Source organism: Sarcophilus harrisii, chromosome 2 (genome assembly GCF_902635505.1).
Source record: "Sarcophilus harrisii chromosome 2, mSarHar1.11, whole genome shotgun sequence".
Taxonomy (NCBI): Eukaryota; Metazoa; Chordata; class Mammalia; order Dasyuromorphia; family Dasyuridae; genus Sarcophilus; species Sarcophilus harrisii.
In genome coordinates, this window is record NC_045427.1 from 197,501,476 (window position 1) to 197,745,086 (window position 243,611).

Below are 243,611 nucleotides of genomic sequence, written 5' to 3' on the forward strand. Positions count from 1 at the left end.
AATGAAAGCAGAATTTAAAAGGAAATTTTTGCCAAATGGAAGGATGACTCATAGTGATGTGGTCCTGAATGATGGGTGTGGTGGGCAGAAAGAAACTGAAGTTTGATAAAATTATTCCCTGGGGTAAGCAGAAAGAAAGCTCTGAAAATAGAAGTCACTTTAGTTCCACGATCCCATCCTCTGTGGAGGTAATCCAGTCAGAAATCCAAGTTATATCAAGTCCTTGAGGATAAATTTTCCTTATAAATCAGTTTATGGTCCATGGCTTCAATGCTGTCTTCCTTTAGGTTAGTCTGCCATGAAACTCTGTCTTCTGGTGTCTTTTCCCTTACCCTTCTCCTAACCCCATTAAGCTTTTCAACCCCACTTCTCCATCTTATAACTAATTCTTTTAGAGTTAAAACCCTTTCAGGATTTAGTCTGCCAGTTAAGAGCATGCCCCAATCTCATGTGGTGTTCCCTTCTACTGGGTAATTTTAAGTTCCACTAAAGAACTTGTCTATTACATGTTCTCCCACTCTATTTCATATTCACCATTCCTGATGTCTATTGTATACCTTCATTTTGGCTATAACTTCTTCTCCTAAATAAAAGTACCTTTTGCCAAAGAGAATGGCCATTGTGAATTCTTCATATGATCGAACCCCAATATTTGGTGCTTCTCCTAGAGCAGAGCATCTGGTATCACCCCATTTGCTACATCGGCCACATCAACAACTCATTTCAAATTTCAGGACTTGTGATGGAGATAGGCAAAAAAATTCCCACAAAGGTAATTGCGGCTTATAAATCATCAAAGGTAGAAAAATTCAGTAAATTCCTTCAAAGTGAATCAACATAAGCTCAGTAACTTCAGAATACCTGAATAAGTATAATGCAAGTTATAAGTATAATGCCTCATGCAAGTATAATAACACTTACTTGCTGATGGGCACAAGAAGATTGGGGCACTTGCCCTTCCCTTCTCTATTACAGATTCCTATCAGGACCCATACAAGTGAACGACATTCAATCCTAAGAAATCTGGCCTTAACTGTCTGGTGTTTTTTATGTTCTCTTCTTAGAGCCCTATAAGAATTGCATAAAGTTTAGATTTGGCTTATGTCTAGCATCTCCCAAAAAAAGGAGAAATAGAAATATACCCAAGGTATAATGTAAATTATATATGGAACAATTATTAATTTCTTCCACACAAAAGAAATGTTCTTCAAGAAGAAAACTGAAAAAACCTGTGTATTAAATATAAATTAAAATCACACAAAATGAAATTGACTATCATAGTAGATTAGAAATTATCTGTTACCAAAGTGGAAATCATTTCTGAATCAGCTATTTGCATACAGCTAATCAATCTGTTGGATCAAAGATCAAAATCAACCACAAATTAGGAGAAAGGATAATACTAGCTGAATATAATGGCATGCAATCAAAACAGCTCCAATTTGACTTACTAAAACAAGTATTTGAAGGAGAAAAGGGAAGATGAACAAAGTAACATATGTTGACACAGATTTCAACTATTTCGTAAGAAATTTTAGCTAAATTAAAGCAACAAGGAGGCCAAAAGAACGTGGGAATTACTTCAGCCACACACATATACTAATAAAATAGATGTTCTCCCCAAATTAAAACATGACATTTAAGGACAAAAACAGTTTATAATATAAAGTCATTTGTAAGATTTTACGGAAGAGGAGAGATCATTATCAGTTTCACCTCATAAAATGAGAATAAATGCAGAGATAATGGAATTTATTAGAAAGCTTGTTGGATCTCCTAAGAGCATTTAAGAATAAAACTATGATCAACACCCACACACACACAACACAAAAGGAAAATTTTTATGTATTACAACACTTTCTCCATTAATAACAAAAAGACCCTGTAAAATTAATCTATTTAACATTACAATCACCTGCATGTTATATGAAAAAGTAGACATGACACCAAAAGACATCTGGATCAAACCAAGAAAAAATTCAACATAGAGCTTTAATGGACAGTAGTAACTACCAACATATTTGACCTTTTATTTCATGACAAATTTATGATAAAAATTTATATGGATATTAAGAACACCTTCAAAAAATTCAAATCAACATATATTTATTAATATCCATTATGTGCCAGGAAATGAAGATACAAATACAAAAGCAAAAATTAAACAATACCTATCCTCAAGGAATAGACATTTTACATGTATATAGATAAGTAAATGCAAAGGAATTACATGGAGGACAATAACAATTTAGATCATGAAAGGGCTCAATTTAGAAGTGGTACAAAATTGAACTTAAGATTCTACAAGCTTGGATGGTATTTGAACAAAGATAGTCATTTACTTTAAAAGGAACTTCCCAAGATATTCTTCCTTATAGTACATTCTTGAGTGCTAAAAAAACAAAATTTGCTATCAAACAATTCCTTTTAATTCAATTTAATAATCTAGTTTATTATTCTTAACCAAACAAAAGATAAAGTCAATCACAAAAAATAAATCAATAATTTAATTACCTGAAAATTGAAGAGCTTCTATATAGACAACATTAATGTATCTAGAATAATAAGGGAAGTGGTTGGATAGGGGAAAACAATCTTTGTATTAGATTTCTCTGATAAGAGTTTAGTATGCAAAGCATATAAACAGTTAATAAATATATGTGAATCTAACAGTCATTCCCAAAAAGATTTTTTAAAAATCAAAGTTTATGAACAAGTAGTTCTCAAGAATTGCAAAGAATTCAGAACCATATTTTTAATAAATCACTAATAAAAGAAATGCCCATCAAAAGATCCCTGAGGTTTTACCTCACAACTTGCAAATCAACAAAAAATGGCAACAGTCAATAGGCATATTAATACATAGTTGGTGAAACTACAACATGGTACAATGATTTTGGGGACACAATTGGAATTATTCAAATAAAGTGACTGAAATGTCCATACTTTTTGTTCAAGAAAAAAGCCCAATATACTCCAAAATATTTATAACAACACTTTTTGTGATAGCTAAGAATTGGAAACAAAGTAAATGACCATTAATTAAAAACTGGCTAAGAAAATTGTGCTACATGAGTATGGAATATTACTATGCTATAAGAAATTATGTACATGAAAAATGCAGAGAAGCATGGAAAGATATTTATGAAATGAAGCAGAATGAAGGGAGCAAAGCCACAATATAGGGTAACTACAATAATGTAAAAGGAAAGACTAATGACAACCCCAAAATTTTAAAAATGTAAAATTATAAAGATCAAACAGGTTTCATAATGAAGAAATATGTGAAGATACCCCCAACATACTCCTTCATGGAAGTGGAAGGTCTACAGGTGTTAATCACTATGCATATTTTTGGACTTTTTCAATGTATCCATCAGTTGTGATGGGTTTTTTTTTTTCTTTCTGGAAAATATACTATTTGTTTTATAGAATGGTTTTCTGCAAGGACAGAGGGAGGAATACATGCAATACCATGGTGGTATAGGAAACATAAAATATCAATTAAAATTTATTTTTTATTTTGTAGTAAGACCAAGGGAAAGCAGATGTACAATTTATCACACAATGTTAAGAGCATTAAAGGAAGTTCCATAGCATATTGGATTAACCATATTTCAGAAGGATTACAGAAATACATAGCCAAAAGATATACAGGATGCATTGTATTTCTTTTTTATTATTATTATAGCTTTTTATTTACAAGATATATGCATGGGTAATTATTCAGCATTGACAATTGAAAAATCTTTTGTTCCAACTTTTCCCCTCCTTCCCTCCATCCCTTCCCCCAGATGGCAAATTGACCATTGACCAATACATGTTAAATATGTTAAAGTATAAATTAAATACAATATATGTATACATGTCCAAACAGTTATTTTGCTGTGCAAAAAGAGTCAGACTTTGAAATAGTGTTCAATTAGCTTGTGAAGAAAATCAAAAATGCAGGTGGACAAAAATAGAGGGATTGGGAATTCTACGTAGTGGTTCATAGTCATCTCCCAGAGTTCTTTCACTGGGTGTAGCTGGTTCAGTTCATTACTGCTCTATTGGAATTGATTTGGTTCATCTCATTATTGAAGAGGGTCACGTCCATTAGAATTGATCATCATATAGTATTGTTGTTGAAGTATATAATGATTTTTTGGTCCTGCTAATTTCACTCAGCATCAGTTCATATAAGTCTCTCCAGGACTTTCTGAAATGTCTGAAGGTAAGAGATGAGGCACTCTCTTATGCAGGGAGCTATGAGGAGAAGGAGAAGGAACAAGAGGACTGGGCCGATAACTCCAGAGGAGGGTGGTCAGCCAGTCATAGAATGACAGATACCAGGATATTGAAGCCTTATGACTGGCCTCCCAATCATCTAACTGCTTGCACAGCAGTTCTGTAACATAAATTCTGCCAGGGAGTCCACTGACTTTTCTAAATGGGTAATGAGTAAGGAGACTCTCTAGGGTCCTAATGTCTGCATCGACCTAAGAGTTAAGAAGACAAATGTAAGGCCGGAGAAACTGAGGCAAGATAGAGATCATAGAGCTCCCAACATTCTATTAAAGGGAGAGTTTGATTGACTGGACAGGAATCTATTCTCAAAGTATCCAATGGTGAATGTGAGTTCTCAGTGAAATGTATACACACATATGGCACAACTACAGGGGTAGACCAAGGTAGGGGCAGGGTCAGAACATTGAGAGTGGGAACAGACTATCAATCTGGTTCTGATAGTGTGGTGGGAGACACTGGACATTCTGATAGGAGCCAGGAAGTCTGAACTCCCCCTTATCTTGAGTCTCACATTAACAATTTATAACTTTAGAGCAAGTGGCCCTCAGTCTTAATGAACCAAAGTGGGGGTTTGCAACTAAGAGGATTGAGGCAGAACAGTTAAAAACTTGAGACAGAACAATTTAGGGAAACCGAGGCAGAACCAATTAGGGAAACTGGGTCAGGAAAATTAAAGAGAACTGTGGCCCAACATTAAATAAAACTAGAAAAATGCAAGGACAAGTCTTTCCCTGATAACCCCAGAGTTAACAGCAGTACAAAGGCTTCCTGTTGCAAGCAAGCAGGTCCTCTATAGTTGAGGCACCATCTCAGCTAGAGAATCCAGTTTGAGATGCACAGTTCACTTTGAGTTAGGTAGTCTGCAGTCATTTGTGCACTTAACTCAGTCTCTGCTTACAGAGCAGCAGGGCTCAAAGCCCATTCAGAGGGGCAATCTTCTCCAGGGAGAAGGGTGAGGCTTGGAGTAGCTTCACCTGTCCCAGCCCAGAGGAACAGGCAGAGCTGAAGAAAGGATCAGATTGCAGAGCAGATTATGCACAGTTAGACCATCAAGGCAGGCAAACGAACTTTTAGATGCCTCATATAACTTCAGGTCCTTTGAGATTGCTGAAGTACTAATTAAGGAACTGAGGTTACAAGACTGGAGAAACAGATCAGAGAGACTGTCAGTCCCAAGACAGGTGTCTGATTTCTAATATTTTTCTGAGAAAATAATCCCCAAAACTGAGTCTGCCAGGGCAATTTTAAAGGAATAAGGGATTCCAAAGCTAATGCATAATCCAAATTCAATCTGAACTAGTGAGATGGGGGTGGGGCAGAAGTGCCTAAGGCAAAGTGAATAGACCCTAGGGGTTCCCATTCTTTCAGGTATTTTGAGAAAAATATACCAATTTCCCCAATGTTCTATCTCTTCCTCCCTTTTTTTTTCTCACGGAAAGGAATTATCAAATGACCATTCCACATATATCCCAAGAGTGAATCATAATCCCTATACATAACAAACTAGTACAGTAGCATTTCCTAAAAATCCCTCAAACATAACAGCAATTATTACACAGTTTTAACAAATCCCATCCCAAATCTTAAACACACAGTAATAGATGACCCAGGCAAGGTTTAACAGTCAATCATCGATTATTCCCAAAGTCCCTCATATCAGTCCAAAGTACACTAGAAGCAGGGTCCAGTCCATGGTCTCATTTAAAAACTGCTCCAGCCTGAGAAATGGCAGTAGGCTCTCATTCCATGCAGAGGGTGGGTATACCGCGCTGACAATCAAAGCTGATCAAAGCTGATCTAGGTCCCAGAAGCAAGTCAATATCTGTAATTTGAAAATCTAGAACAAAAAAAACACAAATCTAACAAATAAAGATTAGATCAGTTTCAGATAGAAAGACTCGGTTCACCAGACTGCTGCAAAATATAAGAAGGCCAAAACTGATTGGCTAGCAGCTTCCTATATGAAGAGATGAGTTTGCTTTACGGGACATGCTGTAGTCTCAGGTCTCAACAGCAGTTAGGTCTTACAGACCTCTGTTAATTGTCCTCTTATCATGTAGAAACCTTTAAAAAAAAAAAACAGACACAAATATCCAGTAACAGACAGATGACCACGCTAAATACTTAGTTGCCCAAGCATTTAGGATACAATGATTACCTATAATCAAACTGAAAATGGCAAGGTATGGCATAATTGAATTGCATTAACAATTTCCATTGACCATTGCTCTGATCATAGAGATCAGTTACAGGAGGAATAATTGCAAGAACATAACTATAACATAACATAAGCCATCAAAATTCAAACTTCAGGACATACAGAATAAAATAGCTTCAACCCAGTTTTATTCCAATCAATTGTCTCACTAACTGTCAGAGGGTGGAGCCTTGAAACTCCCAAATAGTATTAACTAACTAACTATAAGCCCAAGAAATTTTACCTCCAATAACAGATTCCATTAATCAAATTTTTGATAAATCCTAAACAGATATTTGCCATAACCTTATAGTAATAACAATAAGAAATTTGGCCCAATAAGTTCACAACTCAAACAATTATCATATCCAAGTAGACGTTTCATAAGTGAACATTATACATACAAATCAGTTTGCTTTTAAAATACCCAATACATAGAAAAATATCCCAAATTGCATATTGTCCATAACAGAAACATTTTCAAAAGGGCAAAGAAAAAAAACTATTATTTTCAGAGGCCTTTTAAATAAGCTCAGGATGACCCAATACAATTAGTTAAAACTTATACAGAATGTCCAAATACCACATAAAAGAATCTGAATGATTTTTAAAAATAACAATTAAACTTTTAGGAATAATACTACCAAAGTATGGATCATATTTATGACCATATTCCTTAACCAAGAAAACCTTTATGTATTAAGAAACAAATATTTAGCCAATTAACTCAAAAGTAAGCCTATACCTTTAAATCACAGTTTGCTGCACTGCAGTAACTTGTTAAGAAAAAAAAAATGGCTGGAACACACTCAGGGGGATGAGGGGAGGAGAGGATTCCATGTGGCCACCCTTCCCCCACTCCTACATCCCTGGACAAAAGATTTCCTCAGATTCCCCACTCAATTCCCTACATGGGGATCCTTCTCAAGATTTAGCCCATTAGTTTATTTACTTTCTCCCAATATCAAGTATCTTCCCAAATCCACCAGTTTCCCAACTTTTTTCAACAACTTTCCTAACTAAAAGAAAGCAGTGGAGGGTGGGTGAGTTGAATCTTTACCTCTGAAGACAAAGAATCCTCTTTCTGTTTCTCTTTCCCTGACTTCTTCTTTCTAAGGCCACAAACCTTTCTCTTACTTCCTAAAACCATGCAAACCTTTAATTGCTCCTACAAATCAATCCTTCCTAAATCACCTGCATCACCTCTTTCCTTTTTCCTTCAAAACCTGTAAGATTCATACTATAGCAAATAGCTCAAAACTCCACAAAGCCCACACATGTCCAGCAGAGCTGGATTTAAAGTATAACTTATGTTAACAAGTAAATCAAATCAAACCAAACGTTTTACAAAAGTTCTTTTTTTTTCTGCCTGAGTGTTGTCTGACAGAAATTAGCATCTCTCCTCTATCCAGGCAGCTTTTATGGGCCAGCACAGGCTAAATTTTAATTTTATTGTTCTTTTTTTTTTCTTCCCCTTTAGTAATAAAGTTATCAATATTCAAACAAATACCAAGATCTTATACTCAGAATAAACAAATCTAGCAAAGGCAACAGCAAAAATTATTTCCCATAATTTCAGAATCATCCCAATATTACTAATCAAAATTCTCCCTGCCTAAGTTTCGATCAGATAAGGTTTTATTGCCTTGTACTCCAGCAGGCTCTGAAAACTGCTCTAAGGGGAAAACTTTCCTGTCAGTTTAACATAGCCAAGTTCCATTTACTTACAAATTAGCACAACAGGTTAAAAAGTTTAAAACCACAAGCAAATTTTCAGATAACCAATTCCCAAATTTCTTAATCATTGTTCTTAAAACTTAACAAAGCTTTTAAACCAGCAAAACAGACTAGGGGCTTTTCCAGGATCTCTGCCCCCCAGAGAAGTTTGTTTCACCTTGAACATTCTTCCCTTCCAGAATCCAGAGTTTCTGTAAACTTCCAAGCCCATTTAGCGTATTGCTCCGCCTACATAGAGAATGCCTAGATATTCCATTCAAACTTCTTTTCTTTAAATGTTAGCACACTGCTCTTCTATGTACTTTTTTTTAACTTTCCAAACTTTCAAATCCCTTTCAAGCTATGTTTTTATTTCTTCCCTTCTCTCCCTTTTCTCCCTTTTCCCCACAAGACTGCTACAGTCAGCCAGAGACAGAGAGGGAAAGAGAAAGATTTTTCAAACTTCTTTCCTTGCCTGAGCCACTCTTGAAAGAATTACTACTCTGAATGAATTCTACTTCAAACAATTCAGCTTGATATTTTCTAAGCCTGCAACACAGAGTTGAATTCTTATCTCTTACAAGCTTGCTAACTTTTAATACAGAACAAAATGCAAAGCAAACAAACATACACACACAGACAAAGACACACACAGAGCTCTATTTTCATCTTTTACACATTTTTTTTAAAATCCTGTTGCTTTTGCTTACGAATTAGTGCAAAAGATTAAAAGTTAGAAATCACAATTTTATACTAAGCACAATTGCAACGTTGTTCTTAAATATTTTAACAGAGCTTTTCAACCAACAAAACAGACAGACAAATCAACAGAACACATACCATATGTGTCCAGATTTATTATCTAGGACACCCAGAGCTGTACCAACTGGCACCCAGAACCAGATGTGTCTTTAAGACACCCAGGACCATCACACAGCGTCCTGTGGAGGTCAGGAAGGGCATTCAGCAGTGTGTCCAGTTTAGCCACTTGCTACAGATACAGGAGTACTCACCAGATCAGACAGGCAGCTGCAGGATAGTTAGGCAGCTGCAGGGGCCCCTCAAAATTTTATTGACCAGAACTGGCTTTTAGAATGCTTTATGTCAATTTTGGACCCAATTCAAAATTTGGGTCTCACTCTCCTGGTCTGCAGAAAGAGATTACTGGATACTGGGGGCCAAGGAAAGTCTCTCGGTAGCCACCCCCTAGGATCTATAATTTCCTTTACCCTCCAGGGAGAGAGATTGGCCATCAGACTGAGCCAAAGGCTTATCTCGGGGGGGACCTCCAAGTGAAAGAGCTCAGGCAATAAAATTCAAGACAGCCAAGGTGGTTCATAATTTAGAGAAAGTTTATTTTATCAGCCCGAAAAGGCCAGGATGGACCTCTCCTTGGAGTTCTGTCTCAAACTGAAGTAGGGACAGTCTTATAAGCATTTTTGTTCACTCTTGTTATCATATTTTGACATTAAACAGTGACTCAACTTTACAGGACGAAAGATACGATGGCAGATGTTTGACATAGATTATAGGTCAGGGTTATTGAACACTGTTAGGCAACCATCTTTATAGAATAGATACTCCTTGGAGTATTGTTGAGCAGGAGCTTTGAAGTGCAAAATACCTCCTTTAATCTAACTTGAGCAGACATTTCTCTTCGAGCTATGGAACTATGGAACTATGGAAGGGCTGCATAGGACCAAGAGTCATTTTGTATTTTACTTCATTTTATGGGCTGCCATGACCAAAGGATTCTTTACTTCTTTGTAATGTTACTTTAAAAGGGCTAATTTTTAGAAAACATATCATATACTAATTTTAAAAAAATATGGAAATTAGATTCAACTGAAGCAGTTTTAAAATAAAATTTATTTCCTTGAAAGTTTATATTTCCATAAGCATTACAATAATATATTAACAAGAAGAGAAAGATCAATGAATTATAATTACATACTATCAAAACTAATAAAGAAAAAAATTTTTAAGTTTTAATATCTTCAAAAATATATGGTCAAACTAATGTGCTAGGACTAACAATCTGATAAGTACAGAGAGGATAGATTGGAGAGACAAAAGACAAGAAGTTTTGAGAGCAATTGGGAGACTACTAAAATGGCTTAGGTTAAAAAGTATTAAGAAGCTACACCAAGGACACCTTTAGGAATAAAGGAAAGGGGATGATTATGAAAAAGAAGGCGAAGTTCAGGCTAGATCATCATACAACTAAATGTATTCAAAATTGACTTCACACAAAAAAGTAATCATTACTGGCTTTAAATCAACTTGGAAGGAAAGTTGATATATGGTGCCCCAGGCACTTGTGTTTGTTGCTGTGTGCTACAATATTTTTAGCAATGATTTTTAGATAGACAATATTCTTATCAAATGTGAAAATAACACCAAATTAAGAGGAAAATCAAATAAATACATGGGATGATAGAGAAAGTGAATAAGCATTGTTAAGCAATGTTAAGTACCTCAAGTAAGAAAAGAAAGGTGGGAAGGAAGGAAGGAGGGAAAGAGGGATGGAAGGAGGAAAGGAAGGAAGGAAAGAAGGAGAGAAGGAAAGAAGGAAGGAGGGAGGGAAGGAGGAAAGGAAGGAAGGAGGGAAGGAAAGAGGGAAGAAAGGAGGGAAGAAAGGAAGGAGGGAAGGAGAGAGGGAAAGAGGAAAGGAAGGAAGGAAGGAAGGAAGGAGGGAAAGGAAGGAGGGAAGGGGGAGGGAAAGAAAGGAAGGAAGGAGGGAGGGAGGGAAGGAAGGAAGGAGGAAAGGAAGGAATGAAGGAAGGAAGGAAGGAAGGAAGGAAGGAAAGAAGGAAGGAAGGAGACAAGGAGAGAGGGAAGGAAGGAAAGAGGGAAGGAGGGAAGGAGAGAGGGAAGGAAGAAAGGAGGGAAAGAGGGAAAGGAAGGAGAGAAGGAAGGAAGGAAGAAAGGAGGGAGGAGGGAGGGAAGGGAGGATGGAAGGAAAGGAGGAGGGAAAAAAGGAGGGAGAAAGGAAGGAGGGAAGGAAGGAAGGAGGGAAGGAAGGAAGGAAGGAAGGAAGGAAAGGAAGGAAGGGAAGGAAGGAAGGAAGGAAGAAAGGAAAGGAAAGGAAGGAGGGAGGAGGGAGGGAAGGAGGAAGGAAGGAAGGAAGAGAGGGAGGGAGGAAGTTAAACTGAAATCTGTTAAAGACCTTAGCTTAAAAAGGCCAAGATGTCTCACTGTATCCAGGATCATCTCCAGTTGTCCTGATCTGTATCTTGCCATTGGACATAGATGCCTCTGGAGGAGAAAGTGAGGCTGGTACAGCCCACTCTCACTCAAATACAATTTATTTGCATGTCATGGCATTGCCTCCCTGATGTGTGTTTATCACTGTTCTTCCGAAAAGATGGCACCCTGAAATGAAAGCAGTATTCTGGATATATTTTTGACTAGGGCAGAATACAGAGGGACTTTGACCTTCCTAGTCCTTGACCATATAGTCCTCTTACTACAATGTAGAATTGTATTACATTTTAAAATTCCCATTTCATACTTTTGATTCACTGTCCCCTAAAGGTCTACTTCACACATGTCAAACTCAGGCCTTGCAAAGATAGCTAAAGGAATTGGAGATGTTTAATATTAATAATATATAATAATTAATAGTACAATGTAATAGCATAATATTATAGTAATAGTTAATAGCTTTATGTATCATTTTATAGTATACAAAGTAATATATATGGGAGAGACATAATAACTGTCTTAAAGTATCTGAAGGATTGTGAGCAAGAAGAGTTAGATTTGTTTCATTTGACCACACAGCAAAACAAGGAGCCATGGAAAGAATATGTAGATAAGAAAACTGAGGCTTCCTACTCCTTCTCTTCCTGATTCAATGTTGGAGGAAGAAATGATGGAAGAAGCTGAACCAAGCAATTAACAAAGTAGACAGAGATTCAGACTCTTCAAGGAAATGGAGTATGGAACCAAATTTCCATGAAAGGCAAAGGATAGAAAGCATAAGAGGAAGAGGACTAAAATGAAGGACAGTTTGTTAACAATAAAATGGGGTTTCAGATGGCATAAGGGAAAGGAAAGGCAAAGCAGCAAAGGGACTTAGAAAGAGTAAGGCTAAGCTAGATGGGCATAAGAAAGTATGGATTGATAAAAGGAAAGGAAGATTTTCAGTGGTAGAGTCTCTGAATCACAGAAATTAAAGAATAAAGCGGTAGGAGTTTGCTAGCTATATGATGAGAAAATAGTACTTTTTAGTTGAGCTCTCACCCTTGAGTGTTCTGTGAAGGATGTTAGTGTCTATCACATTGGAGTTACCAAACACCAAAGGAAAAAGATTTTTTGGTCCATGATTAGTTCCCAGTCCTAAAGGAATTCATATTTTGTGCCAGTTCTTTTAACGCTTCCCAAAATGAAATGGAACTAAGCTTAGCCAAAGAATAGTCTATACAAGGAATATGCATTTGGCCACAAATATCTGAGTCCTTACTCCTAGATAAGATTGAGACAGCCAGGGGATAATTAGATGGTGCAGTGGTTAGAGCACCATCCCTGAAGTCAGGAGGACTTGAGTTCAAATCCGTTCTCAGACACTTAACACTTCCTAGCTGTGTGACCCTGGGCAAATCACTTAATTCCAATTGCTTCAGCAAAATAAAAAATAAAAGATTGAGACAGCCAGAAGCCTAGTGAATGAGGCTATTCCTGGTCTGGTTCCAGCGAGCTAGGGTTTGAGTCTCAATATGAGAGAACACTGAAAATCATAATGAAGTAGTTAATTTCATGTAGAGGGCCACAGATAGTGGGGAAGATATGACCCTTTAGTCCAGTAAGGAACCCTGCTGACATGTCTGGTTGGGCTCCCTATCCCCTGTAAGGGCATCTTGGCCTTCCTGAGAAGTCGGAGTGTGAGAACCTGTATTGTAATTGAAGCAGAGTCGATACTATAGTAGCAAGGAAACATCTGCACACAATAGCAAGTTGTTTATGTGGTCCCACAAATACAGTATACTATAGTTATTTAAGTGTATCACATAAGCATAGGACATGTAAGGCTGAGGGTTTTTTGAATAAATGGACTCCTGTTTGACCATCCTCCTGAGTTCTGCCTCTTCACTCCCCACCAAGATCAGGACTCAGGCTGGTACTAAAGTCCTCCTGTGAGCAGATCTGGACAATTGACGTCCAACATGGAGCTCTCGAGAGCAGGGCACACAGCAGCTAGGCTGATGTGAACAGTGTGAGTTCTGGTGAGGAATCCCCAAGATACCCAGGAATAGGGTAAGTATAACCAAGCAGCGGGAAAGTTCCAAGGGCTAATCTAGTCACTTTTGTTTTCCAGCCAAAATGGGGCAAGCACTAATAAAGGAGCCTCCCTCTTGAGGGAAGTATGAAAATGCATAGTCAAGTTAATAAAGGAGCGAGGTTTGTTAGTAACTCAGAAGCAGATCACTGAGTTCTTAGATATTGTGGAGCGCCCATCTCCAAAGCTCCCTAAGGAGAAGATGTTGGAACCAGAGAAGTGTAAGATAGTGGGAGAACAATTGACTGAGTGCTATGATACTATGGGACCTGGCTCAGTTCCTAAGCACACATTTCTTATGTACAATGTAATAAAATTGGCTTTGAGAGATCCCATATATATATGGCTTTTAGTGTAGGGTGCCAAACAAAGGAGGATAAGGAAGACAAACAACTCTGAAGGTGCAGCACACTAAATAAAGACAAAGATGATGCTGGGAGGTTTGAGGGTATGGCACATCCCTCTTTTTCAGCCCACCTCCACTTCCTCTTGCTCCTGCACCCATGGGTTATCCCTCGACTCCTCACCCACTATTTTTTCATCCTCCTCCCTCAATTCCACTTTCCTGGGCAGGAGATGGAAGAATGGGAAGAGCAGTAGAGCCATCAGCACCACCAGCACAGATATTTTGTCCTCCTCCTCTGTCCTGATTACTAGGAGGCACTGGTTAAGGCAAAGGGAGAGGGATGAGATGTGTTTGGGTTAAGAATGGAATCATACCCTGTAATTGAAGAACTGAACCTTAATGGGTCTCCAGATCAAATTAGGAGAAGACACACTTCATTTAATCAGGAAGTTATCAAAGATCCAAAAAAGGCTTGTACTCTCTATGGGTCTACGCCATCTTATGTCAGAATGCTGGAAGAGAATTTGGCTTAAGAAATCCTAACTCCTAATGATTGGAAATCCATAGCAAAAACATGTTTAGAACCTGGACAAACCCTGTTGTGGTTTTCTGAGTATGCTGAACTCTGTCAAACATAAGCCCAGTGAAATAGACAGCGTGGAGCTAATATACCAGTCACCTTTGACCAGCTAGCAGGTTCAAGTCCTTATTCAGACAGTTTAGTGCAGATTAATTATTCATTAGCAGGATATGAGCAAATTGCTTCTCCACCATCAAAGCATGAGGGACCCTCCTGGGACAAGATAAAGGGGAAGCCTTCACGAAAATAGTGCAAGATCACAATGAACTTAATGCTACTCCTTTGAGATGGAAATTTGGAGATAAAATAGGAGTGTTTACTCCTTTTGTAGTGAAAAAAATAATCCCCGTGGGGAAGAGACATTTTACAGCAGTTAGGATTACAATTGAGCACTTTGACTTTTTAGGCAGGGCTGATATTGAAGGAAGGTCTGCCAACCCTTACACCTATCCCCATCCAATGGAAAGTTAATACATCATGTGAGTGGAACAGTGGCCCTTAACCTGAAAAAATTCAGGACTTACAAGATATAATACAGGAACAACTTGACCAAGGGCACCTATAACCTTTTCTAAATCCTTGGAATTTCCCTGTATTTACTATAAAAAAGAAATCTGGAAAATGGAGAATGTTACCTGATTTGAGGAAAATGAATGAACAAATGGAGACAATGGGAGCTCTTCAGTCTGGGCTTCCATTCCCTACTCAATTGCCTAAGGAATGGCTTCTTTGGGTTATAGACATTAATAATTGCTTCTACTTTGTCCCTCTGGATGGGAAGGATATGAAAAGATTAGCTTTTTCAGTGCCCAGTGTTAATTTAGCTGAGCCTTATAAAAGATTTGAATGGACAGTTTTGCCACAGGAAATGAAAAATAGCCCTACCATGTGTCAGATGTATGTCACTGCTGCTCTTGTTCTAGTTAGAAAAGCATTTCCAAAAGTTACATTATTACATTACATGGATAATATCCTGGGATGTGCCCCTGAGGAGCAAATGTTAGAAGCCTGTCTACAAAAGACCATAGAAATACTAAGGAACTACCAATCGTATATAGCCCCAGAAAAAAAATTCAAAAGCATGCCCCTTTTCAATATTTAGGATATGAAGTATCCCCAGGATACTTACAGTACAAAAATTTTCTTTAAGAACAGAGAAGTTGAACACTTTAAATGACTTTCAAAAATTGATAGTTAAATTCATGGGAAGTGATGAGATCACCAAGTGAAAAGATAAAAAGGCCCAGGAACGAACAGCTCTAAGAGACCAATATCCAGGCACAACCATGAGTAATCAGTTTTGAGAGGAAGAAGAATGGAGAAATGTTAAGCAAAAGGAAGTGAAGCAGGAGTTAATTATACCAGAGATAATTCCATAATTGGCTATTATATGGAAGATGCGGTGCAACCCATCCACCTATCCACTAATTAATTAATTACATAACCTTTGGGCCCATTGTGTGTGGGCCTCATTTTGCAAACCAGTAGATTAGGTCATCATTTCTAAAGTCCCTTACAAATGAAAAAACTCAGAAAGTTAGTTCAAATTTTGACAAATTAGATTTGACAACATAATGTGAAAAGCAAATGAAATGTTTCTAGCTGTATGATTAATAGTTATCCAATTTAAAACAGAATTATACTTGCTAGCCTAAGCCCCCTTCCTCCTCCTTATTTGTTTTCCATTTAAAAAGTGTTTTATTGATGCATTTTTCTATATCACCAAAATTTTCTTCAGTATTCTTCCTCCTACCTTTTTCTAAGGGGGTAATCTATATAACAAATAATGCTGAAGAACAATGAAGAAATAGAAGAGAAAAAAATCAGAAAAACTGATCAATACATCACAGAAATCTAAAAACATGTGCAAAGTACTATATCTGGATTATCATCTTCCTTCTTTCAAGCCACAATTATTTTTTATAATTTTGCAATATTCCCTTTTGATTTTTTGTATATGTATGGTTGTTCTTTCTGTTTGTAGTGTTGTATTCATTGTGCATATTATTTTCTTGGCTCTACTTACTTCACTCTGCATCAGTTTATATAGATCTTTCTATGTTCTCTGTATTTATCATATTCATATTTTCTTTTTACAGTAGTATTCCAGGAGCAGCTAGATGGCATTGTGAATAAAGCACCAGTCTTAGAGTTAGAAGGTCCTGAGTTCAAATTCAACCTCAGATACTTAGCACTTCCTGTGGGACTCTGAGCAAGTCACTTAAACCCAATTGCCTTACAAAGAAACAAACAAGAAACCTAACAACACAGTAATATTCCATTATATTCATGTATCACAATTACTTTATCCATACTTATCCTATTTGATGGGAATATTTTATTTCTATTTAATTGCTACTAGCAAAAACAAAAAAGTTGCTATAAATATTTTAGTGTATATGAAGATTTTCTTCTTATCAATAGTCTATTTGTAAGGTATAAACCTATTATTGGAATCTCTGGGTCAAAGACACTTTATTTACTAATTTACAACTCCACCAAAAATGTACTAGTCTGCCTATCATTCTATAATGTTTCCAATCTTGACCAATACAATCTTTTGTCATCTCTGCTAATTTGCAGAGGGTTGTTTTGATTTGCATTTCTCTTATTATTAGTGATTTGGAGTATTCTTTTTTACAATTGTCAACAATTTACAATTCTTATTTTGAAAATGATTTGTTAATATCCTTTGAACACATCTATTGGAGAATGGTTTTTGGCTTTATATAACTATATTATAAATAAGTTATTTATTTACAAATTTTTGATACCAAGCTTTTATCAGAGAAATGTGATTCAAAGATTTTTGCCTATTTTACCACCATTCTTCTTATCCCAAGTGCATGAATTTTGTGTAGAAAACTTTTCAGATTCGTGTAATATAAAGTTATCTATTTTATCTTTTGTTTCCTTATTCATTTTCAAATTCTGACTGCTCAACATCTACTAACTTCTTTTCTTCTAGTCTAGCCACTTTTCTTCTCTTGGGCTCAAAGATTGAGAAAGGCCAGGCAGGTCTTTGTAGATTATTTAAAGTACATGGCTGACACCTAGTGGACCTAATGATTTTTTTCCTTTTTTTTTTTTTTTTTTTTTTTTTTAAAGAAAAGTAATGAAAAGAGACGACCCAAACCTCTATTGCTGTCACACCATAGGATCCTAGATCTAAAACCTAAAAGAAACCTCAACAGCCAGCAAATCCTCATTTATAGAAAAAGAAACTGAGGTCCAATAAGGTTAAGTGACTTGCCTAATATCACAAAAGTAGAATTAAAGGTGGAATTTGAAGCTAGGTCTGATTCCAGGGCCAGAATTTTGCTCAATATCACACTGCCTCATTTTGATTATTTTTATGCATTTATATTATTTCTACTATATTGTAAGCTTTGTGTAATATCCCATAACAAAGTATTTTTCACACTTTGGTGAAGAATATTTCTATATAGAACTTCCTTTGGGAACTTGTAAATAGCTGAGCAGGAAATATAAACCTGAGGGCTCATAATGTAAATGAATCTTCTTGCTGAAATCTCTCTTCTCAGAACAAGAACCATGTGGCCCCCTAGAACTCCCAAGTTCCTGCCCTGAGTAAGGCTCACCAAATGACATATATATATTCAAAAAAACTAAAAGTACTCAGAATTCAAAGCCTATGATGTTAGTATGTTCATTACATCGTAGACTTGAAAGGCAGGATTTTATGAAAAAGTATTTGAGATGTGGGATGATAAGCAGATTTACTATTTCTTGTTCTTGCCTTTCTCTTACCTCCATTTCATAGATGCATGCATGTATATTCCCTGCTCCCCAAACAAACACACACACACACATACACAGAGTCCAGTAGGAATTGTTGCAAAGTCAGCTCCTGAAATTGTTTCAGGAAATGCAAATCAACAAGTCACAGCCCTTAAAGAGCTCTTAAGTTCTTTAATCCTATATTGGTATTGATACTATTTGAGTGGTCTAGATTCCTGGTGGTCTAGAGGTTAGTGGCAAAAAGAGAGTTGTTAAGAATCCCCTTTAAATCTGCCACAGGTTTTGGGAGTGAAAGAATTCACTCATTCCCAAATTATTAGTTGCAAAATGAAAGTTTATTGTTAGATAGAAATCAATTTACCAAAAGACTGACTTTTATAGTGGCAGATCAATGGAAAATGAAATTTTGCCCTGAGAATGCGGCTCTCAGTGGATAGAAAGTCCTGGCAGCAAAGGCAGCTGCCAAAGTCCATCTGCAAAATACCTTAGTTGATGGAAGCTATTATATTGAGTGTCTTAGTGGGGTTTGGGACAGCCCAAGCAGAGTAAGTCAGATGCAGTGGGCATTGGGGCAGTCCAAGCAAGTCAGACCTAGTGGGGTCTGGGACAGCCTGGATCTCTTATTGGAATTCAAAGGGATGCTTTTTGACCAGGATTTGTAATTGAATCAAAAGCCCTGGCATTCTGAAAAGATCTTATCTAGGGAAGATACACCTTCCCCAGGAATGGCCTGAGAATCTGAAAGGGATCACAGATCAATAGGAAATACATTTTCTTAAAGGAACCACAACCCAATTCAGTATGAGATAGTAATATTTAAATTGCTAGCAGGAGGAAGTGCTTCAAAAGACAGACAATTTTAACTTGGGGATTCTGGTTTTTGTTAGAATCTTTACTTGGATACATTATGTCATAGCCTCAAGCTTAAAGAGCTGTAAAAGGAGCTGTCAGGTTGTGATTATTTGACAGAAACTTGCTGATACACTTTTTCTTTTTCTTTTTTTTTTTAAACATTTTAAGCTTTGAGTTTCAAATTCTATCCCTTCTTTTCTCTTGTCTTCCCTCCCCAAGACGATAAGCAATCAGATGTGGATTACACGTGTACAATTACGTAAAATATTTCCACATTAGCCATTTCATACAAGAAGTCTCTGAATGGGACTGATTGGATGAAGTTGTCTCAGGTTATGAGACTAGGCCTAAATCACACGATCCCTATTCCCAGAGCCAGGTCAGATCCTAAGGAAATTAGTGAAGTTACAGGAAGTGATATGACCCACAGGAAGCAGACAACACTGGTCAAGGCTGGTTATGTCCTTCAGGCTATCCAATGAAAAGGCTTCGGTCTTTTGCTTTTTAAATCCCCAACAAACCGGAAGCTGGTCAGGTTCAGGAGCACATGGCAGGAGCTGGGATGACTCCCAGATGTGTGTCTGAGCCTCTCCCTGCAAGGACTAAATAAATGCTTTCTCTTTGTCCCTTAAGATGTCTCTGATTAGTTAATTTGGGAAAGAAGATCTTGCACCCATCCCACACAGTTTATGGGAACTCGTTGGGTATCTGTGACTTCCCAGAGAGATGGCTGGGATCCTGATTCAAGGCAGGTGCCAGGTTGGGGTTTCTTTGACCATCCTTGAGATCAGACTCTCATCCTCCCTCTCTGTGAAGAATGGGCTTAGGAGAGACACTCAGATACAAACAGAAGCACAAGCTTCCAAAGAGGAAGTCCGGGTAAGAGAGCCAGGTAATTTATGCATCTGTAATCCACAGGGGCACTGTCTGTGAATGTGTCCTTGGACTGTCCTTAGGTCACATGGGCCCTGGCATCATCAAGGCTGATTGATGATCCAGGTTGGTGAGCCAGGAAGGAAGTCCTGTGAAAGATGTAGGGCAAGGGCACTCTGCTTGTGCAAAAAGGTGACTCCTTCCAAGCTTGATCTGCCAAGTTACCATGGAAAGGTCGACTCTGTGTACTACAGGAGACCAAGTTGTGAGATTGGATGCTCTGAAAGGGGGCAGTCCAACTCAAATCTTCAGAGCAAAAAGAAAGGGGAAAAAAGCGCACTTGGGTATTTCTGTTGTACATGGGAAAGAGAGGGTTCTCTTCCATGTAATTTATGTCTGTGTTTGTGTCTTTGTGCAGAATGTCTTTGTCATGTTTGTTTCTAGAGCTAGAATTTGTTAGGGGGAGAGAAAGAGAGACAGACAGAGACAGGCCTGACTTTCCTATAGGCTCCAACTCTAGCCAAAGTTGGAGCTGCAGAAAAGTCCATTGAGAGTAATGATTGGGGCATTTGGCAATTGGTCATTTCCAAATTCCAAAGCAATTCAATTAAATGGGGGCTTCTTGGAGGAGGATAGTGCAGAGAGTGAAAAAAATCTTTCTTCCCTTTCCATGTTCCCTGATTTGCAGCAGGGACACATGGGGCCAGAGGCAAAGAAAGAAATTATGCCCAATCTGTTTAGTGAAATTTGTTATTTGAGATAGAATAGTAAAAGCAGTTTTGTATTACTGGAATTTAAAACTGTATTTGATTTGATTTTAAGTGAAAATATAGGTTATTAAAATAAAGTTCTGGTACCTTACCTTAGGGGAGGTCACATTTGTATCCCCCTAATTAGGTGGTATGTTGCTTTCTAAAAGTATATTGGGTAATTTGTAAAATTATGAGTTCTGTATGCCTTAAAATTTTGTTACCTCTGCTGGATGTATGTACAAGTTTTATGAAATTTGGTCCAAAGGTATTTAATTGTGAAAAAGTTTAAAGTTTAAAAAAAAAGTGATTTAAAAACAAAGAATGAAAAAGATTGATTTGCTAAAGCAATTAATATTTTGAATGGAGCATGTAGTTAGAAGGTTTATTGGTTTGGGAGCATGTTGGAGAAGGAGAGAATATGTTGGAATAGGGAGGAAAGAGAGAGAATGGGACAAAGGAAGAGATGGTGTGAGAGAGAAGGAGAAATAAAGAGAGAAGAAATGGCTTGTTGGAATTAGGGGACAGAAAAGTGCAAGTCCTATTGGAACTTGCCATTTGCTAAGGGAAAAGAGATACCCCATGAGGTTGGGGCATGCTTTTGGCTGACAGGCTGGATTCTAGGGAACTTGGCACCTTAAAAACGTTACTGTGAGAAATGGGGGTGGGGAAGCATGATGGAGTTGGGAGAAATGCCATTTAGAGTGGGGGAAGAGCTGCCATATAGAGTAAAAGAAGGGGTAAGAGGATTTTGTCAGGTTAGATTGTCTGGTGACAACCTTCCCCCTCGGTTACTAAGTGCAACTGCTTTTTAATAAACTGCAGCTCTTTGGACCTTCCCTACCCTTTGCTGGTTGAAACCTTAATTGCTTATATTGTTTAAATGATTTTTTACATTTACATGGTGTTAATAATTGTTTTGTTTTTATTTTTCAAGTCTATAACTGCTCTAAGAGGTTTGTTGAAACTGTAAGATTTCTGAAAGTGATTCATTTCTATTAAGGTGTCCCATATGTCTTCAGCAAATTATTTAATGGTTATCTAAGTGCATAATGGTCTCCTTGTTTAAAGAATATGATAACAAATGTGATCTATAACTTTCTTGAAGTACCTAGAGCAGAATTTTATCCTGACTTGATAAGTTGATAGAGCTATTTCCAAAAAAGTTTATAGGGACTCCTCAATTGGAGAAAGTTGACTTAACATTTTTTTAAGAATGAAGAAATTGTCAATTCCAATAAGGTTCTTTTATGTTAAATTAAGATATTCTATATTCTGTATGAGTTATAATTGATTGTATTGAGTCATCTTAAAGTTGTATCCATTATTTAAAGAGACTCAGCTTTTGCCTTTGTCCTTTGAACATGTTTCTGTTATGGATAATATGCAATTTAGAATTGTTTTATGTATTGGGTATTTTAAAAGCAAAATGATCTGTGTAATGTTGAACTTCATCATCTACTTAGATATGAAAAATAAGCTATGAATCTATTACTGTGATCCTTGAAAGCTAGATTCACCTGAAGCTTTGACTAATGAGAATTGCTATTGAAGATAAAATTTCTGAGACTACAGCTGATAATTATTTGGATTCAGGTATAACTGTCTGATCATCAAGCCAGTGATCCACCATCTGAAAGGAGTATGTCACAAGTTACTCAGAAGAAATTGTTACAGATGGAAGTTAGTAACTGGGAACAAATTAGGAGGATAATCTTGGCCTCTGCTGAAGGTAGGATGCTTCTGACTCAATTTCCCAGTGGTGTTCTTTTGAATGAAAATCCACCTGATTATTCCTGAGTCTGGCTTAAGGTAGAATTGTTAAAATTAGGACAGTTACTCAAGTAAAACTGTGTTAAGGATGCTTTATCCTGTATGTGCTCTCAGGTCAAGACGCAAAGGACCAGTTTTGATACTAATTAAGTTCCTGCTTTTTCCTCTTAAAGCAATTTTCTATAATCAAAGCAAGTGGCCACTTTCCCTTTTGTTCATTGAGAGGAAGCAATCTTAGCAGGCCCTGATCAGGCTAAGGGCTTTGTGGTGTTTTCTTTTTCTTTTTTTTTTTTTTTTTTTTTTTTTTAGGACTCTAAAAGCTAAACTAATCTGCCTAGAGCCTTTTTACTCTGTATGTTGTTGGAAGGGGGCTAAGTCCTAGGGTTCCAGAGATACCTGTTTACTTCTCAAAGATTTATACTGACTTCAAATGTGTTTTTCATATTTTGTATGATCATGGGGGCTATATGTAAAGAAAGGGGGTTTTTGACAGCCAAACAATTCTCCATTAAGTATTCAGGGAAAAATGAAGAATTCACTTCAGATGAAGGGAAACAGGCTTACAGATCAGCTGCCTGTTTGCCTCTGACCATTGCACCTTTAATTCCCCAACTCCTGACTCCTGCATTCCCTCATATAGTTCCCAGACAAGTAAATTCTGAAAGGACTGTTAAAAAGGCCTGCACATGTGCCCCTTGCAGGGGCTTCAAATTGTTTTCAATTTTGTTAACACCTGTATTAATTGGGTAAAAATCTTTTCTTGTAAGGCTCCAAGGATTTTGCTGGGAAAGATCATAATCACTGAAGGGTACAATGTTCCACCCATTGCACCTACTCCTTTGAGGAAATAAAAGCAAGAATTTTGGGAAAACATTCCCAAATGGTATTTATTTTAGGAACAGCTTTTCCTGTTCCAGGAAGAGAAGCATATATGATAGCCTCATCTCCCCCAAGCCTTCTTCTGGGTGGGGTTTTTGGTTACTGTTACTGTCCCTAGTAACCTCCATATTAACTACACTTTGGTTTCTTCTTTCTCTTTTGCTCATGCTTAGTCCTTGTATTTTTTATTTACTTGTGAGACTTGCTTCTTCCAGACTCTAAGTCATGAAATTCCAACCATGTTTTCCTGGTTCTGTTCATTTCATTTTGCCTCAGTTTTTTTAAGTCTTTCCAAGTTTTTCTGAAATCATCCTGCTTATCATTTCTTACAGCACAATAATATTCCATTACAATCATAGGCATACAATCTTGTTTAGCCATTCTCCAATTGATGTACATCCTTTTGATTTCCAATTCTGAGTCACCACAAAAAAAAAAACTGCTCTAAATATTTTTGTACTAATACATCCTTCCCTCCCTCCCCCCTTTTTTATGTCTATGACCTACAGAATTAGCAGAGGTATTGCTGAATCAAAGGGTATACACAGTTTTATAACCCTTTGGGCACAGTTCCAAAATGCTCTCTAAAATAACTAGTTCACTTCACAACTCTACCAACAGTACATTATTGTCCCAGTTTTTCCATATCTCCTCCAACATTATCATTTACCGTTTTTTGACATATTAACCATGCTGAAACACTTTTAGTTAACACTGCTAATAGACAAAGCTCTTAATAGAAAAGAACTGAAATGATTTTGAGAAAATGAAACCGAGTAGCTAGAGGCAGAAAGAAACTCAACAACTAAGAAATCAGGTGAACAACACAAATGTCATATCCTATAAGTAAGTATGATGCAGCATCTGACACAGAGCAAAACCAACAGAAAGTAAATGCCTATAAAGCAAGTGCCTAGAAAAAGCAGTATAAATAGCACCAGAAGACATTTGTGACCCTGAAGAGATCTGAGTTGACCCTCTCTCCAAGCTCTCTGACGTGTATTCCCTATGTGTGTACCCTTCCATATGAGTATACTGGCCATAATTGTTCCTTTTATGTGCAGCTACTCACATATGTTCTCTGTGTGTGCCCCTCATGTGTGATCCTTATTCTTGTCAATTCTTTCCACTGAGAGGACATGTATTAGTCAAAGAGTATCCTCCAGATTGGAGGAAGAAGAGGGAGAAAAAGAAGATGAGGGGACAGATGTTCTATTTCTTCTTAAAGTGTTTTTAATTAATTGCATTCTTTATCTGGATAGCAAAAGTAAACACACTAGCAAGGGCTTGTCAATTGTGGTTTTTCAGGGGATGAAAATCCAGAATTACTTGAACTTGGTATATCCTTTCTTGGAAGAGTAGCCATGTGTCCAAGTGAGGGTACCCTTAATTGACAGCCTCCCATACCAGTTAATTTAGTTGTGGTTGCTTCTGAGACTCTAATGTAAGGAAAATGATCTCCCTAATCAGGTATAGAGATACAAACTACAAATATTTGAATTGTAATAATTTCACTTTACAATTTAAAACATGCTTTTCTCACAACAGCCTTATAAATTGTGTGATATAAGTATTGTTATTCTCATTTTATAGATGAGAAGGGAAAAACTGAGCCTCTTCTGTTTGGCATTAAAGGCCCCTGATAAATTTAAGCAGCTCTGCCTCACTTATATACAATACACAAAAAAGTCAAAAAACCACTTCATGATGTCATTGGTGCTCTCTGAGAACAAAGGACAAACAACAACAATGCCTTATATAGCTCTAGCTATACTCATTTTCTAGGCTTATTATTCTATACTTCACATGCTCTGTAATCCAGCCATACTGACCTTCTTGCTACCCCTCACTCATTAATATAGAACTCATCTCTGAACTTTTCCACATTCTCTCACTCTTTATTGGAATGAACTGCCCTTCACCTCTACCTCTTAAAATCCCACATTTCCTTCAAATGTTTAATTTATGTACCATTTTCAACCCAAGGTTTTTCCTTACTCACCAGCTACTCAGTACTTCTTCCCTGAAATTATCTTGCATTGGTTTTATGAGTTTTTGATTTTTTCTTTTGTTTTATGATTTTTGTATGTGTATGTATTGTAAACACACTCCACCCCATCCCTCCATGGAGTATAAACTTCTTAAAGGCAAAGACTCATTTTTGATCTTATGTTCCCAGCAACCAGCACACTTAACCAAAATTTACTAGTTCCCTGGTTAATTATTGCCTGCATAGAAAGGAGATTATGATCTGGTTTTGTTTTGTTTTGTTTTTCCTGCAAGTTGAAAATTATCTAAGAGAGAGGAGAGAGAGAAAGAAATTGAATTCTATACAGAACAGGAATGGGAGAAGGGAGTGATCAGGCATTGTTACTATGAAAATGTTGGTGAGAGAGTTAAGGTTAATTCTCATTCCCATGCTTGGTGTTTGCGCCACACTTTTCCCTTAATCCAATTAGACTGCATGCATGATCAGAAGCCTAAGTGAATTAACAATGGCTGGATCCAAACAGGTGATGCTTTCAGGAAATCAGAGGCAGAGTCATGAGGGATGAGTAATCCTATAACCTGGGAATAACAAGAGACAAGTCAGAACTGGAGAAGACTATTGAAAGTCTGTCACATATAGGAGTCTATTACAATAGGTAGAGCACTGACTCTTGTTTTGTTAGAAAGGACTGTTAGTTAGAACCTGGAATTTTGTAAAGAGGCTGATGTAGTGGGCTCACTTCCCTGGTGGTCTGGTTAACTTTAATTTACCTCCTACTTAAGAAGAAAGCAAACATAGCCGTTGGAGCTATTCCTAACTAAAAGGTTTTGGCTGGATTTTTGCTGGCATTACCTAAGCAAATTTCTTCCAGGGTTGGGACTCTTAATGAGAATTTCTTTTCCAAAGACCCATATCTCAGGGATTCATGGTATTTTCTTTTTCTCTTCTGCTACAATGCCCCTTCCCCAGAGGAGGCAATGAAGGATTGCCATGTGTACATGATCTGTTTTCTAGAGTGTGAGGAAAAATCAGTGTCAACCAATCAATTTATTATTAAATACCTGCTAAGTGCCAAGCATCATTCTAAATACTGGAAATATAGTACAAAGACAAAAATGAAACAGTCCTGTCCTCAAGGTGCTTAAAATCTATCAGGAGAGACAACACATATGTAGATAAATACAAAATAAATAAAAAGTATTTTGGGAGGGAGGGTGCTGGTGTTTAAGAGATCAGCTTGAAGAAAGAGAGGAATGAAGCAGAGGTCATAAAGGAATTCATTCCAGGAATAAGGGGAGTGGAGGGTGAGAGATAGGAGGACACTGAACCGAAAGTTATATGCAAATTAAGTGAATTACACACACACACATACACACACACACAGGCTCAGGTTACTCAATTTACTCGACTCAGCTTAAAAATTTTAAGTGAGTTGGTCCTTTCCAGGCCTCCTGTGACTCATTTAGTCTCTATTCCTACTAACCAAGTCTTTTAGTCAATATCCTTTTTTGTGACTATATTTGTTGATCAATAGAAAATCAAGGGATTTTAACATTTAGAATCTTCGTCCATTCTCTTGACTTCAAATTGAACTTACTGTCCTTTTTGGCTGCATGAAAACTGATTCAACCAGTATTAACTGGATTAAGCTTACTGTTTGTTCAACTTTATTTAATAGATTATGTACATGTTTGTTCAAAGCAAGAGGCATGAAGTATAGGCAGGTAGACCTGATCTTGTAGTCAGGATGATCAAGATTCAAGTCCAGCCTCAGAGACATAACTGGCCAGGCAAGTCACTAAAATTTACAGTGCCCTGAGGCAACTAAGACTAGCAAGTGGGTAAAGATCTGAACTTCCTAGTCTTTGTCACAGAAATTTCCTCCATCAATGAAAAATAGATCTGATTTTTAAAGAAATAATTATTCTATTGCATATGTTTAACATATATTGAATTATGTCTAGGGGAAATGGAAAGGGGAAGGAAGGGAGAAAAAAACATTTAGAGCACAAGGTTTTGCAAGGGTAAATGTTAAAAATTATCTATGCATATTTTGAAAATAAAAAGCTTTAAAAATAATTATTCTAGACACTGGGGGTAAAAAGACAAAAGGCACATGCTACCCTCAAGATACTTACATTCTACTGCAGAATTTTTTGTTATTGTTGTTCAATCACATCCACTTCTTCATGACTTCACGGACCATATTGTCTGTAGGGTTTTCTTGGCAAAGATAAGTGGTTTGCCATTTCCTTACTCAATGGAGTAATGTGCCCAGGATCACACAGTTAATAAGTGTTTAAGGTCTGATTTGAATTCAGGGCTTCCTGCCTCCAGGTTCAGCGCTTTACCGCTGTGCCAGCTAGCTATGTCCTAGGGAGAGTTGAAATGGCTTGCTCAAGATCACACAGCTAGGAAATATCTGAGGCTGAATTTGAATTCAGGTTTTCCTGACTCCAAACCCAGCATTTTATCCACTGAGTCTTCTAGCTGACTCATCCACTGGGGAATTCAACATAATAGTAATTACTAGCATTTATAAAGACACTTTAAAGGTTACAAAGTATTTTACATTACATTAGCTCTCCAGCAGGGGTTAATTCCCCTAGAAGATGCATGGGATGGTCTCCTACATGAAGAGAGTTTGCGTTTCCCAGGCAACTTTCAGGATATAGGTGGCTCAGTGTAGAAGGAACTGGTATTTTGGTATGATATAAAAAGCATTATGTGTTTCCTGGGTCTGCACCTCCTATATAAGCATCACAGGAGTAGACAGAGTGTTGTATTCATTAAAAAGGAAAGGCAAATAGTGGCTCACTCTTTTTCTTCAACTCTCCCAAAAAAGCAAATTCATTTTTGTTATTTTTGAGTCATTTTAATCATGTTGGACTCTTCATGACTCCTTCAGGATTTTCTTGGCAGAGATACTGGAGTAGTTTATCCAGCTCATTTTACAGATGAGGAAACTGAGGTAGACAGGGTTAAGTGACTTGTCTGGGGTCACACAGGTAGAATTTAAGATTGGATTTTAACTAAAGTCCTCCTGACTCCAGGCTTAGTACTGTTATCTAAATGGCAAAAAGCTCTTCCTTGATATACTTCCTGTAAGTATGGGTATTCCCTAAATTAGCTCCCAGGACTCAAATGCACTTTTTTATCTCCTGTTCTTAGGGTCCTTGATCTTATGAAAACTCTTTTTGGGAGCTGCCTCCTATGATAAGCCTTTCCCAAGTCTCCTATTTATATCCTCACCTTCCTTATAAATTAATTATCATCAGGCACTACAGCATACCAAGACTGAACTTGTTCTGATCCTTAGTTTCTTCATTCTATTAAGTACTTCATCTGGTTATTGAGAAGCTTTAATACTAACCACCTGCTGCTGAATACGCCCCCCCTCCCCTCCAAAGATCAATATCAGCTGTTACACACAACCTACCAGTAGCATGGTCCAATGATGGTATGTGCAAGAAGTATTATCTTCCAAGAATATATGATTAGAGAAAGAGGTTGGCAAGAGCAAGGGATAACAGTGTTAGTGCTTGGTATCCAGAAAATGAAAAAAGAACTAAAGAAAGGCCTCTTGAACAATGATGTCAAGCTCAAATAGAAATAAGAGCCACCAGTGCATATATAAGGATGCCTATAGGCAGCAAACTGATACAGTCAATGTGTCATGGTGTTTTTGTTTGCTTTGTTAGACATTTTCCAATTACATTTTATTCTGTTTTAGGCCTCATTCAGTAATATTTCAAACTAAAAATTTGACATCTTTGCTCTAGGAAGGTTAGCACAGTGCCTGACATATGGTAGGCTCCTAATAAATGTTTATTGGTTTAGAAAGGCCACAAAGTGGCCATATAGTCCAATCAGTGTACAAAAGAAATACCCATTATAATATACAATTAGTCAGGCTTTAATAATAATAATAATTTTTATTGTTCAGTAGTTTTAGCCTGATCCAACTCTTTCTGATCTGATTTGGGGTTTTCTTGGCAGTGATACTAAAGTGATTTGCCTATTCCTTCTCCAGTTTATTTTAAAGATGAGGAAACTGAGACAAATAGGGTTAAATGACTTGCCCAATGTCTAAGGTCAGATTTTAACTTGAGTCTTCCTGACTCAAAATCCAGTTCTCTTTTTACCTATGCCATGGATTCAAGGCCCTTCACCATCCTAGTTACCTTACTCTGGGCACTCTCCAGTTTATCAATGTCCTTTTTAAAGTATTTAAAACTATTTAAACACAACATTTCATATAAAATCTGACCAGGGCAGAAACAGTGGAACTATTGCCTCTCTATTCTTGGAAGCTCTGCCTCTCTTAATGAAGGCCAAAATTTCATCAACTGCTCAGAAGCCACATCACACTTCTAACTTTTGCAAACCATCTCACAGTCCACTAAATCTCCCAGATCTTTTTCAGAATAACATCTATCTAATTATACCTGCCACATCTAGTGCTTGCAATATTGTTGTTTTGGTATCCAAATATTCCAAAAGTGAAGATGAGGAAGAAGGCATTACAAAAACAGGAGATAGAATGTCATGTACTGGCAGTTTAGCAAGCAGGCCAGATTAGCTGCACCATAAAGTTCATCAAAAAGTCATATGCAATTAATAAAGATTGGAAATGTGCAATAAATATGACTAGACCCAGATTATGATGGACTTTAAAAAGCTTGTATGTTATCCTAGAGCAAGAAAGAGCTTCCCGAGCAAAAGAGTGGCACAGTCATATCTGCTGCTTCAGGAGTAACACCTTATCAGCTATGTCAAGAATTCATTGAAGAGAGGATGGACTGAAAGCAAGGAGAACACATAGGAGCCCATTGCAATAGTGATAGAAGTGATTAGGCACTGTTTAAGGGAGGTCACTCTATGATTGGAAAGAGGAGACAGATGTGAGTTTAGAGGTTCGATCAATAAGACTTGGCAAATGGTTAGATGTGAGGGATGAGGAAGATATTTCTGAAATTGTGAACCTTCCTGAGTAGAATATTGATGGTTACCTCAAAAGAGAAAGAGAACATAAACAGTAGCAGAATTTATCAGGAAAGGTAATAAATTGTTTCCTATGTGTTAAGTGTAAGATGCTTATGGGACAGTCCATTGGAAATGTCCAGTTTCTCACCTCTAATATTCAATCTATTGCCAAAGTAAGTCAATTTCACCTTTGCCACATCTCTCATATACTCCCTTTTCTCTCCTCTGACACTTTAACCATTCTAATATAACCTCTCATCACCTGGATTATAACATGCTTAGTACAGTACTTGGCACACAGTAAGTGCTATATGAGTGTTAATTTTTATCATCATCATCATTATTATTACTATATTTAATCTATGGTATTGTATTACTTTGATTTATGTTTGCATAAACCTCTATCATAGAGAGAATGGAGCTGAAGAAGAGTAAGGGAGGTTAAAGATCATCAGGTTGATTTTTTTTTGAGTACATCAGGTACAGAAACTTTAATAATTCTGTAATCTCACTCAGTTAACGACCATAATTAAGTCCTCACTAAGTGTCAGTTACTGTCCTAAGCCCTGACGATACAAAGAAAGGTTATTCTGCTATATTGATTCCTTAGTTCTATCATTAATCCAAAGTTAATGAAATCCTTTAAGCAAAGCTTCTCTATATTAATTACTATGTACATTAAATTTGATTTCCCATAATTAAAAATAGGTACTTTACTTTGGGATTACCTATCCCTTTTTAAAATTTCCCCTTTGACTCTCCGGAGTTCTTTCCCTTCAGTTTCTCCGAAAATTTCCTTCAGTCAGCATCGATTGACTGAAATCTTTGGTGATTTAGGCAGTAAAATGCTTTATGAGACTCACATTTTGTCTTCTTTTTTTTTTTTTTCCTGTCTGGGAAGTTTGCTAACATCTCCATTTTACAGATAAGAAAATGGAGGCAGAGAATGTGATGGTAACTCCTGCTTTTCAAAAGCAGATATTAAATTCTTTGAAATAAAATTCTATTTGTTTAATTTCTATGTTAGAAGGCTTTCCAAGAAGGTAGTCAATTCATTGTTAGTTTACAAATTGTTTATACTTATTTATCAAAGATAAGTAGTTGGTTGGTATTTCAAGAAAGGATATCATATCATCACAAACCTAAGTACATTCATGTGTCCTAACATAAGCAATCAACTAAAAAAGTATAAGTAAAATATCATGAAAAATCTGATAATGATGTAGATGGTGAAAGAAGTCCTCCAGAAATATCATTGCTTTTTGGGAGATCTGGTTTTCACTTTGCTTGGCTTTCTTGAAAAGTTCATCTCTGATCTGGCCCATCTAAAGATCCAGTGGTTTATATGCTCCTAAGGTTTGGTAGGAAAAAATTACATAACATAAATAATGAAAATATAAAAGCAAAAGTCCCACAAAATAGGTCTGGAGAGACATTTAAAAAATAAAAAATGTCACTGGCTCCATGCATTATAAACGTGAGTCAAATGCTGAAATTTTTTAAAGGCAAGAGAAGGGATAATTGACAATCATCCCAAGGTTTAGAGAAAAGTGTTGGCCTGGCTATAAATCATAACACGAATCATTTTGGTTCAGTGGATAATTCTTAGACTGAGAAGTCCTGTAGTTTGTGCCAGCCTTGCCACTGATTTACAATCTAATATTTTCATGATAAATCATCCATCATTTCTTTCCCTTTTGCCCTCAGTTAACCCCAATTAATAACACTGCAATGATGTTGTAAAGGACATAGTTGGAAAAGCCCCATGTGAAATCTAGGCAGATCCATTACATAACTGGGGAAGCATTGGAAGCAGAGAATCTAGGGGACAGAAATAAGATTGGGATACCATCTCTTATATGAAGCCTTTTTGCAATGGTAACATTTTCTTATTTGGTAGTATCCCATATTCATAAAGTCAATGGTACAATCCCTAGGTGATTTTATATACTGAGGTTTGTGTGTGTGTGTGTGTGTGTGTGTGTGTGTGTGTATATATATATATATATATATATATATATATATATATATATAACTTATTTCTGATAGACTGCAACTCTTTAAAGGCAAAAACTTTCATTTTTGCCTTTGTGTTCCTGGTTTCTAAGCACAATGCCTAGCATGTAATAGAAACTTAATAAATAGGGAGAGAGAAGAAAACAGTCATTTATTGGACACTTGCTATGTGCCAAGAACTGTGCTAAATGTTTTGCAAATATTTCATTTGATTAATGTATTTTGGATAGGGAAAGGAAATTGGGAGGGAAAGGAGTCAAAAATATAAACAGAAATGAAAAGTTGGGTTTTGGAATGGAAATCTGAGGCAGGCTTAGTTTTATGTTGAGAAATTAAAAAAGAAGTAAAAATTACGGGCAGTTAGGTGGTGTAGTGGATAGAGCACCATCCCTGAAGTCAGGAGGACCTGAATTCAAATTTGACCTTAACACTTCCTAGATGTGTGATTCTGGGCAAGTCACTTAACCTCAATTGCCTCAGCAAAAAAAAAAAAAAAAAAAAAAAAAAAAAGTATTAGATAAGGAACCTCATCTGTTTTATATTCCAAATTTATCAAATAATAATTTGGACTTTTTATATTCTAAATTCATGTTATCCAAATTCAATCAGCTTCTCACTGCAGTAATGTGATCTTTTTATTTCTCCCTAATTGATTCCCTGTGTCACTACCCCTCCCATCAAAAGCTTTCCAAAAACTCTTTTTTTCTCAAACTTCTGAACCTCCCTTCACCCTCTATCAGCTAAGTACCTCCTCTGCTACTTTCCTGAGAAGCTATTCCAAGTGAGCTTCTTTTTCTCTCTCCTTTTCTCACCTCAAAATCTCTTAACATCATCCTGTACCCTCTCCTCCTTTCTCTAAGTGTCTGACATTAAGATAACTCTTCTTATCTCCTAGGCCAACCCCTTTACTTATACCCTTGATTCTACCCTCTTCCATCCTTTTTTTTTTTTTTTTTTAGCATGTTGCCACTTCAGTGATACCCTCTCTTTTCTAAATTTTTGAATATATCTCCCTTTCTACTGATTCTTTCCCCACTGCCCTTAAACATGTCCAAATATTCTCCATCCTTAAAAACCTTTACTAGAACCCATCACACACACACACTCTAATCTATCATCTTGTCTTTCTCAAATTCCTTGAAAAAGCTGTCTATATACTTGCAAAGTTCTCATGATGAAAAAAAAAATGTGACCCACTCCCAGAGAGTGAATTGCTGAACTCTGAGAGCAAATTAAAATGTTTTTTTTCCCCACTTTAATTATTTTTTGCAATATGGAAATATGTTTGGCATGGTTTCACATTTATAAGTGATATATTGCTTTCTTTCTCAATAAGTGGGGGAGGAATAAAAGGAGGAAGAGAATTTGGAACTCAAATTTTTAAAAAGAATGTTAGAAATAAATGAATAACATATCTTTTAAAAGAAAAAATTATACTGAATTAACATTGATCCTGCAATCTTAATTTAGTCTACTTCATTATTAGAACAAAACTGCTTTCTCTAAAGTTATCACTGATTTCTTAATTTCTAAAACCTCATGGTCTTTTTTCAATCCTCCTCCTTCTCAAACAATCTGTTGCACACTAACCCTCTCCTAATTCTTCACTTGTCTAACTACTCTTTCTCAATTTCCTTTACTGGTTCATAATCCTCTACCTGAAGTGATTCCCAAAGCTGTATTCTAGATACCCTTACTCTTCTTTCTATATATCCTCCTTTTTTTCCTTTTTAAAAATATATATTCTCTTAGAGACATTGTCAGTTCCCATGGATTTAATTATTATTTCTATAATCAATGATACCTCTGCCCAGATCTATGTGTTTGGCTCCATTCTCTCCCTAGCTCTTTGATACCAAAACATAGAAGCAAATTACCATAGTAACTTACTGTTTGATAAACTCAAAAACTCCAGCTTCTGGAACAAGACTCACTCACTATTTGACTACTGGGAAAGCTGGAAAATAGTACGGCAAAAACTAAGTATAAGCCTATAACACACTGTGTACCAAAATAAGGTCAAAATAGACACATGATTTAGACATAAAAGGTGATACCATAAGCAAATTAGAAGAAATAATTTACCTGTCAGATATATGGAGAAGGGAAGAATTTATGACCAAACAAAAGATAGAATTACTTAATGGATAATTTTGACTATATTAAATTTAAAAGATTTTGCAAACAAAATCAATCTAACATTAGAAGGAAAGCGGAAATTTTTTGAAACTTTTCCCTAACATATTTCAAGCTTCATTGTATATTATTCCCTTTCTTGCACTAAGAGCCAGACAAAATGGACTTCTGTTGCCCAGAAACAATACTCTATGGCTCCTATCTGCATATCTTTGCGTAGCTCCTGGCATTACTTTAGATTTAGTTTAATTACCACCTACTACTCTATAGTCCCCTAATCTTCTCAATGACTAGTAATGAGGTCCTGAATGGTGAGTGTGATTGGCATAGAGAAACTATAACATGGAATTGTTTTCTGGGGCAGGCAGGGAAAAAGCTCTGAAAGATCAGTTTAGCTCAGTGGAAATCATCCAGTCAGAAATCAAAGTTATGTCCAATCCTAAGACCCACTTCCTGTAGGGGACATGGGCAGCTTCACCTTGCTGTCATAAATTCCAGTCATGTCCCTGAGATTAAATTTTTCCTATAAATCTGTTTATGGCACACACCATCTCTATGGAACTTTGGGTCAGTTATCCATAACACTTTATCTTATGGTGTCTTTCCCCTCATCCCTCCTCCATGCCACATATTTTCTCTCCTAATCCCACTATACCTTATGATATCTCTCCTCTCAGACCCCACTTCTCCTTTTTATAGTTAATTTTTTTTAGGGTGCTAAATGCCTTTTGAGATTTAGCTTACCTGCTAAGGATATGCCCAACCTCCTAAGGTATTCCCTTTCTACTATAATTGTGAGCTTCACCAGGGAACATTCCCTTTCCATCATTAATTTTTTTTTATTATTATAGTTTTTTATTTACAAGATATATGCATGGGTAATTTTTCGGCACTGACCCTTGCAAAATTTTATATTTCAACTTTTCCCCTCCTTCCCTTCATCCCCTTCCCCAGATGACAGGCTAAAAATATGTCCAATACATGTTAAATATGTTAAAGTATATGTTAAATACAACATATGTATACATATCCACGCAGTTATTTTGCTGCACAAGAAGAATCGGACTTTGAAATAAAGTAAAATTAACCTGAGAAGGAAATCAAAAATGCAAGCAGACAAAAACAGAGGGATTGGAAATGCTATGTAGTGATTCACACTCAATTCCCAGAGTTCTTTCGCTGGGTGTAGCTGGTTCTATTCATTACTGAACAAATGGAATTGATTTGATTCATTTCATTGTTGAAGAGAGTCACGTCCATCAGAATTGATCATCATATAATATTGTTGTTGAACTATATAATGATCCTGCTCATTTCACTAAGTATTAGTTCATGTAAGTCTCTCCAGGTCTTTCTGAAATCATCCTGCTGGTCATTTCTTACAGAACAATAATATTCCATAACATTCTTATACTATAATTTATTCAGCCATTCTCCAATTGATGGGTATCCATTCAATTTCCAGTTTCTAGCCACTACAAAAAGGGCTGCCACAAACATTTTTGTACATACAGGTCCCTTTCCCTTCTTTAAGATCTCCTTGGGATATAAGCCCAGTAGTAACACTGCTGGATCAAAAGGTATGCACAGTTTGATAACCTTTTGAGCATAGTTTCAAATCACTCTCCAGAATGTCTGGAGGTATTCATAATTCCACCAACAATGTATCAGTGTCCCAGTTTTCCCACATCCCCTCCAACATTCAACATTATCTTTTCCTGTCATCCTAGCCAATCTAAAAGGTGTGTAGTGGTATCTCAGAGTTGTCTTAATTTGCATTTCTCTGATTAATAATGACTTCGAGCATTTTTTCATATGGCTAGAAATAGTTTCAATTTCTTCATCTGAAAATTGTCTGTTCATATCCTTTGACCATTTGTCAATTGGAGAATGGCTTGGTTTCTTATAAATAAGAGTCAATTCTCTATATATTTTGGAAATGAGGTCTTTATCAGAACCTTTGACTGTAAAAATGTTTTCCCAGTTGATTGTTTCCCTTCTAATCTTGTCTGCATATGTTTTGTTTGTACAAAAGCTTTTAAACTTGATATAATCAAAATTTTCTATTTTGTGATCAATAACAATCTCTAGTTCTTCTTTGGTCACAAATTCCTTCCTCCTCCACAGATCTGAGAGGTAAACCATCCTATGTTCTTCTAATTTATTTATAATCTCATTCTTTATGCCTACATCATGAACCCATTTTGACCTTATCTTGGTGTACGATGTTAAATGTGGATCAATGACTAGTTTCTGCTATATTAATTTCCAATTTTCCCAGCAGTTTTTGTTAAACAGTGATTTCTTATCCTAAAAGCTGGGGTCTTTGTCAAACACTAGTTTATTAAAGTTATTGACTATTTTGTCCTGTGAACTTAACCTATTCCACTGATCAACTAGTCTATTTCTTAGCCAATACCAAATGGTTTTGGTGACCTCTGCTTTATAATATAGTTTTAGATCTGGTAGAGTTAGGCCACTTTCATTTGATTTTTTTTTTTCATTAGTTACCTCAAAAGTTTTGACCTTTTTCTTCTTCCAGATGAATTTTGTTGCTATTTTTTCTAGGTCATTAAAATAGTTTTTTTGGGAGTCTGATTGACATAGCACTAAATAAATAGATTGGTTTAGATAGTATTGTCATCTTTATTATATTCACTCAACCTATCCAAGAGCACTTAATATTTTTCAATTGGTTAGATCTGACTTTATTTGTGTGGAAAGTGTTTTGTAGTTTTGCTCATATAGTTCCTGACTTTCCTTTGGCAGATTCCCAAATATTTTATACTATCAGCAGTTACTTTAAATGGAATTTCTCTTTTGTATCTCTAACTGTTGGATTTTGTTAGTGATGTATAAGAATGCTGATGACTTATGTGGGTTTATTTTGTATCCTGCAACTTTGCTAAATTTGTGGATTATTTCTAATAGCTTTTTAGTAGAATCTCTAGGGTTCTCTAAGTATGTCAACCTATCATCTGCAAAGAGTGATAATTTGGTTTCCTCATTACCTACTTTAATTGCTTTAATCTCTTTACCAACTCTTATTGCTGAAACTAGCATTTCTAACACAATATTGAATAGTAATGGTGATAGTGGGCAACCTTGTTTCACTCCTAATCTTATTGGGAATGGTTCCAGTTTATCCCCATTACATATGATGCTTACTGATGGTTTTAAATAGATGCTACTGACTATTTTAAGGAAGTCCATTTATTCCTATACTCTCAAGTGTTTTTAATAGGAATAGATGTTGGATTTTATCAAATGCTTTTTTCTGCATCTATTGAGTTCACCATTAATTATTAAAACCTCTTTCTATATGCTCTTCCAATTCTATTTTATATTTACTACTCCTAGTGTCTATTTTATCTCTTCATTTTGACTGTAACCTCTTCTACTAAATAAATCAACCTTTTGCCAAAGAGAATGGCTATTGTGAATTCTTCATGTGGCTGAACTCCAATATTTGGTGCCTACTATGAGTGTAGTGTTTGGCTCAAGTTAAGGATATAAATATTAATTGTATTGAACTGAAAAAAAATTCTTTTTATCTTCAAATCACTGGTCCTTTTTTTTTTTTTTTTTTTTTTTTTTTTTTTTTTTTTTTTTTTTGTCCCTCTCTGAAAATAGATTACTAATCTAGTTCCTCCTCCACTTGGAAACCCTTCAAGTAAGATGATTTTCATGCCTTCTTTGTAGTACTGTTTTCTCCAGGCTAAACATGCTTAGTCCACAACATGGTTTTTAAGACTTTTCACATTCTCATCATCCTCCTTTAATTTGTCAATGTTTCTCATAATAATACTGATCTCTAAAATGAACACAATTCTATATATTGTCTGACTAGTTTAGTTTACTTACATAATAGCAATTGTCTTAAACTATTGGCTTATTATGCTTGTGATTAATAAAAATTGACAGATCTTTGCTCACATTTTGGTCTTGGGCCACTGAACATTTTAGCCAGGAGAACTTTAAGCTTATCCCTGAAAAGCAGAGAAGTAAGCAGTCTGAATTTTTATGTTTACTTTGGCTGCTTTTAGAAGTCACTGTGGTCTAGGGGGAAATCCAAGAGACACCCAAGTTCAAATGACAAGCTTCCAACATTTACTTCTTTGAAAGTATATGCAAGTCTATTAAATTAATAATCTGCAAATTTAGAACAATAATACTTGTATTAACTACCTTACAAGGTTGTTTTAAAGATCAAAGAATGATATAAATATATAATTTACTTAATATATACAGAATGACACAAATATCTGTTCTAATACTATATAAAAACTATTAACTGACTGAAATTCCTGTCCTTTAAGAGTCAACTTGTTTCTTCTTATCCTCCTCTTTATGTAGACCTATAAGAGCTAATCAGGAAAGCAATCTCATTTAGTGAAAAGAGATAGATTTGGAGACAAAAGCTCAGAGACACTATTTCCTACCAGCATGTTAGCTTGGGCAAATCATTTCACTTTCCTAGATTTCAGCTTCCTCATTTGTAAAAAGAAGAGGTCAGGTTAGATAAGGGCTTCTTAAACTTTTTCCACTCACAACCTCTTTTTGCCTGAGAAATTTTTACATGACCCTGGATTATGTAGCTATATAAATCAAACAATTACAGATAATAAATCATAATTTCACATTCCCCACATTTAATTATGAAACCCCAGAATGGGGTTGTGAACTACAGTTTAAAAAACAACTAGAACTTGAGAACCTTACCCCTGTCTCTGTCCTGAGGTTCTTCTTAGAGACTGAAGATTGGAGAAGCAGTGAAAGTGACCAGAAGCAAAAGACTTAGGTTAATAAATGATTTAAACATTTAAGTCCAATGGAAAAAGGTGTTTCTTATTCAACCCCAAGGATGAATGTCTTTTAGGCCAAATTTGTGAGCAATTGGAATGCTGTGTTTTCAACTAAGAGGTTAAAAATATTATAAGGATGAAAGACAGATCCAGAAATGAATCCTATGAGAGGCTGAGGAAGGAATGAACAATTTTAGTTTGGGGCCACTGTGAGATTTGTGAATCCTCTGTATTTTCTATGAGATAAAATAAAAACTATTCCTATCTCATATTCATCTTTGTTACTTTCATTGTTTTTAAGAGGAGGGAGAGACTTTATTATAAACATATGGCGAGACCTGAGTTATAAGCTACGTTTGGAGATTTTTCATAGAATAGATTCCAGGTTGGGGCAATGAACCCCAAAAAAAAAAAATTAAAAAGACTCATTAATCTCAGAACTAAATTCAGTCCTTTTGAGTCCAAAATCTTAGGTGATGCTGAATCTTAGGTTAAATGAAAAGAATATTAAAATTGAGTAATGTGTAATTATAATGATCCATCTTAACCCTATAGAAGAAATGAGAAACTATACCTTAATCTGTCTCTTGGAGAGAATGTCATGTATAATCTCTTTAACAGCTGATTTTCTTTAACTATACAAGACTCAATTACATCAGGATCAATTACATCCACAAATGTGGAAATGACAGCGATGTAAGATCAAAAGATATTAACAGAGTTAAGTTTAGTTTTTTTAAACAGATTAAAATTATTTTGGAGAAAGTCACTGATCTATTCTGGTTCTCTTCCTTGTTCTCCAATAGTCCTTTTCAGTCATCTTTACCAGAACATCATTCTTAGATATTGGCTCCTCCTTAAAGCTGGGTTGGAAACTCCAATCCAGTGACCACTGCTATTTTCCAAATTTGCTGGCATATTAAGTGCAACACTTTGACAGCATTATCCTTTGGGATTTTAATAGCTCAGCTGGAATTCTATCACTTCCACTATCATTGCCAACAATGCTTCCTAAAGCCCATTTGATTTCATTCTCCAGGATATCTGGCTCTAGATGAGTAACCACATCATCATGGTTATCAGTGATGTTAAGATCTTTCTTGCATAGTTCTTCTACATATGGTTACTTCTTAATATCTGCTACTTCTGGTAAATATTGTTTTTGTCTCTTATCACACCTATTTTTGCATGAAAATTTCCCTTGACATATCTCATTTCTAGAAGAGATCTCTTATCTTTCCCATTTTTTTCCTATTTCTTTGCATTGCCCATTAAAGAAAACCTCGTCTCCTTGCTATTCTTTGGAATTCTGCCTTCAGTTTTAAATAACTTTCCCTGTCTCCTTGACCTTTTACTTTCCTTCTTACCTCAACTATTTCTTGCTCTTCTTTTTCTTTGGAATGCTTTCTGTTGCTGCTTCCTTTACAATATTGCTAATTTCTGTCCATAGTTCTTTAGATACCCTACCACATCTAATCCTTTAAATCTATTCATCATTTCCACTTCATATTCATGAAATGTTATTTAAGTCTAACTCTAACCCTAACCCTAATTCTAAATGGGTTTCCCCTTTTCTCAAAGAGCTCACACTTCTAACTGGGGCAGATGACCCAAAAATTTCCAATGCAGGACAAATGTGAAGTCACCAACTTCCTGGCAGTCTCAGGGCTGCATGGATACATTACTTTGGGTTCTATTCAGAAAATTGTGTGTCTGACACTCAATCTTTCTCTGCACTTTGTCTTACAATAAGAATTTCATTGTCTAAGCCACAGTCAGTTCCAGGTCTTGTTTTAACTCACTGTATAGAACTAGAGACATCTATAAAGGTCCGTATTTCTATAATATGAAATGTCAATAAGCAATGCAAGACAGCATTAAAAAAAATAAATGGGATATTATATAAATACTATGGAAATCTGAAAAGCAATCAGAAGAAAGTAGAGAAAGTGCTGAAGGGAGGAGCTATTCTGGACTTAATTCTGACCAAAGTATAACAGAAAGGGATATGATAAGGGAATCTTCAGAGAAAATGCCCATGTCATCTGAGGAGTAAGCAAAAGAATATTTAACTGTTTTAAGTAGGAGACAGCATGATGTAATTAGGTTCTAATTTTGGTACTTCATCTCATTAGTCACATCACTGGACAAGCAACCTTTTCTGAACTTCCATTTCCTCATCTGTAAAATGCTAATGATGATATTTATCAGAGCTGTTATGAAGAATTAAATGAAATTATTCCAGGAAAATACTTTGAAATCTGTGAAATTATTAAAATGAAATTTATTATTTTAACAATTCTCCAGAGCTTTATGGATGTTATTTCATATTGTCTGCATGCAATCTGTAAAAAAAAAGTATTAAGAAGTAGAATCACGAGTAAACTAGAGATAAATATATGGCCTCCTTTTTTCAAAGGCAGATTCTAGAAACTATCTACAGACGACTTTGAATTCTAGACAAACCCATCCTCTTTGTCTTCCCCATCCCAAGGTCTTACTCTGTCTTGGGGAGCCTTCAAGATTAGTTTATGCTGCAACCTAGATTGCCCTTGTTCATAAAGTTTAAACCATTACCCCTCAAATCTGCCTAGGTGACATTCAAGTCTTGAACATCAATTGACACAAGTAGCACATGTATTAGACTGACTATATTTCAGGACACTACAGCATTGGTTTAAGAAAACCATACAGCACTGCCACAGCAATCTAACTCAGGGATATCATGTTCAGAATCTTCCTAGTCAGTTTAGGTCAAAACTTCATACTAACTGTAGTTAGTGATACCAGTGCCCAGGCATACCACAGTTGGAGTTCAGTAGTTGTTCTTTTTTGTTTCCTGGACAAAGAAGATATTCCTTAGAAAAAAATATCCTTGTACTGACTCTTCACTGTACCACTAATGAGCCTTTGTTCTGACTCTGACTCGAGGTTACATACCTGGGCCATGCACTTTGGCATAATCTTTAAAAGGATCAGATTCACAGAGAGGTGGGACCAAAAAGTACAGAGAAAGATTGAGTGTCAGACACCCAATTTTCTGAATAGAACCCAAAGTAATGTATCCATGAAGCCCTGAGACTGCCAGGAAGTTGGTGACTTCACATTTGTCCTGCCTCAGAAATTTTTGTGGTGTCTGCTCCAATTAGAATGTTAGCTCTTTGAAAAAAGGAACACTCTCACTTTTCCAGTTTCAATCTCCCACTCTTAGCACTATTTTTAGTAAATATTTAGTGATTAGTAAATTCACTTTCATTCATTTATTCACCAGACATCAAGAAAGAAAGTGAGGTAAGAAACTATCACATGATTTACCTGGAAGAACTGGAATAGCAAGGAAGCACAACATGAAGAGCAACTCAACTACCCCTTCACTAGTATAAGGGAAGTGGGATCCACCAGAGGAAAGGTTTGATTGGCTCTCTCTAGCAACTCTAAGAACTTTCCTGTTTGGGAATTTAGGGCAACACTAGAATGACAATGTCCATAATCCATCTGGATTGTGTAAATCCATGGGAAATGTGAATTTCACTAAGGAAAAGGGGGTCTGGTTCCCTAGGAACTCAAATTCTTTCTTGTTGGGGCTGGGTAGAAGGGAATGAGAGCCCTCAACCTCAGGGTGGCACTATAACTTGTGTTAGCCATATAATGGGTCATGGAGAGGAAGGGCTATGGGAAAGAGTCAGGGAAAGGGAAAAAGATGTCTTTACTATGGAAGGGGTTAAGTACAAATCCTGGTTTTTACATGGGGGCACAAAGGGGAGAAAGAACGTCTTGTTAGCCTAAGTACTGGCTTGGAAGCTGAAAAACCCATTAGACAAATATATGAGTCAAATTCTAATTATCATTTTTGTCCTTTGTTCACAAAGAGGACCATGACATCAACAAAATGATGCTATGACATACAAGTAAATTGGATCTAAGTGGGGCTGGGAAAGGTCACCTGCCTCACTCTCCCCTCCAGAGCCATTTGTGTCCAGTGGCCAGATACAGATCAAGAAGACTGGAGATGGCCTTGGATGAAGTGGGAGATCTTGGCCTTTTTAAATTAAAGTCTTTAACAAGGTTCAGTTTGATTGAGGGTGCATCCAAATTCCGATCCTCTCAAAAGAAAGCCTGGATGAAAGCATAAGCCAAAGGAATGGATCAGAGAGCTTTCTAAAGTAAATAAAGTTCCATGCTATCAAAAGCCATATCAATAAAAGAGTACACTTTCAGTTTCAGTTCCCATACCCAAAGTTTGGTATACAGATGAATTCCTAGAGAACAATGAATATGATTAAAAAGAAATAGGCTCATTGAAAACTAAAGAAACTGGATTTTAATAAACTCAGCAAATTAATTCAGTCTAATGAAATTTCAAGAACATGAAGGGAATACTGAATTATAGTGAGCATTACATAGTCCATGTTAAAAAAAAAAAAATAGAACAAGAGTTCTGATTTATATCGCCAAAGAAAAGCTTTTGATAAGATATCAGGAAGAATTTCCTCTCCATGAGGTGATAACCTAGAATGCACAGATTTTTGGAGATAATTTGATTCTCTTTGAAAATTTTAAGGAAAACAAATTTTTTTTCTGGTATGGTATAAGCAATTTTTCACTTTCAAAAGTCAATCAACAAGTATCTATTGAGCATTTACTATGTGCAAGGCACTGTACTAAACTCTGGAAATAAAAAGAAAGCCAAAAACAGTCCCCCCTTTCTAATAGTCTAACGGAGAAAAAAATACAGCATGCAAATAATTATTTATAAATGCAATTTCTGTCCCAAAGTCTGTTGGTATGGGACAGAATCCAATCCAGGGACTCTCTAATTGAGTTACCTTTGAGTCTTTTTTAGGTCTCTCCAAATGAGAATTCCCTTCTGAGTTCAACTCAAATTAATAGGAACCTTTTAAAAAAGAATAAATAAAATAGTATAACAAGTATCTTTGCTATTTGCTATATATGTTCTTTGTGTAATTGTTATTAGTTGGGGAAGAGGTCAAACCTTGACCTAGGGCAATCCTTCCCTAGGTCTAAGATTATGTTTTATATTATGGAATGGAAATTCCATAATCCATCTGGAGTAATTGTATAAATCCTTAGGAAAAATGACTCTCACCAGGGATGAAGATTGTTTGGTTTCCTGTTCAGAGGTGGGTCAAAGAGGGAGTAGAAGCCCTCAACCTCAGGGTGGCACTATAACTTGCATTAGCCATTTAATGGCTTGGGGCTTCCCTTTCCCACAACATGACAAAGCAATCCAAAGTTAGATAGAAGCCAATCATATCCCCTAGACAAATAATATTTAAGGAAGCAGATAAATATAATTCTAATTTAGCACCACTCTCTCTAAGGAGACCAGAATGGTGGTCTCTGGCTCCAGTATCCTGCTTCCTTTCTTGGCAGGAATGAAAGTCTCCCTTGGTGAACAGTTGAGAAGAGGCTAGAAAAGTCTTCTCTGCTTCCCTCTTTGGCACAGGTCTCACTAGACAGATGGGGCTCCTACTCCTATCAACACACTTCTTACATATACATTTATATCATATATATATATATATGTATGTATACATACAAGACAAATTGTTCTCAGATGATTCTTCTTGCAGAAGGATTGTATTTGGGATTTGAAGAAATTCACTGAATCTAAATGGTGGAAATGAGAAGGGAAAGAGTTTCTAGGTAAGGGAAACAGCTAATAAAAATGGTCAGTCAGTATATAGACTTGTGTGAGGAACAGCAAGGAGGCCAATGTTTCTTTATCAGATTGGGGGAAAGAGCAAGTAGTGAGGTATAAAACTGGGAAAAATGAGGAAAGATCTAGGGTTAAGAAGGGGTTTAAAAGCCAAAGAGAGGATTATATATTTGATTCTAGTAGTGATAGGAACAGACAAGGTCAGGGGATAACAACTTACCACAACTTAAATCTAGACCTAGGAAGGCCCATAAAGGCCTCTTAGTCCAACTTCCTCACTCTATGGATAAAGAAACTGATGCCCAGGGAGTTAAGGGATTTGCCCAAGGTCACACTGGTATTAATCACAAGAGGCAGGATTTGAAACTACTCTAATTCTAGAACATGTATTCTTTCCACTGTACTATAAAGGTCATGTAATTCTTAACTGATATGAACATAGAATCCAATTAAGTCTTGGTAAAGGGAAACAAATATTTCAAGAAATGTGGTACAAATAGACTGCAAACATGTTTTATATTTGACACCAAGAGACTGATTAGCTCAAAATAACATTTAAAATGAGATGTAATAATTGTCATTAGAACAATGCTTTCCAGCATATGCAATCATTATATGGAAATTACTGCACACAGAAACACTTGAAAGTGTTTCAATTACCAGTCATATTACCTAGAGAAGAATTCCTCAAATAACAAGCAATGTTTTTTTTTTTGTTTCTTCAAATTATCTCAAGTATTACAAGGTCCCTTGCCTTATAAATGTCTGCCAAGATGTGGTGATATAACTTAAATGGATATTTTTTTTAATGGATTGTTATTCAATTATTTTAGTCACATCCAATTCTTTGTGATCCCAACTTTGGGGTTTTCTTGGCAAATATTAGTTGGCCATTTCCTTCTCCAACTCATTTTACAGATGAGCAAACTGAGGCAGAGTTAAGTGACTTGCCCAGAGTCACATAGCAAGTAAGTGTAAGGGGCCAGATTTAAATTTAGAAAGATGAGTCTTCCCGACTCCAAGTGTTCTATCCATTAGGCCACTTAGCTAGCCCAAAGATAGGGCTTAAAACTTCCTCTGAGTTGAATTGAAGAAATTCACTGAATCTAAATGGTGGAGATGAGGAGGGAAAGAGTTTCTAGGTATGGGAAACAGCTAATGAAAATGGTCTTTACACTTTACATTGAGTTGGACAGGCGATTCCTGCATATCAGCAGTTTCAGGCATTTCTTAGAACTAAAAATTAGATGTTAAATTAAACACTTCAAAGACAGTCTGACCAACATCTATGAAAGGAAAAATCAAAACTGTGGAAGCTGCTTCAATATTTCAAATGTTTTTCCTTATATGTCAGAATTTGGCTGGAGTATTCTTTGACTCATATCCTGTAATAAACTGTCAACTTCTGTACTTCCAGAAACTACACGTGGTTTCAAAACATGACACTATATTGTAGCTGTAAGGGTGACTTTTCCAGTTTGGAAGTACTACCACAAGAGAAGTAGTGTTAGGGAAAAAAATATTACCTCTGATTTCTACTTACTGACTTTGTAATTTGTATTTATGCTACACTGATTTTTAGAATTGTCAGTATCTGTCTTAAAAACGCTTTCTCGATTTTACATTTAACCTATGGGGAAATGCTTGCTGTCTTGGGAAGGGGAGAACAGATAGAAAGGGAGAAAAGTTTGGAACAAAAGGTTTTGCAAAGTTTGAAAACTATCTTTGCATATATTTGAAAAAATAAAATATTAAGAAAAAAAATTTTAAGTCTTCTCAGTTTAAATTGGCTTAGAGGCTTTCGATTAGCTCACAGGACATTTATTTGCTAGCCAGCAAAACCTATAATCCCTAGTTTATTTACCTGTCAACAAAGAGCTGGGCCTTTCCCCCAAGGGACAGTTCCCCTGTCCTTATCTCTCATCAAGAATAGGGGCGATTTGGTCTCCCCAAGGAGACAGTTAATTGGGATGATTCCGATCGGGATATTTCTATTTTTCTATCCAAGATCCTAAAGACAGCCAAGGTCCATAAAGTGATTCAGTACTTTTTTTTATTGTCAGACAAGGGTGTAATTAATCTAACCACTTTCCCTAACCCCAGCTAAAGCTTATCAAATACATGGACCCCTACTTCTTTTTTTGGATCTCAGTTAAAATGGTCTGTTAAGATGATTAGTGATTCACTTTATTAACAGCTGTTCTTGTCACTGTGTAATAAACTGGTATCTTGCCCAGACAACTTGCCTCAGTGTCATTTTACTCACCAAAGTAAAGCTAGAGAAACAATGGGAAGAGTACACCAATTCACTTCAACAAAAATCATGGGCTCTGTCTATGACATATTAGCGGGAAAGGCCAGAAGGATCCAAAGTAAACAGTAGAAACCCCTCCAAAAAGATCCTGCTAATAATACTTATGGATTACTGACAGATTAGTTTTGCCAAGAAAGAGATATATCAAAGGGATGTACAGTCAGGAACACCTGAGCCCAAGTCCTATCTGAAATACGTTGCCTGTGTGATCCTCAGCAAATTATACCCTCTACATTGCCACAAGAAACTAAGACTTTAAGCTGTAGCAATTATTATTGTTCATATCTAACAATGCTGGGAGTTTCCTTACTTAGTTCCTACATCTAGAATGGATAAAAGGAAAACCTTTTTCTAACTCAAGTTATTCTATCTTCCTTTAGCCTAAAGGTCCCAGTCTCATTCCTAATGACAGTTGAGAATTGAATTGAGAAGGTACCAAGCAAGTGATCCATTCTTTCCTTTATTCTGAAGATTACAAATGCCAAAACTGGGCATCAAGAATGTAACTGTGAGGTGCTATCCAAGAAAAAAAAAGTTTCTTCAGTTTCTGGGAAAATGTGTGGGTGGGTTGTTAGGTTTTATAAAGAAGTCTTGATGAATCTTTATTCTTCTGATTCTAAAAATTGTATTGATCTATCCACAGAAGAGAATAAGAGCAAATATTTATACAACTTTCCATTTCCATGACTTTGCACATGCCTGGAATGAACTGTTTCCTCATCCTTAGTTTCAAAGTTTTCTTCAAAGCTCACTTCACTTAAGCATATCACTTTCTATATGAGGTCTTCCCCAATCTACCTAGTTGCTGCTCTTCTAACAATCAAAACATCTTATATTTATTCTGTATATATTTAGTATATTCTAATATATATCCATGTTGTTTTCTCCAGAAAAGAATTGAGTGCTCCTTGAGAGTTTATCTCTTTCTTTTGGGAGAGGGAAGGCAAATAGTAACCATTCAATAAATGTTGATTAATCAGTGTTTGCAGAGCATCTTTCATACATTACCTCATTTGAAGCTCACAATACTGTAAGGGGGATCCTGCAAGAATGATTTCTATTTTATAGATGAGAAAAATTGAGGTTCAGGGAGGCTAAATTACTTGTGGTGATACAATTAGCAAATGTCAGAGGTTATATTTGAACCTAGAACTTCGTAAGCCTATAGCCAGCATTCTATATCACATCACTTCTCAGAAGGACCTTACTTAAGTGAAAGTCAGGAGGATTTGGATTCTAGCTCTAATTCTGCTACTAACTAGTTATTTGGGAAATCCTGCACATTCCCAGAATAAATGAATTGTTCCTTCCATTTATTCTATTTTTAGTTTTAAAAACTATTTTTCAATCAATGAAATGATAAATGAAAATGATATGTACTTGCATAGCATACTGCATGGAATAAACAGAATCCTTTTCCTTTTAGAGCAGAAAAACTATATCAAAGACTGTGGCCAATTGTACTAGGCAGGGTTCAGTTTAAATACTACAGAAATGCATTTTCATTCTAAAGTAATAGGTCACAGAATTTAGAGCTGAAAGGAACTTTAGCCAAGGTCTAGACCAAATTCTTTATTTTATAAAGAAGTAAAATAAGATCCACTCTAAGAGGTAAAGTGGCTTACCCAAAATTATATAAGAGTTAAGGAGCAAAGACAATCTGAAACCATGTCTTAACTACACATTTACATCAGGAATAAGAGAAGAGGTTGGCTTAGTGGGCAAAGAAGGAAACATAGGGGCAAATGATCTTTCACTTTATTTTAACTCATCACTTCATCTTAGGCAAAAGAGTTTATATAGTTCCTTAACTTTTCATGAAGCTGAGCAAAGTATATATGCAAGCTGTGAAAAAGGTTTTCCCCGAATTATTCCTCTGGATAAGAATATGCATCATATATTCCAGAAAGGATACGTTCAATGAAAATAGACAAGTTTTTAAAATAGATTTACATTACAACAACTTGACTGATTACAAGCATATCAGAACTCATACCATTGTATTTGTTTTTCACCTTAAAGTAAATAGCATGAGAGGCAGAATACTGTCTATACATAATGTAGAAAATGTTAGAAATTCCTTGGTTGGAATAATCTTTGGAGTTTATAGCTCATTCTTTTGAATATGTGCAATAGCAATAAAGTTTTACCCCTTGTGGATGGACATTGATTAAAGTAGCCAAAAACATCACTAAGAGACAAAACAGGTAAATAAGATAGATGAGGTGGGTTAATCTCATTTCGTAGTCTAGTTCCCAATTTAGCTTTGAAGGTATTTTCCAACAAAAACATTTCCCTGAGCAATGAGAGCATCTTTGCCATTGCCATTGTCATAAGAGTGCTATATCACCTCCACAGATGACTTTGACAGACAATATTCATTTGAACATAAACCTTCTGGTGTACCTGTTAAAGAAAAACTAGTTCTATGATGGTTTTATCCTACCATCCTATAACAACATATTACTCTGTGTGTGTATGTATGTATATGTGTGTGTGTGTGTGTGTGTGTATCTAACACTTGAAAGTACTTTTCATCATAACAGCCTTGGAAGAAAGGCAATGAAAGTATGATCATCCACTTTATAGAGAAGGAAACAAACTCAGAAAGACTAAGGAGCATGTGTAATCTAACACAACTAATGATAGAAGCAGAATTTAAATCTAGGTCTCATAACTTCAAGTGCAATACTCTTTCTTCTACATCATATTACCTTCCTCTTATGATGGGAGATTTTCATAGGTCACCTGAATGTTCAAAGATTTGTTTAAACTTTTGTATTAGAATTGGAGCACAAGGGCTATTACTTGAAATTAGTAGACATTTTAACTGGGATTTAAATGTTTGTTATCACCATGTAGCAGATTTGTTAAAATGTTGTAGGATTTGAAATACTATATTTTACAGATCAATAATAGATTGATAAAATGTTAGCTACTATAACTACAAGTTATAATATATATCTTATGTTTATCCACATGCTATTTTTAAAATGCAAAATGACATTTTAAAAAGAACTTCAAGGGCTTTGCCAAAAAAGAAAACTTGTAGGGTACATAGCTATTAAAAAATACAGTTGACACTTTTCAAAAAGAAATTCCCTAAGAATCACAGCCACAGATGTCTTCTTCTCTTTGCAAATAAGGCTCATCATAGCTATGACCATGAAAGAGTCTGGATGGAAACTGCTCTTTCAGGTTTTAATGAAGCCAACTATGCTCCTTTTTTCCTATTCCTATATCAAAATAACTAATTAAGGTTTCCCCAGAACCAACTTTGGCCAACAAGGATCACAGGGGAACTAAAAGATATCACTCTGCATTTTTAGACTGCATTCTCCCTAACGAAAAAAATAAAAATTTACATTTGGGCATTTAACACAGAATATTTTTTGTAGTTTTTAGCATTATAATATTCTAAAGGATAACCACCAATTTAGGATCACAATCTTTTTTTTTTTTTTAATTTTAGTTTATTTACAAAACATATGCATGGGTAATTTTTCAACATGCTAAAATTCTTTGGAAGTCATGTAATTTACCATCCCAGAACAAGTGTCTCCTCTTGTCTTGACAACTTTCCAGGGCAAACATATTCCTTAAGTCTCCCAAATCCCTACTCTTGAAGTTCTTCCTAATACATGTTTCAACCTAGGCATTGCATAACCTTCCCTAGAATGAGAAAACAACTATTCATTGCCACTAATTACTTTTGAACCTAGTTTATAAAGACCTTAAACTTATAGATAAGCAATCTTAGATGTACTCATTTTTAACTTTCTACATTCCACCATGCAACTATGTCTACCACATAAGTTGAGGCGAAAAGAACGTGTAATGATTGTAAGACTAAATCTTTTTCTATCACTAATACTGTTAAGTCTATATATGTAAAATCTGCTTTAAAGTGTGGTTACTTCAGGTTCCAAAGGAGATGAGCAATTTTCTCCTTGTAAAGGCATCAGACACTACCTAAGTAGGTATGATTTGGTTCTGGTAGCTATCAAGCTTCCCTTTCCTACTTTGAAATCTCTTAATTTCATAATTCAACTCTTACTTGATCTGAAAGAATTTATTTAGTCACTAATAATTTAGTTATCTCACTTCTGCTTAAACCCCTTAAACAAGAAAGAACTCATTATTTGGATGTGGATTAGGTATTACTAATTGTGATAATTTTTAGATGAGAATCACTGCAATTTCAGATAATTTAAATTATATGAGGACCAAAATCTGTCTCCCTATTATTCCCTTGGTCCAAATTCTCCCTAGAATTAATTAAATTTAATCCCTTAAATCCCACTTTTACTCTCGATTTCTCTTTGAAAATATTTCTCCTCTTGTATAGCAATAAAATGGCATGACTACAGATATACAAATTAATCACCTTACTATGTTTTTTTTTTTCCTGTATATTTTGCAGAGGACAAAAGTCTGTAATATTTCCACATTTTCTATATGGACAATAAAGCAAAAGTTAGTCTACAGTAAAATATTATAAGCAAAATGTAACATTCAAAATCCAAAGGCTACTATTCCACAGTTGCCTTCAATCAGACCAGAGCCTTTGGATTTTGAATGCTACAGGTATATATCTACTATTAAACAGGGCTAGTTAGAGGCAACTGTGGAATAGTAGATAAAGAGCCAGACTCCAAGTAGGAAAGACCTGGGCTGAAGTTCTGCCTCTTACATATATTGTGTCTTAGAGAAAACTATGTAGTACAGTTAATAGTAGAATGCTAGACCCAGAGTCAGGAAGATTCAAGTTTAAATTCAGGTTTGGACATTTAAATTCACATTCAGACACTAAGTGAGATAAAAGTCACTTACATTGTCACTATCTGTTTCCTCAACTGCAAAATAGGGATAATAATAGCACCTATCTCCAAGGACTGTATTGAGCATAAAATGAGATAATATTTATAAAGCACTTTGAATATCCTAAAGAGCTATATAAATGCTCTCACCATTATCATTGTTGTCGTTGTTCTGGTTATTAGACATTTGGCAAGCAGTTTAACCTCTTAGGGGCCAAAATGATGGCCCCTATACTAGATGATAATTTGTTATATTGTAAGTGTCAAGCTGCATTAGGAAAGAGTGTTTCCTGCCTAAAATAGCCTATACCAATGAAATCACAAATCTAGTCTAAATAATCAGACAAAAGAAAGAAAAACAATTTAAAAAAAGGTACTTACAGTGAAATGAAAAGTGATATCCTTGCATCAAAGAATAGGGAAAGTTATGTTTCATTAAAGTCAAATAACATAAAATACATAAATTAAAATGACAGTTATGGGTCTTCTGAATTTGTTCTTCTTGTACAAAGGAATCCCATTCAAGGATACACTAAGAAACCATACATTTTTATTGATATTTTTGGAAGGTAAAACAATATTTTTACATACAAGTTAATACTTACAAACATTTCCATAAAATGATTTTTTTTCCTTTCCTTTTAAAAAATGTATTTCCATTTGGCAAAAAAAAAAAAAAAAAAAACAGACCATAATTTTATCATAAGCATATGAAAACTGGCACCAATACTTTCCTTCACCTTATCTTTGGACATACCATATTTTGACATTTGATGGTGATGTTTAATAGAAAGAAACCAGTAAACATTAACCTGATTTCAAAAGGGTTCTTATTTATGAGATGAAGCTAGTTACTGAACTGTAATTTCAGAATGTGGAAAAAGCTGGTACTTAACTATAAACTAATATATATATATATATATATATATATATATAGAGAGAGAGAGAGAGAGAGAGAGAGAGAGAGAGAGAGAGAGACAGACATATACAAGAAAGAGAATCTGCAATCATTAAAGGACATGAGGTATTTGCTCTTATATCACCACTCCAAATATGGGGAAGAAAGACCTTAACATCACTCTACACGAGTGCTGCTCTGTGAAAGCATCTTTTATACACTGAGCCCCAGAGTCTGAAAAAAGGAGACAAGAGAGAAAGGTCTTATTATGGTAGAAATAGAATAATTCTCTGAACCAAAACTACCTAATTTGGTGAAATGAACTCCCTAAGCTCATTTTAAGGTAGTCTTTGAGCTTTTCTGACCACAGCAATCTTTAGAAGTCTTGCTTAGAGAAGTAAATACCAGGAGGAAGGGAAAAAGGGAATACTGAATCATATCTACCACTTCTAAGAAAACACTGTAAAAGGATGTGGTCTTATCAAAACTTTGGGCTATCAAGTACAACTCTATAAGTCATACAATAGCAAAAACTTTCCTAATTAAAAGAGGAAGAAAGAATCAAATTTGACATTAACATATTCAGCTCCAGACTGCAAAAATAAGTACAAGAAATTAAAAAGAAAAAATTTGTCTAATACTTTCTCCCAAAACTGCTATTCTAACATTTTAATAATTTTTAAAATACTTGTCATATGTTTCCATGTTTCAACTTTTCAAATTCTATTTTTTCACATTAAAAGAACAATGCTTTACTGAATAAGCTTCCTATATATATAAAAATGAGAAAGAGCATATCCTATTCTCAAAAGTCTCTCAAAATACAGTATATATTTTGCTGCACAGTACCTTTACCACGTTTTTGAAATCATTCCTACTTTCATAGGACTACAGCCTAAGTGTGTGAAATACTACATCTTCAGAGGAGAAAAATGGTTAGTGAAAAATAGGAAGCAATGCTTGTTACGCTGAGACCTTCAGTCTTTCTAACTTATGGAAAAATATAATGAAATTCTCTACAAAGGGTTTATCTGAGGAGTAATGTCATTTTTCTCCAAATGGAGAAAAGGTTGCCTCAATGCTGACTATTTGAAGGAAAAGTATAAACTAAAGATAGAATTGGTGATTCTTAATTTGAAAAAAAAAAAAAAAGGTTAAAATATTATTACACAATACAGTACTGGCATACTTTTAAAATTTGTTAAGATGTGTTGTTGTTGGGGGTTTTTTCTGAGATACTTTCAAAGTTATGTTAGCAGTGTACATATGAGCCCAAGTGACAGTTGTGTTTCCAGTTGAGGTCAATTTTCAAAAAAATACACAAGAACTCTTATCTGTACTATATTTAAGCTGATTGAAAATATGTAACAATAGTGCCCTCCCAATAATTAACTAAGGTTGACTTTTAAAAAGATCATCTACCTGATCTAAGTTTCTTTATCATTTAAAATAGCCACATAATTGAAAACCTTTTCAAAAGAATTATTCAAGATATGTGAAGTAAAAAAGAAAGTACTTGTTAAAATACAAATTTAAAATTGCATTATACAGTAAAATTGTAAATAACGGCTGAAATACGGACACAAGCTTGTACTTAGGCAAAAAATATCTCTTGAATAATGGTCCATAAACTAACTCAATATAAGAAAGTAGATCTAAGCCTGAGACCACTTTTGGAGTAACAATTTCAGTAAAATAATTATCATTCAATACCGAAAATACTTAACTATCTTAAGACAGCTATTTTTATTCAACAAGTTCTTAAGGAGCTACTGAAAATTACATACAAGTGACACTACTCAGAGACTACAATGTCAAGGCACATCATTTTCCTAACATATAGGCTATTGATAACTACTAATGATACCATTACTGTTAGTACTTGCTTACAGAAAAAGAACATTTTTAAATGTTTTAACTATATTTTAAAAGAGGACAATCCTTTTTTCCAAATCATTCGTTCTCTTTTCAATTGCACTGACATCATCTTTGAAATGAGGCAAATCCTAATGTACATACTAAACTATAAAATAATCCCAAAATACCACAATTATAAATTCACAACTACATTTGCAATTATAAATACACAACTACTTCTATAGTGACATAAGCTATGAATGCCAAACTTTTCATTTAAAAAAAAAAGTTATTTTTAAAGCCCTTTCCTAGACCTAGTAAAGGCCAAATTGTACTTTACTCTTTAGTACTGAGGTATTGGATAGCTCCAAAAAATCAAGAACAATTCCTTTTAAAAAATGTAAATGTTTGGTTATAAATGCTATTTCTCAGACTTCTCCATTCTTCAAGTTCTAAATTAGACTGTCTAAAGTTCAGGACAAAACTTCAATACTCAACTGCCTGTAGGAATTTAACCTTATTCCATTGTTCTACAAATACCACTTTATTTTTTAAAAATACAAGAAATTATCTATGTTCAAAATGCCTACAATAGCCAAGGATCACTTTTTTATTTCCTCCTTTTTGATTTGTTGTTGTTGTTGTTGTTCCATAGTTGGAATTCAACCATCGTCACAGGCAAGGAAACAGTCTGCTTTTAAAAGGATGTAAGCATAAAATGGGTCTGACAGATTTCTACTTGCCCTTGTATATTACATGATCATAAAGCAACGCATCTGAGTATTTTACAAAAATTATAGCTATCTATCCCAATGAGGGCTGTCTTTTGAAGTTGTTTGTTACTTGGGTAATGATACATATCTTTTTTTCAACAATGCTATTATTGATCAAAACTAGATAGTTCATGTACCACACAAGAAAATCAGCTTTGTTACTTGACAATTGTGTCTTATTTTGGAGTAAAAATGGTAATTCTTGGTTGGATTTTCCAACTTTGATTACTAGACTTGGCTCATAATGAATTCTATCCAAAATAACAAACTCCTTGAGGTCAAGGACCATTTTCTATATTTACATTCCATTGCCTCCCTTAACACTTAACAGATAGGTACTTTATAAATACTTTATTTATTTATTCATTTTGACTATTTTTAAAACTGAATTTGCCCCCAGAAGATATCTGAAAGACTGCTTGATCTGAAGGCATTACAAAGGTTATCATAAAAAAAGAATACTTTTTTCAGTGTAAAATTGTTGAAATGATAGTTTTAAAAATGAGTCACATTATTTTATAATCCCACTTTATGTTATGTGAATTCCTTTAGTTTCAATAAAGGTTTCAAGATATATTCCTAAATAAGCATTGTCATATGTACACAGGAAATTTTGGATACATACCAGTTTTAATGTAGCTCCATGAAGAAAACTATGAATAAAAGATTGAATCCTCCAGATTTTTAATTCATTTTACAAGTCCTATATGTCACATTAATAGAGTATAAACTTAAATTCAACAAACTTCAATACACCATACTATATAAGAAAAGAGCAGAGGATTGATCTAACATTTGTCTGAAACAAACATAAACCAAATCTTCCAATACTCATTTTTATGCAAACAATAATAAAAACCTTTAGCACATGGAGTTATAAAAATATTGTAGCTAATTCCAAAATGAATAAATTCAGAAAAAAATCAATACAAAATGGTTTTTATTTCATCTACCCCCAAATACAATCTAATTAAAATTCCAAACACTAATTTTTAACATCATATTTTGTTCAATTCCATTATTATTTAATCCTTATTCAACTTGAAAACTTGTAAGTTTTGCAACTTGAATGTTTTTAGTCCAAGTAAGGATCAGAGAATAAACTCCAAGGTGTAGGAATGACCTCAAAAATCTCTCTCCTTATAAACCTTATAATATATGTAATATATGTTCCTACCAATCAGATCTTTTCTGAATTCTGCTTATAATCAGAAGGTCCAGTAAGAAATAACCACCAGTAAGTCTAGACAGAAAAACAACCACCTCAAGCCTTACTTGGAATTCTTTCCTCTATGAAGTCTTTTATATACTTATACCTTACAGAAATTTAGATAACCAACCTAATAATGCAAGTTCTATGAACTGAGTTTTTCAAAGGATAAGCTACATTGACCATCTTAAAAAAAGATCATGAATTGTCACTTGTGATATTGGTTCTGATTTTGTACATAGTAAAATGTGACTATTCACACAATTCTTTTAATGTCTACAATAATGTATGTTGAAAAAAATAAAATGAAATAATCCATAACTATAACTGAACTTTATCTCCGAGAATTGAAAATCTGAAAAACAGATTTTCTCTCCCTCCTGTCATTGCAAAGATGGAGAATGTTGTATTTGAATACTAAAGATTGTCAGATGGCTTTGATTCTAAAATCACAGATTTAAAACTAGAAGTCTTACATGTTAGTTTTGATAAATTGTTCTCTTTATTTTTTAAAATCTGTTACAAAGTTTATAAGGGAAAGTGGGAAATAGGGAGGGAAACATATTTAGAAATGAATGACATAAAAACAAGTCAGCAATTTTGAAAAAAAAAAAAAAGCCCTCTAGAATTCAGAGCTGAAAGTGACTTTCCTAGAAGATATTCTAATTCAGCCATTTATTTTAAGATAAGGAAACTGAGGGCCATAGACGTAAACTAGCTTTGCACAAAGTTATTTAACTAAGAAATAGCAAAGGATTCAAAAGTAGCCCCTTGAATTCAAACTCCTTATAGTCCTTAATTATAAATTTCTATTTGTTTATTATTTTTATTGCACTGGAAGACAGAGTAGTTGGAAAGGATCACATAATGTTAAAACTTTGCCATTAGACCTCATGGTCAAAATAAAATAGCTGCTGAAGAATTTTAGTCTATGGAAAGATTTTTTTGTAAACTTGTATGATTACAACCAAGTAATTTGGTATGAATCCCAACATACTTGAAACTGTGATGCTCAATTACTATTTACTCCTACATGGCAGCCCTATGTAGGCAAGAAAGAGGGACAATTCAACTCTTTCCCCAGACCCAACTTCCCCAAAGAAAATATCACAAAAATACTGGTCACTATAATGTGCGAGAAAGAACTTGAGATGGAAAGCCTGGGAAGATTTAATTTCTACTCCTAGCCTTTATACTGACAAGCCATACAAATTTAAACAAGCTCTGTATTTTCTCAATTTCTACATATGATAAATGAGATTCAAACTACTAGAGATTGATGTGGTGATAATTTAATAGGGCAAAATATACAAAAATGTTGAAAAGTTAAACACACCATACAACTACAAGATATCACTTTAAATTATGCCTAAACTAATTTTTTTGAGACAACCAAAAATAATGAGGAACTGCAAAACCTACAAGGTTGATTGACTGAATTCACCACATTATTTATGTGAATGCCCATTTGCTTTGATTTTGTATACTGACCTAAGAATTTTAATTCTAACTTTCTTCCTAAATTAGTGCAGTGATACTGGCAAATATCTTGACCTATCTCCCCTATCAGTTCAACATGAACACCAAGTGATTCAAAATGAGGTAGTAGCATACATTCCATGTCTACAGTCTCACACACTCTTAAGACAACTGACAGGAATGAAGACAATCTGTGTGCACAAATAGACAATCTACAATGTATCTATTAAAGCATTTGCTTGTGCATAGAGGAACTATTTCCTATTTTTGGTAAGGACAAGGGTCAAATAGGAGAAAATAAAGACTGAAAAGAGCAAGGAATTGGGACTGGAAAGTAGGACAGAAAAGAATGGGGAAAAAATGAATCAGAGAATCAAGAGATTTAAGGCTAGAAGGGAACATCTAGTCCAACTTCCTGATTTAAAGTGAAAAATCTGAGGCAAAGAGAAATTAAAAGATTTATTATGGTTTATTTAAGTGTATGAGACGGAATTTTGAACTGGGCTCTTCTTAATACAAAATCCAATGTTCTATACTGGTACTCAATTTGGACAACCAATATTTCACAATATCACACCATATTTGTCAAAGTCTTAATGTTAAAAAAAAAAAAAGTTACTATCATAACTCTCTTAATAGAGAAAAGGGAAGACAGAAGATAATGGTTACTAAGTCTCAAAGGAAATAAAAATTGTTAGAAAGGGATCTGAGAAGTTACCTTTTCCAACCAGCTCATCTTGTAGGAAAGAAAATTGAAGTTCAAAAAGATTTGTCAGGTTTGTAAAATAAAAATTGCTTTGTTAAAAAGAAAAAGAATGTGATGCTGACAATAAGCAAATTACATGGGAAAAAAGCATTCTTTGCTTTCATTGCTCTCAAAATAAGTTTTAAGAGACATGTCTTAAGAATACTTCCATTTAACCCAAAAAAAGTTTTTTTTAGGTTCCCTTTAATTCAATAGCCCCAAATTACATTGACTGAAAGATTTTCTCAATATATTGACCATGTTTCCATTTCAAATTACTCTTCAGCCTGCTTAAACTCTTACTAATTAACATCTTTGTAACCAAGAACACTGTACTCACGATTCTTCAAAATATCTTGATTTTTAAAAATCGTCACATTGATCACTCATTATATAGCAAGTCTAAAATCAGAACTCAAGATCTAATTGTTTTTGAAATAACTTTTTTCAATTATCAAGCATTTACATCTTTTCCCTTTAGAATGCAATTATGAACAAATGCTCTAGGCATTTACTTGGTTGTGTGTTGTTTTTGGTTTATTAGCTTGTTTGAATATGAGGTGATTACTTCAAATATAAGAAAAAAACAACAACTAGGTATTCCCAAATGTCTGAAATGCATGTTAATTAAATTCAATTAAACTACTTTTCAAAAGACTATGTCATATAGTTTTATAAAGCATGTCCATTATTAAGAGAAAGAACTACTTAAAGCTTTAGTGTGGAATTACCACCACTCACATGCAAAATCCATAGCCTATTTTTCTCAGGTTTAGTAAAACCTCAATACTCTACAAGGCACTTTGGGCCACTGATGAACTATTAGCAAATGGGAGCTAGGTGTTAAATGTGCCTGTCGTTACTCTAGTAGTATTCAACTCAAATGTACAAAGTGTATCATGTTACCCTTGATAAAAATAGGCAAATGATTTAAACTATAAGTTGTCCCCGAATCACTTCTCTGGCCTTTCAGCATTTGCCACTCTCTTTCCTACTATATATCTGGCTCATTTTACGTTCAAGAGGCATTACAGGTTAGAAAGGGACAGTCATTCCATAACCAATCCCCATCCCACCCCATCAAGTTCCAATGGTTGGATCCTTTTATTTTTAAGAAATAGCATTATACAAGGAAATGTTTTACATGATTGCAAATATATAACCTATATTAAATTGCTTACCATCTTAGGGAGAGAAGAGAAAGAAGGAGAAATAGAGAAAATTTGAAATTGAAAATTTACTTAAATGAGTTAAAAATTGTTTTTAGATGTAATTGGGAAAAAATTATTTAAAATAGTTATATTTGAATGTTTAAAATTTAGCATTATTTAAATGCTCTAACTAATGTTTTAAAGTAAAAAGAATATTTAATCATTCTAGACACGTGTGCTACTAATGATAAATAAGCAAAATCAATCATGCTCAAAATTTATTTTACCTATCAATGAGCAAAGTAACATGTAACAAAAAAAAAAAAGAGGGCTGCCTTAATAGTGTTATAAAATCTGAACCTTTCTAATTCAACCTACAATCGTTTTACTATTTTTTATTTTATTTTGCTAGGTTATGATTTTAAGTCTAGATTAACTGAATAATTCACAAAAGAAGTCAATCTTATGAAAAACTCTGAAGGATCAATGATGAAAAATGCTATCCATCCTCAAAGAAGTAATTCTATCTGAATACAGACTGAAGCATATATATATATATATATATATATATATATATATATATATATATACACAGAGAGAGAGAGAGAGAAAGAGAGAAACAGAGACATACATATATATATATATACATACACATATATATTTATTTACTTTGTTTTTCTTGAGTTTTTGTGGGGAGATTTTTTGGTCTATGTTTTTTCTTTTACAACTTAACTATTATGGAAATATTTTATATGACTATACATATATAACATGCATTCTCAATGAAGGTGGTGAGGAGGGAAGAAATTGGAACTCAAAAAATTTAAAAAATAGGTGTTATTACTAGAAGCCCCAATTATGTTTAATACTGTTATAACACAAGCATGGAGAATACTTTTATAACCCAACAATGTTTGTAACATATTTTGTAGAATGCTTGTCATATGTAGTTGAACTGAAAGGAAATATAATGACATCCTTTTATCTCATATATTACTAGCATTCAACAATAATCCCAGTTTTAAGAGTCCAATCCATGTCTAAGCGGAAATCCACTTTACAATACTCCCAAAAATGGATTATCTAGCTTCTATAAGAATACCTCCAGTTAAAGAGAATTCAACACCTTGTGAAGTCCAGTCCACTTTTGGACAATTCTAATTGTTAGAAATTCTGTCTTTTTTTATGGAGTTGCAAATCTGCCTGAGAATTCTACATATCTTTCTCAATTCTGCTTTCTGGGGACAAGTAAAAAAATCAAATCTTCCACCCAATGAGTCATACTCTACATCTTTAATATGAGTCTTCAAAGAAAACCATATTAATATATCCCATAGGCATCAGAGATTCAATAAAAAGAATTCACCACTTCCCCCCACTCCCAACTCTCCCCTCTTCCTAATTTCTTTTTGTTGAAGACACTGTATTCCATCTGGTCACTCCAGATTTCAACCTGAAAATCACTTTTTTTTTTTTTCTAGATTAATAAAAGAGGTTTATTACTGAGTTTAGAAGTAGGAGATAGGTGAAGGTAGAGATAAGGAGGGCACTGGACAGAGGGTCCAGTGGACAGAGTGTCCTCACATGGCGACCATTGTTGGAATCTCTGCCTGAAAATCACTTTTAACCCTTTCTCCTTCCACCCACATCAATCTGTTACTAAGTCTTGACAAATACTACACTCACAATATATATTTGCGTTTGACCCCTTGTCTCCAATCACAAGTAAACTACCCTATATCGGGTCCATTATTACCACCTGCCTAGACTTTTGCCTTAGTCTTTCTGCCTCACTTCTCCTCTCTCTAATATATCACACCCACATAGTTGTCAAGTGATCTTATTAAAGTACAGATATGACCACAGTTCCCCTTCTCCAGTTGTCCCCCATTGCCTCTAGGATAAAAACTAAAATTCTTTTTAAAGTTTTAAATCCCTAAGAATTATGGCTCCAACCCAGAATTAATGAATATTATTCCTTCACACCATATATTTCATCCAAATAAGTCAATTCATTATTTCCCTTCAAAGACATTCCACCTCCCACCTTCACCTCTTAAAATACTAGCTTTCTTCAGAGTTAAGCTGACATACCATGATCTAGAGGAAATTTATCACAAAATCTCAACTTACTAGGATTCCTCCAGAAGTTTTTTTTTCTGTTTTGTTTATGTATTTATTTTTCCATGTTGTATGTCATTTCCTATTCTCTGAAAGCAGAAATTTCAATTTTGTCTTTCTACAACAACAAATATGGTCTCTAGGAATATAGTTGGTGCTTAATAAATGCTTACTGAGTGATGTCTAGCCAGGTTCTAAAGCTGTACAAAGAAAAATTATTCATGAGCCCTTTTTGTGATTGGGGCAAATACCTAATTCTTATTTGAGCATTCCAATGCATGCTGGTTATATGCTGAGGATCTACACTGGAATAAAGTGATCAATCCTAAGAATCTCAGCAAACCTAAGGAGAGCTGTTGTACTTTATCTTCCAGGAGGAATAAGCAAATATTTATTGAGAACTGTTTCATTTCAGAAGGATTCCCCCCTCCCCCGCGAGTACTTACTCCCTTTCATTTTCTCACTCTGAGTCAAGGTTTATACAGTTTAGTTTCCTTTTCCCTATTAGAACTAATGTAGCTGGGTCAGCCCAACTCTACTTTATCCAAGAGGAGAAGGAACCTTTGACTCTACTCTAGTAAAAGGTATTGCATCAGTCTTCCTGATCAAAAGGTCTTCTACTCCAAAGGTAATGAAACTTGTCATCCTTATTATCCAAGGAACTTCAGTGGAGTAATATAAAATAGAAGGTGTGTAAAGAACCCAGACATTGCCTCTAACTAGTAGCTAGACAATTTCTTTCTGTCCAGGTCATAATGGACTGGCACACGCAGTAAGTTGATTTAACACAATGTCATACCGCAAAGAACAAAGACATGATCAATGAGAGTGGAAGATATTAATGATTTGGTTGGATCTCAAGTTTTAGGAGATTCTATAATGCTGGAAAGCCTTCCAAATATAATCATATTAATAGTCTTTGTCTAATAACCAAGGACTAGTCTGGCTAAATATGAAGAAGCTCATCACAAGAGGTGATTCCCTTTTTTAGTTATGACAATCCAACTACTTTCCTTCAATAGTCTCATTATCTGACCACTGTCATTTTACACTATTATCTTAAACTATGACTTTGGTTTTTATAGGTGGAAGAGCCAAAAGATTTGCTAAAAGGTTACTGGGATTAGGACACTAAGGAGGAAAAATCATATTGACAAATTATTCCTAAATTCTCAGTTGTTTTGAAATCTCTCCATTAGTGAAATGTCTGTTATGTCTTATCTACAGAAAATATTCTAGTAAGGTCTTTTTTAGAAGATATAATTAAATGCTTTCGAATTTTCTAGATTTAAATATTTAGAGCAGGAGACACATTTATATAGCTTCTTGCTAGCTCTTTAGTCATTTTATTCCTGAAAGAGAAGTGGGAAACATAGGTAGAAATTATTACCATAGCATTCAGGTAGCAGAGTGGAGTGGATAGAGAAGTAGCACTGAAGTAAGATTTGGGTTCAAATTCTATCTCTTGATATATACTAGCAGTGCAATATAAGTTACAAATTACTCATCAGGGAAAGCAATTTTTACATAAGAGTTTCTCCACATCAATGAAAACACAAGTCTAAATCATGCCTACTTATTCATCATGCCCTCCTCACCACCCAAAACACTACCAGATTCTCAACTCTACCATTTGTAACAAAAACCCTCTCTACTTACTAAACAAGGTGCTTAGGACCTATATACTTCATCTCTGCAGGATTTAAAATTTGTTTCAAATTAAGGAGGATGAATGGAAGGTTGTATTTAGACCATATCAAAGATATTTTTAAGCATACTCTAATAGCATTGAGGCTCTATTACTCCACTTCAGTCTTTGAATATTTTATATGGACTATATATCATAAAGACTACACCTCAACAATAATCCAATTTATTCAACAAAATCCAAAATAAGCATTATCCTTTAAGGACTAGCCCACTTCCAGGAACATAACCAGTATGTCAAGTTCAAAGAGTACATTTAACACCTATAATATATAGAGTTCTATAATCTCTCTGTAGACTGGAAAAAAATCTAGCTCAACCTCCCATTTTAAAACAAGTGTTTTCTATAACATTCCCGATAGATAGTCATATAGTCTCTGTTTAAATACTTTCCATGATAAAATATTCATTCCATAATGAAGTTCTTAAAGCAGTCCATTTACTCATTAGACTTAAGGATCCTAACAAAATTTCCATCCATTGTTCCTAGTGTCTGAAGCAACACATATCAAAGTATTTCTTCCCACATAAAAGTTCTTTTAAATATCAAAGATTACCATCCCTCTTCTCCCTCAAGTATCTTCAATTGTTCTTTTCAAGATTTCCTGATCATCCTTGGTTAATATGACTTTTAAAAAATGACACAGTATTGAATATGATAGTAACAGATGCGAGCTATTAAGTGCTGAATACAATAGCATGATCACTTTCTTTAATTGGGACCATTTTTTTTTTTTTTAAATCAGCTTCATTAGATAGTTAATTCATCCCAACCTTAGAAAGCTAACCAAATTCCCTAGGTTTGGGAACATTATCTTATCCCCTTCTCTCATCCAACATGGACTTGGAAAATATTTCCTAGACTAACAGCCTAGAGGTAGCTAAGGACTTCAGATAGTTCCTGACATTCTTAATCAATTTACTGTGAAAAAAATCAGGATAATAGACCCTGGAATATCTTTGAGACACTAAGACACTGGTTAGCTCTCATTTTGGGGTAGTAAAGGCTCAGCCTCTATTTTATGGTCAAAATCTGAAACACCAAATGTTTTGTTAAATCTACTGGAATGGTACAAAAAGGTCCTGATCTTCTCTGTACATTATCATTTACTGAACTTAACTAGGAGAAAAACTGTGTGCTACCAAACATAATTAAATTCTGGTAACTCTTTGAAGGGCCTTAATATCCAAATCATATTATCTATCACAAATTGCAGATCACTGAAAGACTATACTAGCTCTTAAAAAAAAAAAAAAACAAACAAACAAACAAACAAAAAAAAAACCTTATTTAACTTTCCAATCCATCATATAGTTTCAGGTTAAATAAGCCGATAGTTTTAAGGAATCTGTAATGCAAAAGAAACAACCCTAACCGATCCAGCCCCAACAGAATCTTAAAAGACTAATGATCTACAAGTGATAGTCAATGTGATCATCAGCACAGAAGAACATCCTCAACAAGCCAGTTTCTGGAAAGTTGAAGAGATGGGAGAAAAACAAGAAAAAATTACTCTATGTTTAATCCTGTGTACAAATAAGAAAGATGCTACCATTTGGGCATTGTGGATAACCAAAAGCTTTCACCTTGTCACCTATAAAGTCTAGAGGCATGCTCATATTCACATGTGAATTCTGCTCCTACCAAAAGGTGGAAGCCATCAATATAGCTCATGATTATTTATTTAATCTTACACAAGATTTTCAACCTCTGTGGAATCCTGGAGTAGTTTACATTTGACAGGAAGCATCAATTCTGTTTCTGTCATATCCTCTTTTGTCTTCCAAGTTAAGATTCATATGATCTTAAAAACAACACTTTTAAGAAAAACAACTTCAAAGATTTAAGAACTGTGACTAATTAATGCAAGAAGAAACCTCACCTCCAGGAGACCAATGATAAAGCAAACTATCCATCTCCTCCTGAGAGATGAAGGATTCAAGCTGCCTAATAAGACAAGCATTTATGAACATGACCAATTTGTAAGTTTGTTCTGCTCGACTACAATTATTTGTTACAAGCATTGCATTTCCTTTTTCCCCCCCTCCCCCCCCCCACTGAGAGAGGGGGATTATTGGGAAAGGAAAGAAGGGAGCTTATAAGAGTATTTCTTAAAAGGGGAAGAAAGGGAACTGAAGCATTTTTTAAATGCACATTAGTTCAAAAGGAAACAGACAAGCAGGCCAGCTTTGAAAGTAACATGTTGAATTTATTATAATTTTTTTAAAAAAGCAAGCAGCACATAATAGAAGTGCGGTTTCACATATAATTTTTTTTCTGTTCTATTTGTATAAAGAAATATTAAGTTCAGAATAAAAAAAATTAAAAACAATTTCATTTGATGTTAGCTCATCATCCCAAGATGAACAGGCAGACCAAATTAAGTAATCTAAATGTGGAGCAGTACTGACCTCCTACTAAAATAAATGGATCATTCTGATTAATTTCTCTTATAAATGAGTTCCTTTTTTCTTCTCATTTGAAACACCTCTTTCCTACATTGTGGCTTCTTTCCAAATTCTTCATGCTACGTCTAATACCCTGTTGCTCTACAAAAACTTGGACAATCTCCAAGCTGACCTCTAAACATCCTTGCAACAAGATATGGCTTTGTACAAAGCCCACATCAAGTAGTAGATGTCTAGAAAGCCCAAATTGAATCTGGCTTTTTACTGAATTTTTCTGCACTGTCCAAACTGTCATTATAAAATCTTAAAAGGTTGGAAAAGATCTAAGAAGCCATCTCATCCAACTAACAAATGAATTAAGGATCCCTTCTATAATATCTCAACAAGTCATCACACAGGCCTCACCTGAGCACAAGGGAATTGAATTCAGATTAGCTACAAAAACAATCTCAGTTCCAAAGACTGAGAGATATCTAGTCCAGTCCGAAAGAACATTATATAATAAACTGCCTTCTTCTGAAATAAAACTTAAATAGAACTGGGGGCAAAATGTTGCAGCTATTTGTGGATAAAGTTTCTCTGTTGATCAATTTTGTTTAACTGTTTTTATTTGTTACAAGTTCAGATCAAATTTGGGGAGGGACTATTTTCTTCAGAACAAGCACTACCCCCACCCCAGTTCTTTCAACTAATCCTCAGATTATCATGTCATACTAGTTACCCTCTTGCAGTCCTCTCTAATTTATAATTATCCTTCTTAAAATGTGGCATCTAAAATGGAGCACAATACTTGAGGAATGGTCTGAAAAGGACAGAAATGCAGAACTGTCATCTTATTCTTGAATGCTATTCCTCTCTTAATTTATTTTCAGATCAAATTAATTTTTTGGTTAATTATACCACACCTTTCACACCCTTTGAGATTATAGTTAACTAGCCCTATTTCCAGCCTTTTAAAATGAGTTATCTAGTCAGTTACTCCATTTTGTACTTATGAAGTAGATTTTCAGACGTGAAGTATAGGTCATTTATCCCTATCAAATTCATCTTATTAGAATTGGTCCAACCAAAGCGACTGAAATCTTTCGGATCCCATTAAAAAACAGTAATAATTATATCTCTCTATTTTATGCCATCTGCAAAACTGACAAGCATGACTTCTATATCTTCACTCAAACTGATAAAAAGGTTAAATAGCAGAGTGTCAACACATGTCTTGAGCACTGCATTAGAGACATCTTTATAGATAAGTCTCCAGATTCCATCACAATCAGCTGAACCAGTACTTCAATCTATAATACCAAACTAGCTCATAGAACAAGTATCTTACTTTATTAACTCTCCTGGGTATCTGGAAAACTGTTATGTCTTAACACATCAGATCCAGATCTTTTCCTAAACAGTCTAGATAAAGCAATTATAGCATATCTACCCAATTCCACACCAATCCCTGCTTTCTTGACCAATCTTGTGTCACACACTGCTTATGATGAGCTAGACGGGTTTATGTTCTATTCTTGTAGCACGACTTTCTTATTTAACCATGACAAATCTTCTCAATGACATTTTTCTTAAGTTAATGTGAAAATCAAATTATATTCTCTAAGTAATACATCACAACATGGGTGACAGAGAGAAATGAATACTCATAGGTATATTGGGCAATGCAAAAAAAAAAATCAATATGTGATCCATCACAAATGAAGTATAAAGTAGATAATAAAAGGTTAATTTAACCATGTTATATACAATTTAAAAATGCTTAAATCTGTCCAAAAGCTATAGACTTTTTAAAGGCACATAAACTCTATAAGCCTAGATTCAACATTTCAGAACTAACTCCATTTAGCTAATACAAATTAACTGCTCTCTTTATATTTTTATAACAAAAAAAAAAAACAAAACCTTATTCTATGAAGAAAAAAGATAGCACCTTATACTTCAATCACTTAGCAGTTTTAACTTGTTTTATACAAGTGACACCAGAACTGCCATGGATTAAGTTCATAGAACCATAAAAGTTTAGAGCTAGAAAGAACCTCGGATTTTATCTAGTCCATATTATCTAGTTCATTTCTTCTGAAGGAATTGAGGCTCAAAGTGGTTAATTTGCTCAAGGATAGAGAGGTGAAAAGACAAGACTAGAAATAAGGCCTTCTATCTCACCCAATGCTCTTTCTCAATTACATGATGTTTATATAGCATAAAATAATGTTGATCAAGTTATCAATACATATATTCTCCATTTAAAGCAAATTTATTTTTAACAGAATATCGAATTTCCAGACTTGACAAAGTAGGGCACTAAGAAATTTCAGGTTGGGTTACAGTGGCACTCACTACTGAAGTGTGCTACAGAAGCCCAACTCTCTGAGTCACTGTAAATATACACCCCTCCCTCCCCCCCAAAAAAAGAGAGAAATAGTTGCGCTAAATTCTAGGAGGTATAAGTGTGGAGCCAGGGGATTCCCAGGCATGGCAGATGTTCCTGTGTTCTTGGAAAAGAATAGAGATGATTAGGGAGGAACCTACATTTAAAAAAGACATTATATAAAGGCAGTCTCTGTACTACAATGCCAGCATTTAATAGGCCTGGCCACCATCTTATCCTCATTCTTTAAAAATGAAATTACAACTCACCAAACTGGAAAACTTTCCACAGAAAATATATTGAAAATTTTATAACAACATTATTGGGAGAGGCAATGGCTGAATTAAAAAAATTTTTTTAAAAATTCATACATCACTATCAATTTTGATGTAATTCATTTAAATCTATAAACCAAAAGATATTGTAATATCTCACTCAGTCCCCCCCCCAATTCCTATGAATATGCCAGAATTTAAATCATTGATATCTTATCATTGATATCACTGATATCTTATCTAATGGCATACTTTCCCACAGAGATAGATGCATAGAACACTTGTACTCCATTTAGAAAGATATTACCATTTAAATAAATCCTTGGGTAAAAAAAAATTTAATTCTTCATAAAATAACAAAATCAAATATTTGAAAACATTTGGTGCAAGGCACCAAAAGGGTATTGTGCTCATTAGACATCGTACTGAAGGTTTTAAAATTGAATCCAAGAGTTGGGAAACCAAGTACAAGACTTCACTAATGCACACAAAGAATGGACAAATAATAACAATCACCATCATGACATTTTTCAGTCAAATTAAGCATAATTTCAGTCTAAATTAAGCAAGAAAGAAATAGAATTACCATTTAAATGGTGGAATTGTAGCAACAGTGACGGATTTTTGAAAAATGATTTCTTATTGAGAAAGATGAGTACAAGACAAGGTGAGATATTTAAAAGCACTGTGGAACCCAGTGGCCACTATTTGGTGATAACCATAAAAAACAAGATATGTTCCACAAGCTTTGCAAACTAGCATCCTGGAAACAATCTTTGCAGCTGAAGGGCTAAATCAACCTTATTTTGCCAAATTGAATGGAAAGTCTATTATAACATGGCATCTAGTGACAAAAAATTGACTTCATATACCTAAAAGCAATTTTGGCATACTGTATGTAGCTTTGAAAAGCCAATTTGTAAATTATAACTTTATACTAATCTCCGTAGCTGAAAGTCTTATATAAATATAAAACACATCCTAAACTATCTTACAAAAGACCTGTTTTCCAAATTGAACAGAAAAATTCTAAGATGAAGTCCATGAAAAGCAATCTACACATATACCACAGAGCAATAAGTTTAAATCAGACTAATTCGAGTTGTGTAGCCCTTTATTAGCAACTAAAATAGAAGGTATCTGTTGTACAACACGGGTAGTAGTTGACTATACTGGAGATTTATTATATTCTAATACAGATTGTTTATAAATGCAATTTCATTATTAAAAAGCTTTCACCCTTTTTTGTTTGTTTACAATTTGCAAAACTATTCTGAAAGCTGAATATATGTGCACAGGTCTGCAAAGAGTGCAAATTTAGAATATGGTAAATGCTTTACAGGTTTTATTTGAAGGACCATCTGCCACCATGACTTTACATCCATCATCACTTTTTTAAATCATAAAATATTTTGATACCAGTCTTCCTTCCTTCCATTGTCCTAAACAAGAAAGCATTTTAAAATGAGTTGAAATTAAGGAAGGACTACACCTACTAGAAAAGAAGAGAAGAAAGTTCTATTAATTTTGAGGTTTCAGTATCCCCAAAGACCAGGAACTGTATCTTTGTAAGGGCTAGGCTGGGACCTCATTTAGAGAATGAGTATGTGCAGGTGGTATCCCTGAGTATTCAGAGCTTCAGTGGACTGTAAGTGCTCCAGCTGCATAACTCACTGAACTGTCTTGCCAGTTTCTACACTGGCTTGACTGGGCATAATTCAAAAATGAAAAGCTCATATTCATTCCATTCTTCTGGAGCTCTGTGATAGCCTAAAGAGAAGGGAGGAAAAAAAAAAAACATAGTTAGGCTGTAAATCATACATGAAATGAGGATTGTTAAGTAATTAATGATTTGATCTCAACTTCATTGATAATTTCTAAGCCTCTTTACCTTTTCATCCTTCTTTTTTTGTTTCTTAAAAGGTTTGGAGCTGCTTTTATATTAAATACGTTTAGTATATAATATTCTGAGGGTTTTTTCCTCAAAGGTCTTTCCCCAAGTTCACAACTATTTTTACTGTGGAAAACATTTATCATCTTGTCATTTGTCCAAACAAGAAATCTCAGTAACCTTCAGTTTTAGCTCCCCTTTCTTCCTACATTTAATAAGGCTATCATAATATACCTACCTCTGGGCCCTTGTTAATTTTTGCCTCAAAGATAATTTCTGACTATGAAAGACCCTTGAACTATGAAAGACTTTTCTTTACCAAAATTGAACTCATTAAAATACTGGTTCAGTTCAGGTTCATCTATAATTTTTGCTGACCTGAGGTCCAAAATTGAAATGAGATAATATATGTAAAGTTTTTTGCAAACCTTAAAGATCCATAAAACTCAGTTGCTGTTAATTTTTAAAATATATACATAAAATTTAGTTCCAGTACTAATTGATTTACTCAGATGTAATTCATTCACTAAAAAAATATTAAGTGCTTGTGGGATGGTAAGTGCTGTGGATACAGGGCGAACAATCAAAACAAAGAAACCTGTTCCTCAAGGGACTAATGTTCTAATAAAGAAAATAACACATGTAAGTAAATATAATTAAAGATAAAATATATTAAGTGGAAAACAATTTTGAGGGAAACTGTAACAACTAGAGAAATCAAGAATTCACTTACAGATTTAGTTAAGAGAGAAGAAAATTAGAATTCGACAGTATCTTATAAACTGCCAATATACATTCCTATAGGCAATACAAAATACTAAACCAAAATGTTCCTTCTGTGCCAACTCACTGCGACCATATGACCTGCCACCACCTCCTTAAAAATGTTTAACTAATTTATTATTGCTCTTCAAATCACATTGGGTCTCAATGTTCTGGGTCAATTTCTCCTCCACTATATTCTCTTATTCATGTTAAATTTTAACATATTTAACATTTTAGCAGAATTTTAAGGGTTGGAAGAGATGTCCTCAATCATTCAGTGTAAGTTTCTCATTTTTGGAAAGAAAAATACTTGATAAAAGCTGCTAAAAGGTCATATAGTTAGTAAAACCTCCTGGCACTCAAAATGATTATGTGCCCTGTCTCTCATCCCTATTAGTTATCTACTTCTATTGTTCTACATCTTTTCTGCTTTCCTAAATAGTTTACCATTCTTCCTTTTAGGATATCTACCCAACTCTCTTACTCTCTTACTGCCTCTCTAAAATGGAACTCAACAAAATTCTTGATCCCTTCTCCTTCAGATTAAAATACAATATGGGAAAGTTCAATGTCATATATCTTGTTTAAGACAGTTCCTATACAACAGGAACTAATCTTTTGTTTACTCTATATGTAACCTATAAAAATGCAATTTCTAATCAAATAGATCTTTGAAAGTTCAGCTTAGTAAGAGTTTACATATAGAAGTAGGATTTGATGCAAATGTTTGAGCTGGAAAGAACCATAGCTATCCAGTCCAATTCTTTCCATTTTATAAGGGCAGGAATTCAGACCCACGCCAAAGAGTATGACTGGCTTGCTAAAAGTCACATAGCTTTTATGTGACACAGCCAGGAATACTGCAATGAGTGTTCCTTCCACAATGCTATTTACATTCTTTCAATGATATGACTAAAAAGTATAGGATAGCATTATACTACATTTGGATAGTTTTTTTAAAAAATGTGTTTAATAATAGGATTGTTTTTTTTTTTTAAATGTATTTAATAATAGTTATAGTACTATCGTTTTAAAGGCAAATTAGGAAAAAAAAAATTATTTTGAGTATGCCCAACCTGTGAGAATGAGTTTAAAGCCAATCATTTCATTTTAGATAGGAACAAACTCTAAAATCAAGGTTTCACAGTAGTACTTACATTTAGTAACACCCCAATAGGATGTCTTCCACATATTGTATTATGGTATTTCTTCAAGTAATTGCTAAAAGATACAGGATCTAGCTGTTCTATAATACTCATGCCCTGAAAAAAAAAATTATTAGTTTTAATTAGATGTAGGAAACGTTCCTTTAAATAGCTAAGCATCATTAATTAGTTAGGGTAAAGAAAATATACTGAATAAATTCAGCAAAATATCAAATTACAGTAATATTTCTCATAATCAACTATCAATTACCTATGCAGTAATCTAAAGAATATTTTAATCCTTTATTCTAAATCAATGGCTATTTCTGACTCTGTGCTGCTCATATTCCCTGAGTACATATCAGTTTTCTATTTTTCTTATTAAGCAAATGCTACAATATATTATAAAGTCAAATATAATTTTTTAATTATTTGCTATTTTTCAATATGTATGTCACCATTCTCCTTTTGCAGGAATAATTGAGTTGAATGTATTTAACTATACACTTTTATTATTTACATAACATTTTCCTGAATACCCAAAATGTGCAAGGCATTATAAACAGCAACAAAAATCCCTAAGGAATTAAATAAACTAGACCACTGGTCAAAGGATTTGTTATAAAATGAGGAGAAACCAGAAAAGGGAGTAATTACAAATTAAGTTAGTGGGTAAGAGTTATTTTTAATGAAGTTAAATTCCTGAGAGACTGATGACAGCAAATAAATAAATAAAAATAAAATTGACTTTTACAAACAAAAGGTAAAAGAAATTTTGAACATTTCCACTTCTCTTTGGAAGAGCAACTGTTATACATTTAATTCAGGAGTATCTTTCTAGGATAACAGCATTTTGCAGATAAGTAGTTAACAAATATTTGTTGGATTACTGATTCAAACTAGGTTGACTACTAGGAAGGAAAATCAAGATGCTTAATCACATTAATCTTTAATATAAATTATAGACAATAATAAAATTTTGGAGTTGGAAGGGACTATATTAGAGAAGTCACCTAGTCCAAGGGCTTCAAAGATGAAAAAACTGAGGCCCAATGGTCCCAATTCTCTCGACTTTAAACCTACTGCTATTTCTACTATAAATATGTGTCTTCATCAAATCATCTGCTCATATATAAACACTAACAACTTATGCTGCTACTAATCTCAATAAGGTAATTAAAATGAGATCCAGAGTAATCCACAGGATGGTTTATCATCCTCTGTTACTTTCTATGTCAAGTAATTGTTCAGCAAACTAGATCAGCATATGTCAAGAAAAACTTAAAAATTAGATTAAGAAATTATGCCAAGAAAGAACTAAAATTTCATTGGAATTTACTGTATACGCTTGCTTTTATTTCAGGGAATAATTTAACACGTATAACAAAATATAATTTATAATAATAATAATATAAATAAAGGAGGGAAAATTAGCCGATTATTTCAATAGATATGGCATGTAAACTGTGCATTTGTTTTTGCAAAACAGTTTTCTTTCAAGGTGGTTAAAGTTTTTCTAATATACGATATTCTTATATTACCTGAAAATAAGTAGGAGCGTATATAACTAACTCTCAATTATCAGTTTGTTAAATTGCTACTTTGTGGTTTATTTACAGAACATTTTTCATTCCAAACAGGTTTCCCCATAAATGCTTCTATGTCACCATTCTTTAAGAACTTTGGATGAGTTCAGAGAATGTCAACTAATTTAAATCCAACACAAACAAAACCATAATTTACACATAAAATTAAAATATCAACAAATCATATGATGCATTCTAAAAACAAATAGAAATGATCAGGAGATGACTTTATGTAAGAGAAACTTTATTTTAAAGATAAAGCAACTAAAGCAAAAAGGTATAAAATACCTTGTCTTGGAGCTAACCTAGATCTTTTGGATCTTCTAATGGACTATTCTACCTCATAACCATATTAAGAATTTTTTTGTGCACTGGAAACTTTTACTATAATGTTGGCCTTGGATTATATTCTATGAGGAACATTTGAAAGGGTTTTTTGCATTTCCATAATTAATCTCCTTTTTGAATGCAGTTGTAGTTCTCTGCCTTAAAGTGAATTATATTCTATAACAAAGAGGGTTATAATAAGGTTAGTGTAATTTTCAATCTTAATAGCTCAAAGCACTTTAACATTATTTTGTTTCTTCATTTTATAAAGAAAATCAAAATTTTTTTTCTATAAAAAGCAACCTAAGAAATAGAACAACCAATCACACTTTTAGAAAAAAAAAAAATGTAAAGGTAAAGAGTAAGAGAAGAAAATGATTAAACAGGAAGATATATAATGACTGAACACTGATTAAACAACAGCATTGAGAAAAAATATCCGGAATGATACAGTGATAGACTGAATCCGAGATAAAATTGTAGTGAATTGGATGTGCCATTTACCTGTTCATTTCCATCATACTCATAACTTCTTTGGCAAATATGTATTTAGTCTACTGCTATTTTTTTTTTGTTTCAATGTTTTTATAAAAATAAATATGGCCAGCATCTCAAAGCACCAGTTTGTCAGTTTTAGAGATCATATAAAAAACATTTTTAGAAATCTCATAAAATATAACAAAATGAGATCACAAAATATCAGCAAACAATACAGTACATTTGCCAAAAAAATAGCTATGGAATCATATGTTCCTCAACAAATAATTCAAAACAATTATCAATATTATTTCAAACTAAAGAAAATAAAATCCAAAAATTGTGACAAAGAAAATTTTCTTACTCTTAAAATATTTTTCCAAGAATAATATGAAAATGCTTTTATGTGATTGCACATGTGTATCATATATCAAGCTGCTTACCATCTTAAGGAAGGGGAAACAAAGAAGAGGAGAAAATTTGTAATTCAAAAAAAATTTTAAATGAGTATTAAATATTATCTTTACAATAATTGGGGAAAAAATATTATATATACAAAGGAAGATATAATCAATGAGTGGCAATTCCAGGCAAATATATAACTTTCCAGAGATCTGGAATATTTGGAATTTGATCCCTCTAAGTCCAAACCAATTGAAAAATATCTATATCCAAACATTTCTAAGAAATAAAGTATCCTTCATACACAACAAAAGCTTCACATAACAAAAATATTCTGAACTAAGGTAGCAGCAGCATCAAAACAGCCTAACTTTAGCTTGAAACAAAAACTAAGCACTTTATATCTCATATATCTTATAACTCACACTGTGGTGGAGAGAACCTTGAATTGCCAACATTCATGTGATATTCTTAGTCAAATATATTTGATGAATCAAGAGATTTTCATTAAAACCCAAAAATTCAGACTGTGATATGACAACAAAGATGAATCAATACTGTTCCTCTATACACGTAAAACAAGTCAGACTCTAGCCAATTGAATCAGAAATAACTACGCAGGGGAAATATTAATAATATAACAACCACAATTAGAAGCAGAACATCTTCAAGAGTGTTCAGATGTAAGACCCCAAATTATAAAAACTGCTGTCTAAATGAAAAAAAAAAAAATATTCATCTTAAAATCTTAGAACTGGCCAGGGGAGAGGAGAGAACAACTGGGCCAAGCTATTGGCCACAGTTTAATAATTCCAAGTTTAGAAGAAAAGGCCAAATTTTATAAGATGAAATTTCATGAGAGAAATGTATACTTGAGTTTTTTGGTGGTGATTGTTGTTATTGTTGTTTTTAATGGGCTGTATTTAGAAAGGGAAAAAAATTTCAGGTAGACTAAAAGCTCAATGAAGCAACAGTAAACTGTAGCCACAAAAGCTAACATGATCTAGGATATATTAATAAAGCAAGGGAAATGACTAGCCAGTTAAACTTTGTCTTAATGAGACAACACTGAGAACAATGTATTAAGTTTGGGGAGCCACATTATAGCAAAGAAATTACATATCTAGAAAGCAACCAAAGCAACCACGATATCAAGGAAACTGGAAACCAGGCCAATATGAAGATTAGTAAAAAGAAATAGTATGTTTAGTCCAAAGAAGAAAAGTCTTAGCAAAGCCATGAAAGCTATCTAAGAGCTGTCATATGGAAGAATAAGAGTTTGATTTGTTTAATAAGCCCCTGTGCTCAGAGAAAGAGTCAACAGGTAGAAATACAAAGAGGTAGATATGATTTGATAGAAAGAAAAATTTCCCAACAATGAGAGACAGTCAAAAATAGAACCAGCTACTCTGAGAAGTAATGGGTTGTCATTCGTTGAAAGTGTTAAAGTAGATGCTGAATAATCATCTTGAAATAGTCATTCATGTTCAGGTACAAGCTGAACTAAAAAACCTACCAAGTCTTCTAATTCTTGAGATTCTTAATATATGTCTACAAGTTCTAATTGAAATTCATAAAGGTAGTAGTGAGCTAAAGAAAAATCACCTAAAAAGAATGCTCTTTGAAATTTTTGTGCCATAAATGGTACAATAAAAATCTATTATCAAGAGAACATGCCTTGCAGTACCACCTGTATTGGGTGAAAAGAAGCACCAAATGTCACTGCTCATTTGTACCTTCTGCACAAAATGGACAGAAGAAAGGACAATAAATTGAAACTTAAATTTATGAAATATCTATTTTGTTAAAAGCTCTACAATAAATATAGCAGAGAAAAAATCAAAATATGCTACAATGAAAAAATGGCTATACGTCTAAAAGTAACTTTTAAAAAATCACATACAATTTGTCTATTTGTAAACTATTTTAAAACAATATTCATATTTACAAATGACTCACCTATCATTCTCAAAATCAATGTTAGACTATATCTTCTGATCTGGTTACAACGGGTATTCAAACAACAAATTCTCAATTACAATTTTTTTAAAGAAATTATGATCAGTTATATCACAAGAAACTTTTCTTTATCTACTGTGGAGGGGCCCCCTGAACTTGAACTTGCTCTAGTTAGTTTCCAGAGATAAAACCTTCCCCAACCCAAAAAAAAAAATCTAATCCTAACATAACAGTGACTTCTTGAAACTTAACTATATTAAACTTTTAGTACCCTTGAAATCAAATCAGTTACAAATCTGGTTCTGGTCAGTCTGCCCAGACTAATAACCTGTGTAGCAGGACTCTTGAAATAAGCAAAACCTCTGTCCATGGTTCTGCATTCCCAAACCTTCCTGCTTCCTTCTCACTTCCCCTATAGCTTTTTCTTCTCCATGACACTCCCATTTGGGAGGAAATTGTCTTTCCAAGAGACCTCCCCTTTTTGTTGTACCTCCTAAATAGCCACGGTCTTCCCATGAGACTTCCCCTTTTTGCTGTACCTCCTAAATATTCAATGCCTCTTTGATAGAAGTTCCCATTGCATGTGCTTTTCTCCTTTAATAAATCAAGTTACTACCCAAGTCTTGTGGAGTCATGACTTGGTTAACACTACATGCTTTTTAAAATTTGGCTAACTATATTATTTCCCCCAATTATAAAATTAGTAATCCTCTTGGGATAAGAATACTCAAGAGACATGTTAGTTTAAAAAAGATGAGAAAAAGTTGAACTTATATCATCATTTTGATTATTTACATACTGTGGTACCTTATAATATTAAATAAAACTTTCTAGTAGCACAGTTAAGACCATCAAAATTTGGAACATGGCATAAAAGACATAATATCCAAAATTTTATAATTTGAAAATATTCTTTTTTTGTGCTTCCATAGAATAAAAATGTTTACAATAGTTCTACTTTAGCTATGGAGAATGGTCTAACCCTCCACTTCACACAATCACCATCATCTACTGCTGATCAAGTAATAGTGATGAACAAAAAAGAGTTCTGGGAATTTTAACACTCTTGGTATTAGATGTATTTCACTGAAATACAAAGTCTTATTATAATTCACAAAATTAAACACAATGTCATCATAGAAAATAGGACCTTCCAAAAAAGGGTATCCTTGATCTAAACAATTTAACTGTAACTTAACTGCATCATAAGTAACATAAAAATATACATTACATGTTTTTCTGGTTACATATTGTAGGATTTGCACTTTATTATGATCTATCTAGTCAATTACTCATTTCACTTGTTCATTAAAATTAATAATTGGATAGTATATTTTAAGAGTATCATGGAAACCACTTTAGTAGTTCCAAAAAGCACTTTCTCCAGGCCCCTTGATCCAAAAGACAGGATATTTTTAGGTCTGCCCTACACCTAAAAAATGTTAATTCTAGGCAACCAAATATGGTTGAAAACAAAAATTTCTCTTCCAGAAAGAAATAAATATTCACTTATTAAGGAAAATTCTAAGTAAAAATACACAAAGGTTTTTTTGATTTGTTTCTTAAATATATACAGCCAATCAGTCTTCACAATCTTATATGAAAACATCTATTAACTAAAACCAAAACAAAACAAAGTTAAAAAAAAAAAAAAAAGAAAGAAAGAAAGAAAGAAAAAAAAAAATCATGTTCTCCAACCTAGAACTATCTAGCATTGGCCAGGCCTCTCTATCAGCAATAGGCTAAGAATGAGTCAAGCAGGGATTCATCCCCAGAGAGAACCACCCATTACAAGTTTTTAACAAATTCAATTTTAGAAAATAAATAGGAAGACCTAAATAAGGCTTTTCTGATCAGACGCGCATTAACTAAGTTTATTAGAATTAAGTTTTTATTAACCGACATACATATCTATCTTCCCATTAAAGAATGGATTTAAGAGAATTGTAATTTTTTTTTTAAAAGAGTAGTTCATAATGTTCTACTTTTGTGAAAACTGAGGAGATGGTGACTTGTTGGCTTCACATCAAGTAGGATCTTTTATATTGAAGAATCCACAATTCTGTTAACTTATTCCATTTTTCAAATGTCAGAGACTTCAACATCCTTTAATAATTGTCTTTATTCAGAATCCTTCAAATATGGGGAAAGCTACAATATATACTATACATTTTTATAAGTTTTTTAGTCTCTTGAGAACTGGAAGCAAACCAAACCTTTTTACATTTTTCCTTAAAAATAAACAGGAGGATATGTAGGCAAGTTTCAGACACTTCAATGAAAATACCTTAATTCTTTCTAAGTGTCATTACATGGAGTTGCACCTAATATCATTTGCAATCAATCTGTGTCTCTCTGCTCAGTTTCCCCTCTAAAAACTCACTAGAAATTTTATCTCCTCGGTGAAAGGTGAATTAAAGATAATAACAAACAATGTTTTTTCTGGGTTTAATTTTTCTTTCAAATTTCAATTCATGACTCCAACCTTAAAACTGAACTACCTTACACTTAAACTCTACTCTCTCCAGACTGGCTGATCCCTTATCAAATGTTTCCTTCTTTTTAAATGTTCTAACTATGAAACATAGAAATTTGTTAAAATTAGATGGAGAGACCTCATCCATCTATTATTTTGCATGGAAAGCAAGCAAGTTTAAATTAGAACTATTCTACAAATGGTCACTGCTATGCTATAGGATTTTCTAGTTGAATTCCCTACTTTTACAAAAAATAACTAAGTTCCAAGATCACCCAATTAAGTTTGAGGATCCTAACCTACATCCTCAGACGCTAAATCTTGTACTTTGTACTATACTAGATTTCCTCTCTGGTTTCTGTATCACATTACTTAAATATAAATTAAAAAGTAATCTCTCCCTCCTCTCCTATAGAGAGCATTTTGTATTTTCCTTATTGCTGTTTCACCTAATACACTATATAGTTACTTATCTCTGATTAGACTGCAAAAAAGATTATACTATAATTTTCTTTGTGTTCCCCAACATGATTTTATAATCAAGCAACAAGCATTTATTAAGTACTTACTACAAGCTGGAAATAACAAAAACAAAAATGAAAAATCTCTGCACCCAAGGAGTTCAAACTTTGTTGGAGGAGAATATTAACATAGCAGACACCAAATCAATATTTGTTAAATGAATGTGAAGGTATAATATATGATTTTTCACTCATCTCTAACTCCATAGTAAGAAATTGCCTGTGACTTCAATTACAAAATACTGGTCTAAATTTTAGGATTAATGTTTCTTTTCAAAGCCTATATCATACTAATAAAATTTTACAATGAAAAAATAATTTTATGCAAGTGAATTTGCATTTCCAAATGGCATAAAAGCAGGGCTGTGTCACAGACTTCTACATAAACATTTTAGTTTAATTACAGAATGAATTAGGTATGCCTTTCTTTCAGTTATATCAAACAAATAAACAACAACAAAAAAGAATTATCCTCCTCTATACAAATGACATGGTTTGATTACCTTTACTAGAAAGATAAAAAGCTAAGCCTTTTGACCAACTATTTTCAGACTTAGAGCACCTAAGCATAACTTACACTAAAACAAAAATTATTCTATTTGGCTAGACTTTTTCCAAAATTTCAGTCAATGAATTTCAACAATAAATATATGGATAAATGAATGGATGAACAAATAAAGAAATTAATAAATGTCTCTCTAACATCCAGTAATGAAAGCTCAGCACTGTGTGAATGCAACTCAGGATTCTTAGCCTAAACAAATAAAGAACATGTTCTGACAGTGCCTACCCAGGTTGAAGAGGCTTCAGGTACAGTTTAGCCCACTGTCTAATGTCCAAGATAAAAAACTTAGCTAAATTCAGAAAGGTATTTTTCACCAGGCTGATCTACAAGACAGAATAATGAACTTTTCCTGAAGACTATCTACTAATTAGTGAAAATGCTCATATGGACAAAATTACAGACTCTCTAAATATTGAAGCATATATACTAAATAATCCCTTGCAACAGGCTAATTCATTTTACTATTTGAGAATATATTTCTACTCAAAATCAAATATTCTACAGAGAGCAAACTATGGTTATTTTAAAGTGGATAAGGATGACTGGTAACAGCTGTCCTAAAAAATTTTTCAGGACAAATTAGTTTCTTCCAAATTTATCTGATATAGAAGTTCAGGCTCTTAATTAGCCAAAATGGTTAAGAAGATTAAATATTCCTTTATTAATGGCTCATACATTTATATCATCTTTTTAAAATTTACATATGTGATTAAAATACTGGCCACTCCTATAGCTTACTATAAAATCTTTGTTATGCTAAGAATTGGTGTTATTCCTTCTTTCTTCTTTCACAGAAGGTAAGTATTGGGAAGGAAATATTAAATAATGACACTGTTAATGTTAAACAATACACAATGTCGTTTATATGAAAATCTGGGCTATTAAATTCTTTTTTTTAACCCAAGACAAATGAGTTCATCTCTCCAAATAAACAATCATGCTTTTTTTTTAAAAAAAAAATAAAATGATTAGAAATATGAGATAAACAATAATAAAGTTAAATAGATTTAAAGTGACCTCAATGACTAGACCCAAAGAATTGTCATTAATACTTTGATATCAACTTGGAAGATTTCTAGTAGAATATCCTAAAGATCTTCCTCATTCTCTGTGTTGCTCAACATTGAATGATATATGTATTGCCAAAAGGATATAATCTCATACAATTCTCCCATTAGAGAATTAATAACTTGTTGAAGATGAGTTACATAAACATGAGGGAGAGATGGGATTCAAATTCAAAGTTTCTATTTCTAAACGCAGTACTTTTGCCACTACACCACACTATTTTTTTTTTTTAATTTTTACCAATACTCCTGACAAAGGTATAGATGGCAAACATTAAATTTTCTGATGAGACAAAATTACAATTCATGACTATTACATCAGATGAAAGTATTCAAGAAGCTGTCCACAAAGAATTAAATCTAACATATGGTATTATCTTTGTTATGCCTGGATTAACTTTAAAGAAAAACTAGCTAATAACTAGGACTCTATTTACAGATGGAAGGGGTTCCCTTGAAAGGCAGTGGTTTCTCCTTCATTACAGGTGTCACAAAAAGATGAGATGACCTGACTTTTTTTCACATCAATTATAAAGGAGCTTCTTATTCTGATATAGGCTGAATTAGGAGGCTTCTAGAGTTTCTCCCATGTCTCAGATTCCATATACATTTACTATAGTTTTTTTATCTTAACTTCTAAAAAGCTCAGAACTAAATTCAATGTTCAGCTGATGTAAGTGTTCATCCCAAGTTCTTATTCTATTTCTCTGCTCTCTTTTACTGATTTTTGTTCTCTTTTTTAACTGTCCTATTTTATATTAATTCAATGTTAAAGTTGCAATGTACTAAGAAATTAATGATAAACTAGAAATTAGATCTCTAAATCATCTACAATTAATTAATAATAACAATAATAATTAGCATTTATATAGCACTCCTCTAAGCTCACAATGTAGGAGTCACCTTGGACTCCTCAATCTCCTCTCTCTTCTGACACTGTCACCAGTCTGGTGCAGATTTTCATCATTTCATATCTGCGCTACTGCCATACATAATCCAATGGGCTGATTCAGTCATCCTGCCACTCCATTCTACTCCTGTCAGATACTAAAATAATTTTTTAAAAATGCAAAACCCAACCTACTCAATAAACTCCAGTAGATCTCTATTACCTTAAGATGAAATACAAAAGCCTCTGTTTGGGTTCAAAGCCTTTTATAATCTAGCTTCTTCCTATTTTCCATTCCTATATCTTACTCGTCCCCTCACAAATTCTCCAATCAGTGACACTGGTTTCCTTGCTGTTCCAGGAACAAAATAATTATTCCTTAAACACCATATACATTTTCACTGGCTAAACCCACGTTTGAATTGCTTGCCTTCATATCTACCTCATGGCTTCCCTGGTTTCCTTCAAGTTCCAACTAAAATATCACTTTCTATAGGAAGTCTTTTCTAATCCCTCTTAATTTTAGTGTCTTTGGTCTATGGATTATTTCCTCTTTATCCTATATATTGTAAACATAAATGTTTACATATTGTCTTTCCCATTCGATTGGGAGCTCCTTGAGGGTAAGGATTATCTTTCACATCCCCTTGTATTCCCAAAACATAGCACATTGCCTGGCATAGAATAGGCATTTAATAAATGCTTATTAATAAAAATATGTCATCTGATTTTTACAATACTCCTGAAAGGTAAATGCTACTATTATTGCTATCATATGTAAGGAAATGAGGTACACAGAGATTAACTTGCCCAGAGTCAAATACCTATTATCAAAGCCAGGATCTCAACTCAGGATCTTCCTGACCTAGGTCCAACTATCAATCTCATTCTGTCTAGGTTATTCTAATCAAGAGTTGCTAAAGTCATTGCTAAAGAAAGCAGCCCTCCTCCCCCCCAAAAAAGAAAGGAAATAAAGATTAAATGTACAAATAACAACAGCATGTTAAAATCAATAATATAATTCCAAAAGTTTTTAAGGCTGGATGGTAAATAAACCAGATATTTAGGGTGAAGATTCACATACTTCTGTGAACTAGAATCATGAGAATTATAGGGAATAAGATATATATTCTTATTAGGAATGATAGGAAGTATTCTAGGCCTTCTTCTGCCCTTTCCTCAACCATATATGTAGCGCACCTACTACATTTCAGGATATATGCTAATTCCTTTACAAATACTGTCTCAATTCTTTCTCATAACAACTCTGGCAGTTGCTATTCTTATGAATGAAGAAATAGAAGCAAATAAGGGCTAAGTGACCTGCCTAGGTTCACATTCTAGTACATCTCGAAGATCACATTTAAACTCTGATCTTCCTGAGAGCAGGCCTGGCATTCTACCATTGCAGGAATAGCCAAAAAGACTACCAAGATACTGAAATCTAGTAAAGAGGCTACAAAATATTTGAACTACAAGAAGATATAACTCCAAAAAACGCTCCCAGTGAATTAGTTTTATTTAACTCAACAATAAAAATAGTCACATTAAGTTCGTTTTTTCTTGAATCCAATCCCAGCTTTTTAACTACTATGCCGTGTTGCCTTTAATACAATAATTTGATATTAGGAAGAAACTGTATTTAAGTGATTACATTTCTTTAAATTTAAAAAGTAATGCTTATGTTTAATTGTTTAATGAAAAGTTTCAACTAAATAGAAGAACATGCTAAACCTGTTTCTTACTTTTAATCTTGCCTAAAGAATGCCAGGGGACATTATAATCCTAACTGGAGAAAAAATCCCTAAAAATGAAATAAACAAGTTTTCTAAGCATTGGTCTTGCAAACTCAGATAAATGTACACATAATAATTTGTTACAATGAAATGAGTATCAAACAGCTGCATCATGCATGGTCACAATGCAAATGTAATTCCCCCATTTCATTTAAAAAAAAAAAAAAAAAAAAAAAACTTTTTTTGGGGGTATTTAACCCATACTCCAACTTTATCATTAATCATACCTCTAAAATATTAGTTTTATTTGTTTTAATCACATCTTGGAACTGATTTTCTCAAAGGTATGGGTTCATTTTTTTTGTTTGTTTTTTATAATGCAGGGCCAAGAAGGATAATATGTAATAATTCTAAAAATGTATCTTAAAATTTTCTGTGGAAAAATTTTAACTTTCCCTAAATGTTAGTTCATTTCAACTCATTTCAAAGTGAAGTGAAATGTTATTTACAAATAAGTTAAAAGGAATTAAGAAACTAAATGTCTAAAATTTAAAATGAAACATAAATAATTATATTAAAACAACTTATTTATAAATTAAGGAAATAAATTAGATGATCTATCTCGATAGCTCCATTTTTCTATGCATATCACATCTTTTCCTTATTTAGCATCTTCCTCTTTACTGTAAAATCTACACTACTCTAAAATATACATATACAATTTCCCTACACTTTGTTTCTTTATTAGAAGACTATGAACTAAATTCATAAAGGAATAGCCCACATATAAAGATGACTAAAAAGCCCAATAGATTTTCAAAATGAATATTTTTGAAGCAAAAATTCATTAAACCTGTAGCTGTTACACCTACTTTCTGTGGCACCAAACATAATTTTTAATTTGCTATTATTTAACCTATCCATCAAAAACTAAATATATTACAACCAGCTATCAAAACAATAACTCATCTTACAAAAATGAATCAAAGCATATTTTTCAATCTCTAAATATTCACCAAAAATATAAATCAGAAACAAAGTGATGTTAGTATCCTCAATAGACAAAAAACTGAGTTGCCAAAAATATATTTCAAAGTCATAAGGTTTGTTGATTATCTCACTATGACTACAAAATATTGACAAATAAAAATTAAGATAAAATATATTTGTAGTAATTGTGCAGGGGGTTATTCTGTAATCAATGTTTACATGATTACAATATACATTTTTGTACGCTGTTAAATAGGAAGATATATTATTCTATTGTATTCATTAACATATCAAGTTCTTGAAGTTCTTGTTTGAGACTGCAGAAGAAAAATTATTATTAACACCCCAACACCTGGAAGACTTACCATTTTATCTAGATGTTCAATGGATCTATAAATCTCCCCCTGGGATTCATCATAGTAACTGTAACGGAACCTTTGACCTTGAAACAAATATTATGTACAAAATAAAATAGGGAAAATTAGAAGCTAAAAAAAGCAAATGTTTACCAAAATAAGTTCAGTCCTCATGGAAGGCAAAGCATAGCTTAAGCCTCTGAAAGTCATTCCCATGAGCCCTTAATAAGCCAAAAAAAGTGAATTTGGAATTGTAATAAAGAAATTATAATCATCACAGCATTTTTTATGTTAAAAGGTATTCCAAATTGTAAAATAGTAAAGTCATCAGCAAAATAAAAGATTAAAAAAGAAACATAAAACAGCTTAAAAAGTTAGAAGCAAGGTTAAGTATAGTTGGTCAGTGAAGAAGACATTTACAATTCTTGCAATAATGAAAATAGATACACAAAATATTCTTCAGAGTAATTTAAGGTAAACAAACAACCTGAATCTGACAAACCATAGAAAGCTTAAATTTTGGAGCAAAGATCACTCTCCATTACAAGAAATCTATGGAGGTCAGGGATATACAAGAGGATTATGCCTGTGGTTTTCCCCAACCTAAAAGCACAAGTATCTATTCTTTGGTCAAAATTTTTTCTTTTCTGAGAAAGGTCAATATAGGTTCCTTAATTGAAGAACAAATGAGTTGCATAGAAAAGTAATTGTACTAAATGTACACTCCTCTTGACTTATATTTCAATAACAGTACCCAAATAGAGGTAGTACTTCTATATACTCACCCTCCCCCCCCAAAAAAATGACAAAGTCAAAACAAAAAGAAACCTGCTTAAAAGAACAGGGCAACAAAGGACACGAGATATGATTTTGTCTCCACAATTCTTTACTACAGGGATAATCACAACTAACTGTGCATCATGTTCTTAAGACTAGTACACATTACAAAGGAACCTGCACCCATTCTTTCCAGACTGGAAATCTGAAGTGAATTAATGATTAAAGGGTGGTTTAATCTTCAAAGATGCATTATATTTGACATATTACTCAATTTCTAAAACTAGGTAATAGATTTATTAGAGTTGAAAAAAGACAAATCTTTTCATTTTACAATTGGGGAAAAAAAGACAAAGCAGTAAGGTTAAATGATTCTTGATAAAAATTAATCTACAGCAAAGTTATACACATCACCCTGAAGAATCTAAGCTGTATCCTATGGCAATGTTTTATATATGTGCCTCTCATGGAAATTGGCAGATCTTTATGACTATATTATCAAAATAAAACTGTCTTTCTTCCAAATCGTCTCACCTACTGGAATGATTCACTTTTAAACAAGGAGCAGCTAAATAAACAAATAAATAAATAAACCAAAACTTATTTTCATGTTTGTCTCTTAAGGGAAAAACTAAATATGGATAGGTACCAGCCCATTTGTCCCATGGCAGAGAGAAGTTGTACATGTGTAAAAATTTCCAAATTGCCAAAGTTTTTTCATTTTAATCATCTTTGACAAAAAATTTAAAGTATATGACTCACTTTTCTGCTTGCTTAGAATATATAAAACATCATCTAAGATATCCTTGATAACTAATCAACTGTTTATTGCCAGATAATACAACTGCCAACTCCAGAGGAACTGAGGTTTTGTAAAGCTACTTTTACTAAGAGTCCATATTGCTGTGCTGTCTCATATCTATTGTTAGCTATCCTTCCTATTTGTGGCTAGTGTGAACTTCTAAACTATTGCCTTAAAGACAAATTTCTGTCTTGAATTTAATTCCTGTTTGATTCTCTGCCACTAAGAAAATTCTGCTTATTTCCAGGACTCTAGTTATGTTCCAGATATTTGTAATCGTCAAAGTCTAATCCCAAGATCAGTGAACTGTTATTGTACTTCAAAATAGCTGTCTTCTGATGGGGAACATTTAAAATAATTTTAAGAACTCTGTTTGCAAGAAAAATACACACAAATATAATATTAAGAGAAAGCTTGACAAATTGGAATACAATGTCACAAGCTAACTAAATAATAATAAAATATATAGGACAAATTTAAGCAAATAGTTGATATGATACCCTCTGAGCTGTTATCAGTATTCTCATTTATAGAAGCTATTAAAGAACTAAGGAGAGTGTACCTAACTTAGTTCAATTAAACAAATATTTATTAGGTACTTTCTATGAAGGCATAATAAGAAACACCAGCGGTAGAAAGGGGAAAAAAAGAGAGATATCTTAAAAGAGTTTGCATTCCTATCATAGGTGATAAGCATCTAAGTATTTATTAAATACAGAAATTATGTTAAATTATTTTATATAATTCACAGCTCTTCATGGCTTTCATTCTCAAAGTAATATTAACTGATCTATCACTGTTGTCTTCACGTGTGTTAAAGGAATATAAAAATGGGTATTTTTAAAAATTATTTCTTTTTTAAAAAAAAGGAATTAGTAGTCGGATTAATGAGAACATTTGGAAGTCCTCGTATCTAGCACAGTATTATATATAAGTAGATCCTCAAATATTTTTGTTGTTGATTTTGAGGATGCAAACACCTGGGATGTCAAATATATCTTGACCAGCAATATATTTTGGATCACATTATCTAACATTTTCAACATTAAAATCAGTTTCTGCAGCTGCCCATATTCCTGGACAAGTGGACTTGTACACTTTTTTTAAGTATGAAAAAAAGCATACTAAACATCACATAGTAAGAGAAAATTACTTACCTGAAACTTATCCTTTCAGAAGGTACACTGGGAAAATGGATTCTTTTGAGCCCCTGTTTCAACTCCAAGTATGAGCTTTCTAGCTTTAAGAGCCACCACTGACACTGCCCCTAGAGGCAGTACAAGCATTGGAACTCCCCTAGTGAGTGTAAGTCAGTAGTTTCTTCAGGTGCCTTCCCTCAGTTCTTTTCAAATTCAAAAGATGAGAGGAAAAATAACCCAAGAAAAAATCCTGTAAAGCAGAAACCTTACTCTTTGAGGAAAGGAGGGTAGCTCATTTGTGAATCCATTCCAGAGCACGCTTTCTGAGAAAAAGAAATACAGGTAAGTAATTTTCCCATCTCCAAAGGTGACTGGTGATTAATGAGTGGATTCACAGAGTGTGGAGAATAAGCTCCAGGGATGTCTACTTAACACATAACAATCAACTAATGAGGACAAACAAAACAATGAATGGCACAAGTACCAACACTATTTTTAAGAATCTCAAAACAACTAAAAAGAATACCTCAACATAAACAGTATTCCAGACAAAAAAGGAAATGGACCGTCAAAAGCCCAGACAGTAAGAAAATTTTAGACAAATGTTCATTCATTGTTCTCTTATTAAACTCACCCTCAGAATTACACATTTGCATTTTTAAAAAATCACTATACTTTTGCATCTACAAAATGTTCTACAATTATTACCTTTTAAAATGAATAAAATCCCCACAACAACCCTGTGAGGTAGGTTGTTAGCACATTCTACCTAAAACATAAGTACCTAGATTGGTGTAAAGACAGGGACTCATTATTAAAAAAAATTAAAAGAATTTTACTTCAGGAAGGAAGAGACTAACAAACTAGCATTAACTGAAGAAATCATGTTTCTTAGCAACACATTATCATTCCTAGATTCTAGGAACTACATAATGAAATAAAAATACAAAGCTTCTTTCCAATATCTGATACGTTAATTCAATATATTAAAATTTCTGAGAAATCTACAACCCTGTAAATACTAGTGACAAATACTTAAGGTATTATCTAATATCTATGAAACTATTTAAATATATTTGTAAAGCAAAATGGAAAACACATAAGAAGACTAGCAAAAGTTACCAATCTTCTAAAAAAGGAAAATGAATGTAGATGGAAAGTGATTCTCCAGTTTCTCTGAAACTGATAAATCTTGATGCAAATTTCACAAATATACCAAAGTGCAATGATGCACAAGAAAGAAATGTATTTGTATAGAAAAAAAAAATTCACAAAAGTCTAAACTCAACAATTTAGTAGATAAAAATACAAAATCACTAGATGAAGAGAATGAGCAAGATTTTATTTACATTTGAACAAAAACATGATATGATGCATTGAATTTTGATCTGGAGTTTAAATTACTATTGACAGTAAATAGTGGTAACAATTAAGTGACAAATAATCATTCAAAAAGAAAATTTACAGGACTCGGGCAAACCAGATTTATTTACTAAAACCAGCTTTATTTAATAAAGTTTTCAAGGAACTACAAATAAGTTGCCAGAGAGTCCAAATTGGTAATGTTATAAATCCATAAAATAACTGAGTTTAGCTGCAAATGTCCTCCCTAAAAGATTCTTCAATCCAATCCCTTCATTCTACAGACAAAGAAACTGAAGCATAGTAAAAGGGAAATGACTGCTCAAATTCACACATCTAGTAAGTGGTAGAGGCCGGATCTGATCCCGAGTCCTCTGACTCCAAAACCAGGGATCCTTCAGCTATATCACACTAGAATGGAAGGAGAAAAGAAAAGTGGAAAGAACTATTAAGAGGCTATTGTCATAGCCTGGGAGAGGTAATAATGGACTGAACTTAGATGGAAGTTATGGGAATATAGTAGTGAGATACCTCTAAGAAAGAAAGAATAGAAGATTGGACTCGTGGAACAAGGGAGATGTCAAAAAAAAGTTCTAAACCTGAGTGACTGCATAAATAAATGGTAGCCTCGTTTATCCAGACACATTGTAGGGAAAAGATAGAGCTTTGAAGGTAATATATACATATACACTTTCATTAGTGGTAATCTTTATTTTTTCCTTATTGAATAATGTAAGTTGAAACAAAGCATTTCATATAGCCAAAATAACTATGTTTTCTCCTTTTAACTGTCTTTAAGGAAAATAAAAAGCTAATATAGGAAGACAAAGAAATACAAGTAGTAAATACATGAATGGAAGAACATGAGTCCTATGAACAAGTGATATTTTTTAAGGAAAGTTGATTTCAATAATATATTTCATGAAAAATGAGGGTGCCAACAGAATATGATGGAATAAAAGTAAACTTCTATTTTACCATTAAAATCAAAGCAAATAAAATTATATCCTATATTAAACTTTAAATCATGGAGAATAATTATAGAGGATATCTTTGATAAATGCTTAAAAACTAGAGCCTTTCCCACAGCAAAAGTCAAGTACTGGAATTCGTTTGTCTTAGTCTTGTTCCATTTCCTGCTGCTGGTAGAGAGTCAAGTGAGACACACAAGACAGTGTCCTGATTCCTACCAAAACAAGTATTCCTTCATTCTGGCTATTTCAGCAATCTGTGAGTACAATAAAGGAAAAGATAAAGAAGCCAAAATGTGGAGAACAAAGATTAGAGAACAGGAAGCAGAAGGCAAGATAGAAATATTTAAGCACATCTTCCTGTCTCCCTTGTATCATTATCCTAGAAGAAAATATAATGCTAACTTTTAAAAAATCTACTTCTTCTAGTAATAGAAAGGCTTAAAAAGAACATAATATGGAGGGAGAATTCTATAGTTAATTAAAATGAAACATACAAAAAAACCAAATGTGCCATCCTTATGCTATTCAGATTATAACAGAAATTTCATCCATGTTAAATGATGAATCTACAGTATGGAATTCTTCTGGCTAAAGTGCAAGAGCCTCATTCTATCAAGTATTTTTAACTTGTTTCATTCAGAAGCTAAAGATTCTATGAACAAAAATATATATGAAAATTATTATAACTGATATCTATATAAGATTTTAGACTCTTGCAAAGTTCTTTACACAGATTATTTCTTCTGGTTAATTCATCAACAATTCACTTTAAGAGTTACCAAATATAAATAGGTAGCTATGGCACAGTCACAAGATCTCTGAATTTTAAGTGAAAGGATTCAGGCTCAAATTTCAGATCCACTACTTACGATTGGTGTATCTTTGGTCAAGTAATTTAACCCATTATGCCTCAGTAGCCTCATTTGTAAAATGAGAGAAATGGATAAGATGTTCTCTAAGGTCTGCATCAGACCTAAAATCTATGATTCCATGTTCTATTACTTTTAGCAGAATAAGAAGACTTATTTGAAGTGTTTCAAGATGATATAAAATAATCTTTTAAAAGTAGATTTTCCTGACTAGGAGAATTCAGGGATCTGATTGACCAACTAAAACAGGATCATACCTGAAAAAGAGACAAAATTTTCAAAAGTATATAGCTTAACAATAGCAAAGCTTTTCTATAGAGATAGTTGCACTGTTGTTATGAACAATGAACTTGAGGAACTCAGATATCCAAGCACAAATGAAGATTATGATAAGGTTCCATGGCTAGTAATTACTATGACTTAAAAAAAAAATTAGACAGTAAGATTCACCCGATAATCTTACTCTTATGTAAAAGTATAATTGTGACAGAAATAAGGTTCAATTACTTAAGAATCCAAGAAGAAATCTGACCTAATAACTTACTGGGAAGAATAATATAATGAATATACAATATAAAATATATATTTAATAAATGTTTATAGATTTTTTTATGATGATGATGATACTAAATATGGGTAAGGTTAAGCTTCCTTTCAGTCATGAGATATTTAACTCCATCTCTAGAAAATGATTTTCACCCATCTCAATAAGAAATAAAGATTTATTTCTCCTTTGATGTTCCTTAATTTGTTACAGTCTAGTTCTTATTACAATTAATCATTTACAAGTCCTATTTCTCCTATTAGACAAGCAATCTATTGAAGGAATGAATTAAAGGGACTTCTGAATGCTTTTCTCATGACAAGCATTCAATAATTATTTACTGAATGAATAAATCCCTATAAATCTTATATGAAAATTTGGCTGTATTATGTAAATATTAAAGTTTCTAATAAAAACAGAAAATTCAGAACCACAGCTAACAAAATTCATTTTTTATGAACAATATTGAATTGGATTTAGAATATATGGATTTCCAAGAGCTTACCCCTTGTGCAGTCTAAACCCCTCTCCACCCCAAAATTTTGAAGGCAACCTGAAGGTTTTTCTCAGAGCAAAATCCTTAATGACCTTAATAAAAGAATCCTTGCTCTTAATATAACATAAATAACAAAAATTAAAGACCTGTGATTCTTTCAAAACTCGTCAAGTACTAGAATTTTTTTCTCCATTGAGGAAGCCAAGATTCCACAGAATTGGGAAATAAAAAGGTAGCCATTAGGATCCTGTATGTCACAATCACTTGCCTTAAGGATCCACAGGGATGGATCAAGAGAAGAGATAAAGTAGTTTATGGATATAGTTTAGATTCCTACAAATTTAAGAAGGATAAATCATCATGAGGAATTGAAAATCCAATGACTTCTAATCTCTAAAAAACAAAGGAACTCGGGAAGAAAAAAGCAAAAAGACAAAGATAAGCTTATTAAAGTACAAAAGTAGGCCTCGGCACCAATAAAATTTCAAAATATAGCATTTTTTTTCTTCAGCTCCGATGTTCTACAAATTTGAGGATGAACTGTAAGTGAATCTTGGATCTCATCAAAAACCAAAGAAGTTTCAACTTAAGATATAAGTTCCAAATAACATCTTCAAATACATAAAGAATGATTTCTTCTAATATTAGACCAAGAAGCAAATATAATTTGATTTCGAATGACAATGCATGTTGACTAAAAATAGCAACACATCTTGAAAATGGTAGAAAACTTCTAATTTGTTTTCCTAACATCAAAAGAAAAATGGACAACAAATAGAAGAACTAAATATTTAGGGATTTATTATGTCTTATAGAAATGTTCTAAAAGGTACCAAAAAATGTGGTAAGAAATTATAAGATTATCACCTAATACAGTAAAAACTATTCTTAAAAAGATATCAAATGGAAATTTCTGAGAGATGCTTCCTTTTCTCTGTGATCCACCTCCTTCAAGAATCTTCATCTTTCAGGGCACATTCATCAGAGTTAAGACTTTAAACATTTTAAATAGAAGAGTTTCAATATCCACAAAATTCTAATCTGTGCTGTAGATCTCTAAAGTAAAGGTAACTCTAGGCAAAAATCAAGCATTAGAAAAGGATAAAATGAAAAAAAAAAAAAAAAAAAAAAAAAAAAAAAGAAAAAAAAAAAAAAAAAAAAAAAAAAAAAAAAAAAAAAGAAAGCACTAGTGAAGCACAAAAGGATCGCCTATGGCTCTTGGTAGTAGAATCACCAAGAAATTCTCCCTTCAGAGATTCTACGAAGGACCTTCCTCCTGGAGAGGCCTAGCAGATCTAAATCCTGAGGAGTCTTGTTAATATATCCATATAGGCAGAGACCCTCACAGTGTGAATCCATTTAGACCAGTCGCCTTTGGAAATGTGCTCATCAATCCACTACTACTAATCATTCAAAGATATCCAAGTAACTTTAAAAAAATATCACCATTAGATAATGCTAAGACTTTCAAGGGACAATTATAAAGAACTGAAAATAGAAGCTTAACATGACAGAATAGCTTTTCTTACAAATGCATACTATCTAACATGATATGATAATATAAAGTCTACAACTTACCCCAATGGCAGAAATCAGAAGAAACCACAAAGAGATTACTAGGATCCGCTAGATATTTACTGAAGAGTTTTCCGAATTCCTGTTCTTTTGACTCACTCAGAGCTCCAACCAATACAGGAATAATGGTAAACTCATCCTTATGGCTTAAAGGAAACAGGGGAGGCAGATGGTCACATTTAATGTATTCAACAATAATAACTTTTCAAATATGTTCATGTTAAATAAAGAGACCATTTATTCAAAGTAATGAATTGGTATTAACAGTTAATATAATATTAGTACCCTGAATTTATAAAAGCTATAAATTGAATATTTTAAAAAACAAAGGAAAAAAAAGATGAGAAATCATGGATAGAGTATGTAACCACTGAACAAAACTTATAAAATGTGTGTATGTAAACATGTACATATATACTGATGCTTATAATGTTACATATTAAATACTACATCTTTAGTAATTCTAAAGACAGATGAATACAATGAAAGACAAAAATATAATACACATTTGTTTAGACCTTCAGGGACTTGAGTCCTTTACCATCATCCACTTAAGCTACAACCTCCCAACCAAAATTGCCACGATCTGCTATCTTATTGGATGTTTAGGGTCTCCCCGCCCCCACTAGCTATATCTATATACTAGACTTCACTATCAATATCACCCATGAACATATGATCTGACTTAGTCTTCTGAAACAAAAGTAATTAGCTTAAAAATAAACAAATAAATAACCATGGATGACCCTTAAAATCCACAATCTCCAATCCTGCATTTGCTCCAGTAGGCAGGGTAATATGAACAAATTACATGAGTTTCACTGACAGTCTTGGATAAATATGGAATTTAGGAAGGTGAATGTCAATTTATGGTGACAGGACAAAGGAAATGCAAAAAACTCAACTATATCTCATCTATTCCATCTAACATCAAATAAGTTCATAATCAAATATCCAGGAATTAAAGAATCTTATAGTTGGATGGGACTTTTTCAGTCATGTAACTCATCCTATCTTCCAAGCTGTGGAGAAATCACCTTTACAACATCCTTAATACTTTTACAATTTTCATGACAAGTTAAGGAATTAACTCCATTTCATTTCTGGAAATCAATAATTAAGAGAACATTCTTCTTTACTATAAGCCCAAGTCTGCATTCCTGGACTTTGTAACATCATGTCCTCTAGAGCTACACCGAGTAAATCTAATCTTTTCTTCTACATGAAATGTTATCAAATATTTGAAGATTTCTAATACATATCATCTATTTTTGTTATTTTCTCCAGGCTAAACAACCCCTGTTTCTTTTAATCACTCTTCATATGCTTGAGGTCTCCTTAACACTCAATTTTTCTTCTTCCAGAAACACTACAGTTTTTCCATGTCTCTCATAGGCAAGAAGAAATGTATAAAAACTCTTAAATTTTGTCTGACCGATGCATAGCACAAAGAAATTATTTATACTTTCCAGACAATATAGTTCTATTAGTGAAAGCCAAGAATGCATTAGTTACTTTACCAGGCAATCCAAAATTTTGATTCATATTATACTTAAACAAAAATTCCCATATTTTTCTTATATGAATTGTTGTTAAGCCACATTTTCCCATACCCACTCCCTACTTACCCCATCCTACACTTGTGCAGTTGATTTTGGGGAATCTAATTATAGGTTGTTCTATTTATCCCTATATGTAATTCACATGCTAGATTGAACCTAACATTGCAATCTGTCAAGATCATTTTGAATTTAATTCTATAATCTAACATTAACTATTCATCAAATTTTGTGACATTCATAAATTTGAAAAGTTTGTCTTCAAAAAAAATCCTACAGCAAATTGCTAGAGACTATTCTTCCGGGTTGACATGAACCTATTGAACAAAATCTGGGTATAATCAATCAACCAGATTTGCATTATAACTGTATGAGCCTATGTAACATCTTGGTCAAAAAGATAAGAGAAATCGCCAAATTTCTTTTCTTAAAAACCCATAAACATACTGGGTTCACAATACTTAAAATATATATCTTGCTCTTAATATGTACTTAATAAGGTTAATTTAACATTGCTTAATCTTAATGAACCTCTACTGACTGCTAGTAATCATCATTTTTCTTTCTAAATGTACACAAATCATGAATTTTCCTATTCTGGTCTAGAATTTTGTCAAGAATCATCATTAGGCTCCAATAGTGCCCTTCTCTAGTTTCCTAAGATATGTTGAAAATCTGAGTTTATCACCAACACTTCAGTAATCATATTTTCAAGTTCTTTCAGCACACTACTCTATAAATTTATCAGTCAGATGCTAAGGATATTTAAGGCACCTCTTTAAAGTCACAGAAAGGCTACCAATCACATTCTGTTGGCTCAAAAAAGCTTAATGTATGTAGAATGCCTTTTAAGAACATATTTTGTCCACTATGAATGTCACCTTCACCTCACCTACCTTCAGATTTCACATTAGGTTCTCACTTGGACCTCTGGGCTTTTCTATGTTTCTGGACATTATCACTTGGGCCAGGTTATCAGCCAATTTCTACAATACTGAAATAGTAATTCCTGCTTGTCCTCTATAGAAGTCAAGAAGACATTTACACTGCTCCCTTGCCACAGTACATGTGGGCACCTGTTTGATTTTCACCATACCCAGTGGGACCCAACTTCAGGGAATCCCTTCATTGGGACCAACTGCTGCTAGGGCTTGTCTAGAATACACTGGCCCCCGTAAATCCTCAAGGCACAAACAGTTCCAAAGCTCTCATTTTCTTAAGCCTTAGCATTTCTCTTTTTGGCACAATAGTTTGTCCCAAGATATTTCAACTCATTTAAAGCAGGCTAAGTTTTATCTCATCATCTCTCTAGGCTTTAATTACTCCTGAGCCATGTGAATGATGATCATTCTTCTAGAGAGAGAAAAGAGACCCAATATATAAATTGAGTAATTCTGCTTTCTATCATGTGAGTGGAAATGTGACATAGAAGGAAAGAAAAAAGGGCTTGATATCAGAAAAATTGGGTTTAAGTAATCTTTCCAGCTACTCAACTTGTAGAAGCCCTGGTCACTTCATATGTAAAATGGAGATCAATACCTAATTTAACTATCACACAGTTATAAAAACTAAATGAGATGACATATGAGAAAGAACTTTGTAATCAACAAAATTCCATATAGTTAGTCCAGTAAGTTATTCTTACTCTTAGAAAAAGCAATTTAGTATGAAAAAACAAACAAACAAACAAACAAAAAAACAGGGCAGGACATGGGAGTCAAAAGACCTGGATCCACGCCTAGACTCTAACACCACTCAGCTATGTAACTTACTCTAAGCCTCAACTAACTTATCTGTAAAATGGATAAAATGATACTTGCAATACCTATGTCATAAGTAAAGCATTATGTACTAAGGACAATATAAATATGAACTGTTATTATCACTTAACTTTATGTAATCTATCCCAAGTAAAGGATATTCCTTGGACAGGATATATATGTATATATATAAATGTGTATGTGCCCATGCACCCTTAAAATGTGTAACTTCAGCTTATTTTGCACTTTAGTCTTTCTAATACTCTTCTATATATTTGTTCCTAGTTAAGCAATTATCATGCTATATTTATTGTATACACAAGTCTTTTCAAACAATATTTTAGAGAGCTCTTTTGGCAAGCATATCAATCTTCCTCAGTATTTTCCCTTTTTTTTAATCTTCAAAGTCTTCCATAATTATATACTGAGAATGCTTTTAACTTTTTACTTATGTACCATAATTTGTAATCTAAAGCCACAAAAACTTGCTTTTTATGCTTCTACACTTTTTGAATATTACTTTCTCAAGGTTAACAAACACATCTGAGTAGACTGAGCCATTTCTTGTCTAGCACAGTCATTTGCTTCCAAATTTCCTGTAACTTCCACTTCACCAATTCCTGACTGAAATGAGAATTAAGACCAACACAATATTATCCTTCAGTGATTCTTCCATCGTGGCCTTTTATCATAGAGGATGAATGTTAAATTGTTAGAGACGAAAGCACTTAATGGGATCTTTCATTATTCTGGTGTGACCAGATAAAAAATAATTAAAATGGACCAAAATACATTAGCTAACCAGAACTTTTCTTTGTATGGCTCCAGTTGTAATGAATTTGCTTACCTATTAGCTAATCAATGTTTACTGTTTTAACAGTGTTCTACACTTAGCAAGACAGAAAAATATTGCTGGGGCCAAGTTGTAAAACTTTAGATGCCAAAAATACCTGACCAATTTTCTCTGTACAAGACCCAATGTGATATCAAGAACCTATAAAAAAAATTAATAAATGTTTTTTGATGTTAGGACTGATATCATTAAGGGTAAATATTCCCCATGGAGTCAGGACATTTGATATGCATCAGAGAAGCAATTAAAGAATATTTTTTGAATACTTAATATTAAATATTCCTTAAATTAGCATTTTGTACTGTGCCATGATATAAAATAGGGGTTCAGTGGGGGAAAAGTGAAAAAATAGTAAATATAAAATATGTATGAATTCAGAATATTTTGTGTGGTAAATTTTCTGTATAAAAATTAAAAAAAAGTTATCTATTTTTAACCAGAATATTTTTCTCTTAAAGCATAGTTTCCCACCCCTTAAAACTAGCATTTGTGTGTTCCTGCTATGTAGCTCAAGCCTTAGAATGGTCCACTGGCCAAACCAGGTTGAGAAATATAGCCTTAAAAAAACGTTAATTCATGTCTCTACTGGCTCTGTATCCCAAAGAGATCATTAAAAAGGGGAAAGGGATCCACATGTGATTGTAGCAGCCCTTTTTGTGGTGGCAAACAACTGGAAACTGGGTAGATACTCATTAGTTGTTGAATGGCTGAATAAATTATGGTATACAAATTTATAGAAAGAATATCATTGTTCAAAAAGAAATGATCAATAGGATGACTTCAGAAAGGCCTGGAGAAACTTACATCAACTGATGCTAAGTGAAGTGAGTATTACAAAGAGAAGATTGTACATAGATAGCAATGACAAAATTATGTGAAAATAAAACTCTGATGGAGTGGTTCTTTTCAATAATGAGGTGATTCAGACCAATAGATTTGTTATGGAAAGAGCCATATGCATTCAAAAAAAGGACTATGGGGACTGAATGTGGATCACAACATGGCATATTCATCTTTTTTTTTGTTAGTTTGCTTGCTTTTTTTTCCCTTTCTCAATTTTTTTTTTCTTTTTGATCTGCTTTTTCTTGCGTGGCATGATAAATGTAGAAACATGAATATAAGAATTGTGCATTTTTAACATATATTGAATTACTTGCCATAGAGGGGAAGGGATGAGGGGGAGGGAAAAATATTTGGAACACAAGGATGAATGTTGGTAACGTTATTTTTGCATGTATTCTGAAAATAAAAAGCTATTATTTTAAAAAATATAAAGGAATAAAGACACTTTGGCAGAATTTCAGTCAAAACAAATAAATAAATAAATGTTAATTCCACAGAATCAAGTTGCATTTTAGAGGAGAATATTACTACCATCCTAAAAAGCCCCCTGTAATGAATGTAGTTGAAAGGACATTGAATATAGTATGAGAAAATATGCGTTTAAATCTGAACTCTGTTACTATCTATATGACCCTAGGAAAGTCACTTAAACTCTCTCTGGGTCTTGGCTTTTTTCTTATGTCAAAGTGGTAAGCAGAACTAGAATAGATTTCTATGTTCCATACCAGGATCCAAATCTAAAGACTCCATTAATTATAGATAAACCGTTAACGCAGCCTTACATGTAATGCTCTTTCAATAATACCTCTTTCTATGGAGCATAAAAAACAGTGAATCAACTGACAGAATTATCTGGGGTGCTTTCTTAACACTTCACAACTTCCTTAGTAAAAAATTAGTCACAAAGAGTTCTGGACTTAAAAAAAAAAAAAAAAAAAAAAGGCAAGTGGGGAAGATTATTACTTCATTATCTCCATAAATACTCTTGATATACATGCAGTAACTTCATAGTCACCAAAGATCTCTAAGTTTCAAAAACAAAACTCACTCTTACTTTAGTCCTATTCTACAAAGTATTTGTAATGAATGAAATAATATTTCCTAACCAGCAATAATTAAGGAGGTCCTTGATGAAATTATAGTTTGATGATGCAGAAGGTAACTGAGCAAGAGCCCCATTTATTTTGTTGTTAGATTTTGTTTGGGGTTGTTTTGTTATTGTTATTTTTTGTGGAGGGAGGGAGGGACCTAGAATATAGTAGTTAGTAATACTCTACTATCTCATTCCTCTACAAAGGTAGTTGAAAGGTTAATAGTGTGAAAAGTTATTACTACATTGTAACCCACTCTGAACTATTCCAAAGAAAAAGTTCCTTGTCAACAGTGAGACCAGTCTCCAGGAAACCCAGCTACACTTCTCAATTAGCTCCAACTTGGAGTCATTAAATCCAGTTACACACACTATGTTTAAAAGCAAGATACAGATTTACTATTTTCTCCTTTTTTTCTTCCTCTTGTTTTTCTACAATTCCCTATCCCTCTTTCTATATTTTACTCTTTAGTTCCTTTTTACCTAACTGTATCTAGACATATCAAAGAATGAAAAGCATTAGGAAATATGTCATAAAAACTTGCTCATATTGATGGAAAAGTACCAAAAATTCAAAAATCACTTACAAAAATGAAACTTGATCTCTATTATTTAAATGCTAATTAATATTTAAATATATAGTATATTTATTGGCATGTTCTTTTCTTTCAAGACAATACTTTACTCTTTTACTTCAACTCTTGAAGGAGAAATAAAATAATTTTTACCTCTATATAATCACCTGTCCTAGAGTTACCGTCTAAATCAGCACACTGGCAAATCACAAATATCTGAAGCATATGAATAAATACCTTCCCCGAGCCCCAAAGTCCTTAGCACATCAGGTATAAATATTAAGCACCCTAAAATCATGAAGGTTAAAAAAGAATTTATGAAGAGTTTTAATACAGGAAAAGACTATAGGCACATTAGAAGGGAAATTACCTATGATAGCCTGCTACATGTAATTGTAATATGAACTATGTAAAATTTTTCATCCTCTTTTGAGCTAGAAAACAGCTGTGAAAAGTTAATGAACTCATGTATGAAAATATAAATTTACTGTACTTACAAGTCAAATATACTTTTTTCCACTGGCATCTTTCAAAGCTCTTGGCATCTATTATTCTTGTTTTCAGCACAAGTATTAAAATGAATAGGTTCTAGCTTTAACAATTAAAGAGATTTCCACCTTGAAGAACACCATTTTTCTGCAAATTTTGAAAAACTGTTCCCCATTGAGGATTGGGGAATATTTAAAAGGAATAAAGTGTGGACTAGAGAAAAACTAGAAATAAAAGTAAATAAATGAGAAAAATTTAGAAATAACTTGCTCTAAATATCTAAAATAGTTGTTATGCTTGATATATAATTTATTCAGATCTATTCAAACAAGTATAAAAGGAAAAGTAAAACAAAAAAGGACAGTCATATAAATAGCAGTAATTTTAAATCTAGAATTTAAACTGATCAGTTACCAAGTTGAAAAAAGTTTAAAATTTCTTTTACTCCCTTTTCTGTTCTAGAAATCCCAACCTATTTCTACTACCCATCAAAACCAGCATTTTATCTCATATTTGAAAAGAGCTCCCAGACTTAATTTCCAGATGTCATTTCTTCTAGTGTCCAGTGGTAAAAAAATATTACAGTATTATCAGAAAATTTATAAATTAACAAAATATTAGAATCTGGAACAACCATTCATATGGAACATTATCATTCAATTAATCATTTATTAGCTACCTTTTATGATGCCACTATGGGGATACAAAGACAAAAAATGAAGTCATTCTTCTCAAGGAACTAACTGGAGAAAGCAGTAACAAAAAGGAAAAATCACTGATTATAAATGTCTGTAATGGTAATATAATTGGTGGTAGATCTTTAGTGAAGCCTTGTAATGTATCTGTCTTATATTCTTTCTTGAGGACTTTCAAATTCTTGTCTTCAATAAAAAACCAATAGATATGGGGAGCAGCAAAATAGCAAAATAAATAGAGCACCAGCCTTGGAGTCAGAAGGAGGCAGACTAAGACACTTAATGCTTACTAGCTGTATGACTCTGGGCAAGCCACTTAACCCCTACTGCCTTGCCCAAAAATAAATAAATAAATAACCACAGTGGATATTTGAGAACAGGATTTTAAATACTTTTAGTTATTTTTTTTTTAAATAACCTAAATAATAGTTCTTATTTTTGTTGCACAAAAATTTTGTGTGTAAATATGAAAATAGATTATAACTACCAACTGGTTATATTCTTCATATCTATCCACCACAAATATCTCGGGACACCTTGCCATCGTCCCTTCTAATCTCTGCAAGCAGGCCAAACCTGGAAGAACACCTACTTTCCAAAAATCAGACCACAATTCTCTCTTTGGGTAAGTGAGCCCATTTTGCTTTAAAACTGGACCCACCATGTGAGTGTAAACTCTCATTATTCTTGACTAACTAGCAGGTCCTAGATTATGCTTCACAGAAATCATCTCAGACATCTTAGGATATCTTGTCATCAAGTGGGAAGGCAAGTTAGTTTCTTAGATGTAGCAGCAACATGAAAAGAAGGAGCAAATTCATAGTCATTAACTTCCCTCATACGGCAGTACGGCAGAGGACCCCAAGTCAACAGCCCTTTTTAGGACTTCTGCAGGTACTGCAGCTGCCTCACCAGCAGTTCAGCAGCCAGAATTGCTAAAGATTCAGAAAACAAAGTTCTCAAAACCAGAGTCCTTGGTTTCATGAATGATTCAACATCAGAAATGGATATGGTTTTATTAATGGAAGAGACACAAACGAAGATGCATTACCATCTGCCTTGGCACAGAACCTTGAGTACCACCATGAATTTCCATGTGCCTTGAGGTTGAACTGTACTGGTCTCTCCCTAAAGAAATCATCATCTCCTTTAAAAAGTAGGGACTGCCTTAGTCTTCTAATTGCATCTTTGTAATTATAATGTCCAGTATATAAATGCTTAATAAAAAGTCATTTATTCAGGGCAGCTAGCTGGTGCAGGGAATAGAGCACCACCCCTGAAGTCAGGAGGACCTGAGTTCAAATCTAATCTCAGACACTGCCTAACTGAGTGATCCTGGGCAAGTCATTTAACCCCAATTACTTCAGGGAAAAAAAAGTCATTTATTCATTTATAAAATGCAAGCTCTCTGGGGTGTGAGAAGAGAAAGAATAGAGAACAAGAAAGGCTTTGTGCAGAAAGTGGCCTTTGAAAAAAATAAAATTGTTCTAAATCCTAATTTTAAAAAAATTAACTATTTCTATCTACTGTGAATCTAATCTTTCAGTAAGGGTAATCCGTTACTGAAATTCTAACAGGACACCTAGGCTTAACAACAAAGTTAAAACTAAATTCCAGTGTTTCCTCACATTTTGAAAACATTTTCCACAGCTTTAATTATAATTATAAAAATAATTACCTTTAGAGAGATGCCATATAATGTAAAACAAGTTTTTAAAATACTATTCCACCTAACTGGCCCGAATTTCTCAATGATGATTTTAAAATTTATTTCTAAAGAGAAATCAACAGAACAAAAATCTTATTTTTACATTCAAAGAGGAAATCAAGTCAAAGGAAAGTATACTCAAATCTACCCAAATTAGAGTTCTCTGAATAATAACAAATTAAAGGTTATTAATTAAAATCAACAAACTATATATTCATTATTTGAAACAACTCAATTAATTCACAAGGAACCTTTAGTGTTATAGTTTAGTCATGTCTGACTTTTCATGACCCCATTCGGGGTTTTCTTGGAAAAGATACTGGAATGGCTTGCCATTTCTTTCCCCAAGTCTTTTCACATGAGAAGACTAAGACTAATACGGTTAAGTGACTTGCCAAAGCACACAACTAGTGCCTAAACGCAGATCTGAACTCAGATGACTCTTCCTGACTCCAGGCCAGGCACTGCAATTCTCTGCATTAGCTCGCTTCCAGAAAGGAACTTTTAGAGATCTAATCTAATTTCCTTAATCTGTCTAGGAAACCCTTTCTTGAACATTCTTGAAAAGAGGTTATCCGCATCCTATCTGAATAAAGCTAATAACTAGGATCTTTTTACCCAATGAGCTAACACCTCCCCCCTACCCCCCTCTGAAACTACCTAAATCTAATCACATGTGACTGGGTCCATCAACAATCTATCAGAATGTGTGTAGCTTGTTTCATCATTCATTAGTCCTTTACAATCATAATTGGTCACTATATTGTTCTAATATTACATTGTATAATTTATTCTATTTACTTTATTCTATATCAGTTTCTGCAAATCTTCTCAATCACCCCTTCCTTGATTATTTCTTACAGTACAATAGTATGTACCATATGGTACATACTATACATATGTACCATAATTTATTTAGCCATTCCTCAAATGATATAGACACTCATTTGATTTCCAATTCTATACAAGAATTGCTATAATTTTTTTTTTGCATATATTGGTCTTTCCCCCCTCCCCTTTTATTTTTTATCTCTTTGGTGTATAGATTTAGCAGTAATATTGTTGTTTAATAGTTTTCAAAGAATAGTTCCAAATAGCTTTCAAGAACGAGATCTGTTCAAGTTGACAAGTACATTAATGTATCTGTTTCCCCATGTTCCCTTTAGTAGTTGTTATTTTTACAACTCCTGTTTCTTCAGCAGAGCTTTATATAATATGAATTTTTAGACTTTTTCATGATGGTTGCCATCCACTACATACATTCCAGTCTTGTAAACTTTTAAAAAGTGATATTATAGTATAGTGCAAATATTCCAGATGTTCACTGACATGAAAGTAGAACATAGTGGGTGTATTTAAATAGTAATCAATATTGCTTTAAGAATATAATATTTTTTAACCAAATATTGGAGAGCTTCTTTCACAATTCAGATTTTCAATTTTCAAATAATTTCTGTTAAGTTGGGTCATTTCCAACAAAATCTCCCTGTAAGAGGATGCCATGGCTATTACCATCAGACAGAAGAATGCCTATAGCTCAAGCACACCTAATTGGTTAAAAGGAAGTTCAGAAAGTACAAGTATCTAACTGCGGGTCTTCCATACTTCAGAAGAACCAAAAGAGTATTTTTAAAGGGACAACTTTAGGGGAAAATGGATAAGAAACTGCAATATTTTGTATTATAACTGATATTCTTAAAATAAAATTGATAGTTTCTAAAATGTCTCCAAAAACATTTAATTTCACTGATTAATTGAAAGTTCAGCTAACAAACAGTCAATATTTTAACTTGTGATTTTTATCTCTGATTTTGTCCTTAACTTGCTTAAATTAAAATAAGGTAAAAAAAGAAGAAATAAAATATGAAGATAAAACTTCATAAACAGCAATCTAATAAAATACAGACAAGAATTTGAATAGGATACCAAAATAAATGTCCTGTTTCTTTCCTTCCCACTCACCCACAGGCTCTGCCATGGTCCAACAGACCTCAAGTATGGAGTTAATTACAATGTTTTAATAGTTTATCAGGGGAATTATATAATTCAGATTAAACCAAGGTAACTCTGACAAGAATACAGAATGCACTTCTGAGAGGTATAAATATCTCCAAAAGAATAATCATCTTCTAGTCCTGCTGAATTTATAAGACTGTCTAAGGAATAAGATAAAACAGACATAAATATACTGCAATGTGTTTTCAAGATGTCTGCATGCCAAATGTTTGGCAATACCAGAATGTGTTATATAGCTACAGTAATAATATTTTAACAGTTTACATAAAACAATTTTAATATACTCTTTCTGACTCGTACATTTTCAAAGTTATTAAAAAAAAAAAAACATTCCAATAGCTCTGAAACTCTGGAAGAAAAATAACAATTAAAAAAAAATTTAACAGAGCAAAATGCAAAGGAAAAGCTATGATTTGATGTGATTAACTTTCACAGTTTTTCTAGTAAGCTATTAAAGAGTAAATTTAGGAGGGGGAAAATTAATCTCCTGAAATGCAATTATTCTTTCAATAGGAAAATATTTTAAAAATTAAAAATTTTTATTAATAAATAAGAATTTTAAGGTATGGTTGTCATCTTATTTTTCAGTATTACTGAAGCTTTTGGAACTTTTATGGCTTTAAGATCTTTTCCGATGTATAGAAGAAAAATACTAATTTAGAGAAATCCTCATTTGATAAAAGATTAGCTAAGTCAACTTTATCACATTGTCTAATAAAATGATCAGTTGACTCAAAGTACTCATATTTTACAAATAAACTGATCTATTTCTATGAAGGAAGTGCAATCTCAAATGTTTATTTCACTTAATTTTAGATAAATCAAAGAAAGATTGTAATTCCTCATTCAATGAATTATTTCATTCAAATTAACAAGTCACACACAATTATATATGTATTTTCTTTTGGACTGACATTTTTTAAACAATATACCTTTCCATGGCTTTAGCAGTATAAGGCAAATGCATTTCAATACTGTGTTCATCTTCATCTGTTTGCAAAGACATGCGCTCAAACATTCCTGTCTTCCATAGTTCTCCATAAACTGAAAAAATTTCAAAATATATTAAAAACAAGCACATTAGCAAGTATCCACATTGGAAGTAAGGAACAAGCCACAAAAACAATTGCATGGGATGAGTGCAAATGTGTGGAATGACTTTAAATCTAACAGCACTCTCTTTAATCTTATGTAAATTAGGCAACATTTTACAAGGCAAAAATATACAGACTAGAGTGTAGTCGCTTATGTTCCTTATAATAGGGCTTGGATAAGCAATTAAAAAAAAAAACCACCAAAAACTTCAATTTTAAAACTACTATATTCACATTACATAAAAAGTCGACTTTAGGTCTGGGGTTTTTTAATTTACTTAGCATGGCCTGGCAAAACATAGCTGATAAAATGAGCTACTGTTGAAACATGGAAAAACATTGATCTACCTACTCACCAGGCTAATGACAGACAAGGAATTTGCAGGCCTTTCAATCTCACTCCCTCCAGCATGTAAGTAACAGACATGTTGGCAACCCACCAAAAGATGGAAACTCCCCAGTATATAAGCAGAATATTCTCTCAGAACTTCAAAATGAAGTTCATGGAAGATCAGAACATTAGTTTAGTGAGGTATCACACCAGCTTAAAAGGTCTCATAATCAAAGAAAGGCATGTCTTACCATATTAAATAACAATGCTGTGTAAATGAGTTAAAAGTGTCAGGGATTTTGTTTGTAGTTTGTTTTTAACCAAAAGAAGAAATGGCATTTAATTCTTAAAACCCTTGAATTTATTATGTTTATTCTACCACAAAAAACACAACCACAAAAACCATCCTTTATTGTTAAGAGATAGTCTACTAAAAAGAATTTTTGAATATTATAAAAGAAAATTAGTAGGGTGACAGTTCTCTCAAAATTGATAGCCTAATAATTTCTTCCTACAGGTAAACTATCTAAAACCAAGAACATTTTAATACTCTATTTTCAAAATAATGTATTTTCTAAAAAACAATTGATATAGAATATAGTAATAATAAAGCTCTATTCTAAAAACAAAATGTTACTACTGCAAAAATGTAAGTGTATCTTCCTTGTAAGCAATCGACTATTAAGCCTTGCCCTGACAAAAAGTTAGGAAACATTAGATTCTTTGTTTTACAAAATGATTCACCAAAAAAAAATACAAATCAGTAAATGTTAGAGTTTCTGATTTCATTTGAAATATTATTCGATTTCAAAATTATGTTTAATGTATCGAATGTATAATATCAGGTATATCTATACAGAAATTACTTTTATTTTTGTTTTAATTTTTAAAAATCTTAAACAGAGAAAAAATAATATACATGATAGAATTATATGATAGTTTTCTTTTAAGGAGTGCTAATCACAATGTTTAACCCCTTTGATATCATTTTGTAACTAAGAAACTGAAGCTTAAACCACACCGTACCCAAACTTAAGCTACCTAACATGGAAACCTAGGTTTTCCCAGACTGTCTTTATTAGTACCTTCAAGGAATTCTCAACAGTCCAATATACATCCTTATTCCCATCTTTTATTTACCTTTCTCCCCCTGAGAAATCCTCAGATTTCTCCTATAAGAGATGTGCTTTTGATGAGGATTTTTACGGAATCCTTTTTAGGACAAATTTCACTATAAGGTACTATCTATCTCATAGCATCTTTACCTTAACAGCTCCTTTTTTAGGGTTAATTTATGTCACTAAGAACTTCAAAAAAAGTTCCACTATTAATTCACATAATAAATAACATGTATGGGGAAAAAAAAAAAATGAAACTAATGCATGTTCATTATGTTGCCCTGAATCATACACAGTGATACAAGTGTCCTACTCTTGGCCACAGTGCTGTTTTTGCTTTAAAAAAAAAAAAAAATTACAACTCGGGGAGACAATTGACAGGCCTATTTTGCTGATAGATTTCTTTGACAAAAAAACTTTTGTTTGTTATTATGAATGAATTTCAATTTAAAAAATAATAATTTAAAAATATAATTTAATTAAAACTTAGATCCTTTCATTTAAGATGCTAAAATACCTACTTAAACTAAAAACAAAGCTATTTAATAAACTTATAATTTTATTAAATACTTACTCTTTTGATCAATACGAAGGTCATACAGAGGTGTTCTATATATATCCACACTGGAAAGTGCACATCGAGACAGGGGCACATGATGAGAAGGCCCAAGGATGAATATTCTTCGGCTAGAATAATTTAAACATAAACAAAAACAGGAAAATTGAATTTCTACAAAATCATGTTCCAATAAAAAAACAATCTGAAATGATTACAGATATGAAATATTGCTCTCCCTCCCTCCCCCCTGCCCCTTTAATCTGGTTTCATTATCTCAGAGAATTTCTCCTGCCATACAGGTACAATTACAAGTTTCTCCCTTATTTAGAATGGCATACAAAAAATGAAAACCACTGGCCCCCCCTCATCTTCCCCACCTCCCAAAATCAAGTACTCAACCCAGCTAAGCTTGGTAGGAAAGTGGGGAAAACTAAATTTCTACAGAAGTTTCTAGTCTAAAGTAATGATGACCACCATATAATAAAAGAAGTGAAACATTCTGAAATCAACACGGGAGGAAATTATTTTGCATTTCTCTTACAAAATTTAAAGGAAGTTGCCATTTTGAAATATGTAGTAAATGTATATTGCCAAAGGAAATCTAAACTCACTACCTAATTTTTATATCAATAAGAGCTTCTGTTCTAGGCACTATGAATACACAAAAAATAAATGAAATAATTCCTATTCCCAACAACTAAAACTGCTAAATATAGTGACATATATATATATATATATATAGAGAGAGAGAGAGAGACAGTGATTATATATATATATATATATATATATATATATATATATATATAAATAGATCACTTTAGCTAAAATTTTATAAGAAAATAACATATTTAAAGTAATAAACATCATCCCTTTTACATAAAAGAGGATTCTATAATAGAACACTATCGTTGTTGTATTTTCAGGGTGTACAAACATAGTACTTTTAGAATTATGTAAAAGCAATATGAAACACCATCCTTTTTCTGGTCCACTAAAAAGTACTCTCATAAACAAAAAACTAAACTATACATTTTTTTTTTAAATTTGGTACAATATAAGACACAACTGATTTTGCCTCTCAATGGCTGACAATTCCTTCAGCAGGAAAAACGCACAACACACCCCCAACTAGATTCCCAATGACATGTTAAAAATCAAGCACAGACACCCCACAACACAAATAGATGCAAGACTATGAAAAATAAAATAAAGAACAGTATAGAATATTATCTTTCTCTTTTCTTGAAATATAAATACTACTTTTTTAATGGATGAAAATTGGTCTAGTTTTATTTCATCACCAGAATTTGTTGACTAACATCATCTTCTCTCCACAGCAACACAGTCATTTCAAAATTTTAAAAAATGCAGTGCAACGAAACAATTTGAAGGATTAAAACAATTGCTATAATGTTAGGGGTTTTCTTCTAATTGTTCAGTCTTGTCTACCTCTTCATGATTCCATGGGCCACAGTATGCCAGGCCTTCCATCTTCCACTATCCTGAAGTCTGCCCAAATTCATATTCATCACTTCCATAATACTATCTATCCATCTCACACTCTACCTTCTTTTTTGTCTTGCTTTCCAATTAATCCCATCTTCTTATTAACTTAATTAAGTTTTAGCTGCAGCATTTGGCCTTTAAGTGAATAGCATAAATTAATTTCTTTAAGTATGGACTGATTTAATCTACTTGCTATCCAAGAAACTCTCAAAAATATTCTTTAACAGCACAATTCAAATATTGATTCTGCAGCACTAAATTTTTCTTCTAGTCCAAGTCTTACAGTATACATTTCTCTAGCTTTGACTATGTAGACCATTGTCAGGTTTGTGATAGCTCTACTTTTTAGTGTGCTGTCCAGATTTGCCATCACTTTGCATTCCAAGAAGGAAGCATCATCTAGTTTCAGGGCTGCAGTTCTGTCTGCAGTGATCTTTGGGATCAAAAATATAAAATCTGATGGTGCTTCCATTTCTTTTCCCTCTATCTGCCAGGAAGTGATGAAATCAGTTGCCAAGGTCTTAGGGTTTTTTTTTTTAAGCCATCAAGCAAGTTTTTACACTCTTCTTTTTCACCTTCATCAAGAAGTTTGTTAATTCTTAACTTTCTGCCTTTAGAGTGGCGTCATCTACACATCTGAGATTGCTGATTATTTCTCCTGGCATCCTTACTTCCAGCTTTTGATTCATCTAGCTTGGTATTTCACATGATATACTCTGCATATAAGTTAAATAAAGTGACAACATATAGCCTTGTTATACTCCTTTTCCAATCTTAAACCAATCAACTATTCTGTGTTTGTTTCTAACTGTTATGTCCTTTCCCAGATATGGTCATTAAGGTAATTAAAGCGTAAAACTAATGAGCTAAATAGGCATAATCAAGAGTCAGCTTAAATCTAAAACAAAGAATGACATGGACCAGGAAACTTGGTAACTCTTCTATTTTCTCCCCTTATCTTTTCCTTCCTAGAAAAAAGTGATTATTGAATTTCTAAAGATTCCTCAGTGCTTATCTGGGAAATGGGATTAGAGAAGAGAAGAGAAAAATGATGGGAAGAATCATTGCTCCTGCCAAGAAAATAAAAAGCAATCACACTTGGGTAATTTGGTTCCTAAAACTTACCAAAATTTATAACTTTATTTAATGGCTATGTCTTCAAGCTTTCCCATATATAATTTTGATCAAGCATTTAGTATACTTCCAGCAAATCCATTTTTTATTATCTCTTTAGTTAAGAATATTAGAGTATTAAGATATTCATTAAAAACCAAACATTTTTGAGTAGTATATTTGTTACTGTTTTTTGTTACTGTTATTAAATTGTTGCAGTTATGTCCCATTGTTCTGGGCCTTATTTGGGGTTTCTACTGAGGTAGTTTCCTTCTCCAGCTCATGATGAGGAAACTGAGGCAAACAGGGTTAAGTGTCTTGTCTGAAGTCACACAGCTAGTACTTATCTGAGGCCAGATTTCCATTCAGGAAGATGAGACTCCCTGATTTCAGACCCTCCACTTTATCTACTGTGCTCTCTACCTGCTACAGTAATACTTTTAGACTAATTCATAAAGGCCTCTCTCAGTTTTTAGAAATTATAATATTTGTGTTCCAAATTACTTTTCTACAATATGAATATAATTAGTATATATATAATCAACAGCTAATCTGATTTTTTATTTTTCTAATTTAATATATATTTACATTATATGTATAGTATAAATGTATATATTAAATTAATATTTAATTCATAATGAAAGACGCCATTAACCATTATGGGAAACACAATAGAATTTAATAATTAGATTCTTAATAGGAGAGGGTGTAGGAATGATCGCTAACTAGACTAGAAGCTATGCCCCATTATTTGTAAAACTGATTCTCTTTTAATTAGCTAATTTTAAAAAGTTTTTCTTGTACTAATACCATCATCAAAAGAAAATATTCTTTTTTTCCCTATAAGGAATTTTTATCATAATCAACACTTACAAAAACAAATAAACATACAAGATATAAAATCTTACATAAATTTTTAGCACTTAAGATAGAACCAAATAAATTCCATCAATCAATAAGCATTTACTAAACATCTAGTATGTGCTAGACATTTAGCGTACCAAATACAACACAAACAAGGAAATAATCTATATTTTTCAAGAAGCATCTAACAACAATAACAAAATGCATTTACTCAGCATCCCTTGAGAGAGGGCTGGTGGGGTGGGTAGATACAGCTGGGATTGGAGTAGGAAAAACCTGAGTAGAGCTATGTACTCAATAGCTGTATGACCCTGGGCAAGTAATTTTACCTATTTATCTCAGTTTCCCCAATTGTAAAATTGGGAAAATCACACCAACTTTCCAGAGTTGTTGTGAGGATCAAAGGAGATAATGTTTTGTTAAAAACACTTAGTGCCTTTCTAGCATGCCCTTTCTCTTTTAGATAGCTTAGTTTTTCTAACTCTAGATTTTTGTATGTATATATATACATATATATATATATATATACACACACACACACACACACACACACACACACACATATATATAATTGTAGTCAATGTATATAAAGTTTTGGCTTTGCTGAATTTATTGCATCATAGGATATTTCTATATTTCCTGATGTCCTTCATATTTGTAGTTTTTTAATATCACCTTCACAAAGCATTATAATGAATGTCATACTTTATTCAGCAATCTCCACTTGGATATTTTGCTCTAAATTTTTTGTGATTACACAACTGTGGATATTTTGTACATATAAGTTCTTGTTTCTACTTTTGCTGCTTTGAGGATAAAACTGAAATAAGTGGGTCCAAATGTCTGATTAGTTTTAGGACTCAATGAATTTTGGTTTCTAAAATGTATGTTTATGACAGGCTAATCATCAATGTGTTAGCAGTACTACTTCCCCAAATGCAGTCCCACCAACACTAAATTTGACCCTTTTTTTTGACCCTTTTTTGCTAATTTTTGTTAATTTTCCATTCAAATGAGTGGAAATTGGTACTTTAACTTTTCAATTTCTCTATTAAAGATATATTTTCGTGTTTATATTTCCTCATTCACAAATAGTCTACCCATCCTCCTTTTGGCCATTTTCCCAAAAGGTAGACTAAAATGTCATTTATGCAGAAGTATATCACTTCCCACAGATTCTAAATGTAATACCTGTGTCTAAAAGGAAACTTTAAATTTTAGGAAGCATTAACTTATATGGCTTACTAATCTAAGAATAATGTCTCTAAAGAATCTAAATCTATGTATTTACATATAAACAGGATTTATATAAAGAAATATCATTTTTCTGAGTTACCTCAATTTCCCCTTCTTATTTATATCTCCTTCCCTTATTCTTACTTGTGGAAAGCAGCCTTGTTTTTTTTGTTTGTTTGTTTGTTTTTTTAAGTCTTGTGGGAAAAGCTGAAGAAATAATAACTAAAAAATAAAATATCGTCCTTACCAAATGCTTTTTCCAAAAGGAATGAATGAAAATTATACTTACATCTTAATGTTCCATATTTCTACTTAAAATCTGGAACCTTTTATCTAATAAATCATTGGAAACAGCAACAGTACTCCCCAACCTACAGACATGAGAAGTCAGCTTTCCAGGCTAACACAAATAATCATGTGAGTCATTAAAAAACAAATTTTTAATCAAAAAACACACACACACACACACACACACAACATCCTTGAAAAAACTGCAAATCTGCCTTTAATGATGCAGATGTTGCTTGTGGATTGGGAATGAAATAAATTGGAGGGAAGAGGGAAGAGGGAAGAGTAGAGAGGTCAGAGAATGCAACTGCCTCTCAGTCTCCTTGTAGTGTTATCATCCTCTCACATAAAGAGATCTATTCTTACTGGTCAGAATTAGATCCCCAACAGCCATTAGTAGGTGCCTCCCGTAACATTTTCATTATGGTTACTTTATTTTAACATAGTCCTCTATTACTAAATACAATATTTCTAATATATTCATCATTTATCAAATCATCTCTTCCCTTCCTCCAGCTCTTTATATTTTAATCAACTAATGCTATTTAACATATTTGTTCATCCCTTTTCCTGTTTCATAACTTTCATTTCCAATTTTTCTTTTTTATCTTAAGGTTTCATCTTTATCTCTGTCAATTTTTCAGCCAGGATTGGATTATATTTAATTCAATAAATATTCACTGAACCTTTAATATTTACAAGCTAGGTAAACAAGAGGATACAAACATGATTTAGATAGTTTATTCTTCAAGAGGCTAATAATCTAAATGAACATGACATCAAAAAAGGAGAGCTGTGCTTTAAGCAAAAATAAAGCATCTTATGCTGAGTGAAATGAGCAGGACCAGGAGATCATTATATACTTCAACAACAATACTAGATGATGACCAGTTCTGATGGATCAGGCCATCCTCAGCAACGAGATCAACCAAATCATTTCTAATGGAGCAGTAATAAACTGAACTAGCTATGCCCAGAAAAAGAACTCTGGGAGATGACTAAAAACCATTACATTAAATTCCCAATCCCTATATTTATGCACACATGCATTTTTGATTTCCTTCACAAGCTAATTGTACAATAATTCAGAGCCTGATTCTTTTTGTACAGCAAAATAATGTTTTGGTCATGTATACTTATTGTGTATCTAAGTTATATTTTAATATATTTAACATCTACTGGTCATCCTGCCATCTAGGGGAGGGGGGGGGGGGAAAGAGGTGAAAAATTGGAACAAGAGGTTTGGCAATTGTTAATGCTGTAAAGTTACCCATGTATATATCCTGTAAATAAAAGGCTATTAAATAAAAAAATAAAATAAAATAAAGCATCTTAAATCTGCCTCATCTCTACAATAATTGCCCACCTCTTCAGTTTCTTCTTTACTTTTCTTTTTATACATCACTACTACTAATACTTCATTGCTAAATGACAATTAATAAGAAATTTTTTCTAAAACTGTATCAAACAAGTTTTTAAAAAAAAAAAATCTTCTGCCTTCTTTGCCTACTATTTAGATTCTGTTCAATTTCTTTTATCTTTTTCTTTGTGAGACTTCTTTACTTCTTTTGCTCTCTTTGTTATCTTAGTGAAGATCTTCCTCTTTTACTACTAATTAATGTTGTCCCTACCCCTTATCCAAATTTTGCTCTCTACATTTCCAAAAAGTCATGCTATGGAATACTAAAATTTAAACACTCACAGATATGTTAACATGATGTAAAAGTTTGGGAAATTATTATGCTGTAACCAATATCTTAACTACAATTTTGTAGAGTATATATGAAAAGGATTAATTTAAACCCCAGATCTTACTGATCCCTCTCCCACTACATCAATAATAATAACAGCAGCAATATGAACAATCACATTTATATATAGTACTTTAAAGCTTGCAAAGGACTTTACAAATATTACCATATTTGATCCTTATGACAAACTTGGGATGCTATTATTCAGTTCATTTTCACAAGTAAGGAAAATGAGACAAGCAGAGGGTAAGTGACTTGCCTAAAGTCACACAGTAAAAAGCTAGGATCATCTCTGAATTCAAGTCTTTCTGATTCCAGATCTAGGCCTCTTCCCACTATATGATCTAGCTGTTCTATAAGCTCTCATTTATACTGGATTTTTAAATTGTCACCCATCCATCACAAGCCATCTACCCGACCCCTAACTCCTCTTGGACTCCTTAGATTCCTTCAAAGTTTGGTTCAGATATTGCCTCCTCTGTGACGCTTTTGATGAGCCATCCACTTGTTAGAGCTTATCCCATCCTTAAATTATACTTAAGGAGTAGAACAATAAAATGTAATTGCATACATACTATGTTCTCTCTATAGCACAAAAGTTTCGTGAAGGAAGTCTCTGTTTAGTTTTTGCCTTTGTATCATCAGCACTCAGCATATTGCTTTTCTATTTTTAGGTTTATCAGAAAAACAAAGATAAAATATCTTATCCCCTGGAAACCCTATGACATAGATTTAAGAATGTACTTAAATTCTAAATCAAATAAAAGGGAGGTATGGGGAATTTTGGGAAAATATTTATAAAAATATAATTAAGGATGTTATCCATCAATGGGACAGCTAGATGGAACAATTGATAGAGCACCAGCTCTGGAGTCAGGAGGAACTGAGTTAAAATCTGGCCTCAGACACTTAACACTTGCTAGCTATGTGACCCTTGGCAAATCACTTAACTCGAATTACTTCCCCGGAGAAAAAAAAAAGTCAAAAATAATCAAAAATTTCAAAAGTCATTTACTTTCTGTGACAAAACAATTATTTTTCATTTCCCAAACTTCTCCCAATTAAAAAAAAAAACACTTTATCATATAACTTACGTAATGGTTGGATCCACTTGTTTGTAAGCATGAGCAGCACAAGACCCACAGTAAGTATATCCTGCATGGCTACAAAACAAAATAATTTCATAAGCTTAATCATCTGAATCAAAATCAAGGTTTAATAATAATATATTAAGTAAAAAGCAACAAATAAATGAATGCTAAACATAACAAGTATCAAGAAACAATGCAGCAACAGTAGAACCAAGCATGGTAGATGGCCAATACATAGACACTGGAACAGAAGATGAAGTATTACATGATAAACTCAGACACACACCATTTGATCCTTACAATAACCCTGCAAACAAGGTACTATTATTATCCCCTTTTATAGAGGAAACTGAGTCAGAGATTAAGTTGCTTTCCGAGGCACATACAGCTAACCTAGTAAGTGCCCGAAATAATATATAAACTCAAGTTTTCCTGACTCCAGGCCCCAGATCTCTAGCTACTATGCCACCAGCTACCGTGACATGGAAAAGACAAGTAGGGAATACAGAACAGAGAGTAATGTATAGTGAGTCTAGATAATAAATATGAGTCAAAGAATATTCACTATTAACTTTTTGTGTATAATTACAAACAACTTTCCAGAATGACTGCACCCATTCACAGGTTCACCAATACTTCCTCAGTTTGTTTAGTTTTCCCAGTCTCTCCAACATTTATCATTTTCCTCTTTTGTCATCTTTGCAATTCTGCTGGGCATGAGGATGAAATCTTAGAACTGTTTTAATTTGTATTTCTATAAGTAGTGATTTGGAAGACTTTTTCATATGGCTATAAATGTCTTGGTTTCATCCCTTGAAAACTGTTTGGCCATATCTATTTATCAATTAGAAAATGAACTGAATCAGGTCTTTATATATATTGAAAGTGAGATCTTTATCACAGAAATTTATTGTCAGGCTTTTCTCCCCCTTTTGCCACCCCAATTTTTTCCCTAGATTTGTTTGTGGAAAAACCTTTTAGTTTTATATAATCAAAATAATCCATTTTATCTTTGCAAAACCTTCCAATCCTCAATTTGGTCTCTTCTCTTATCCACATGTTTACTCTTTGACCAAATTATACAACTGATAGATCTATACCCAAAAGGAATCAAGAAAAATTAAAATGTCCTCTATGCACAAACATATTCATAACAACTCTTTCTGTGTGTGTGTGTGTTTTTTTTTTTTTTTTTTTTTTTTGCCACACAGAAAAGGTCCCACCCACACCTGGAAACTAAGGGGATGCCCATGAATTGAGAAATAGCTGAGTAAGTTGTACTGTACTAATCAAATGGAATTCTAGAGTACTGTAAAAAGGTGAAGAAACAGAGTTCAAACACATGAACTGATAAAGACTGAAGCAGGCAAAATCAAAAACAACATGGACTATACTATCTATTTTATTAAAATGAAACAGTTTGAAGATTTACAGACTGATGAATGAAATGAGAAGAGGAAAATAATTAATTCATAACAAGACATTAAAAACAAATAACTTTCAAAGTTGTAAGGATTATGCTGAATACAATGACCATTCATGATTCCAGAGAACTAATGATGAAACATATTATCCATAAGAGAAAGATAATGGAAAGTGAAGAATGATACATAGATACTTTTAAACAGTCACTGAGAGAATATTTTGTTTCATTATGCATATTTGTTACAACGAATTCTTTTCCTGTTTTTTCCCAGTGTGGTAAGGTAGTTGGAAAAGCAAATCTGTTAATTTGTTTTTTTAAATATAGAGGTAACAGACACTACAGATACAAAATGCTGCATACAATTTCAGATGAGATCTCTCTATTGTTAGTTTACTTGTTTTACTTTGTTACAGGAGACCTCTAATAAAGTAGAGATAATCTAAATGTTTGTAATGTAAAAATAAATATATCAATAAAACTTTTTTTAAAAACAGAAAACCAGGGCAGCTAGATGGTACACTGAATAGAGAGCCAGCCCTGAAGTCAGGAAAACCTTTGTTCAAATATGGCCTCAGACACTTAATACTTCCTAGCTGTGTGAGCCTGGACAAATAATTTAACCCCAGTTGCCTCAGCAAAAAAACAAAAAGCAATTAAAAAAAAAAAAATAACAGTTAAAATGAAAAAAAAAATTAAGAAAGCTTGATGACATTGTAAAGGATTTTAAAAGCGAACTGAAGAGTTTCCGTTTTATCCTACAGTTAACAGTCCCTGGAGTTGGGAGATGACATGGTGAGATTAGTATTTATCGAAAATACATACAAAATACAATACAAAATTTGGCAACTGTGTAGAGTTTAGAAGTAAGATTTGAGGCCACATCAATAAACCCAGTAAGAGATGATGAGCAATGTCTAAAGTATGAATATAAACCTTTTGGAAGTCTAGTGAAATCTATGGAGTCCTCCATCATTCTGGTGAGATCTACAAACTCTTCAAAATAATGTTTATAGACTGCACAAAATAAAATATATGCTAATAATACAAAGGTTACCTTATATTGAAATCCATATATATATATATATATATATATATATATATGTGTGTGTGTGTGTGTGTGTGTGTATATGTATATGTGTGTGTGTATGTATGTGTGTATGTATATATATATATATATATATATATATATATATATATATCCCTCACTCAATTTCACAAACTTCCTGAAATGAGCAATAAATCTTTCTGGGGTCTACATATCTCACATTAAGAATCCCTAATATAAATTAATATGGTGGCTATGTGAACAGAAGGACCAAAAAAAAACAAAAAAAAAGATGATTATGAGATGTTTGTAGAGTTTAAAAATGGCAAGATTTGGCAACAAGTAGAGAGATTTGTGAGAGTGAGAAACTTGGAATAACACTGAGGTTACTAAACTAGAAGACTAGAAATATAGTATCGTTAGACAAAAATAGTCTAAATGCAGGAAAGATAATGAACTCAGTTTAGAAAATGATGAATTTTGAGATGTCTGTGACATTTAGTTTTAAATGTTCATTAGACAAATGGTAACACAGAACTGGAACTCAAGAGAGAAACTGAATACGAATATATATTATATATGTATGTGGGTATCTGTGAGTCATCTTCAAAAAGACAATAAACCCAATAAGGTCACCAAAGGAGTGAGACTAGAAAAAATGGCTCAGGACAGAGCATTTGGATACACTCCCAATTAAGCAGTATGAAATGGATGATTATCCGGCAAAGAAGAAGTAGTCAGATAATTAGAAAAGAAATGAGAACAGTGTCACAATAATCCGTAGAAGAATAGATTTTCCTGGAAAAAAAGTGGTCAATAGTGATGCCAAATGCATCAAAGTGATTAAGAAAGTTGATGCCTGAAAAAAGACCACCAAGATTTACCCATTAAGAGATATATTACCTTTGAAGAGAGGAGTTTCAGTTGACTAAGAAAACTAGTAGTCAGACTACAAAGGACCGAGAGATGAATCTGAAGGGAGGGAATAAAAATACTATTTCCCCAAAAGAACATTTATAAATCCTTTTAAAAGCAGAGTCTGCTTTACTTTTGTCTTTGTACCTAGTACTCAATACCTAGCATATTTTCTAAAACATTTCATAACAGAAACAAAGGTTACAGCAGTCTGTATAATAGTAGACCTACTCTCCCTGGAAGCTCTGTGTCAAAATATTATGATTCCTAAAATTCCTAAATCTCTGAGACACTTCCACAAATACTTTTAGAATAGGTGACATACACACTGATAAAATAACATCTAAAATATATATTATCTAATAATAATGAAATACAATATTTAACAGGAAAATCCTTTCAACAAAGGAAGTTCTAAATTTCCATTATGAATTTTTCTGTTTTGTTCTTAACTGGAAAATCTAAATAACAAGAAAGGACAACGTTAAATGAGGAAAACCTACTAGAAAATAATTTGAAACTGTAGACAAGAAATGTAATTGTGTGTAACCTTTTAGCCAACAATACCACAAAGAGATTAAAGACCGAAGGAAAGAACTCATATATTAAAACATTCTTAGCAACACTTTGTGGCAGGAAAGAGTTGAAAACTAAGGTCCATCAAATGGAAAATGGCTAAACAAATTGTGATACATTACTGTAAAAGAACATTACTGGGTCATATTTTTATAAATTTTTATTTTAAAAAAATAACTTTTTTAGTTATAGTTAGAGATTTTTAGTTATAATTAGAGAGATCCTTATGAACTGACACAGGAAAAAAAATTATGTAGTACAATTAAAGCAAATGTATACAATAACCTAACTAACATAAATGAAAACAAAAGAATTCAGGATCCCCAGAACAGTGCAGTGACCAATACTAAAAGTATCTCTTCAATAACTACAAAGTTTATAATCAAATATTCACTTTTTTGGTCCTTCTTCCCTTTACTTCTGCAATAATGTCTGTATTAGTTTCTGTATGCTTTTTATCAACTATCTCAACATATTTTAACTGTCAAAATATTTAACTCAAGCAAATCAATCAAATTGTCAATCAAAAATCAAAATTAATTTGCTACTTAATTGTGGAGTCTTTGTTTCATCACTACCCTCCTATGATAGCCCCATGGGGGAAATCATAATGCTTTCATCTTTCTGTTTTTTTCCCTTTCCAAATCTCTGACTTCTGGACACTTCTTACCCATATGACCTTAGGAGAGTTGGTTATTCTTTAAAAAAAAAAAAAAAAAACCCACCTTTAAATCTATATTATGACTTCTTCAATTTAGTAAGCATTTTTCTTTTAATCAGATTATATAACCCAAGCTCACAGTTTCATATCCAATCTTTTTTTTGTACTTCTGTTTGAATTTTCATGTTTGAAGAGAAGAAAATCCAGTCAATCCTCAACATTTGAATGTTTAACTTTCATGATTTTATCAGTAATCTCATTTTCACTTCTGCATCAGCATCTGGGTACATTTACAACTCTATGCAAAAGAGAAAACACGAGAGGTGTGATGCTCACAAGTTTGTGAAGAGGCTGGTATCCTATCAGGTGTTTCACAGATCTGTTCAATCTATCACTGAAGAGTAAAGCGTTTCCTGTGCATTCACTGCATATTTTCATTGTTTACCTTATAAAGAACTATGTGCAGTAAAGTGTGTTTTCAGCAATTTCCAATGAAATATTATAGTTTTCAGTAGTCACAGGAACCTTACCTTTCTCATAAGTTCATCATATCAACATTCACATTTTTTACTTTTGCACCATTTTCTATCCTACAAAAGTTGAAAATTAACTGTATCTTTAAAAAAAATTGAAATGTCTGAAATTGACTTAAGTGGAATCAATAATTTCTAACTTCCTCTAATAAATGTTACCTTTGTTTAACAGGAAAAGCCTTGAACTGGAATTTACAACAATTAAATAGTGTTACTGATATAATTAAATTTGTTTTAAATAAATCTTAATCCTTTCCAATTTTAAAAATGCATTTATAATGCCACTGAGGTTTGGCCTATTACTTTTTCTATCCCCTTGTACTGAAATACCTCATTATCTTCCCATACTTAAAACTATGGCATTAACTTCCATTTTCCTGATTGCTTCCTCCTCTTGGAATCCCTGGATTCCTTCAAAGCACAATTTGGGTACCACTCTCCAGATAAGGCATTTCCCAATTCTACCCTCAAATGTTAGTGTCTCTCATTGTCAAATTTATTTTTATTTTCATATATATTTGGTACTGATTTATCTGTGTACATGTTTTATCTTCCAAATTAAATATAAACTCCTTAAGGTCCATACTTTCTTTTTTCTGTTTTTATATTCTCAATACCTAGACATGGCTTTGAAGTTTTTTAAAAAAAACTGAATAAACACTAGCCAAATTATATCCAATAGTCTTGGTCTTTAAGGAATCAAATATATAGGAAGACGAATATATTCTTTACATTATTTATCTGTAAAATGTTTTCATATAAGGTTCTAAGATCAGTTATTGAGAAGAAAATCACCTTCAGGTAAAATAATGAAGTAAGGCTTCAAGGAAGAAATAGTCTTTGAGATGACATTAAAAAATGGCTAGGTACTTCAAAATATGGAGAAGGGGAAAGAATATTTCAGGTATAAAGAAGAAAGAAGCATGAAGCAGAGGCATATAATACATCTGGCAAGAAATTCAATATGGTTAGAGTGTCAACTATGTGAAATAAGTAGGGTAATAAAGGTAATTAAAGTAAATTTACTGAATAATTCATTGAATATTGAGCAATGGAGAGAATTGATTATGCCTGTGTACTGAGAAAAGTTTTTTTTTTTTTTTTTTTAAACAACAACAGCACTGTTGGATAAATGTTGATCTGAAGGAAAGACTACCTGAAGGAAAGTTCTAGGTTAGAGGTGTAATTTCTGGGATGTTTATTTATATCAGTTTTATTATCTGACAATTATACCATGAAAGCACAGAATCAGAGTGTTGAGGAAAGGATGGTAAAACTCAAACCTCATATCTACATCCAACTTTTTTAAGTTAAAATTATCATAAAATGTGCAAAACACTTTTACTACCATTTAATTTAAAAAATCAAAGTAATAACATTATTATAAATGACAAAATTACAACTCCTTAAAAAAACACAAGGTAGAACTAAAATAAAAAACTCATAGGGCTTTCTAGATTCTAATCTATTACTGAATTACTAAAATAAGCTTTTACATCCTACTGAAGGATTTTCAGGGACAAATTTGAAAGAAGAAAAACTGATGAAATGTATATGTTAAAGAAAGTGGATCCACTATGCCTCTTGGCATGGAGAAATACTTCAGACCAACCACAAAAAATCTAATGAAAAAACATTAATATCACAAGAAATGATTTTAATGATTATATCATGAAATTCATTTCCAGTAGTTTTAGAACAAACAAAATGCCACAAGATCAAAACAAGAAATATAAGGACAATCTATGTAACAATTTAAAAGGATACATAAACTTCAACTTAAGATTTAGAAAAAGATTACTACAACAATTTCAAAAGAAAAAACAAATTAATAGCAGAAATAACGCTGGCCTGAATGGAGGCAAAAATTGTAGGATCTAGTCAAGTTCTGTTTCTACTTTACCATGTAACTTTTCTTAAGTTCTCTCTAAGCCTCAGTTTCACAATCACATTTAGATTGAAAGGCTCATCTAGTCCAACTCCCATATGTATATAAATTACTTAGCTTCTTCTGCCTGAAGAACAATAATGATATAAATGATTTATCTATCATTCTACTTTTAGGAAGTTATAATTGCTAAGAAGTTTTCCTTACATAAAATTTAACTCTACCTCTCTCCAACTTGTTAAGGGGGGGGGGGGGGGGGAGGGGAAGAGTATATTCCCTCTTCAAAGAGACAAAAATCAAGAAGATAGCTTAAGAATATCCTCTAAACCTATTCTTTTCTACAACAACCATGGCAGAGCATAAAGTCCACTTCTATCCTAATTTTCTGTATGCAACTGAGTTTGTCAATGTCCTTGAGTAATATTAGGAAGGTTGGATTATATGATCTACAATTTTCTGTGACCTATGAAAACCCTGCTTTAATTTTAAAAGAATAAAATTTGGCTAGAGGCTACAAAAGGGGAAAAAATGGCTCTGGTTTTCCTCCACAGGCAAAGAAAAATAAACCCAATAATGATAGCAAGCAGCGTACTTATCACTATCTGCATTTTTCTTTCCAGTAGGGAGAAACACACACACACATACACATACATTGTCACACTCCTCCCTCACATATACATGCATAAAATGGTCAAACAACATCTGCTTCAATAATAATAAACACATATTGTGAAGTGAGAAACCAAAAGACCCAGACTCGAAAAGTTCAATTAGCTTTAACACTTCTACCTCTCTTATATCAGGCCCCATCTACTTCACTGCCAAAATAAACTCTACCTCCAAAAACATTTGTCACTCCAAATACATATATGTCACTACCCTAGTTGAGGCCTTTTAGCCTAAACTATTTTAATTATCTAATTGTTCTCTCCTGGTTCTACCTTTTCCAATCCACCATCTAAACTGTTGCTAAAAGAATCCTAACACATAGGTCTAAGTTATGTCACTACCTTGTTCAAAAATCTTAAATTTTTTTATTAGATGCTTTATTGAAAACTTAAAGCCAAATCCTCTTGTATCTGAGGTCAGTTTTCTATCCATTCTGTTATAACATGCTGGCATGATCTGGATAATCTCCCAGTTAGAAAGATCTGGGTTCAAGTCACATCCCTAATACATATTGACTATCCCTTGGAAAGGCATTTAAGTCTCAAGATTCCAAGAAGCTATCTAAATCAAAGTTGCAGAAAAGGTGCTAATCTGCATTAATAAAGAGAAGCAGTGAAGAACAAATACCTACTACATGCCAGGTACTCTGCTAAACATTTTGCAAATATCTAGTTTGAAACTCATAAACCCTAGAAGAGATAGATTCTGTTGTTATCTTCATTTTATAGTTAGGTGAAATTGAGGCAAGAAGAGGGATATCATGCCAGGATCACACATCTAGTAAGTGTATAAGGATGGATTTGAATTCAAGTGTTTCTGATTCCAGGCCCATCTATCTACTGTATTAACCTGCAGTGGTAGAGGAAATTGCTTTATCTGGGAATTCCCTGTACTAACAAAATTCATTAGTCCATTTCCAATCCCTGTAAAAACTAGTACTGAATATCAGATACAACTACCTAAACTTACTTGGTAATCATTTACAATTAAATAATTAATTTCAATGACAAAGTCTCCTCTTCATTCAAAGATAAGCTCACCTGCCACACAATATATTTGATTCTCCCTATAATGGCAGAAAACTAGCACAGCATACAAGTCAAAGAGGCATTGCCTATAGGTGGTGAGGTCTTCAAGGTGATCCTGTTTATAGATTACAATGCACTGAAAGAATCAAGAAGTAGGACACTAAAACCTCCTGGAAAACAATTTGTTTTTATTCTAAGTAGTTTGATATACCCATACACACACACATACACACAACAACAACAACAAAAACAACACCCCACCCCCCAAGTAGATGAAGTATTCATTGCCAAAATTTCAATATGCATTTGGATGGACACCCTATGGAGCACATGCACATGGGTGACAAATATCTGGGTTAGATAATACCAATGGATAAAGAGTTTGGCTCTAGGTAAAATAGAAAAAGTAGACCGATTCCTTTTAGGAAACTGGCAACCTCTTCTGCTGCTGTTTTAAAACTAGTAGTTTAATAGCATACTTACAAAACAGCAACGTATGTAACATCACAGCCTTAATGGAGCAGATAACAATATATGTGAGGTGGGCTACAACATGTAACTAAGAAACTAAGAAAAGATATAAAGAATATCTTCAAGGAATGACAGAAAGAGAACCATGCAACAATGCAAGTAATAATAGGGAGAGTGCTTTGTTAGCACTTTGAAATATCAGGAAAAATTGAGAAAAGCCTCCATCAAGTTAATTGGCTCTTTGGTGATGAACTTTTAGGGGGACATGAACACAAGTCAAGCAAAACAGGCAGGCATGGCTGGGTTCTAATCTGGATCATTGGCAGTAATTCCCTAATCAATGGGATCATAGGGTCATTTAAATACCTACAGTCATATAATTCTTTTTGAAGTATAAAACAGCATCTTCTCTATAACACCAAAATTAATCTGTTTTAAGTTTACAAAACTGTGAAGAAATCTAAACCTCAAGAGGAGCAAGAACATGTAACTCAACAATCCATTTGTGGAAATCATTTTTCTGTGTTCTCTCTTTACCTTAAAAATATACTCACAAAAATGCAGATACTTAAAAACTTAAAGAATATAGCAGCTTTGTTACTTAAAAAAAAAATTCTTTCTGCCTAAAAATTAATTCTTTTGCTTCTACTCTCATACTGCTAACTGGAAATGAAGGAGGTGGGTAACATTGCTCAACTTTTATTGTGTCAAAAACATTTAGTGAGTACCACATTATACTTGCATTGTCAGGAATTACAAAGGGAAACAGAAGGAAGAGGCCCAAATTTACAGAAGCATGAAGTCTACTGTGGAAAGCAGTTAACTCCTCAAAGTGTTACGCCTCATTCTCATCCTAGAATGATCTCCTTTAAAAAGAGTTATTTAAAAAATAAAAGATTTACTGGGATAAATTATTATTAGTGGAGACTTGCAGATTTTAAATTTTCCATTTCACCAAGCTTATAGTGTTTGTCAAGAAGTAATACAAAGAGCTAACTTAATACAACAAATGTTTGGCTAAATCGCTTAATCACTGAGGAAAACAAGTTAAATTATTAAAAATTTCAATGAAAAATATAAAGGTCATGGGAAGATGAGGGAGGTACACAGGGAAATTTAGATAACAATAAAATCTATCATTAAAAAACTAAAACAAACAAACAAAAAAGTTAAGTCTTCACCAAATTTGAGAATGAATAGATAAAATGGGGGAGAGCAACTTTTCATAAATAAAATTCTAAATCTAAGTTATAGATTCCTGACAAGAAAAACAAAATTTATTTCATATATTAGAAATTCATCTGGGTTATATAAAATTCTTCTTTTAAATACAACCATCCCTAAGAAAGTACTCCATCATTTGTTAAATTGTTCAATTCTTTTGATGGAACTGACCTTATTATAATGGTTGTTCTATATTGGACATTGGGAAGCTGTTAAAGTAGGGGAGGAAGGGTGTCAGGCTAGTACTTTTAACCAAAGAGTATTTAAAGGAGGTAAGCCTAAGTAATAATCATAGTTCAATTAAACACTTGTTAGATACAGAAGTCAAAAAAAATTCACTGCCCTCACAGAGTTTACTGTCTTCTAGGAACATACAACAAAGACAAAGATAAGTACAAATTAATTCATAGACAGAAAACTAAAAAGAAATCAGCAAAGAATCTCTCTTAGGAAAGGAAATTAACACTGAGTTGTTTTATTATTAAATTATTAAATTAACACTGAGTTTTCTAAGAGAAAGAATGGAAAGACATTCCTGAAATGGGGGACAATCTACAGAAAGGCATCAAGATGTGTGGTGTTCTTCTTTTTCTATAATATAATCGTTCTCTCTGAGAGCAGGTTTCTTGGGGAGGTTTTCTGGAGGTAGCCTTAGTTTTAGTTCAGAGTAATAATCACTCCAAACACAGCCAGCTGATAAAATCCAAACGTTTATTTCTTATCTCTTTCTTTGGGCCTGGTTAGCTTTCTTAGAGGCCTATCTCTCTGCTTGGTTCCAAGAGCTCTTGAAGCTTGTCCTTTGCCTCTGCTTTGTTCTGAACCTGACTTTGCCTCCAAGAGTGGGCTTGTGGGCTTCTGTATCTCCCAGAGTGCTCCTTGGCCCTGAGAGTTTCTTGCTTATATGCTGTTCACTGAGTACACACCAATCATTATGTCACTGGGAAACCATTATTTGTTGTAGAATTAAATCGATTCTAAACTAGATTTAAATATTGTCTCCTCAATCCCACTTAGTACCTTGTTTCAAGTTCTGGCCCATAACATCTCCTTGTAGGATCAGATAAATCATACTGAACCATGCTAAATTAGATAATTATTGTCTCTATCAACTCTAATGAGTTAACACTTTGTAAGGATTCTAACAAAGATGGGAGATAGAATCCACAGATAGTGACATTAGGGACACTTTGGCTGGAATGTGGAATATATGAAGGAGAATAATGTGAAATAATATTAGAAAAGTAAATGGAAACTACATTACAGAAAGGTAGGCAATAAATTGCTGGGGTTTTTTTCTTTTTATTAAAACAAAAAGTGATAAAGTTAGATTCGTGTGAATATATAGCTGTGTGGGGAACAGAGTGGATTAAAAGCAGGAAAATCAGAGATTACTACAGTAGCTACAGGCAGAGGTAGTGGAGATCTGAGAGTTGCTGTGAAGTTAGAATCAACAAGACTTAGGAGTTCACTAGCCAAGATGAGGTAAGGGAAAAAGAAAAGTCAAGGATGGATCAAAACTTTCCAACCTGGATTAGTTAGAAAGATATTAACATCCTTAACAGAAAGAAGGCATAAAAGCAGTAAATTTCTAACAGGGGAAAGGGAAGTCAAGGAAAAATCATATAGTTTCACCAATATAGGTAATATCATTAGTGAGGAAACTCAACATCAATGTAGAGTGATAATTATTTTGAAACACAGTTTTGGAGCAGTGTCTGAAGCAAAGACTCACTGACTTGCACAAGGGCCCAGAGTCCCTGTGAACTGACAAGACATGCCGGCTATGGGCCCCTATGTCCTCTATTCAGTATTTTAAGATACCTCTCACAAAAAAGATATACGGGAAGCAAAAAACTCAAACTTCACTTAATTTGCGATTTAGTCTACCTAAGGCACTAATGTTTTTTGATGGAAAATCTTCTCCTATGCTGCCTTACACAAATGCAAAATATATACAAAATATATATACAGAGTTTTCAAAAAATAAATAAAAACTAATAACAACACCCGGGGGGGGAGGGGGGGGAAGGAGGGGAAGAATACTCCAAATCACCAATAATTAAAGAAAGGCAGAGTAAAGTAACTCTGAGGTTCCACTTCAAACACACCATCAGATTCGCATAGATGACCAAAGGGGAAAAAAAAGAATTTTTTTCTTTTTGAAAAATAACAACTGCTGGAGGGGATGTGGGAAAACGGGTACATTACTACAGAGTACCTACAACACAGTAAGCATTTAATAAAGAACTGTTAACTTGGTGGGACTATTAACTGGCCTAATCATTCTAGAAATCAATTGCAAAGTATAGCCCAAAAGTCACTAACTCTACTTATCTAGAGATGTTACTATTAGACTTATAACCCAAAGAAGTCAAAGGGAAGAAGCTACATGTACAAAATATTCATAGCAGCATGTTTTTGTTGCAGAAAAGAATTAGAATAAAGTGGTTGTCCAAAAACTAGGGAATGACTGAACAATTATGGTATATAAAAATAAACTGAATAATACTGTACCATAAGAAATGATCAAAGGGACTGACTCAGAGATTCCTGAGAAAATTTAAACGACTTGATGCATAGTGAAGTGAACAGAAAGGGGGATAGAGGGAGAATCATGACTACAATAATTTTGAAAACAATTTGAAAAGAATTAAGAACTCTGATCAATGTAATAACCAATCAGGACTGATAATGAAGCATATCTCCCCCTCTTGGCAGAAAAATGATATACTAATAGTGCCACATCAGACCCAGATTTTCAGACATGTCTAATACAGCAATCGGTTTTGCTTGCTGTACCTATTTGTTACAAAATTGGAAAAAGTAACAGTGATGCAAAAAATAAAAAAGGAAGAAAAGAACAATGTAACATTACAAAAAGCACAGAAGAAAATTCAGAAGAAACATGGTGTTGGTATTATTATATCAAATTTAATCTATGATTTTTAAAAAACCTGTGTATAATAGACTCAAAATTTTATATACAATCATCATCTATTTTTCATATATTCAAATGGCAATATTTACTAAGTTCATATTTTTAAAAAATTTTAAAGCAGCAGCAGACAACTTTCAATAATCTCTTAATCCTTTACTAAGTACTCACCAACCACCCAAGTGATAACTTACTCTAAATTTTTTTTCCAGGAATCAAGATGAAACCTACTGATCTATAACTTGTGGAATGTACTTTCTTTTCCAACCCTCTTTTTTTTTTTTTTTTAAAGAAAAGATTAATTTATCTCTAGTCTTCAGAAACTTTCCCCTTTTTCTGTAATTCAGTGATATCAATTTTTAAGTTCTTAAGTTAGAATTCATGATGCGAGGAACTTGAACTCAGAAAATCAAAATCTCCTCATCTACCTACTGTATCCCTCTTAACAATATTTATTCTGAATCTAATCAGTTCAGTGATTAACCATGAATTCCCAAATATCCATGAAGAAATGAAGAATGCTACTTACCTCCTGACAGATAATATAAAGAATGAGACAATTTGGAACATGGCCAACATGGACGTTTTTTATTTTTGCTTAACTACCAAATATGTTACATAAGTTTTGCTTTTCCTTCTCTTCCTTCCTCTTCCCCCACTTGAGTAGGAGAGGAAAAAATGCTTGACACTTGAATCTAATTTTAAAAAACATTCTACCCTTCCAATATTCTTCTCAATAGAGAAGAAGGAAGCAAATAGTTGTATAGTATCTGTGGTAGTATATATATATAGAACATATAAAATTATACCACTTGTCTGAAACTGAATTCCTCTAAGAACCAGAGTTAAGAGATAGTCTAAAGTCTAAAGGGCAAACAGGATGGAATTGCTATGTTCAAGAGAAAATGAGTAAGTTATACATGTATAAAATTACCTGACATTACTTGGGGCTCATAGAATTAATTATAATACGTTTTATATACACTGTTGTTATTCAATAGTGTCCAAAGCTTCATGACCACATCTGGGATTTTCTTAGCAAAGATACTAAAAGTAGGTTGCCATTTTCTTCTCTAGTTCATTTTATAAATGAGAAACTAAGGCAAAAAGAGTTAAGTGACTTATCCAGGGTTATAGAGCTATTAAGTATCTAGGGCCAGATAAGTTTTCTGACTCCAGGTCTAGAACTCTATTCACTATACCACTTGGCTTATTTTTCTTTCTATGTATCCATACACACACACACACACACACACACACACACACACACAAAACCTCCCTTATTCCCAAAATACAAAAAAGCAGCTTTACACTAAACAGTTGAGTAAAAAATATCTTGTACTGATGACATCCCCCTCGTCATCCCTACAGAAGTGATTCCTGGGCTGATAACTAAATAGAATTTCCCAGTTTCAAAGAAACTTGAAAAATGAAATAAGATCTCAGTGGTCATGTAGTTCTGCCATACACTCCAAAAAAGAATCTCCATTATAAAATGTCTGATTAAGTAGTCATCCAGCCTCAATGTGAAGACCTCTACTAAGAGAAAATTCACCACCTTCAGAGACAGTGCAGGACTCTTTTGAATAGATTTAATTGTTAAAACATTAATCCTGACTAAAAGCTTAAATTTTCTACTTTGCAATTTATATCTAATACACATAATTTGGTCCTTATTATTATAATTTTAGTCACATAGTAATTTATATAAAATTATATAAAAAGGAACCTCCCTCTAAAAAAAATTAACAACCTTAGTCAATGAAGCTTTGATCTCTTTACCAAACAGAAGACAATCAAAGGCAACAAGAGAGTGGACAAACTAGTCTATAAAATCTTACAGAGAAGAATTGTAGAAAATTATGAAAAGTTTCACCTCATAAAACACAGCAAAAAGGAATGGAGAACCAAGTTTATGGAAACTATAATGAGCCACAATTAAGATGAATCATCTCAAAGGCACTTCAAGATGAAACTGGAAAGTAGATGAAAAACAGAAGAAAAATAGATAGAATTTCTATAAATTTTTTTTCTATCAATGACAGCAGAGCCACAATGGAGTATCTACTATAAACTCACAGTCCTCAATGACATGTGAAGAAGCCGAAACAGCAGTTAAAAAAAGCAATGATGAGAAAGGCAAATAAATTAGACTGAATATACATGAAAGAAGTCATTGCTGGAGATGACACCATTTTAAAGGTAATGAAGAAGTGATTCTTAATGTATCTGAAAGAGAAAAGAAATCAGGGGAAAATATAAGAAAAAAGGAAAAGAAAAAAGGTAATAGAAAATATCTAGTGTCTATATGCCTATTATCCCATCTTTACAAAATCTTTATAAGAATAATTTACACAAATTATCAGGTTTTCTTGATAAAAGTATGAGTCAAGAATAGACAAATCCTTTAAAACAATATTCTGCAGTAAACCACATTCGTACAATCATGCAACAGAATGAAAGGAATTTAAAATATGACTCCACTGTGCTTTTTTTTCTTAAACTTGATTTGCTATAACAAAATGCTAAAGGCTCTTCAAAAATGTGTCATCCAATCATGTGTCAGAAATGTACAAAATTCCTTAATAGAACTTTTTAAAAATAATTATATCTGATTTTTAATATCGTGAGGCATAAAACATAAAGTATGTGTTCACTACAATTGTGGCAGATGTCCAACGAAGAATTCAAACAAAAAAAAAATCCCTATAATTGTTGAGAACCTCCAAAAGCTCATGTTAGCATGACATTGTGTTGATTGCATCACAGCCCCCATAACACTACAAAGTCTGAGCTCTACAATTATTCAACCTAACTATCCAACAGAGAAAAAACAAATAAAAAAACTTATCAACCTACTACCTTCACCTTTAAATGCCTTTAGGGTAACTATGATATATAGATGGGCACATAATATATTGAAATTGTACATTTTCAATAGTCTGCAAATGAAAAATAAGCTGAGTAACTCTTTAAGATAATAACTTACTTTCGAGTTATGGTATCTATATTGACACTTATCAATGGAAGATTCCAACATTAAAGAAACAACAGATTAAAACTCACTCAAACCCACCTTGGATTCTAACTTCTCCCCCACCCCCCAAAAAAAGGAAAGAATGAAGAGGGTGGTAGTGCCTAAGTCCAAAACTAAATAAGAGAAGACTGGACTACATTTCAGAAATTGTAGGCAGTATTTAATAAGCCCAAGTCTTTTCTTTAAAAAAAAAAAAAAAAAAAACTAATAAAAAAAAGGAGGGGGGGATTAAAAAAAAAAAGAACATAATGCATCAGTATTCCTTCTGACATATTGTCTAAGTGTAAGTCATCAATTCTTCAGTGATTATGATATATTCCAAGTTACAAGTATCCAAAATGCAATGGAAAACTATATGGGTTTCAAAAGCAGGCCAAATCTTGATACAAAGACCTGAACCGAAGAAAGCATTAACAAATATTATGTTCTGAGAATTAGATAAAACCCACAAACAAGTTATATGCTCTACTGTTAACCACACAAAAGTAAAGGATACAGAAGAAGGTCCCTTCTAAATGCTTTTCAGTGTACTGAAAGGACTCCCTGTGAGGAAAGTAAGTGAAAACGCACACAAAGACTATACAGGATGAGAACTTATGGATAGATTTTCATGTGCACAGAGATCATATCAATGAGATCACAGGTCCATTAAAGGATCTATATAACTAATGGAAAGTACTCACTAGATATACTTAGCCTGGAAAAGAAAAGACCCAAAAGAAATATATAATAATGCTCCTTCAAGTATTTGAAGAACTAGGTCATTGAGGAGATACATTTCCTCTATTTGGCCCTCAAGAAAGAACATTGGGAAGTAGCAAAGAGGCAAATTTAAGCTTGATATCAAGGGGAAATTCCTAACAATCAAAGCTCTCTAAAAGTGAATGAGCTGCCTTGCTGTTCTGAGAAATGGGTGCTCCCCCCTTTAGTAAGTCTGAACAAAAGTTCTACAACCTACTTGTCAGGCAGATTTTAGCAGGAATTCTTTTTGTGTGTACTCTAGCTGGGCACTCGGGCATCTTCCAATTTTCTCCCTATTATATAATATATTCCAAGAAGGTTTCCTGTACAGATATGTTCTTTTAGAACTGGAAAATCAATCAAAATAATATTTCATTTTTGTAATTATTAATATTAAAGTTTAGATAGCATTGTAAAAAACATACACAGAAAATAACTAATTTCAGAAAAATGAACAAAGACATCCAACTTTCATATAGTTTTCCTCTCCCTCCCAAAGACTTGGGGTGTGTGTGTGTTTGTGTGTGTGTACATACATACACAAACACACACACACATATATATATACACATATATGTGTACATATACATTATGTCTAATAAATATTTAATGATTATGCTACAGAGAGATACAGAAGTTAGAAGGGATATTGGGGGGAGGGGCGGTGTTTGTATCTAATCTAACAGTAAAGGAATAATAACCATTCCCATTAAAAATGAGTTGTTACAGAAAAGTATATAAATTAAATTAAATTTCAGTGAATAAAATCTTATTTTAAATGACCTAATAAAAAGATAACTGATTAACAGAAATTTAAAAAAATATATTTTTAAGGTGATTTAAGATTTACAAAGTCCTTTCCTATACAATATCCCAGAGTTATCGGCAGTATCCTTATAAGAAAACTGACAACAAGAGAAGTTATGTGACCTATCCATATCACACAATAAAGCTCATGAAATGATGTATTTAAATTTAACCTTCAAAATCAGCAATCTAAAAACCTCTGATTAGAAACATACCACACACAAAAAAATGTCACTTCCTTTGGCTTTTAGTTTTTTTCCCCATTCTCAAGAAGAACATCCTAATATTTATCATGTTTTAATATAAAGAATAAAAAGATACATTCTGAAGATTTGCCATAAGACAATTTAGATGCACAATAATAGTCATCTATAGATATATGGTCAATAATTTCAGTAAAAAGATGGCATAAAGGAGAAGTACCATTCTTAAAGCCAATAGAAAAATAAATGTATTTTTATGCAAACATGCACCAAGAACAGGTTTGTATTTCTAGAATTGTAAAAATGTACTTGTCTTAATTATTTAGGTAACTAGTTCAAAATAGAAAATTAGACAATATTAGATTTGAAAAATCCTTGAGACCATTAATGTCCATTCCTTATCCAATAAAATATATGCATATTTTTACCACATATTGATGTCTTCTTTACAATGCCAATACCTATTTCTTTAAGAACCATAATTCTTTACCAGTTTCTCTACTGTAACCAAGAGTATAATAATTACTTTTTTTTTTGCTCTCTATTTACAAGCTCTACCAGAGACAATGTGTTTAAATATCAGCTCCAAAACTAGAAGGTCCATGGTCAAATCACTTAAGCTTTCTAAGCCTCAAATTATTCAAATGTAAAATGTAGATTACTCATTTCACAGGGTTACCAGAGGCTCAAATGAGATAATTCACATCAATTATTGGATAAACCTTAAAGTACTATATACACATCAATTCTGTCATAATTACTTCCCGCAAGTCTTAACAACCACCCTCTGATCTCCATCTAAAGTAGCTCCATCATTAAAAGCTTGTGATCTCAAGGCTTCAAGAACCAAAGCTAGACATTTTGCCCAACAACCTTCAATTAAGGAGTTTTCTCTTCAAATGTACAGATAGTAACCTAGATCTCATCCTGTGAGATCCCATATGCTCTAAAGACTCCTCTACATAGAGTCCAATAAATATGCTTCTGGGTGTTTTTATTAATTCCTTCAACAATCATTATTAAGCACCTAGTGTTAACATAAGGCACTGATGATACAAAACCAAAAACGAAATAGTTTCTTTCCTCAAGGAACTTCACACTTCATGAAAACCAATGAGGCACAAAGGTTATTACTATTTTCATAATACAAGTGACTACGTCGCCTTCTTCTCCTGTCATACATTTTTCTGATAACATCCTTTTACACCATTTCCTGTTTTAACCTATGAAAGAATCTGTTTTATCCTTACAAAATATTTTAGTAGTTGGATTAATCTTTCTAAAGTATGTCTACTCAGTATCATACCTATTGCCCCTTTACTGAAAAATTTCAATGACACCTTGTTTTCCATTAATTTCTTTGCCTGATTTTCAAAGTTCTCCAAAATTTGACTGTATATGCTTTTTGCACATCCTATGCTCCAGTCATAATGTCCTAACTTTGATTTATTAAGTGGGAATCACCCATGATTACCTATTCCATTTCTTTGATAATGTCCTTTACTGTCTGTAACATTAAATTGTCTCTCAAATTGTCCAATCCCTAACATCCTTTAAGATTTAATTCAAATATGATCTCTTACACAATCATTCCTGTTCTTTCCAATCAGAAATCACCTCAGTAGTTCTCTTTTTGCTGAATTAATTTTGCACTTAGTTTATTGTACTTTTAACTATTATATACTTTTAAAAAATCCTTTTATTAAAAAAAAAATCTAAACCCTCAAATATTTAGTACCTACTTATAAAGAAACCTGCAAGATGCTACATAATTTCTAAGAATATGTGTGTGTGTGTAAAAAGTTTTTCATCCCCTAATCCCATAATTATCTGAAAGTTAAGTGGTGCCTCTTTCTCTTTCACAATAAGGCACATCTGCATAACCTTTCATTATACCTAGAAGAGTTCACAATAAAGCATATCTGCATAACCTTCCATTATGCCTAGGAGAGTTTAAATATCTTTACATGTTGCCACATATAAAAATAGTTGTTGTCCTTGAAGATTACTAAAATGACATTACTATGTTGAGGTTAATGAACAGTGTGTTCAACTGTGACTGATCAGATCAATACAAGCTTCAAAGTCTCTATCACATGTTGGGCATTTAGATGAACATTTAGAAGAGAAATGCTTTTAAATGTGCATTTTTTATTTCTTTTAAAGCATTGAAACTCTGCTTTACTCATAAACCATAATGCCCACCTTCATGAAGGCACACCATGCGAGGCAACTTTTGCCAGTGGCTCATGTCTTACAACTGATTCCAAAGTTCATCAGAAAGACCTTGAGAGTGTCCTTGTACTGCTTCTCCTGACCTGCATGTGAGTACTCATTTTGAACAAGTTCTCTGTAAAATAGTCTTTTAGGCAAATGTACATTTGACATTCAAATAATGTTGCCACTGTGCATACCCTTTGATCCAGCAGTGTTACTACTGGGCTTATATCCCAAAGAGATCATAAAGAAGGAAAAGGGACCTGTATGTGCACGAATGTTTGTGGCAGCCCTTTTTGTAGTGGCTAGAAACTGGAAACTGAGTGGATGCCCATCAGTTGGAGAATGGCTGAATAAATTGTGGTATATGAATATTATGGAATATTATTGTTCTGTAAGAAAAGACCAACAGGATGATTTCAGAAAAGCCTGGAGAGACTTACACGAACTGATGCTGAATGAAATGAGCAGGACCAGGAGATCATTATATACTTCAACAACAATACTATATTATGACCAGTTCTGATGGACATGGCCATCCTCAGCAATGAGATCAACCAAATCATTTCCAATGGAGCAGTAATGAACTGAACCAGCTACGCCCAGAGAAAGAACTCTGGGAGATGACTAAAAACCATTACACTGAATTCCCAATCCCTATATTTATGCACACCTGCATTTTTGATTTCCTTCACAAGCTAATTGTACAATATTTCAGAGTCTGATTCTTTTTGTACAGCAAAATAACGTTTTGGTCATGTATACTTATTGTGTATCTAATTTATATTTTAATATATTTAACATCTACTGGTCATCCTGCCATCTGGGGGAGGGGGTGGGGGGGTAAGAGGTGAAAAATTGGAACAAGAGGTTTGGCAATTGTTAATGCTGTAAAGTTACCCATACATATAACCTGTAAATAAAAGGCTATTAAATAAAAATAAAAAAAATAAAAATAATGTTGCCAGCCATCGGAGTTGAGCTCTCTGCAATAGAGATGAAATGTTTAAGTGACTGGTACCTTATCTTGCCAGGTGATCTTGAGAATCTTTCTAAGACAACTGAAAGGGAAACAATTTGGTTTCCTGGCATAGTGCTGGTAGACCATCCAGGTTTCACAGGCATACATCCATAAGGGCAGCATAACAATGTACACCTTCAGTTTGATAGGCAGTCTAATACCACTTCTTTCTCACATTTTCCTTTGGAGATTCCCAAATGTTGAGGAGGCTCACAACATCTAGATGTCATCTTTGATTCCTCAGGCTCCTTCATGCTCTATATCCAATCAATTGCCAACTTCTGCATTTTCTACTTCATTATATCTATGCTGTGATGCTTCTACCACTCTGATACAGGCCCCTCTTCATCTCTTATCTTTCTGATCTGTTGCACTTTATTGTTGGCCACTGTACCTTAAGTCTCTCCCCTCTTTCAATCCATCTTCTACTCAGTGGTAAAATAAACTATGAGCTCCCCAATTGATAAGTGTTGAAAGGATATATAAATAGGCAGTTTTCAGAAGAAATCAAAGCTATCTATAGTTAAGTGAAAAAAATGCTCTAAATCACTATTGATTAGAGAAATAAATGCAAATTAAAACAACACTGAAGTGCCACTTCACACTTATCAGAAATGACAAATACTGGAGGGATTGAGGGGGAAAAAAGTGTAACAGTGAACTACTGATGGAACAGGTATACTAGACCAATCATTCTGCCGAACAATTTCAACTATACCAAAGGGCTATAAAACTGTGTATGCCCTTTGACCCATCAACTGCACTATTAGGACTGTATCCCAAAGAAACCAAAGGGAAAAGGTCCTTGTGGTAGCAAAGAATTGGAAATCAAGAGGATGCTCAACAATTGGGGAATGGCTAAAGAGTTGTGGCATATGGTTGTGATGGAGTACTATTGTACTGTAAGAAATGACAACAGGGACAAGTTTCTGAAAAACATGACAAGACCTATATGAACTCATGCAAAATAAAGTGAGAAGAAATGGGAGATCTTTATGCATAACAATGACATGGTTGTAAAGATGATTAACTGTGAAAGATTTAGCTGCTCTGATCAATACTAGGATGCAAGATAATTCCAAAGGAATCATGATGAAAAAATGCCATCCACTTCCAATGAGAGAAGTGATGAATTCTGAGAGCAAAATGAAGTATAATTTTCTCACTTTTCTTTATTTTTCTTGATGTTTTTGGAGATAAGGCTATTAGGAAAATACATTTTATATGATTTCACATATGTAACTGATACCATATTGCTTGCCTTCTCATAGATGTGGGAGGAGATGGTAAGGAGGTCGAAAATTTGGAACTCAAATTTTAAAAAGAAAAGAATGCTTAAAATGAAGAGGATGGATGAAGTTTTCCTTTAAAAATAAATAAATAAACTAGGTTTAGATGCATGAGCCTTCTCTCTCAGAGCCTTATTCAGTAACTCTAATGGATCAAATATTAAGACTGTTGGTCATTTTCAGAGACTTTCATAACCTGGCCCATCCTATTTTTCCAGTCTCCTTACATCTTATTTACTACATGTACTCCAAGACCTTGTGGTACATGCCTCTTTGTTATTCATCAAAATTTCCACATTTGCAGAATGTAAAACATGTCTTTATCTTCTTCAGTATCATATTAAAGTATATTTTTTATTATAAGACAATTATATTTCTTAAGGCAAAAGGATATTTAAAAATATAATAGTACTTATTCCCTTTTAATTCAGATATCATCCATTTAGCAGAGCTTAACTTAAAAATTTATTATTGTGATTCAATTTTTTCAGTCAAGCCCAATTCTTTGTGACCTCATTTGAGGTTTTCTTGGCAAAGATGCTAGAATGGTTTGCCACTTCCTTCTCCGATTCAATTTACAGATGAGAAAGCTGAGGCAAACAGAGTTAAGTTAGTAGCCTAGGATCATAAAGTTAGAAAGTATCTGAGCTCAAATTTGAACTCGGCAAAAGGAGTCTTTTTGACTCCAACCCCACCAGTCTATCTACTATACCACCTAGCTTCCCCTAATTCTTTATTATTCTTTTAAATGGAAATCTTTTAAGTTTTTAAAACATTACAAACAACTAATAAAACAAACTAATGTCTTTCAAAGTGAATGGGACTAATTGAGTGAAGTTTTCTCAGTTTATGAGACCAGGCTTAAGTCACATGATCCCCATTCTCAGAGCCAGAAGATGAGGTCTTAGGCCTCAGATGGCAGAAAGTCACATGATCTCTGGGCCTAGGTCTCTAAAAGTCAGACCCAAGTCACTGACAGGAAGCAGACAACATTAGTGACCATTGGTCAATGATGGTTACTTCCTTCCTTTTAGTCTATCCAATGAAAATTCTTGAGTATTTTGCTATTTAACCAGGTATTCTACATTCTGCTGGTCAGATTCTATAAGCACATGGTGGGAGTTGGGATGGCTCCAAGTGCATCTTGGCCTCTCCCTGAAGGGACTAAATAAATGCTTTCTCTTTGTACCTGAAGATGTCTCCAATTAGTTAATTTGGGAAAGGAAATCTAATACCCGTCCCACACAAAACTATATGATAGCATGGAAATTATAGGTTGTGCTTCCCTTTGGCATACTTCCCATAGGTTCTTTAAAAAAAAAAATAATTCTGCTTCTAAATAGTTTTACTTTGTCAGAAAGAGATATATTGAAGGGACCATATACACATACTTCAAATTTACAATGCAATAAAAGTACACTTAAAACTTACGGGGCAATAATGGCTCTAGCAGGTCTTTTTGTGGACTGTACTTGTGAAAGCCAACCTTCTAATTGTGCATTCAGTTGAGGACCTGGAAAAAAAAAAAAAAAAAAAAGATAAAAATGCCAACTCTGTATATTATGCTATAAGTTATAGTTACAAAGTCTTGCCCCCAAAAAATCCCTGCTCTCAAGTTATTTACATGAAGGAAACAAGACAAGTAAATACAAAGTAATGAAGCAGAGAAGAGGCATAATTTTTTTTTAATTGGATTTAGAATCAGAAGAATCGAGTTCAAGTTCTGTCTTTGTCATTTACTATCTGTCCAAAGTTGGGCAAAACATTTTTATGTTTTCCAAGTCTCCATTCATTTATAAAATAAGGGATTTGGCCTCTGATCACTTAAGAGCTCTAAATCTATGACCTCATCCTGTGATTATCTATGATTACTAACAACTAGGACTGGAAAAGGAAGACTTCAAAACAGAGAAGGCATCTAAGTAAACCCTTAAAGAAAGATGTGAGATTGAAGAGGAAATACATTTCAAGTGTGGGAGACAGGTCTGTGTGAAAATACAGAAATCTACAAAAGAATAATGACTTTGAGAAATTAAGTATTCAAAAAGTCTAACAATCAGAGACAATGTTCTAATACTATAACTATGCCACAAACAAGTTAAAAATGCAAAGATAGTAATGATAGTTCTCTCTTAATATGAATTGTTGACAACAAAAATCCTATTTTAACATTAATAACTGTTAACTATATAACACTTTAAGCTAATTAATCACATGCCTCATACAAATGTATAATGAACATATAATAGTAGACAACTCAATCACATATTTCATTGCTAATGACTTAGAACTTACAAAGTTTCTGAAAAGCTCTGAAAAAAAATTAGTGAATAAGATATTTATACTTAAAAAAAAAAAAAAGAATCCAAAGATTCTAGGCAAAGCAAGAAGAAATGAAACATCTGGGAAGATAATCCAGATTTCTAGAAAACAAAAACCTATCTTGCTTGATCAAAACAAAAAAAAAATTCATTCTATTATATATCAAAAAGACTAATTAAATCTTTCTACCTCAAGGGTTTGGGTCATGGAGTCTAGAAAAGCCTATTAAGTCCCTTCTCAAAATGTTTGTAAAAGCATAAAATGAAACACATGGGATTACAAAGTACAAAAGAAACCAATTTTATTGAAATGTAGTTATCAAAATACACGTGTATTAATAAAGAATACGGACCCAAACTTAAAAACTCCTATTCTAACCTAAGTTTCCATTTCTATTCAAAACATTTCACTTCTACTTTAAATGCTTAACTTACATTTAATATCTCTCTACACGGCAAGATATTTGAGGGAAATATAAAGTCTCCTTAAAGAAGAAATTATCAGCTACAGTAAGATAGATAAAAGTCAACTCAGAATTGAATTTTTAAAAACCTGAAATACTGACTAATTTTGAAATATGAAATAAAATCTCATTTTTAATTTAGAACAATTTGCCATTTGACAGCATGCCGCTTAACTAACAATTTAATAACAGTTTTAAATTATATTATCAGTAGTATTTTTCATAGGACTTCTCAGACATGGCTTTAAATTTCTTCTTGCACTTAATCTAAAATATTGTGCTACTGATAAGGTGCAGCATTAAGAATGATGTAGTAAATAATCCCCAGGTATCTATCCTTGGAAATAATATAGTAAGTAGAAACCCTAAAAGTAGTAGAGACCCCAATACTTTTCAAGAAACCCCAGTCATCAGGCCCTAGGAGTGATGTAATTACCTTGATAATATAGCTATTAGAAATAATGTGACACAATCTTGGGGACTGAATGTGAAAGAAAGGGAGTTAGGCTGGATATCTTTATTTCTTTATCCTTCATGCATATCTATCTGGTTTGTCATCCAAAAATCTGGGCTGCTATCTTGCACTTGTACCCAAACAATGAGCACTTCTTAGTTTGAGAAAGGGAACTGTTGTTAGCCCCTATTACCAAATTTCACAACAATCATGTGAACTCCAACTCCATAATGTCATTTACCCTGCTCTGTTCTTTGTTTTGTAATTCTCAAATCCTATTCTATACATGTGTGTATTCTTTCTGCCAATCTGAAAATATCACAGTAGTAAAAAGGGATCACTATGTTATGACAGTGACTGAAGGAGCAGTTATTTTTAAATAAAACTATAAACATTGTTCAGCCCACTCAAATACAAAAGGTCCTAAATCTCATTTAGGTTGTGTGATCTGGGCAAATCACTTAATCTTTCAGTAACACAAATACAATACTAAACATAATACAGCTAGGGCCCATCTGTATTGGGAGGATGAATTTCCTCATCAGGAGTTCCGTATACCAATGAAATCATAAGTCTAGTCCAAAATAATTGTTTTGGTTTTTTTGTTAGTAGTGGTATTGTTTGTTATTATTTTGGTGGTTGTGAGTGATTGTGGTATTATTATTTACAAAGAATGTATAAATGAGTAGACAATCAAAATCAGAATAAAGATGTCTTAGATTCAACATGTAAGACACATAAATCCTATCACATACAGGATATAAAAAAGACGCTGGGCAAAGTGACTTAACCTCTCAATGTCCCAGACAACTTTTACTTATTTTACTTATTTTTACTTTATTTACTTATTTATTTATTCTTGTTTTATTTACTTACTTATTATTACTTATTTACTTATTATTTAAGTAAATTTTATTTATTTACTTACTTATTTTACTTATAAAATGAGAAAAAACAAAATAGAAAGACACAAAAGTAATTTTTTTTAATTGCCATATGCCCAGAAAAAAACATCAGGAAGGATTCAAAACATATAATAAATTTCCATCTCAAGAAAGCAGACATATATCCATGACTAGCCATCTTTTCTTTGCTTCTGTGCAGGTTATTCTTTTGTTCTCTGTTGTCCACTTTTTGATTTATTCATTTTTCCCCTTTTATTCCTCTCCTCACCTTCCCCAAGAAAGCTACATTTAAGCACAGGTATATTTCTACATACATACACACACATATATGTAAACATACACATGTGTATATACATATATACATATGCATTTACACATATGTAGGCAAGCATCTAAAATAATATTAATCACTATTGAATAGAAAAACACAAATTAAGACAACTCTGAGCCACCATTTCACACCTCTCAGGTTGCCTAAGTTGACAGAAAAAAATAAAGCTAAATGCTGAAAGGAGATGTGGAAAAACCGGGACACTAATACATTGCTGGTAGAGTTGTGAAATGATCCAACCATTACCTACACATGTTTAAATATAATGAATTACTTGCTATCTAAGGGAGGGGGGGTGGAGGAAAGAGAGGGGGAAAAAATTGGAATACAAGGTTTAGCAAGGTGAAGGATGAAAGCATATATTTTGAAAAAAAAAAAAGCTAAAATAATAATAATAAAGTAAATAATCCAACCATTCTGGAGAGCAAATTAGAATTATGTTAATTCTATAAAGGGCTATAAAACTGTGCATACCTTTTGATCCAGCAATCTCCCAACTGAGTCTGTAATGCCAAAGAGATCATAAAAGAGGAGAAAGGGCCTACATGTGCAAAAATGTCTGTAACCGCCCTTTTTGTAGTGTCAAGGAATTCGAAATTGAGTGCACGGCTATCAGTTCAGGAATGGATGGAAAAGGGATGGTCTATGAATGTAATGAAACATTATTGTTCTATAAAAATGAAGAACAGGCTGAATTCAGAAAAGCCTGGAAAAACGTAGATGAACTGATCTTGAGTAAAGTGAGAATGGAGAAAACATTGTATAGAATAACAGCAAGACTAAATGATGTTCAACAGTGATGCACTTGGCTTTTCTCAGCAATGTACTGATTCAAGATAATTCCAATAGATTTGAGATGGAAAAGGCTATCCGCATCCAGAGAAAGAAGTATGGGGACTAAATGTAGATAGAAGCATAGTATTTTCACTTTTTTTGTTTGCTTGCTTTTTTCCCCTTTTGGTCCTATTTTTCTTGGGTACAACATGGCAAATATAGAAATGTTTAAAAGGATTATGCATGTTTAACCTGTATCAGGCTATTTTCTGTCTTGGATGGTGGAAGAAGGAGATGTAGGGAAAAAAATTTGAAACACAAAATCTTACAAAAATTAATGTTGGAAACCATCTTTATATGTATTTGAAAAAATAAAATACTGAGGAAAAAACATTAATAAGGCTAATAAAATATGTTGATTTTTTTCTTGTTGAATCTTTAGTTTAATATTCTTTGAGAGCAATGATTTCTAGGACTACTTTTTTTTCCTAATAAATTCTACTTCTGACTTTTATTATATAGTATTTCTGTATATCTCTTATTTCCTATTCCTACTAATTCTTCTACTTTAATTCTACTTCTTAACTTACCTTGCTACTATTTAAACCTCTTCTCATCCATGGATCTCTTTTATCTTCTCTCCTCCCCCTACTTTTTCCCTCCTTCTTTATCCCATTCCCAATGGTGAAGGCAGTAGTCCTGAAAATCTGTAAGTTTATTGAATGTGCCCATTGTTTGTCTTTCAATATCATGATTAGTTTTGCTAAATATGTTTTTGACCACAGGCCCAGTTCTTTTGATTGTCTATATATATTATTACAGGACCTGTGGTCTCTTATTATAACTAATGATAAATTCTATACAACTCTAATTGTAACTCCAGCATATTAATTTTCTCTTTGATCTGGGGATATCAAAATTCAGCAATAATATTTCTATGTGTATTCCATGTGTGATCTCTTTAAGGTAATAATCAGTGGATTTTTTTCTATTTTTATTTCCCCCCAGTGTTCTATCACTCCAAGATAATTTTCTTTATTTTTCATATTATGTCAAGGTTGTTTTTTTGGTCACAGCTTTCAGGTAGTATAATTATTTTCATATTTTCTCTTCTTGATCTCTTCTACAGATCTGTTGTTTTTCTTATGAGAAGTTTCACATTCTGTTCTATTTTTTCCATTCTTTAAATTTTGTTTTATTTCTTGGTTTCTTATAGCTTCACAGTTCCCCTTGCATATTTCTCATTTTCAAAAAATTGGTTTACTCTTTAAGATTCTGTATCCCCTTTTGTAGTTGGCTAATTTTTTTTCCCTAATCTTCCTGGGTTTTTTGGTAAGGTTCTGGGATTTTTTTTTTAAGTTTTTCCTCAATATCTCATTTGATTTTTTAAGTCTTCTTTGAGCTTCTTTCTATGCAGCTTATCCTTTAAATTACTCTTTGACGTAGTAAAGACTTCTATAACTTCACTGTCCTCCTCTGAAGATGAGTCCCAATCTTCCCTATTCTCATAGTAGGTTTCTATGGTTGGGTTCTTTCTTCTTTGTCAATTCATTTTTTTATAAGAACTATTAGTACATGCACTTCTAATCTTGGTCTTGGGGGACAATGCCTCTAGTTTCATTTCAGCTCACCCCTCTAACCTGGAATCCCAAACCAAAAGCTATGAGTATTTGCAGACAGGTGGAGCTTTTGGTTTGGGGTTCAAGTACTCATAGCCAGCAGTGTGTCTGCCCTGTTGTTTCTACACTCACAAGGGGGTTCCTTCTCCACCAGGAAAGCATCTCTAGAGCACAGCTGGGCATGACATCTCTAAACAGCAGAGGTTCCCTCAATCTTCCAGGACCCAGATTCTCCACTTTCTATGTTGTCTAGAAGTCAGAAGTTCCTGTGGTTCAAGCCGAGTTTCCCTCTGAACCCAAATAGCCCCAGAGTTCTTCACTTATGATTTCTGCAGAGCCAGCCTGGAGGTATTTCTATTTCACGCAAACTGAACTATGGAGTCTTTCTTGCAATCTTCTTTAGTTATCCAGAAAAGGACCCTCTTCTATCCCAAGTCTTATTTGTTTTTTCACCAGTCTACATTCACTCTGAGACGGAATTTTGTTTCGTTCATGGAGGAAATCTAGAGAGCTTAAAATTTTATGACTTACTCCACCATTTTCCCAAAATCCTCTCCCAGCCAACATTTTTAATCACTTAAAAGAAGCAGATTTTTATTGGTAGAAACTTTCCTCACTAGGAATTTCCTACAATGAAATTAGGAAGATGAATATGGATATAGATATGGATAGATGGAGATAAGATTTGATGGTTAGACAAATAATTACAAAGTTAGAAAGAAGTACCTTTAAGTAAATTTTAAATTTGCAATAATATTCAAGTTACTCTCCTTACCACAAGTCTTTCCCCCATTCTAATCCATCCATCATTCTCCACTTGGCTGTGAAATTAATCCTCTTAAAAATCATAGACTCACCATGTGTCACCCACTTGTTTAATCAACTTCTGAAGCTCCCTATCATCTAAATATAAAATCCTCTGCTCAAGATTCAAAACCCTTTGTAACCAGGATAACACACATTATTCAATCACTTGGCTTTTTCACTATACTAAGCGAAAACAAATAGAGTTGGAATGCTTGGCAGTTTCGTTTCAAAACCTCAGTGTCCAATACCTTATCCTGCCAGGTGATCTTCAGAATCTTAAGATTATTCAAATGAAAGCAGTTCAGTTTTCTAGCATGGTGCTAACTGCACAGGCATACAACTATGAGATCAGCACAACAGATATGTAGACCTTCTGTTTGGTAGTCACTCTACTACCTCTTTTCTCCCAGACTTTCCTTTGGAGCTTCCCAAATACTGACCTTACTCTGGCAATGCATGTGTCAACATCTGGGTCAGAACACTTGCAAACATAAAGACTAGTTAGATAAAAATGATGGAGAAATTCAGAAACTGCTAAATGAAAATTGAGAACTCCACAGAGTATACCAGTAGGATAGTTAACCCATCTTTAAGAAGATAGTGTTCAATTCCATCAACTGAAACTTAAGAGAGATGCAGGATTCTTGGCTCTGTAAAAAGACAGATGAAATTCATCTTTATATTGATAGTAACAATCCAAAGAGTGTTTATGATGCACTGAAGGCTATTTATGAGCCAAAAACCCATGGTTCATCTCAACTACTCAGTGATGATAGTGCCACACTGATTACTGATAAGGACATGATCCTAAAGAGATAGGCTGAACATAGTGTTCTCAACAGATCAATCAATCAATGCTGAAGCCATTAACCATCTACCTTAAGTTGAAATCAATCCCTCCCTAGCTAAAGCTCCAACTGAAAAAGATGTTTTGAATGCCATTAGGCTACTTCCCTGTGTTTAAAGTACCACATGTTTCTATTTCAGCTGAGATTTACAAAGGAGGAAGGAGGTGGGGTCTATTGTTTACACAAAAACTGATTAACATTTTCCAGATTATATGGCAAGTTGTGAGTCAGGAATTCAAAAATGTGATGCCTCCATTGTCCATTTTTATAAAGGTAAAGAGAATAGATCAATCTGTGACAATCGGGGTGGGGGAGGGGGGTGAGGGAGGTCAATATAGTACGGCAATTTCATGATGGCATCCTTGCCCAGGTTTTGGACTATAGACAATGTTCTCAAGCTTTCCTAGTCACCAATAAAGTGAATTAAGACTAGTATGCTTGCTCCCATGATGTTTTCAGCCATTATGTAAACACCTTCAATGAGGACCAAGATGGAATCAAAAGTCAGCTACTACATTGATGAAAACTTGAAAAGACTACAAGCCAAAACTTAAGTGGTGGGAGTGTTGATGCATGATTTTTTGTTTGCAGATAATTGTGCATTCGGTACAGCCTCTGAAGCTGAGATACAAAATATGGATTGATTCTCTGCTACGTGTGCTAATTTTGGCCTAACAATTAACACCAAGAAAACAGAGATCTCTCCATCAGCCAGCACCACCATGTAGAATCATCAGTTATAGTAAATAGTGAAGTTTTTTTTTTTCTTACCTTGGCGGTATACTTTCCAGGGATGCCCACATTGATAGAGATTGACATATGTGCTGACAGAACTAACTTAGTGTTTAGGAGGCTTCAAAGGAAGGTATGGGAGAGGAGAGAAAATACACTGACCACTAAACTGAAAATCTACCAATCCACTGTACTGACCTCATTGTTGTATGTCTGTGAAACCTGAACGGTATACCAGAACCATGCCAGCAAACTAAATCTTTCCATTTGATTGTCTTAGGAAAATCCTGAAGATCACCTGGCAGGATAAAATACCAGACTCTGAAATTCTTTCTTGAACTCAACTGCCAAGCATTACAACTCTACTGCAGAGAGCACAACTCTGTTGAGCTGGCCACATTGTTCAATTATATAACAAAATTTCCCACAGAGATACAAATGTTCAAATTTTCCTACAAAGATACAAATGCTTAGATTATAAAGTAAGCATGTTACTCAGGAAATAAAAATTAAAGACTTCTGTAGCAACAGTAAACCTCAGACTCTATGTGAACTTTATCAACAATCTTTAATTCATTGAGGACCTGGTGGAAAGTATACCTTGGGTATTTGTTGTTATTCAATTATGTCCGACTCTTTGAGACCCCAAGGATTACCAGCTCCAGAGTCTCTCAAAGTCTATCCAAGTTCATGTTTGTTGTTCTGAGATATCATCTATCCATTCCATCCTCTGCCATCCCCATTTCCTTTTGCTTTCAATCTTTACCAACATATCAAGATCTTTATGAATAGACATATGTCAGCACCAAATGCCTCATGGTTAGCAGAAGCCTTTTCCTATTGGCTAATAGCCAAATATTAAAAAGACAGAACTGAGATAATCTTGTCTTTTTCCAAACCTATCCAAAGATAAAGGGCTTCACTTTAAGAGATGACACCACAAACAAATGTGCGTTTGGGGCCTGTTATTTTTTATCTTTTTCAGGTGTAGGTAGCAAAAAATGAAGACCTTTTTTTCAGAACCCAAACCACGAGGACCATGGAGTCCAGGATCCATGGTCAAATGCTGTCATCAGCCCAGCAGGGAACCTGTAATCAGTGAGGGTCCCTGAAACCTAATCCTGAGGGACTGTGGACTTAAAATCTGGTGGGGATAATACTATGCAAGAACTGAGCTAAATGGTAAAACCAACATGGTTGATCTCCAAGGGGAAATCATCTCTCCCACTTCAACCTCCAATTCCAGGGTTGAGGAAAAATGTTTTTAGATTTATTGTTACATTTTTGAAGAAATTGTTCTCTGTAAAAGCTAATTTGTTAAGTAGTTGAATGGAACTAGGATGCTAGAATAACTAAATCTGAAGGAATTAAGTCATCAGAAACTGTAATCAATGGTAGAAAAGACACTCTCCACTCCCATCCCTTATAAAGATACTAGAGCAGTGTAGTGTCAAATTCAAAATAAAATGGGAATCACTAAACAACACATAAGGTAAGGATCCCTACAGGCCACATATTGACTCAGAAAACCACATATTAATAGTACTATCTGCTTTTTGTTGTGTTCTTATTTACTTTGTTAAATATTTGCCAATTACATTTTAATCTGGTTTATCCATTCTCAGGAATGTTGTTAAGCCCTACGTAGAACTGGCCTTTGAGTGGTTGTACCCAGGGGGAGAAGTAGAAATGTAAGGGAATGGAAAGGGCAGAGAATGACTTACATTGTATATCCTTCTTTGAATAAAATTGAACCCTTGCCTTCTGTGGGGAGATGCTTGCCCAGGACTTTAAATTTTGTATATTCTAGTATGAGAAACTCTAAACAGAGAATCTAGGGGGAGGAAATGGTAGAGAGATGATTTTGTTTCTAGTATATGTTACTTTCACCAATAAGTTCTACTAGAGTAATTTGTAAATTCTGTCTTTGTTGATTCCTTGAGTATTTAAATATCAGTCTTGTTTTTAAATCTTCAAATTTTTTCAATTACATGTAAAAAAATTTAATATAAATTTTTCTAAACTTTGAGTTCGAAATTTTCAATTTTTTCCCTCCCTCTCATTGAGAAGGCAAATAACTTTATATCAGTTATACCTGTGTAGTCATGCAAACATTAAATATTAATTTTTTTGTGTTACTGAATAGTACCTTATAAAGGTATAAATTTGCCATTAAGAGATATGAGATAAAAGACTACATCACTAATATGCTGTTGTCTAGTAGACTATTCATAATATTCTTTTTGCATTTAAAGAAACCAAAACTACTTGCAACATTGTAAAAGCAATAAACTTTTACAATTTTAGGGTAAGGACTACCTAGATCCACAAGTTGATTCTTTACACTTCTCTGAAAATATTTGTTTTCCTGTTCTTCTGAGTGAATCTGCAATTTCATATGGATTATTCTTTGTAGTATGAGGGAGCCATTGGGCAAAATTTCAAGTGCCCAGTAGAATAAGGATTTCTGAACCTCTAAAGAAAAAGTCTATCTATGGGGTAAGAACCTCTAGAGAATTTTAGTGTGTCTTGTTAAGAAAGGAGACACTTGAATAAAAATGGTCTTATGCACTGAGGGAATCATAGAAGAGTTTTCACTGGAGCCAGTTTTTTCATTTGAGAAAGAGAATGATACCAAGTTGACCTCAGGTCCTAAGTACTTGTGGGGAAAGCTCCACTTGGTTTGGAAAGCTCAGTGTGGACCAAATTTCTATCCGAGACAAAGACTTTTGTTTATGGCCACTTAAAACACTAAAATAAGGAAATAGTAACAAGTAAGTAGCTATCAATCTTTGTTAAAATGCTTATATACTTAAGCAGAACCAGGAGATCATTATAAACAGCAACAACAAGATTATACAATGATCAACTCTGATGGACTTGACTCTGTTCAATAATGAGATGATTCAAACCAGTTCTAATTGTTCAGTGAAGAAGAGAATTGGCTATAGACAAGACAGAGAACTATGGTAAATTAGTGTGGACCACAACATAGCATTTCCACTCTTTCTGTAATTGTTTGCTTTCATTTTTGTTTTCCTTCTCAGGTTTTTTCTTTCTTTCTCAATCCGATTTTTCTTGTGCAGCAAGAGCAATATATGTATATATATATATATATTGGATTTAACATATACTTTAACATACTTAACATTTATTGGACTACGTGCCATCTAGGGGAGGAAGTGGGGGGAAGGAGGGGAAAAGTTGGAACAAAAGGTTTTGCATGGGTCAATGTTGAAAAATTATCCATGCATATTTTTTGTAAATAAAAAAGCTATAATAATTTGTTTTAAAAAGTGGGAAAAGAAAAAAATGCTTATTTACTGAAATCTACAAAATGTTATACTTGGGAGTTAATGACTTTTTATTTATACATAAAGTTCAAATACTGACTCTGCCACTTACTGCTATACACGTGGGAAAATCACATAACCTCTCTGGGCTTCAGTTTGTTTTCCTGTAAAGTGAGGAAGTTGGACTAGAGGGTCTCTAAAAACTTCCAAATCTACTGCTTTAATCCAATGATTATTATGAGCAGGAAGCACATAAAAGAAGGAAGACAGTCAGATTTCCTCAGATGTTCAAATGCAGACCAAAGAACATTGTTAGTAAAGGTGTTATGTCAGGTTGCTAGCAGTCTAAAATCCTAAATACAATAATGTATTTTGTAGTGCTTTATAAAGTATAAGTACAAGGTTAACATTCCAGCTCAGGCACCTGCCCACATGTGACCTTGTGAAAGTCACCTTATCTCCAGGGGGAACAATTTCTCTCAACTACAACATAAGGGAATCAACAAAATGATCCTCTTAGCTTCTTTCCAGCCCCAAATTCTACAATTCCTATGGCTTGACAGTGATGAATAATAAAGTCAGTGAAAGCTATACCTTTTTTATAAGCTATTTCCTCTCAGGATATGTCAAAGTAAGAATATCCTAATCTTGACAAGTAAGGATATGCGTTCATCAAATAGATCAACTGAAAATAAAGCACAGAATTCAAGAAGAGAATGGTAGAAGACAAATACAAATCAGACTGTTTAAGAATTTATACCAGGGCTCAGAATACTCTATAGACAATTAGGACCCATTGAAAGTTTTACAGTTTTATAGTGAGTGAAGGTAATTCCAAAAGACTTATCATGAAAAATGCTATCTACCTTCAGAGAATAAATTGATATAGTCTGAATGCAATGTAGTTTTTTACTTTCTTAATTATTCTTAGTATTTTGTTTGTTTTCCTGCATTTTCTTGTACAACATGACTAATATGGAAAAGTTCCGTACAACTACATATATATAATCTATATCCAATTGCTTGACTTCTCAAGAGGGGAGAATATGAAACAAATTTTTTTTTAAAAAACTGAATGCTATCAAGTAAAAAAGTGTCACCGTTTGATCAACAAATATTACATATATACACATATAAAGTTTATATTTAGGTGTGTGTATACCCATACATTCTACTTAAAGCAATATTTATTGCCATATCAATATAAATACCTCACCATTTATAGTTTTTAATCCTCTTAAGTTTTATCTTAGGAAATTAATGAATATCTTAAGTATTGTAAATATATTATTAGCAAGCTATACACCAAAAGTCTTTTATAAATCAAAAAACAGAGGATATTGATAATTTAAGGTTAATCATTAAATATCACAAGTAAAATTAATCAAAACTAGGATAACAATCCATGCTACATCTCTCGACACTAAAGCTACAAGCTTTCATGAAAATCACCCAAGACTAAAAATTAATCTCACATTTTTATCAAAATTTTGGACAACTCTTCAAAATCATTAAAACCCTGATTTAGCTTCCCCTTTGTTAAGCATAATTTCTGTTGTAAGCATACATTTTAGCTGTTTCCCTCTAAAATACAGCTTTCTCTTACTTTCCACATGTGACATATTACTAAAAAGCTGCATACCTTACTACTTCATGGCATCAATGATGTCGTCACTAGTCATGCTTTTCACAAATACAGGCTGGTATATGTAACTATTAAATACTTTTCATACACCAACATAGATCACACTCTATCAATGCCTTCTTAGTCTGTGTAATTTATATCAATAGTTTCCTTAAAATTTCTTAAAAATCTGAACAACATTTTAGCTGGACTTTTATCACTTTATGCCCTAAATATATGACTACCTTTCCCAATCAGATATGCTGATGATCTCTATATATAAGGATTAGAGAGCTAAATTTTACACAAAGATATTGGAATGCTTTGTCATTTCCTTCTTCAGCTCATTTTACAGATGATGAACTGACACAAAAAGGGTGAATTGACTTGCCCAGGGTCACACAACTAATAAATATATGAGGCAAGATTTGAACTGAGGAAGACTTCCTCAGTCTTCCTGACTTCAGACCCAACACTACCAGAACAATCAAAGAACAAGTATTTATTAAGTGCCTACCACATGTCAGAAGCCATATTAGATGCTAAGGATAGAGATACAAAAAATGAAACCATCTCTATTTCACAAAAAGCTTACATTCTACTAGAAGGGACAATCAGTAAATAATATATATCTCTGAATAGAAGATGAAAAGGAATGCAGATTATACATGGAATAGATTTCATGCAAAAGGTAGTGTACCTGTGTAGCATCTTGAAGGAAGAGAGGGATTCTTTAAGGCAAAAGAATTGACTATTCCAGGCTTGGAAAGTCCCAGAGAAATATTTAAATTATATTTAATAATTATTCCTTTTTACCTTCCCTCAGAGAGCAGTGTCATGAAAACCCAAAGAGAAAGTATTCAGGAAGAATGGGTGATAAACAAGTATCAAAAGCAGCAAAGTCAAGAATATATATACACAAAAAGAAGGGAGAATGTAGGGCCAGAAATAGAATTTCTACACCCACCTCCCAAAAAATAAGATAAAACAATAGCCAAGTCAGGAGAAAAAAAAAAAGACAAGCTGGACAACTCAAAGTCACATGAACAACTTACTATATCCTTGAAAAACAAACTATATGGGGGAAGCTAGGTGGCACAGTAGATAGAACATCAGCCCTGACTCCAAATCTGGCCTTAGACACTTAATACTTCCTAGCTGTGTGACCCTGGGCAAGTCACTTTACCACAATTGCCTCAGCAAAAAAAAAAAAAAGAAACTATAGGTTAAGAAATTCCATGTCACATACAATTTTCTCCTATTTCACATTGTATATACAATTCTCATTTTATTTGTTGTTTAAGTCGAGAATATTAAGAAAACAAAATGGGAAAAGGCAAAAAAAAAAAAAAAAGTAAAATGAAGATAACAAATGTAGTTTTTCCTAGGAGTTTGGCAGAGAAATAGAAGAGGGTGAGGTTAGCTAAGAAAGAAAAAAATATGAGGGAATGAATATGATTTAGAACAGGTCTGGAATAGGTATTATAAGAAGTAAAATAAGAAAATTATGGAAGAAAACAATTGTCTTGCTGCTGTCAAAGTACAGTTAAAATTGGATAACAAGAATTTATAATGTAATCAGTGTATGACTTCTTCAGCCCCATTTCTATAACATCTGGGAGCACAATAATTAAGAGCTGGAAGTGGCAATAAAATGTAGGAGTAAAGGAAGGTAAAGAATATTATGGAGTTGAACTGATAAATTATAGGACCAAACTAAAGAAAGTAAAAAAAATTGAAGTCATATCAGGGGTAATGGGTTGAAGAAAATGAAAAGAATGAGATCAGGATATCTGAGGAATAAAAGACTGATGGGAATGATAAATTATGATTCAGGTATCAGACTGTCAATGTTTTTGATTAAGGCAATAAAATACTTGCAGATAATGATGGGATTCAGGATGGGTATAGCCATTTTTGTGTGTAACTAAGATAGACACAGAATAGGTCTTACGATTTAAGGAAAAAAAGTATTAGGAAGCTAGTAAGTTTGAAGAAGTATCAACATGTATACTATAGTCATGGTTCTGAATTCCTTGAGAAAGGGAAAATAACTATAAAAATCCTGATAATTCTATCTTTGTATATACTAGTATAGCTGCCTTCAATACTCTGCCATCATGGGTGTACAGGTCCCAGGATCAAATATAAAATGCTTTTTTTGGCATTCAAAGACTGTCATAATCTGGCTCCCAACTCTCAAGTCTTTTTGCACCTTTCTCTCCCTCCATATAATCTGCAGTCCAGTTGACACTATTGTTCTTACTGTTCTTTGTTCAGGATACTCTTATCTCCCAAATCTAGGGCATTTTTACTGGCTATTCTCCTATCCTGGAATTCTCCTGCCTTCTGGTTTGTCTTTTATCTATAAAATCATAGCTAAAATCTCATTTCTACATGAAGCCTTTCTTCATTCCCTTTAATGCTTAGTGCCCTCCTTTGTTGTTTAATTCCAATTTATCCTGTTTGAACTTGCTTTGAAATAGTTGTTTGCATGTTGTCTTCCCCATTAGATAGTGAGCCCCTTGAGAGCAGGGACTGGGCTTTGCTCATTTCTTTGCATTCCCAATGCTCAGCACTGTATTTGACATATTGTAAGCACTTAATAAATGCTTTTTGACTCGCCATGGATGCCAGTACAAAATATCCATTATGATTTAAATAAAGTGGAAATTTTTTGATAAGTTTGCTATGTTTTAAAGAAGGAAAATGATAAAGGCAAAAACTGAATTTGAAAATGACAGTAATCACCAAGAAGTAATCTGATTTCCCCTCAAGACCATTAAGTCAATAAGTGATGGATGGACAGGAATGCACTGTTGCCTAGGTGACTAAGTAATACAGGGATAAGGAAAGTATCAGATGATAGTGGTTACTAATTAACTGGTAGTGGTATGTCATAGATTAATTATAATGATCCTTAGAACAGCAACTATTTTGCTTTTGTTTACTTTTGCAATGCTTAGCACAGTACTTGGGCATACACACACATACATGCACACATACACACACACACACACTATATATATATATATATATATATATATATATATATATATATATATATATACACACACACACACACACACACAACTGATTGTAATATAGAACTCAAGCATACTTATAAATATCCATTGCATTTGCAAATGAACTAATGGGATTTAACCAAGTTCTAAGAAGAGATAGATTTGGTAATTTAATAAAACCTTTTTCACTTAAATATTACTGAACTTTTAAAAAAGTGATTTGAAAGGCCAATTCCAATAGACTTGTGATGAAGAAAGCAATCTGCATCCTGACAAAGGACTGCAGGGACTGAATGTGGACCACAACATGGTATTTTTACCTTTTGTTGTTGTTTACTTACTTTTTTTTCTTCTCATTTCTTTTTCCTTTTCATTTGAGTTTTCTTGTATATCATGATAAATGTGGAAATGTTACATATTACACATGTTTAAAGCTATACTGGATTACTTGTTGTCTAGGGAAAAGAGTAGTTGGGGAAGTAAGGAGAAAAATATAGAATACAAGATTTTTTAATGTTGAATGTTGAAAACTCTTAATATGTATTTAAAAAAATAAAAGGCTATTTTTTTTAAAAATGTGATCTGGAAAATACATTAATATTCAATAAAAAGTCAAATTATATTTCTACTGAGTTATATGAACAAGAATAGTTATTAATTTCTTTTTTCAAAAATTCTTTTGATTTACTTCACCTTACTTTTTTTTTTTATTCAGAGTCTTTTAAGCCTGAAATCAAGTCCTTTTATTTGGACAGATCTGACCTATTACTGATCTACTATTTTCAGTCATATGGATAATATATGTATATGTGTATAATTTTGACACATTTTTATATTACCATGTGTTTATGTATGCATATGAATGTATGTATACACACACACACACAGAGATATATACATATGTATAGATTTCTAATTTAGTTTGGACAATCCACATTTCATTCACCATTTATTAATCATCTACTTGCTATATGCAAAGCACAGCAACAGTCAGTGGGGATACCAAAATAAAAAGAGTACATGGCATCATGGAACTAATACTCTACTGAAAGAATATACTATCTACACAATTAAGTATATTAAAGGAAAATGAAAGAAGGTAAAAATAGGAAAAATTTCAGGAATCAGGGAAGGCCTCACAGAAGGAACATCAAAGATGAATAGTAAAAAGAAGGCTTCTGATCTGCAGAGAAGAGGAACATACTAGACATGAGGAACAGATCATTCAAATACAAGGAGGTAAAAGATTCAAGGAAGAACTAGTAACCTAGTCTTTGACTAGTACACTGAATTCATGAAGTAATGTGAAATAAAAGCAGGAACCAGAACAAAGCCCTAAATGCCATGTGAAGGTAGATGTTTTAGCCTACATATGATATAAGGCAATTGAAAGTTTAATGAAAGTATATTTATTTATCAACTAAGTATTTATTAAGCACTTATCACACCGAAAGCACTAAAAAGACAAAGAAGAAAAAAAAAAAAAGGAATCCCTGCCCTCAAGAAACTTATATTCTGGAGGAGAAACAACATGTGCATATGTCAATGTAAATAAAACTATATACAAAATAAATAAAAGGTAATTTAGGGAAGGAGACATCAATGACTTAGATAATCGAGAAAGTCCTGATATAAAAAGTATGAGATCATTTGAGGCATCTGAGATCAGCTTTGAAGAAAGCCAGGGATTCAAACAGCAAGAAATGAGACATTCCACATATGAGGGACAGCCTGTACAAAAGTATGGAGAAGAAAATTGGAATGCAGTATGTGAGAAACAGTAAAGCCGCCAGTTTGAGGGACCTAAAAAATATATGAAGATAAATGATTTATTATATATAGATATATTATATTGTAATATATAGATATATTACATATATCTAGCCTGGAAATACAGGCTAGATATTGGTTGTGAAGAGCTTAAGACCTTGTATTTTATTTTAAAAGGAATAGAAAGTTTGAGAAGGGAAGTAAAATGCTCATCTACACCTTAAGGAAGACTATTCTGGCAGCTATGTAGAGGACAGATTAGACCAAGGAAAAACTACAATCAAAGAGACCAATTAGGAGGCTATTACAGTAATCCAAGTTGAGAGTTGATGAGAGCTTGTACTAGGGTGCTGACTGCATGAATGGATAAAATAAAGATGGATTCTGGAAATGTCATACAAGTAGAATTGATAAGACTTGGCAAGTGAATGTGTTGAGGTCAGGAACCGAATGTTGAGGTGTAGACCACATGTTGAGGTCTACATTTGGGGTACCTAAATGAAATTAGGGTTTATTTAAGGTCTAGTGGCAGGTTTGGGGTACAGTGAGTCAAACAGAGTTCCCCTGCAACCCCCTTAGATTCGGCGCAAGGATACGGTGGTATATGAGGTCTAGAAGCGGCGCGGATTCCCAATAAAAGTATTTATTAGCCCAGAGAGCTAGATTAATAAAAGAGGTTTATTATTGAGTTTAGAAGTAGGAGATAGGTGAAGGTAGAGATAAGGAGGGCACTGGACAGAGGGTCCAGTGGACAGAGGGTCCTCACATGGCTAGCATGTTTGGAATCTCTGCAAAGAGGGGTTCCCAGCATGGCCCTTTTAAGTTGGAGACTTAGCTCGAGGGGCTTTGGGGTGTAGCCCCAAAGTTGGCTCAGATCCGGGTGGGGCTGGGACAGGTCTTGTTCCATTGGAATTCAAAGGGACCAGGATTTGTGAGTCAAAGGGTAATTTACATTAGCTAGGGAGGTTGGGAATCAAAGATTGGAATCTTTCCCGCATCATTCCCCCCTCAAGCAGTTGGAACTTAAATTCATTTAAGGAAAAAGACATGGGGCAAAGTCAGTTATTGAGACAGAATTGAAGATTTTCTCCTTCCAGGATTTTCCAAGTTCAGGGGTCCCCTCTTCAAATGGACATGGGGGAAAGGAAAGGAAGAAAAAAAGAGTTGAAAATTTGAGTAATTAGACAGATGGTGATGCCCTCAACAGAAAAAAAAGGGAATTTTGAAGAGAGACAGATTTAGAGAAGATAATGAATTCTATTTTAAACTGAATAAGTTTGAAAAAAGGCCTATGTCTATCCTAGGGGAAACTATCCAGCAGGCAGGTGACAATGTAGGATGGGAATTCAAGAGAAGTCAAGAAAAAAATTAGATCTACATGAATAGTATCAATTAAGCAAATGACAATTAAGTGACTACTAGAGAGGTAACTAAGGAACAATATGGGTAGTATGTGGAGTTAAGAAAACCTGAGTTCAAATTCTGCTCACACACTTAGGAAAATTAACCTGCCTGCCTCAGTTTTCTCATTAAAACAGGGAAATATCACCCACACCCACCAGTTATGAGGATACAATAATATCTGTAAAGTACTTTCCAAATCTTAAGGAGCTATGTAAATTATTGCTATTTATTATGTGCCAAGTACTGGGCAAGGTTCTGTAATACAAGTATATAGAAGTAAACAATTCCTACTTGCAAGGAGCTTATATTCTAATGAGGGAAGATAATATTTGAAAATACACACAGAATATGAAATTAATAAGTAGAAATATAGACAAAGAAATTAAATACAAGGTGACTTGTGAAGGAGGGCAGCAGCAGATAGAGAAATCAGAAAATGCTTTATGTGGAAGATGATATAGGAGATGCATCTTAAAGACAGAGAATCATGGGGGACCATAGTAAACTGGGTGCATCACATTTTATGAATGTAGGACAACAGCTGATGGAAAAGCAACAAAAGGGGAAACAAAATATTTTCTGTGAAGAAGTGAGAGAAGAAGACAGATCTGTTAGTCACCTAAGTAGAAATGTTTTATCCCACAGTAACTGATGAGATCAAGACAGCATGTAGAGAAAGAAAAGAATTCAGGTTAGAACTCTTAAGAACAGCTACACCAAGGAGTTGGAAAATTATTAAGGGATCCAGAAGAAATATACCCAAACCTCCAAAGAAACTGCATATGTTATGAGAAATTTTGGTACCCCTTGGAAAATTATTAAGGGATCCAGAAGAAATATACCCAAACCTCTAAAGAAACTGCATATGTTATGAGAAATTTTGGTACCCCTTTCTTGGAAAGGGGCATCTAAAAAGTCTTGCTCCCAGAGCTCAGAAAGATGATCTTATTCAATGAGGGAATCCTGGTAAAGTTTAACCCAAAGGAGTGTTTGGTTTATCAACTAAAAATGATGAGAGGGACATCCAGTCAACTCCCTACTGGATAAATCCCTTGGGATCACTAAAGAAACAAGGCTTTCCTCCCAAAAGAAGGTTTTATTTTATTTTCCTTTTTTCTTTTTTTTGGAGGCAATCAAAATTAAGTTTGCCTATGATCAAACAGCTATTAATGTCTGAGATCCTATTGGAACTCAAGCTCTCCTAACTCCAGGGCTAGTGTGCTAATCCCTGTACTTCTTTTCTGTTCCTTTTAAATAAGCTTACAATTACAATTATAATTAAGATCAGTCTATGTGTGCAGGTAGAGTGAGAGAGCCCCTTAAAGGGCAAGGAAAGGGCATGAACTCCAGTTTCTCTATAGTCAATAGAACAGTACTACTGTACAAGAACCAAGTTAAATTAGTTTCTAATGCAAAAAGTTAGTTCTTTCCTGTGGGAAGAACTTGTGTTTTTTGAGTTCTATGAGGGCCAAGATTTCCTTTTGAGAAGGGTTGGTTTTTTAATCCTTTTTTCCTCTGATCTTTACTGCTTTTGGATTGACAAAGACCGTTTTGCAAGCACCAAGGCAGATAGACTGCAAAATGATTACTTGTTCAACTGAATCATTATGTTGTTTATATGGAAGAATGTTAATTACCAAATTTGATTAGGAACTGAACCACATAGATTTTCTCAAAGATTTTTAGTATAAAGTATGAAGTCTTCAAAAAGCTATATAAGATTTGGAACTAATAGTTTTTGCTAATCACACTTTAGGAAATCTGCAGAGAAAAGCAAATATTAAATTAGAGGAGGGGGAGAAAAAGTGAACCTACCTCAACCCATAAAAAGGAATTAATGAGAAAGTTTACTGACTGCCATATTTATCATATCAGAATATTTCTGCTTAATCTAGTCAGAGGCATTAGCTATCCTCACTTTTTACTTTAGACACAAAAAGTTCTTAATTTGGAAAGAGCAAAGAAAGATGCTTCCAGCTACTGAATGAAATGAAATCATGCTGCATTAAAATTGACTGAAGATTCGGTAATGCCCCTCTGAGGCTTTGGATAAAATAACAAGTCAATTTGGAACCCAGAATTCCAGTGTCAGGACAGGATAGTGATGAAAGCAGCTTCACAGCCAAGAAACTGAGAGGGAATCCCAGCAGGGAAGCCTCTGTTTACCAGATCCCACCTGACCTGAGGATGGCCATGTAAGCTTTAAAATGTCAGAACATTTTGGACTTCCCACAGACATTCCCACAGAACATTAATGACTGGTAGCAGCATCTGCATTAGAAATAGAAGAACTACACATAATGAAAAAATGTACCTTTAAAAGGAATCTCACAAAAAGTTATACCATGCCTAAAAAGAAGGATCCCACAAACTGGAAAGATGTTTCACAACCAAGAGCTGTGAATTACCTCTTTGCTACATTTTATTTCATTTTCTTTGGGATTAGATATATATACTTGTGGGAGAGAATGTGTCCCCTCATCTAGATTTTTTTGTACCAATTCTTCTTACTATACTGCCTTAGTAAACATCTATTTCTAAAAGCTAAATCAGTCTGGCTAGCTGATTGATATCAACTACTGTTCAATTACAAAGTAGTAAGGGCATGTAAGCAATACTACAAAAACAAAACAAAACAAATCCTTAGAACCCTAAAAGAAGTAGTCATCCACAATCTAGGAGCTCTGCCTACTTGTATAAATGGGGATTTAGAGTGGTCTCAGAACACCCCCGTTTGGGACAAAAAGACCTACCCAAATTGACTACTACAGAGACCACTCATAGTAAGCAGAATTATTTATTAGAATCTCGACAAGCGGACCCCATTCAGGTCTATGAGCCAAATTCACAGCAGGAGAGAGCCACTCTCTTGAAAATATTCACAGCTTTTATACATTTCAGAGAAAGAACCTCCAAAATACCACCCTGTATATGATGTGATTGGTCACATAAACCTTTATCCCCCATTTGATCAGTGGAATGCAGTAGACAAGGTGATATACAGCTTTGGCCACATAATCCCTTCTTTGGACAATGGAATGCAGTCCAGGTCTTACCTAAAAAATCACAAGACTGAGGCCTATGGGCCTGATTTACTTTAACAGTCTCTGATCAATATGTGCTTAATCTGTAAACTCTTCACCTTTCCACACACCCCCTATGCAAAGCTTTACATTTTATCTAATTTGATCCTCACAATGATCCAGTGAGAAAGGTGCTACTATTTTCTCCATTTTACATATGAGGAAACTGAGGATTAAAGAGGTTAATCATTTTCTCAGGAACAGAAACTTAAAAATGTTTTAATGCCTGACCTAGGGATCAAAGTCATTTGACTTGACTTGAGCCTCTTTCTACTGCCTCTTCCCTTCTGTACCAAAGGTTACACATTTTTACCATAATTAACAAATATTTGAGAGTATATTACAATATTAGCATAGCTTCCCTACACCCTAACAAATAACTGAGTAGCCATTTAAAAACTGTCCCTTAGGGGTGAACACTGAGGAATTTTCAGACATAGTCAATGACTCAATTTGTTTTATTTGACTATACTTATAAAGTTATTTTGGGAGGGATTTTATGAGGGGGATGGTGATAAAGACAGCAGGATAGAAGAAAGGAAAAAATATCAATAACTTTTTTTTTTAATATACAGAAAAGAACAGAAGGATGTTGAAAAAAGACAAGAAAGGCAGTGGTAGTACAAAGTTAAATTTACTCCCAACTCCACCACAAAATTACATGTAAAAAAAACATTCATTTTTTCAAGTAAAATCTTCATTATTCTTCTTTATATATGGAAACATTCAAGTTTGTTGATGTCTGACTAGGAGGGAAGGGGAAGGGAAGAGTAAAGAAAATCTGGGAGAAGGATATATGAACCACAGTCTTTGTCATCTTGTCAAGTGCTCTCTCCAAAAAGGATGACAGCTGTGCTGGTTTTTTTCTGCTAAATCACAAGATCAGGGTTACACATTTAGAGCCAGAAGGAACTTTAGAGTCCAATTCCCTTCATTTTTCAGATGAACAACTTTTAACCTATTAAGTAATCACCAAAACAGAGACAGGCAAATCCAACACACTTTTCATTGGCCAATTTCTTCCATGTTTCTCTTCTCTTTAAAGTCTGATTCCTTCAAGGTCCAAATGAGATGCAATTACTCCATTAAGTCTATGATAACACCCCCCATCACAAAACAATCCTAAAATTTTCTCTTAGCATTTAGACTACATTGCTCTACTCACATTCTATTCTGTATCCAATTCATTTGTGCCACTACCATCCTTTCCCTCAGGAAAATAAAATTCTTGAAGATAAAGTATTTCATTCTTGGCTTTGTACCACCAGCAATAGAATAGTGTTTGGCACATAGAAGGAAATTAATAAACTCTTGCTAATAAACTGACTGTAAAGTGCTTCAAGACATCATTTTACCTTTTATAACCTCAAAACCTACTAACAAAGTACCTTGAGCAAAGGTGTTAATGTTTCTAGAATGAAGATTATATTGCCAGCAATTAAGCACAATGGTTGGCACACAACAGATACTTGATAAATACAATTATTAATTGATACTTAAATGAAAAATTTTTTCTAATCTAATTTTTAAATTGTATCACAACTAGTACTTGAAAACAGCAAATATAGCAGTTGTACAAAGAATTATAATTCTGCACAGTAATTCTATAGTTAAAGTCCTTAAGTTATAAACAAAAACACATACAGATTGGGCCAAAATGCCAAATCCACGTTAGGAATGCTGTTATTTTTGATTCCTTTCCAAATAAATATTGGCTGAAAAATTAACTACAAGGATAAGTGGCAGAATTGGTTCCATGATCCTGTTAACAGATAATTCTTCCAGTGATACAGATCACAAGTGATCCAAACCTGCCATCCTAAAATAACTTTTTCATTTCTTCCCTAACTTTGCCACAAGGGATCCATCACTAAAAGTCATTCTCACCTTCTGACATTTAAGGGATAAAAGTAAAGCACATGCCTGTCATTTGAGTAACTGGCAGGTAACTTATCGACTTAAATTTAACTTAATGAAAAGCAAATGTAATATAAAGATAACTCCCCCGGTGGTGAGTGTCAGAAAAACACCCATCATCTCTGAACTTCAGTTTCTTCATCATTCAAAATGGAGAAAATAACATTAGAACAAACTTTTTTAAAAAACAGCTGCTTGGAAAATACTGTGTAATACATAAAGCAATGGATAAGTGTGTATCCTTATTAAAACTTGCACACAATTCACAGTACACTGGAAAACACAATCTGGAATCAGAAAACCTAGGTCTAGATGACAATTCTGCAACTTATACCTGCTTTAAGTAAATAATTAAACTCTGGGCCTCAATTTCTTCATCTGTAAAATGAAGGGACAGGATTATATGACAGAGGTCATCAGAGATACCTACATCAGATTATTATACCTAAATTTAGGTTCTTAAAAAAAAATCAATAGTATCTGGAAGATTCCTCATGTTTTCTATCAACTTAACTATGATTCACTGATCAACAGAGACATTTGTTTTCAAGAAGGAAAATATATCCATAAAAATCACTAAAAAGTAGAAAACATATAATAAGGACTGAAATTTAAAATTAACCTGAAAATAAATCTCTTTAAAAGGAAGCAGAATTAGAACATAGATCGTCTCTGACTCCCAAGTTTCCACCCTGCCAAACTGCCTCTCTCTGCTCAACTGATGCGATGTAAACTGATGTGATGTAGAGATGCCATAATTACAAAAAGTTCCTCATGTTAAATCATTTGTATGATTACCTCATAAGCCTCAATGATAAACTAAGTTCTCTATGACTCATGAGTCAGAGTCCAGTGAAAACTCTTATCTCCCAATTTTGGCAAGAACTGCCTCAACTAGTACTCTGCTGGTATAGCTTTCAGGAATCCCCATACCACAACAGTCAACCCTCAAAATTAAAAAAAAAAAAAAAAAAAAAGTTCAAGTGAACTTAAGGCTCCCAGCAATGGATGTCTAATATAAACAGTTCTCTTTCACCCACTTTCCTGTGTGGCAATGATAACATTCTTTCAACTTTCTCCCTACTCTAAGTAGAGGGAAAAAAAGTCAAAACAGAATGGTATAAAGCAGTAATAACAACAACAAAGATCTTACAGAGTAAACACAAAAAGTGTCATGAGCTGTGAATTTCCCAGAAAAAAGGTCAGAATTTAGTCCTATTATTACACTAAACTAAGCAGAGAAAATTAAACAAAAGTGTAATGTTCTGGTTAGCTTTCTGGACTAGCCTTGGGTTCAGCAAAGTAATCACCATGAGAATAGCTAGAGATAAGGTGCAAATTCTTTATTATCTCCTTCAGTCTCCTTCACTCAGGGCCTGGCTAGCTTTCTGGAGGGCCTTCAGACTGGACTTGGTTTCAGTGGAGAAATGAAAGAGAGCCACCAGGAGCCTGATCAAAGATGGAATGTTTCCCTTCCAGTCCTTGTTGGCTCTTATATACTCTATTATAATAATAATTATATCATCGTAGGTGTCAAATCTTTTAGAACTATATTAAGTACTAAGTACATGTAAACTAGAGAATCATTATATTAATTCCACTGAGTTAACACCTCAATTATACTGAACTAGAGAATTCACAAGCTAAACTAGATAACCATTGTCTTATCAATTCCTCTGAGTTAACACCTTGTTTCAAATATACTTCTCCAGAGTTCTGCCCTTTACACAAAAGAACAGTATAATTAAGATAAAGTAAAATTCAGGAAGTAAAAGGGTGAGAACAAGAATAAATAATGTATATCTGCTTAAAAGGGAGATAGTAAGAAAAGTTATTTCATAAGAAGAAATACTATTTTCCTAAAAACAATCTCAAGTAGAGAAAAAGGACAAAACCTGCAATTCCATATTTAACAAGTTTCATTTTGTTTTGTTTTTTAAATGGCAGCTATATGGAAGACAAGTTGTACTGGGAGAGAGAGAAATAGGAGAACCCAATTAAGAGGTTCCTGCAAAAGTCCATGCAAGTGACTGGCCTGGTCTTGGTGAGAATGGAAATAAGGGGGGAATGGATGCATGAAAGAGATCCTGCATGGATACAACTGACAAGACTTAACAAGGGTTTAGATGGAGATGAAGAGAACCAAAAGTAAAGAGAATAGGGAATGTAAATGACTCCAAGGTTTTGAACTTAGATGGCCAGAAGGACAGTGTTATTTTTTTTGTTTGTTTGTTTTTTTGGTTTTAAATTTTTTTTTTTATAGTAACTTTTTATTGACAGAATCCATGCCAGGGTAATTTTTTTTACAACATTATCCCTTGCACTCACTTCTGTTCAGATTTTTCCCTCCCACTCTCCACCACCTCCCCTAGATAGCAAGCAGTCCTATATATGTTGAATATGTCCTAGTATATCCTAGATACAATGTATGTGTGCAGATCCAAACAGTTCTCTTGTTGCACAGGGAGAATTGGATTCAGAAGGTAAAAATAACCTGGGAAGAAAAACAAAAATGCAAACAGTTTACATTGATTTCCCAGTGTTTTTTCTTTGGGTGTAGCTGCTTCTGTCCATGATTGATCAATTGAAACTGAATTCGGTCTCTTTGTCAAAGAAATCCACTTCCATCAGATTACATCTTCATACAGTATCGTTGTTGACATATATAATGATCTCTTGGCTCTGCTCATTTCACTTAGCATCAGTTTATGCAATTCTCTCCAAGCCTCTCTATATTCATTTGGCTAGTCATTTCGTACAGAACAATAATATTCCATAACATTCATATACCACAATTTACCCAACCATTCTCCAATTGATGGACATCCACTCAGTTTCCAGCTTCTAGCCACTACAAACAGGGCTGCCATAAATATTTTGGCACATACTGGTCCCTTTCCCTTCTTTACGCCTTGGGGTATAAGCCCAGTAGAAACACTGCTGGGATCAAAGGGTATGCATAGTTTGATAACTTTTTGGGCATAATTCCAGATTGCTCTCCAGAATGGTTGCATTCGTTCACAATTCCACCAACAATGTATCAGTGTCCCAGTTTTCCGGCATCCCCTCCAACAATCATCATTATTTTTTCCTGTCATCTTAGCCAATCTGACAGGTGTGTAGTGGTATCTCAGAGTTGTTTTAATTTGCATTTCTCTGATTAATAATGATTTGGAACACTTTCATATGAGTGGTAATAATTTCAATTTCATCATCTGAAAATTGTCTGTTCATATCCTTTGACCATTTATCAATTGGAGAATGGCTTGGTTTCTTATAAATTAGAGTCAGTTCTCTATATATTTTGGAAATGAGGCCTTTATCAGATTAACTGTGAAGATGTTTTCCTAGTTTGTTGCTTCCCTTCTAATCTTGTTTACATTAGTTTTGTTTGTACAGAAGCTTTTTAATTTGTTGTAATCAAAATTTTCTATTTTGTGATCAATATAATGGTCTCTAGTTCGTCTTTAGTCACAAATTTCTTCCTCCTCCACAAGTCTGAGAGAGAAACTATCCTATGTTCCTCCAATTTGTTTATAATCTTGTTCTTTATGTCTAAATCATGGACCCATTTTGATCTTATCTTGGTAAACGGTGTTAAGTGTGGGTCCATGCCTAGTTTCTGCCATACTAATCTCCAGTTATCCCAGCAGTTTTTCTCAAATAATGAATTCTTATCCCAAAAGTTAGGATCTTTGGGTTTGTCAAACACTAAATTGCTATAGTTGACTATTCGGACAGTGTTATTTTTAGGAATATTAGGAAGAGAGGTGGGTTTTGGAGAAACATCAACAGTCAAAATGTACAAATAATGAGCAAAATGACAAAACATGCTTCATATAGGAGTGAGGAGGGGACTAAGGAAAGCAAATCAATCACTACCAGTTCTAAAATCCTACGACCTACCACTGTATATACTGTATGTACTGTATGTACTCTTTTTTGTGCTCCAATTCTTAAAATTTGAAAAGAGGAAGTTTTTTTTTTCTGTTAATAAGACCATGATTCATCTAGAAAGTTAAAAGTAAATTATACTTGATACAACCTATCAAGAAAATTATCTGGAACTATGTTAAATAGCTAAAATGTCCATATCCTTTCACTCAGAGATCTCATTACTAGGCATATTAAGGAGATTAAAGATAAAAAAAATAGTTGGGGCAGCTAGGTAGCACAGTGAATAGAGCACTAACCTTGAAGTCAGGAGGACCAGAGTTCAAATCTGACCTCAGACATTTAGTACTTCCTAGCTGTGTGACCCTGGGCAAGTCATTTAACCCCAATTGCCTCGGGAAAAAAATAAAATAAAATAAAATAATATTTTTAGTAATGTCCAAAGAATGAGAAATTGTTAAAACTGTAGAACATGAATATACACCATAAGAAACTATGAAGTTTGGTCAGATCAATTGGTCAAAAACAATTCATTAAGCGCTTCCTATGTGCAATCATTGTGCTAAGGCTTGGGGATACAAAAAACAGTATCTTCAAGTTCAATAATCACCCTCGATATCTACAAGATACACACCAAGGTAAATTGGAGGCAATCTTAGAGGGAAAGCAACAAGTGAAGGACCTGAGAAAAAAACTGTTTGCAAAAAAGTAGGAAGTGAGCTCTCTTAAAGAAAGTCAGGAAGTGGAGATGAGAAAACAGAGTATTCCAGACACAGTACAGAGAAACATAGAAAGACATTCTGCAAAATGAAGTATAGCAGAATCGGGAAAATACAAAAGACTTTAACAATGTAATTGGAAAGAATAACAACAAAAAAAAGAACCATATTGACCCAAACTAAGATAAAAGAAGGCACTGCTATCCTCTCCTTTACACAAGTGGGGAAATTGTCAATTCCTCCTTCCTTTTCGAGAATACATATTTAACAATACATGCTTGACTCAGTTGATTAGTTTTTGCTGAATTCGATTTTTATTCTTTTTTGTTCTTTCTTAAAAAGGATAGGCCCTAGGGAAGTAAAAAAGAGAGAAACTATACTGAGATGATATAAATAGAATAAAAGATAGCTATAAAAATATTTTAAGTAAATAATTCATATTCTTCCTCAGCATTTAGAAAATTCAATTAATAACAATTTTCCTATACTACATATTTATATGGGCAAATCCTAGAATCAACATTTATGGATATGCTTGCAAAATTAAATCTTTCCCTAAATAATGATAAAATTGGCAACAAATAATCTGAGAGATAAGAAAGCATTTTAGTTAATTTCTTTATCTTATCTTTACCTTTATTTATTATCTATTATCTTATATGTGATTCTATTTTTTAATACAAAATTTTTGTCATATTTCTAATTCTTAAAATACCATACTCTTGAAAAACTGCTTTTACAACTAATGAAAATAACATCAATATCTTTACCAAAGCTCTTGCTTTTTTCATTCAAAGAACAGTACAAATCAACTACAAAAATATATGACATATTAAAAAATGTCTTCTGTGAGGTAGCTGGTATAATGTTCAATTACGTTTTTAAAAAATGATGCCCTCTCCGCCAAGAAAAACTTTATAATAGAATTTAGAAGCTATTTTAAAATCCAATTTCTCCAAAAAGGTCCAAATTCTTCTACTTCTAAAACAAATCTTTACAATATGCTTTAATTTTATTGTTTTGTCCTAACTCAACTATGGGGTTTATCTGAAGAATTATTAGCATTACTTTTACAAGGTGCTCTAGGTTTTACAAAACAATCCTGAGCTAGTAGTAGTAGTATATATAGTATATAGTATTAAGTAGTAGTATCCCAGTTTCAATAATTAAGAAACTGTGTAATCACCTAACTACTAAATGAATGTCTGATGCAGAAGTAGAAGCCAGGGTCTAATTCCAGATATAGTAGGTTAGCCATAATGTCCCCTCATTTCTAAAATGAAATGGAAAGCAAATGGAATAACTGTTAAAACAATTGTTAAAATGCATAAAGAACTGCAGATAATACACTAAGCTACAAATAAGATGATCCAGGTTCTGGTCCTATTTTGCCACTAATTAGAGATTAGATAATTTTAAAGTCTTTTTTAACACAAAAAAGTCAACGTTTTACTAATGATCACTTTTACATTCAAAACCCCAAAAGGATGGCAACAAGGAAAGAAATTCCAATTGCACTTAAGGTCCCCTTCACTTTTATCTACTAAATGTTGAAAATAATGCTTCACTGAATATTACTATTTTCATTTCCATTATGTTCTACAAACCTAAAGTGTTAAAATAATACTAATATTTAATAATCATAAAGACCTACCATTTTACTAACAAAAAAAAAAAATAGATTTCATTTTTACATATAGCTCAAGAAATTGAAAAGCCTGAAGTGAGATAAAGGCATTTTCTAATTAGTGTAAAAAAGGCTCCCCAGCATGTTGGGTGGTCCCTGAAACAGAAGATTTACGGAAAGGCAAGGATAGGGTCTCACAAAATGATTAGGCATGAATGAGTAATGACCAATAAAGAGAATACCCTTATCATCCTGGAGTCAGAAGACCTGAATTCAAATGTGATCTCAGATACTTAGCTGTGGCACCCTGGGGAAGACACTTAATCCCTATTGAGAGACAGACAGACAGACAGACAGCGAGCGCTTTTGTATTTAGAAAACAGATGCAGGGGTAATTTTCAACAATGACTCTTGCAAAACCTTCGGTTACAAATTTTCCTCTCCAATGTGGGGAAAACTGGAACACTGATGCATTGTTGGTAGTGTTGTGAACAGATTCAATCATTCTGGATAGCATTTTGGAACTATGCTCAAAAAGTTATCAAACTATGCATACCCTTTGATCCAGCAGTGTTTCTACTGAGATTATATCCCAAAGAGATATTAAAGAAGGGAAAGGGACCTGTATGTGAAAAAATGTTTGTGACAGCCCTTTTCATAGTGGCTAGAAACTGGAAACTGAGTGGATGTCCATCAAATGGAGAAGGACTGAGTAAATTATGATATACGAATGTTATGGAATATTATTGTTCTGTAAGAAATGGCCAGCAGGATGAATACAGAGAAGCTTGGAGAGACTTACATGAAAGAATGCTAAGTGAAATGAGCAGAACCAGGAGATCATTATGCACTTCCATCAACACTATATGAGGATTAATTCTGATGGAAGTGGCTATCTTTGGTAATAAGAGGATCCAATTCAGTTCCAATTAATCAGTGATGAACAGAACCAACTACACTCAGAGAAAGAACACTGGGAAATGAATGTGGAATGCTTGCATTTTTGTTTGTCTCTCCAGGTTATTTTTACCTTTCTAAATCCTATTTTTCTTGTACAACAAGAGAACTGTATAAAAATGTATACATATATTGTATTTAAGACATACATGTTTAACATGTATGAGACTGCCTGACATCTAGGGAAGGGAATGGAGGGAAGGGAAAAGTTGGAACAGAAGTGATTGCAAGGGTCAGTGTTGAAAAATTACCCATGCATGTTTTGTCAATAAAAACATATATATATTTAAAAAAAAAATTTCTCCTCCTTCTTGCTGTACAAGAAAAATCGGATCTAGAAAGAAAAAAAAAAAAAACCCGAGAAGGAAAACAAAAAATGCAAGCAAACAATAACAGAAAGAGTAAAAATGCTATGTTATGGTCCACACTCATTTCCCATAGTCCTCTCTCTGGGTGTAGATGACTCTCTTCATTACTGAACAATTGGAACTGGTTTAAATCATCTCAACGTTGAAGAGAGCCATGTCTTCCATCAGAATTGATTGTCGTATAGTCTTATTATTGCTGTGTATCATGATCTCCTGGTTCTGCTCATTTCACTTAGCATCAGTTCATGTAGGTCTCTCCAGGTTTCTTTTGAAATCATCCTGCTGATCATTTTTTACAGAACAATAATATTCCATAACATTCATATACCATAATTTATTCACCCATTCTCCAACTGATGGGGATCCACTCAAGTTTTCAGTTTCTAACCATTACAAAGAGGGCTGCCACAAACATTTTTGCACGTGTTGGGGTCCTTTTCCCTCATTTAAGATCTCTCTGGGATATAAGCCCAACAGTAACACTGCTGGATCAAAGAGGTATGCATAGTTTGATAACTTTTTGAGGATAGCTCCAAACTGCTGGATTCATTCACAATTCCACCAACAATATATCAGTGATCCAGTTTTCCCACATTCCCTCCAACATTTATCTTTTCCTGTCATCTTAGCCAATTTGACAGATGTGTAGTGGTATCTCAGAGCTTTTTAATTTGCATTTTTCTGATCAATAGTGAAAACTGTCTTCATATCCTTTGACCATTTATCAATTGGAGAATGGCTTGAACTATTATAAATTTAAGTCAAACTATTTCAAAGTCCAGTTCTTTTTGTACAGCAAAATAATTGTACATGTATACTAACATTGTACTTAATTTATACTTTAACATATTTAACATGTATTAGTCAACCTGCCATCTGGGGGAGGAGGTGGGAGGAAGGAAGGGAAAAATTGGAACAAAAGGTTTAGCAATTGTCAATGCTATAAAATTACCCATGCATATAACTTGTAAATAAAAAGCTATAATAAAACAAATAAATAAATTTAAGTCAATTCTCTATACATTTTAGAAATGAGACCTTTATCAGAACCTTTGAATGTAAAAATGTTTTCGCAACACGTTAGGAATATTTTGTTTCCCTTCTAATCTTATGGGCATTAGTTTTATTTGTACAAAAACTTTTTAACTTAATATAATCAAAATTATCTATTTTGTGATCAATAATGATCTCTAGTTCTTCTTTGGTCACAAATTTCTCCCTCCACAGGTCTGAGAGGTAAACTATTCTATGTTCTTCTAATTTATTTATAATATCATTCTTTATGTCTAGATCATGAATCCATTTTGACCTTATCTTGGTATACAGTGTTAAGTACAGGTTGCCTAGTTTCTGCCATACTAGTTTCCAATTTTCCCAGCAGTTTTTGTCAAATTATAAATTTGATGAGGTTTAGATTTGGGGTACCCAAATGAAATTAGGGTTTCTGGTGGTCAGGGAGTTAAATAAGGTCTAGTGGCGGCACAAGGGTAGGGAGTTCTGAAGATTCCCTTCTAGTAGCACAAGGGTAGAGAGTTCTGAGTGTATGGTTCAGACAGCATTTAATAAAAAAGCTAGAGAAATATCTAGAAGCAAAGCAAAGTTTATTATACATTCTCAAGAATCAGGCGTCCCACCCATGGAGCAGACAATCGAAGGGAGGAAGCGCCGTAGGGGGCAGGGTCAACACTTTTTAATCCCTTTTTATACCCCCTCCCACCACTGACCCTCATCCTTATTGGTTGAGGATCTTACATTCTAAACGCAGGAACAACCCAAGAAATTGAACTTGACCAATAAGTACATAGTTGCCCATAACAAGGGGACTTAAGTATGCCCTTAGGGGATAGCAGGGAGGGGACTTAAGTATGCCCTTGACTTGATGCTTAAAGTCCTTCAGGCCTACTCCAACTCTGAAATAGATGAAGCCTTACTCAATTTTCACAACTGTCTTGAAAGATCTCACCTCATCTTGTTCATGAGGATTCCCTTCTAGCGGCTCAAGCAGTTCTCTGTAAAGGAATTTACAGACTCGAAAACCTAGACTGATCAAAGAGGCTTATTATGGGAATTGGAAGTAAAGTTAAAAGTCTAGTTAGCAAAAGATTAGGTAAAGAGAAGAGGGCACTGGAAACAATATTCCAGTGGGCAGAAGCTCTTTGGGATGCCAAGTATGGTATACCTGGCATGTTTAGAACCTCTGCAAAGAGAGGATTTTAGTTTGGCTCTTTTATAATAGGGGGCTTTGGCTAAAAACTGAAGGAGGCTCGTGGGTGGAGTCCCAGATTGGCTCAACACTAGGTTTCAACTAGGGCTAGAATTTGAATTGAATTCAATGGTTTTCAGGACTGAGCCAACCCCACCCAGACAACAAAGATGAAACTGTGTTTCGGGGGGAGTCCCCTCACTGAGGCAGTCAAAGTGAAGAAGGCACCTCAGAACTTTGAAAATCCTGGAAGGAGAAAATCTTCAATTCTGCCTCAATAAGAGACTTTGCCTCATATCTTTTTTCTTAAATGAATTTAAGTTCCAACTGCTTGAGGGGGAAATGATGTGGGAAAGATTCCTATCTTTGATTCCCAACCCCCACCCCCAGTTAATGTAATTACCCTTTAATTCACAAATCCTGGTCTCTTTGAATTCCAATAGAAGATCAGGACCTGTCCCAGCCCCACCCGGATCTGAGCCAACTTTGGGGCTACACCCAAAAGCTCCTTGAGTAAAATCTCCCATTATAAAAAGGAAACACTAGGACCCCCTGTCCACTGGACCCTCTGTCCGGTGCCCCAATAATAAATCTCTTTGATCAATCTAGCTCTCAAGGCAAATAAATGCCTTTATAGGGGACTCTAGCGCCTCATGCCTCTACTGTTATGCCCTTTTAATGTGGTGGCCCAGTTCCTCCAATTGTCCTATTTAATTATTCTAGTTTAGTCCTATTTAGTTATTCTGCCTTGTTATAACCTTTCCCTCTTAATGTCTGAGATAAAGGTTTTACAGACATTTCTTAATGTTTGGCAAAATAAAGGTTTATCCATTTTAGATGTCATTAGAATATCAGTAACCTCCCTCCATTAGGTTATCCCCACCTAGGTCCCTCCATTATGTCACTGTTCTTGTTATTCCATAAAAAGCTTGCTGTCCCATGATTCGGGGCTAGACTGTTTGAGGTGTTAGTCTCTTCTAGCCCTGGGATCAACATGGATCCATTGGTCCCAGTATTTCTCTCCATTTAATAAACTATTGAATTGGTCTCTAATCTCTTGGTCTTGCTTAGTTTCTTCGGCATTACACTACTAGATCTCATTTACCGCTGTATCCTTGCACCAAATCCAAGGGAGTTGCAGGGGAGCTCTGTTTGACTCCCTGTGCTCCAAACCTGCCACTAGACCTCAACTAAACCCTAATTTCATTTAGGTACCCCAAATCTAGACCTCAACAGAAGGAAGTTTTCTCCTTTAAGGATTTTCAGTTTTGAGGATCCCTCTTTAAATACTTATACCAAAGGCTGGAGTCTTTTGAGTTTGTCAAACACTAGACTGCTATAGTTATTGACTATTTTGTCCTGTGAACTTTACCTATTCCACTGATCAACTACTCTTTTTTCTTAGTCAGTACCAAATGGTTTTGATGACCACTGCTTTATAATATAGTTTTAGATCTGGTACAGCTAGACTACCTTCATTTGATTTTTTTTTTTCATTAGTTCTCTTGAAATTCTTGATCTTTTGCTCTTCCAGATGAATTTTGTTGTTATTTTTTCTAGGTCAGTAAAAGTTTCTTGGGAGCAGAAAGAGAATAGAGGTAAAGAAAGATACAGATAAACATAGAGAATACCCTTATCAATGAGACTTGCAGATCCCCTAAAGTAAAAGACCTTATTCTTTTAAAAGAATACAACTAAAACTTCACTCAAGAGGAGGAAAAGGAAGATATAATTGTTCCTATTCACAAAATACTTTAAGGTTTTCAAATTGTTTAACCTCTATTATTTCATTTGATCTCCAAACTTGAAGAAAATACTGCTTCCAGGACTTAAATAATTTGTCCTTATGTTATGCTAAAGTTCCCTTTTAATGGGGTGACCAGTTCCTCCAATTGTGCCATTTCGTTTTTCTGCCTTAGGTTATAACCGTCCCCTCTTAATGTTTGAGATAAAGGTTTTATAGACATTCCTTAATGTTTGACAAGATAAAGGTTTATCCATTTTGGATGTCATTAGAATATCAGTAACCTCCCTCCATTAGGTTATCCCCACCTAGTACCTCCATTATATCATTGTTCTTGTTATTCCATAAAAAGCTCCCTGCCCAGGTACTCTGGGCTAGACTCTTTGAGAAGATAAGCTTGTCTAGCCCTGGGATCAACATGGATCCATTGGTCCCAGTATTTCTCTCCATTTAATAAATTATTGAATTGGTCTCTAATCTCTGTCTTGCTCAGTTTCTTCGGCATTACACTTAGTCCCACAACTAAGTGTCAGAAATAAAACTGAAACTTGGATCTCTCCTCAATCCAAATCCAGCATGCTTTCCAATATATCTGTCTTTCAAATACTAATTTTTATTTGTACAGAACTTAGCAATCTTCAAATCACCTTTATTTGTGTAAATTTCTTCAAAACAGCCCTAAGGAGCAGACAAGGCAGGCACTGGCATATCCATTTCACAGATACAGAAACTGAGACTCAGAAAAAGGGTAAACAGTAGAACCCGAACCTAAATTTTTTGACTCTGCTCACAAATTTTTATACTATAAACCAAACTGCTTCATCAGAAATGGGGTTTAAAGTTAGAGTTTTAAATTTGAAAAACCAATAACAAAGGTACTAGAAAACATATTGCTAATTTAATCAAGCTTAACCCTGGTTCCCATGCATTTCCTTCTATACAACTTTGTCTTCAGGGCAAAATTAATATGTAATAAAAAAGGAAAGAGTAGCACATTATATAAAATGTCTTTTGATTAGAAATAAACTTCTGAATTTTCTAAGTCCCTAAATGCTATATAGTGTTTTTTGTTGTTGTTTTGGCAAAGCTGTTCAGCAGAGCAATAATATACTTTACTACACAATGGTGTTCCTGTTAATTAAAAACTAAAGAACTATTTAGAAATTTCTTTTGACTCTAGAACAAAAGATAAGACCAAAGAACCACCCAATTAAATGACTTTAAAAGTAATACAAGTAAAATAAATAAAAACAATTTAAAAAGGAAAAACATCTTTGCTATGGTACACTGGCTCAATACTTTCTTTCATTAACCCATGTCCTCCCCTCAAGTAATACAGATCACAACCCATCCTTGGGCTCTCATTCTATGTGTTTCTTCCCTGTATACTTAACAGAAAATGTCTCAGATCTTCCTTTTGATTCCTAAAGCGTTTCATGAATATCAATGTAGTAACTAAGGATATAAACTCCCTATGCTACATGTCCAACCCACTTCCATTTCCAGTTAGGCACATCTTTGATGATATCTTTTCATCATCAATGAAAACATTTTGCAATCCATTTCTACCCACCAAACATATTTCCATTACCCCAATTCTTCTTACATGTCCTACTATAGCTAACATGGATTCTTCTTCCACTTGATTTTTCCTGTGTGTACTACTCTTCTAAAGGACTATGTATGGATCTCATTGAGGCAGTCTTGTAGTGTTCCAGGGCTTAACAATCACTATTACAAAGTCATCCACAAAAAAGAATATCTGGAAAACCTTCCTTCTAACCACACAATGACTACATAAAGCCAAAATGAACTCCAAATTACAAAAAATGAATAATAAAGATGAGTCAATGCTACAAGACAATTATACCAACTCTAATGTCATTTAAACAAGCTATTGAATCTAAAAAAATCTGAAAAAGGATAAAAATAAAGATATTGACTGTGATTACTAACATGGCTTCAATAACTTTAACTGATACAAAATAACTGCCATTAAAAAAAATCATACAAGTTCAGAATCTACCTCAACCAGTAAAAATCTCTGCCAACAGGTTAGACATGAAAGCTAAGAGCAACAGGAATTCAGAATACAAGTTCATTTATATTCTTTTCATTGTTCACTTGTTTCCTACTGTTCCTGTCCGCTTTTGTGGGTTTTCTTGGCAAAAGTACTTTGACATTTATTTGACAATTTGGTTTGACATTTCCTTTCTGTAGCTTATTTTACAGTTGAGGAAACTGAGGCAAACAGAATTATGTGACTAGTCCAGTCACACAGCTAGTAAGCATATGAGATAAAATTTGAATTCAGGTCTTCCTGACTTAGCACTTCTTGCTGCCCACAAGATATTTTAAAGCTTTACAAGATAACCAAAAAAAAAATTAGCTAAGGGGAAAAATGAATGCTATGTTATTGTGGATTTTAGTGTTTGGGGTTTTTTTTTTAATGAATTATCAAGTTGAAAGCACCATATACCATCAGACTGGATTATACATCTTATTTCAGAGATCTCTAACCAATATATGGGTTCCCAGTCATACGCTTCAAGGCATTTATCACCATTTCAAGTCAAGCCCAGGTATTTAGAAACAATCCCCACTTTCCCCTTAACCATGGTGATATATCAGAAGACTTGCCCCCTCCCCCAAAAAAGTAGCTCCTTTCTCACAAAAAGATTAGCAGTCCCTTCAAACTGTTTCAAACAAATAACTTATTTCTGATGATTCCATGGCTTCTTCCATTTGCCTAAATGTGTAAATGCTATGCTTAATGTAACTGTTCCCTAGCTTAAGATTCATATTCATTCTAAGAAAGGTAAACATAACTCATATGATTTTAAGATTGTCATACTCAACAGTGCCTATAAAGAATCATAATAAGCAGAAATAGATATAATGGTAATTAGAGAGCATATAAGAGAACCATTGAACCAACTAATTACCCTTTTCTAATTGCCTATTTATTAATCACACATACACATATCCCTATTTACTACTCAGTCTCTTAAGGATCTTCACAACCACTATCAGTGAGTATCCATCCCCAAGGCTCTACTCTGAACCCTCTTGGTCTCTATATTTATTTCATTTGGTGATCTCAACAGATCCCATGGATGGAATTATCTCTATGTTGATGATTCTCAGATCTAATTAACTAGCATAATCAAGACTCCTTTAGAACTTCCAGTATAGCCTTTCCAACCATCTATTAAGGCATTTCAAGAGGGCAGAACCAAGATGACAAGAGAGTAGACAGATCTTTATCGGAGATGTTCCTGATGTCCCTCAGATTAACACCAGACAAGCCGCTGAATTGATTTTGGAGTAACAGAATCCACAAATATTTGGAATGTAACAAATTTCCATAATATATTTTGGAAGAACTTCAGGAAAGGTCTGTTTCAAGTGGGTGGGGGGGAATCGGCCAAGTGCAGGGACCTAGAGGAGTGTGGCATCTGTTCCAGGCAATCTACCTGAGACTCTTAGCCAAAATACAGCAGCACTGGCTATTCTGTCCTGCTTAGAAGCCAGTGAATCAGTAGATTAGCTGTGAGACATCCAACACAAATACAAAAGGCAAACGGTGAGCCTCTGAACCTCAGAAAAATGGGGAACTTGACCATGTCCACTCAGGCCTGTAAGTCAGCAGCACCAGCCCAGGAAAGTGCAAAGCTACTCTGTAAAGGCAGCTTGGGGCAATCTCCCCTTTCCCCTTTGAGCAAACCTCAACCTTTAAAAAAAAAAAAAAAATAGCAACAAAAAAAAAAAAAAAAAGAACTCTGACCATGGATAGCTTTTATGGAGAAAGAGAACAGATCTCAAACTGAGGATCCCAAAGGCAAATAGCCTTCAGGTGAAAGGGTGATATGAATTGATCCCCATCTCACAAGGCTCTCTTGGACGAATTCAAAAAGGATCTTAAAAGGCAATTGGAAGAAAAATAGGAAAAGGAAATAAGAACTTTGCAAGAGAGATTGGAATAGGAAACACAGAAATTATCTGAAGAAAACTTCTTAAAAAATAGATTTAGTGAAATAGAAAAATCATGTAAGTCCTTACAAAATAGATTTGACAAAATGGAAAAAAAGCATATAACTCCTTACATAATAAATTTGAAAAACAGAATTTGTGAAATGGGAAAAAAAAATTCAATAAACAAAACACCTCATTAGAAAGTTCAATTGGCCAAATGCAAAAGGAGATTTTAAAAAGCCAACTGATGAAAATAATTAATTAAAAATTAGAATTCAACAAATGAAAATAAATGATTCAATGAGACTTCATGAATGTCAAACAAAAACCAAAAAAATGAAAAAATAGAAGAAAATGTAAAATATCTCATTGGAAAAACTGACCCGGAAAACAATTTAGAAGAGACAAAGAATTATTAGACTTCCTGAAAACAATGATTGGGGGGGGGGGGGGGGGGGGGGGGGGGTGGGGGGGGAAGAGCGGGGAGAGCGAAGAACCTATACATCATCTTTCAGGAAATCATAGAAAACTGCCCTGATATGCTAGAGCAAGACAGTAAAATAACCATTGAAAAACATTTCAAACTAGAGTTTACATCCTAAACTGAACATGTCCAAAATTGAACTAATTATCTTTAGCTCAAATACTCTCTCTTCTGAATTTCCTAATTTCTCTTTTACTGTTGAGGATACTACAATGCTCCCAGTCTCATCCATGACTCTCATCCATGATATTCAATCTATTTTCAAGTACTGTCAATTCCACCTTCATAACATCCCTGGTATACATGACCCTTTCTATTACTATCACTACTCTGCTTATGGACCCTCATCACTTCTTATCTGGAAAAGCAAAAGGCTTTTTTGGTCTTCCTACCTCAAGTCTCTCCACATTTCAATCCATCTTTCACTCAGCTGTCAAAGTAATCTTTCTTAAAGGTCTGACTATGTCACTGGGCTGGTCAATAAATTCCAATAGTACCCAATCACCTCATGATGGAAAAAAAAACAAAACCCTCTATTTAGTTTTTAAAGACCTTAATAAACAAGACCTTTCCTATCTTTAAGTCTTCTTATACTTTACCCTTCTCAATCTATAATCTACTAACTGTGGTCTCCTTATTGTTCTTTGCATAAGACACTTCATTTCCTTACTCAGCCTATTTTTTAGTCTATCTTTCATATCTGAAATGCTCTCTCTTCAACTCTTCCCCCTGGCTTTCCTTCAAGGATTAGCTGAAATCTTCATTAATTTTAATGCCAATGTCTTCCCTTTTTAGTCTACCTATACTTTGCCTGAAAAGTTTTTCTCTCCTTTAAGTTGTGAGCCCCTTGAGTTTATAACAGATTTTGCCTTTCTTTGTATCCCCAATGCTTAGCACAGTGACTGTAGGCAGTTAACAAATGCTTTTTGACAACATTTCACAAAAATAAAAATTTCGAATTTTTACAAAATAACAATTATTTAAAAGCTAATATTGATACTATTAATATTAATTAATTAATATCAATTAATTAATATTAATATTAAGTTTTCCAAAACACTTTCCTCACTACTAACTACCCTATGAAATAGAATGTACAACTATGATTATCCTCATTTTACACAAAGGAAAGTCAGGGATTTTAAAAAAAGCTAACTCAATGTAAGAAAGAGCACTTCAATCCAAGTCTTCTGACTCCAACTCCAACACTTTCCATTAAGCTACACTTTCAAATGTTTTGATGTGTTATCTTTTCAATCATTTTCTTCCTTTTATGTACTTAAGAAATTTTTACTGCTATTATTTTTCAACAAACATAATCAATGTCTTATAATTCTTCATTCCCAAGTCATCTTTAATGTCTCCATCCATTACCTTAGCCTTATATTTTATTAATAACCAAACCCTAATCACAGTATTTTCTTTTATCAATTTCTTCCTCTCTCTTTCCATCCTAGTTCAAGCTATTATCATCATACCCATATGATCTCCATGTTTCCAGTCTCTACTTCCTCCAGTTCATATTGTACATTGTTGCCAGATTAATCTTCCTGAAGTACCACTTTGAACAAGTTATTCTTCTATTCAAAAAACTTCAATGTCTCCTCACTGATTACAAAATAAGATCTAGACTCTTAAGCCTGACATTCAAGGGCCTCCACAATATGTCTCATATTTATTTTTGGAAGCAATAAATAAATATATATATATTATAATATAAAATATGTTAATAATATTGAAGCATGGATTTTCTATTCTGAGTATTCAAATTCTATGCTTAAAAATTCATCTGGTGAAGACAGCCATCTATACCCAGAGAGAGGACTGTGGGAACTGAGTATGTGGATCACAACACAGCATTTTCACTCTTTTTGTTGTTTGGTTGCATTTTATTTTCTTTCTCATTTGTTTTCCTTTTTTATTTGATTTTTCTTGTACAGAATGATAATTGTAAGAAATTGGAACACAAAGTTTTGCAAGGGGTTAATGTTGAAAAATTATTCATGTATATGTTTTGAAAATAAAAAGCTTTAATAAAAAAAATCTAAAAAACTACACCCACTCTCTATAAAGCCTCTCTCTCTCTTTATCTCTCTCTCTCTCTCTCACTCACACACACACCATTCCCCAAAGCAAACTCTTCCACCTAATCTATTTGTCTTTTATAATTTATCTTTATATTTTACAATTTTTTGTTGTAAATAACAATTATTTCTAACACTTTGAACATTGACTTATAGACTCACAGGACTTAGATTAAGAAGAACAAAGACTATCTAATCAATCCCCTAATTTCATATTTGGGGAAATGAGGAACATCAAGATTAAATAAAATAAAATTAAATAAATAAATTACACCAGTGGTGCATACAACTTGAAACAACACTAAATTTACTTATTTCTACCTTGAAAATTCAATTTGTATTTGATAGTTATTTGAATTTACAGCCCCATATAATAGAATACTGATTGAATCCGGAAACCTGGATTCAAGTCCAGTATTTCACAGCCTATGTCATCACTTCTGTTAAGACCATGCTCTCATCTATAAAACATCAAAAAATAGTTATACCATTTATCTCAAATGCTTGATCTAAGGAAACAACCCTATAGACGTTAAAATGCTGTAATTTTTCGTAGCACGTAGTAAATTGAGCTATTAATTTGAAGAGAAAATCAATTATTACAATTGTCTCTTTTGGGTTTTTTTTTTAAGCAAATATAGAAATATAGAAACAGTAACAAATAATAACATTTTAACAAAAAGCAACATAAGTACCACAAATTCCAACAATGATCCTATCATCTCAGATAAATATAAATTAATTAGAAGGAAGTTAATTTTATAGATTCCATGCTAATCTATCATCTACTAGTCTATTTAAATCACCTATTTTGTTTAAATACAAAGCTCAACTTTTTTCCTCTACAGAATTCCTATGGCCATTTCTCAAACCATCTGATTGGTATCAAGAAAATCAAGTCTTTATCTTAAATCATTTAATTAAATTATAATAGTTCATTGTTAGTAAATCTAAATTTCTTAAGTTAGATGATCTTCAGGGGCTCTTAAAATATTTAAAGATTTAGACTCAAGAAATTGATATTTCAGGTCCAAATTTTAAGTTGATGTTACATACATATTAAGAACGAATCTCCAATCATTAAGTCAATGATCAATTATTAAGAATCTGTTATGTGGAGTAGCACAGCAAATAGAGCACCAGCCCTGAAGTCTTGAAGTCCTGAAGACTCGAGTTCAAATCTGACCTCAGACACTGAACACTTACTAGCTGTGTGACCCTGGACAAGTCACTTAACCCCAATTGCCTCAGCAAAAGAAAAAAAACAAATAAAAGGCAAAAAAGTCAGAATTTATTCTGTGCCAGGCTCTGTTCTAGTTAAGTCAAAAAATGTGTCTACTCTGAAGAAGCTCTTGGTTTAATGGGCAGGAAAACATCCAAACAACAATGTATAAACAAGATATACAGATAGATAGATAGATATACAGATAGATAGAACATATATGTATGTATGTATGTATATACATTCACACAATAAGTTGGAAGTCATCAACAGAGGGATTTCTTCAGAAATCTATAAGATAACATTAAATGGAATTTATACATAGAGTATTTAAAACACATTATCTCATTTGGACCTCACAAATCTCAATGAAATCAACCCCTACAGGTAATACATAGGATTTCCAATTAACAGATTTTAAAAAAAAAAAAAAACTGGCTCACAGTTCATCAATTTACAGCAGAATAGGCCTCTAGAAAGAGCTCTGAATTTGGAATCAGAAGGCTTAAATCCAACCCCAGTTTGGTCACTTAAAGTTTGTGCGACCTTAGGTCATCAGACCTCAAGGGGGACTAAAGGGCTTGAATTAGATGGTCACTAAAGTCCCTTCCAGTTCTACAATCCATAATCTAATTCATAATCTATAACTTTTGTGAATGGTCCACAGCCACATAATTACTAAACCAGCATATGAACCCAGATTTCCCAGACTCTACTCCTTCATTCTACCCAAAAGAAAACTAGAAAGTCATATACAGTTTATGTAAAACTACCAAAAATAAATTTTTCATCACTTAGGAAACTGTGAGAGGCAGAATCAAATTCTGAATAGAGAGTTGGTGTCAAGAATCAGAACTGGATTCAAGACTTGCCTTTGGCAATGGCTCAGGAGCCAGGGCAAGTCATTTACACTCAAAAACTAAGACTATATTGCTAAGTAGGTACCTATCTAAACTGGTAAAGGAAATTTCTTCATTATGCCAGTAAAATCACATGTATGGTCCAAATCCAAAAAAAAAAAAAAAAAAAAAATGTAAATGTAAAAAAATAAGGCAAAAAAATCGGATCCATAAAGTTAGTAATGAGAAGCTGGCCTTTTTAAAAATGTAAACAGAGAAAGCCTGGGTAAATTGCCTCTATCTCAAAAAAAAAAAAAAAAAAAAAATTGCAAGTGTCCACTTTTATTTTTCCAAAGTGGTAACAGTCTAGAATAGCAATTCTCTAACTTTTTGCCCTTAAGACTCCAATTTATACTTTTAAATTACTGAAAAAGATCCTTTGTTTATATGATTATATTTAAGCAATATTTACCATATTAGAAATTAAGATATCTTTATATGACCTTGAAAATAGTTTTGACCTCACAGACTTCCTTACAGGGAGGGTCTTAGGAGTCCCAGGGAATATTTTAGGAAGGGGACCCCACTATAAGAACTGTTAATCTAAAGGTCTGAGCAAGGGTCCTGAAGTCTGAAACATTTAATTTTCTAAGTTCTGTTCTGCCCATGCCATTCACTGGCTTACTGCATGATGCTGGGGGTATCACAAGTTCTCTGCATCTGTTTCCCCATCTGTTGAACAGGAATAGCACAAGTGACATTCTCAGGTTATGAAAATCAATTAAGTGTTTATGAAGTACTTTAAGGTTTCACAGAGGAAAGGTGGTATAACTACAAAATTTCATCTCTGTTTAACAATGAACCATTTTTTTTTTTTGCAAATCTCATCAATCCTTGGTTTCTTTTTTATACCATATCATTGAATCATTTGAAATGTATTTTTTAACCAATTTAGCAAACCCTAAGTCCCTAACTTTTCTGAAAGTCGTTGTTTTTCCCACAAAGCATGTCACTATCTAACCCAATTACACAGAAGAGTAAAAGTCTAGTACTCAGTAAGAAATTACAGGTAATTAAAACCAGAGCATCTAAGACAAATAACTTTTTAAAAAGTCACTCGAGAAATAAGTTTTAACAATGGCATAGGGGGAATGGCCTTCTTCCTGCTACAAAGAGAACACTAACACATTTGCTAAAGATACCGACTACAGACGGCTTATTAGCTTCAAAGCCAAGACAGCTTTTATTCACTTTAAAGCTAGACTAGTTTGTTATGGAGCCAGTCTTAGCAACTGCAGGGTGCTCAGGGACTATGGAGGAGATTGGTAAGGTCGCCTTGGAAAAGTGCTGATGCCACCTCTAGCTGCCCCTTGGGTAAATGACAGTAGTAACAAAACACTGACAAAAGAACCAACAGGCTACCCCAGGCCTCGGCTTAACAATAATTCTGCCCCACCCCCAACACACAAAGCTACACTCTCCAGAAAAAAAAAAAAAAAAAAAAAAAGGCCTCCTGCAAATCCATTCCCACACCGCCAAAGAAGGGCACACTAATAATCAGCAGAGGAAAAAGGATGGGAGAACGCGGCTTTCGACACATCTGCTCTGTCTACACCCTTCATTCCAAGTCTTCGAGAAGTGGAGAGACTGCAAGAGTAAGGAAGCTGCCTCGTTTCTCAACTGTGAGGGGTAATTGAGAGGAACCGCAGAAGGCGAAAGGGGGGCAGGGGAGAGCCACCGGAGGAAGAGAACTCCCTCGAGTCTTGGGCTCTGGAACACAAGGAAGAAGGGAGAGGATAAAGGGAAGCGTGTCTCCTCTGGAAAGCAGGCGACCGGGGGAGTCCCCTCCCTCGGGAGTAGGGGAAAGAGGGAGGATCCTACCCACGACTCCAAAGGCATGAAAGACCACCACCCGTGGATGGTGGGAGAGGATCTGCTCTCTTTCTATTCTCAGAGGTAAGAGGAGGAAATACCCTACCCCCGACACGGGAAGGGCTGCCCGCATCTCTCCTGCCCCACTCGCAGGGTGACTGGGAGGCCAGAGCCAGGTTCGGGGTACCGACAGCGCCGGCCCCGGCTTCCGGGGTGGGAGCGGTCAGCGCGACCCGAAGGTCGCAAAGGGGCCAAGAGGCATACTCCCGCAGGCGAAAATTTGGGGGGAGGGGGAACGGGGCGATCCCCGCTTCCTCTCTCGCTCGGGCGGCCCGCCACAGCCCGGCGTGCGGGAGAGCGCCTCCGCTCGGGGACGGCCCGGCCCGCTCGCTCCGCTCCTCCCCGCCGCGCCGCGCCCCGGGCCGCAGGGGGAGTAGTGGAGGCGGCGGCGGCCGCCTGGCTCAACTAGGCTCGGCTCGGCCCCGGCCCTCCCGCCCTCCTACCTGAGGCTGTGTACCAGCTCCCGGCGTGACTGGCTTCCCGGCAGACCACTCGGTTGGACATCTTGGAACCTGTGCCGCCTATGGTGCACGAGGATGAATGAGGAGGAGGCGGCGGCGGCTGCAAGAACGGCTCGGGGAGGGGACGAGGCACCGCGGGCCCAGCCCAGGAGGAGGCGGCCGCGGGGAGGGGATCGGCCCGACCCAGGAGGAGGAGGAGGAGGAGGAAGAGGAGGAGGCGGCAGCAGAGGAGGAGGAAGAGGAGGAGATGGCGGTGGCAGCGACCCCGTCCCGGATCACCATGCACGCGGACGGCCGCCAGAAGAAGGGGCCCGCGGCGGCCTCCCAGACCGCGGCAGAGCCCTGGCGCCGGCCCCCGGAGTCGCCACTTCTCCCCCTCGGGGGCAGGGCCAGCCGCCAAGCCGCCCTGACACCACTTTGCCCCCACGCCCCCGCCCTCGGGCGGGTGCCGCCGCCGCCTCCGGTGACCCCACCCCCCTGACTCCGCTCCCGCCCCCGGCCCCGGCCCCTTCGCGGCTCCCCTCCCCCAGAGCGCCCCGGGCCGGGCCGGCGCGCCCCGCCCCTCCGCGCTCCGCCCCTGCCTGCGCCTGCCCTGCCGCCCGCGCCGGGGCCTGGAAGATACCGAGCTACGGCCACTCAGGGCTGCATCGGAGAGCTGCTTGGGCCCGGGAGGCGGCCGCGCGAAAAAAAATGGCCGAGACCGGGGCCGGGAGCAGGGCCTCAAATGAAGAGGTCGAGCTCGTGAAGAGCCAAGACTTCCTCACTCGCCAATCTTCCCACCCCACCCCCGCCCCACAACGAAAGCTGCCCACTGAGCATGCTCAGCTGCCGGCCGGCTGAACGTGCGACTTTGCGCTCCTCTTGGCGGGAGGGGGACCGAAGGCAAGGGACCCGAGACTCCGGACCCACACGGGCCCCTCACTCCCAGCGTGGCCGAACTCCCAGAACAGTCGCATACTTAGCAAAGAGGGAAGGAGAATTAGTGGATCAACACATCAAAGATTTTTTAATGAGCAACTTTAACCCGTGGCCACGAAGCGAAAGTTTATTTATAAAGAGACAAAAGTGGTAGATCCTCCCCAGGAGGGATTTGTCCCCTCCGGTGCTTCTTTCACTTAAAATAGTTATAACAATGCAATGTTTCCAAAAGCAGGCCCAAAGTACCAAGGTGTGGACTCTGCTCTTTGGTGGAGGTGCTCTTGGGCTCACACGTGGAGAAACTAGTCTTTTGAAATCACACAGGTTAAATACCAGGATACCGGAGTAACCCACTTCCATGCTGGCCAGGCCTCTTTAACAGAGAAAAGCAATGCATGAAGTTTATCTATAGTTATTACAAATTAATTCCTATGTTCAGTGCCTGATGTTTTCTTGAACATATGTTGTTACTTCTCTTTTTATATGAAATTCCACCAAGATTAAAGTCTAGCACACCAGTCTGTCTGGGTTTTTGCCTCTCTGATGGAATGAAATTCTCAATGGATCAAGTATTTATCACTTTTCCTCTTCAATCTTTCCCCTCTCACCCCAAAATTTTGAAGAAAAACCCACTACCACATACTCAATACTCACTTCTTTATGTGGCAACCTAACCAGACATGCTCACTGTAAGATTACATTAATCCTAGGCACCTCTCAAAAAATTCAAGAAAGGAGCAGACGTTTATTTAAGTACACAAAGTCTGATGATACCAAATTGGTCCCTTCTTTAAGAAGCCCTATATTCCTAAGAATGACTGGTGCCATCTCTATCTTCTAATGATTAGTAATTGTGTCTCTGTGGAGAAATGGAGAATTACAGCAAAATAAAAATGGCATCCAATTTTAAAGGCTCTATTATGAAAAACATAGTATCTATTCTAGCAACAACCCTAAATGTAACATCCAACAACACATAATTTAGGGTTATGTTTAAAAAACTTAAAGCTCAAAATCTCAAAAAGTTCTCACTAGTCAGCATGGGCAGATCAGCCAGGTCTCCCCTGGTAATTCAACTTGATGAAGGGAACAAAAACTCAATCCTCTGATCCACCACTGTCAATCTCCAAACTATGTCAGCTAGAGCAATGACAGACTATTCTAATTGCCAATCTAAAAGTGCAAATTCCCTTCATAAAGGTTAATTTTTCAGCTTCCAAGGATTTTTATTTCATAGTTTGCTCTATTCTCCTAAGACAAAAAAAAGAAAATGTATTATTTGGGGAGGCAGTGTGGTAGAGTAGATTAAGACTTAACTTGGAATCAGAAATAACTGAATTCAAATATTGCCTCCCACATTTACTTTGTGAACTTCCATGACAAACTTATATGAAGCTGTTTCTTCTACTTTCAAGTGATAATGCCTCCAAGTACTAACTTCACAGCACTGTTCCAAGACTCAAATGAGAATCTATGTAAAACCCTTTACAAATGATAAAGCATTATAAAATGCCACATTATATGAAAGCAATCACTACTTTCTGGACACCCAAAGATTTTTTGGTCCTGCTTTTGTAGTTTGGGAAAAAACTTTGTTAAGATAAATTTAAGGAAACTAAGTCCCAGCATGACAATACATAGTCAAACTACTTTAGATTCCATCTAGTAATACTGAAAAGCAACAAGACAAAGTAGATAAGGAGCCAGCGCTGGATTCAGGAGACCTAATTTTAAGTCATGCTTCTGATAAGTATCAGTTGTAGGTCCCAAACAACTAAGTTACAAGAAAGTTTCTAATTTGTATAGACAAGTTTTTTAGTAGTGAGATCCAGGCCAAAAATATCAGAGCACTATTAAGTTTACAAATCTGTAGTTCAATTTATTCACTGATGATTACATGAGTGGCTCCCAAATTTTTGAATGTGTATTTGCTCTGGCCCTGAGAAGAAAAAAATACAATACCAAGGCATTTAATTTAATTAAATAGGAGGTAAGAAAAATCAAGCAAAGAGGCAACTCATAGCTTCATAATTGGTGTTAGAATTGGCATTACATTCCTGGTACCAACTAGAATTTAGAGATATAAACTACTTGATTACAGTAGCAAATTAAGTATCAAATCCTAAAAGGTTAAAAAAAAATTTTCCAGTCAAAGCTGACTTGTAAACAAGGCATATGGGTTGCTGCTCCCCTGTGACTTGCCCCAACCTGCTTGCTTAAGGAACTCTTTTAGGTATCACTTAGGAGGGATGGGATAGAAATAAGTGGCAGCAATCCAGATTAAATATAAAAGTTTGATTATCTACATCTTTGATTCTCCAAACAATAATAATACCTGAAATCTTAACAATAAATAAAATGATTAAAGAACATTCCTTGAAAAGTGAATTTGAGGGAAGAAATCAATCAATTCCTACTTTAAGTAGTCTAAGAGACTACTACATCCTCAACATTGTGCTTAGTACTGGGAATACAGAAATAATTGTCTTTCAAACAGTCCCTGCCTTCAAAGAACTTACACAAGGAACACCCAGAGAAAATCATTAGGGAGACTGCATTTACCTATATAACAAATATAAGAGAACTAGCTAATTATTTTCAGAGAGCAGAAATCCACTTGTAACTTCATTGTACAATTTAATATATTTAACATAAAAATAGTTTCATTTAGATTTTTAAAGGATCATGTCTAATTACATTATTTCCCTCTGAGTTCCCAGTTCAGAGCTGTATTTTTTGACTCTGTGGTAAACATTTTAGTAGTCAACCTAAATAATTGTGGCTTAACAAGGCAATTTTCAGGGGAAATGCACCCTTTTAATAACCATAGGGAGAGTTGCTCCAGTTCCCCCAAACTCAGAAAGATGAAAATCAAAGCAACTTTAAGATAGCATCTTATATGCCCATAAAATAAAAACAAGAAATGGTTAAATTCAGTTTTAACACATCAAGAAAAAACAGCAGTCTAATGCAATGCTAATGACAACTACAAATCTGTACAATTTTGGGAGTCAATGGTAATATACAGTAAAATTCACAAAACTGATTCCATTATATCTTTTGAGCCAGCAGTTCCACAGCTAGTAATTTATGCTAAGGTTATCATAAAAAGGGGAAAGGAAGCCTATCTTTACAAAATCATTCACAACTGCATTATTTATAATAGCATAAATTGGATACAACCTGTACTTCAACTATTAGAAAATGACTGAATCACATATTAATGCCATAGAATTTGATAGAAGAAAATACAGAAAGACCAAATGAATTGATTTACAAAATAAAATTGGCAGAACCCAATACCATGTCCATACTGACTTTTTTCAAATAATATTGAAGTCAAAAAGTAATGGACAGACTTGGAAGCACAGGGACAGAATATATTTTTCCCTTTTTCCCTGTTAATTTACTTGTTTTGACTTTGGTAAAAGGATAAATTGGTAATTGAAAATACATGTTATTGTATGATTGTTTAATTATTTTTGAGAATTAAATTTAAAATAAAAAATGCCAAAGCATATTCATAAAAATTGAATAAACCAGACAGAATGAAAAAATTGGTGTATCTGATTCCTTCAAACATTTATTAAGTACCTATACACAGGGCATTGTATATGCAAAGATAATCAAGGATTCACAATCTTACCCATTTGAAAATAATAGCACCTTAAGGTAGTAAAGCACTTCCAAGTCTCCAAAAGTGTTATATGTGTTCTTACATTTGTATTAATAACCTTGTCAGGTGCTTAAGTATTATCTCCATCTTAAGAGATAAAGTAATTGAAAGCCTAGACCTCATAAGCAGAAAACCCAAGTATTCTGACTCCAAATCCAGTGTATTTCCTATTACATCATGATACAACTGTGGAAATTACAAAAACCAGTATTTCAAAATTTCTGTTACTCATATAAATAAAAATTTGGCATATGTATATCAGTACTACTATCCTTTGGTAGATCTAGTTTTGTTAAGCTGTTTTCTGCTTTTTTTTTTTCTTATTTTGCAAAATCTTTTCAATTTTTTAGTTGGGAGATATGAAACTCAGGAATTTTCTTTTAAAAAAGGAATTTATTGTAATTTTTTTCCTTTCCTATCTTAAAACCTTTTTCTCCAAAGAATATCCATAAACTCTCCCTGGTTGGTAGATTACCTCAGGATCTCCACCAAAAATAAATCAATGCATCAGAGCCTTGGGTGTCATGTAATTACTTAAGGAAGCAACTGAGGAATAATGCTACTTTTGGACTGGCTATGAAGTAACTATTTGGAAATAGCCAGGTTAAGGCAATATAGTGACAGTTAGGTAGGAATGACAAACTGCATACCACTTAAAATTCTCAGGCTTATATAGTATCCTTTCTCTGTGCTATATTTTTATTATGTTGTAAATCAATACAACATTCTAAAATGAATCCAAAAGGAAACTATGATGCAAAAATGATCAAAAATAGGATCAGTACTACCTATGAAGTAATAACCCAAAGAATACCACAAATATCCTCAATAAAAACTGCTTTCCAATAATCAAATTTTTAGCAATTTATTCTGAAGGTTGATTTTAAGACAATGTGAAAAAATAAAAACAAAGAATATGCTCATTAAATAAGTATGTTCATTAAATAAAGAATAAGGGAAGTATGTTCCCTTCTGGAGTTACTGAAACAAGATTTGTGGTCCTGAAGATTCATATACTTTCAAAAGAAAAAAAAAGGAATCATGGCAATATAAATTGCCTCTTAATCATATATATATCTACAGTAACAACCAAATTATTTTATTCTTTTCCCGAAATTAGTTTCGATCCTCAAATTGTGACTTGTTTTTTAAAAGATACGATGCTAGAAATTCAATGGGATTTGGAGGTCTGAAAAGAAAAAAGAGATCCAAGATTTAGAATCAATTCTAGATGTATCTAACCAAGGAGATTATTATAAAAACAACATTGTTTTATTGATCTGTAATAACCAATTTAACACCATTTCAGAAAAAATTTCTTACCAAAATTCAAGCAAAAGGATGTCTTTATTTAACTTCATTGTAACACAAGAAAATCATTCATTTCTTTGGAAAATAGCAATGTATTTCTCTAAATTTACTATTTAGGTTTTCAACTAAACTGCTAATTAAAATATAATATTTTATATTTCAATTTACACATGAGAAGGCATCATGTGTAATATAAAAAAACTAGTTAAGAACCAAAAACACTTGGGCTTTCATCTCATCTCTAATACATATTCATTTGTGACCTAAGCAATCCTTAAACCTCTGAAGTTTTCTAGACAACTCCCTAAAACTATAAGATGCATTATTAGAGGAAGATTCTTCACTGAGACTTCCTTAAAGGAAAGAAATTCCTTTATCCCACAAATACCATGGGAAAGCTTCATGACTATAAAGTAGTAAGATGGGTTTTTAAAGTAAATGTACCATGAGTCATACATCTTAATGCACATTAATCCCTTCAAAGTAATCATTGGACATGGCTATATACAATTCCAGTGACAGTACCATTAACAAAAATATATCTGCAAACTTCTTTTATAGTTAGCTTCCAGAGCCTGGTGTATACTTCAATATATACTAAGTAGAAGCAAGTGTTCACCCTGTAAAGTGGTTTTTGATTTTAGAAACAAAGCAAAACTTATTCAGAGAGAAGTCTCATGAGTAAATGAGTAATTAAGCTGGAAAATAGTTTGTTGTTGAAAAAAGTAGTTATAAAATAAAAAGGCTGGTTTTCTTTTGTATCTGATAAATAGTTCTGAAAGCAAAAGCCAAGATCCAAAAATGATTTAAATATATGAATTCAAAAATACTTATCAAGGGGAGATCCAAAAGGCAAAAAAGGGAAACCTAACCCTAAAAAACCTTACTTCCTGTTGGAGAGTTTAAAAAAGACCTCTTGAAAGTACTGGTATTTGAGCTGTACTTTGAAAGAAGTCAGGAATTCCACAAGATGAAAGTGAGGAAGGAGTATGTGAAGGCACTGAGGCAATAACATCTTCAGAAAATCCTAGAAAGCCAATGTGGATGGAATGGAAAGTATGTGACAAAGATTAACATGATATACAACTGTAAAGTAAGATGGGAAAGCCAGATTGTAGAAGGCTTTAAACACCAAGCTTTGGAATTTGTATTTAATCCTATGGCAATACCAAACCACTAATAATCGTTGAGAGAGGGAAGGTTGATGTACATAGTCTTCTCTGTGTTTTATGAGTATCAATTTGAAAGTTATTAGAAGGAAAAGACTAGAAGCCAATAAAGAGAGGAATTGATCAAAGGGGCCAGCTCTCAGAGGAAAAGAGAAGGGTTGGAATCAAGAACATAATTGGAGGAATTAGGATTGAAAAAGAGGTGGCCTACCTTCTTATCAAGAACTTGAGGAGAGGAGCAAATGGTGTTTTGAAATTTTTAAGTACAAAGTGTGGAATTTAATAATGGATAGCCTCTTTTTTCTCAGAAGAACAAAAGAGTAGGTCCTCTGCTGGGAGAATTAGGTAAAGAGTAGTGACTATAATTTGATAGGAGGGAAAAAGTTAGAATAGTCACTGCGGAGATTATGATAAAATTACTCAAGAAAAAACTGTTACATAAGCAATGAGGGTATAGCTGAGAACATATTTGTAATGAAGCCGGCCAGCAATTTGTGACTTTGTCCAGGAGTGCTCCACCACGAGAAGGTGGATGGTGGCGTTTACCAGGGTTTGGTTCTATCAAGGTAAGAGTGTCTACAGGCTCAAAGAACAAAAGACATGCAACAGAGAGTGGCTGAAATGTTTTAACTCACATTGAGAATGTATAAGAACTGGAAAAGTCCTTGTGAGGATTAAGTATAAGATTGATTAAAAAATGCAAATTAAAACAACTCTGAGGTATCACGTCACATCTATCAAGTTGGCAAAGATGACAGGAAAAGATAATATAAATGTTGGAGGGAATGTGGGAAAACTGGGACACTCATACATTGTTGGTGGAGTTGTGAAATGATTCAACCATTCTTGAGAGCAATTTGGAACTATGCCAAAAGGGCTATCAAACTGCATTGATCCAGCAATGTCTCTATTAGATCATAATAAAGGGAAAAGAACCCACATATGCAAAAATGTTTGTGGCAGCCCTTTTGTTGACAAGGAACTGGAAATTGAGTAGATACCCATCAGTTGGGAAATGGCTGGATAAGTTATGATATATGGATATTATTGTTCTATAAGAAACGATCAGTGGGATGATTTCAGAGAGGCCTGGAGAAACTTACATGAACTGATGGTCTGTGAAATGAGCAGAACCAAGAGAATATTGTACACAGCAACAACAAGATCATGTGATAATAAACTATGTTGGATGTGGCTCTTTTCCACAATGAGGTGATACAGGTCAATTCCAATAGACTTGTGATGGAGAGAGCCATCTGCACCAGAGAGGACTGTGGGGATTAAAGGTGAATTTCAACAGTATTTTCTGCTTTTAGTTGTTGTTTGCTTGCTTTTTTTCTCATTTTTTTTTTAACCTTTTTGATCTGATTTTTCTTCTGCAGCATGATTAATATGGAAATATATATAGAAAAACTGCACATTTAACATATATTGGATTACTTGCTGTCGAGGGAAGCAGGTGGGGGGAAGGGAGAGAGAAATTTAGAACACAAGGTTTTACAAGGGTAAAACGTTGAAAACTATCTTTGTATATATTTTGAAAATAAAAAGCTATTATTTAAAAAAAAAAAAAAGTGGGTTACAGGACTCAGAAGATTCTACTTCACACTCTCAGACTGGCAAATACCAGAAAGGAAAAATAACAATTGTTAGAAGAGATGTGGAAAAATAAAAACAATAGAACTGTGAATTAGTTCAACCATTTGGGAAAACAATTAGAAACTATACACATATCCTTTGATCCTACAATTGCCATGAAGTACATTATCACATAAACAAGCACTTCAAATTTGGCATGTCCAACACAATTCTTGATATATTTTCCATTAAATTCAATCTTTTCCAAACATTTATTTCTGTTGACAATACCAAAGATATGAGGGCAATGTACAAGAATGTTTATGAGCAGCATATTTGTTGTAGCAAAGAACTACAAATACATGAATGTAATGAAATATTATGGCATGCTAAGAAAGAATGAATATAAGATTCAAAGAAATGAATTGAGACAAAATAAAATGAACAATATGAATCAAGGAAAAAGCATTTTTTAAGTACTATTATTATTGTTTTGGTTTTTGTTTTTTGCTGAGACAATTGGAGTTAAGTGACTTGCCCAGGGATCACACAACTGAACTGTTAAGTGTCTATGGTAAGATTTGAACTCAGGTCCTCCTGACTTCAGGGCTGATGTTCTATCCACTGTGCCACCTAGCTGCCCCAATTATTATTAAATATTATTAAGTACTGCTTATACTAAGCACTGTTGATATAAATAGAAAAAGTGAAAAGATACCTGCTCTCAATAATTTCAAACTCTAATAAAAGAATTATAAGAGATAATTCAATTACAAGGCAGATGCAAAGACCTGAAAGTCTTAAAGACATAATGCTCAGAATAGCTTTAGGTGAAGCAAGAGAAACTGAAGAGGCTGTGGTTAAAGAGATGCATTTCAAAGATCTGAATGAGGGAAGTGGAATAATTACAGATAATAATTATATCAGGGCACAGCCATGCTCCTCTATATAGATAAGGTAGGTCAGAGAAGCTGAGGGGACTAATGAACTAGAAAGCCAGGGTATTTGAGCCTTTATTAATATGTAAACTGAGTCATTCAAGTGTGATGCAGGGGTCAAAATGAAAAGGAAGATGATAAAATAGAGACAACATTCTGAAATAAGTTTAAAGCTTCAAAAAAGATGACCACATTAAAGGAGATCATATGCATTTGGATGTATAAATTAGTCTCATTACTTTATAGTCATTTCTTATATCACTGTTTTACATTGGGAAAATTTTAAATATTGCAAGCCAAAATTTACTATTAGTAAACACAAAGTTTACTATTAATATTTCATCATTTTATCATTATTGTACCATAATTTATTATATTTCAAAAGTACAAATATCTGGATCCGAGTCCAATAATGGCACATTTCATTTATGTAAAAACATGGCATTATACTGACATCTGATCTACATTGGCCCTAAGATATTATGACTTGAAATATCCATTTGCAATAACTAAAAAAGCAAATTAACATGTTTCACATTGTAAACAACCCAGACTTCATTTTACTTAACATCAACTTGTTGAAGTTATTTTTAACTTTAAAATTTTGGTATTTATCATTCAGAAACATTCTTCAAAACTTTAACATATATTAAAAGTATGCATATAAAAATCAAAAGAAATATCTATGCATTTATTACATTAGAACTATACTTGACAGAAGTAATTACAATTTGCAAATCTATACTAAATACTAGATAATACTCACCTCTTCAAAATTGAAATAAATTCCTAAGCTGTACTATGGAAAGCTTTCAAATTTATTTCTAGCAAATTTTAAACTAGAACATAAAGGACACTAAAATATCTTTTCCAATGCATTTACTTACCTAAAAAGAAATCAATTAGTTGTAAGTTACAGGAAAATAAAAAAGCAGAAAAAAAGAGAAATAAGTGTAAAGCCAATGTTTTTGCAAATGAAGATGGTTTACAATTTTGCTCTAATTTTACTCTGCTTTCTTTACAGGCAACAGTAATATGCAAAAAAAAAAAAAATATATATATATATATATTACAAAATGAAATGTAAATCATAGTCAAAGTAACAAATACTAGAATAAATCTAGTAGTCACTTTAGGCCCTCAGGTGACTTGAGAGAAAAGTAATAGCATAAGTGGGTTATCATCAGTGCTACTCCTTGAATCCTCTTCCTATCACTGTCCCAGAGAATATCCAGGACAAAGAAAACTCCAATGGTAACAATGGCATGTCTCTAAATACCAAACCTTCTCACAATTTCCCTTCCAATCTGTTTCTTAAAGACCTATAAACTATCCAGGAACAGGAAAGGGAAAGAAATGGCATGGAAAATCATTCCTATCATACCTAAATTAACTTTAGATTGATTTGAATACCTAGAAAAGGGCAATTCCAAGAACAAGACTCAAAATTTATCATCTATGTTCTCTACCTGGACTCAACTTCAGACTTAAAATTACTTACAATATATAAAATTGTTTTTGAAATGTGAAAAACTTATGTTAGCATATATAAAGTACTTTAAAGAAAAATATAAATCATTCACAAAAGGACTGAAAATCAGATTGCATGTTATCTCACCTTTCTTTTGCAAGCACAGCAAGTCCCTGTAATAAAATAGGTACAACAGTCTGATCCAAGTAGGCACGAGTTGGCAATGATTGAAGGTCCACCTTCTGTTTTGATGACTTTTCTGCATTAATCTTCTCATTTTCCACTATTCGCTAATAAATTAAAAAATAATGTATCAATCTGACACATTAAATTATCTTGAATTACGAAAAAAAAAAAAAACCCCACTAAGGAAGAAGTATTTTAAAGCAGATCAATCAAGAAACAAACTTTTTCAATTGTAATACTTCAAATCTCTCTTTACCAAGGACCTGCTCAAATTTCTCTCACCAAATTTCATTCAGGTTACTTCTGCCCTTATGCCCCATAACTACTAACCATTTATCTTCCTAATATCATCAGACTTAAAAAAAAAATTTTATTCCCTCTATATCTCAAACAAATATTCCTTCTTTTTTTCCATTAAAATATATTCTTATAACTTTTACTCAATCTCTCTACCTTGCAACATTTCTCAAACTCAAATACATTTTTAAATCAAGTTTCTAAACACTGGAATCATTGAAATTCTCAATTTGTTGTGTTTGCAATTAAATATTTTAGAAATTGGAAGAGTCATAAAAGCCAATGTTTGAAATATATTATGTTTATTAAAAATTATCTGTTTTATATATACACATATATATAGAAAATATATGTAAATACTTTTCTAGTTAAATTACTTTTTCCCAAGTTTGAGCCAAACTGTATATAAAGGACAAATGAGACATTTTTATACTAATTATATATGTTTAAAAAAAAAAAAGGAATTTACTATAAAGATCAGGTACCAACATAATATCAGCCATTTTTTTTCACTTTGGTTTTAAAACTTTCAACCAACTATTAAAATGCTCCTTGATTAACTAGTATTACAAAAGCATAAAGGGAAGGCACCATATGAGATAATGTCTCCAACCCAATGTTACATTAAAAAGTTATCACTTTTTTAAAAATGATAAATGGAGAAAGTAAAAACATAAACTATATCTCCATGTCTTAGAGAAGTTCAAGCAATGAAAAACAGGCCCTCAAATAAAGAAAACAGAAATCATATTCCAGTTAACAGTATCCTTGTCAAGAAAAATGGTAACCAAAGAAAATATTGGCTTAAAGTTCATTTATAAAATATTATGAAAAAATGACAAAAGGCTTAAAGATGGTAATGAAAAACTGAGCAGTATTGCTTCCTTAATGAAAATTAGTTACACACGTTTTGGTCAGGTATACTTATTGTGTATCTAATTTATATTTTAATATATTTAACATCTACTGGTCATCCTGCCATCTAGGGGAGGGGGTGGGGGGGGGGGTAAGAGGTGAAAAATTGGAACAAGAGGTTTGGCAATTGTTAATGCTGTAAAGTTACCCATGTATATATCCTGTAAATAAAAGGCTATTAAATTAAAAAAAAAAAAAGTTTTAAAAGAAAATTAGTTACACAGTTCTTACTATACATAAATTGGACTTTATGCAAAGAATGCTGAAAGAAATTTGCATTCTAAAAACAAGTGAAAAAATTCATTACATAAAGTAGAGGTACAATAAGATGCTGTATGATTCAGGCAGTATAAACACTAGCAGAAAGCAGAAAGGCATTTCTAAGTTAGTTCCCACATGTCCACTGACAGTGAGGGATTCTGTGTCTCTTCCTATGTTCAAATATTGATCCTTATTTATTCACCAAAGCTGGCAGCAAAAATATTCCAGGGTAAAAGTAAACTGTCTCACAAGTCTTAAGTCAAATAATTAGAAAATACAAAAAAAGGACAAAAACTGTCATCAATAATATGTGAACTTAAGTCTCACAATATTAACTGTAAACACCATAATAAAGGTTGCTATCCACATAAAGGAGTACATAAAAGTCAGTGCTTGCATAAAAGTGACTTAGCTGTGAAAAAAAGAGTAGGTACCAGTATAACAATAGAGAAACTATTAACTATATAGACAGAAAACTAGATTCAGAAGAATATTCCTTTAATCTTGATAACAATTCAAGCCAAGGGTTAAAGATAATTTGAAGATAAAGGCAAAGTATCCAGAAGGAACAGAGGCATTTATAGCAAGCAGTGGTTGGTTTTCATGATTTCAAAATTGTGCAGGATGTCATAATGAGTAAGGATCAGAAGAGGTTGCTAGTGCAGATAATGAAGCAGCAAAGAAGTCCCCAGAATTCCTACAAAAAAACCACAGATGAATATCCTTGCTAACCAAAGGAAATCCTTAGATGAAACAATCTATTTTACTAATGAATTCTATCTTAAACTTATATCTTCGTGGAGGAAAAAGCTATGCCAGGACATAAAGCTTCAAAAACTAGAATTGCCCATTTTCTTGGAGGGCACATTTCTGGGACTTGCAAATTAAAACCTGTTCTTGTACACCACTCAGAAAATCCCAAAATACTGAAAAAAATTCATAATAAATCAACCAAGTAAAACAATTATTTCCATTAATCCTAGGACATGGATAAGTCTTGTCAACTTTACACAATAGTTTATTCACTGCTTCATTCCCTCCCCATCTGGATGATTTTACTGAAAATGCAGAAGTGCTCTACCTTCTCCTTAAGGCTACCTCACTATCACAACCCATGGATTAAGGCGTGATTGCAAACCTCAAGCCAGGATTATTATTTATGTACTACACGTGCTCTGGCAATTGTAGCCTTGGATGCAGATAAGGACTTAACACTGACACATTTCTGGAAGTCCTATAATATTTACCATGCAATCCAGAGTATTGCTAAGGCATAGGAACATATATCATAAATATGTATGAAGAGAGTTCAAAAAAAAGTTTGTTCCCAATTTTTATGGAGTTATGATGAAACATTTGAAGAAATAAGAAACAAGATTATAAAATTAGCACAACTGGAGCTAGAAGTAGATGAGAATGATGTGGAGGAGCTGATTGTGAATCACAGAGAAAAACTATCCAATGAGGATCTGATTGAGGTGCAAGCTGCAAAGATTGAATAGAAAAGGGAAGATTCAGAACTAAAGGCCAAACCAAAAAGGTTCACAGTGAAACAGTTGAGAGAATCATTTCATTATTTGAATTTATTTTTTTCTTGTATTGAAAGTTGGATCCAAATACTGCAAACATTAGTTGAGGATTATATTCCTTCCTATAGTCAGAGATGAAGGGGAAAAAAGAAAACCACTATCAAAATATCTCTCAATAGTTTCATTTGAAAAAAATAAAAGTCACACAAATTGGGTCAAAGAACAAATCAAAGAAACAATAGATAATTTCATTAAAGAAAATGACAATGAGATAACATGCCAAAATTTATGGGACACAGCCAAAACCACACTTAGGGGGAAATTTTTTATCTCTAATTACTTACATCAATAAAATAGAGAAAAAGGGGATCAATTTATCAGACATGCAACTAAGAAAACCTAGAAAAATAACAAATCAAAAATCCCCAATTAAAAACCAACTTGGAAATCCTAAAAATTAAAGGAAAGATTAATAAAGTTGAAAAGAAGGGAGGAACAATTTTTAAAAGTTGGTTAATTTGCTTTAAAAGAGGAAAGAAGAAAAATCATATTACTAGTATCAAAAACAAAAGAGGTGAATTCACCACCAATGAAAAGGAAACACCAATTATTAGGAATTACTTTACTCAATTATATGCTAATAAACTTGAAAATCTAAATGAGGTCAAAATGGGTTCATGACCTAGGCATAAAGAATGAAATTATTAATAAATTAGAGGAACATAGGATAGTTTACCTCTCAGACCTGTGGAAGGGGAAGGTCTTTATGACCAAAGCAGAACTAGAGATCATTACTGATCACAAAATAGAAAATTTCGATTATACCAAACTGAAAAGTTTTTGTACAAACAAAACTAATGCAGACAAGATTAGAAGGGAAGCAATAAACTGGGAAAATATTTTTACAGTCAAAGGTTCTGATAAAGGTCTCATTTCCAAAATATATAGAGAATTAACTCTAATTTATAAAAAATCAAGCCATTCTCCAATTGAAAAATGGTCAAAGGATATGAACAGACAATTCTCAGATGAAGAAATTGAAACTATTTCTAGTCATATGAAAAGATGCTCCAAGTCATTATTAATCAGAGAAATGCAAATTAAGACAACTCTAAGATACCACTACACACCTGTCAGATTGGCTAAGATGACAAGAAAAAATAATGATGATTGTTGGAGGGGATGTGGGAAAACTGGGACATTGATTCATTGTTGGTGGAGTTGTGAACGAATCCAACCATTTTGAGAGTAGTTTGGAACTATGCTCAAAAAGTTATCAAACTGTGCATACCCTTTGATCCAGCAGTGTTACTACTGGGATTATATCCCAAAAGAGATTATAAAGAAGGGAAAGGGACCTGTATGTGCACGAATGGTTGTGGCAGCCCTTTTTGTAGTGGTAGAAACTGGAAACTGAATGGATGTCCATCAGTTGGAGAATGGCTGAATAAATTGTGGTATATGAAAATTATGGAATATTACTGTTCTGTAAGAAATGACCAACAGGATGATTTCAGAAAGGCCTGGAGAGACTTACACGAACTGATGCTGAGTGAAATGAGCAGGACCAGGAGATCATTATATACTTCAACAACAATACTAGATGATGACCAGTTCTGATGGATCAGGCCATCCCTCAGCAACTGAGATCAACCAAATCATTTCTAATGGAGCAGTAATGAACTGAACTAGCTATACCCAGAAAAAGAACTCTGGGAGATGACTAAAAACTATTACATTGAATTCCCAATCCCTATATTTATGCACACCTGCATTTTTTATTTCCTTCACAAGCTAATTGTACAATAATTCAGAGTCTGATTCTTTTTGTACAGCAAAATAATGTTTTGGTCATGTATACTTATTATGTATCTAAGTTATATTTTAATATATTTAACATCTACTGGTCATCCTGCCATTTAGGGAGGGGGGGGGGTAAGAGGTGAAAAATTGGAACAAGAGGTTTGGCAATTGTTAATGCTGTAAAGTTACCCATGTATATATCCTGTAAATAAAAGGCTATTAAATAAAATAAAAAAAAAAAAAAAAAAAAAGAAAATCTAAATGAAATGAATAAATATCTACAAAAAATATAAACTACCAGATCAAGAGTAGAAACAAAATATTTAAGTAAAAGAACCTACATGTTCAAAAATGTTTGAAGGAACCCTTTTTTGTAGTGACAAGGAACTGGAAACTGAGAGGATGCCCAACAGTTGGGGAAAGGTTGAATAAGTTATGACATATGAATGTTATGGAATATTATTGTTCTGTAAGAAATGATTAGCAGGATGATTTCAAAAAGGCCTGGAGAGACTTACTGATGCTAAGAGATGCAAATAGAACCAAGAGAACATTATATATGGCAACAATAAGATTATGTGATAATCAACTGTGATGGATGTGGCTCTTTTCAACAATGAGGTGATTCAGGCCAATTCAAATAGATTTGTGATGGAAAGAGATATCTGCATTCAGAGGGAGAATTGGGAGGACTGAATGTGAATTACAACATAGCATTTTCACTTTTTTTGCTGTTGGTTGTTTTCTTTCTCAATTTTTTCCTTTTTCATTTGATTGTTCTTGTGCCGCATGATAATGATAGAAATATGTATAGAGGAATTGCACATGTTTAATATATAGGATTACTTGTCATTGAGGGCGGGGGGGAGGAAGGCAGGAAAAAAAATTTGGAACACAAGGTTTTGCAAGTGTGAATGTTGAAAATTATCTATGCATATGTTTTGAAAATAAAAAGCTTTCACAATAATAATAATAACCACAAACAATATAAAATATTTGGGAGTCTATCTGCCAAGACAAAGCCAAAAACTATATGAACATAATTATGAAACACTTTTCACACAAATGAAGTCAGATCTAAACAATGAAAGAATTGTGCTCATAGACAGGCTGAGCCAATATAATAAAAGTAACAATAATACCTAACTTATTCTATTTCTTCAGTAACATGCCATTCAAATTATCAAAAATTTATTTTTAGAGCTTGAAAAATTAACAACAAAATTCATCTGGAAGAGCAAAAGCTCATGGATATCAAGAAGAATCTATGGAGAAAAAAATGAGAAAGAAGGTGGTCTAATTATATTATAAAGGTAATTCTCAAAACAATGGTACTACCCATGAAACAGCATGATTGGGGTGTAAGGGGAAGAGCAGAACCAAGATAGTAGAGAGTAGATAGATCTTTGTCTGAACTCTTCCTAGCTTTCCTCAAATCAAAACTAGATCAAGCCTCTAAACTGGTTTTGAGTGAAAGAACCCACAAATATTTGAAGTCTAACAAATTTTCAGCAGATAATTTGGAAGAACTTCAGAAAAAGTATGTCTCAATAAGGCATGGAGGAGGTGGCTGAGCACAGACAGACCTTTTAAAAGACCTTTAAAAATGAGCAAAAAAAAAAAAAACAAAACAAAAAGAACTCTGATCATAGATAGCTTTTATGGAGACAGATATAGAGATAGATATAGAGATAGAGATAGAGACAGAGATATAGAAATAGATATAGAGAAATGGAAAATTACACCTAACTCCTTAGATAATAGATTTGACAAAATGGAAAAAGAAATTAATTCACTGAAAAACAGAATTTGTGAAATAGGGAGGAAAAGCTAATGAACAAAACCAACTCATTTAAAAGTTCAATTGGCCAAATGCAAACAGAAATAAACTAACAGAAGAAAATAATTCACCAAAAATCAGAATTTAACAAATGGAAGTGAATGACTCAATGAGACATCAAAAATAAGTCAAACTAAATTTAAAAAAAAAAAAAAAATAGAAGAAAATGCAAAATACTCATTGGAAAAACAATTGACCTGGAAAACAGATTTAGGAGAGACAATCTAAGAATTATTGAACTTCCTGAAAATCAAAGCCACCTTTCACGAAAAAAAGAAATAGCATGATGAACTTTCCCCTAAGAAGGCACCGAAGCCATTTCACTCCGCTACCCCCAAAGCAGTAGCCAAGGCCAAGGCCTTGAAGACCAAGAAGAATGTTGAAGGATGTCCATAGCCACAAAAAAATAATCCAAACATCCTCTACCTTCCAGTGACGCAAGACTTCAAAAGCAGTCCAAATACCCTCAGAAAAGTGCCCCTCAGAGAAACAAGCATGATCACTATGCCATCATTAAGTTTCTCTTGACTACTAAGACTGCTATGAAGAAGACTGTCTTTATTTCTTTATTATAGATGTCAAGAACAACAAGCATTAGATCAGGCAGGCAGTAAAGAAGATGTATGATATTGGCATGGCCAAGGTCAATACCCTAATCCAGCCTGATTGAAAGAAAAAAGTCTATGTAGGCTTCCAACTATAGACTACAATACTCTAGATGTTGCCAACAAAACTGTAATCATCTAAACTGTGTTCAGCTCTCCCATTTTACCTATAATAAAAATTCTTCCAGTTAAAAAGGATGGATATAAGGAAGGAAGGAAAGCAGGAAAAAAATAGCACAATGAATTAGTAGAACAGATTAAGTACAAATTACAAAATAATTATATTACAAATTATACGATCAAAGTAATCCAATGTATGACAAATTCAAAGATCCAAGTTTCTGGAAGAAAAACTGCTAGGAAAACTAAAAAGCAATGTGGCAGAAAATAGGACAGATGAATATCTTATACCATTTACCAAAAAAAGGTCAAAACAAGTACAGGACTTACACAGAAAAAGTGGTACCATAAGCAAAATGTCTGTCAGGTTGATGGATAAGGGAAGAATTTAGGACCAAAGAAGATACAGAGAACATTATAAAATATAAAAGAGATAATTTTGATTAGAAAAATTGAAGTTTTTGCACAAGCAAAATGAATACAACCAAAATACAACCAACTGGGGGGTGGGGGGGAGATTTGTAATAATTATATCTGATAAAGGATTCATTTATCAGATATATAGAGAATTGAGTCGAATTTATAAAAATGTCATTCCCCAATTAATAAGTAGTTAAAGATATAAATGAACAGTTTTCAGACAAATCAAAGCTATCACTAGTCATATTTTTAAAATGCTCTAAATCACTACTGATCAGAGAAATACACCTCACACAAATTAGATTAGCTAAGATGACAAGAAAAGATAATGTTAAATGTTGAAAGGAAAACTGGGACACAACTTGCTGTTTTGATAGAGTTGTGAACTAATCTAATTATTCTGAGAACTATAGAAAGAACTAAAAATTTTGCATAATCTTTAATCCAGCAATATCACTGCTAGGTCTATATCCCAAAGACATAAAAGAGAGAGAGAGAGAGAGAGAGAGAGAGAGAGAGAGAGAGAGAGAGAGAGAGAGAAGCACCTATTTGTATAAAAATATTTATAACAGCTCTTTTTGTGGTGGATAATAATGGGAAATCAAAGTGATGACTATCAATTAGAAAAAGGCTAAACAATCTAGCATATTATTGCAATGAAATATTGAGTGGATACCCATCAGTTAAGGAATGGCTGAGTAAATTATGGTATATGAATATAATGAAATATTATTTTCTGTAAAAAATGACAAGCAGAATGATTTCAGAAAAACCTGGAAATGACTAATATAGAAATGTTTTACACAACTGCACATATATTGATGCCAAGTGATGTGAGCAGAGCCAACACAGTACCAACAACTTTGTGCAATGACCAATTTTGATAAGACTTTGCTCTTCTCAGTAATACAATGAAATTAAGACAATTTCAAAAGATTCATGATGGAAAATGCTATCCATACCAAGAGTAAGAACTATGGGGTCTGCTGAATGTAGATTGAAGCATACTATTTTCACTTTTATTTTTTGTTTTCTTTTTTTTGTGTTTTTCCTTCTTGTTCTGATTCTTCTTTCAGAATATGACTAATGTAAAATATTTTATATGATTATACATGTATAATCTATATCAAACTGCTTGTTGTTTTGGGGTGAGAGGGAAGGAAAAAAATAGAAATCAAAATCTTATAATAGTGATGAAAACTATTTTTACATATAATTGGAAAAAATTAAATACTATTAAGTAGAGGGGAGAAAAAATTTTAAAAAATCAACTTAAAAAAAATTGCACAAGCATAACATCTGATTGCTGTCTCAGGGAGGGGCAAGAGAGGAAAGGAGGGAAGGATGAGGGGAGTTAATAGAAAGTGGAATTAAAAACTTTAAATAAAAATGTTAAAAAGAATTGGGATAAAAAAAAAAGATGCATTTGCAACCACTAGAGATAATATAGATAAAGTGGATGAGGAAAAGGCTACATACTATATACATGTTAACTTTATTATATAGTATTACACATATTTTTATTATAAACTTTACTTTTAACTTTATAATTCTTTATAATTTAATTCTACATTTTAGTAATTTTGTGATTTACATAAAGGTTTTATTTTGTGTATTCCTTTATTATATAGGCTAAATGAAATCAATGGGTATGGATAAATTTGCATTATGTAAAATCCTTTTCCATAAAGATCTGCTGAATGATCATTTTTACAAATTGAGAACTGTCTATACAGAGAAAATGAGTCCACTGAGAACTTGGTTCCAGATCAATGCCATCATTTATAGATGAAAAACAGATTATCAAGCCAACAAAATGGAACCAATTCATTTAAGTTTTTATCGTGTCCTATTATATTTGAACCATCCAACTAAGTACAAAATTAGCTGCATGAGAAAGCATCAATAACATCTAAGAATATGAAGTTTCTGGGTTAAACTTGGGTCTTAGTTTCCCAATCTTCAATAAAAGAGGGCCATACTAGGTAATCCATAAAGTTCCTTCCAGCTCATTTACTCATTCATCAAGCATTTGTTATATCTGACCAAATGCATACAAATAAAATCCACTCTAGAAGTCACTTGATTTTAAAAATAGCCAAGAATATATTTTTAAGATATCTCAAAAAAGGGAATATCTCAAAGGAATGGAGATTATTTAAATGCTTTGACAATCCACCCCCCAAAAAAGGCAACAAAGAATTCATCACCAACCAACCAGTCATCATCATGTGTCTGATTTTTAATCTTACTGTATTTGTTACAATAGTAATATATATGTATTTATATGTGTAACATACATATAAATACATACATACACATCAAGAATATCCTAGATAATTCTAGATAGAAGAGGATAGTTTTTATAGATATTTTCTATCATGGATCAATTTCGCAGTAAAAAATACAAGTCTGTCTATTATTTAAATATTTGAGACAAGAAAAAATTGTCACAAAGGCTCTTCTCAAAAAAAGATATCTTAATAATATACAAAACTATAGATACAAATAGAGAAAGCCTTGTATGATGATCCACTGATAACAGCGTAACTATAAAAGACTCATGCCCAACCAAAGTGCTCACCAGTTTCCTGAAAGATGTCCTGCAGAGATTACAATGAAAATAACATAGCTGACATTTAATAAGTACTTTAAGATTTGCAAAATGGTTTCCTCATAATCACCGTGGGAGATAAATATAAAAATACTATTATTTCATATTCTGAATTTAAAAAAACTCCTTACTGGTATGTGTGTATGCGTGTGGATGTAATACACACATACACACAAGTGAACAATCAACTGAGCCAAGAACTGATTAAGAAATACATGGCTGAAGCATATATAAGAAATTACAAAGTACTTTTAATTGACTAAATTAATACAAAGGTCCCATCTCTGCTATATTAATATTCTCTTAGTAATACTATTTAACAATGGAATGTAGAACTTGATCTCATGTGAATCAAAATTCCAAGCACCTCAAATGGCAATAAAAAATACAGTCATGGATGCAAAATGACCAGCAGGATGATTTCAGAAAGACCTGGAGAGACTTACATGAACTGATGCTGAATGAAATGAGCAGGATCAGGAGATCATTATATACTTCAACAACAATACTATATGATGATCAATTCTGATGGATGTGGCCATCTCCAGCAATGAGATGAACCAAATCAGTTCCAATGGAGCAGTAATGAATTGAACTAGCTACACCCAGCAAAAGAACTCTGGGAGATGACTATGAACCATTACACAGAATTCCCAATCCTTAAATTTTTGTCTGCCTGCATTTTTTATTTCCTTCACAGGCTAATAGTACGCTATTTCAAAGTCTGATTCTTTCTATACAATAAAATAACTGTTAAGACATGTATACTTATGTTGTATTTAATTTATACTTTAACATAGTTAACATGTATTGATCAACCTACCATGGGGGGGGGGAGGGGAGGGAGGAATGGGGGGAAGGAGGGCAAAAAGTGGAACAAAAGATCTGGCAATTGTCAATACTATAAAATTACCCATGCATATAACATAAATAAAAAGCTATTAAAAAAAAAAGTACATTCATACTTATTACCAACAATAATCATTACCTAAAGGTTATCACCTAAAACATGTCTAGGACACAAGAGGCCAGAAAAAGAGATATGCTGGTCATACAGTAAAAATGAGAGGCAAAAGACTTGGTTGCTACAGTGGTATCCTAGGGATATTATAAGAGATAGAAAAAGGGACCCTCGGGTAGTCTGTATGAAAAACTTATAGAAACATGTGGGAAAGAACTGTTTAAGATTAGCACGCATGGAAGGGTTGCAGTGTGCATTAGTGAGAAAATATCTAATGACAGTGTAACAAATGCAAATTACATTTCACAAAAACTGTATTTGGTCTCAATTTGTAACAAAGATACTGCTAATCATTATATATGTAATTTAACTATTAAAAAATGCCTCTCCTTTCTCTCTTTCATAAATTCACCTCTACATTCTACACCAAATTTCTGGACTACATTTTATACATCTAAATTCTGAAAATGGTTAAGTCATTGTAGCCGAGTCTCTTTGCCCTATGACAAAAACTATTATCTTTCAAAGCATTACATTAGTTATATTGCTATGTACTATCTAAACTTTGAAGAAGAGAAAAAGCTAAAAACATATCATTTATTTATGCCAAAAAGTATAATGCATTATATATTTTAATAAAGATGAAACTAAAAGTTCAAATAGGAAATATAACAACTGCCAAGTAGCCTAAAAAAGATATATATTAAATTTTAAGACATTCCTATCACTAAGTATATTTTAGTTATAACCTGAAGTCCATGTATTTCAATATCTCACAAAATAAAGGATGTGAGGTTGTGCCTTCAGCTCAAATCATTTGTCAAGGAGCTGAATACTGGTACCTAGGAATGTGTCTCTTGGTACAAAATATAAGCAAACTATGTTGACTCTACACCTGAGATAATCCAATAGTGCATTAAAAAACTATATTCTATATTGCTAAAAGTGGTTGATCTAATTCTTCATCAATACCAAAAAACCAGCACAATCTATGTAAAACCATAACTAGTATTTATATGCCTTTTCACATTTGCAAAGCACCTTACAAATACCTCATTTTTATCTTTATGGCAATCCTGGGAAATTAATGCTAATCATCCCTATTTTGCAGGTAAATAAACTGAGGCAGAAAGCATTTAAGTAACTTGCCCAAGGTCACAATACTAGTTAAGTGTCTCAGGGTGGATTTAAACTCAGTATTTCTTGATTCCCAAGTCTAGCATTCTATCCACTGTGCCAAGTAACTTTTAGTATTGATCACAAAATTTCAGGAGTCAGAGGATCCAAGAGCATTGTTATTAACTATCTGTGTGACTTAGGTAAGTCATGTCACCTTTCAAGCCTCAGTTCCCTCATCTGAAATCAAAGAACAAACACTAAGTGCCAAATAACATGTTAAGTGCTAGAGACAGAAATAAAAACAAAACAAACAAGTCTTCCCACAAAAGACTAACATTCTAAAAGGAAAAGGCAATAAATATAGAGGAGTGATTGTCAAAGAAGAGTGCTTTGGGCAGTGAAGGCAAAAGAATGTTAATTGGTTATTTTCTAAAATTCCTTCTGGCTCTAAATCTTCTATCCTACTAATAGCTCTAGACAATGTACTAGATATCTCATCAAAGCCAACTCTGACAGTAGGGGAATTGGAGAGTGCTTTTTCAATCTTCATTTAAATCCCATTGGCATCACATCCACAAGTTCTGAAATGCATTTCTCCTTATTTCCAAGAAATGTCTCTTTCTTCTTTCACTTACTTAACTTTTAAATAATAATTAATCTCTTATTTTCCATGAATTTTTTTTTCAGTACCTTCCTCTGGTCATTCTACTTAAAGAAATTTAAAGCACCTACCTTATGCAAGGGAAAATCCCCTTATCATTAACATAAAATTTCTGTAATACATAATAATTTTGCACAGCAAAAATAAAAATTTAAAGTATATAATTATATATATAACTTACACACAAATTATATATTAATGCTAAAAGGATGTTCCCTTGCTTACTACATATAAATATGTATGTAAACATACAATGCATATCTATGCAGATGTGTATACATAACACATATAATAATGCACATACGCATGTATGTCTGCAAACACCTAAAATATGTAAATTATATACTGGAAAATAAAAGGAGGCATTACCTATGTGCTTCCTTTTGTTTTCTATGAAAGTTAAGCATATATATCTCCATTGTGAATTTACCTTCCCTCCCATCCCCCACATTATATTCTTTAATGCCTGGAACTGTTTCTGTTTTCTCTGTTACATATCCCCAACTAGAGTAATGCTTTGGCACATAGTAGCCTCTTTGTGAATGCCTGCTAAATTGAATTAAATGTATCCCAAGAGCAGCTCCTATATCATTCTGTATTTGTTAGTCAATTAATAAATATTGACTAGCAACTACACGAATCAACAGAGACAACCTTTTGATTACTTAAATAAAAAGAAATGGAAAGTTCAATCAATCAACAAGCATTTATTACACACTAAATACTAAGCATTATGCTCGGTGCAGTAGACATGAAAAAGAGAAAGAGCGACAGAGCGAGAGAGACAGTCTGTACCCTTACAGGGCTTACATTTCATCAGGGCTTAGACCGAGAGGGATAAATAAAAGTAAATACAAAGTATATGCAAGGTAAATACAAAGTAATTTTCAGGGAGCTCTAGTAACTAAAAGGATTAGAAAGGCTTTATGTTGGCAATAGCACAAGAACTGACAGTAAAAACTCACCACTACTGCCAACTAAAGTAAACTGGCCAACTTGGGAATTATTTTCTTCAGTCCGATTTTAACAAACGTATCTTATAGATGCAAAAGAAGTTAGCTACACTATCTACTATACAGTGGAGAATAAAAATGCAATAAAAGCAAAGTGTCAGCAAGATTAAAATATCAAGTATATACCATCACCAGCATTCAGGAGTCCCTCTGTGCAACTCGAACAGGAACAAAACAAAAACAAACAACAGCATTCCCGATTACAAGCAGCACACAAGGATTACTTGTCGGTACAAGAAGTAAAGTTTGTTACCTCGACGTTTTCTGTGAGACCATACTCGGAGTGAGGATTTTCTGAAACCTACAAGACAAGACAAGGATCAGGGGACAGCCCCTCGGCCCGCGGCGACCCCGCACCCCCTCTCCCTGCAGGCCCCCAGGTACCGGCGTCTGTCCCTCCAGCAGCTGCTCTGACTCCATGACGCGGGCCCTGCAAGTGGCCGGCACGGGACGCGAGTCTGGAGAAACAAGGAGAGCCCCGCGTCAGTTACCACCGAAGAGCCGGGGAGAAGAAGGGGCTGGGACTGGGGGAAAGGGAAGGGACGGGACCGGGGACAGGTCCCAGCCGGAGCCCCGGGACGGCCCGCGGAGCTGGCCACCGGAACGCGAGGCCGCCCGCCCCCCTGCCCGGAGCGGCGCGGGAGGCAGCGCCCCGCCCCGGGCCCCGGCTACAGAAAGGAGCTCGGAGGGAAAGACGCTCGTTACCGCGTTCAAGTCGAACCGCGCCCAAAAGCCTTGCACCGCACCTCCGTCTCCCTACGGCAAACCGCTCGGGCCGGCCGTAAAGCAAGGACGTCGCACGAGTGCCGCGCCTGCGCAGATCCCAATTCCCACAGAGCTGGCTGCAGAAAGGAGGGCGGTTAAGGAAACTGCTCGTCCCGGGGTCCCCGTTACCCTTCCCGCCGCGGGGGGTCGCCCCGGGAGCATGACGAAGAATAGGTCATCCCGGCCCCCTCACCCCCCCCCACCCCCCCCGGCAAGGCGGGCTGGTCCATGCAGCCGCCCAAGAAACGGACCAGGAGCCCCGCGTTGCCTCGGGAGGCATCATTCTGCTAACCCTCCTCTCTTCCTCTCAGGCTGCGCTTTGATTACCCACCCCCCAATCCTCAGGAATTAGTCCTCTCTCGAGCCAAAATACATACACACACACATACATACATTTACATATATGTGTATATGTATGTATGTGTATACATGTATGTATATGTATGTGTGTGTATACTATATGTATGTATAACATATATTGGCTTCTCTGTGTACGTGTGCACACACATGGATACCTAGAAGGGACTATTTCTTTTTCTTTCTTTTTTATCTTTTGTGTAATCCAGTGGCTAGTACCCACTTAATATGTTTGTCCAATTGAAACTCTCTCCCTGCCAAAAAAAATCAGCTAATAACTTCTCGAGAGTTAAAAAGTAGAAAGACTAACAAAGATGTTCTATTATGGATCTGATTCTCAGTAAAAGAGAAGAAGTGGTGGAGTAAATTGGTCAGTCAATATGGATTAATCACCACCTATGTGCCAGGCACTGTGCTAAGCCCTGATGATACAAAAAGAGGCAAATGACAACCCCTGCCCTCTAAGGAGCTTATAATTTAGTGGGGGTGACATGCAAATAAATATATATACACATAATCCATGGACTACAGCAGACACACTGTTCTCCAGGACTTTGTGAAGTCTATCCAAATTCATCTATTTTTTTCCACCATACTATCGATCTCATCTTCTGCCATTCCCTTTTATTTTTGCCCTCAATCTTTACCAACATCAAGCACTTTTCCAATGTCATTTCTTCTCATAATGTGACCAAAGTGTTTAAGGTTCAGCTTCAGTATTTGACCTTCCAGTGAGCAAACTGAATTAATTTGAAATTGAGAAAAATTTAGAAATCATAAAAGAAACTCATCATAAAGTTTGGTACAGGAGAGAAAATTAGAGCATAGTCTGATGTGTTCCCCAAATCTGGGGAAATTAGATTTCAAAAGTTTCAGTGTAAAAATAAGTAGGTTCCCAGCAGCTAAATGGTTCAGTGGATAGAGCCACCAGCCCTCAAGTCAGGAGGATCTGAGTTCAAATTTGACCTCAGACACTTTACACTGCCTAGCTGTGTGACCCTAGGAGAGTCACTTAACCCCAATTGCCTCAGCAAAAATAATAATAATAATAATAATAATAAGTAGGATCACATGCTAGAGGACAAGTCAGTCTAGTCCAGGGAAAAATTATGTATGCTCAAAAACTGTAGTAAGAGCTTTTCAGGGTCACAAATCAGAGTTTAATTTAAACTCTGGTCTTCCTGACTCCAGAGCCAAAACTCTCTGTATTATATCTTCTAGCTGATAAGTGGAAATTGTCTAACCCAGGTGAACTATGTTCTTGTGAAGAGGGGACCCTGGAATTCTGAAAATCCTTGAAGGAGAAAATCTTCAATTCTGCCTCAATAAGAGATTCTGCCCCAAGTCCTTTGTCTCTGGAAGGCTGGACAGAGGGAGTTTCCTCAAGCCAAGCATCTGCTCAAGGAAGGATTTTAGAGGGAGACATGTGTCTAGATGTTTCTAGAGACTAAGAGTGAGACAAAAGGAGGCCTTTTGTCAGAAAATGCAAATATCTCCCCCCCCCCCTCCCCCACCCCCACCCCGGGAAGAAGGTCCACAGCCCAGACCCGTCTACCTTTAGAGATAGATTGGGACAAAAGAAGGAATGCAGAATGCAGATATTCTTCCTGGAAGAATACTGCACCAACAGCTCAAAAAAAGTTGGGGTTCCGTTTGGTTGCCAAATTATGTCTAGTTTTTGTGATCCCCATATGGGCCACCATAAATGATGAGGTTTAGATTTGGGGTCCCCAAATGAAAATGAAGTCTAGTGGCAGCGAAAGCAGTTGTCTGTAAAGGAATTTACAGATCCAAAAACCTAGATTGATAAAAGAGGTGTATTATGGGCATTGGAAATAAGGTTAAAGTCTAGTTAAGGAAATAGGTGAGGATAAAGAGAGGAGGACACTGGAAACATTCCAGTGTGCAGAGCGTCCTTGGGATGCCAGGCGGGGTGCTAGGCATGGTGCTGGTATGTTTAGACCCTCTGCAAAGAGAGGACTCCAGTCTGACTCTTTTATAATAAGGGGCTTTGGCTACAAGCTGAAGGGGGCTCCTGGGTGGAGTCACAGGTTGGCTCCTCTTTAGGTTTCAGCTAGGATTAGAATTTGAATTGAATTCAATGGGTTACAGGACTGAGCCAGCCCCACCCAGATAACAAAGATGAAGCTGTTTGTGCTTGTGATGAAGTCCTCTCACTGAGGCAGAATTGAAGGAGGTTTTCTCTTTTAAGAATTTTCAATTTTGGGGTTCCCTCTTCATGCCCCCCTAAATTCTTTAAGAGAAAAAAGAACTTGGGGCAGAGTTTCTTATTGAGGCAAAATTGAAGATTTTCTCCTTCAAGGTTTTTCAGAGTTCTGGGGTCCCCTTTTCACTTGGGTAATAAAAAACTGGGAAATACAATTCCTCAGTCACTTTTATTTGAAAAAACATGGAAATCAGGAGAAAGTTTCCAAAAGGGTAAATGTCCCAATTTTCTTTAAAAAAAAAAAAAAAGAAAAGGATCAGGACCAAGATGACAGAGTAAAGGCAGGAATTTGCCCAACTTCTCCCAAACTGCTCTAAATTCCCTTAAATAATAACTCTAAACAAATTTTAGAGCATCAGAACACCCAAAAAAGAATAGAACATTTTCCAGCCAAAAGCAACTTAGAAACTCAGCAGAAAAAGTCTATTGACACCAGGAGTCTAGCATACTGTGTAGACCCAGACTAGCCCCAGACCCAGACCCAGCCTGGGTCCAATCTCTGGATCGTTGAAGTTCTGGTGGCTTCCAGACCTCTAAGCCCAAAGATACTAAAGTAAACCTGGAAGGTCAGCAGAAAAGGTCTGTGGAACCAAAGTGTGAGCTGAGCATGTAATCCTAACACAGGCCTGGCCCCAGCCCCAAAAGCAACAGGGTGGGATTTCTGAATCTGTAGCAGTGCTGGAGGCTTCTCGGCCTTTCTGAGAACTGGGAGGACTCAGAAGGTCAGTGAAGAGGGTCTGTGGCAACAAAGTAAAAGTCTGATGTGTAGTCCTAATGCAGCCCTGGTCAGTACAGTTACAGTGGGGTGGGGAAACACCTAAAAAGTATTTCCAGGGCAGAAAAAAGTGTTTGTGGTCAGATTCCTAGAAGAATTTCTGAAAACAGTTGCACAAAACCCCCGAAGCGTGGGACATTGCACACACACACACACACACACACCCTTTGGAAATAAAACCCTACTTTAACAAAGTGTTAAAAGCAGAGTAATTAATAGGTTAGGAAATGAGGAGAAAACAACCAAAAAAATCTGACCATCCAAAAGTTGTTATGGTGACAAGGAAAATTAAAAAACAAGCCTAGAAGATGATAACAAAGTCAAAGCTCCTATATTCAAAACCTCCAAGAAAAATAAGAATTGGGCTCAGGCCATAGAAGAATTCAAAGGGACTTTGAAAATCCAGTTAGAGAGAGAGAGGAAAAATTAGTAAAAGAATTAAGAGGTACAAAAGGAAATGAAAAAACTAATGAGAAGAATGCCTTAAAAAAACAAAATTATTCAATTGGGAAAGGAGGTACAAAAACTCACTGAAGAAAATAATTAAAAAATAAAATTGAGCAAATGGAAGCTAATGACTTTATAAGAAATCACAATACAGTATAGCCCAAACACACACACACACACACACACACACACAAAGAAAAAATAGAAAAAATATGAAATATCTCATTGGAAAAACAACTGACTTAGAAAATAGATCCAGGAAAGATAATTTAAAAAAATTATTTGTCTAGCTGAAAGTCATATTAAAAAAAAAAAAAAAGCCTGGACATCATCTTTCAAAAACTTATCAAGGAAAACTCTCCTCATATTCTTGAAACAGAGGGTAAAATGGAAATTGAAAGAATTTACCAATCACTTCCTGAAAGAGATCCCCAAAATAAAAACTGCCAAAAATAAAAACTCCAAAAACAAAAAAAGTTAGAATTAAATAAAATGAAACTAATGACTTTATGAGGAATCAAAAAACAAGAAAATAAAACCAGAAGAATGAAAAAAATAGAAAACAATGGGAAATATCTCATTGCAAACTGACCTGGAAAACAGAAGTAAGAGGCATAATTTAAAATTTTTTTGTCTACTTAAAAACCATGATCAAGAAAAGAGCCTAGTCATCATCTTAGAAGAAATTATCAAAGAAAAACAGTTCTGATATTCTAGAACTTGAAGGTAAAATTGAAACTGAAAGAATCCACCAATCACCTCTTGAAAGAGATCCCAAGGTGAAAACTCTCAGAAATATTATAGCCAAATTCCAAAACTCCCAATTCAAGGAAAAAATATTGCAAGCATCCAGAAAGTACCCATTAAAGTATAGTGGAACCACAGTTAGGATAACACAAGATTTAGTAACTAATATATTAAAGATTAGAGGTCTTGGAATATGATATTCCAGAGAACAATGGAGCTAGGATTGCAACCAAGAATCACCTACTAAGTAAAACTGAGTATAATCCTTCAGGAGAAAATGTGGATATTCAATAAAATAGAGGACTTTCAAGTATTCATGATGAAAAGACCAGTGTTAAAAAGAAATTTTATTTTCAAGTATAGGACTCAGGGGGGAAATGAGGTAATCAGGAAAGGAATATCATAAGGAACTTAATAAGGCTTAATAAGGTTTATCCTACACAGGAAAATGATACTTACAAATCATAAGAACTCTAATTATTATGACACTTAGAAGGAATATATATAGACAGAAGGCATAGGTGTGAATTAAATATGAAAGATAACATCAAAAATAAAATAAAATTAAGGGGTAAGAGAAGAATGTACTGAGAGAATGGGAAAGAGAAAGATGGAATGAAGTAAATTATCTGCTATAAAAGGGGCAAGAAAAAGTTTTTATAATACAGAGGAAGAGAATAAGGGGAGGCAGAATGAGTGAAACTTCCTCTCATCAAAATTGGCTCAAAGAGGAAAGAACATACACACTCAATATGAGTCTAAAAACCTATTTTATCCTACAGGAAAGTAGGAGAAGAAGGGGACATGAAAAGGCATAAGGATGATAGAAGAGAAAGCACATTGGGGGAGGAGGTAGACCATGGCAACATTTTTGAGAAGAGTTAGGATAAAAGGAAAAAGAGAATAGAATAAAGAGAAGGAACATACAGTTAACAATAGTAATTAGGAAAAGAATTTTGAAGCAAGTTTCTCTGATGAAGGCTTCATTTCTCAAATGTGTAGGGAATGAAGTCAAATTTATTAAAAAGAAAAAAAATAAACTAAGAGCCATTCCCCAATTGATAAATGATCAAACAATATGAACTATACCCAAATTATGGATATCCTTTGACTTAAAAATACCATTACTAGACATGAATCCCAAAATAGATTTTTTTAGAAAGGAAAAAGACCTGTATGTACAAAAAATTTATAGCAAATTTATAGGAAGTTGAGGAGATCCTCATCAACTAGGAAATTGTTTGAATAAACTGCAATATGTTATTATGATGGAATATTATTGTTTTATGGGAAATGATGAGTAGGAAGTCCTCCATGAACTCAAGCAAAGTGAAATGTTCTGTGTACAAAATAATAGCAATGTTAGCAAACGATCAGGGAATGATTTTGCTGTTATCAGAAATACAATGATACAAGATAACTCTGAAGAACTTATAATAAAATGCTATTGATACCCAGAAAAAGAAGTAATTGTGTCTGAATACAGATTGAAGCATATTCTTCTTGTAACTTAATTTTTCTTCAGTTGTTGTTGTTTTTTTTTTTTTTTTGCAGGGGGGAGAGAATCTAAGTTTTCTTTTGCAACATGATTTTGTGGAAATGTTTTGCATAATTTCCCATGAGTCTTCTTAAAAGAGGTGAGGTAGAGAGAAAAGGTGAAAAGGGAGAAAATCTGGAACTCAAAGTTTTAAAAACAAATGTCTTAAAACAAAGTTTAAAAAGAAATGTAAAAAAAAAGTTTTACAAATAATTGGGGAAAATTAAAATATTAAATAAAAATAAAATATACTAAAACAATTAAAAACAGTTTTCAGAGTTCTGCCTTCAGTGGTATTTTAAAAAGGTGTAGGTTCTAACTTCTTAGCTGTTATTTGAATTTCTCAAATATATCTATATGACAATTTACTAATTTGTATCACTCAGTAATTATGAGTAACGAAACTTGTTATTCCCTCTATGAGGCTTAAATCTGAAATAATGAAATAAATGCACACCAGTCTTTAAAAGTTAAATAATAAAGCATAGTATTTTTGCTTTTTTGTTGTTGGTGGTGGGGGTGATGGTGTTTGCTTTCCCTTTCTAATGTTTTTTTCCCCTTTTGATCTGATTTTTCTTGTGCAAAATGACAAATTTGAAAATGTGTTTAGAAGAATTTTGACAAGCCTATATAAAAGCCAATAAGTTATAACAGAAATGCAATGGTTTCCCTTGGGTTACCTCAAAGAAATCCTTTCTCTTGTTTACTTGACTGCAGGCAAACAGTCTATTAACTATCACTGGTAAACGGGTCTTCATTGCTCCCTATTTTATAATTATAAATTTATAATAATAATTTTATAATTTATAAGTTACAATTACTAGAATAATGAAGAAGGGTTACTGTGTTTGAATTCAATTTTAGACTTTGCATTAGTTGTTCCGCTAAAGACTATTGTAAAGTTTACCTGAAAAGAGGGGTATTTAAATAATCAGAATGATTCTATCTTTTTAAAAATTGATTCTATGTATAGTTCATTGATATCCTGTTAACTGCCTAAGTTGTGATTCTTTCTTTTCTGAACTTAGCTCTGAAATTCAGTTGGCCTATAATGTGTTAAGTTTAGAAATGTAGGTTTCTTGTTAATCACTGTTCTATTCTTGCCTCAAGGAAATCTGTTATCCCAAGGAATATAGGTCAACATCAGGGAGTCTAGTATCCCACCAAGCCATTCTTTAATGATATCTGTTTTGTTATCCAAAGAAGTTTGACCCACTGTATAAAATCTTATAGGTGGACTCAAACAACCAATCATTCAACTAGTCTCTCATGCCTCAGCTTTATCATATTGATTTCACACTTCATAATGTTGGGTTCTTATCATGATTTGTTCTATTCTATACTTTGTTCTATGCTCCTCAAAAAGTATTTAAGGGAACTGTTCTTCCTCATTTGGGGCTGAGATCCTATTTTTTGGTGAATTCATACTTTACTAATAAATTGATCACACTCAGAACTTTGTGTCTCAGTTTATTTTATTTTTACCATAACAGTATACTTCTTAAAACTCTGAAATTTCAGTACCTCTTTCCAGAACAGATGAAGCTGTAGACCAATTTTCTGGCATAGTAATAGATCTTCTAGCAAAGACTTAATATCTATTAGCAGACACTGAATTCTAATATCTTGTAATATTCAAAGTGAGAAAGTTAGACAAAATCTCTAAGATTCCTTCTATCTCTAAATCCTATAATTCCATAAATAATACACAGAATAGGCCCCCCTGTCAAAGAAAAATCTGAAAAAGTGATAGAGAATCAGGGAGGATATATTGTAAAGGGGGTAGTAGAGGCCAGTCCATTTAACCCATCTGCTAGTTTTTACTCTACAAGGAAGCTACAGTGTGATTCTGGAAATTTTGTGCTACATAAAAGTGATTTTCAAATGTTTTAGTCTCAGAATCTTCTTTACACTCTTAAAAATTATTGAGCACCCCAATTGAGCACCATTTTTGTTTATGAGAATTTTGTATGTATGTGTGTATTTTATATGTGTGTGTGTGTGTGCATATATATGTATATATAAAAATACACACATACATACTATGCCAATGTCTCCATACCAGAAAACTGATAAATATTGAAAATTGTTATTAGTTCATTAAAATAAAATAAAAAATAAAAAACCCATTTTGTGTTAACATAAGTAACATGTTTTATAAAAAAAAAACTATTTTCTGAAACAAAAAATGAGAAAAAGAACGTTGGTTTCTATACTTTTGTAGATTTTTAATGTCTGATATAATAATAAAACTAGCATTTATATAGTACCTACTATGTGCCACACACTGCGATAAATGCTTTACACATATTATCATTTTATCTACACAAGAATCCTAGGGGATATATGCTATTATATTCTCCACTTTACAGATAAAGAAATGAAGTAGATAGAAGTTTAATGACTTGCCCAAGTCATATAGTCAGTAAATGTTTAAAAGTAGATTTTTAATTCAACTCTTCCTGATTCTAGACCTAGCATGCTATTAGCTACTCATTTAGCTTTCTTTCTGTATTCTCATATCTGCCCCTATATTCAATCTGTTGTAATATGTTGTTTTAGTTGATATAAAGAAAATCTGGCCAAACATAGATTCTGAGTCAGTGGGAAAAAAGAAAAGTAGTTGAATACTTAAATAATACTTTAGTATTATTATGAAAAAAAGTTTCTATCATATAGACCTCCAGAAACAGTCTTAAGAGCCACCAGGGTCCCAGGGACTATATGTTAACAAGCTCTGTGTTGACAATCTCTGAACTAAAGGATTTCAAACAGGGAAGCTTACCAGTTAAAAGCTGAAGATGTACAGACCAAGGAAAGAGAAAGAAAAAAAGATAGTAGATTAAAACAGCAAACCAAATGAGTTGATGGAAAAGTGGGAGAAGCTAAAGTATTCTAAAGATGTAGAATATTGGAAAAATTGTGTGGAGGAAGACTCTGGAGAGGAGGGACCTGATTGGTTGTGATTATAAGAGAATATAATACACACACATATATATATATACATATATATATAATAGAAAATATTTGTACTTTATGGAGATTACTAAGTGAAAAATAAGAACAGAAAAGAGGGGAAAGATAAAAGGAGTACATATATACAAAAAAGAAATCATATTTATTTTGAATTTTAAAACTATAGTCTACTAAAAAATATGCCTAAGTTATAAATAAGTGTTAATTAAAATAATTACATTTAATTTTTAAATTTGTGAGCATAAATTAAGCTTTTTTTTCTATCAGCATACTATCCTCACATAGCTTTGCTATGTTCGAAGAAATGTTTCTAGTTTGCACATTTGTATCAGAGTGTTGCTCTCTAAATTAGTTTTATTCTTCGGTTCTTGGTAAGTTACTATTACTATAATAATGAAGAAGGGTTATAGTGTTTGAAATACTTTTTTCCATATTTTCCTATCAGTAGATAGACAAACAGACACCAAGTTATTAATCACTAAGGCAAGAATGTTTCTATTCTAGGTATGGGTCTCCATATAATAGTATGATTGTTGGTGTAACCAACTATTCACTTTTATTTATTCAGCAGGCATCATTTTAGGACTTAAATATTAAGCACTAGATGACTCTCCAAGTCTATCATTTTATTTTTATTTTGGGGACCCTGAGACATTAGGAAAGCCAAAATATGACCCTAAGGTCACACAAAGTCACTACCATAAAATGTGATCCTTTAATAGAATTTCACAGAATGCTTTTGTCACCGGAAGGCATAGGAAATAGTAAGGACCTAAAGCACACCTTAAAGTTTGCACCAAGTCAGGTAAATTGAGTTGTCAATGAGTCATTAGGGAATAAGAGGTATAAAAATAATAACTAATGTTTACATGGCAGTCTATCTATTATTTCATGTGATTCTCACAAAAATCCTGTAAGGCGTGTACTATAGATATTATTCACTTTTTTTAGATGGAAAAAGACTCAGAGGGGTTAGGTGATTTATTTGTGATCACCCAGATAGGAAATGTAGGATGTATCATTTAAACCTGATTTTAAATCCAATGCTCTTTATACTATTAAACTTTACCTATCTACCTCTTTCTTATTCCAACCCCTAAATCTATTCTTTAACTGTCACACCAAGTGACTATGCCAGTTTCTCTCTCTTTTCCTAGCCTCATTCCTGGTTGGATTCTTGCCTGAGTTTTGGATACGATAATCATTATTATTTTGAGGGGTGGGTGAAACAATTGAGGTTAAATGACTTGCCCAGGGTCACACAGCTGGTGTTAAGTGTCTGAGGCAGATTTGATAGCAGATTTTCCTGAGTCCAAGATTGGTGCTCTATCCACGTGATCATCTAGCTGTCTTTTGATATATATGGAGTGTCCCAAAAGTCCCAGTGCAAATTTAAGCTTTAAAATCTCTAATAACTATAAATTGTGTTAAGACTCATGAAACACCTTGTATTATACTTATCATATTTATGTGTGGCCACTATTTTTATTTTATCATTTGAATTTCTACTTTTATCAAATGAAAATTTTCACTTGTATCAGCCTAATTGATCAAATCTAATTATTATATAAAATCAAAATAATCCAATTGTTTGCATCACATAAACATGTCTTTTATTCTGATTTGTCCAACAAATTGTTCAATTTTATATTTTCCCTTTTGCTTACCTCTGTTAAATTCATCCATCTCTGAGAGGAACTTTCTTACTACTATGTATATATAAAGTTTCTTACTACTATGTATTTCTGAACTTCAGTATTTTTATTTGTGAATTTAGATGCTGTTATTTGAAACATGAAAGTTTACTATTAATATTGGTTTGTTGTTTGTTTCCTTAACTTTTTATTCTGTTTGCTTTTTTAGATGTGTTTTTATAAGCAACAGGTTGTGAGGATTTGTTTTCATATCCAATTTGTCATTCTCTTTTATTTTATTGTATTGCTTAATTTATTCAATTTGATTTAGTCAGATGTATGGTTTTCCTTTATTTGTATGTCTAGTATTGTTTTTTTTTCAAAATAAAAATTTTTTAAACTTTCTTTTACTTAGTACTTTGTCACTATGAGTAGTTTTGTATAATATATTTCAACGAAACCCCATTCTTGAACATTCTTTTCTTCTATCTTATCAAATCTCCCTCTTTCATTTACCAAACTTTTCTCTAATTTTGGAGTTTAATTTGTCCTATTGATTTCTTTTTCTTTCTAATCTATTATATAATTCTTTTTTTCTTCCTCTTCCACCTAACCTTCCTTAGGTGTTAGTCAGATTTTTCATCCTTTTTCTTTACCTTTCTCTAAGAAGTATTTGTTTATCTTGCTCTTTTCATTAATGTTTTTTCCCTTTCTGACTCTGTATTTTTATTATTTAATTCTGGGTTTACATATTTTTATATTATTTCTTTTTCAGTATTTTTGTGTTTCTCATGGAATTAATATTTCTGAAGTACCATATTTGTATAACTTTTTCAGTCAATATATTATTGCTTTTGTAGATCTTGTTCCATTATCTATTTTTTCCCTCCTTTTCAGAAGCATCAGTGCAAGAGGTAAGTAATAGAGGCAGAGAGGTACTGTAGTGATAGAATACAGAATCTAAAATTAGGGAAACCTATGTTCAAATCTAGCTTCAGACACATATTCATTTCAATTACATCTGCCTCAGTTTCCTCATCTGTAAACTTGGGAATATTAATAACATCTATCTCCCAGAGTTGTTTTGAAGATCAAACAAGTCAATATTTATAAATCATCAAATGAGAGAAACTTTTCAAATCATAAAGTATTATAAAAATATTGTTATCGCTATCATTGACCATGGCAGAAATTTTCTTATTTCCCCAATTATACATTATAATCCTACCCTCTGCCTTCCCCACGATAATTATATTTTTAACTTACCATGAAGTCATTTCTCATGATTCTTGTCCTTCTACTCATCTGGATATTAATTACCACAAAGGACTCTAATTTTCTTTCTCCTAAGATAGAGTGTTGTCACTAGAGGCACAATGTTCTCTCAAAGAATGTGGTTTCTCTAGGCATTAATATCTTGAAGATTAGATTTTTTTGTAAGATTTCCATCTCTGAAAAACATATCTCTTCTATAATATCTTCTCTCCTTATTATGTTGAGGCTCTCTCCTTACTTTACTTCTATTTTAATACCTTCTTTTGCTACCTCATTCATTCTTCTGTATGTTCTTCTTGCTGGGAGACTACATGAGTTGCTTTTAGGCATGGTGTTAATGTTGTTCATCCTTTGATTCAGAGAGGATCAATGATATCACCAGGTGATGTCTTGACTTGGGTGTGAATTGGGAAGAATTTACTTTTCAATGACTTTGGTCTTCATATCAAGAAGCTTCTCCAGGTATAGGAGTATCTCCAGCAAGATTCCAGTCACCTTTCCATTAATCCTGGAACCTCAGTATTCTCAATTTTCAACTTTCTGAGTGGGGTGAATCAATTTTATTTCATTTTTGTGGGGTTGAGAACCCTTCTTATACTTCTTCCTCTTTGTCATATACCTAGAAACAGTTGATATCCATGATTTATTGGAACTGATGATGGAGTAAGAACAAATTTGGGATATGCTATTGGAGATTCTGTATTAGGAGGGAAATCCATAAGTGGATCCCAAAGCATGAACTTTGTGTGTTCGCTTCTGCTTTAAATAATTATTTATTCAATAACTATTCATTGAAAGCATGTAGTATTCACAGCACTGTGCTATGTAAAATAGGGAATATAATATAATGTCTAGGATAACTATATTTCTCAAAGAACTTACAATCAAGTTGTTAGAATAAGGCACTTATATGTGCAACATTGAAATGATAAAATGAAGTATTAAATTAAGTGCCAGTATAGACAATACAGGTAATACCTTATAAGTTTATTTATATGCTCTTGAACTCTATATGAATTCAAAAACAGGGAGCAAGCAATGTGAGATGGAACTATTGGAGAAGTCATAAGGTAGGTGGAAATTAATCCTCATATTCGATTGTACACTCCTTAAGAGTAAGGACTATATTACCCACCCACCCCCGCCCCTTTTTTTTGTATCTCTTGTACCCAGAACAGTGCTTGAATTTAGATACTTCCAAACTTTGACGGATGTGTGATTTCATCTAGGTGGCGATTCTTTCTAATCTTGCATAATGCATCTAAACCATAACTACATGGATAGTAGACATTTTTCATCCACTTTGTTTTCCTTCTATGAATAGTTTAAACTAAACTCTTTTGAATAATTATGAATTTCACTTGTCAGTTTCTGCAATTTTACAAAAATACTCCAAAATATTTGCCTAGCAAAATAGAATCAAATTAATTTTCTTATTATAACACTTTGATAATAGCAATTACCTCCTAAAGAAAATTTCTACTTTAACAGTCTTCACCACCCTTATGGGTACTTTCCACTCCAGCCTAAGTAATTTAATTGCCATTTTCTGAACAAATCTATGTCTTTATTTAAGACAATCCTTCCACTTAGAATAGCTTTCCTTTTTTTCAAATCTTTCCATCAAAATAATATTTATTCTTAAAAGCCAAGAGATCTAATACCACCACTCCTAGGAGTCTTCTTTATTTTAATTTCTGAAATCGTTTGCTCTATACTGCTTACTTTCCCATGGTATTCTTTTGACAACACCCTTCTACACAGCATTTCCTCATTATTTAAATTTTTTTTAAAATTCTGAATTCCAAATTCTTTCCCTTCTACCTGCCCTATTCTTCATTCTTGAGAAGGCAAGTAATTATATTTCAGTTACACTTGTTAAGTCATGCACATTAGCCTTGTGATATAAAACACAAACAAAACAAAACTCTAAAAATGCAATATTAGAGGAACATGTTTTCTCATATCTCTTATTTGAAGGTTTTTGATCAGTAAAATTTTGCAGCATTTGGTTTCTATTGCTTTGCTGTTTTCTTTCCATTTATATTTTTGTGATCATTGTGTGCATTATTTTCCTGATTCACATTGATTTAATTTTATATTAGCTCATGCAAATCTTTCTGAGATTTTCTCTAATCATTATATTAATTTAAAAAAAATTTTAAAAGCACAGTAATATTCCCTTATATTCATCTGGCACAGTTTATTTAGCTATATTCCAGTCAACAGATGTCTACTTTGTTTACATTTTTTTTGCTATGACACACACATAAAAAGTTCTATTTTAGCATATATGGAACCTTTCTTTTTGTTGTTAAAATCATTGGACTATATGCAATGCCTAGCAAAAGGATCTCTGGATCACAAGGTATGGATGTTTTAATTTCTTGTCATAATTCCAAATTACTTTCCAGAATGGTTGGACCAATTCACAGTTCTACTTGGAACTTGACTAATTATCAAGATTTTTGGTTCCTGTACTTAATTATAAAAAAAAAAAAAACAATTCTGGGTTGGCAAAAGAAACTAAACATCTCCTTAATTCTAAATGCCATTTTCCATCAGGACCTTTACTATTTGACTGACAGAACTAGTAAAGTACTACGTTTGAGTTACTTCCCCCATCTTATTAAGCTTATTCTTCTCCCCTTTTGTCTCTATCTAGAAACAGAGCATTCTTTCCCAAAATAGCAATCTTTGTTTCTATTTGATTCCTTCTCTATTTATGAAACTAAATTGTTGTGCTGACCTTCCTCCAGGCTTGATTCTGTGTGTGTGTGTGTGTGTGTGCCCATCTATCTCTCTTGTCTTCAATTCCATCTGATGTCTCTTTTAAAAGTCAAGACCCAGAGCCTGAATCAGATTTGTAAACTCCCCATGAACCTCAGTCATTTTCAGAACTTGGGACAAGGGAAATTGTTAATTTGTCAAAGGAATTCATGACACAGGTAAGTGGGACAGTGTATAGAGCACCAAGCCTGGAATCCGGAAAATTCATCTTCCTGATGTTCCTGAATTCAAATCTGGCTTCAGACATTTATTAACTATGTTACCCTGAGCAAGTCACTTAACCCTGTTTGTTTTGTTTTGAGCTGGAAAAGGAAATGGCAAAGCACTCCAATATCTTTGCTGAGAAAACCTCAGGTGAGGTCATGGAGAGTTGGACTTCATTGGAAAACAACTGAACAATAAAAGGAAATCATACCTTGTTAAGAAGACTTGCTTCATGTCTAAATAATTCTCTTCCACCTCCTTCTGCTCATTATATGATAATACTGGTATTTATAAATAGATTATAGTTCATAAAGAACTTTATATATATTGCCATATGTGAGACTTCAAATATCACAAAATTTAAAAGGTACTATTATCCTCATATTACAGATGAGGAAACTGAGACTCAGAGATGTCTAGTAGCTTATCCATGATCACATTGATAGTAGGTATCAGCAACAGAATAAGAATCCAACTCTTCATTACCCAAAGAGTGGTGGTCTATCCAATAAGCCACAGTGCATTATGTCATTTATATACATATCAAATTTCTTATTTTTTACAAAAAATCATGTAGACACATTATATTTCATAAAAAAAAAAAAATGAGAAGGAAGGGGCAGCTAGATGGTACAGTGGATAGAGTACTGTTCCTGGTGTCAGTTCAACTCTGCCCTCAGACACTTAACACTTCCTAGTTGTGGGACCCTGGACAAGTCACTTAAATCCAATTCCCTCACAAATCCCTCTCCAAAAATAATATCGATAAACATATCTGTTAGATTGGCTAAAGTGAGAGAAAAAGAAAATGATAAATATGGGAGCGGATATGGAAAAAATGGAACACTAATGCATTGTTGGTAGAGCTGTGAAATGGTCTGACCATTCTGGAGAGCATTTTGGCATTATGTCCTAAGGTCTATAAAACTGTGCATACCTTTTGAACCAGTGGTGTCATTACTGGGTCTGTATCCCAAAGAGAACATAAAAGAGGGAAAAGGACCCATTGTGTAAAAATGTTTGCACCACTTCTTTTTATACAGGTAAGGAAATGGAAATTGATTGCATGCCCATCAAATGGGAAATGAGTGAAAAAATTATAGTATATGAAAGTAATGGAGCATTATTATTGTATAAGAAATGATGAACTGGTTGATTTTAGAAAAGCCTAGAAAGACTTAAATGAACTGATGTTGGATGATTTAAGCAGAACCAGGAAAACACTGTACCAGAGCAATAGCAAAACTTTGTTATGATCAACTAAGAAAGACAAAAATTTAGGGATCCAGTTCTAATAAACTTTGGATGGGAAATGTTATCCACATCCAGAGAGAGAACTATGGAGAATAAATACAAATTGAATCATACTATTTTCACCTTTTTTCTTATATTTTTCCCAACATAATTCATATGGAAATATGTAAAAAAATGAATGTACATGCATAACCTAAATTTTTTTTTTAATAAAAAGGAAAAAATGAGAAGGAAACAGGCTGGTTTTTATTAACGCTTTTCTATAACAAACCTTAATTCACAGGCACAGAATTGATTAAAATGATATTTATTATTATTATTTAGAAGCATTCAACTGGATAGAGTAAAATATAAACTAAAGAACTTTCTTATCAGAAGGTATATGTTTATATTATGAACATATAAGGTTCTTTGATGTAACAACAGAGATAACTTTGGTCAACCATTTTGTTTATCAGCATCAAATGAGACATAACATAAGGAATTACATGTTCTCCAAAAATATTTGTTAATGTATGGAATTTAAGGGATTCTCTAGAGGTAAAAAGGTACTCTAGGTCTCCTTGTTTGTGGATGTTATTGTACTAATAGAATTGAGCCCCATAATATTTCAGAACCTCCTCACAAAAACAACTAAACAGTCCATATGGGAGGGAAATGAACAAAAATGCCTATAGTCTAGAACAATATAAAAGATAGATGATAGATGTTTCCCTCCCATCTTGAAGGCCCAAAAGAGAGACACTGTGATATACAGTATAGGACTTACTAATCTCAGGGGAGCCTACAGCTTCTCTAAGATATCATACAGACCTACTTATTGATGTATTATCTCTACCATTAGAATGTGTGACCTCCTTAAGTACAGGAATTGTTTTTTACATTTCTATATATTTCCAGAGTTCAGCACAATTACTAATACATAATAAATGTTTAATTAATGCTTTCTGATTGATTTATTCTTTGTTTATAAATGAGACATTAAAAAAGAGTGATTATGTTTTATGGAAAAGTCACCAAAAAATGCCTAAGAAATATTCTAAAACCTGCAAAAGAAAATGCCAAAAAGAAGGTGAGTGACCTGAGAATGTCTATAGGTATTAGAAGCAACTAATATATTCAGAGAGTTGTTTGATTTAAAATTCCCCAAGCAGCAGATGGCCAGCTGTCCCTACCAAGATCTGTAATCTCAGCTTCCCCCACCTAATCTTCTTATAACTAGTCATTTCCAGCTGTTCCTAAAGATCATAATGCAAGGGGATTATCTGCTCACACAAATCTCAACCTTATCAATGGCAAAAAAAATTGGAAAACAGATATTTCCTATTTTATGCCTTTGATATTGACAAATTGAGAATTGTTAATCAAAGAAATTTTGCTGTGTCAAGGAATATTGTATGCTCATCATAAATGCATAGAGACACTTTGTTAGATGAAAGCACTTAAACCTACATTATACTGTACTAAGTCCTATAAATATTCACTGCTAAAGCCCAACCCTTAATTAGTACCCACCAACTACTTTCCCTATTCATGTAGCTGATTGGTTCTGGAGGAAGTTAAATAACCTTGTTGACTTAATTCACTACAAATTTATGTTAAATAATCATCACTAGGAACTTACTTTCTACAATGTATAGATAAACTGGCAAAAAAGGTAAGTATACACACACGCGGGCGCACACACACACACACACACACACACACATATATAAAAGCAAACAAATACAGTTAGATCTAAACTGGAAGAATATCAAGTACTCATGGGTAGGGCAAGCTAATATAATAAAAATGACAATTCCACCTAAATTAATCTATTTATTCAGTGAGATACCAACCAAACTGCCAAGAAATTATTTTATAGACCTAGAAAAACATTATAACAAAATTCATTTGGAGGAAAAAAAGGTCAAGAATTTCAAGGGAATTTCAAGGAAGGAGCAGCCTTCCTTTAAATTCAGTAATGACCACAAGAATAGCCAGGTGTTAAAGTCCATATTCTTTATTGTCTCCTTGCCTGGGGCTGGGCAGCTTTCTGGAGAGCCTTTCAGATCGGCCTTGGTCTCAATGGGGGAAGTGCAGGACAGGACAGCCACCATAAGGCTGATAAAGATGGCAATGAATCTCTCTGAGTCTGAAGGCTTGTGCTTCAGCCTCCAGCTACCACAAAGGTGGAAGATGGAATGAATCTGTCTCTGAGTCCCTCCCAGTTTATATGCTCTATTACAGTTAAATCCATTCATCATAATGAAGAGGGTTGTGGTCCCTTTAAGACACTGATTTGTGCTGGGACACTGATACATTGTTGGTGGAATTGTGAATACATCCAACCATTCTGGAGAGCAATTTGGAACTATGCTCAAAAAGTTATCAAACTGTGCATACCCTTTGATCCAGCAGTGTTACTACTGGGCTTATTATATCCCAAAGAGATATTAAAGAAGGGAAAGGGACCCGTATGTGCCAAAATGTTTGTGGCAGGTTTCTTTGTAATGACCAGAAGCTCCCATCACCCAGCATGGTGCCTGGCCCAGCAAGTTGGAAGTAGTGAATTGGTTAAATAGCAAAAGACCTGGGTTCATTGGATCTACTGAAAAAGAAGTAACCCTTTATCAGTGGTCAGCAATGTTGTCTTGTAGAGGACCAGTACTGAATAAGTCCATGAACAATAAGAGTCCGGTCTTACTTGAGACCTACTCTCTGTTAGACTGAACTATTCAAACTACATGGGCTCATCACCTCCCTGACAACTGTAAAGACATACTTGGTAAAATTCAGGATAATCTTGATGGAGAATGCATACCAGGAACAGGACATTTTAACTATACAATGAATTGAAGACATAGTTGGTAAAATTAGGACTGGAACAAAGCATTCTTTATGATATAATGAACCAAAGACACACCTGAGGTAAATATATTATATGATAATTTTTGCTCTGTATTGATAAATACCACAACTATTTATAATTCTGTTGATATTGATGAGCTTCACAACTATGCTATTTACAATTCTGTATTGATAAGCATCTTGGTATTGACAAGGTGGATATGGAAATGCCCTGGAAGCTATTAATTTTGTAACACTGACCTAAAAGGTATATAAACATTGACATTCAGATTAATAAATGGAGAATGCAAAGCATATCTTCCGCCTGGCCTTGGATACTCATTCACACTCTCAGTATTTCACTGGAGCTGGACTCAAAACACTGTCTACTTCCTGTGGGTCATGTAACTTTCTGAAGCTTAGACCTAGGGTCTGACCCTTCCTGCATTGCAGACCTATGATCTAATCTAATCCATCTCATAGACTTTTTGAGAAATCTTCACATTGTCACACCATTCACACCTCAAGCAGTCCGGACTCAGACTCATTTGGGACAAAGGGACGAAGGTCTCCTCTTCTGGAGCTGCTTCAGGCTGACAAGGGGCATAGAGCCAGCCTTGCCCAATGGGGTCTGAACTGAAAAGGGGAGGCAAGTGACTTGTAGGCAGCATCAGCAATGTCTGGAGCTGAAGTCAGAATCAGGTCTCAGGTGATTTCAGATTGACCAAGTAGTTGGAATTTCATGACTTAGAGTCTGAAAGAAATAGATTAAAAGTGCAAGAAATAAACATGAGCAAAAGAAAAGGAATAAAATAAAGTGGAGTTATGTAACCAGGAACCCCACCAAGAGGAAGACTTGGGGGAGCAGGGGGGGGGGGCGGAGAAGATGAAGCTATCATGAATGTTTCTCATCCAGACAGCTTGTCCTAGAATACCAAGAATATTTTCCCTAAATTTACTTGCCTGAGAGCTATATGAGGGAATGCAGGAGTCAGGAGTTGGGGAATTAAAGGTGTCATGGTCAGGGGCAAATAAGGAGCAACATGGGCAGCTGTATCTGCAAGCCTGTTTTCCCTTGGCCTGAAGTTAATTCCCCTTCCTAACTAAACATAACAGAAACCTCTCTAGGTTATGAACAGTTTGCAATAATTGTCCCCTTGCAGACTTAATGCATACGTTTGGCTGTCAAAAAATCCCCTTTCTTTCCATTTAGCTCCCATGAGTATTAAAAAACAAAAAAAGTATTTGAAGTCAATAAAAATATTTGCTCTCATTCTTTTTCCCAATTCTAAAGTTCTGATATAGGTAAAAATGCTCTGAACCTGGGGGAGAGCCAGAATCTCCAACAATTGACCCAGGATGACCTTAGGAGCTTTCTTAATTAGAAGGGCTATGGCAGCTAGCTCTAAGGCTTTGGGAAGGTCACCCCAAAGACACCAGGTTTCTTTGAGAAGCAAGGAGTTTGGGATTGAGGACCTTGCCCTGCCTTCCATCAATGTACATTGTAAAAGGTAGGATTAAGGCGGGGAGAGGTCAGTTAATTTTCAGGATCTTAAAAACCTTGGTCTGATCAGGGAGTGATAAGATTGTCTGCTTCTTCTGCCAGTGAGCAAAACGGAGATGGGAGATGGCCCAAATACCTAGGCAAAGTGGACGGTCAGACAAAGAAACCCTCACCACAGGAAGCAAGAAAGTTAAGGATTTTATAGCAACAGCCAAAGAAGCCTCCAAGGTTGAGATGCAGATCAAGATATCATCTATAACCTTATACTGTGCCTCATGTCTTCTACTTGCTCTGATTACAGAAATTTGCTATAAAAGGAAAACGCAGGGACATGATTATAATATGATATAATCAGTCAATATTGATTCTTCAGGACCTCAATCTGAGAGAGCACATACATGACAGGATAAAGTATCCTTAGTTCTGACAACCAATCATGCAGTAACAATTCCAACTCATAATCAGACGCAGGAATAATTAGGTGGGGAACAAAGAAACAGAACTAGGAAACTGAGTCAGAAGGATGCCAATTTAGGCAGAGGCTAGGGTTGTCCTCCTAGATCTTGTTCAGATAAGACATCTACCTCTAATAGCTCAGGAAGTACTCCCTCTGAGTAACATATGGCTTTTCTCTGGAATGGTGGGTTATTGACTTAATGATCCATCAGGCAATCATATCCAAATTTGAAAAAATTATAAGTTACAGTCTCAAGAGATTTCATCTCAATAGCAAGTTTCACCAATCAGGGGCTTTAGTTCTATATAAAAACAAACAAACAAACAAAAAAACAAATCTTACAAACCATTATGTATAACATCAAATGCACCTGCAAAACACAATCAAAGGTAGTGCAGGGATCTCAGGTTAAAATTCTACTCTAAGTACTTCAAGAAAGCTATAGGTCATATTTGTTATCATATTCATTAAACAAGGAGAACATTATGCACTTAAATAAATATTAGATAATTTGCTAAATGGATTTTGAAATAACTACTTTCAGAGAATTTGCAGTTAACCAGAAATCTAATAAACTTCTCTTAGAAATTCCTTGCATTGCTAAGTGGTAGAACTTTTAACACAGTATCACAAATGACTTTGTCTTAAAACAATTACAGAATTGAAAAATAAAAACAAACATTCAGTTATTAACATCATGTAAATGTAAGCTCCTCCTTTAAACAATAAAAGCAATTAATGTTAAAATAATTTGATTTAAACAGCAAGTGAGGGGTGGCAGAATTTGGAGGGGGATGGGGGTGAGCTCTAGTGAGTGAGTTTGTTCTCTCATTTCTAAGAAGTAGCCCACCTAATGGGGAAAGGGTGGGCTAAATTTTCATATTCCCAAGCCCATATATTTCCCTTTCCTCTTCCTCCACTCTCTCCTAACTGCACTATGCTTTCTGACCCTACTTCTCCTTATTATTAACTCTTTTAGGGTGCCAAGTCTTCCCTGGGACCCTGACAGCCAAGCACATTCCCTAACCTCATGGAGTGTCCCCTTTCCTCTGGCAAATGGCAACTTCCACTAGGAGCTTGCTCCTTTCCATAATAAATCTATCTTTTGCCAAAGACAATGGCCAATGCAAATTCCTCATATGACTGAACCCCAACTTTGGTGCCAATCATCACCTGCTGACTACATAGCCCACATAATACTTAATAATTTTAAGTTTTAATATTATGACAATAACCCCATGTAATTTAATTAGTAATTTCATAATTTTCATAAGTGATAGCCAAATAAACATAACATATCCTATTACAAAAAATAGATAGGAATCTTATGTAATTTACAATCATTTCCAACTTTAACACACAGACACCATTAAAAAGTTATTTTAAAAATCAATATTTATCTTGTGATAATCTAACTAGATGTTCCATTCAAACTATCAATTGCATTTGCAAATCATTCTTGTCTCTTGTTTAAGTTCACCTTTTTTTTAAACTTTAAGATTCACAATATAGCTAATATCTAAATAACTTTGGACAAAATTTCATAAAACATATACATATGTCCAGCAGAGATGACAAAATTTTAAATACAGCTCATAATTTTAATAAAATTATCCAATATACATTTTTAAAAGCAACATATTTCATCTAATTACGGAATACAAACATATGACTCCTAAGGTAAGCTACCAGGACTTTGTTTTAACAACCTATTTTTTAACTTCAAATCAAATACAGATTTAAATTTTCAATAGTAATGTTCCAATATTTGCACACAAATTTCTAAGATCTTGTGCTTAAAGTAAATAAATTCACAATTATAGCACATGTCATTTAATAGTGATCATCTCACAAAATTGTAAGAGTCATCTTGTAAAATTTACAACTATCTAGCTATCTCTGGAGGTGGTCTTAAGCTCCACATTCCTGATGTAAAACCCAATCATTATAAGTTGTTCTGTAAATTATCAGTAAACTCATTCCTTCATTGGAACCTAGGTAACTCAAACAAAGTTATTCCTCAGAGATAATAACCTTACAAGGTAGTTTTAAGAAGTTTAACAAATTTGTAATTTAAGAGGAATTCCAGAAAGAGACTCCTCTTCACTTCCTGTTGGTTTACTTTCTTTCTTTGCTATCAGCTTTCTTTATTCTCTTTTACCTCCCCCCATTTAGAGCTGCATATTCTCAGATCTTCATGTTTTTTAAAATACAAGCCTGATCCAGATAAGGTTTTGTTGTGTTTTTGTTTTTGTGAATCAGAAAAGTCTTGCAGACTAGGCTGTTTGCTTCCAGGTTTTAAAAGCAGATGAGTGCTTTTCTGTTTTCCAAGTTCCCAAACTCTTAAATCTTCTGTTAACACAGTCAATGCAAAGAGATTACAATTTACATAAAACTACTTTTACTGTCATTTCTCAAATAACAAATTCCATTGAACTGATTGAGCATTTTCTTTCTCTGTCCCACTCAGCCCTCCTACCATATACCCCTTTATCCTGTGTACTATCCTCTTTGTGAAGGCCACAGTTTAGTTGAATTTGCTTCCAAATTACTTTACATACACACAAAATTCATTTATCTCAATATTGGTATTGTATGTTGGTCACATCTAAAAACCCATATAAAGTTACCAAATATGAAGCAATTAAATTTTAAAAAGTAGTTAACACACATAAAGCCACACTTTTGCAATCTTGAAATGACCAATTGTCAAACTCCCCAATCATTGCTCTCAAGAATTAGTTAACTTTTTCTGAATGCCCAAGTTTGGCCAGAACTGAGATCCACAGGAAGAAGTTAGTGCCCCTTCTCCCACTTTTTTAAAAACAAAATCTAACTCACAGACTAGCTATGACACAGACATTCTGCAGAAAGACACACCCAGACAAAAATTACATGGAAGAGGATTGTCCCTTCCCCACACAAAACAGCAATATTTCAACAAATACATTCTCTGGTGGTATTTTAGACTTTTTTGCTCCAAAGATTTGGGTTTGGACTGCTCTTTCCCCTTTCCCTTCTGGGGAGAGCAACTTCAATCTCATGGCCTGTGATCCTATAATATACTGAGTCTCTCAACTCAGATCCCCATCCAGCCATCATCCAGATAGCCCCTGCTCTGTGCCATTTGTCAGGACTTCCTTCTGGCTTACTAGGCAGCACCCCTTACCTTTGGATCACCAAGCCTTGACAATCCCAGGGTCCTGGTCAGCCTAAGGACAGTGCAAGGACATAGTGCCCCAGAGAGAGCAGCTCCAGTCTGTGGACTGCATCTTCCCCTTTCCCTCTGGGTTATGCAGGCACAAGTTAGCTGACTGGCCATTTCACTTGCTCTTGGGCTTCTTCTTCTTGGGAGACTTGTGCTCCTGTTTGTATTTGGATTCCTCTCTTCAGGTCTATACTCCACAGAGAGGGAGGCTGAGGGTCTGATCCAAGGATGGTCAGAGAAAACCCAACCTAGCACCTGCCCTGCATTAGACCCCCAACCTTCTCTCTGGGAAATCACAGATACTGAATGAGTTCTCATAAACTGTGTGGGACAGGTGTTAGATCCCCTTGCCCAAATTGACCCCTCAGAGTCATTTTCAGATACAAACAGAAAGCATTGAAGGACACAATAAAAGATCTGAACTCTTTTATCACCTGGCTGTGTTTTGGAAAAAGAACCCCACATTTTGGCACCCTGAACATGGGACTGACAGAACCCTCAGTGGATTTCAGTGGAAAAGCCTCTGATCCTGATTTCAGTGGAAAAACCTGTGACCCTAATAGAGTGGAAAAGTCTCCTCAACCCAGAAATTAGAGTGAGTAAAACAAAGAAATTTTGTTAAAAGAGTTAAAGTAGAATTTCAGCTAAGATGGGACAGATCTTTAGAAAACAGCCTTCTGTTTCTGTTCAAGGAAAATGTTTAGAGAGCATTGTTAAAATTATGGAAAGCCAAGGTTTGATTATAATTATGGAGCAGATCACTGAACTTTTACAAACTGTTAAGAAAATATGTCCTTGTTTCTCTCTGGAGAAAGAATTGGATCTAGATGAATGGAACTTAGTAGGAGAGGATCTTTGTCAATTCTGTAAAATGGCCCTAACTCAATTTCTAAAGACATATTTAATACATATAATTTAATACAACTGGCTATAAGAAGTTATTCAAGTGTTAAAATTAAAAAGAAGAAAGTGCCAACTAAACTAGGTGATAAGCAGGAAAATTCAGATAAGAATGGAGTTAAGTACAATTCTGAGTGTGATACTTCACAGCAGGAGGAATTAGATCATTCCTCATCTCATGACCCTCCCCGCTCATAGGTGGAGGAAGAAGAGGAAGAAAGAGAGGCAGAAACACAGTCAGCTTCTCCTGTGAAGCAGAATATGACAAGATTAGAAGAAGCATTAATTAAAGCAAAAAATAAAGGAGAAGATATATCTGATTTTATACATGCATATCCTGTGATTGAAAAGCTTGACCCTTCAGGTCAAAAAGAGAGAAGATACACTCCTTTTAATTTGGAAAAAATTAAAGATTTGAAAAAGGGTTGCACTCTTTATGGAACTACATCATCTTATGTGAAGATGTTGCTAGATAATTTGTCTTATGAAACCTTAACCCCAAATGATTGGAAATCCATAGCGAGAACATGCTTAGAACTGGGACAAATTTGTTTCGGAGTTTCATGAATTATGTAGGATTCAAGCCCAACGCAATAGGCAAACAGGAGCTATTGGACAAATCACTTTTGACCAACTAGCTGGTGAAGGTCAGTATGCAGCGAATTCAGAACAGATTTATTATCCTATACCAGTGTATGAGCAAATTTCTAAGGCTGCAATAAAAGCTTGGAATTCTCTCCCTGGACAGAAAGATGGAAATAAAGCTTTCATAAAAATAGAGCAAAGTCCCAATGAACCTTTTGCAGATTTTGTGGGACGTTTGCAAACAGCTGTAATCAGAACCACTGGAGATAATGCTGCTACAGAAATAACGATGAGAAATCTGGCTACGGAAAATGCCAATGAGATTTGCAAAAGAATTATATGGGGACTAGACAAAGATGCTCCTTTAGAGGAGATCATAAGACACTGTGCTACAATGGCTTATTATACCCAAACCATGATGAACCTGGAAAGACAGAGTCCCTCTTGGCAAAGGACTTCTAGAGAAATTCGTCGATGTTTTCAGTATGGAAAAGTTGGACATTTGAGAGCTCAATGTAGATAACTCTTATTAATAAGAGTTAGAAGACAGGGTGAGAGAAGAAAACCAAAACCCATGTCCAAAATGCAATTGAGGCTTTCACTGGGCCTCTGAATGTAGATTGACCCAGAGAAGTGAAAGGCAAGGCCCAGCTCCTAACTATCAATCAGGGCCCCAGGTGGGGCAAGATGGCAGCCGAGGTTACACCCAGAGAGTCTTTAGAAATTCAATAGTAAGATATGATCAATTAGCCAAAAGGCAATCCCATGGAAGAAGGAGATTACACAATCAATTCGCAAAAAGGCAATCAGAGGGTAAAAGCGGATTGCAATTAGGAAAAACAGAGTTGTATGCAGTAGAGACTACTAAGATATCCCCTGGAGAAGTGAAATCTGTTCCTGTCCAGCCTATGGATCCCTTGCCTCCAGGCACAGTAGGCTTGACCATTTCACTTCCGGAGAGTGCTTACAAAACAGTGGCCATCCACACACTGATGTGGGAGACTGGGGAATCTGTAGCTAATATCCCAGTCACTAACACAGGTAGACAACCTGTGATTTATCAACCAGGGGAAGTAGTAGCATCAGGCTTACTACTACATACCCCTAATAGACAATCTGATGATAGTTGCCCAGATTCTGACTTCAAGCAGCAGAGTCCAGGAATATTTTGGACTGCAGCTGTGACAAATGACCGACCTAGGCTCACTATTTATGTGAATGGAATACCGTTAAAAGGATTAGTAGACACGGGTGCAGATCATACTGTCATTAGAGGTGCCAGCTGGCCCAGTCACTGGCCAAAGATTAAGGCAGACACCTACATGTCTGATGTAAGAGGATCAATAGCAGCAGAAGTTAATGCTGCCCCTATGAGATGGACATTTGAAAATGAAACAGGAGTTTTTACTCCTTTTGTGGTCGAAAAAAATCCCCATCAATCTGTGGGGAAGAGACATTTTACAGCAGATAGGATTACAATTAAGTACTTTGGCTTTTTAGGCAGGGCTGCTGTTGAAGGCCTGCCAGCACTCTCACCTGTTCCTATTCAGTGGAAAACTGATAGGCCAGTGTGGATAGAACAGTGGCCCTTAACAAGAGATAAAATTCAGGCCTTAGTGTATATAGTGCAAGAGCAACTTGACCAGGGACATCTACAGCCTTCTCTAAGTCCTTGGAATTCTCCAATATTTATTATAAAAAAGAAATCTGGAAAATGGAGGATGTTAACAGATTTAAGAAAGGTAAATGAACAGATGGAAACTATGGGAACTTTTTAGCCTGGACTTCCATCTCCTACTCAGTTGCCTAGAGAATGGCCTCTTTGGGTTATAGATATCAAGGACTGTTTCCATTCTATCCCTCTGGATAAGGAGGATATGAAAAGATTTGCCTTTTCAGTGCCCAGTGTTAATTTAGCTGAGCCTTATAAAAGATATGAATGGACAGTTTTGCCTACTTTGTGCCAAATGTATGTTGCTGCTGCTCTTACTCCAGTGAGAAAAGCATTTCCAAAGATAATATTGTTGCATTATATGGATGATATTTTGGGGTGTGCACCTGAGGAACAAATGTTAGAAGCATGTCTACAAAAGACCATAGAAATGCTAAGAAACTACAAACTTCATATCGCTACGGAAAAAATTTAAAGGCTGTGGGTGTTCTTTTTCCAAAACACAGCCAGGTGATAAAAAGTTCAGATCTCTTATTGCGTCCTTCAATATAGCCCAGTTAGCTCAGAGGCCTATCTCTCCACTTGGTTCTAAGAGCTCCGCCCAAATGTCTCCAAATCCAAAGGTTTGTCCTTCTGACTCCAGCCAGCACCAAGGTAGAAGATGCAATGCAATCTCTCTTGCCTCAGAGATAGGGCTTGTAGGCCTTCTCCCTGTTCCCAAGAAAAACTCTTTCTAGTGGCTTACTAGAGCTATATTTATGCTACTACTCTGAGAGTGGGATTGTGGGATATCTCCCAGCATGTTCTCTGACCCTAAGGGAGTGTGAATTCAGATATCTCTTTCTAAACCCTGAATTCTCCCAAATGTGTGAACTCCATTGAGTACTTAGATACTTATGAGCTCTCTAAAGGTGTGAACACAAGCATTGTTTCTATCAGTTGTATTTAGTACCTTGTTTCAAGTTCTGGCCCAAAATATCTCTTTCTAAGATCAAATCAATCATACTGAACCATGCCAAATTAGATAATTATTGTCTCTATCAACTCCAATGGCTTAACAGTTTGTAAAGATTCCAACAAAAGGCATGCTCCTTTTCAATATTTAGGATATGAAATATATCCTAAGGTACTTACATTACAAAAACTATCTTTAAGAACAGAGAAGTTAAATATTTTGAATGATTTCCAAAAAATTAATAGGAGATATCCAATGGATGCATCCAGTGCTAGGCTTAGCTACCAATCAATTGCAACCCCTATATGACATTTTAAGGGGAGACACTGCTTTAAATTCACCACGCCAGTTTACAAAAGAAGCTCGAGAGGCTTTGAGAGAAGTTGAACTGGCTTTATCCAATGTGGTTGAAAGAGTCACTCAAAAACCCTTAAAAATATCACTTTTTGCTATGAAAGAGGCACCCACAGCAGTCCTTCATCAAGGAGACAGTGTGATAGAGTGGGCTTCGTCCCAGAGTGCTCCTCTCTGACCCCAGTCATTGTTCACAAGAAAAAGCTTGGATCTAAACAAAATATTTGTACTGTATACTCTTATTATTTAACAATAAAAAGAGTAGCCAGAACTCCTTTTCAGTCCACCCAGCAGAAAAAATTATATGCAATCATGTTAGCTCTCACTTATTACCCAGGCAATATAAATATAATATCTGATTCAGCCTATTCAGTAGGTGTGGTACAAAGAATTGCCACAGTTCAAATAAAATTTGCAGCTTCTAATATATATCAGCTCTTCAAGGAACTTCAAGAGCAAGTGAGAAAGCATCCATGCAAGATTTATATTTTGCATGTCCACTCACATAGTGGACTTCCAGGTCCTATTTTCGATGGAAATTCAAAGGCAGATAGCCTTTTAACTATGTTAACTGGTACTCCTTGGTTTCAGGAGGCCCAGGAATCCCATTCTAAATACCATCAGGCTGTTCGAGCTTTACGTTTAAAATTTGGGATAACAAAAGAGGAAGCTAGGAGCATAGTAAAAAGCTGTGCAACTTGCCTTCCTTTCCACCCTCCTACACTCCCCCCAGGGAAGAATCCTCGTGGTCTAAGACCCAATGAAATCTGGCAAATGGATGTGACCCATTATAAATCTTTTGGTCGTCTGTCTTTTATCCATGTTGTGGTGGACACCTTTTCAGGATTCACTTATGGAATACCAGCAACAAAAGAGACAGCCCAAGTGGTCACTGAATTCCTCATATAAGCATTCGC

At 34.1% G+C, this 243,611-nt stretch overlaps 2 protein-coding genes and 1 pseudogene across 3 annotated transcripts; 1 reads left to right on the forward strand and 2 right to left on the reverse strand.

Annotated features, from left to right (window-relative positions):
* Positions 1-70,131: 70,131 nt before the first annotated feature.
* MEMO1 (mediator of cell motility 1) lies at positions 70,132-188,313 on the reverse strand. 2 transcript variants are annotated; one of them, XM_031951228.1, is made up of 9 exons: positions 187,820-188,313; positions 141,388-141,469; positions 117,274-117,342; positions 109,437-109,549; positions 107,252-107,363; positions 94,735-94,877; positions 86,203-86,279; positions 72,855-72,959; positions 70,132-70,811 (listed from the first exon to the last, which is right to left on the reverse strand). In XM_031951228.1, the coding sequence occupies exons 1-9, from the start codon at positions 187,878-187,880 to the stop codon at positions 70,680-70,682; spliced, it is 894 nt and encodes a 297-aa protein (XP_031807088.1). In that variant the 5' UTR covers positions 187,881-188,313; the 3' UTR covers positions 70,132-70,679. The 2 variants fall into 2 exon arrangements, with proteins under 2 accessions (XP_031807088.1, XP_023350374.1); XM_023494606.2 differs by lacking the exons at positions 94,735-94,877; positions 141,388-141,469; positions 187,820-188,313 and having other exon boundaries at positions 117,274-117,340.
* A 4,967-nt stretch (positions 188,314-193,280) lies between these two features.
* On the reverse strand, positions 193,281-214,038 carry DPY30 (dpy-30 histone methyltransferase complex regulatory subunit). The gene is made up of 5 exons (XM_003757828.4): positions 213,948-214,038; positions 213,627-213,700; positions 213,496-213,543; positions 199,046-199,188; positions 193,281-193,620 (listed from the first exon to the last, which is right to left on the reverse strand). Exons 2-5 carry the CDS (start codon positions 213,660-213,662, stop codon positions 193,548-193,550), a joined length of 300 nt encoding a protein of 99 aa, XP_003757876.1. The 5' UTR covers positions 213,663-213,700; positions 213,948-214,038; the 3' UTR covers positions 193,281-193,547.
* Positions 200,217-206,500, forward strand: LOC116421540 (annotated as a pseudogene).
* Positions 214,039-243,611: the final 29,573 nt, after the last annotated feature.

What these genes read in the sequence shown, in the direction of transcription:
- MEMO1 (XM_031951228.1), bottom strand. Translation starts at nt 187,880, where the DNA reads ATGTCCAACCGAGTGGTCTGCCGGGAAGCCAGTCACGCCGGGAGCTGG. An exon ending in GCTAGAGCCATTATTGCCCC is followed by an intron (nt 117,343 to 141,387) that starts GTAAGTTTTAAG and finishes TTTGTTTTGTAG; the next exon opens with CCATGCAGGATATACTTACT. An exon ending in CTATTGGGGTGTTACTAAAT is followed by an intron (nt 70,812 to 72,854) that starts GTAAGTACTACT and finishes CCTTCTCTTTAG; the next exon opens with GCTATCACAGAGCTCCAGAA.
- DPY30 (XM_003757828.4), bottom strand. Translation starts at nt 213,662, where the DNA reads ATGGAGTCAGAGCAGCTGCTGGAGGGACAGACGCCG. An exon ending in TGCTGGAGGGACAGACGCCG is followed by an intron (nt 213,544 to 213,626) that starts GTACCTGGGGGC and finishes CTTGTCTTGTAG; the next exon opens with GTTTCAGAAAATCCTCACTC. An exon ending in GTCTCACAGAAAACGTCGAG is followed by an intron (nt 199,189 to 213,495) that starts GTAACAAACTTT and finishes TTAATTTATTAG; the next exon opens with CGAATAGTGGAAAATGAGAA.